At 37.3% G+C, this 243,793-nt stretch overlaps 1 protein-coding gene and 2 long non-coding RNA genes across 10 annotated transcripts; 1 reads left to right on the plus strand and 2 right to left on the minus strand.

The window, feature by feature from the left end:
• Window positions 1–76,842: 76,842 nt before the first annotated feature.
• On the minus strand, window positions 76,843–117,040 carry LOC129619926 (uncharacterized). Its single transcript, XR_008698291.1, has 5 exons — window positions 116,991–117,040; window positions 88,540–88,619; window positions 84,822–84,924; window positions 81,586–81,648; window positions 76,843–77,798 (listed from the first exon to the last, which is right to left on the minus strand). It is a non-coding gene; the product is annotated as an uncharacterized LOC129619926 (long non-coding RNA).
• Window positions 117,041–117,065: 25 nt separating this feature from the next.
• Window positions 117,066–243,141, plus strand: MMS22L (MMS22 like, DNA repair protein). 8 transcript variants are annotated; one of them, XM_055535425.1, is made up of 25 exons: window positions 117,068–117,213; window positions 117,840–118,016; window positions 119,059–119,184; window positions 122,664–122,713; window positions 128,292–128,379; window positions 128,475–128,652; window positions 131,053–131,143; window positions 132,731–132,861; window positions 134,323–134,436; window positions 136,986–137,159; window positions 147,738–147,800; window positions 155,186–155,305; window positions 157,808–158,034; window positions 159,914–160,417; window positions 204,655–204,848; window positions 210,073–210,223; window positions 211,911–212,062; window positions 213,019–213,158; window positions 218,555–218,714; window positions 223,318–223,487; window positions 226,238–226,449; window positions 229,734–229,897; window positions 240,246–240,342; window positions 241,798–241,965; window positions 242,478–243,141. In XM_055535425.1, exons 2-25 carry the CDS (start codon window positions 117,853–117,855, stop codon window positions 242,569–242,571), a joined length of 3,732 nt encoding a protein of 1,243 aa, XP_055391400.1. In that variant the 5' UTR covers window positions 117,068–117,213; window positions 117,840–117,852; the 3' UTR covers window positions 242,572–243,141. The 8 variants fall into 8 exon arrangements, with proteins under 8 accessions (XP_055391406.1, XP_055391408.1, XP_055391407.1 ...); XM_055535426.1 differs by having other exon boundaries at window positions 117,075–117,205; XM_055535430.1 differs by having other exon boundaries at window positions 117,077–117,213; window positions 117,894–118,016.
• Window positions 212,102–235,278, minus strand: LOC129619927 (uncharacterized). The gene is made up of 3 exons (XR_008698292.1): window positions 235,265–235,278; window positions 231,504–231,625; window positions 212,102–212,259 (listed from the first exon to the last, which is right to left on the minus strand). It is a non-coding gene; the product is annotated as an uncharacterized LOC129619927 (long non-coding RNA).
• Window positions 243,142–243,793: the final 652 nt, after the last annotated feature.

The raw sequence follows: 243,793 nt of genomic DNA on the forward strand, positions 1-243,793 counted from the left end.
TTGGAAAAGAAGATAAATTAATAGGAGTTAAATGATGACCATTCAAAAAATTATCACAAAAGCATGCATTACCCAGTTGCCAGTCAGAGGTCTGAAATAGCATTTTTAAGGGTGTTAATATCGAGTTCACAGATCATCACAGAATGATTATTTATCATTTTTCTATGGGAAGAAGGTAGTTGAAAAAATCAGATCAGATCAGTCGCTCAGTCGTGTCCGACTCTTTGCAACCCCATGAATCGCAGCATGCCAGGCCTCCCTGTCCACTGAGACTCACATCCATTGAGTCAGTGATGCTATCCAGCCATCTCATCCTCCGTCGTCCCCTTCTCCCCCTGCCCCCAATCCCTCCCAGCATCAGAGTCTTTTCCAATGAGTCAACTCTTCACATGAGGTGGCCAAAGTACTGGAGTTTCAGCTTTAGCATCATTCCTTCTAAAGAAATCCCAGGACTGATCTCCTTTAGAATGGACTGGTTGGATCTCCTTGCAGTCCAAGGGATTCTCAAGAGTCATCTCCAACACCACAGTTCAAAAGCATCAATTCTTTGGCGCTCAGCCTTCTTCACAGTCCAACTCTCACATCCATACATGACCACAGGAAAAACCATAGCCGTGACTAGACGAACCATTGTTGGCAAAGTAATGTCTCTGCTTTTCAATATGCTATCTAGGTTGGTCATAACTTTCCTTCCAAGGAGTAAGCATCTTTTAATTTCATGGCTGCAGTCACCATCTGTAGTGATTTTGGAGCCCAGAAAAATAAAAATACACCTCACTTAATTATACAAATATCATATTGCTTATTTCCTAGCTCACATTCTATACAAAACACAACACTTAAGAAAAGTTAGGTTTAATTGCCCTTAAACCAATGGCACCTACAACTCAAGTATTTCCTTCATCACACGTTGGAATTTAATGTCAATAACTACTAATTTAAATCAATAATTGAATGAAACTTTATAAGAAGTTTGAAATACAGTTTCACTGTTCCACAGAACATTTTAATATCTCAAACTGGGTCAACCATAGTTTATCCTTCAAGGGGGATTCAACAATTTCAAGCAATCATATAGGTCCAGAATATGAGGTTACTCATGATTTACAGAGGCAAGGGTCTGACCTCAGACAGGCAAGAGTGAGCTGTTTGAATGGCAAGTAAACCTAGATCTCAGTGTCCAATTTTTTTGCTCTTGACTTACTCATACAAGTAGAGTAATACTTAAGAGTGAGTGAGTGAGTGATTTTAACTTTGCTTCTTTGTGTATATTGGCCATCAGGAAATCTTTAACTGCTAGAAAATAGAATGAAAATACAAATTCTTAGAATATGACTGTTGTCTGAAAATAAAAGTTTAGAATAAATTAAAGGGTAGGGTGTAGAACGCAACAGGCCAACAGGGAGTCTGAACTTTGGCACTGGTAGATCCACCATAAGTAAGTGTTCCAGTAATGAAAAACTCATTCACCAAGTCATGGGTAGAACTTCAGTAAACAATGGAAATATAGTTAACCTGTTTGTGACTATTCATGGGAATCAAGACACTCATAAGAAAGCCTGAATGGCCCCTGGAGTAAAGAATAGTTGCTGAAGCTTCTTTCATCACAAGCAAAGTTTGGTCAAAGAATTTTAAGAAGTGTTTTTATTCTTTTTTCCAGATAGAAGGCGATGAGGGGAAACAGATTAGGTGCCATGCTGAGGCATTTTCTTCTGAGTTGAAGAAGATCCTAGAGGAAAAAGACGATAGGTACTCAGTGATATCCAACCCTATCTGAACTGTTTTACTGTTTTGCCTTTGAGAACATGCACATCTCAGAGGAAACTGTGAACAGTATAGCAGCTGAAAAATATCAGCTCTTCTGACTGGTGGCCCTGCTGCAGACCTGGTGATTAAGTCAGATTTTTTCTGTTCTTATTTAAACCCCAGGATATTAAAGGGCAAACATAAGGACCTCCTACACATGAACTGGCAGTTCAGTGAAAAGTCTTGGGTCATAGCCAATACTTTTGCAGACTGATTTCACGGGTGTGGTGAGTGACAAGTGGAACAGTATCTTGCTTTACTGCACATCAGTTAATGATTCTGCTCATCAAAGATACTGCAAAGGGCCATCCGCAGTGTATGACTTTGCATATTTAAGCTGAAATCATGCAGCTTATTTCGAAGGTAGGTGATATTTTTAAGACTCAATAAATCATTTAATTAATTTATTTGTAGAATTTTAAGTTTTTAAAAATTTTTTAGACTTCAATGTATTCCATGAGAAAAGATAAAGAATAGTAAATATACATATATGTTACATATATAATATGTGTATATATGCAAAATGTTTACCTTACTGTAGCATAGCTATTGGACTTCCTCGGCGGCTTAGATGGTAAAGAATTTGCCTGCAATGCAGGAGACCCAGGTTCAATCCCTGGGTCAGGAAGATCCCCTGGAAAGGGAATGGCTACCCACTGCAGTATTATTACCTGAAGAGTCCATGGATTCGCAAAGAGTCAGAGACAACTGAGCAACTAAGCCCATCCATCACTAAACATGGTTATAAAGATCTTTTTTTTCTCTTGTGGAAAACTTTACAATCTATTCTTTTAGTAACTTTCAAATACACAATTTGGTATTATTAACTATAGTCACCAATGACTCATTTTTTTTTATAACTGGAAGTTCATACGTTTGATCCTCTTCACCAACCCCAGCCACCTCCTACCCCTCACCTCTAGCAACCACCAGTCTGTTATCTATATTTACTAACTCAGTTTTTTCAGTTTTTTCTTTAGATTCAATATATAAGTGAGATCATATGATATTTGTCTTTCTCTGTCTGACTTATTTCACTTAGTACAATGCCCTCAAAGTTTTCTTTAGTAAACATTTCTTTTAAATGTACTATATTCCATCTAAAACTACATTTTTATTCACAATACTCTTTCCACATTTTTTTTCTCTCTTTCTGGCATCCTGGAAAAATAGACTCTATTTTGATGAATAGTACCCTCATATTTACCTGCAATCATTTGTTCTCAAACATCATTTCTACTCCCACACAACTGAGAGACATGACTCAGGCAGAAACAGCAGCTTGCTAGGCAGTGATTTTGAGATCACAGAGAAGAAAACACTTCTAAAGAATCAATCCCATGATTTTGAAAATTAATAAATAATCTCAATAATAGGAGAAGGTAACTCTTCAGAGTAGACTATAAAAGGTCATTTTAAAAATGTCTGGCCTGCTATTCTTTTTATTTTGAAAAGGAATTTGTCTGTGTGTGTGTGTGTGTGTGTAGCTACATGCATATTATATAAACATTTTTAAAACTTTTCTTATTTCTGTGTCTTTTTCACTTATGAATATGTAAATATTTCAGGATTAAACTGCCTGAAGGTGTAAATGCAAACATTAAAGATTTACCTAAAATATAAAAAGCACAACAGCAATAGCCATCATCATATATTACAACACCAAGCAGCACTTGTAAAGATGCTCCCAAACTCAATAGGCTGGATTTCCCTGCCAAGAATAATTAAGGCTTCCACCAAACTCCACAATTCTTCCTGTCACCAGGTAATGAACCTCAGAATTAATTTCCACAGTGCTGTCGCTACACTGAGTTGTCCATATAGAAAAAAGATCTAAACTGTTTAGGAATTTATAGATAATAACTGATGCCTTGAAACACACTTAGAAACAAACACTGAATGCACTAGCATTAGCAAATATCCACTAAATATTGTATTTATATTAAAAGTCCATGGTCTCACAGGTATTACACCAAAAGCAATGCAAGTCTTTTGTCTTCTCATTATAATGCATAGGGATGGTGCGGTGGGGGTAAGGAGTTGTTTTTATGTTTTTGGTGATGACGGTGACAGCCGATAAGATAGAGGAGCCAAGTACAGAAATCACTTTAAAAGTAAAAATATAGTTTAGATTATATGTGTTGATCAGGTATATTGAGTACCACCTGTCAGTGACAGGAGCATTTCTCTGGGAAACTGTGGGTTAGCCACACACTGATATGTAATTATACCAGTGCCACCACCCTGCAAGAGCACTGCACTTTACAGCCTCCATTGGGCTTTCAAACTCATGCATTCTCTGTATCCTTATGTTCATGACATCAGCTCTGTGAATTAGTATCACAATTGTCCTCATTATGCAGATGAAGAAACTGAGACTCAAAGACATCAGTTTATGCCAAGCAACCAACATACACAAGAAGATAATTTTGCCTAAGTTTCTGTTAGGTAGTTAGAATGGAAAAAGGAGCCCAAAATGGTGGCTAGACAAAGAAAGAAAAATGGCTAAAAGACAAAGAAGGGAAAAACCCGAGAACATAGAACAAAGGAAGGTCCGAGGACTGGAGTGAGGACTTCAGGTAAGACAAACAGCCCTCTTAGCTGGCCCAATTTACACAGTGCAAGCTCAGGGAGAGGAGAAAAACACATAAAAAGAAGAGCCATAATTCGGCCAGGGGCTTCTCTTCTCTTCACGTCTTTTGGGTCAGCCAGCCCTCACGCCTCGAGGACGTATTTTCCTTTGCTTTCTAAATAAAACTGATCTGTAACACGGAGCTATAACACTGGTCTGTCTGAGGAAATTACACGGGGCTGTAACACAGGTCCATCTGTCACTTCAAATTTTTGATGGGACAAGACAGAACCGAGGAAATGACACACTCCCCCAACATTTCCATCCCATATTCTGAAGTCCCATGGACCTGACCTGACCTGTTACACACACACTCAGTGGGACCCGGCTGCTCGGCAGCTTGAAACTATTTCACCTTCCAAGTCACACTGCTGCCTATACACAGAGAACTGTGGTAGGTAAAGCACTGGTTTCACTACTTTTTGGTTAGGTGAACCTTTGGCAGATACCTTAAATTCTAGTCCCCAGAGTTTGTAATAGATACCTTACAAATAACTTTGAAAATTAAACAAAATGCTCTTTTAAAATATTGCTTTACAAATCATGAAATGCTGCATAAAATTTCATCCATTCAGTCTACAAACATTAAATGTCTTCTGTGTGTCGGGCACTATAAATACAATGATTACCAAAACAAACAGGGTTATTTCCCCCCTGATGCTAGATGATGGTTACTAGACTGATGATGGTTTTTAGTAATTATAGCTTGATTAGCACACTTAAACAGAAATTGGTAATAAAGTAGCATTTTCATAAAACCAATCTCAGAAGCAAACTGAGGAACTGAAAGAACACAGACTATGTGAGAAGAAATTTTCCTTTTTTTTTTACCATACCAGCTTGATGTTTATTGTACAGTGTCCTGTTTTAAATGCATAGCAAAGGAATCATGTGAACAATTTGGTAATAATTCATAGGCAAGCTACAAATATGGTGAACTGATTGGAAAATAATAGCTATAGAAAATGGGTAATAATTCATAGGCAAGCTACAAATATGGTGAACTGATTGGAAAATAATAGCTATAGAAAACGTTTAAAGGGCCAGGCTTTTAAACCTAGAAAACAGAAAAATCAAAAGAAACTTAATGAGCATTATTAGGTAAATTCAGCAACATAAATTCTGCTTCTTTCTGTCTCCACTGAGAACAAAGGCTCAAGTTGAAGCATAAAGGATTGGTTTGACTGAGGGGTGAGAGGTGTCTTATTGCAAGAGTTTTCAAATTATTACCCTTAAAATTAAATCAAAGAATGTTTTTCCTTACTTTAGTAATAGATGACATTTTCTTGTATCAGAAATTGTGTGGATATGGGGGAATAAATTCAATGATTTCTTGAGGTCCTACAAGACCTTTAGTTGGTCCTTATTTCCCTACAGTTAAGCAAAAGGATCCATTATCTTCATTTAAATGTATTATGAAAAACAGTGGGACAGGAAAAGAGCAACTGGGTTTAACAATTGTGTTCATTTTCATGAAAGAACACATGGAAATCAGACAACTGTGCTACCTGCCCTCAGATGCCAACACCACAAAGAACTGGTTTAAATGAGAACACGGAAGATTAGATGACTCCTAAATACTAGGCAGAGAAAAGCAGAGCAGGTCAGTGAGCACATGTTTAACATTAGCAGAGTTGGACAACAGTACCAAAGAGAAGCAGATTATGTTTTGACAGAAGACACAGTTTCAAAGATATCACATAACTTTTTAAGGTAAATTTTTAATCTGCTTTTCCATTACATTTCCCATAGTACCAAATATAGAATGTCAACCCGACATCATGAAGTTTATGTTTACTTTCTCTCTCTCTTTCTCCCTCTCTCTTTGTCTGGAAAACAGACAGCAATCTGAGTAAATGCCTCCCCACCTCCACCAGATGCCCATCAGTTCTAGGATTTGATTGCTGTGGAATGCAATATTCTAACTAAATATTCTAAATAAATATCTAAATAAATATTCTAACTAAATCTCTAGTAGATCCATAATATCTATTTCAGAAGTTCTTAGACAATTATTGTGCAGGAATTTCATTATATTCTATTTAATTGTACTTCCACCTCTTTTTAAAAAAGGATTTGAGATAGTTTGCAGCAAGAGACATCATAATAGCATTAAGAAAACAATCATTATAAAATCAATAAAAGGGGAAAAAGAGAAATCAAGTTTTATAGGTTGTCATGAATAACCTTCAAACTGGGTTCCTGGCACCCCGAGCACAAAGAGAAATACAACATACAACATAATAAAGACTTATAATAAACCCAGTGAAGAAAAGTCCAATTCCATAAGGAAAAACGCTTCTTACAATACTAGATCACTGGTTACAATTTTTAGGAAACTAATAAGATTGTATGTTCACTGAATATAATTTGAAGAGTATCGATAATATAAAAAAACGAGGAAAAATTAAATATCTAAAACCTTACCCTCAGAAACAATTATTTTTTCATCATTTCAATATATTTCCTGCCAATCTCTTTTTGACACATTTTAAATGAATGAGATCAAAGTATATAATTTTGAGATCCATTTGTTTCAGTTAACCTGATAGTAAATTAAGGCATAGTGTTTTTTCATGAGTGCATAAAGCTTCATTACGTGGACATTAACTATTCCATTAATACAAGAGGTTCACATTATTTGTAAAGTTTTGCTATTATAAATAATGCTTTATTGAACATCTTTTGCATTAACCTTTAAATGCATATCTGAGAATTCCCTTTGGAGACCTTCCTGAATTTGAACTTACTTGGTCAATAAATATAAACACTTTTAAAATTCTTCATATGCTTTCTTGTTAGAGACAATTGTTCCAAACTGAGAGCTATGTGGCTATGCAAAAGAATGAGGAAGATCACTATGAACTGAACTGATATGGAATGATTTTCAGAAAATATTGCTACATTTTTTTAAAGTACAAAAGTTTGTATATATTTACAAATGCAATTTTCTTTTTTTCCTTTCTTTGTTATCCAGGGGGAAAAAAATCCATCTTGAAAGAGCTTTCACTGGTTAGATGTAGATAATATCAAAAATTGAAAATTAGCATTTTACAACCCTCATAACAGAGATTGAAACAGGCAGAAGTGAAGTGAAGTGAAGTCGCTGAGTCATGTCCAACTCTTTGCAACCCCGTGGACTGTAGCCCACCAGGCTCCTGCGTCCATGGTATTCTCTAGGCAAGAATACTGGAATGGGTTGCCATTTCCTTTTCCAAGCGATCTTCCCGACCCAGGGATCGAATCCAGGTCTCCTACATTTCAGGCAGACGCTTTAACCTCTGAGCCACCAGGGAAGCCCAAAACAGGCAGAACCAGGTGCTAAAATCTCAGGGGAATTTTTATGAGGAATAGAATATTTGTGTGATCTTAAAGTGTTTCTCCACAGAAAAAAATCGTAATATTTATGCAATGTAGAAATCAGACCATTCTTTTTTTTTTTAAAGCAACTTTTTCTAAATAACTTCTTCAATTTATTTATTTATTTACTTTTGGCTGTGTTGGCTTTTCATTGCTGCATGGGCTTTTCTCTAGTTGCTGAGAATGGGGGCTCCTCTCTAGTTGTGGTGCCTGGGGTTCTTCTCTTGTTGTGGAGCATGGGCTCTATGGTGAACAGCCTTCAGTAATTGAGGCAAGTGGGCTCAGCTGTTGCAGGTCCGGGGCTCTAGAGCACAGGCTTAATAGTTGTGGCACTCGCACTCTGGCCTAGTTGCTTTGCAGCATGTGGGATTTTCCCGGATCAGGGATTGAATTCATTTCCCCTGCATTGACAGGCAGATTTTTTACCACTGAGCCACCACGGAAGCCCAAAATCAGACCATTCTTCAAGTAAACAAAATTAACATTACCAATGAGGGTCAGGTGGGCATCATGTGCCTTCAGATGTAATCGTCTGAGAAGTATGCATCACATAAAAGACATTTAAACTGAGAATCAGAGAAGGCAATGGCACCCCACTCCAGTACTTTTGCCTGGAAAATCCCGTGGGCGGAGGAGCCTGGTAGGCTGCAGTCCATGGGGTCGCTAACAGTCGGTAACGACTGAGCGACTTCACTTTCACTTTTCACTTTCATGCATTGGAGAAGGAAACGGCAACCCACTCCAGTGTTCTTGCCTAGGCAATCCCAGGGACGGGGGAGCCTGGTGGGCTGCCGTCTATGGGGTCGCACAGAGTTGGACATGACTGAAGTGACTTAGCAGCAGCAGCAGCATTGACAGGCAGATTTTTTACCACTGAACCACCAGGGAAGCCCAAAATCAGACCATTCTTCACAGGTAAACAAAATTAACACTACCAGTGAGGGTCGGATGGACATCACGTGCCTTCAGATGTAATCGTCTGAGAAGTATGCATCACATAAAAGACATTTAAACTGAGAATACAGAATCTAATAATGAGGATCATTCGATAGGCACACAACATAAGAAATGTTCTTAAAAAAAAAAAGACAGCTTATATTCTTCAAAGATGTCAGGGTCATAAAAGACAAAGTAAGGGCTATGAAATATTCCAGATTAAAGAAGCTAATAGTGAAGGACAGGGAAGCCTGGCATGCTGCAGTCCACGGTGTCACAGAGTCAGACATGACTGAGCAACCGAACAACAAAAAAGAAGGCTAATGAGATATGAAAACTAAATGTAATACTTGGTCTTGACTGGAGGATCCCATACTGAAGGGGGCAGAAATCATTCTAAAAGACATGAATAGACATTTCTCCAAAGAAGAAATGCAGATGGTCAGGAGGCACATGAATAGATGCTCAACATGACTAATTATTAGAGAAATGCAAATCAAAACAGCAAGGTATCACCTCACACAGGTCAGAATGGCCATCATCAAAAAAATCTACAAAAAATAAATTCTGGAGAAGAGGTAGAGAAAAGGGAATTCTCTTGTACTGTTGGTGAAAGTCACTCAGTCATGTCCAACTCTTTGCAACCCCATGGACTATACAGTCCATGGAATTCTCCAAGCCAGAATACTGGAGTGGGTAGCCTTTCCCTTCTCCAAGGGATCTTCCCAACCCAGGTCTCCCGTATTGCAGGTGGATTCTTTACCAGCTGAGCTACAAGGGAAGCGCACTGTTAGTAGGAATGTAAACTAATATAGCCACTGTGGAGAACAGTATGCAGGTTCCTTATAAAACTAAAAATAGAACTACCATATGACCCAGCAATATGACTACTGGGCATACACCCAGTGAAGATCATAATTCAAAAAGATATAAGCACTCCAATGTTCACTGTAGCACTATTTACAATACCCAGGGCATGGAAGCAACCTAAATGTCCATCAACAGATGAATGGATAAAGATGTGGTATATATACAGTGGACTGTTAGTCATAAAATGGAGTGAATTTGGGTCATTTGTAGAGATATGGATGGAACTAGATCCTGTCATACAGAGTGAAGTCAGTCAGAAAGAGAAAAACAAATATCATATATTAATGTATATACGTGGAAACTAGAAAAATGGTACAGATGAATCTATTTGCAGGACAGGAATAGAGATGCAGATATAGAGAATGGACATATGGACACAGAGGGGAAGAGGACAGTGGGACAAATTGGGAGATTAGGATTAACATATATACACTACCGTGTGTAAAATAGTTGGTGGGAACCTGCTGTATAGCACAGGGAGCTCAGCAGGAGATTAGGATTAACATATACACACTACCGTGTGTAAAATAGTTGGTGGGAACCTGCTGTATAGCACAGGGAGCTCAGCTCGGTGTTCTGTTATGACCTAGATGGGTGGGATGAGGGGGGATGTGTGGGAAGGAGGTCCAAGAGGAAAGGGATACATGTATACATATAACTGATTCACTTTGATGTACAGTGGAAATGAACACAACATTGTAAAGCAATTATACTCCAATAAAAAAAACAATGCAGCCAATGGGGAAATTATAAAATGAATGCTAAGTTAGATAAAATAATAACATTAATATTAAATTTACTAAATTTTATAACTATATTGTAGATATGTAAGAGAACACTGCTATTCTTAGGAAATACACTCTGAAGTGTTCAGCTCAAATAGTTCCACAAAACAATTTTAAAGTGATTTGGGTAGAATATCAATAATAGATAAGCCCAGGAAAAAGTTATGCAACTGTTTTTTTTTTTTAACACAAATCACATTCTTGCAGCTTTTCTATAAGCTTAAAATTATTTGCTAATATAAAGTTTTAAAATGACAGTTTCAACTTATTCTGCCACTAACAATTGCTAAATATACCTTCATTTCTTCCTTCCCAGCAGAGTATTGTTTTTTATAATCTGCTATTTTGATAGGGATAAATAGTATTAATATGTATTTGTTACTAATGAGGCTGAAAATGTGTTCCTATTTATTGGCAATTTATATTTTAATATATAAATGATCTATTTCTTTTTTATTTCCAGGCACAATTTTCTTAAATAAAAGACTAGCTTCGGTGCTCTGGCACAACCCAGAGGGATGGGATGGGGAGGAAGGTGAGAGAGGGGTTCAGGAAGTGGGGGACACATGTACAACCCATGGATGATTCATGCTAATGTATGGCAAAAACCACCACAATATTGTAAGTAATTAGCCTCCAGTTAAAATAAATTAATTAATTTTTAAAAATAAGTAAAAATAAATTACAAAAAAAAAAAAAGACTATAGCTTCCATTAAACTACATTGACTGATGAATGTCAGGAACAAAATCTTCAACATTTCCAAAGAAAATTGAGAATTGGATTTTATAGGGCTGTTTCCCTCAGGAAGTTCAATAATGTTGAAAGAATAATTTAATGTAGGTAAGGGGTCACTCAGCAAAAAGTCAAAGCAGGTATAATTCCCGTCCAGAGGGGCCTTTGTAATTACCAATGCACTCCCGGTAGACTGCCACTAGGTGGGGGTAGTGCTCAGTGTTGTAGTCTCAGCAGCCGGAACTCCATTTCCTAGTATCTAAGCCGTCATTCATTTATTCAATGAATCTATGAATCTCTTTGCCAGGTTCTGTGCTGGACTGCTGGTTCTTTGAATCCACTGGCTCATGTATTTTAAAGTATAGATTGTTAGTATTATAATCAGAACTAATTTCCTTTTTGAAAATCATTTCAAATGGAATGTAATTATTATTTAAATAAATATTAAATATGCTTTAAATGTTTCCCATGATACTTAATTGATATTTTGCCTGACTAAATATTAGCTATACAATTAGCAGTTCAGTCTAACCCTACAGACTCCCAAACTGAACACACTGTATTTTACCCTGGACTCTTTAGCCTGAGGTTAATTTCCCCTTTGTTGGGTTAGTGATCTATCTTCTCCCAGTTTAAGAAACAGGCCTCAAAGGAAATGAGGTGGTACATCCCTGTCTAAGGGTTCCAGTAATGTCATTCACCTTACAGATCTCAAATCTACTCTCAGATACACATCAAAAACCTGATACACGTCAAAAACCTAAGAAAAGCATTTATGGCCAAGGAACAGTCCCTCTTTCTCCCTATCAAAAGGAGTTATTCATCAACTTGTTATATATAAAGAATTTACTTTTCTTTATGACATTGGCTCCTTCCATCAGAAAATGTTTCATTTAAATATTAATAAAATTATTAAACAGATTACAAACAAAAACAAAAACAGATTACAATTCATAGCATTTATCAACAGGACTCACATTTTTAACTGGACAAACAAATGTTAATACTTTTAAACAGTCTGAGTATCAGGAAAGTTAGAGGATGGCAAAAAATTATCATATTATACCTTCTATGACTTGAATTTTAGTATATTTGGTAGACCAAGAAAGTGTTGTGAGATATTAGGAAAATATAAATACTTCTTTTAATAAATACTTTAATTTTAAATAAGGCAAGCAGCAAGCAATCTGACTTTCTTTACTGAGAGGTTTTCTTTTATAAGTTACCCACTCATTCTTATGTCTTTTAATGCCCCACTTGTGTGATGTGTGCTCAAAATTTATCTATTAAAAAACCTATATACATAATGGCATTGAGTTAAATAATAAAATATCATTTGCATAAGCATCACTGACTCAATGGACATGAATTTGAGCAAACTCCAGGAGACAGTGGAGGACAGAAGAGCCCAGTGTGCTATATAGTCCATGGGCTCAGCAAAGAGTCAGACACGACTGAAAAACAACATACTCGCAAATGAGTTGATCATTTGTGTCATTCTCAGGAGATGTGTCTTCATTAACCCATTCCTGCTCCTCTGTATTTTCCCTCCCTATTTCTTGCTCCCACATCCATATCCCTCTTAGCCACCTATGTGTCTATCTTCAGTTTACCTCCTCTACCCTCTGGCCTGCCTCAACCTAAAACCTCATTATCTCTGTCTCAAACATTTAGTGGCCTCCTAACGTCTCTCCTGGAATCAGAAAAAATAAAGCATGCAGCCAGCTTACTAAGATCCCCGTAGTAGTCCTCCAAAGACAGGAAAAAAATTGTATTACTATTGCCACAAACCATTGGTCAATTAATCTATTGATAAATAGGCCTTTTTTATCACTTTTAGTTTTATAAGATTCTATTGTAGTGAATGAAGTAAAGTGCACAAGTTCCTGCCTTCATTTTCACCTTTATACCATCCCTTCTTCACACTTCAGAATTAGAGACTTCTTTATAAAATTTAAGAATGATCAGTCAGGTCTATCTCATGCTTCAAACCCTTCAACGGTTCCCTGTTAACCTTGAAATTAAGTTCAAATTCCATAACAGTTACAAACCCTTTAAAAAAATCTGGCCTGTTTAGTATTGCAGCTTCACTTCTCTTCACTCATCTCTGTCTCCTACCTACCACTGTAGACATACTAATTTCCCTTAAGTATCATGATTCTTCGGGACTCTAAGTTTTTTCACAGATATACTACCTATCATAAACATGCTACTTAATTTTACATCTTTCAAAAGTCCACCTTGGATGTTCTTCCATGAAGCCTTTCCTAATCTTGCTAATAGTTAATTATTTTGTCCTCTGCTATATCCCACATATTATATTATTTCGTTTTCTACACTGCAATATAATTAATTTACATTCCTACATCTGATACCCGATTATACTGCTGCTGCTGCTAAGTCACTTCAGTCGTGTCCGACTCTGTGTGACCCCAGAGACGGCAGCCCACCAGTCTCTGCCGTCCCTGGGATTCTCCAGGCAAGAACACTGGAGTGGGTTGCCATTTCCTTCTCCAATGCATGAAAGTGAAATGTGAAAGGGAATTTGCTCAGTCGTGTCCAACTCTTTGCGACCTCATGAACTGCAGCCCACCAGACTTCTCCATCCATGGGATTTTCCAGGCAAAAGTACTGGAGTGGGTTGCCATTGCCTTCTCCGATACCGGATTATAGTCCCTTAAAAAGACAGGAACTAAAAGTTACATATTGTACCTATATAGGATAGTGCCTGACCCCTAACAGGGGCTCAACATCAGTTTAATTTGAACTAACAGTGCTAATCCATAATAAGTTTAATGAAGAATCTCTCCCATGAATAATTATATTAACAGTTTAATCTATTTCTGGCCAGCCTGGTTCTCATTGCAAAAAGAAACATCCTATTTCTGGTTTGCATTTACATTACCTTTATTACACTCAATATTAACATGGTGAAACCAACAATGGAAAGTTATGCTTAATAGTGCCCTATCCATAGTCCCAATTATACTTTATAATTGTTCTTTAATATAATGGAAGTAATAACAATTAATAATGTTCATTATTATTAACATCAAGTATTTATTATGTGTCTGACATTGGACTTTGTGCTTTTATATGATTATCTAATTCAATCTTCAAAGCAACTCTTTCCCTTTCCCTATTTAAATAGACCTGTGTTGATGTGGCCTCCAGGTCACTTTGGAAATAAATACATTAATCAGTTATTTATTTTGCGGCAATACACATAAATTGTCTTCAGAGAGCATCTGTCTAGTATCCCCAAGGAGAATAAATCAGAACACAGACATGAAAATATATTTAAGACTTTTCCTGAAGTATTTGTTTCAGGGGAATTTAATGTCTTTGCGCAGTGAGTCTTTCAGGCTCTCTTTAATACATGAGTGAATCAAAAGCACGAACAAATGGCGACGCTGCAAGCATGGTGAGTTTATTGACTTTTGTCATGTAGGAATATCTACTGGATAGGACAGTTAGTGGCAGAAATGCCTGGTGTGGTAGTCTCTGCCTTGTTTGACATACTGATGTAAAAATGAGTATTATTGATTAATTTTTTTAAAAGACAATTTTCCAGAGACTAGATTAGAATCTGAAAATGCTATTAACCTCACAGCAATGGAAAAGACTAACTCCGTTTGATGAAAGCAGCTAAAGGGAAATTCAGGTTAGGGGCCAGTAACCTCAGAAAAATTAGTTCATTCTACCAGTTGCAGTGGCAAGCAAATACGGTTTTGAACATCCCAATTGGATTTAATGTTTCTGGAAGCTCTCACACACCACCGGGATAATATGTGCATGAGGGTCAAATTTTTAAAACATTCTCTTTTTTGTCTGCAGGGTTAAGAGAAGAAAAGAAGGAAAAGATAATGCCTCATGTTTATATACTCATTGTTTATCAAATAAGAATATTCTTCCTCAAATGAAGAAGAATCCTTTTGAACTTTACCAACTCAAGCATGTAGCTTAATGATTATTTGCATAGGAATATTTTTATTTTTTGCTTATTTTATTTAGATAAATTGTTGTTTGTTTGGGGGATATTCTTAGAATAAGGAATTTTCACTGATTCCAACAGAGAACTAGAATTATAAATGATAAAAGTATAAGATTAGAATTGTCAATGATGTGAACTGGTTTAAAAAGAGGAAATTTGCTAGTAAAAATAGAATAAAAGTAGCTGAAAATACATATGTATTATACGATGAGTTGTAGGGCAGAGTTTAAAACATTTGAGTTTTACAAATTTTATTGTTTACTCAAATTAACTAGTCAAAAATTAATGTTCTGTGCTTATTAGATATGCAGCTAATTCTTTTATTATAAGTATACTCTCATTTTCATCAAAGTAAGACAGTTTCTAGCAAGAGAAAAGAAACATTTTAATGCTAATTGTTAAAGTGAGTTAAAAGCAGCAACAGTAATGATAAATTGAGTTAACATGTAAGAATCACTGGTTAAAAACATTAAATGATGACTATGAACATATTTTTATCAAAAAGATTATATTTAAATATACAAATATTTACAATTCAAAAGAACCAAATTAAGAGAACCTCAAAATAAAAGAGGAAAGGATATAAACCAACTATCCACTCAACAGATGATAATTTGCACATAGGTATATTTTTAATTATAGTGATAATACAATAATTTCATCTTAGTGATTTTTATTTTATTATACTGATAATAAAAATAACAATCTTCACTAATAATCAAAACACAAAGCAAAACATCACAAAATTTCAAAATATTTGTAATTCCTATAGGTAGGAGACTATGGTGAATTGACAATTACACAATCCTTTCAGAAAGCAATGTAACAAAAATAAAAAAATGTTTATATGCTTTGATACTGTAAAACCACTCTTACAACTTATTTTTAAAAATAATCCAAAAGAAAGAAAAGGTACACAAATGCAACAAAATTGCAAGGAAATTGAAAATGTCCCCAGTGTCCAACAATATGGAAATGATTAAATAAAGTAAGCTATATCAACTCACAAGGACATTGTACAAGTAGAACTTATAAAGTCTATGGCAACATGAAAAAATACTTATCATAAAATAGGTTAAAAAATAAAAATATATATCTATAGTACAGTTATAATTATATAAAAACTACTTATATATGAGAGACCAGAAAAAAGGGTGAAAAATTAAATGCTAATTATTTTAGATCTTAGATAACAAGTTAAAGTCTAATTTACATAAAACATTTTATATCTGATATTAAAATGCTGGCATTCACTACAGCAATATCAGGACATTAATAGAACCAGCTTAAGCCTTCCCTTAACTCCAAGTTCTTCAGAGTAGGGCAGCCCAATAATTTGTCTTGGCTTCAGGCAACCATCTCATCTGTGAAACAACAGGAATTGTATTGGACCTGTGAGTCTCACACTTTTTTAATCCTGAAAATCTTTATTAAAACTAAATCTTCTACAAAATGGGTGAAAGTAAAGTGCCTGTGGCTAAAGCATAAGGAGAGCATAATGCTCTGCAGATGGCTCCGTCCTTCTCCCCTCCCTAAACTCCACCTCTGGAAGCGATCTGTAAGAAGGCTCTGAGAAACCCCAGTCAAAGCTAACTGATTAAGTATTTTAAGGGTCCTTTTTTAGCTAAAATATAGGTATTGAAATTGTACAGTTCTCTTCTGTTATATTTTTTGTGTGTGTCAGATCCTCAAATAGATTGTAAAGACTTTTATGTTAGAAACTGTCCCTTATAAACTAGCTTGAAAGGTGGAAGTGTTAGTCACTCAGTCCTGTCCAACTCTTAGCGACCCCATGGGCTGTAGTCCATCAGGCTCCTCTGTCTGTGGAATTCTCCAGGCAAGAATACTGGAGTAGGCTGCCATTCCCTTCTCCAGGGGATCTTCTCAATAAACTGACTTAGCCTCATCTAAATTTACTTTGCTATATCCATTCAGAGAAAGAATCATTGAATGACCAAAAAAATGGAATGAGAAAATTTTAATATCAGCATTTTTTATTTTGCAACAAAAAACAAAGTCCAGCAAAAGTTGTCCCGTCTTCTGGCTAATCAAAGTTACACAGAAACACATGGATAGGAAATTTTTAAAGACTTAAATACAATTAAATTAGAATAATAAAGGCACATGGAGAACTATTTTCTAAGATAATAGCATTAAAGAGAAAATCCATGTTTTGGATAGAGGTACTCTTGCTTCCTAAAATTCTCACGATAGTTTTAGTTCATGATTTTGATGGAAGCAAAGCAGGATTACTTCTAATATTGAAGTTTATTATTTAAAAATCCATAAGCAGAACTGCAATAACCCCTAAAATCTGATGTGGTTGGCCTGATGGTTTCAGCAAGTGAGACCCTGTGACATAAGATTGCTCTCTCCTAACACGTTTAAAATTCTTACCATTAGAATCATTTTCTTGGATAGATGATTAAGAAGACCACAGAGAATATACATGTTTTCTAGCAAGTAGAACTTCCATTAATCTTCCGTCATATGTTGGTTTCTTGGATTAGCTAGTTGTCCTCCAAGAATATATAAAGAACCCAAGGTTAAAGATTAGAAAAGACAGAGCTGGGTTAAGGAAAAAAACAAAAACATAGCAGGACCAAACTCTGGTAAAAAAAAAAAACCAGAGCAAAAACTGTCTAGAATTTTGGAGGGTCTAGAATAAATACTTGGAAAGGAACAGATGAAAGGGAAAATTCTGTTTATCAAAATGGGAAATGGGAGTCAATAACAGCCAGATCATTTAAGAAATATATTGATAACTACCTTTTTAGCTGTATGACTCTTTCTGAGATCATTTATTGGGAACTTTAGTTTACTGTAATTACAACCCTAACACTTTAACTTAAATACTCTCTTATTTAACTATCTAAATTTTACCAACAATAAAGATGAAAATAATCATAAGCTTGGCAGTCAGGCAAGTCAGAAATAGAAATTCCAGCTCTATCTCTTACTAGTTATGTAATCACTCAAAAGAGCAATTTAGGGACTTTGCTAGAGGTCCAGTGGCTAAGACTCTGCCATCCCAATGCAGGGGGCATGGGTTTGATCCCTGTTTGGAGAAACTAGATCCCACATGCTGTAACTAAAGATCCTGCATGCCACAATGCAGACCAAAGATCTTGCATGCTGGAACTAAGACCTGGCACAGCAAAATAATTTTTTTTTTTTAAAGAGCAGTTTAGTGTATAGGTTGAGCCCAATGATTCATGATTCAATTCTTTCGAAGTCCAGGGATGCTACTTATCATGTGTGTTAAGTAACTTAACCAGGATTAAGCCCCTAATTCTCCATTTCTTTATTTTTAAATAAGGTTTGATGATGATGATGACAATAAAGATACTACATAAATATAACTAATTAAAGCTCTTTTCACACTTTCTAACATATGGTGGTGGTGATGGTTTAGTAGCTCAGTTGTGTCCAACTCTTGCAACCCCATGGACTGTAGCCCTCCAGACTCCTCTGTCCATGGAATTCTCTAGGCAAGAATACTGGAGTGGGTTGCCATTTCCTTCTTCAAGGGACCTTCCTGACCCAGAGATCAAACCCAGTTCTCCTGCATTGCTGACAGATTCTTTACCGACAGAGCCACCACGGAAGCCCACATAAAAAGCACTAATAAATACCAACCACCACCATTATTAGGTTGCCTAACTTCTCTGGACTTTAGCTTGTCATGTATAAAAGGAAAGTAATATATCTACTGTACTACTTATTTTCAAGACTAGAATAAAAAATAATAATAAAAGCACTTAACACAATATCTTCACATTGTATCTACCTAGTATCATGCAGGGTCCTTTCCATTTAAAGCCTAAGTCTCTTCAGAAGTGTTTGCAATGAGTACTGCTTTCTCCTAAAGTGAATTCTCTATACACTCATTTAACATCAAATATGTGTGATGTTATGTACTATCTTTGTAACAATGATTATATCTTTGTAGAAGAAATTAATTGTATTTTCCACCCAATGTCTACTGCCTCTCTAGTCATCCCGGAAAATTCTACAATTCCATCTTTCTATGAGGGATCATTTATGCCCCAACTCTGAATTGTGTGCCTCTTTTATAAGTGAATCTACTATTATTCTAGGGATGAGTCATGTAACTCAGGTCTGGCTAGTCTAAGTAGCTCATTCCCTTGATTTTGAGTTTGATTCAGAAATAACACATGACCTTATCCAAGCCAATGAGTCCTAGTCTTTGGATTTTCCTGTGTATTCTGAAAAAGAGGCCTAAAGCTCCTTATTACTATGTGGAACCTAAGAATGAATTATCAAGAATAAATTCCAGATTCCACCATAATAATTTCATTTGAGTATTTTAAAAAATAAAAAAGAGAAAGATTTCCCAGAAAGAGGACTGATCTGAGATTATAAAATGATTCATCAATCAGTTCAATTCAGTGGCTCAGTCATGTCCACCTCTTTGCAACACCTGTCCATCACCAACTCCCAGAGCTTGCTCAAACTCATGACCATTGAGTCCATGATGCCATCCAACCATCTCATCCTCTGTTGTCCCCTTCTCTTCCTGCCTTCAGTCTTTTCCAGCATCAGGATCTTTTCCAATGAGTAAGTTCTTCTCATCAGGTGGCCAAAGTATTGGAGCTTCAGCTTTAGCATAAGGTCTTCCATTGAGTATTGAGGACGGATCTCCTTTAGGATAGACTGGTTGGATCTCCTTGCAGTCCAAGGGACTCTCAAGCATCTTCTCCAAAACCACAGTTCAAAAGCATCAATTCTTCGGCACTCAGCTTTCTTTATGGTCCAACACTCACATCCATACACGACTACTGGAAAAAACATAGTTTTGACTAGACGGAACTTTGTCAACAAAGTAATATCTCTGCTTTTTAATATGCTGTCTTGGTTGGTCATAGCTTTACTTCCAAGGAGAAATGTCTTTTAATTTTCATGGCTTCAGTCACCATCTGCTGCGATTTTGGAGCCCAAAAAAATAAAGTCTGTCATTGTTTGCATTGTTTCCCCATCTTTTTGCCATGAAGTGATGGGACTGGATGCCATGATCTTAGTTTTCTGAATGTTGAGTTTTAAGCCAGCTAAATTTTCACTTTCAGCTAAATTTTCATCTTTCACTTTCATCAAGAGGCTTTTTACTCTCTCTTCACTTTAGGCCATAAGGGTGGCATCATCTGTATATCTGAGGTTATTGATATTTCTCCCAGCAATCTTAATTTCAGCTTATGCTTCATCCAGCCTGGCATTTTGCGTGATGTACTCCGCATATAAGTTAAATAGGCAGGGTGACAATAAACAGCCTTGACATACTCCTTTCCCAATTTTGAACCAGTCTGTGTTCCATGTCTGGTTCTGTTTGTTGGTTCTTGACCTGCATACAGATTTCTCAGGAGGCAGGTCAGGTGGTGGTATTCCCATCTCTTTAAGAATTTTCCAGTTTGTTGTGATCCACCCAGTAGTAGGTCATTTTCATCTTTCTGTAATACAACCTAGACATCTTTTCTTTTTATTGAAATATAGTTGATCTAAAATATTATATTGTTTTCAGGCACATAGCACAGTGGTTCAGTTGTATATATTCTTCAAATTTTCTTCCCTATAGACCACTACAAAATATTGAGTGCATTTCCTTGTACTATAAAAGCAAGTCCCTGTTGGCTATCAGTTTTATATATAGTAGTGTGTATATGTTAATCCCAAATTCCTAGTTTTAACTTCCCATCTACTTTGGCAACCATAAGCTCGGTTTCTACATCTTATTTTTTTAATCTCTCCCTGAAAGCACTTTGAAGATCAAGACTTCTCCCTTTGTTGCTTATTCGTAGTCTTGCATATATTGGAGATGAGTTTGACTTAATTCTACAATCTCCATTCTAAATATATGATTTGGTTAACTATTATCTCAACAAAATGGAAAATAAAGGCATATGTTAAACAGATAATATCAGAAAAAAGGAAACATGAGCTCTTTTAGTAATATCTTTGCCTAAAGAAATACAAAGCTTTGGCCTATTTCATGACGACAACAGGTGATTAAGCCCCTACTATTTGGCAATTCTTTCATTAAACCACCTAGAAATCTGTCAAAGATCTTATACACAAGCAAATACCAGAGTAGGAGAAGAAAAAATACAGGCTATTACTTGCTTTCATTATTTTTGGCCTGGATTCTGAATAATTCCTTAAAATTATTTAAAGGAATTTATGACTTTAAATTTATGAATTTAAAGAAATTATTTAAATTATTTATGACAGCTTTTCAGGAAGAAGTCAATATAAAATTTAAAAAATGGATGTCTCAAAGTTCTTTCTTCAGTATCTCAAGGAAGTAATTTTTACCAAATTACGTAAAAGCAAAAGGTTAGTAATCAACTTTTAATATATTCAATATTAGAAAAACAATATGTCAAATCCCAAATTCCAAGCCCTATGCTCTGTCTTATTTAAGTAGAATGATGACAGTATATTACAGTATTAATTTATGTATCAGAGAATCATTCAAAGCACTAAATCTAATATAACTAGCAAAATAAGATATTATCAAAATGGCAGAATTTCAAAAGCATATCAGTATAAATATACTTTTAGGATCAAATATCTTCATTTGCATATAGATTTACATTAACCAAATAAGAGCTTTAATTTGCCACAAATATTGATACATCAATAGAGCAATAATCTTAGGAACTAACTAATAACTCTAAAGTTTTCTTGATACTTAAGTAACTAAAACCCTTTGATTAGGGTTTATTACAAATTATTTGTTCATCCTTTCTTCTATCTGTTCAACACTTATTTCTCTCTGGGTGCTTGACCCTGGGATACAAAGAATAATGAGATACTCCTAACTGTCCATTAGGAGTTCACAGTCTGAGACAACAACACACACAAACAAATAACTGTGGTATTTAAAGTGGCAAATATTATGACAGAAACAAGAACAAAGGATAGATCTGGAGCACAGTGGAGGGAAAGATTTTCTTTATCTGGAGAGTTTAAAGAAAGTTCAAAAAAGAAAATAAACATTTGATCTGGAACTAGAACCATGATAAGCCTTTCACACTGAATTTACTCTATCAAAAGGAGATTCCTGGGGTGCTTAGGAATTTTTATTTCAAAGGTAGATATTTGTAATAGAAAACCCTCTTTTTTTTTAAAGTTCCTAAAAGTAACTTTAGGAAGTTACATCTTAAACAAAGCAGAATTTTGAAATTTAACAACATGACTTCATATTAGCATAATTACAGGACAAAAAACATAATTACAACCTCAAGTCAACAAAGGCAAAAGTCATTTAGCCTGAGTTTGAAATGGGAAAAATAAGAATTAGGTTCTTCTTTCACCAAACAGTGAGAACTAGCTCTAAGATCCTGCATAAGAAGTCTCAAAAATAAATACCACTTGCCAATGAAGAGCAAAGACTTAGCACATTTTCAAAATGTAGGCTCTACCTCCTGCTGTGGTAGGAAGAATGAAGGAAGGACCTATCTTTTAGATGTAGGAACTCTACAAGATTCTGCACTGTGGTTGCTAAATGCCAGATGCCCTTTGGCAATTCCTTATGACTCCTGGCTCTGAGGTAAGAATCAGAATAAGGAATACATACACTGAAGGATAAACCCCAATGTTTTCAAGACACATAGCCTGGCAGACATCTGTGTACCCAATAACATTTGTTGTATGTGAACTGATTCTTGTATGATCTTAGGAGGCCAGGAAGTACATTCTCTCTTGACTTAAGATTTCTGAAATAGCTCTCTGCATTTCAATTAATCCATTGCTAAAGCTCTTTTTTATAGCATGTCAGCTGCTGAAACAGTGATAATGATAGCTTCTAATTAACCCAGAAAGTTCAGAGGAGAAAGGAAGAAAAATGTGCCTTGTTGGCTCCAGGGCATAAGTCAACTTTATAGACGAGTAATGTTAAAATTTCACACATGCCAGAAGCATCTCCTGGCTGCATTCAGAATCAGGACACCAACATCTATAAGACATCTGAAAAATCTTTTTTTGAAGTCTCCCCAGGGAATGAGGTTTCCCATTGTCCTGTGAGTAGCCATTTCCATGGAAAGAGTGTTGTATATTTCACATAATCGCCTGCTTCTAAATTCTTCTTGACATTCTCTTCCTTTAAATAATAAAGTTAAAATAAATCCATGCATCTAAATGTTAAGAAAAAAGATAACTCAATGTTCATAGTTAAAAATTCCTTCTTCTCATTGTTTCCACAAGCGGAAGAATACTCTTAGTCTGAGAGGCTAGGAAATGTTATCAAATACTGCCTACACTTAATGTTTTATGTTAGCCAGTTATTATTTTTAATTTTTCAAGAATGACAGATCATATGCTGCACAATTGGCCTTGCCTCAGGAAATATGCAGAGAAGGCAATGGCACCCCACTCCAGTACTCTTTCCTGGAAAATCCCATGGACGGAGAGGTCTGGTAGGCTGCAGTCCACGGGGTCGCTATGAGTCGGATACGACTGAGCGATTTCACTTTCACTTTTCACTTTCATGCATTGGAGAAGGAAATGGCAACCCACTCCAGTGTTCTTGCCTGGAGAATCCCAGGGACGGGGGAGCTGCCGTCTTTGGGGTCGCACAGAGTCGGACACGACTGAAGCAACTTAGCAGCAGCAGCAGCAGCAGGAAATATGGGAAGGAATTTCCAGAAAACTTGGTAATTGCCACTTGCTCAAATGCCACAGAAAGAGATGTTTTTGCTCAATTTGAGTCCTATTGGGAGGCTGAAAGTGATGGGCAAGGAGTATACTCAGGTCCAAGTACACTGTACACTGTACATTTAGCACTCTATGATTCTGAGATTAATGATGTGCCAAGCCCGGGTGTGAAAACACTGAGCACATATCCCAGCAAAGTTGTATTCTGAAATGTTTTAACCTCTCATAATTAAAGTTGGGCAGTAATGGGAACATTTAAGCTTCCAGAAGTTTTGATCTGATCATTATTAGCCCAGATCTAACATCTGCAATTGTGTGAAATAACTTGGGGAGACCTAGAAACACCTCAGTCTGTCACTGAAGATTGCTGCTGATATTCTTACTATACCACTATCCTCTGTAGGACTTGTATCAGTTTACCAAAGGGTGAATTGTAGTGCATTACCACACATCCAGTGGTTTAGAGGAATATGCGGAAATGCTGGTCCATTCAGACTTTTGACTTCAATAAGCATTTTCCGTGTCTTCCGTGTCTCAGACGGTGAAGTGTCTGTCTACGATGCGGGCGACCTGGGTTCGATCCCTGGGTTGGGAAGATCCCTTGGAGAAGGAAATGACAATCCACTCCAGTACTATTGCCTGGGAAATCCCATGGACAGAGGAGCCTGGTAGGCTACAGTCCATGGGGTCGCAAAGAGTCGGACATGACTGAGCAACTTCACGTTCACGTTCACGTTCAAGCATTTTCCAGGACTCCTCAGAGAAGGGTGAGAGATTAGGATCATGCTCACCTTGTGGTGCCCACAGATGGGGAGCAAAAGATGTGACAGCGTGCATTTACCACTCCTTTTGGCATCAAGAGCTTCCCCAGAGAGGTGGTCTATTACCTGGATATCTGCATTCACATGCTGGGGCAGACACTTTCACTCTTCATCTTGCTCAAGAGTCCTATGGAACTGATAGAAGAGTTCACACCCAAGAAGTAAAGGACCGCAGCCCAAATATGTGTTCAAATTACAGAGATTTGGGGGAACTCCAGTCTCTGTCTTCCCATATATTCAATACCTCTGTCTGCTTGTGCCCATGTAGGGGCATTCAAACTGACTAAAAGTGAAAAAAAAATGCATATACGTTCTGCAATTAGAACTTGATTGTTGTTTTGAAATCTTTGCTATAAAAATGTAAAATTGTAATTGAAATTCATTTGAGTTCATCACAGTAAATTTTACCATTATATTTGCCATTGAAAGAAAAATAATAGCTATGTGATTCTTTAAATATTCATTTTAGTTTTTGAAAAATTGGGGTTGCTGTAAAAATAAGAGTTTTAAAATGAAGTTCCTTATCTGCAATATATGACTACCAAATATGGAAGAGATTAGCATTAAAATGTCTTAATCAGAAATTATATGTTCACTAAAGCAAGTCAAGTTTATTTAAATGTTGATAAGATTTGAAAGTTTTACATATATTTAATTTTCATCTTTCAAAACACTTTACGTTTATCTCTTCTATCATAAATATATAACATAAAGGAAACAATTTTTCTTTACCAAACCTCATGTTAGATGCCTTTCCAAAAATCCTCCATTTTACCACTGAATACCAAATACATAATCTGTTAGATGCCTTTCCAATAATCCTCCATTTTACCCCTGAGTACCAAATACATCATCTTTTATGCATTCAATGAAGTAAAGATAATTGGAAAGCACTTCCTTAGATATGTAAACTTTATCTGATTTAACAAGTTTGGTTTATGTTTGGCTTAGCCATCAATCTGAAACTGCAATTGATATTTGTCAAGATAATGGTCAGTAGTACATAATTCAAATATTCTAAGGCCTCATCAGCATCATGTTATAAATTAGATAATATTAATATGCAACACCAGTTGTCACAGCTTTAATCTATCTATCAACTCAGTTCTCAATGATTTAAGAGTCCCTAGGAGAAGGCAATGGCACCCCACTCCAGTACTCCTGCCTGGAGACTCCCGTGGATGGAGGAGCCTGGTGGGCTGCAGTCCATGGGGTCACTGAGGGTCGGAGGCGACTGAGCAACTTCACTTTCACTTTTCACTTTCATGCATTGGAGAAGGAAATGGCAACCCACTCCAGGGTTCTTGCCTGGAGAATCCCAGGGACGGGGGAGCCTGGTTGGCTGCCGTCTATGGGACCGCACAGAGTTGGACACAACTGAAGTGACTTAGCAGCAGCAGCAGCAGCAGTAGTATCAGTCCCCAATATCTTATTCATAAATCAGGCAAATTCAGTTTGCAGCTTTATCACCATTGGGTATTGAAGATCACCATTCACAAACACCTGGGGCCCCACTTATGCCACTCCAGTAACTTCTCTTCAGGCCACACATTGGCATCCAAACTAGAGAAGAACAAATTAGAGAAGGTACTAAATGCTCTGATATGCCCAAATAATAACTTAAGAAGTTAGCTTAGGATGCTAACTAACTTCATGGTTGGCCACGTTTGCTTAGTAAACACTGGATTTCCCTGGTGGTACAGTGAATAAGAATTCACCCGCCAGTGCAAAGGACACCGGCTTGATCCCTGGTCTGGGAAGATTCCATGCCGTGGAGCAACTAAGCTCGTGTGCCACAGCTACTGAAGCCCACACACAATACAGCCAGCAAGCTGCAGCTACTGATCCCCATGTGCCTACAGCCTGTGCTCCACAACAAAAGCCACCACAAAGAGAAGCCCCACTCACCCGAACTAGAGAGTAGCCGCCACTCTCGACAACTAAAGAAAGCCCAGACATAGCAACAAAGACCCAGCGCATCAAAAATAAAATACATAAATTATAAAAAATAAAAATAAGTGCTAATGGTATCGAATACGTTTCTAAAAACTGTGAAAAAACAAAAAGGTATTGGCATAATTCATTATAATTTTTCTGTCTCAGAGCAAAGGTAATTCATAAGGCATAGTCCCACGTTCCAAGGCTATATCACTATTCCATGATTACACTACAAAAGTCTCTCAAAATATTTAAGGAAACTAAACAAACAAACAAACAAAAAATATTTAAGGAAACTGAACCATACCTAAATCAACAGGGACATTCAGGCAAACTTTCCAACCAACATGATCTGACCGTTACCAGAAATTAGATATTCAGTTGATTTGGTACCAATTTGTAGTACTGTGGACTGTTAATTATTCAGATATGAAACTGCATGAAAGAAACATTATACATGCTCTAAAAATTGTATCAGATATGTAAAAATGAAAAATTCTGAATGAACCATGCCACTTGCACACTTATATACACAGAAAGTGGGTAAGATCCCACTCCTTTGAAAGTTTCTCAGTCTTCTTGCTGCACCAAAGGAAATGAACATATAATCATTTGTTTGCATTTCCTTTTCCTATACTTTTTGGTGAATGTTTTGACACGAGTTAGATGTTGTCCTCTGAAACACTGACTGAATACATGTGCTGGTTGGCCGCAGGATGGGAGAAGGGTGAATTCAAAGAAATGTATTGAGCACCAGACAAAAGGTTGGCACAGTGCTTAGCTCTAGACATTGTATATAAATCCTTACATTTTAAAATTACTAAGGATGTATCATTAGCCAATTTGAAACATGTTCCAGATGACTGGAGGATTAAATGTAAAAAGTCACACTACCGAAAGTTTAGTAGAAAACATATGTGAATATTTATTTAAACTCTCTAAGGAAAATCACTTTCTATGTTTAAAGGAAAAAGAGAAACTCATAAAGAAAAAGATCAGCTTGGCTACATACAAATTTAAATCTGTGCACAAATAAAGGTGTTTAAAAAAACTGTTGAAGGAATAAATGTTCAACCTGGAAAATATTTTAGTCCTTTGTTCAGTTCAGTCAGTTCAGTTCAGTTGCTCAGTTGTGTCCAACTCTTTCCAACCCCATGGACTGCAGCACGCCAGGTTTCAGCATCCATCACCAACTTCCAGAGCTTACTCAAACTCATGTCAATTGAGTAGGTGATGCCATCCAACCATCTCATCCTCTGTCGTCCCTTTCTCCTCCTGCCTTCAATCTTTCCCAGCATCAGGGTTTTCTCCTATGAGTCAGTTTTTCCCATCAGGTGGCCAAAGTATTGGAGCTTCAGCTTCAACATCAGTCCTATCAATGAATATTCAGGACAGATTTCCTTTAGGATGGACTGGTTGGATCTCCTTGTTGTCCAAGGGACCCTCAAGAGTCTTCTCCAACATCACAGTTCAAAAGCATAAATTCTTTGGTGCTCAGCTTTTTTTATAGTCCAACTCTCACATCCATACATTACTACTGGAAACCTATAGCTTTGACTAGATGAACCTTTGTCAACAAAGTAATGTCTCTGCTTTTTAATTTGCTGTCTAGGTTGCTCATAGCTTTTCTTCCAAGGAGCAAGCAGCTTTTAATTTCATGGCTGCAGTCACCATCTGCAGTGATTTTTGAACCCAAGAAAATAAAGTCTGTCACTGTTTCCATTGTTTCCCCATCTGTTTGCCATGAAGTGATCGACTGGATGCCATGATCTTCGTTTTGTGAATGTTGAGTTTTAAGCCAAATTTTTCACTTTCCTCTTTCATTTTCATAAAGAGGCGATTCAGTTCCTCTTTGCTTTCTACCATAAGGGTGGTGCCATCTACAAATCTGAGGTTATTGATATATCTCCCAGCAATCTTGATTCCACCTTGTGCTTCATCCAGCTTGGAATTTTGCATGATGTACATTGCATATAAATTAAATAAGCAGGGTGACAATATACAGCCTTGACAAACTCCTTTCTCAATTTGGAACCAGTCCATTGTTGAAGGTCTGGTTCTAACTGTTGCTTCTTGACCTGGATACAGATTTCTCAGGAGGCAGGTCAGGTGGTCTGGTATTCCCATCTCTTTCAGAGTTTTCCACAGTTTGTTATGATCCACACAATAAAAGGCTTTGGCATAGTCAATAAAGCAGAAGTAGGTGTTTTTCTGGAACTCTCTTCCGTTTTTGATGATCCAACGGATGTTGGCAATTTGATCTCTGGCTCCTCTGCCTTTTCTAAATCCAGCTAGAACATCTGGAAGTTCTCCATTCACATACTGTTGAAGCCTGGCTTGGAGAATTTTGAGCATTACTTTACTAGCATGTGAGATGAGTGCAACTGTGCAGTAGTTTGAGCATTCTTTGGCATTGCCTTTCTTTGGGATTGGAATGAAAACTGACCTTTTCCAGTCCTGTGGCCTCTATTGACTTTTCCAAATTTGCTGGCATATTGAGTGCAGCACTTTCACAGCATTATCTTTCAGGATTTGAAATAGCTCAACTGGAATTCCATCACCTTCACTAGATTTGTTCGTAGTGATGCTTTCTAAGGCCCACTTGACTTCTCATTCCAGGATGTCTGGCTCTAGGTGAGTGATCACACCATCGTGATTATCTTGGTCATGAAGATCTTTTCTGTACAGTTCTTCTGTGTATTCTTGTCACCTTTTCTTAATATCTTCTGCTTCTGTTAGGTCCATACCATTTCTGTCCTGTATTGTGCCCATCTCTGCATGTTATGTTCCCTTGGTATTTCTAATTTTCTTTAAGAGATCTCTATTCTAGTCACTTGTTAGCTTTATAAATATAGATTTTTCAGTAACAAGCATGGTCAAAAGTTTGGAACAAAAATACATGTAGGTCAACTTTTTTCATTATAAATGTTCAAAGGCAGTACCTTTGGAAATCTGTTACTAAGGTACACAGAAATTAATTTTCCTGTAATAGTCATTCACTTATTTTCAACATGGTTTCAGGAAAATAGTGGATATTAATTTATTATTTACCAGGAGAGGGAATAAGTACGTGCCAATTCATTCCCATCCATGAATCTGGAACATGTATAGCTCATACCAAGAGCTAACTGATAACTTTTGATGTCTTAACAGAGAATTCTAAACAATCCACAAAACAGTCATAGCATCCTGGTAAACAAATGCATATACATGTATACTTGTATATACTTCACGAATAATTATAAGCATGTGATATCATCTGTAGAACTATTCTTGGAGTCTGTAATGTCATATTACCTTAAGTAAAGCCCTTTATAATGAAGTAATTCAGTATCTGACGCCTGTAATACAACATTCAGTTTAGACAAGTTTTATTTCATGGCAAATAGTAACAAAATGACATTGCTATATATTTTAGTAAGTGTTCCCAAAATCATTCCAAAGGATAAAATAAAAACTCATGTTTCTCTGTAATAGCATCTAACTTCTTGCACAGGAACTAAACCTCCAAGATCTCAATCTTGAATACAGTAATAACAATTTGAATTTTGGTTTTCTGAGGAGGCTTTACAAATAACTGTGAATAGAAGAGAAGTCAAAGGCAAAGGAGAAAAAGAAAGATATACCCAGTTGAATGCAGAGTTTCAAAGAATACCAAGGAGAGATAAGAAAGCCTTCCTCAGCTATCAATGCAAACAAATCAAGGAAAATAATACAATGGGAAAGTCTAGAGATCTCTTCAAGAAAATTAGAGATACCAAGGGAACATTTCATGCAAAGAAGGGCACAATAAAGGACAGAAATGGTATGGACCTAACAGAAGCAGAAGATATTAAGAAGAGGTGGCAAGAATACACAGAAGAACTGTACAAAAAAGATCTTCATGACCAAGATAATCACGATGGTGTGATCACTCACCTAGATCCAGACATCCTAGAACGAGAAGTCAAGTGGGCCTTAGAAAGCATCACTACGAACAAATCTAGTGGAGGTGATGGAATTCCAGTTGAGCTATTTCAAATCCTAAAAGTTGATGCTGTGAAAGTGCTGCATTCAATATGCCAGCAAATTTGGAAAAGTCAACAGAGGCCACAGGACTGGAAAAGGTCAGTTTTCATTCCAATCCCAAAGAAAGGCAATGCCAAAGAATGCTCAAACTATTGCACAAATGCACTCATCTCACATGCTAGTAAAGTAATGCTCAAAATTCTCCAAGCCAGGCTTCATAGTACGTGAACCGTGAACTTCCAGATGTTCTAGCTGGATTTAGAAAAGGCAGAGAAACAAGAGACAAATTGCCAACATCCATTGGATCATTGAAAAAGCAAGAGAGTTTCAGAAAAACATCTACTTCTGCTTTACTGACTAAAAAGCCTTTGACTATGTGGATCACAACAAACTGTGGAAAATTCTTCAAGAAATGGGAATACCAGACCACCTGACCTGCCTCTTGAGAAATCTGTATGCAGGTCAGGAAGAAACAGAACTGGTCATGGAACAACAGACTGGTTCCAACATCTACTTCTGCTTTACTGACTAAAAAGCCTTTGACTATGTGGATCACAACAAACTGTGGAAAATTCTTCAAGAAATGGGAATACCAGACCACCTGACCTGCCTCTTGAGAAATCTGTATGCAGGTCAGGAAGAAACAGAACTGGTCATGGAACAACAGACTGGTTCCAGATCGGGCAAGGAGTACGTCAAGGCTTGTGTGCTTATTTTGTCACTGTGCTTATTTAACTTATATGCAGAGTACATCATGCAAATGCTGGGCTGGATGAAGCACAAGCTGGAATCAAGATTGCCAGGAGAAATATTAATAACCTCAGATGTGCATATGACACCACCCTTATGATAGAAAGCTAAGAAGAACTGAAGAGCCTCTAGATGAAAGAGAAAGAGGAGAGTGAAAAAGTTGGCTTAAAGCTCAACATTCAGAAAACTAATATCATGGCATCTGGTCCCATCATTTCATGGCAAATAGATGGGGAAACAGTGGAAACAGTGATAGACTTTATTTTCTTAGGCTCCAAAATCACTGCAGATGGTGACTGCAGCCATGAAATTAAAAGATGCTTGCTCCTTGGAAGAAAAGTTATGACCAAACTAGACAGCATATTAAAAAGCAGAGACATACTTTGCCAACAAAGGCCCATCTAGTCAAATCTATGGTTTTTCCAGTAGTCATGTACGGATGTGAGAGTTGGACTATAGAGAAAGCTGAGCACGGAAGAATTGATTATTTTGAACTGTGGTGTTGGAAAAGACTCTTGAGAATCCCTTAGACTGCAAGGAGATCCAATCAGTCCATCCTAAAGGAAATCCGTCCTGAATATTCATTGGAAAGACTGAGGCTGAAGCTGAAACTCCAATGCTTTGGCCACCTGATACGAAGGAGTGACTCATTGGAAAAGACCCTGATGCTGGGATAGATTGAAGGCAGGAGGAGAAGGGGAAGACAGAGGATGAGATAGTTGGATGGTATCACCAACTCAGTGGACATGAGTTTGAGTAAACCCCTGGAGTTGGTGATGGACAGGGAGGCCTGGCATGCTGCAGTCTATGGGATCGCAAAGAGTCAGACAGAACTGAGCAACTGAACTGAACTGAACTGAAACATTGAATAGGGAATCTGAAGTGCTCAAGGTAGATGTCTTTTAAAAAGTGGAGCATAATCACCCTTAAAGTTCTATTTTCTTAATTTATATCTCCACTTTGAAATAAGTTAGGATGACCAATATATTTACGATTGGTACATTAAACACTCCGCTAATTAAATAGCTCTAATGTTCTATTTTAATGGTTGAACTTCTTTGCTAAGTCGCTTCAGTAGTGTCCAACTCTGTGTGACCCCACAGACGGCAGCCCACCAGGCTCCCCTGTGTCTGGGATTCTTCAAGCAAGAACACTGGAGTGGGTTGCCATTTCCTTCTCCAATACAGGAAAGTGAAAAGTGCAAGTGAAGTCGCTCAGTCGTGTCCGACTCTTAGCGACCCCATGGACTGCAGCCCACCAAGCTCCTCCATCCATGGGATTTTCCAGGCAAGAATACTGGAGTGGGGTGCCACTGAACTTCTTTACTCCTACAGAAAAATAATCTGTCGTACAGTTTGTCAAAGATATTCATGGAAGAGAATTGTAAGAAGAGTGATGAAAACATGACCATCAACCTTCCTGATATTAAAATATACATCTCATACTTTCAAATAAACAAGCATTCCTGTTGTAGTTTTTACAAAAAGCCATAAAACTGAAATGAAAGAGTTCTCCAAAACCACAGGGATATGTACACAGTATTTTTTAAAATAGCAGTGGTAAAACCTTTGTCATAGTTTCATATAATATGTTAAGCACTTCTTTCAGAAACAGAAAAGTGACATATCTGCAGATAAATAGAAAGGAGAAAGTCTGAGGCCACTGCTCCCTATCAGCAGCATTGCCAAAGAGAAGAAAATGAGTAACACCATTAATCTAGAGTTGAGTAAAGTTTTCCTCTTTATATAATCATTTAGTTGAGAAAAGCTCATATCTTTTTATTCTTTTTTGTTGGTCTTTTAAAAACAGAATCATAAGCCTCTTGGAGTCCCCTGCCTCTTACAGGCACCATTCCAAAGAGAATTCTAAGTGAATAAAATGTATATTATGTGTGATTTATCCTGTTCTTAGTAAAAATGGGAAGCAAATTAGTCAAGTTTTCTAACAACAAACAGCTTCTTACATACCAGAAAATAATCTAGTCAGCTTTAGCCACATTGTCTTTAAATTAAATAAAGGGGTGCCTCAGGGTTCAGGAGCTTCAATGTCATGCACACTATCTAAATGTCATTTCTAATGCTCCCTAAAGCTACTGTTTCTTTTGATTTATTTCATAATTATGTTCCTTAAACTAGGTAACAAAGAAAAATCAATACCAAATATTGGTTAGGAGATTGGGCTTTTAACTTATTTTTTATAATAATGTATCATTAGACATACTTTCTAACTTTTTTCAACTTTATATCCATGATCAGTGATTCTTATAAGCACTTTTCCTCATCTTTAAGTGCATTGCCCAGTCCACTAACTCGCTTTTAGACAAAGAAATATTTCAGTGCATACTAAACTCAAAAGAGAACTTTAAGTCCAATTTAACCCAGTAATTCTAGCCGTCTGGAGATATGTATACAGTCAGTTAGTTCAGTTGCTCAGTTGTGTCCAACTCTTTGTGACCCCATAGACTGCAGTACGCCAGGCCTCCCTGCTGCTGCTACTGCTGCTGCTAAGTCGCTTCAGTCTTGTCTGACTGTGCAATCCCAGAGACAGCAGCCCACCAGGCTCCCCCGTCTCTCGGATTTTCCAGGCAAGAACACTGGAGTGGGTTGCCATTTCCTTCTCCAATGCATGAAAGTGAAAAGGGAAAGTGAAGTCGCTATTCATCACCAATTCCTGGAGTTTAACCAAACTCATGTCCATCAAGTAGGTGATGCCATCCAACTATCTTATCCTCTGTCGTCCCCTTCTCCTCCTGCCCTCAATCTTTCCCAGCATCAGGGTCTTTTCCAATGAGTCACTCCTTTGCATCAGGTGGCCGAAGTATTGGAGTTTCAGCTTCAATATCAGTCCTTCCAATGAATATTCAGGATTTCCTTTAGGATGGACTGGTTGGATCTCCTTGCAGTCCAAGGGACTCTCAAGAGTCTCCTCCAACGCCACAGTTCAAAAGCATCAATTCTTCGGCGCTCAGCTTTCTTTATAGTACAACTCTCAAATATTCCTAAATATACATTATGCCTATTTCTGCTAAATTTTACAGAATTATTTTCTAATTAGTATGTTGCTAAAAATTCACTGAGGCCCCTGGAACATGCTCCAGTTTTTACCAAATGGAAAAATCAAAGCAGAATTGAAGAAAGTGGGTGAAGTAGGGTAAAATAAAACCTGGAGCTTATAAACTCAAAGAAACTCACAGGCAGAGCTCAGCTGTTGCTTGGAAGAGCACAGAAATCATGGAAATCTGCATACAGTTGATGCAATTTAAGGCAAAGTTACATCTTAATGTGACGACTATATGGGAGGAAGGTAGGACAGTTCTGTGCCTTTCCTAAAACTGACTTTGTCTGACATTTAGTTTTGGTTAAGAGGGACACTTGGAGCAAGAGGAATAGTTTAGCTATTCAAAATTTAGCCAGAGTCAGAAATTAGAAAAATATACTCCTGAACAGATCATTATATTAATAAAAACAAATATTTATAGAGGGAGATGTTTATTCTTCACTCAAAAAGATGTTGTCATGTCCTTTTTCAGCTCTCATCTACTTTTGCTTTTTATAATCTTAACAGGTATGGTTATTTATGCCAGATTAGCACCAGCAAAATAAAAAAAAGAGGAAGCAGTACACTGACAGAAAAATGTGACAAACAGCATGAGAAAACAGAAATAAAAAGCAGGCTCAAGAGTTGTCAGGAAAGTAATATGAGATCAGTTAGCATGAGCAACAAAAATTCATAAGGCCCTGAGGACAATAAAACAGGATAGTATATAACACTTATCTAAGGCTTGTTTAAAAAAGTCAAGAATGGGTAATACATAATTCTGAAATATCTTTTATTCTTAGGTGAAAATGTTGTATTATTCAGAAAATGGCTATTTAAAATGGTTCATTCACCAAGCACTCTTGACAGCTAAGCAATAGATGCATCATAACTATAAAGAATTGATTTATATATTAATATAGAACTTTGAATTACTATTAAATCTTGGGAAGTTAACATAGTTCTCTTTTCAACTTTGAATACTGAATAACAATAATAATGAAAGCACTCATAAACCTACAGGCTTTTTTTGGTTTTGTTTAGTTTGAAACACTCTAGTAATGAGTTGTACACTTTGAGAAGCTGTCTTAATTATTTTATATTACCAGGGGTTAACTTAGAACGCTGAAATAAGTAAGAGTTTACTCAAGCGAAAGATAAAGTTATCTGAGTTAGCAAAACATATTCTGTGAATTTCTTCGGGGACAAAGAACATTGGCGTTGAGTACAAAAATCTGAGGATGATCTTATTATTCAATAATGAAAAACATGAAAATGTGAAGCTTCTAAGTATTAAGACAACCCAATAATATATCTGACTTAAATAAATCTATTAATTCTTTAGAGAAAGTGTTACATAAATATATAAAATTATATTAAATTTATTTACACTCAATTCTGTCTTTTGCACTTTCATTTAATATTCTTGAGGGAATAAATTAGGAAGCACAGATCTATTGATCTCTTCTCAACTTATGTATAATTTAATAACGAGCCTAAGTATATTGGCACTAATGGTTTTATTCTAAGCAGAATAATGTTATCTTTACAAGAAAAGCAATTTAAGTCAGAATAAGATTTGGTTAGTTATACTCTCACACATTGCTTAGTGAAAACAGAAAAAAAATGACACAAACTTCCAGACCAATTGGACAGCATCTGAAATATGCATACATTTTAACCCGGTAATTTCTCCTAAAGAAATAAAGAAGTGAACAGAAATGACTTTGAAAGACCATTTATTATAGAATTATATTTAACAGGGAAAAAAAGGGAAAACGTTCTCAAATGTACTAGAAGAGATGAACCTATTTCTAAAAATGTGGCATATCCACATAATAGAATATTATGTTTATTTTAAATATTAATTTATATTTATTTTTAGAACATTTTCATGATATATTAGGTGAGAAGAAACAGGTAAAAAGTCATATGCACTCTCTAATTGCATTTTTTGAAGGATGGTTGTCTGTTTAGAATGATCTTTTAAATGTATACATCAAAATGTTAACAGTGATTACACCTGAATGTTTTTTATTTGCCTTTTTTTATATTTTCATAATTTTTCAATCAGCATATTTATATTTTACAGGCATAGAAAAATACAACTACTGCAAAAAATGATTTGTTTTGGTTTATTTTACTGTTAAACATGCAATTAGCTACTAAGCAAGCTTAACCCAAAAGTATCTTACATTGATCAAGCTTAATTTCATAAATCACTATGTCCAACTGGCCCATAGGCTTCTGTTGACTTCACCAAGGCTGATGACATATTCCAATCTGGTGTGCATCTTTGATATTTCCCTTTATCTCAAGACTATGGAAACAAGTATCCCCCAGTCTTCCATCCTCTCATATTAGCCCACTTCTACATCCCTAAGGAACCAGCCCAAGTGCCTCCCCTTATGCAAACTGTGCCCTGACCACCTCCCTTGCATAGCATCACTTCTTGCCTTCTGCTCCCCTAGACAACAAGCACATTTCACTTCTCCGTCTCCCACTCTGAACTATAATTATTCCTTGACCCCAAGTAGACTGTGAGGTCCTCAGGACAGAAATTATGTCTTATTCATCTCTGTACCACCAGCACTTAACTCCCATGTGGCAGAGGGGGTACAATATACATATACTATCCACTATGCTTTATAGACATTGTTTATGAGGCTCACAATAGATATTCTCTTGTAAGGCAGAAGAAACTCAAGATCCTAAAAAATTAAGTAACACTATAAAGTCATTTGTAAGGTGTGATGGTTAATTTTTTGTATCAATTTGACTGAGCTAAGGGATGCTCCGATATCTAGTTAAATATTATTTCTGCATGTGTCTGTGAGGTGTTTCTGGAAAAGATTAGCCTTTGAATTGGTAGACTGAGTAAAGCAGATGGCCCTCCCCAATGTGGATGGACCTCATCCAATCCATTGATGGTCTGAATATTAATAGAACAAAAGGTGGAGGAAGGTTGGATTTGTCCCCCTTCTAACCTGAATTATCAATCTCTTCCTACCCTCAACACTCCCGGTTCTCAGACTACCACAAACTTTCTTGAGTCTCCAGCTGCAGACAACAGATCATGAGAATTTTCAACCTCCATAATCCTATATGCCAATACTTGATTATAAATTATATATTTGTTCTACTTCTCTGGAGAATGTTCAGGTGTATCAGATAACCATTTATTCTGCAAATTGTAAAAAAAAAAAAAAAAAAACCTGAAACTATCATGAGAATTTATTGGCTCTCTTATCTACAAAGTCCAAAGAAGGGCTAGCCTCAGGTACTCCCTGAATGAGGTGTTAAGGGGCATATTCATTTTTTGTCTTTCCTACACCTAAGGGTTGACCTCATCTCAGGCTGCTCTTGTTATGGACAGCAAAGTAGTTGAAGTTTCCATCCAATCTAGAAGTGCTTGACACTTCTGGGGGCTAGTGCTCTTTAGCAGCCCACTTTCTTTTTATTCATAATTTTTATTTATTCATCTTTGGCTGTGCTGGATCTTTGTTGCTGGATGCAGGCTTTCTTTAGTTTCTGTGAGAGGGGGCTAAGCTAGATCTAAGATGGAGTAAATCTCACTCCACGCAAACCGCATGGCTGAGAATGGGGTTATTCCCCTCAACCTCAATTCAGTGTATCTTTTGTAAGAAGGAAGAAGAATGGATACAAATCAGCAAATAAACAAGTACTGAACTATTTGGCAGAGAACAAAGATCGTTCTGGAACAAATTGTTATTGTTCAGTCCCTAAGTCATGTTCGACTCTTTGTGACACCATGGACTGTAGCATGCCAGGCTTCCCTGTCCTTCACTATCTCCTGGAGTTTGCGCAGAATCATGTCCATTGTGTCAGTGATGCCATCCAATGATCTCATTCAGTCACCCCCTTCTCCTCCTGCCCTCAATCTTTCCCAGCATCAGAGTCTTTTCTAATGAGTCAGCTATTCGCATCATGTGGCCAAAATATTGGAACTTCAGCTTCAGCATCAGTCCTTTGAATGAATATTCAGGGTTGATTTCCTTTAGCATTGACTGGTTTGATCTTCTTGCTGTCCAAAAATGCTCAAGAGTCTTCTCCAATACCACAGTTCAAAAGCATCAATTATTCAGCACTCAGCCTTCTTTATGGTCCAACTCTCACCTCCATACATGACTACTGGAAAAGCCATAATTTTGACTGTATAGGTTTTGTCAGTAAAGTAATATCTATGCTTTTTAATACACTGTCTCGGTTTCTCATACATTTTCTTCCAAGGAGCAGGCATTTTTTAATTTCATGGCTGCAGTCACAATCTGCAGTGATTTTGGAACCCAATAAAATAAAATCTGTCACTGTTTCCAATTTTACCCCATTTTTTGCCATAAAGTGATGGGACTAGATGCCATGATCTTCATTTTCTGAATGCTGAATTTTAAGCCAGGTTTTCCACTCTCCTATTTCACCTTCATCACCTTGAGTTCCTCTTCATTTTCTGCCATTTAAGTGGTATCATCTGCATATCTGAGGTTGTTGATACTTCTGGCAATCTTGATTCCAGCTTTTGTTTTATTCAGCCTGGATTTTGCATGATATGCAGATATGCAGATGACACCACCCTTATGGCAGAAAGTGAAGAAGAACTAAAGAGTCTCTTGATGAAAGTGAAAGAGGAGAGTGAAAAAAGTTGGCTTAAAGCTCAACATTCAGAAAACTAAGACCTTGGCATCCAGTCCCATCACTTCATGGCAAATAGATGGGGAAACAGTGGCTGATTTTATTTTTGGGGGCTCCAAAATCACTGCAGATGGTGACTGTAGCCATGAAATTAAAAGATTCCTACTCCTTAGGAAGGAAAGTTATGATCAACCTGCTGCTGCTAAGTCGCTTCAGTTGTGTCCGACTTTGTGCGACCCCATAGACGGCAGCCAACCAGGCTCTGCCATGCCTGGGATTCTCCAGGCAAGGACACTGGAGTGGGTTGCCATTTCCTTCTCCAACCTAGACAGCATATTAAAAAGCAGAGACATTACTTTGCCAACAAAGGTCCATCTAGTAAAGGCTATGGTTTTTCCAGTAGTCATATATCGATATGAGAAGTGGACTACAAAAAAAGCTGAGCGCCAAAGAATTGATGATTTTGAACTGTGGTGTTGGAGAAGACTCTTGAGAGTCCCTTGGACTGCAAGGAGATCCAACCAGGCCATCCTAAAGGAGATCAGTCCTAGGTGTTCATTGGAAGGACTGATGTTGAAGTTGAAACTCCAATACTTTAGCCACCTGATGCGAAGAGCTGACTCATTTGAAAAGACCCTGATGCTGGGAAAGAATGAAGGCAGGAGGAGAAGGGGATGACAGAGGATGAGATGGTTAGATGGCATCACTGACTCAATGGACATGAATTTGGATAAGCTCCGGGAGTTGGTGATGGGCAATGAAGCCTGGTGTGCTGCAGTCCATGGGTCGCAAAGAGTCGGACATGACTGAGCTACTGAACTGAACTCTGCTTTTAAGTTAAATAAGCAGGGTGACAATATACATCCTTGACATACTCCTTTCCCAATTTGGAACCAGTCTGTTGTTCCATGTCCAGTTCTAACTGTTGCTTCTTGATCAGCATATAGGCTTCTCAGGAGGCAGGTAAGGCGGTCTGGTATTCTCATCTCTTTTGAATTTTCCACAGTTTGTTGTAATCTACACAGTCAAAGTCTTAAGCATAGTCAGTGAAGCAAAGTAGATTTTTTTTGGAATTCCCTTGATTTTTCTGTGATCCAATGGATGTTGGCAAGTTGATGTCTGGTTCCTCTGCCTTTTCTAAATCCAGCTGTACATTTGGAAGTTCTTGGTTCACATACTTGAAGGATTTTGAGCATTACCTTGCTAGTGTGTGAAATGAACGCAATTGTACAGTAGTTTGAGGTCGGGGCAGAAGCCAGGAGGAGCTACGCCACGCCCCCACGCTGGAGGCCAGGGGCGGCGGCCAGGAGGAACAACCCCACACAGTGGCTGTGCAGGCGCAGAAGGGCCTAGAGGAGCTACCCCACGTTGAAGGTCAGGAAGGGTGGCGGTGAGGAGATACCCCTAGTCCAAGGTAAGGAGCAGCGGCTGCACTTTGCTTGAGTAGCCGTGAAGAGATACCCCATGCCCAAGGTAAGAGAAACCCAAGTAAGACGGTAGGTGTTGCAAGAGGGCATCAGAGGGCAGACACACTGAAACCATACTCACAGAAAACTAGTCAATCTAATCACACTAGGACCATAGCCTTGTCTAACTCAATGAAACTAAGCCATGCCCCTGGGGCAACCCAAGACAGGTGGGTCATGGTGGAGAGATCTGACAGAATGTGGTCCACTGGAAAAGAGAATGGCAAACCACTTCAGTATTCTTGCCTTGAGAACCCCATGAACAGTATGAAAAGGAAAAATGGTAGGATACTGAAAGAGGAACTCCCCAGGTCAGTAGGTGCCCAATATGCTACTGGAGATCAGTGGAGAAATAACTCCAGAAAGAATGAAGGGATGGAGCCAAAGCAAAAACAATACCCAGTTGTGGAGGTGACTGGTGATAGAAGCAAGGTCCAATGCTGTAAAGAGCAATATTGCATAGGAACCTGGAATGTCAGGTCCATGAATGAAGGCAAATTGGAAGTGGTCAAACAAGAGATGGCAAGAGTGAACATCCACATTCTAGGAATCAGCGAACTCAAATGGACTGGAATGGATGAATTTAACTCAGATGACCATCATATCTACTACTGTGGGCAGGAATCCCTCAGAAGAAATGGAGTAGCCATCATGGTCAACAAAAGAGTTCGAAATGCAGTACTTGGATGCAATCTCAAAAACTACAGAATGATCTCTGTTCGTTTCTAAGGCAAACCATTCAATATCACAGTAATCCAAGGCTATGCCCCAACCAGTAATACTGAAGAAGCTGAAGTTGAACAGTTTTATGAACCTACAAGACCTTTCAGAACTAACACCCAAAAAAGATGTCCTTTTCATTGTAGGGGACTGGAATGCAAAAGTAGGAAGTCAAGAAACACCTGGAGTAACAGGCAAATTTGGCCTTGGAATACGGAATGAAGCAGGGCAAAGAATAATAGAGTTTTGCCAAGAAAATGCACTGGTCATAGCAAACACCCTCTTCCAACAACACAAGAGAAGACTCTACACATGGACATCACCAGATGGTCAACACCGAAATCAGACTGATTATATTCTTTGTAGTCAAAGATGGAGAAGCTCTATACAGTCAACAAAAACAAGACCAGGAGCTGACTGTGGCTCAGGTCATGAACTCCTTATTGCCAAATTCAGACTTAAATTGAAGAAAGTAGGGAAAACCACTAGACCATTCAGGTATGACCTAAATCAAATCCCTTATGATTATACAGTGGAAGTGAGAAATAGATTTAAGGGCCTAGATCTGATAGACAGAGTGCCTGATGAACTATGGAATGAGGTTTGTGACATTGTACAGGAGACAGGGATCAAGAACATCCCCATGGAAAAGAAATGCAAAAAAGCAAAATGGCTGTCTGGGGAGGCCTTACAAATAGCTGTGAAAAGAAGAGAAGCGAAAAGCAAAGGAGAAAAGGAAAGATATAAGCATCTGAATTCAGAGTTCCAAAGAATAGCAAGAAGAGATAAGAAAGCCTTCCTCAGCGGTCAAGGCAAAGAAATAGAGGAAAACAACAGAATGGGAAAGACTAGAGATCTCTTCAAGAAAATTAGAGATACCAAGGGAACATTTCATGCAAAGATGGGCTCGATAAAGGACAGGAATGGTATGGACCTAACAGAAGCAGAAGATATTAAGAAGAGGTGGCAAGAATACACAGAAGAACTGTACAAAAAAGATCTTCATGACCAAGATAATCACGATGGTGTGATCACTCACCTAGAGCCAGACATCCTGGAATGTGAAGTCAAGTGGGCCTTAGGAAGCATCACTATGAACAAAGCTAGTGGAGGTGATGGAACTCCAGTTGAGCTATTTCAAATCCTGAAAGATGATGCTGTGAAAGTGCTGCACTCAATATGCCAGCAAATTTGGAAAACTCAGCAGAGGCCACAGGACAAGAAAAGGTCAGTTTTCATTCCAATCCCAAAGAAAGGCAATGCCAAAGAATGCTCAAACTACTGCACAATTGCACTCATCTCACATGCTAGTAAAGTAATGCTCAAAATTCTCCAAGCCAGGCTTCAGCAATATGTGAACCGTGAACTTCCTGATGTTCAAGCTGCTTTTAGAAAAGGCAGAGGAACCAGAGATCAAATTGCCAACATCCGCTGGACCATGGAAAAAGCAAGAGAGTTCCAGAAAACCATCTATTTCTGCTATATTGACTATGCCAAAGCCTTTGACTGTGTGGATCACAAGAAACTGTGGAAAACTCTGAAAGAGATGGGAATACCAGACCACCTGACCTGATTCTTGAGAAATCTGTATGCAGGTCAGGAAGCAACAGTTAGAACTGGACATGGTACAACAGACTGGTTCCAAATAGGAAAAGGAGTACGTCAAGGCTGTATATTGTCACCCTGCTTATTTAACTTACATGCAGAGTACATCATGAGAAACGCTGGACTGGAAGAAACACAAGCTGGAATCAAGATTGCCGGGAGAAATGTCAATAACCTCAGATATGCAGATGACACCACCCTTATGGCAGAAAGTAAAGAGGAACTAAAAAGCCTCTTGATGAAAGTGAAAGTGGAGAGTGAAAAAGTTGGCTTAAAGCTCAACATTCAGAAAACAAAGATCTTGGCATCCAGTCTCATCACTTCGTGGGAAATAGATGGGGAAAGAGTGGAAACAATGTCAGACTTTACTTTTGGGGGCTCCAAAATCACTGCGGATGGTGATTGCAGCCATGAAATTAGAAGACGCTTACTCCTTGGAAGGAAAGTTATGACCAACCTAGATAGCATATTGAAAAGCAGAGACATTACTTTGCCAACAAAGGTCTGTCTAGTCAAGGCTATGGTTTTTCCAGTGGTCATGTATGGATGTGAGAGTTGGACTGTGAAGAAGACTGAGTGCCAAAGAATTGATGCTTTTGAACTGTGGTGTTGGAGAAGACTCTTGAGAGTCCCTTGGACTGCGAGGAGATCCAACCAGTCCATTCTGAAGGAGATCAGCCCTGGGATTTCTTTGGAAGGAATGATGCTAAAGCTGAAACTCCAGTACTTTGGCCACCTCATGCGAAGAGTTGACTCATTGGAAAAGACTCTGATTATGGGAGGGGTTGGGGGCAGGAGGAGAAGGGGACGACAGAGGATGAGATGGCTGGATGGCATCGCTGACTCGATGGACGTGAGTCTGAGTGAAGTGTGGGAGTTTGTGATGGACAGGGAGGCCTGGTGTGCTGTGATTCATGGGGTCACAAAGAGTCGGACATGACTGAGCGACTGAACTGAACTTGAACATTTTTGGCATAGCCTTTCTTTGGGATTGGAACAAAAATTGACCTTTTCCAGTCTTGTGGCTACAGCTGAGTTTTCCAAATTTGCTGGCATATTGAGCCCAGCACTTTAACTGCATCATCTTTTAGGATTTGAAATTAACTGGAATTCCATCACTTCCACTAGCTTTGTTGTAGTAATGCTTCCTAAAGGCTCACTTGACTTCATACTCCAGGATGTCTGGTTCTAGGTAATTGACCACATCATCATGGTTACCAAGTCATCAAGACCTTTTTTGTATAGTTCTTCTGTGTATTCTTGCCACCTCTTCTTAATCTCTTCTGCTTCTGTTAGGTCTTTGCTATCTGTCCTTTATTGTGTCCATCTTTACATGAAATGTTCCCTTGGTATCTCCAATTTCCTTAAAGAGATCTCTAGTCTTTCCCATTCTATTGTTTTCTTCTGCATCTCTATACTGTTCTCTCAGGATGGCTTTCTTGTCTCTCCTTGCTTTTCTTTAGAACTCTGCATTCAGTTGCATATATCTTTCTCGTTCTCTTTTGCCTTTCTCTACTCTTCTCAGTTACTTGTAAGTCCTCCTCAGACAACTACTTTATCTTCTGGCATTTCTTTTGCTTGGGGATGGTTTCAGTTACTGTCTCCTGTACAATGTTATAAACATCTATCCATAGTTCTTCAGGCACTCTGTCTACCAAATCTAATCGCTTGATTCTTTTTGTCACCTCCACTGTATAATCATAAGGTATTTGATTGAGTTCATACATGACTGGTCTAGTGATTTCCCCTACTTTCTTCAATTTGAGCCTGAATTTTGCGATAAGGAGCTTATGATCTGAGTTACAGGAAGTTCCAGGTCTTGTTTTTTGCTGACTGTATAGAGCTTCTCCATCTTTGGCTGCAAAGAATATAATTAATCCTATTTTGTTTGTTGACCATCTGGTGAGGTCCACTTCTAGAGTCAACAAATAGCCACTCCTTAAAATCCTATCTGATCCCATTCAGGTGTTCTGGTGAAGTGGTTCCTTTTTAACGGAGTTTCTTTTCGATAACCAAAAGATACATCTTAATGATGACGTTACTGTTTTTTCTTATACTTTATTCTGATCACTGCTGGTGATTACTGGACCTTGTGTGTGCTTGTGCTCAGTGTCTAAGTCATGTTTGACTCTTTGTAACCCCATGGACTTTAGCCTGCCAGGCTCCTCTGTCCACGGGATTTTCCAGGCAAGAATACTGGAGTGGGTTGCCATTTCCTTCTCGAGGGGATCGTCCTACTAGCTGAACCAAATAAACTAGGTTCTACCTGAGCTAAATCATGCCTATATTACTCACTATGAAACACACAGAACACCTTGGAATCATCTGAGATGCCCATTAAAGTTTAAACTGCTAAGCTACTAAATCAAAGTCTCTGGACAAGTCTCAGGAATCTACAGATTAGCAAACAGATTAGGCTATTCTTATGACCACTAAAGTTTGATATACTTATACCCAACAACCTGCTACTTATCCTAGAGAACAAAAATAAAAAGAAATATAAGATAATGCTAATTATAATCAGTTATAATTTTACAACTGTATAATCTTGTACAATATGGAGGAAAATTATTATTCCTAATGATTGGCAAAATTCTTTGAAGTAAGTAGTTTTTATTTAGTAAAATATTTTGTTTGGGTACTCTCTGCAAAAGAATATTACTCAGAGCAAAATTGAGTAATAAGAACTTAACCAAAGAGAGAACTAAAAATAAAGTAGGCATTTGTGGATCAGGAAAATAATCTAGAAAAGGGAAAATAGTCTAGAAAAAATGTGGACAGCATTTGAAGGAGAAACAAAAAGGGCATAGCAACCTGAAAGGAGGCCAGACCCCCAGTAGAAGAGACAACTAATAACAATTTTTAGAGCCAGAAAGTTGAGAGATTTTTAAGAAAAGGGTTAACTGAGATGAAATTTTAAATTGTCTGCTGAATAATAAACCTTTTGTAGACTACAGCTGACAATACTTTCTGTAGCAAAGGAATAGGGACCGTGTTCTATAGTTAACAGGGTAGAAATGGAGTCAGAGACCAAGAGCAAAATGTGAGGCAGAGAATAATTTTAAAAGCAGTATAAAACAACCAGAAATAATTACACACATTAACATCATCTCCAAAATGCTGAAAATTTTACTCCATAATAAATTGGAGGAGATAATGCTAATTTTACCTTAATATTATAACAGAAAGTGACCTTATACTTGGGGGTGATGAGAGACTCTATGAAATGCCTACGGATAGGAAGGAGCAAGTATATTTGAGCCTTGCTGAGGGTTTTATAAGTATTAAATATAATTCACCTAGAAATCTAGTGGATTTGTATTTTCCATATCATTGATGAGAAAGCATGCTTAGAGTAACCTGCACAGGGACACACAGTGGCAGAGCCTGGCAGAGCCAGGAGTTCAGTTGAGGGACAACCCTCCCCAAAGTCTTTGCTTTCTTTCAGGGTCGGTGGTACAAAAGAGTCCTTCTCAACCTTGTATTCATACTAGAATCCTCTGGAGAGTGTGAATCAATTACTTATTCTTGAGTCCCACCTCAGACAAACTAAGTCAGAATCTGTGGGGTTGCAGTTTAAGACATTGTGTTCCTAAACTTCTGGGGTAGAACAATAAATGTTTTAATTTTGTTAGTCTTAAGGTAGTTAATTGAATATAGATATATTCAGCTTTTATACTTTGATATACATGATATTTGCCATGTGGCCACTCATTCAAAATTACGTTTTTAGAAAGTGCTTCTGCGTGTGTGTGTTGGGGGAGGGGGGTGTGCGCGCAGGTGTGTTTGTCTTAATGTGACTCTCAAAAGATATCCCATACCACCAACATACCGGGTAGGATTTTAAAGCATTTCCTTCATTTCTCTTTGCTTTGGAAAACAACACAGAACAATTCTAAATCATAGCCATCAAAAACCAGATATCATCAGCACACCCTTCGGATATTTAAGATTTTCCTCAATATTTTTCCCTCTCACATTAACTTGCCTGTGAAACTACTATGTATTTGGCAGATTCCAGATGTTTAGAAATTAGTATCAACAAAAACAAGCCTTTACCAGCATTTTTGCAATTTTGCTTTTTATCCACACAACTTTGTGTTACTCCTAGTCATGGTTTTGATAATATTGCACATAATACACTGATGAATGAGAGGAAAGAGACGCTAATTTTCTTTCTCAACCCAAGTATATAAAACAAAATGTATGACTACCTTGCTTTCTTCTATAAAATAATAAACCTCATTCATAGTAGTACTGTACAAAAAATTTGAAGGACTATTAAAATATCTTATAAAAAGATACAAAATTATTCTATCAATTCATAAAGCTATTCCAATTAAAGGATCTTTTATTTGCATTTCAATGGCTTGTTCAGACTCCACAAACAATCCAATACACAATTTCTTCAAAATGAGCTGTGATCACGAAAATTACTTGTGATATTAGACCTTGTACCTTGTTCACCTGGATAAGGGAATGAAAGTAATGATACTTGAGAGCAGCCAGGTGAAAACAAATGAAAAAGCTCACTCTAATCACTCTGAGGCAAATAAGCCCTCATTTATTTTAACTATGGTTATCTGATTGTTATCTTAATATCATATTATCAATAGCACCTGAAGTGAAAGGCATACGCTACTAAAATAACTGAATAGATTGAGGCCCAAGGACCATTAACCTTAGTTACATATTAGCCCCTGAAATATAATTAATTGAAACTGAATTCCTGATATGCTTGGTACAGTGGACCACATTTATCTAATGTCAGACATGAGCTTATACCTGTGAATATGTTGTTTTGCTGACATTCAGTGCTCTTGTCCTCTTTCATACACTGTATCCCATGGGTGACAGCATTAATATCAATGATAATTTTCATAAAATAGTACATTTCATCTTATAACACTAGCCTTGTTTTTCCTTTTCTTGAACATCTTCTAAAAAGAAATTACTGTCTTAAAGGTTCCTCAGCATTTCCACAATATATTTTAATCAGACTCCATTATAAATGTGTAAACAAACATATATACACATATTACACATACATAGATGTTACCATATATATTACCATAAATGCTAAATAGTGCATGAAAATTTATGTTGTGATTACATCTAACGTATGGTCCATTTGATTTGTCTTAAGTGAAGATCATTTGATTACTTTTCACGGTACAGAATTACTGAGTCAATTATGCGCCACAGTGTTTCCTTGCAAGAATGTATCTTCAGTATTTATTGCATTGCATATATAATCCTCTCTCTTTCTCTGGCACTTCTAGCATTAGTTTGGGAAAAATTAGATTTCTTTTGTTTTATTTTTACATACAAATGTCTCCCAGAATGCTTTCCACATTTTACCCAGATATATACCAAATTATATCTACAATTTAAGTATACTTCATATTTTTCAAAGAATGTATGGTTTTAGATTTTTACATGCTAGTCACACACATTGTTGAAAATTTGATGATGATATGTCACAAGAAGATAAAAACGGTAAGATGAATTCACTTTTTAAAATTACAGAACATGACATAGTTAGCTAACAGGGACAATCTTAAAGCTTCCCATAATTGAAGAATATTAGAAAGAAAATATAATGCCATTATATAAATTATGGTGTTCTTTCACCTTTCAATTAGGGTCATTTTTCTTGGAGAGACAGGCATACAAATTTTTTAAGAGTATACCAAAAGAGACATTGAAAATGCTTTAAAGACATGGAACACTTACATGCATGAAAGGTTTAAGAAAAACTAGGACTTTTGTCTGGTGAAACTACTTTCATTACATGGATAAAACTCAGATCTATTCACCTCTAACTTCTGTTTCTCTGCTTGTGTCTAAGAAATTTCTCAGATGTCTTGCTGCTATCTCAATTGGATGAAAGTCTTGTCAGTCAAAAACATTCCTTAAGCATCACTGGGTGGCTAATAAATATTTCTGCGCATTATGACAGGTACCCTAGGGAGATGCAATGGAACAGAGGATACAGTCTCTGGCATCAAGGAACTTTCAATAGTACTAATTATTTACACTGTATAAACAGACTAAAATAGGGTTTCCAAGGAAATACATAATTTAATCATTGCAAATTAAAACAGTACAATTATTATATGTATGCTGAAGTGTTTCAGTGTGTGATCTGAGTGGGGGAAGCGAACAGAATATTTTATATCATGTATTATAAGGGTCAAAAAGATACAGATTAATGAGCTAAGGAAGGAGAGTATTTTGGAGGGTAGAAGGTTTGCCTAAAAGGAAAGAGAAATAAATCCTGAAGTAGTGTGAGTGGAACTAGAATCTGAAAGACTATGCAGCAGGCTATTGACTCAACTTTGTTCATGCCTCTTTCCTGCAATACTACTTAGCAATTTTTTATCTGGCTGGTATAGTATAGAGCAGAATCTCCCAAGCTTTTGCTTTTCATGGACCCTTTTTATGAGGAGAAATGTCCGTTAAATAAACAGTGCCTCTCCAACATAATTTCTGCTACCACTATCCATTAAAAACACAATCCACAATTCAGTTCAGTTCAGTCGCTCAGGTGTGTCCAACTCTTTGCAATCCCATGAACTGCAGCATGCCAGGCCTCCCTGTCCATCACCAACTGCCGGAGTTCACTCAGATTCATGTCCATCGAGTCGGTGATGCCATCCAGCCATCTCATCCTCTGTCATCCCCTTCTCCTCCTGCCCCCAATCCCTCCCGGCATCAGGGTCTTTTCCAATGAGTCAACTCTTTGCATGAGGTGGCCAAAGTATTGGAGTTTCAGCTTTAGCATCAGTCTTTCCAATGAACACCCAGGGCTGATCTCCTTTAGGATGGACTGGTTGGATCTCCTTGCAGTCCAAGGGACTCTCAAGAGTCTTCTCCAATACCACAGTTCAAAAGCATCAATTCTTCAGCACTCAGCTTTCTTCACAGTCTAACTCTCACATCCATACATGACCACTGGAAAAAACCATAGCCTTGTCTAGATGGACTTTTGTTGGCAAAGTAATGTCTCTGCTTTTGAATATGCTATCTAGGTTGCTCATAACTTTCCTTCCAAGGAGTGAGCATCTTTTAATTTCATGGCTGCAATCACCATCTGCAGTGATTTTGGAGCCCAAAGAAATAAAGTCTGACACTGTTTCCACTGTTTCCCCATCTATTTCTCATGAAGTGATGGGACCAAAGGCCATGATCTTAGTTTTCTGAATGTTGAGTTTTAGGCCAACTTTTTCACCCTCCTCTTTCACTTTCATCCACAATTAATGGGGTAAAATTATTAGTATTTGTTATTGCTTCCATCTCTCGTCAGTGAAATGTCAAATAAGTTTCCTTCGTACTTAAAAAAATGAAGGTGTTGTTGTATCATTACTATTAACATGCTAGAGACCACAGTGTGAACTGTGGGGGACTGTCGTAGTCCTCTGTTCTCTCCAGACCACACTTACAGAATGGAACCCAAAATAAGAATGAAGAAACATCAATTCCCTTCTACATATACACGCACTTCACACAAATAAACACCTGTATCATGCTCACTGTCATTATAGTAGCAGCTGGAGTTAAGATAATGGTGGTAGCGGTAATCTATATTGATTACATTTACTATGTGGCAGACACCATTAGAAGCACTTTACACAAATTATTTAATCCTAACAACCACACTAATAATAGTTATTAATCCCATTTCATAGAAGAAATATTGAACCCAAATAAGCAACTTGCCCAGTGACACACAGCAGAAGGGTGGTGCGGTAGGGCTGCAGTGGCAGCAGCATGCTTTTAGACATGACAACTTGACTGCCTCTGTCTATGCCATGTGCCTACCCCATTTACACTGGCCCTCAGTTTCTCGCTGAAAATAATGCCTATTCTCTTACCTGCCTCTAAAAGATATAAAAAGGATCAATTTTTATGTCTGCAAAATGTTCTGACCTCTCCATAAAGACACCCATATGATTAAAACTCCTTAATTTCCATTTCCTCATATGCTACATCTTCAAATACAGTATCTCATAGGTATGCAATCTGGGAACCAATTGACTTTGCTTTCTCTCATACTACATTCAGGCTGTAATCAGTTCCTATTTTATCATAGGAACATCATCCCTAAAATTCATTAGTTTTATTCTAATTTTGATACTTAAACCATCATTAGTCTCAGTTATTGGTAATCTGCTTTACAGTACTGCATTTTACTTTGCAAAGAGAAAATTTTAATGGAAATTGGGTCCTAACACCCATCAGGAGGGAAAGAAAAAAGTTCATGTGTTAATCAAGAAACAAATAATGTCATTCAAATATGCACATTCTTAAGTGCTCTCAGCTTTGAAATCTGCCTTAAGTCTCAATTCCACTGACTACTTACAGGCTCTCTGTATTTTTTTTCTGCACTTTCATGTTTAATAATTTCTTAAAATAGTAGAATTTTGGAGCTAAAACAGAACTTAGAGATAGCCTATGGCAAACTCCGTTTACGAAATAAGAAAACTAAGGATCACAGGTGTTAGATAACTTGCCAAAGTCCCTCTGCTAAAATGTGACAGATATAGAAATAAACCCAGGTATTCTGATTTCAGATATATACTATTTCTAATCCACATGTCCTTCCATCTACTCTTATGGCTTTAAATGCTTTATGCAGAAAACTTTCCAATCGTTTTCTAGTTGTACTTTTTCTCTCAGGTTCCAGGCCTGTATTTTAAACTACTTAGTGAAATTTTAAGCGTATGATAATGTTGAAAACTAATTTTATTATCTTCCCATGAAAACCTATTTATCTTTATCCACTTATTGCTCTTGTATTGTCACTAATGTTGAGAATCCAGAGTACAGATTTATCCAAAGTGAAATTCAACAAGGAATGAAAAAGTAAGAATGAGTTCTGGGGGCAGATAAAGGATGCCATCTTCTTGGACACTGTTTCCAGGGAAAAGAGATATTTGAGTCTTGTGCCTAGAAATCTTTTCTAAGATTCTGATTTGGTTGTAGTAGCACAGAAACTGAGCAAATTGATCTACAAAACACACACGTGCGTGCACACACAAAGAGAAACCAAATTCATAATTATGTAAATAGAAATAATTGCTAGGGCTTTTGAAGGTAATAGAAACTTCTGTACAAACACTTGAAAAAACAGGTTTAAAAATTTTTTTTCTTGGTATTAAGGTAAAAATTGTAACAAAGAGAAAGAAGCTCATATTAAGCAAAGTTCCAAATCTGACAGGATAGAAGAAAAATGGTTGTCCTTATAAAAACCTAGGTGAAAGGAGACAAGAAATGCCAAATGGAGGTAGAAACAGAAAGCGGTCTTGCTTCTGAAGGAAATGAGTTTGCAAGAAAAAAAAAGATGTTTGTGTTGCCTCAGAAGTAGTGGAGTACTACTAGTATATCCTAGTACTACTAGGACGAAGGAATTCAAAAGCAAGATTAAAACGAGGCTTTGGAAGAGCACATGGCAAAGACATTGTAGTGCTCACTGGGTCCTTGAGCGCACATGTGAGAAGCATCCACAGGGGCAGTTCCCACTCTGAAGTCTTCAGATGGAAATTTCAGCAACTGGATGATACCACTGTGTTTGGAGGTAAGGAGAAGGTCCTGAGGTGAGACTGAGGACCATCACAATATGAAAGGATTTCTGGGCAGTACACGTTAGCATCAAATACAGTTCAGAAATGGAAGGGTGGACTTAGATTATTGAAGATCTTGCTTGAATGGAAGAAAAAAACTGAGAGATAAACAGCATTAGGACTATGAGAAATACAAAATAAGGCAGAAAAAAATGAAAAGAATAAAATCTACAACACTTTCTGTTCACCACACATTTAAAAATTTTCTCTGCATTTTAGCATGAAAGCATGCTTAGGATTTGAAAATATTTAATAAAGGTTAAGTATAAATGACCTGGCAAGGTCATTTTCCAGGTAAGAATACTGGAGTGGGTTGCCATTTCCTTCTCCAGGGGATCTTCCTGACCCAGGGTCTCCTGTATTGTAGGCAGATGCTTTACCATCTGAGCTACCAGGGAAGCCAATTTCACATAAATGACCTGAAAATGAGTGAGTAACCATTCTAAATTCCTTATCAGACTGAGAAAAGCTGAAATGGCTTCCTAAAATAGATTTTCTGTTCTCTTCCACCCTGGCTCTTAACAAATATAACAAGTATTAGAAACATTATAACAGATAATGATGGCAATAAAACACCATAATACATTGGAAGGAAAGTTATGACCAACCTAGATAGCATATTAAAAAGCAGAGACATTACTTTGTCAACAAAGGTCCGTCTAGCCAAGGCTATGGTTTTTCCAGTAGTCATGTAGGAATGTGAGAGTTGAACTATAAAGAAAGCTAAGCGCCGAAGAATTGATGCCTTTGAACTGTGGTGTTGGAGAAGACTCTTGAGAGTCCCTTGGACTGCAAGGAGATCCAACCAGTCCATTCTGAAGCAGTGTGCTTTGGAAGGACTCATGTTGAAGCTGAAATTCCAGTACTTTGGCCACCTGATGCGAAGAGCTGACTCATTGGAAAAGACCCTGATGCCAGGAGGGATTGGGGGCAGGAGGAGAAGGGGACAAAGAGGATGAGATGGTTGGATGGCATCACTGACTCAATGGACATGGGTTTGGATGGACTCCGGGAGTTGGTGGTGATGGACAGGTAGGCCAGGCATGCTGCGGTTCATGGGGTCGCAAAGAGTCGGACACGACTGAGTGACTGAACTGAACTTAACTGAATACATTGTCAACAATTTACTGTTTATCTCCTGTACACTTAGGTGAATTCTAATTTTCTTGATTTTAAGAATAATGAGGTGAAAAACCGATGTCAGAGATAAACAACTAATGGACATAAAAGCTTAGCTGACAATAGAAAGTTTCCTAATAAAGCTCTAGTCATACCCTTGCATGCATGCTAAGTCGCTTCAGTCGTGTCCGACTCTGTGCAACCCCATAGGCAGCAGCCCACCAGGCTCCCCGGCCCCTGGGATTCTCCAGGCAAGAGTACTGGAGTGGGTTGCCATTTCCTTCTCCAATGCCCTTAAAAGCAAGCAAAGGAGGATAAAACTGATTTCAGGAAAGAAAAAAATGGTAAATAAAAAACATGATGTTCTTTATATGCTCTTGCCTATTTTCTGCCCCAGAAGTTACTTCACATAAAATAAAATCAATATATTAGCATCTTCCTCTGTGGCTGCATCCTTTATCCTTCAGAACTGGCAAAATTTAATGTGGGTAAGTCACTGCTACATTCTTCCAATTCAACAAACCCCAAACATGTAGTAACGTTTTCTTTTAATTTGAGGTATAATTTACATATTATAAAAATACACAAATCGTAACTGTAGAGTTCCATAAATTCTGACAATAAATACCATCTATGTATAACTATGAGGCCAATCAAGACAGAATATTTCCATCACCCCATAAAATTCCCTCCTAATTTCCAGTCAGTTTCCACTACTCAGAAACAACCACTGTTCTGATTTCTATCATCATATGTTAGCTTTGTCTGCTCTTTCTTCTCTCTTTGAAATAGCTTTATTAAAATAAATAAAGTTCACCCATTACAAGTATACAATTCATTGTTTTTAGTACATTTACAGACTTGCACAACCATCACCATGAACCAGTTATGCATTTCCACCAACTCAAAAATTTCCCTCATGCCTGTTTGTGTTCCCCCACTTTCCAGTCCATGCAGTCATTGATCTGCATCCCACGAGCACAGATTTGACTTTTCTGGAAATTTAATACATATGGAATCATACAATATGTAGTCTTTCTGTGTCTGGCTTCTTTCACTTAGCTTTCTCTGTTGTAGCGTTTATCAGATGTTCATCTTTTTTATGGATAATATTTCATATTCCATTGTACAGATATGCCACATTTTATCTATTCACCAGTTGATGGATGTTTAGATTGCTTCCTGTTTTGTTTTGCCTGTTATAACTTCATATAAATTTAAATATAGTTCTTTGTGTCTGCTTTCCTTCATTCAATATAAAAGTTTGAGATTATCCATATTTTTGTTTTAGTTATTTGCTTCTTTATATTCCTGAGTAGTATATATTGTATTGCTGAGTAGTATGTATGAATATTCCATGATTTATTTATTCATTGTTCCATTAATGAACAGTTGAGTTGCTTTGACTTTTGCCCATTATGAATAAAGCAACTATAAACTATGTTGCATTTGTACTTCTCTTGGGTAAATACCTAGGAAAAAAATTTGGGGATCCCAAGTTAGGTCTGTATATAATTTTTATATGAAATTGCCAAACTATTTCCAAATAATTATACTATTTTAAACACTCACCCACAATATGAGAGTTCCAGTTTTTCATATTCCCACCAATCTTTGATACTGTCATTTTTAATTTTAGAAATTTATCTGACTATGGAAGGTGCCATTTTAATTTGCATTTCCACAATTATGCTGAGGACCCTTTCCTATGCTTATTGGCCCTTCGTTTCTCTTCTTTTTGAAGTATTTTTCTCATCTCTTCATTTTTTATTGAATTGATAGTTATTATTGACTTGTAGGACTCTGGAACAATTATCTTGACAGATATAAATGTTGCAAATATTGTCTCCAAGTTTATAGTTTGAATTTTATTTCCTTAACAATTTTATTTTATTTGTTTTTGATGAGAGAAAAATTGTATTATTGTACAATCCAATACATCTATATTTTGTCTTTTATGGTTAGGGTGCATGTGTGTGGGTGTAGGTTGTTAAGAAATCTTCAAATATCAAACACACAATGAGATTCTCCTTTGTTATTTTTCTAGAAGCTTTATGTTTTGGCTCTTAAATTTGGCACATGTTGAATTCACTCTTTTTATATTGTGAAGAAGGGGTAGAGGTGCATTTTCTAGTTGTAGAACTATTTGTTGAACATTTTCTTTTCTGTTATTGAGCTGCTTTGGTGGCTTTGTTCAAAATCAACTTACTATCAGTTCAGTTCAGTAGCTCAGTTGTGTCTGACTCTTTGCAACCCCATAGACTGAGTACACCAGGCTTTCCTGGCCATCACCAACTCCTGGAACTTGTTCAAACTCATGTCCATCGAGTCAGTGATGCCATCCAACCATTTCATCCTCTGTCATCCCCTTCTCCTCCCACCTTCAATCTTTCTCAGCATTAGGGTCTTTTCCAATGAGTCCATTCTTCATATCAGGTGGCAGAAGTATAGGAGTTTTAGTCCTTCAGAATCAGTATTTCCAATGAATATTCAGGATGGATTTCCTTTAGGATAAACTGGTTGGATCTCCTTGCTGTCCAAGGGACTCTCAAGAGTCTTCAACACCACAGTTCAAAACCATCAATTCTTTTTTTATGGTCCAATTCTCACATCTGTACATGACTACTGGAAAAACCATAGATTTGACTAGACAAACCTTTGTTGACAAAGTAATGTCTCTGCTTTTTAATACGCTGTCTAGGTTGGTCATAACTTTTCTTCCAAGGAGCAAGCATCTTAATTTCATGGCTGCAGTCACCCTCTGCAGTGATTTTGGAGCCTAAGAAAATAAAGTCTGTCACTGTTTCACCAACTATTTACCATGAAGTGATGGGACCAGATGCCATGATCTTAGCTTTCTGAATGTTGAGCTTTAAGACAACTTTTTCATTCTCCTCTTTCAATTTCATCAAGAGGCTCTTTAGTTCTTCTTCGCTTTCTGCCAGAAGGGTGGTGTCATCTGCATATCTGAGGTTATTGATATTTCTCCCAGCAATCTTGATTCCAGCTTGTGTTTCATCCAGCCCAGCATTTGCATGATGTACTCTGCATATAAGTTAAATAAGCAGGGTAACAATATACAGCTTTGACATGCACAATTTGCTATATTTGTGTTCAGTTTTGTTCAGTTGATCTAACTACCTACTCCTATGCTAATAGACACCTATCTTCATTACTTTAGCTTTAATGTAACTCTTAAAATCAAGGGTTTTATATAAGTACTTCAACATTGTTCTTTCAAGATTTTTTTTAACTATTCTAAATCCTTTCCATTTCCATATGAATTTTTTGAAAAACTGAAGTACAGTTGACTTATAATGTTGTTCAGTTCAGTTCTGTCGCTCAGTCGTGTCTGACTCTTTGTGACCCCATGAATCGCAGCACGCCAGGCCTCCCTGTCCATCACCAACTCCTGGAGTTCACTCAGACTCACATCCATCGAGTCAGTGATGCCATCCAGCCATCTCATCCTCTGTCGTCCCCTTCTCCTCTTGCCCCCAATTCCTCCCAGCATCAGAGTCTTTTCCAATGAGTCAACTCTGCACATGAGGTGGCTAAAGTACTGGAGTTTCAGCTTTAGCATCATTCCTTCCAAAGAAATCCCAGGGCTGATCTCCTTCAGAATGGACTGGTTGGATCTCCTTGCAGTCCAAGGGACTCTCAAGAGTCTTCTCCAACACCACAGTTCAAAAGCATCAATTCTTCGGCGCTCAGCCTTCTTCACAGTCCAACTCTCACATCCATACATGACCACAGGAAAAACCATAGCCTTGACTAGATGGACCTTTGTTGGCAAAGTAATGTCTCTGCTTTTGAATATGCTATCTAGGTTGGTCATAACTTTCCTTCCAAGGAGTAAGCGTCTTTTAATTTCATGTTGTTAGTTTCCAGTATACATCAAAGTGATTCAGTCATACATATTTTTTCAGATTACTTTCTCTTATGTGCTGTGCTGTGCCTAGTTGCTCAGTCATGTCCGACTCTTTGCAACCCCATGGAGCCTGCCAGGCTTCTCTGTCCTTGGGGTTCTCCAGGCAAGAATACTAGAGTGGGTTGCCATGCCCTCTTCCAGGGGATCTTCCCAATCCAGGGATCGAACCCAGGTCTCCCATATTGCAGGTGGATTGTTCACCATCTGAGCCACCAGGAAAGCCCATTTTCCCTTATAAGTTATTACAAAATGTTGAGTATAGTTTTCTACGCTATACAGGTCTTTCTTGTATATATGTTAACCCCAAACTCCTAATTTAACCACCCCTCTTCCCCTTTGGTATCCATAAATTTGTTTTCTATATCTGTGGATCTATTTCTGTTTTGTATAAAAGTTCACTTCTATTATTCATTAGATTCCACATATAAGGAATACCATATGATGTTTATCTTTCTCTGTCCACATATAAATTTTAGAATCAATTTGCCAACTTCTACAAAAAAAATTGGGGAGGATTTTACTGAATCTATAGTATTTGTAAAGAAATGACATCTTAATATTGAGCTCCAATCTATGAACATGGTATATCGCTCAACTCATTTAGCTCTTCTTTTGCAATTCCTTTCTTATGATTTATAACTACAGAGAATGAGCTTGTGAAAAAGAGCTATTTTAATTACTAATGATGAAGTAAATTGACTCTTTAAGAGAATGCATTTATTTTTCTTTGATAAATGCTTATACTAGCTTTTTAATTTAAATGAAAAAAATTAAAAAAATCATAAAATTTTAAAATTATAAAGAAACCCTGGAAGTTATTTGAGCCAATATTTTATTTTTATTGAAATTAGAAACCTTAAAATCAAGATATAAAATATATTAACTGGGATTTGTTTTCCTCATTTGTCTTTGGTAGATAAGTGAGGAGGGCTTCCCAGGTGGCATAGTGGTAAAGAACCTACTGCCAAAACAGGAGTTGCAAGAAACACAGGTTCAGTCCCTAGGTCGGGAAGGTCCCCTAGAGGAGGGCACAGCAATCCATTCCAGTATTCATGCCTGGAGAATCCCATGAACAGAGAAGCCTGGCAGGCTACAGTCCAGGATCGCACAGAGTCTGAAGCGACTTAACACTCGCACGCAGATAAGTGAGGAAGGAGAATATTGGAAACTACTCTTCTTGCAGTGGAAGGAGTAGCTTTGAAGTATCACAGTACACATAACCAAGAGTTTGCTAACTTTTATTCCCAATTCCCAAGATACTAATTAAGTAAGCCCTGGATATTCAAAAAGCACTGGTAGAATTTAGATCACTTTATGACAAAATCTCGGGCTTTTGTATTAATGTGTTTTATATATTTCCACTTTTAATGCTTATGATTATAAACATAGGTAGACAATAAGGATCAAAAAGATTCCTTGGATCTTGTTTAAGCCAATAACTCAAAACTCTCTTTAGTAGTCACATTATGTTAGGAAGAAAAGAATATAGAGAAAAATTCTTTAAAATGCAGCAACATAGGGACCCTGGAGTATGAGGGTCAGCTGCATCTATGTGATAATATCTAGATCAGGGGGCATGAGTTTTTCTCTAAAGGGCATAGCTTCTCAGGCCATGCTCAAATCTGCTGTAATAGCATGAAAGTTACCACAGATAATATACAAATGAATTAGCATTATGTTCCAATAAAACCTTACTTACAAAAATAGGCAGTGGGTCAGATTCAACTGACCCACTGAGTAAATTTGCCAACATTAATCTAGATTAATTCTCATTACTTACATTATGATGTCCAATACATATTCCTGTTACATATATGTCATCATACATAAATACATATGCTCAGACATAAACTATTACACAAAATATTTCAGGGACTGTGTCCTGAAAGTACAAGTGTAAGCTAAATAATGTAAAATTTCCCATTACTCTCTTTCTTTTTTCTATTATATGATTAGTGATAAAGTCATTTGAACCATATCAAAGATATTACATTTATTCTCTGTGGACATTTTATTATCCTTCAGACAACCAGATAACAATACCTTATACTCATTGTCTCTGTGCTTATAAATCAGATACTTTATAAATATTCATAGAAGCAGACTATTCCCTACAGAATTATCTCTAAAACAATAATTATGCAAATTGCTGATTGTCCAAAGCACTTAATTTCTTAGCACTATGCAATCTTAGCTAGCCTAAAGACAAGTTAATAAACAGTGTTTAAAATAAATGATAGAAGTACCTTGTATCTATAATCAGTGATAAAGTTTAGAAAACAGAATGAACAATCTGAGGCAGTTTTTAATTTGATAAACACATACTAAAACTCTTCTATAAAATATATGAGAGCTATTATAAACACTGCAAATAAATTCAGCATATCACAAATGCTGTAATGTAATGACATTTCTTGCAGTTGTAGCAAAAGAGTAATTTTCTATCAGATTTTCCTGAAAGAGTATTGCTTACCTATTTATACATTTAACTCCAATTAGATAACTCAACTAGGATATTGAAACATTTACTAAGTGTGCTTTTCTTTGCTAAAAAAAAAAAAAAAAAGTTAAAGATTTACTAATAGAAGTGTAATTCTAGTGTCTTTCTATACCAAGTTACTTTTCTTTCATAGGTATTCTGGAAGGCTTTGAGTAATATAGGTCAACCACCTACAGAGACCATGCCTTTATAACCATGAAAACAGGGAATTAACTTTCAATTAATGAAGACAGCTTATTTAGGAAGTTTTGCAATAAAACACATAAACAGTATTTTAGAAAATGGCATCAAATCCTTCTTCCAAAAAGTTTGTTACAAAGATATTATGATCATTATTAACAATGTTTTGTTGATTTGACTTTCTTCTCTTCATTTCTTAAGTTGCAATAAAACAACTAAGCAGAGTTTATTGAGTAGCTCAACCCTGTGCTCAGTCCCTCAACATTACAGGTGGCCAGTGGGCTGTCCCAGGTGGCTTATGACCTATTTAGCAACGCAAAAGACACAGGAAAAACAAAATTAAGAATAAAAGTTTGAAACAAAAGTTCAACAATAGAAACTAGCACAAGGAGTCCATCGTTTATTTTAAAATGAAGAGAAACAGTTTACATAGCTTAGAAAAAAAATCTCAAATTATTCAGAGCTTATTTACGTGATTAAACACCCGCGTTTCTTAGCCATGGAGAAACAAAATAAATTTCTTTAAAAACTAAGTTTATAAATAAGAGGGAAAAGTAATCACATGCCAAAATTATTCCAAAATAAATGAAAGTAAAATGGAAAACAAATTGGGGCATATGTTGAGAAAAGTTTATAATTAATCACAATTAGTCAAAAAATATTTGAAAAATTTCTATGAAACAAGACTATGCACTTTGGTAAAAACAAAAACAAAAAAGTCTGTCTCCAAAGAGCCTATATTCTGGTTTGAGGAAAAGGATAATAAATGTAGAAGTGAACAAAATTATTTCAGTTACTTGTAAGGATGACTATGAAGATAATAATATAATCTAACATGGGAAAGAAAATAACTATGGCAATGTGGAATGGAATGTGGAATGACTACCTAGATGTAGTCAGAGGGGGCCTCTTTGAGGAGACACTCGGACCAAGATTTCAAAGATGAAAAATGTGCCAGCCATGCAAATGTCTGGAGAAAACCTTCCAAGAAGAGGGGAATTAAAACAGCAAGTACAAAGCCTTCTGGGTAAGGATGAACTTGGTATATTAATGTAGGATATAGAGAAAAGAGTCATTATGGCTGGAATATCTTGAAAAGGGAAGGCATATTGATTATGTTAAAAATGTCTTCCTACTAGATAATTTTATTCTCATCATTCATACCTAATTATAGGAAGCCAAAATCTAGTGTACACTAGTCTGAAGTTTTTTAAATATGATGCTCATAGGTAAAGAGGACACAGAAAAATGGGGGAAGAGGAGTGTTCAAATCTCAGTTTTGCATTTATCAGCTTTCTGAGACCTGGAGAAAGTCACTTACCTTCCTAGGTCTCAGATTCTTTATCAAATCACACTCAGTCTCAGTATTCTCACCTATAAATTTGTGATGCTTCTATCTCCCTCCCAAGTAATGACCAAGGATTAAATATGATGTGCAAGGAACCTGGTACATAACTGGCACTCGGGAAGTACAGGTTGTCATCCTTACCATCATGGTCATTTTTACATGTACCAGCTCCATTACCATAACCATCGTCATCAGTATTCGGTAAGTTCAAGTCTGACAGAATGCTATTCCTGAAAAGCAGCAAAAATAAGCATGTGGTAACAGTAGCCACTGGAAAAGACCACTGAATTCATATCATATTTTTAAATAATTAAAAAATTAACTTAAAAATTTAGGTGAAATGTTAGAAAAAATATAGAGCTGTAAGAATATTTACATATTTAAAAATAGTAAAAATCAACTTATTTGCAAACTTGTAATCCCCAAATTGATGTATAGATTTCAGTGCAACTCATGTCAAAATTACAACTTTCGTTTTTGCAGAAATGGACAAGCTAATCCTAAAATTTATATAGAAAAAAAGTATAAAATAAAAAGTAAAACAAAATTTATATATAAGTGCAAGTCACCTACTATAGCCAAACAATCTTGAAAAAAAAAGTACAACATTGAAAGACTCATACTTTGCCTCATTTCAAAATCTACCACAAAACTTCAGTAATCAGGAATGTGTAATACTAGAAAGGGCTTCCCAGGTGACTTGGGTTTGATCCCAGGATCGGGAAGATCCCCTAGAGAAGGAAACAGTAACCTACTTCAGTATTCTTGCCTAGGAAATCCCACGGTCAGAGGAGCCTGATGGGCTACAGTTCAGGGGGTCACAATGAGTTGGACACGTCTGAGTGACTAAACAACAACAAGTACCTCAATGGAATGGAATTGAGAATCGAGAAATATACCTTACATTTACACAGTCAATTAATTTTCAGTAAGGATGTCAGGATCACTCAATGAGGAAAGTATAGTCTCTTCAACAACAACAACAAAATATGTGTCAAAAGATACTACCAAGAAAATGAAAAAAAAAGAAAACAAAAAACCACTAAGCAATGGGAAGAAACATTTGCAAATCATATACCTGATAAGGTTTTAATTTCTAGAATGTGCAAAGAACACCTACAAATAAATAATGAAGAGACAGTCCAATTCAAAAATAGCCAGAGAATTTAAACAGGTATTTCTACAGAGAAGATATGGAAATGGAAAACAAGTACAAGAAAAGATATTCAACTCATCAGGAATGTTGCAAATCAAAACTACAACAATACACCACTCACACACTAGGATGGCTATAATTTTTAAAAGGGGGAAATAAATAGTACTGGCAAATATTTGAATAAATTTTAACCTTCATACATTGCTGGTGGAAATGTAAAATGATGCAGTCAATGTGGAAAACAGTTTGACTGTTTCTCAAATTTTTAAATATAGAGTTACCATGGGAGCTACCAATTCCACTTCTAGGTATATATCCAAGAGAAATGAAAACATATGTCCACACAAAAATTTGTATACAAATGTTCCTGCATGCATGTGTGCTCAGTCACTTCAGTTGCATCTGACTCTTTGTGACTCTATAGACTGTAGCCCACCAGGCTCCTCTATCCATGGGATTCTAGAGGCAAGAACAGTGGAGGGGGTTGTGATGCCTTCCTTGAGGGAATCTTCCCTACACAGGGTTCTAACCTGCATTGTAGGCAGATTCTTTACCACTGAGCCACCAGGGAAGCCCTACAAATGTTCACAGCTGCTTTATTCATATTAGCAAAAAGCAGAAATAATTCAAATGTCCATCAGCTGATGAATAAACAAAACGTGGTATATTCACACAATGGAATACTATTCAGCCATTAAAGAGACTGAATCACCAACACATGCTACCACATGGATGCCTTATATGAAGAAGGCAAATACAGAAAGCCACATATTATATGATTCCATTTATATGAGATTTCCAAAACAGGCAAATCTACACAAACAGAAAATAGATTAGCAGTTGCCAGGGGCTGGAGAGCCAGGATAATGTGGAATGACTATTAACTCATACAAAGTTTCTCTATGAAGTAATGGAAATATTCTGGAGTTAAATAGAAGTGATAGCTGCTATAATCTCATGAATTTACACGAAACCATCTAATTGTACACTTTATAATGTGAATTTTATGACATATAAGTTATATCTTGGGAAATCTCCAACAGTCCAAAGATAAGACTTCATGCTTTCAATCCTGAGGGTCTGGGTTTGATCCCTGGTCTGGGAACAAAGATCCCACAAGTCATGCAGCACAGTCAAAAAAATTTTATCGCAAATTTTAAGATTAAAATTTAAAACTATGAACAAAAGAGAATACATATATTTGTATTATGTACCATAGATATTTCTAAATCTTCCATTATGAAAGTATTTAAAGTGACAGAGTCCAGTATGGTTAATTTCATACAAAGAGATTCAATATTAAGCAAGCAAGAAAATACAATAGGAACCAATTCAGATATAACCAAATAATTCCAAATTAACTAACAAGATGCTTGCTGTGATAGTGGCTATTGAAGTTGAAGCCATTTTCTACAGATACTTCCACATTTAAATTAAAAATGAAGAATTTAAGAAATCACAGCATCTTATAATGGTAATTTTCAACTTACATATGATAGATGTATTTCTACAAAATAAAAGTATTTGCCATACAGAAATACATCCATAATGAATATTTGCTAATAAACCTTTAGCCTGCCTCTTGTCTAGACCTATCAGTTTTGGTTAATGAGTATGAGCAAGTATCCTCCTTTTCTTCTGTTCCCCTATTTCTCTTTTGTGTGTTTTTATTCTCTAATCCCACTTTACAACCATCAGGGAAGAACTGATGCCCATCCCTCCATCAAACCATCTCTGATATAATACACCATTTTATTTTTCCCATGAGTGTTAGTTTTGTGGCTCTAACTAGACAGTAATTTCTGCTACAAGAACTGTATTACACTTTTAAAATTTACCATAGTACCTAACACAACACTTGATTCATAGTGTGCATTCCATAATTATTAATATAACAAAAGGTAGCAAGACAGCATCTCAGCTTACTGAAGAAAAGATGGATTATTCAATAAATGCCATTGGGTAGTCATCTAGGAAAAAAATAACATTAGAGCTATTCTTCACATTCTACATCAGGATAAATTACAAATGAATCAAAGATTTAATTGTAAAAGTGAAAGCATAAAAGTATTAGAAGAAACCTAGGAGAAATGTTTTATAATCTTGATGTAGAAGAAGCCTATTTAAATATGACATAGAAGCCATAAATCAAAAGATTGATAAATTTTACAGCATAAAATATAACAATCTTTATAACAAAAACTATAATAAACAATGGTGAAAGAAAAATGGCAAGCTGGGATAAATATTTGCAACTCATATCACAAACCAATAAACACCTACTATTTGATAATAAATGGCCCAATAGAAAAATAAGTAAACAATATGCACAGACAGTTTGTAGAAAATGAAACACAAATAACTTTTAAACACATGAATAAGAGAATAAGAAAAATTAAAATTAAAACTATACTAATATACCATTATTTATCTATCAGATGGACAAAAATACAAAAGATTAATAATACTGTTTGGCCAGACAGGTGGGAAACAGACATTTTTGTATGCTGTTAGTCAAACTGCAAACTGATGCAACCTCTACAGGAGGTAATTTGACAATATTTATCAAAATTATAGAAGTATATACCCTTTAACCCAACTCTACTTAAAGGAGTTTTTCTTAAAGCCACACTTACTTATGGGTGAAAACACCTATGTATAAGGTTATTCACTGCAATGTGGTTTGTAATATCAAGATTGGAAACTACCTAAGTGACCATAACAGATGACTGTTCCAATAGATTATGGAGCATTCAAAAAAGGAAATAGTTTGCAATCATTAAAACACAGATAATCTGTTACTTGGGCTATGGAATAATCTCCAAGATATGTGTGTGAAAAGCAAGATCTGTAGCTATGTGTAGGATATGTTACTATATGTGTAAAGCAGACTGTACAACCAAGATATTGGAGAGAATAACCCCCACTTGGCTTGTACCTGCTTATCTGCATAAGGATACACAAGAAACTGGTAATATTTGTTGCCTCTGGGGATGGTAACAGATGAAAAGCAATAATTTTCATGGTGTTTTTATTATATACCTATATATATTTTTAAAATTATGAACCAACTGAACATTTAAAATAAATATTCAAAAATACATAGACTTATAAATCTTTCACAGAACCTGACAATACTTGATTTATAGAATGAAAGTGAAAGTGAAGTCACTCAGTTGAGTCCGACTCTTTGCGACCCCGTGGACTGTAGACCACCAGGCTCCTCCGCCCATGGGATTCTCCAGGCAAGAATAATGGAGTGGGTTGCCATTTCCTTCTCCAGGGAATCTTCCCAACCCAGGGATCGAACCCAAGTCTCCTGCATTGCAGGTAGATGCTTTAACCTCTGAGCCACCAGGGAAGCCCGATTTACAGAATAAACTCAGAAAATGCCCAAATAATAATACTGCGTTATGCTTGCTTATTGTTTTTAAACTTACAAATTTATTTATATTAATTATCATTTTAAGAAGTATATATAAACTATTCTTATTAATGATCTAAACATTTTAGACTACATGTGTCGATATAAAGTAATTTGTACTTAATTTCTGAGAAAACTGTCCCATAAAAGAAACACTTAAATCCAAGTATTAGAAAGAATCTTCCTACTTCCATTCAATTTGAGATACTTTTTTTGACTGCCTACAAATGAATAAAATTCCCTGTAAGATTTTATTTAAAACTTTGATATGCTTAAGAAACACAATTCTTTTTTTTAATATTGGCAAACTTGATATTTTTAATTGCTATATTTTCCTCAAATTTTTCTTAATCCTAGAATAATTTTTTGTTTCATTTTTAAATTAAAAACCCAAACAAAGCACTACCTATGAAGACTTTTTTCTTTGGGAGATGAACTAAATAATCATCTAGCCATAAAAATATATGCTTATTCCATCTGAGTAATGACCTAAAGGCCTATTTTAAGGATTACATGATATATACTATGATTTACCGGCTCAGACGGTAAAGAATCCTCCTGCAATGTGGAAGACCTGAGTTTGACCCCTGAGTTGGGAAGATCCCCTGGAGAAGGGAATGGCTGTCCACTGCAGTATTCTGGCCTGGAGAATTCCATGGACTATACAGTCCATGGAGTTGCAAAGAGTCAGACACAACTGAGTGATTTTCACTCACTCACATACAAAAAGAGGTTAGTGTTCCCATTCTAACCCACCCTTGCCTTTAGAAAGTTTGTTTCCAAACAAAATGTAGGATTTTATCATTTTCAAGCCCCCAATGCAAGCATAATTCTTTATTTATCACCTTTAATTAGTCTTTAAGTCACTGTTGCCAGGTATAGAAACACACGCATTGTCTTGAGAATCACTGTCCTCTTTGTAAATAGGTACTGAATTCTCCAGTCTCGCTATGTTTAATGTTTAACAATTAGAGGTACCAACAGGGAGGAGAAATAGGAAGCCCACTCTGATGGATCACCCTTCCTATCTCCAGACTCCAGATAAAATCTTTCCATGATAACCATTTGGTTTTAGTATAGCAAGTATTTGTTAAATTATAATAATTAGGAGGCTAACGATACTCTAAGCTTCTGTTAAAGCAATTAGTTTAAAAACTATGATTAAACCAAACCAGACAAATATTTTAATTTCATAAAATAATTTTACAACTCACATAGGGAATTAAATTAATATGAACTGCTTTGCCTTTAGAAAACCCAGTGAGAGGCCATTTACTTTAGTTGCTATAGGACAAGGTGTTCAAATTTGTAATTATACAGTCAAAATTGGTAATTTGTTAATTTTAATAATATTATTTTAAATAAAAAGGTTAATAGATATACCTTTAAAATATTTGCCAAAAAAATCTGATAAATGGATTTTGATTTATTATTAAATAAAAACCAAAAATAGATTCCTTACCTTAGTGAAAGGTTATACTGGGTTTTTGGCCCAGGCCAGCAATGTGCTCCTCTGGCAGGGGGAGCAAGTGGGGATACGAATCTCTGATTTTAGCATTTGCCAACTTCCATAGAATAAACTGTCTCACTAGAGTTGATTTCAAGCTACTCAAATGAAGTCATGCAAGGCAGAGTTAGAGAGGTGCCCAATAGGCCCTCACAAGCTAGACAGACCAGCTCCAGCCTACCACTGCCCAACCCCAGAACTAATTCAAATCTCCAGAACTTAGAACACGTATTTTAGAAAAGCTTCCTTAGTGATTATGCTATAGTCAATCAATAGGCCAGTGTTTAAGAACTACAGATCACCTTGTCATACAACCACAGGAATTTCTGAGACAGAATGGAAAAACATTTGTACGGCTTCTCCTGTGTAGCACAAACCCAGGTGGAAGTGACATCGGCATCACTATCACCTAGGAAAATTCTGAATTGTGGTAAGAATATATTACTTTTAAATTAAAGCAAACTGTATGGCATCTCTTTGGTATATGGCTACTTGTGAGCCCAGTTAAGTGACATGACTTTTTGATACCTTCCTGTGTCAAAAATGCCTGCATCTGATAAAAGTCACTGAAGTCCTCAGTGTTCCTCAAAGAAGTTATCTAGTTCAGTCCTCTGCTTCTTAGGGAGGATGGCAGTTTCATGGTATTTCAGCTCCTATTGCCCACATTCATGAACTACTTATGAGCAATTTCAATGCTTGGTGTCAAATTATTCAATTGAAGCCAACAGAATTACAGGCACTCCTCTTTTACAGACAGGCCAATTTCATATGAATTTATAATTTTGAACATCTGGGTTTGCACCAATCGTCAAGAGACAGAAAATGAGAAGGATTAGTATTGGTAATTAGTCTTTGCCTGGGTCACCCTGAAAGCCTTAGAAAAAGGCTTGCAGGCAGGTATTTTATTTAGGAATTGCCCTCAGGGAAAAATAGCAAGAGATGGGGGAATCTGTGGGGATGAAGGCAAAGTCATTACAAAGTTGTGTTACCTGGTTGAAAACCCCCATGGTTAATAATTACTCAAATCAATAACAGATTATAAGAAGCTTTATGAACATGCATTTGAGTTGCCAAGCTGGCATTGAAAGGAAAAAAACATTTATCTATCTGGAATATTCTCTATTAGCCAAGAATGGCCCTACGGGCATTAACTCCTTTGCCTCCATTCTTTTGGTTGATCATGCATGAGAGCCAACTATTCTAAGGTAGTCAGAGAAACACAAGATAGGAAAAAAGAAGCAACTGGCTGAGGCTGAGGCAGTGTCAGTCTATGCTTATCTAAATCTGGTCAAAGTGTGTGTGGACCTGGCTACTACAGCAGTGACTGGATGACGAAATGGAGCTAAGATGATATAAAGTGGTATTTAAGAGGGGTTCAGTTCACTAGTAATAATCAAGCAGTTCTACCCATTTTGTAACTGTTGCTCGGTTCCATGATCTTATTCTTTGGATTTAGATATCAAAAAATACTAACAAGCTCCAAATCAATCCCCAGACTTCTCGACACTGGCAAGAGATCGGGGGGGAACAGATAATCTTCCTCATAAAGGAACAGATTCATCTATAAATTGTTAAATATTGTAAATATGTAAATGACCCTACTATCTAAGGCAATCTACAGATTCAATACAATTCCTATCAAAATACCAATGGCAATTTTCATAGAACTAGAACAAATAATTTTAAAGTTTGTATGGAAACACAAAAGATCACGCATAGCCAAAGCAATCTTGAGAAGGAAGAACAGAGTTGGAAGAGAAAGAATTATGCTCCCATAGTATAGTATACAGCTATACTATACTATAAAGCTCTAGCAATCAAAACAGTATGGTACCAGGACAAAAACAGACAGATAGATCAATGGAACAGGATAGAGAACCTAGAAATAAACCCATACACTTATGGTCAAAGGAGGCAAGATATACAATGGAGAAAGGATAGTCTCTTCAGTAAGTAGTCCTGGAAAAATTGGACAGCTACATGTAAAAGAATGAAGTTAGAACATTCTCTGATATCATATGAAAAATAGACTCAAAATTGATTAAAGGTCTAAATGTAAGATCCCAATACTATAAAACACCTAGAGGCAAACATAGGCAGAACACTCTTTGACATGAATCTCAGCAATATTTTCTTGGATCTGTCTCCTAAAGAAAATAAAAGCAAAAATTAACAAATGGGTGCTAATTAAACCTAAAAGCAATTGCACAGCAAAGGAAATTGTCAACAAAATGAAAAGACAACTTATTGAATGGGAGAAAATAATTGAAAATGATATAACTGATAAGGAATTAACACACAACATATACAAACAACTCATACAATTCAACATCAAAAAAACAAAGTGTTTAAAAATGGGCAGAAAAACTGAATAGACATTTTTCCAAAGAGGAAATGCAGATGGACAACAGGTATATGAAAAGATGCTCAACACTGCTAATTATGAGGGAAAAAACAAACCTGTTAGAATGGCTATCATCAAAAAGAACACAAATAACAAATATTGGAGACAATGTGGAGAAAAGCAAACATTTGTACACTGTTGGTAGAAATGCAAATTGGTGCAGCCACTGTGGAAAACAGTGTGGAAATTTCTCAAACTCCACAATGTAGCATCCTGAGAGAAAGAACAGAAAAGCCATAGAAATGATCACATTTCTATCTTGCAGTAGACAAGCTAATGCCACTGGAGAAATTTAAAGGGGCAGATAGACAAAAGTAAAGACATTTTTGGATTATGTCCTATGATTGTATAAATTATAAAGATAAGGCACCACACAGTTTCCTTAAAGCTACTGACATCATAAAAATCTGTTTCTATATAAAAAATTAAGTCAAGAGATGATTGTTTACTTAGATATTTGTTGACAATATTAAATTTGGGGGTTTTACCCACCATGCAACTCTAGTTCACATTTAAATTTTGTAACAATAAGGTCAGTATGAAATTTCAGGAATGTCTAGTACCATCTGCCTTAGGAAACGACTCGGATAATGACTATGGACATTAAATCTTGAGGACACTGGTCAGTAGCAGTAGTTCTTAATACTACATAAAGGCAATGTAACCCCACTCCAGTACTCTTGCCTGGAAAATCCCATGGATGGAGGAGCCTGGTGGGCTACAGTCCATGGGGTCGCTAAGAGTCGGACACGACTGAGCGACTTCACTTTCATTTTTCACTCTCATGCATTGGAGAAGGAAATGGCAACCCACTCCAGTGTTCTTGCCTGGAGAATCCCAGGGACGGGGGAGCCTGGTGGGCTGCTGTCTATGGGGTTGCACAGAGTCAGACACGACTGAAGCAACTTAGCAGCAGCAGCAGCAGTGCAGAAGTCATTTCTCTGCAACCCCTTCATAAAAAAGAAGAAACATTAAGTAGATAAAAAGAAGAGCCTTAGGTACACTGCAAGCAGCAGAGCAGTTAGGGGATTGGAATCTGCAGCTAGATTGCTTGGTTTAAGCAGCAGTAACCTTGGGCAAGCTATTTAATCTCTCTAAGCCTCATTTTCTCATCTTAAAAATGAGCATAATAATTTGTACTTCATAGGGCTGCTGTGAGGATGAGATGAGATAATGTATATGAAGCACTTAGCACAGTGCCTTCCATATAGTAGGTTTTTAACAAATATTACTATTATCATTACCACATTAGTTCTCTAGAAAACACTGTAATACATATATAACACACAATGGGCTAGAGAAATTTCTAAAGTGCTATATGAATGTCAAGTGCCATTGTTGATCTCACTTTTATTGTCTTTCTCTCTCTCTCAAAAGGAAATATAATAAAATAAGAAGTTTGCTGTGGTACAAAGAATAACTTGAACTGGTTTTGCATTCAACCTCTCAGAAATTCAGTTTCCCCATTTATAGAATAGCATGGGCTTCTCAGGTGTCACAGTGGTAAAGAATCTTCCTGCCAGTACAGGAGATGCAAGAGACGTGGGTTCAATCCCTGAGTTGGGAAGATCCCCTGGAGTAGAAAATGGCAACCCACTCCAGTATTTCTTGCCAGAAAAATTTCAAAGACAAAGGAACCTGGCAGGCTACAGTCCATGGGGTCACAAAGAGTCAGACACAACTGAGCACAACAAGAACAACAACAACCATATTGCAATGCTTAGGTCTCAGGGATGTTGTAGCATTAGAAGAGATAGCATGTTGTGATGAGCCCAGCAGTGAGCACAGACATAATCATGGATATCAAGGGAAAGTGGCTTTGAAGCATCTTCCCTATTCTAAGAAGCACTCTTGCATTGCAACAGATATACTGCAGGATCTTCACATTTGGGCTTCAACAAAAGTAAAAGAAATGCTCTTTCTTTGGAAAAGTGACTTCTTAGGGCACAAGATATAAGAACACTGCAGTCAAAAATCCTGCCTACCACTAGCTTTAGGCAGATAGTTAAGAATATTTTTAAAGATAAAGATATCAAAAGAAATAAACATAATTATTTACAATGTACTACATTATGAAATTTAAATTTCAAGAAAACTTGTGCCTGGCATCATTACCCAGTTTACATTCATGAATTTTTATTATACATATATCAATGTTCATCAAAAACAATGATTGCAAGGCAATAAATGAAATAAAAAGCAATCTTCTAAAAAAAAACCCATGTATTCTGAAACCTGTAAATATCAAGATAATATATGTAATTGGTATCTAATATTATTTATGAGATATAGACTGCAAATTATAAGTTTACTAAATTCCTTAGGAAAAAGCTGTATTCAGCACTTCCAAATCTTACACTATTTTGCAATGAACAGGGTATATTGTAACTTTTTGAACCTACCCTCAGATTAATAAGGTTTGATTTAGCCACCTTATAGTCACCAGAGAATTAACGATGAAAAAAAGTATTGTGCAGGGCTACATTCCAGCATCACAAGTGGAGGAAGAAGGACTAGTATCCACTGCCTCTGTGTCTGGCCCAATTTAATCAGTCTCTCCTCTTCTTTAAGAGTAATAACTGAATGAGCTGCCAGGGTAAACTGAATGTAAAGGAGCTGGGAGAACTGCTAAGTGCAATATATGAATAGATAAGCCACTCAACCTCACCGTAACTGTTTTCTCATCTGTAAAATGAGGTATAAGAGTTATCACTAAAGACTTCTGAAGCATGTAAATTCTGTGATTCTAGGCTTAAACTTAAGGTACCAAAAGTTGAGAAAGTCCTTCTCCCACTGTATCCCATTCCTAGACATAGATCTCAACCCCCAAATCACACCCCATTTTTATGGACTTCTTTCTTCATAGACGGCCTGCCAGACACAGCAGAAATTGTTTGGGTGACAACACTACCTAAGGCAACACACATCTTAAATACAGATAGAGCCTTCTTCCAAAAGCACTTTGAAAACTGTGAGCTTAATTGCAATGAAGACACCCATTGAAATTCAGTGCAACTAGCAGACAGACTTTGAGTTTATTCCAGCATTAAACAAGTTTGTAATAAAATATGCCATTATAAATTTTATGTTTTTAAAAAAATGGACCCTCAATGGATATGGCTATATGTAACATTTAAATATTCATGCATAAATTTGTACTTTACTGCCAATCATAGAAGATTATTGGTTTATCTAATAAGTAATCAGTATATTAAAGGGATTTTAAATTGAAAAAAGTAATTTAAAATGGCCAAGCATGCTTAATGAAAATTATCCCTTTTAATATGTCCTTTCTATTTGTTTTTCTAAAAGTTAAAAGAAGCCAGGTGTTCAATAAATAAACTGTGAAGTCTAGACATTTTACATTATCCTGAATTAGATAGGATTTTAGGATTAGAAGGGACTTTAAAATATCACCTGTTTAATGCTTTAACATAACATCTGCCAAGTGGTCATCTAATGAATGTTTTAATTCCTCAAGTTTCAGGGAACTGACTCCCTCTCACTTTAACTTCAGAGACCATAGATTACTAGGATTTCACCTATTCAACCCAAACTTATCAAAATTTCAACTTAGAAAATTAGCAAAATAACCAAAAAATTTAATGACCAGAGTCCGGATTTGGAATAACACTATAGTCAAAGCAAATAACTTGTTTAATTAATTGTGCCTGAAGTCATCTGGCATTAGACAAACTCCACAACACAGGTGGAACAAATATCCATGGAAGTTTTCCACAGAAACCAACTGTGCACATCCAATTCCCCACAGTCTGACAATCGGGCCTGAATGCCGATGGCCAGGTACAGGCCCCAGGGAACAAAAATCAGTGAGCCCTGCTCTGCCTGAACCAATGAGAATGAGGCCTGGCTGGATAGTTATGGTCCCCAAAGTCTGGAATTTGTCTATCAGCAGAAGCTCATGTCTTCCCTGACCACAGTGATTGCAAGTCCCATGCTGGAACCTTTGTCCCACCATTCATACCAAGTCTACTTCTAGCTTCAGTCATGCCTTCCACTTTATATTCAAGCTCCCTATCCTGAATTCTGGCCCATTTGCCTGGGATCCAAATATTTGCCTACCTCTTGTCTCTTTAATGGGCCTGGACCCTAAATTTCTGTATCCTCAGTAACAAACTGAGGTTCAGGTTCTATCTGGATCTATTTTCCCAGATACAAGCTACCTCTACCTGACTATAATTTTCTACACTTTCCAGATAATTCTATGGCTTGATCACTGCTTATCATTTTAAGAGCTTCTGTGATATTCTGTGATACTTCCCCTTGAACAATGGAATATGGGCTTCTGGCCACACTCCATGGAAGTCAACACTGCTGCCATGTTAATCTCCCTTAGGGGTATCATGAGAGAATAACAGGAGTCCGGGCTCCGTTTTCCAAGCCTTGTCCCATATGGTTCTGATTTATTCCATGTATATGCTACTAAAGTACAAAAATGCCTGGTGCTAAAAAACTTCTCAGATACTAGGACAACAAATTTAAAGGTCTATAGAAGTTGCTTCAGACTAAAGTACAAGGATGGATAAGCAGTATTCAATTAAGAACAATTAAGACTACATTCTTTGCAGCCAGAGATGGAGAAGCTCTATACAGTCAACAAAAACAAGACCAGGAGCTGACTGTGGCTCAGATCATGAGCTCCTTATTACCAAATTCAGACTTAAACAGAAGAAAGGAGGCAAAACCACTAGACCATTCAGGTATGATCTAAATCAAATCCCTTATGATTATACAGTGGAAGTGAGAAATAGATTTAAGGGCCTAGATCTGATAGATAGAGTGCCTGATGAATTATGGACGGAGGTTCCTGACATTGTATAGGAGACAGGGATCAAGACCATCCCCATGGAAAAGAAATGCAAAAAAGCAAAATGGCTGTCTGGAGAGGCCTTACAAATAGCTGTGAAAAGAAGAGAAGCGAAAAGCAAAGGAGAAAAGGAAAAATATAAGCATCTGAATGCAGAGTTCCAAAGAATAGCAAGAAGAGATAAGAAAGCCTTGCTCAGCGAGCAAGGCAAAGAAATAGAGGAAAACAACAGAATGGGAAAGACTAGAGATCTCTTCAAGAAAATTAGAGATACCAAGGGGATATTTCATGGAAAGATGGGCTCGATAAAGGACAGGAATGGTATGGACCTAACAGAAGCAGAAGATATTAAGAAGAGGTGGCAAGAATACACAGAAGAACTGTACAAAAAAGATCTTCACGACCAAGATAATCACAATGATATGATCATTCACCTACAGCCAGACATCCTGGAATGTGAAATCAAGTGGGCCTTAAGCATCACTACAAACAGAGCTAGTGGAGGTGATGGAATTCCAGTTGAGCTATTTCAAATCCTGAAAGATGATGCTGTGAAAGTGCTGCACTCAATATGCCAGCAAACTTGGAAAACTCAGCAGTGGCCACAGGACTGGAAAAGGTCCGTTTTCATTCCAATCCCAAAGAAAGGCAATGCCAAAGAATGCTCAAACTATCGCACAATTGCACTCATCTCACATGTTAGTAAAGTAATGCTCAAAATTCTCCAAGCCAGGCTTCAGCAGTACGTGAAGCGTGAACTTCCAAATGTTCAAGCTGGTTTTAGAAAAGGCAGAGGAACCAGAGATCAAATTGCCAACATCCTCTGGATCATCGAAAAAGCAAGAGAGTTCCAGAAAAACATCTGTTTCTGCTTTATTGACTATGCCAAAGCTTTTGACTGTGTGGATCACAATAAACTGTGGAAAATTCTGAAAGAGATGGGAATACCAGACCACCTGACCTGCCTCTTGAGAAACCTATATGCAGGTCAGGAAGCAACACTTAGAACTGGACATGGAACAACAGACTGGTTTCAAATAGGAAAAGAAGTACATCAAGGCTGTATACTGTCAGCCTGCTTATTTAACTTATACGCAGAGTACATCATGAGAAACGCTGGGCTGGAAGAAGCACAAGCTGGAATCAGGATTGCCGGGAGAAATATCAGTAACCTCAGATATGCAGATGACACCACCCTTACGGCAGAAAGGGAAGAGAAACTAAAAAGCCTTTTGATGAAAGTGAAAGAGAAGAGTGAAAAAGTTGGCTTAAAGCTCAACATTCAGAAAATGAAGATCATGGCATCTGGTCCCATTACTTCATGGCAAATAGATGGGGAAACAGTGGAAACAATGTCAGACTTTATTTTTTGGGGCTCCAAAATCACTGCAGATGGTGACTGCAGCCATGAAATTAAAAGACGCTTACTCCTTGGAAGGAAAGTTATGACCAACCTAGATAGCATATTCAAAAGCAGAGACATTACTTTGCCAACAAAGGTCTGTCTAGTCAAGGCTATGGTTTTTCCAGTGGTCATGTATGGATGTGAGAGTTGGACTGTGAAGAAAGCTGAGCACCAAATAATTGATGCTTTTGAACTGTGCTGTTGGAGAAGACTCCTGAGAGTCCCTTGGACTGCAAGGAGATCCAACCAGTCCATTCTGAAGGAGATCAGCCCTGGGTGTTCTTTGGAGGGAATGATGCTAAAGGTGAAGCTCCAGTACTTGGCCACCTCATGCGAAGAGTTGACTCATTGGAAAAGACTCTGATGCTGGGAGGGATCGGGGTCAGGAGGAGAAGGGGACGACAGAGGATGAGATGGCTGGATGGCATCACCGACTCGATGGATGTGAGTCTGAGTGAACTTCGGGAGTTGGTGATGGACAGGGAGGCCTGGCGTGTTGTGATTCATGGGGTCGCAAAGAGTCGGACACGACTGAGCGACTGAACTGAACTGAACTGATATATGTGTATACACACACACACACACACACACACATACACACATATATATATTCTGAGTAGGAGTTCTACAGGATGGCTTGGTAAAAGAGATTGATTTTAATGCTAAATGTATATAACAGTGACAAAATGAAGCAAATATTTCAAGCTATAAAGGGAGGTATTTTGAAACAGAAATATCTGACCATTGTTCCTGAAATCACATCACTTAAGTTACTTTAGCCAGGCAAAATCACAATTTTGCTTTCCTAATCCCACCAATGCATACTAATCTCCTTTTAGCACCTTTGTCTGTCATCCACTCACGGTGATTATATTCTCTCTTGCATTTTTCTCTATCTCAGATGAATACATCTGATTTCTAAAACAGATTTCAAACTCCATAGCTTACCTTATCATACTAGAAATGTTTTCAGTAGACAATAAATTCTTACTGAATTGAACTGAATCTAACCGAATTGAAACATATTGGGAGAAAAATGACTACAATACAGAAGAGCTAAATTGACAAAATATTTGAATCAAACATCTAATAACGTTCTGAGACGACATAACTGAGACTTAGAGAGAGACTAAAACTAATATTGCACAAATTAGAAAACAAAATGCAGAACAACTATAATACAAAAGCTGTCAGTTATGGACTGTGATAGGCAGAATAATGGGTTAAATACATTTAGGCACTACTGCTTGGCAGTTGACAGGCTCTGGAAACTCTTGGCGGAGGAGGCAATGGCACCCCACTCCAGTACTCTTGCCTGGAAAATCCCATGGACGGAGGAGCCTGGTAGGCTGCAGTCTATGAGGTCGCTAAGAGTTGGACACGACTGAGCGACTTCACTTTCACCTTTCACTTTCATGCATTGGAGAAGGAAATGGCAACCCACTTCAGTGTTCTTGCTTGGAGAATCCCAGAGACGGGGGAGCCTGTTGGGCTGCCATCTATGGGGTGGCACAGAGTCGGACACAACTGAAGCGACTTAGCAGCAGCAGTAGCAGCAGCAAAGACATTTACCTCTTAATCTCTGGAATCTGTGAATACGTTATCATAAAAGCAAATGAAACTTTTCAGCTGTGATTAAGTTATGGCTTTTTAGATGCAGAGATTATCCTGGACTATCCAGGTGGGCACACCATAGTAATATGAGTCCTTGAAATTGGAAGAGAAAGGGAGAAGAGTGGGTCAGAGAGATGATATGAAAAATAAGGAGAGATTTGAAGCATGAGAAGGATTCAACTTGCCATTGCAAGCTTTGAAGACTAGGAAGGGGACCAAAGCCAAGGAATGCAAGTGGTCTCTAGAGGATGATGATGGCCTTCAGCTGACAGTAATGCCCTCAGGGCTGTTATGCTAAATGAAATAAGTCAGCCAGAGAAAGACAAATACCACATAATCTCTATTATATGTGGAATGCTAAAAAAAAAAAAAAAATTGGTTCACAGGTACAGAGACCAGATTGGTGATTACCAGAAGTTAGAGGCAGGGGGATGAGAAAATAGATAAAGGGAGTCTAAAGGTAAAAAAAAAAAAAAACCAATGCCATTCACTTCGATGCAATATTTGGGACACACTTACATCGGAAACTGGGGGATGCAAAGATATAATATACATCTTTTCCCCAGTAGCTTAAAACCTTGTCAGTACAACAGATGTACCAACAATTTGTATTGTATTCCTAAAGATTCAGCCATTTACTTTCACCTGCATTCTCATTTAACCCTCACAGCATCTTTATACATAGGACATAAGGTGTGCTGCAGATTTGACGTAGACACTGTGTGTTTGTGTGGGGGTGTGTGTAGAAAAACACTTAAAATGAGGCAGGAGGGGGAAAATTCTGAAAAAGAAAGAATGCCCTGTTAAGCTTTAGCTAGTTTACTTTGCAGAGTGTAGAAATGGCCATGAATAATATTTTACCCTGAAAAATTTCAAAATCAAAATATCTTTTAAATTAAATTAAAAATGGATCAAAAATAATTGTTATTAGTACTAAGCAGCAACTAATCTAAATCCTAAATAAACCTGTGAGCCATTAATATGCAAAATAGCTACTGAATTTCCCCCAAAGTATAAGAAAAAACCTAATGATTAGTTTGCCAGAATCCCATGAAGAGATAGGAACTGCATTCATTTCATACCTATCCTATGTCAAACACTGTGTAAAGTATTTTACTGACTTTATCTCATTTATCTCAATACAACCCCACCAGTCACAATCTCCTAGGCAATTCCTTTGTCACTGAGGAATTTGAAGCTCAGAAGAAATATGTGGGCTGGCCTACTAACAAAGACGTATTCAAGAAAAAACAAGAACAAAGCAATAAAATTGCTATCCATGGGACAAACTGGGCAGCAAAACAAATGTCAGACAAAGGTATGTAATAAACTAGTAGTTTCCTATTGCTGCTATAACAAATTACCAGAAACATAGTGGCTTAAAGCAATATAAATGTATTGTCATATAGTTCTAGAGGTAAAGAGTCCAAAATCTGTCTCACTGGGCTAGAGTCAAAGAGTTGGCAGGGCTGATTCCCTCTGGAGTCTCTAAAGGAAATTTTGTTTCCCTAGCTTTTCTAGGCTCTTGAGAATGTCTGCATTCCTTGACTCATGGTCCCTCCCTCCATCTTCAAGGCCAGCAGGATAGCCTCTCCCAATCTCTTTCTCTGATTTCCTACCTCTCTCTGAAAAGGATTACCCTGGCCCACTGTGACTGGCTCTCTGTGATTACATTGGCCCACTCAGATAATCCAAGATGATCTTCCCCTCTCAAGGTTCTTAGTCACATCTGCTTAGTCCCTTTTGCCATGTATGGTAACATATTCACAGGTTCTGGTAATTATGTAGGGGAGCCACTATGCAGCCTACCACATAAGCATGTATAAGTTGAAGTCAAGGAAGAGAATTTAGCTATGAACAAGGAAGTACTGAAGTGGGTCAAAAACTGGGTGAAATAACTTAGCATATCTGAGATATGCTGGGTGATACAACTTAGCATATACTCCAAGAAGGACAAATTCAGATGCAGGACATAAAAAATTAAGCTGGGTCAAGGCTAATGGACTATGCAAATCTCCCTTCAGAGCTTGGAAAATAGCAATACATTCAAGAGACCAAGACATAATTCTCCCAACCATTGGGATTCCTACTGCTACTCATTAACTGGTTTCAAGTTTCTCTTAGACCAATGTAGAAGACTTTCTAACAAATAATTACCTGAAATTTCTAAGCAGCTCCTGAGGGAAAAACTCTAGAACTAGATGTCCTGGTAAAATAATCAAGGGAAGAAGAACCAGTGATGGCTCATAAAAGCATTGAGTTTCCTGAATTTTCAAGGCCATGCCATTTGAAGGTCTAACATGTAGGTTATTATTATAAAATATAAGTATGATAAAGAAGCATCATCAGTGTCTGAAACAGAGGAGGTTCAGTTCAGGGCTCAAGCTTGTGGCCTGAGAAAAACATCTCTCCCCATCACTTACACTCTATTACCACAAGTACATAACCTGTCTCTTTGCCTTCTGTTTTGCCCCATTAAATTCATATGCCTTGGGATTTCCCTGGAGGCACAGTAGTTAAGACTCTGCACTTTCACTGCAGGGGGCATGGATTTGATCCCCAGTATGGGAAATAAGATCCCACATGCCCCACAGTGCAGCCAAAAAGATTCATATGCCTCAATGCCAAGATTATCTTTACAAAACACACATCTGATCACCTTGCTTTCCATCTTAACCTCTGGTAATTCTGTCTGTAGAATTAAGTGTAAACTCTTGGATATAACACATAAAGTCCTAAAACTAAGACTACCTACGTTTATAATTTTATCTTCTACTCCTCCCTTGTGGGTGTTGAACAAGCACTTTTGTCAAAAAGGATGTCTCAGTATTGAAGCCACCTTTCTCATTTTAATCTGTCTTTGTGTAAACTATTATTCCTTTGACTTGAAAAAAAGACACATTTATTCACTGACTTGCCAATTCAAAGGTCAATCATTCAGCAAAGCCTCCCTGAAACTAGCTCTGCAAAGTTTTAAATACTTTCTATGTTGTGCTCCCATTGCTAACATAGAGGCATAGAGAAAATGTTCCTAGTACACGGCAAACTTGAACTCAAGCTACGCCAATATCACTTTCCAAATAATTCTCATCTGGTCATGGCACAGCAAGGGAACCCAAGGATAATGTTTTCAGCATTTGCTGCCCATCAGATTAACTATGAAGCTTTTGTAAAAGATCTTTTTAAAAAGGGTCCTTAAGACCTACTCCAGGTATATTGAGTCAGAATCTATGCCAGTGGTGATGAAGGGCTTGGAGGCATTTAATAACCTTCACAGGTGATTCTGCTGCAAAAAAGAGAATGAATGTCCTCAACTAGGCCAAGGCCACGACAGATAGAGGCCAAATGATGAAAGTATCTGGGAGTGTGAGATCAGACCCGCAAGAGACAGTCTAAGCATAAGCTAAGCAGGTAGCCAGGGCCATGGGTATTCGACTGAGACTCAGGGCAGCAGAAGGCTGAAGTCAGAAAACCAAGATGGAAGCTCTTCTATGTTGGCCAAAGAAACATCAGAACTGGAGGAAGAGCCGGACTCAGTAAGTAATCCAGTACACCTAGCCTGCCTTAAACACACCAGGTACCAAACTTTGGGAAATGAGAGTAATTCTAGAAGTCACCAAATGGAGGCTGCAACACTGCATCATCTGGAAACATTAAAAACTATTTGGGGCCCTATCCCAGACCAACTGAATGAGAATCTGCATTTTCACCAGATCCCCAGGTGATTTAAAAGCCACATCAAAATCTGCAAAGCACCCAAACCTGGTTCCAGATGATGATAATGCTGCTAGTCTGTAGACCACACTATGAGAAGCAAGTCTTGACCTAAAATTGAACATACAGAAGAAATTCAAGTGTTACCACTGTGAGAAGTTTGAGGGCGGGAATTGTGATTACCGTATCTCAGAAACGAGCACAGGGTCTTAGTAATTGATAACACAGTCTATCGGTTGACACCTCAGGACTTAGAGTTGGTTCACTTCCAACTCTACCACTCACATCCCATGTGATATCGTGCTTCAGTCTCTCACCTGAAATACAGACATAACTACCTCATAAGAAATAGGAAGAGATAGCATGTTATTTTTGATAGCACTGTAAGTGCTCAATAGACAATGAAAGAAAAAATAAGATAATCAATTACTGATTGATTGGTTGACATATTAATTTTTGTTGTAAAATAGTTCCAAAATTCTGGTGGTGTAAATGATTTCAGTCTGATTCATATAATCTAATGAGAAGACTGAAATCTTAGTGACTGCCAGGAAGGCATTCCAGGTATAAGATTTCTAAGAGTATTAATATGCAAGTTCTCTTAAAGTGATGGGTGAAAGAACCTGCTAAAGCAAGAGAATTGTTAACCTTTTTGGAGAAGTGACATCAAAATGATGTTTATGATATCTCAAAGCTCTCTTAATTCTACCCCAAACATTATACCTAAGATGACAATTTTTTCATGGCTTATTTTCATTAAATGAAATTTAAATGTATTTACTTGACAACATTTAGACTTTTTTGCATTATAGAGTATGGAAAATCTGGATGAGAATCTCTGCCATAATAAACAATACACATTCAAAAAAGCACATTTAGTTTTAGGCAAGTCCTTAAAATAATTTCCTTATTTTTGTCTACTGCTTTTAAATTTTCACAAAACGCTCACTCCTTCTACCTCATTTATCCCCATAACAACTCTATAGTTGTTATTTTTCCTAAAGCCTAGAAAACTTTGTTATTCCTATCTGATGTTTGAGGAAATGGAAAGTGATTTTAAGTGCTCAAAGTCACATACCTGGTTTGTGGCAGAAAGATAGCTTTTATAATTTCCAACCATTTCTTTGAACTACCATAGGTACCACTACCACCATCTGGTTGCCACATATTACTCTGTAACCAAACCCAAGGCAAAGCCAGGTCACCTACTCAACTGCCCAATATCCTAATTCCTCCCCCAACCAAATGTCCTTTCCCAAAAAAGTATCAGAAAAGCAACAGCTTCATAAACATAGAGGAAAACCTTATTTATTTTGTTAAAGTAACTTTGTGATACAAGGTTCTAAGTATCAGAAAGCAATAGTTTCCTAAACACAGAGGAAAACCTTTTGTTAAAGTAGCTTTTCAGTTCTAGAAGACAGAAGTTAAGTTTGGAGGTATGGCTTTATTTAATTTAAAAATTTTCAAATTATGGTAGAATGCAATTTTTAAAAAGTTGACTACTTTATTCATTCACGAAATGCTACATTTGCCTATAGATTTCTCAACTTTCTTTAAAAAAATATTCTAATGATTAAGTGAAATTTTTTTAAAGTGTTATTATGCATTCCCATTTTAGATATCAATATTTATTAAGGATCCTAATACTTGGGTTTTGGAAATGAGCACAAATCTTAAACTGACAAATAATAAAGCAATAAGATCTTATTAATAAAGGTTAATATTAGTCTTCAAACGTATCACAAGCAGCATCAGCATGTTCTTTAAAAAGAAACAAAATCACTGTAAAGATCTCAACTTAGTCATTAAACTTTAGAACTAATACTGCAAAATGATTTCCCAAAGTTAGCATACATTTTCAAAGTATTGTTAAGAGTTCTGGATAGTCTATTATAAGATTTTATCATTTATGACAGAACACTTATGGCAGGATCACTAAAGAAAACCTGACAACTCTAAACTGACAAGTGTAAGAAATTCCAAAGTTGCACCGACAATTCAGATCTACTTCCTTTCATGCCCAGATTCACTTAATATCTCATTTGGTTTTCAAACCTCCCCTCAGAAGCAATTGGAACAAAACCATGAGCAAGCTCAATCTCCATTTGGGCATGTAACCCTTTTACAAACACAATTACAGCCAAACACTATTGTAACCTGATTTGCATTTGCACTAAGTTACAAAGCACATTGAAAATGCCTGCTATGCATACTACAGACTTATTAGGAGGATATATTGCAGGGCTTCTGTGAACACTAATTAAAAAGGTTTTATCTTTCCCCTCTGGTCCACTGAAATTGTTCAAATGCCTTGTCTGCTACAACTTTGTTCAAAAACAGTTTTCAAACATGTGATCAGAGCTAGGCAACTATTTCAGGTGGCTTGATTCTGTTTCCAGGGTGTACAAGGCCGGAGAGACAAAGTTTCAGTCTAAACTTTGAGCTTCCTTTCCTTTGTTATTTTGTATTGCAACCTTAGCATTATCCAACTGTGGACTTTTATCTGTGAATATCTAAATCCTGTCTTGTGGAAAACTAATTACTGAACCACTGAGAGCTTCATAATGTCCTGCATTTAAGTCCTGAGCATCATACATAATGCATAGGCAGCAGTCTCTGCACTCTGATTACAGAACACTGTCATTAAGTGAGCAAATTAAAGATGTGAATAATTCACTGGCTGAGCTTATTGTCAGTGCTGCATTGTGAAATTAGAATTTCTAATAAGTACTGCAATTTTTTTAACCCAATTAACACAGAGAACATCTTGAGACTGATTAGTACAATAAAAATTATTACCTTATTCTTTTGCTTCACAACAGCCAAATTAAATACTGTACTTAATTATGCAGCATTCATTCCTTCTCTGCTAAAGAAAAGCCTATCATTTTAATAAGAGTTCTAATATTTGTATGTGAGCTAAAAATACAGCACATGCATCTGTAGCTCACTGTCTTTTTGCAAAGTTTTTTTTTAAGAGTCTGAACATCAGTATTATCACCAGTGGAAAATTATGATGACACTAAGTCTATTCTTAAAGCAAATATATTTTCTAAAACAACAACAACAACAACAACAAAAAATAAGCACACACAAAATTGACAAAGTAACTAACCTCCCCAAATTGAGTTGAATATATTATACCTCTGCTTTTTCCTGGATCTTTAGATGCAGATTAACACAGATTTGCCCCCACTATACTGTTTATGATTGAGGCTGAAACATATATTAAACAAAATTAATTGATTAGGAAAAAATCAAGTATCTGTAACAGTGGGTCTTACCTCAAATGCTCATTTTGCACACAGTGATCTGTGTCACTCCTGCCAGGCAAGTGGGAAAGTCCAGTTTATGCTCGGCATGATGATCCTACGCAGAGAGTGTCTGCTGCCATGTTAAATAAAGAAAATGATCATTTAAACCGGGGCTTTTGTCTCCCAATATTTCCTCCTGCTGCCCCTTTCGCATCAAAGCCCAGAGAGGCAGGCACATCTGGCGGCAGTCCCTGCCCCTGACCGCAGCTGCCTCTGGAGAGCTCCCTCCTTCCTTTCAGCTCCTCTGCATCCCCTTCCTGGGCAACTTCAGCCCCCTAAAATGGGGGAAAGAAACGATGACATTGCAGGCAGAATATCAGATTGTTTGTTCAGCTTCTGCAGCCACCTCCTTCCTGTCTACATATTTTACAGAAAGGGAATGAGAAGAGGGAAACAGCGAAGGTGCTCTGAAAATCAGTCAGACACAATGCAATAGGGAGATGGAGAGCAGGGAAAGGAGAATGAGAGAGCGAGAGTGTGTGTGTAAGGGGGGGGTGGCTGTCAGTGCAGATAAATCTGCATATGGAAATTAGGGTTATCCTGGGTACAGTTTTATTTAACTATGATCTACTGTTTTTTTAATTAGACCAGAATTTTAGCAAAGGAAAGGAAGAAGGAAAGTGAGTCTTGAAACCAGAGACAGAAACTTCTAATTCAACAGACTTAAAATTTCATAGCAACTGCAAATAGCAGATCTAGAAGTTGTAGGAAAAAGAAAAGGAACAATAACAACAACCACAAAAAAAAGGGACATTTTTTCCTATTTGGTTTAATAAACAAGAAAACCTCCCCAGCTCCAAAAATAAATAAATCAACAAAGAAATTGGGTTAAGACTGTAAAGCATTCGAAAAGAAGGGGGGAAAAAAACACCTCTCATGGTCTGTGTAAAATTTTTCCTTAAATGATAGAAGAATCATATGGGACAAAGGAATTGTCAAAAGTAGATAATTGGCATTACATGCGAAAACCACAAGTGACATATTCTGCATTTTAATATCAGAAGTATAGTATTGTGGCTTAGATGATAAAGAGTCCATCTGCAATGCAGGGTTCAATCCCTGGGTTGGAAAGATAAATCCACTCCAGTATTCTTGCCTGGAGAATCCCATGGACAGAGAAGCCTGGTGGGCTATAGTCCATGGGGTCACATAGAGTCAGACACGACTGAGTGACTAACAACTATAGTATGGTTTTTACCTTCCGGAGACACCTTTTGCAGCTCTAACCTATGGCAAAGTGCTACTGGCTATAATCAGTTTAAGGTTGTCATTCACATAGCCAACTACTCCTTTTGAAGTTCTAGGAGTAAAACAATGAGGAGGCAGAGTGACCAAGACTACAGGAAGTTGGCTGGTATTCTGGGCAATGAGCCTTCCACCAGAGGTGCTGGTTGGATAGCAGTTTGACCAGAAGGAAGCAAAAGTTAATTCTATAATCTATAAGTGGGGAATTTCAAGGAATGGACTAATGTTTATAGTCCCCCTACAACATGGCAAGCATTGTAGATGAACATTGCATGGTCTCTGCCTTCAGGAAGCCAGAATTCAATGGGAAAAATAAACTAAAAATGAGGTGAAATTATACTTTTATAAACAAAAGAACAGTTCAGATAGTCTAGATTTGAGCAGTGAGATGTCAGTGACCTCAAACCTCTCCATCCTCATGGCTGACAGGATCCTTCAAGATCAGCTTAAAGTTACTTTGTCTCTTTGAACTGTAGTTTCTTCACCTCTAGAATACCTGCTTTTGAAGTTTAGGATATGAAATAACAAAAATAAAATATCACCTTTTGTCTGGCTCATGATAACAGTTCAAAAAATATAAAATCAATTATCATTTCAGATGGCACCTCCTCTGTGAATCCTTCCCCAATATCTACAAATAGGCTCAGCTGCTTCTTCTGCAAGTCTCCCACTGTTCTCCATTATATTATATCCTTGTCATTTTCAGCATGTCTGTCTCTTTACCAGTGGTTCTCAACCAGGAACAATTTTGTGCCCTTAGGAGATATTTGACAGTATCTGGAGACATTATTGATCTTCATAACTGGAGAAGGAGGATTGCTGTTGGCATCTAATAGGCACAGGAAAGGGATGGTGTTAAACAATCTATGATACAAAGAACAGATCCCCAAAGGCCCAAAATGTTAACAGTGTAACAATGAGTCCAACTATCACCCAGATATTGGTTTCTAATAAAAGGAACCAAGGGTCCTTGGAAAAAAAGATGATTTCAGATCTTGGGCAAGAAATATAATTTTAACAAACATGCCATCTTAACGCAAAGTGTTAATAATACGGGAAACTGGGTACAAGTGTACAGGAACTCTCTACTATCTTTACAATGTTTCTGTAAATCTGAAACTGTCCTTTAAAAAATGTATTCAATTTTTAAAAAGTCAGTAGTGTCAAAGTGAAAATACTCTGCCCTGTACTATACTATAAGCTTTCGAAAGAAAGGGATTTTGTGGTTTTATTAAGTATATTTATAGGCTCGGGGTGATAGCTCATCCTCAAATATGACCCCCATAAACCATGATTCTCAGAATTCATATTCTTGTGTGCTCCCCTCCACCTGAATCGGGGCTGGTGTAACCTCTGAAGCAAGATTCTCAGAAGCCTTGTGGTTTCCACCTGAGTCTCTTGCAATGCTTGTTTTGGGAAAGGCATCCACTGGGTAAAAAGTCTGAATACACTGAGATCTCCATACTATTATAAAGCCTAAGCTACCAAATGGGGAAGCCTAAGGAGAGAGACAGAAAGAATTAGTAATTATGTGTGTGACAGACAGAAATAGAGAGAAATGGAGATGTACAGCTAGTCCAAGGCTGTTCCATTCACTCTAGTAGAGATACCAACACATGTGAGTGAAGAAATCACATCTGACCACCTCTACATTCAAGCCTACAGATTCAAGACCAGCCTCTATTTGTCTGAAATAGTATGAGATAATGGAGGAGGACATGGCAACCCACTCCAGTATTCTTGCCTGGAGAATCCCCATGGACGGAGAAGCCTGGCGGGCTACAGTCCACGGGGTTGCAGGGTCAGTTACGACTGAGTGATTAAGCACAGCACAGTATGAGATTTAAAAACAAAAACAAACAAACAAAAAAACTATTGAGATAACTCAGTTTACCCACAGAGCTACAGTAAATCATAATAAATCATTGGTTTAAGACACTAGATTTAGGAGTAGTTTGTTGTGGAGCAGTAGATGAGTGACTGACTTTTACTTAGTAGATATTACAGAAAAATGAGAAAGAAGCTTCAATATTGTGGAAAGAAAACAATGGTGGGATTTTTTTTTTTAACATTTTAAACCATTATTACTGTTAAAAAAAAAAAATACCAGCTGGAAAATTCAATAAGATAATGGGTTTTGCAATCAGGTATAAAAGGGTTTTTTAAAAATGTGGCTAATATATAACACATTCAGGCAAAACTGGAATATAGAGAGAGAAGAGTAAATAGAGAAAGACAGAGATTATGGGAGGTGGGGTGGCGTGGATATATTTTAACACTTGTATTTTCTATTTTAATATGTTAACAATGATTTTTAAATTCATTGAATGCCAGGTATCTTTACATATAATATTAGCTTCACAAAATTGTATGAGATGAATGCTACTTTAACCTTAATTTTACAGATGAGGAAATAGTGTCTCAGAGTAGCTAAGTTACTAACCTAAGGTCTCCCAGCTCGCATATATGACCAGGATTTCTACCTTGCAAGTCTGACTCCAGAGTTCATTCTCTCAGCACAGTCTAAGAGAGAAAGAAGACAAGCATAAATGAAATAATCATATAAACAAATATGTGCAAATACAAACTCTTGTAAATTTTATAAAGCTGAGTGCAAGATACTATGATCATAGAACAGATACCCAACCCAGTCTGAGAGTTTGGGCACACTCTAAAGTGTTGAGGTTGAAGTTGAGGGTGTCATCTGGGTTAGTAATGTCAGGTGCTGGAGAGATAACCAGCCCATGAACCAGAAAAAGGCAGAGATGAAAATAGTCATATGATTGTCTGTTGGTGAACTGTCTTTCTGAGAACCCTGATTTGTAAGGCACCCAGAGATGATTTCTCTGGCAATTATCATTTTGGTAATGATGGACAGTCACAGTGTGGAGACATTGGAAGAGAAGAAAAAGAGGACAAACTTAGTTTTGCTTTCCTTTATTATAACAACAACAACAACAACAACAAAATCTCTAAAAGTTGTCCAAGCCATTTCCCCTCCTTTTATCCTCTCTTAACCAACTCCCTAGAGCAGTATTTGACAGAGCTGATCACCCTCCTTAAATGTTTTCTACATTTGGTTTTCAAAACATCACACTTTCTTGGTTCTCCTCCTGGCTATTCTAATCCTCTGTGTTCTTTTATGGAGCCTCCTGAGTTCTAACTAAGGAAATGCCCAAGGGCTTAGCCCTTGAACTTACTCTCTTCTCTATCTATACTCTTTCTCTAAATTATTTCAACTAAGATCATGGCTCCAAATACCATCAATATGCCAACTCTTAACATGTTACGTATAATTCTGCCTAGACCTTACACTTCCTGAATTGAAGACCTTGTATACAACTGCCTGCCAAAGCATCCAATTAGATAGATACTTGGGCAGATTCTGGAGCAAGGCTCTCTAGATTCAAATACCAACTTGCCTTTGTCCTAGTTAGCCAAGGGATAATAACGTCCTTGTGCCTCAGTTTCTTCGATTGTAAAATGGGTAAATATTATTAATCTATTTCCCAGAGTCTCTTAAAAGAGCTAGAGCATTTAAAGCATGTCTTATAAAGTGTCAAGTGTCTTCCAAGTGGTGTATTGCTACAGATAGGCATCTTCTTCTTTGTGACTCCTTATGTCTCCAGTCATCCAGTTGTTTAAGTCAAAAATTTAATCAAGCAAAAGTGAAACTCTTCTTTCATACAATTCACAACTGTCACAACAGTCCATCCTGTCAGCACCACCTTCAAATGTATCTCAACTATATCTCACCACTTTAACACTGGAGTTATTAAATTCCCTCATCTGGAGTATTCCAAGAGCCTTCTATTGGTCTCCCCACTGATCAACTTGCTCCCTATAGTTTATTCTCCCCATTGTAGTTGGAGTGATTTGGTAGGACTTGAGTTGTGTTACTCCTCTGCTCAAAACACTCCAATGGTTTCCCATAGTCCTCAAAGTAAAAGTCGAGTCTTGTGGTCAACAGAATCTGACCCTCCCCATTACACACACACTCCAAAACTCAGTCATTTACTACTTTCTCTCTTTCTTACTTTTCATAAGAAACTTGCTCTTGCTCAAATATGTGAACACACTCCCCAGAAATCAACTTGGCCTGTTCATCACTTCAGTCAAGATCTTGGTTTATATGCCACTTTAAAAAGTGAGTCTTCTCTGGGTCTCCCTATATAAAATACCATACTTGCCAAGGAATTTTCTAACCCCTGCCCCTGCTTTATTTTTTTTTTAATAGCTCTCATCTGTATTTTTGTTATTGCTGGTCCTGCACCCACTACAACTTGAGCTCCATGTGAGTAGCCCTCATGCTTTTGTTCTAGCACTTATAACAACACTTGGTTTTTAATAGATTCTCAGAAAAAAAACCTGTTGAACAAATGAATGTATGTAATTTTTTTCTGGATAGATTGTTAATTAAAGAACTCTTCGAAAGTTGTTTTTTATTAATCAGTTCACATGTCTCCACCCTCTTCCTAGTCTTACTATAGTATATATTTGTTCCATTCTGCCCATTAAAGATAAGATCTGGCCATGGTGTTAGCATCCTGGATTATACCTTCATACCTTCTTAGAGCTGTTGCATATATGTATAGTCTCAACATACAGTCTTTATTTTTAAAATTAAAAGCAAATCTTTTCAAAATGACTAAGTCATGGTTTCCTGGGATGCTGCTTTTCTATTCAGGGAGAGAAATCTAATGTCTTAGTAACACAGTTTAAGGAAAATGGGATAATTATTATGATACATAATTGGATCCTTGAATAAAAGGGTAAAGTGTTGACAGGTCACAAAAGGTATCAGAACTAGGAAATTTAAAAGCCTTTAAGAACAACTCAGCTTTTATTTTTTTGCTTATTTTCAGCCTCATTCTTATTATGTTTAATTCTCTCCCCTTTCTTTGGACACATAGTCTATTATTTGTACTTTTTTATACTTTTTTCTCTTCTCTCAGGTATCTGGCCTTCTCTGTTTCTATATGTGGTAAAAGGTGATTGTCCCACAGTTCCTGAATCAGAATCACCTCAGATCAAGTGCACAGGCCAGAGTAAGCTAGACCTTTTCAGTTCTCATTACAAATCCTCCAGAGAGAGAATTCTTTAGATGGTCAGGGAGGAAGTGCCTTTTACCGTACATATAGCTTCCAAATGGTGTCTAGAAGGTATAGGGGGAGGGACATGGGGCACAAACATTCTTTTAAAAAGAAGGTTGTGAGGAACTGAGCAGATCACCACTAAAGGTACCTACTATAGCTAGAAATCAGATGTCATAATCATGAGGATTCTTCTTTTCTTCTTAGGTTGATTTTGTCATTTCTAATATTCAACAATACAAACTTGTTATGTTTGCCTTCATTTCCAATTCCAAACTTTAGTAATTTTGGGGGGTATAATCTCTGTGTAACCACACAGATATAACATTGGTGTGATATGTAAATGAGCTCACACTACACATGCAAAGCTGCAACTTAAAACATATATTAAACAAAAAGTAACAGCAAGTAGGCATATTCAGTTTAATAAATGAGGAGACTGAAGTTAATAATAGTTTTTTTTCCAATGACAACCTATTTGATTGGTCTCTGCATCCTCTAACCTAATATGAAAATTATATTTAATAAGTTCACCTATGATCTAGTGCTGACTAAAATAGAATAAGTATACACTAGAGCCCATATTTCCCTCCAAATACAACCAAAAACTCTGGAAAAACACAAAAATCAAATACCTAAGGATTTCCGCTTTATTGACTATGTCAAAGCTTCTGACTGTGTGGATCACAATAAACTGTGGAAAATTCTTCAAGAGATGGGAATACCAGACCACCTGACCTGCCTCTTGAGAAACCTATATGCAGGTCAGAAAGCAACAGTTAGAACTAGACATGGAACATCAGACTGGTTCCAAACAGGAAAAGGAATACATCAAGCCTGTATATTGTCACCCTGTTTATTTAATTTATATGCAGAGTACATCATGAGAAACGCTGGGCTGGAAGAAGCACAAGCTGGAATCAAGATTGCTGGGAGAAATATCAATAACCTCAGATATGCAGATGACACCACCCTTATGGCAGAAAGGGAAGAGGAACTAAAAAGCCTCTTGATGAAAGTGAAAGAGGAGAGTGAAAAAGTTGGCTTAAAGCTCAACATTCAGAAAATGAAGATCATGGCATCTGGTCCCATTACTTCATGGGAAATAGATGGGGAAACAGTGGAAACAGTGGTAGACTTTATTTGGGGGGGGGGGCTCCAAAATAACCGCAGATGGTGATTGCAGCCATGAAATTAAAAGACACTAATTCCTTGGAAGGAAAGTTATGACCAACCTAGATAGCATATTCAAAAGCAGAGACATTACTTTGCCAACAAAGATCTGTCTAGTCAAGGCTATGGTTTTTCCTGTGGTCATGTATGGATGTGAAAGTTGGACTGTGAAGAAAGCTGAGCGCTGAAGAATTGATGCTTTTGAACTGTGGTGTTGGATAAGACCCTTGAGAGTCCCTTGGACTGCAAGGAGATCCAACCAGTCCATTCTAAAGGAGATCAGTCCTGGGTGTTCTTTGGAAGGACTGATGCTAAAGCTGAAACTCCAATACTTTGGCCACCTCATGTGAAGAGTTGACTCATTGGAAAAGACTCTGATGCTGGGGGAGATTGAGGGCAGGAGGAGAAGGGGACGACGGAGATGATGACGACAGGTGGCTGGATGGCATCACCGACTCGATGGACATGAGTTTGGGTAAACTCTGGGAGTTGGTGATGGACAGGGAGGCCTGGCGTGCTGCAATTCATGGGGTCGCAAAGAATCGGACATGACTGAGCGACTGAACTGAACTGAACTGAACTGAAGGATTCTGAAACTCAAAGAATACCAGGGAGATTGGAGTTGAAAGTCAAAATTTAAAGAAGAGTATGGCGATAACTTCCAGATGTTCAAGCTGGTTTTAGAAAAGGCAGAGGAACCAGAGATCAAATTGCCAACATCTGCTGGATCATCGAAAAAGCAAGAGAGTTCCAGAAAAACATCTATTTCTGCTTTATTGACTATGCCAAAGCCTTTGACTGTATGGATCAAAATAAACTGTGGAAAATTCTTCAAGAGATAGGAATACCAGACCACCTGAATTGCCTCTAGAGAAACCTGTATGCAGGTCAGGAAGCAACAGTTAGTACTGGACATGGAACAACAGACTGTTTCCAAAAAGGAAAAGGAGTACTTCATGGGAAATATATGGGAAAACAGTGGAAACAGTGGCTGACTTTTTTTTCTGGGCTCTGAAAACACTGCAGATGGTGATTGCAGCCACGAAATTAAAAGACACTTACTCCTTGGCAGGAGTAAATTATGACCAACCTAGATAGCATATTAAAAAGCAGAGACATTACTCTGTCAACAAAGGTCCATCTAGTCAAGGCTATAATTTTTCCAGTAGTCATGTATGGATGTGAGAGTTGGACTATAAAGAAAGCTGAGCACTGAAGAATTGATGCTTTTGAACTGTGGTATTGGATAAGACTCTTGAGAGTCCCTTGGACTGCAAGGAGATCCAACCAGTCCATCCTAAAGGAGATCAGTCCTGGGTGTTCATTGGAAGGACTGATGTTGAAGCTGAAACTCCAATCCTTTGGCCACCTTTGGCCAACCTGATGCGAAGAGCTGACTCATTTGAAAGGACCCTGATGCTGGGGAAGATTGAGGCCAGAAGGAGAAGGGGACAACAGAGGATTAGATGGTTGGATAGCATCACCGAATCAATGAACATGCTTTGGGTGGACTCTGGGAGTTGGTGAAGGACATGGAGGCCTGGCATACTGCGGTTCATGGGGTCTCAAAGAGTCAGACACGACTGAGCTACTGAAGTGAACTGAACGGTGATAATGAGAGATTCCTAGTGTCTTTCCTGTATCTAGAGCTTTGATCCAAGGCTGGATTGAATTGGGGAACTCCACTGTGAAGAGCTGCAGTGAAAATCCAGGAGAAGCCCATCTTTCTTACTAGAAAATCAGGAAAGGGGACCTTCTCAGCCCTTCCCCAATCATAGCTGTATTGTCATAGTTGAGGCAGGGTGGGCACCCATAATTTGGAGCTAAAACCCAAATCTTGGAATCGAAAACAAGGAAAAGTTGCCTCTGTTGTGCAAAGAGTGTATGGAGGAGTGTTGAACCTCTGGTTTAATGTTGTTTCTCTTCCCTTCCATTGCCTTTTCTGGAGAGGGGCCTTAGCATATGGAACTATGTGACAATTCAAGAAGTCCCTACCTGAGAGGACTCCATATTTCTAGCATAAAGAACCAGGAAAAAGAGTCCCTAGAAGCCAGAGAATGTGGGGAAGTACCGTTAAAGAGAGAGCTGGAAGAGATCGTCTACTTCTGTGTGTGAATCAACAGAAGTCTTAGGCTCACCCCTAAGTTATGCATATATGGAGCATAACCAGAGGCACAAAGCAAAGATTTTGAGAACTGAACATATATATAAACTACCACCCAAGCCTCAAACTGATCCCCGAGGGGCATAAGGAAAGGGCAGATCCAGCAGCATAGCAAATCCTTTAAAAACTGAAAATACATTCATCCACAGAAAGTGAAAAACAACTGACAGCTTGAACCTAATTGGACTATTGCTTGGGAAAACAAACAAATTGAAAAAAACCTCAAAAAAAAAAAAATAGGCAAACAAATTATTTGGAGGATTTTAATAGGTTCCCAAAGTCTCAGAAAGACAAAACTTTAGGAGATGTAATTCAAAATTATTGGACATGTAAAGAACTTGGCAAAAATCTGCTCAAATTTCAGGAAAAACACAGTCAAGAGATGCCAATCCTGGAATGACAGATATTTAAACTATCAGACAAGACATTAAAGCAGCTATTATAATCATCCTACAAGAGGTAAAAGTGAACACTTTTGAAATGAATAGAAAGATAGTTTTCTATAGAAAAGTAGAAAATGAAAAAAGCCCATAAGCAGCTTGAAATTATAAATTATAAATTGTACATAAGTTCATAAGATGAGTAAAATAGCTGAATAGAGATGATAGAGGGGAAAAAATCCATAAACCTCATTCTTAATCAGTAGAAACTGTACATTATGAAGAACAGAGAAAAAGGATTGAGGAAAATGAGAAAAATATTGAAAGACCTAATATTCATGTAATTTAGTTCCTGAAGGAGAAGGGAAAGAGGTTAATGCAGAATATATATATATTTAAAGAAATAATGGCTGAAATTCTCCCAAGTTTTATGAAAGACATAAATTTACAAAATTCAGAAAGTCATTGGACTTCAAATAGGATAAATTCAAAAGAAACTATGTTGGGGCATCCCTGGTGGTCTAGTGGTTAAGAATTCACCTGCCAATGCAGAAGACACAGCTTAGATCGGCGGTCTGGGAAGATCCCAGAGGCCAGAGAGCCACAAGTATTGAGCCCATGCAGCCACAACTATTGAAGCCTGCACACCCTGGGGCCTGTGCTCTGCAGCAAGAGAAGCTGCCACAATGAGAAGCCCATGCACCATAATCAAGAGTAGGCCCTCTCACTGCAACTAGAGAAAGCCTGCATGCAGCAAGGCAGATCCAGTGTAGCCAAAAGTAAATAAATAAATCTTAAAAACAAAACAAAGGAAACTATGTCACATATGACATGATAAAACTGGGGGAAGCGAAAGTTAGGGGGGAACCTAAAAGTCACTGGAGAAAACTGACATGATATATATAAGGAAAGGGGGCTTCCCAGGTGGTGTTAGTGGTAAAGAACCCACCTGAAAATGCAGGAGACATAAGAGATGCAGGTTCGATCCCTGGGTCGGGAAGATCCCCTGGAGAAGGGCATGGCAACCCACTTAAGTATTCTTGCCTGAAGAATCCCCCATGGACAGAGCAGCCTGGTGAGCTACAGTCCATAGGGTCTCAAAGAGTCGGACACAACTGAAGTGACTGAAGCATGCACACACACATGCATATGAGAAAACAATTATTCAAACAACTGTAGATTTCTTATCAGAAAACACTAGGACCAAAAGGCAGTAGAATACCACCCTTAAAATGCTGAAAGGAAAGAATTGTCAAACCAAGACAATATTTCTTCTGAAAATATCCTTCAGGAATGAAGATAAATAAAGACATATAAGATGAAGGTAAACTAAGTATTTATCACCAGCAGACTTACTCTAAAAGAAATGCTGCTGCTGCTGCTGCTGCTAAGTCGAGTCAGTCGTGTCCGACTCTGTGCAACCCAATAGACGGCAGCCCACCAGGCTCCTCCATCCCTGGGATTCTCCAGGCAAGAATACTGGAGTGGGTTGCCATTTCCTTCTCCAATGCATGAAAGTGAAAAGTGAAACTGAACTTGCTCAGTCGTGTCCAACTCTTTGCGACCCCATGGACTGTAGCCTACCAGGCTCCTCCATCCATGGATTTTCCAGGCAAGAGTACTGGAGTGGGTCCCCATTGCCTTCTCTGAAAAGAAATGCTAAAGAAAGTTAATTCTTCAGGCTGTAGGTAAATGATACCAGAGGGAAATCTGGAATTTTAGAAATGAAAGAAGAACAACATAAATTACAAATATCTGGGTAAGAATAATAAACAATTTATTATATCTTAAGTTTAGAAAAGTACTTCTGACTCTTGAAATAAAATATCATAACACTGGGTAATTTTTCAATATATGTATGAAAACTACAACATAAAAGGTAGAGGGTAAAGGAATCTGTATGGTGGTAATTAAGACCTACCAGGTGGGTGACCCAAACTGGAGAATAATAAACTAAGGAAGTTCTCATGCTGTTGTGAGGATTCTAGGCCCCCCATCAGACTTCCCAACCTGGGGATCTCACAGGGGGACTGGGAATCCCCAGGGAATCTGACTTTGAAAGACAGGGGCATCTGATTACAGAACTTCCAAAGGACTGGGGGAAACAGAGACTCTTGAAGGGCACAAACAAAACCTTGTGCACACCAGACCCAGGGGAAAGGAGCAGTGGTCCCAGAAGAGACTGAGTCAGACCTGTCTGTGAGTGTTTGAGGACCTTCTGCAGAGGCGTGTGTTGGCAGTGGCCTGCCACAGGGTCAGGGGCACTGGCAGCAGCAGTACTGGGAGGCATGTGTTGGCATAAGTCCTTTTGAAGTTCACTTTTAGCCCTACCATAGAGCCTGTAGACTCCAGCACTGGGTCACCTCAGGCCAAACAACTAACAGGGAGGGAGCACAGGCCCCCCATCAGCAGAAAATTGCATTAAAGATTTATTAAGCATGGCCCTGCCCACCAGAGCAAGACCCAGTTTTCCCCATAACCAGTCACTCACATCAAGAAACTTGCAGAAGTCTCTTATTCTCACCCATCAGATGACAGACAGAAGAAGCAAGAACTACAATCCCATAGCCTTCAGAACGAAAACATAATCACAGAAAGCTAACCAAAATGATCACATGCATCATAGACTTGTGTAAGGCAAAACGTGGTCCACTGGAGAAGGGAAAGGCAAACCACTTCAGTATTTTTGCCTCGAGAACCCCATGAACAGCATGAAAAGGAAAATAGATATCACACCAGAAGATGAGCCTCCAGGTCAGTAGGTGTCCAATATGCTACTGGGGAAGATAACATAACTCCAGAAAGAATAATGAGGCTGGGCCAAAGCAGAAACAATGCTAAGTTGTGGATGTGTCTGATGGTGAAAGTAAAGTCTGATGTTGTAAAGAACAATACTGCATAGGAACCTGGAATGTTAGGTCCATGAATCAAGGTAAATTGGACGTGGTCAAACAGGAGATGGCAAGTATGAACATCGACATTAGGAATCAGTGAACTAAAATGGACAAGAATGGGCAAATTTAATTCAGATGACCATTATAGCTACGCACGTGGCCCAGAATCCCTTACAAGAAATGGAGTAGCCCTCAGAGTCAACAAAAGAGTCCAAAATGCAGTACTTGGGTGCAATCTCAAAAATGACAGAATGATCTTAGTTCGTTTCCAAGACAAACCATTCAACATCATAGTAATCCAAGTCTATGCCCCAAACACAAAAGCCAGAGAAGTTGAACAATTCTATGAAGACCTCCAAGACCATCTAGAACTAACATCACACCAAAAAAGATGTCCTTTTCATCATAGTGGATTGGAAGGCAAAAGTAGGAAGTCAAGAGATACCTGGAGTAACAGGCAAGTTTGGCCTTGGAGTATAACATGAAGCAGGGGAAAGGCAAACAGAATTTTTTCAAGAGAACACACTGGTCATAGCACACACCCTCTTCCAACACCACAAGAGACAACTCTACACATGGACATGACCAGATGGTCAATGCCAAAATCAGACTGATTAATTATTTGCAGCCGAAGATAGAGAAGCTCTATATAGTGAGCAAAAATAAGACCTGGAGCTTACTGTGGCTCAAATCATGAGCTCCTTATTGCAAAATTCAGGCTTAAATCAGGCCATTCAGGTTTGACCTAAATCAAATCCATTAATGATTATACAGTGGAAGTAACAAATAGATTCAGGGTATTAAGATCTGGTAGACAGAGCCCCTGAAGAACTATGGATGGAGATTTGTAACATTGTACAGGAGGTGGTGATCCAAACTATCCCAAATAAAAAGAGATGCAAGAAGGAAAAACGGTTATCTGAGGAGACCTTACAAATAGCTGAGAAAAGAAGAGAAGTGGAAGGCAAAGGCGAAAAGGAAAGATATATCCAGCTAAATGCAGAGTTCCAGAGAATAGCAAGGAAAGATAAGAAAGCTTTAAATGAACAATGCAAAGAAATAGAGGAAAACAATAGAATGGAAATGACTGGACATCTCTTCAAGAAAATTGGAGAAACCATGGGAATACTTCATGTAAAAATGGGCACAATAAAGGACAGAAATAGCAAGGACCTAACAGATGCAGAAGAGATTAAGAAGAGGTGCAAGAATATAAAGAAGAACTATACAAAAAAAAAATCTTAATGACCCAGATAACCACAATGATGTAGTCACTTTACTTAGAGCAAAACATCCTGGAGTGTGAAGTCAAGTGGGCCTTATGAAGCATTACTATGAGCAAAGTTAGTGGAAATGATGGAATTCTAGCTGAGCTATTTAAAATCCTAAAAGATAATACTGTGAAAGTGCTGCACTTAATATGCCAGCAAATTTGGAACACTCAGCAGTGGTCACAGGACTGGAAATGGTCTGTTTCCATTTAAATCCCAAAGCAAAGCAATGCCAAAGAATGTTAAAACTACTGTATAATTGTGCTTATTTCACATGCTAGTAAGGTAATGCTCAAAATCCTTCAATCTAAGCTTCAACAGTACATGAACCAAGAACTTCCAAATGTATAAGCTAGATTTAGAAAAGGCAGAGGAACCAGATATTAAATTACCAACATTAGCTGGATCATAGACAAAGCAAGGGGATTCCATAATAAGATCTACTTTTGCTTCACTGACTACACTAAAGCCTTTGACTGTGTGGATCACAAGAAACTGTGGAAAATTCTTAAAGAGATGGGAATACCAGACCACCTTACCTGCCTCCTGAGAAATCTGTATGCAGGTCAAAAAGCAGCTGTTAGAACTGGACATGGAAGAATGTACTGGTTCACAATTGGAAAAAGAGTATGCCAAGAGAGTATCTATCCAGAGTACATCATGGGAAACAATGGGCTGGATGACTCACAAGCTGGAAACAAGATGGCTGGGAGAAATATCAACAACCTCAGATATGTAGCTGATACCATTTCAGTGGTAGAAAGTGAAGTGGAACTAAAGACCTCTTGTTGGTGATGAAAGAGGAGAGTGAAAAAGCTGGCTTAAAACTCAACATTCAAAAAACTAACATCATGGCATCTGGTCCCATCACTTCACGGCAAATAGATGAGGAAAAAGTGGAAACAATGGCAGATTTTATTTCCTTGGGTTCCAAAATCACTGTGGACAGTCACTGAAGCCACAAAATTAAAAGATGTTTGTGCTTTGGAAAATTCGATGACAAACATAGATAGCATATTAAAAAGCAGAGACATCACTTTGTCAACAATGATCCATGTAGTCAAAGCAATTGCTTTTCCAGTAGTCATGTAGAGATGTGGGAGCTAGACCACAGAAGGCTGAGTGCCAAAGAATTGATGCTTTCAAACTTTGGTGCTGGAGAAGACTCTTGAGAGTCCCTTGGACAGCAAGGAGATCAAGCTAGACAATACTAAAGGAAATTAACCCCGAATGTTTATTGGAAGGACTGATGCTGAAGCTGAAGCTCCAATACACTGGCCACCTGATTCGAACAGCCAACTCACTGGAAAAGACCCTGATACTGGGAAAAATTGAGAGCAGGAGGAGAAGGGGCAACAGAGGATGAGATGTTTGGATAGCATCACCGACTCAATGGACATGACTTTGAGCAAACTCCAGGAGATAGTGAAGGACATGGAAGCCTGGTGTGCTGCAATCCATGGGGTTGCAAAGAGTCAGACATGACTGAGCCACTGAGCAACAACACAGGTAAGACACATTAGAGAAGGATATTTAGTGTGGCAATCAGTAAACATAAACAAATTTTATATTATTTTAGGTTCACATCTTTTTATCTTAGTACTCACAGTTGCTAATTGGAAAACTGAAACCTGGGTAACCAATAATGATATTTAGTAATGGATTGTTGCTGTTGTTCAGTTGCCCAGTCATGTCCAACTCTGATACTGAAGGACAGGGAAGATATTGAAGGACAGGGAAGCCTAGTGTGCTGCAGTCATGGGCTCACAAAGAGTCGGACATGACTTGGTGACTGAACAGCAATGACATGGTGGTAAGATTTTTACATTTTATGTAAAGTGATAAATATTAACTCTAATGATATTTTTCCTGGAGAAGGAAATGGCAACCCACCCCAGTATCCTTGCCTGGAAAATCTCGTGCACAGAAGAACCTGGTGGGCTGCAGTACCTGGAGTCGCAAAGAGTCGGGCACAACTGGGTGACTAACACTTACTTACTTACTAATGATATTCTTAGATTAAGTATGTACAGTGTGATTCCATAGAGAAATTACTTTAAGTATGCTACAAAGAGGTATAGTAAAAGAGCTAGTAGATAAATTATAATATTAAAATATAGCCAAATATATTTAAAATAATATTCAAAATATAATCCAAAAGACTATAAGAAAAAATAAACATGGGAACAATAACAAAAAAACCCAGAAGGGACAAACAGAAAAGTAACTAAAAAATATGACTGTATCACATTAAATGAAAATCATCTAAACACACCAAGTAAGACATAGACTGTCAGGTTGAATGGAAAACAAAATCCAACTATATGCTTTTTGTAAACTGACCCACTTTTTCTAAGAGATCCACTAATAATATGACACATATTAAAAGAAAAATCATTGTATTTGTGACAGGAAAGCTGGAGTGGCCATATTAATATCAGAAAAAATAGACTTTGTTGCATGTGCTGTGCTGTGCCAAGTCAAGTCCAGCTCTTTGCAACCCCCATGGACTATAGCCCACAGGGCTCCTCTGTCCATGGGGATTTCCCAGGTAAGAATACTGGAATGGTTGCCATGTCCCCCTCCAAGGGATCTTCCCAACCCAGGGATGGAACCCAGGTCTCCCAAATTGCAGGCGGATTCTTTACCACCTGAACCACAAAGGAAGCCCAAGAATACTGGAATGGGTAGCCTATCACTTCTTCAGGGGATCTTCCTGATCCAGGAATGAAACTGAGGTCTCCTGCATTGCAGGCAGATTTTTTACCAGCTGAGCTACCAGGAAAGTCCTTTGTTGCATATGTGTCCTAAGTCACTTCAGTCGTGTCCAACTCTTTGTGATCCCATTTCTTCTCTAGTCTTTCCCATTCTGTTGTTTTCCTCTATTTCTTTGCATTGATCGCTGAGGAAGACTTTCTTATCTCTTCTGGCTATTCTTTGGAACTCTGCATTCAGATGCTTATGTCCTTCCTTTTCTCCTTTGCTTTTCGCTTCTCTTCTTTTCACAGCTATTTGTAAGGCCTCCCCAGACAGCCATTTTGCTTTTTTGCATTTCTTTTCCATGCGGATGGTCTTGATTCCTGTCTCCTGTACAATGCCACGAACCTCATTCCATAGTTCACCAGGCACTCTATCTATCAGATCTAGGCCCTTAAATCTATTTCTCACTTCCACTGTATAATCATAAGGGATTTGATTTAGGTCATACCTGAATGGTCTAGTGGTTTTCCCTACTTTCTTCAATTTAAGTCTGAATTTGGCAATAAGGAGTTCATGATCTGAGCCACAGTCAGCTCCTGGTCTTGTTTTTGTTGACTGTATAGAGCTTCTCCATCTTTGGCTGCAAGAACATAATCAATCTGATTTCAGTGTTGACCATCTGGTGATGTCATGTGTATATCGTGAGAAACGCTGGACTGGAAGAAGCACAAGCTGGAATCAAGATTGCCGGGAGAAATATCAATAACCTCAGATATGCAGATGACACCACCCTTATGGCAGAAAGGGAAGAGGAACTAAAAAGCCTCTTGATGAAAGTGAAAGTGGAGAGTGAAAAAGCTGGCTTAAAGCTCAACATTCAGAAAACGAAGATCATGGCATCCGGTCCCATCACTTCATGGGAAATAGATGGGGAAACAGTGTCAGACTTTGTTTTTTGGGGCTCCAAAATCACTACAGATGGTGACTGCAGCCATGAAATTAAAAGACGCTTACTCCTTGGAAGGAAAATTATGACCAACATAGATAGCATATTCAAAAGCAGAGACATTACTTTGCCAACAAAGGTCTGTCTAGTCAAGGCTATGGTTTTTCCAGTGGTCATGTATGGATGTGAGAGTTAGACTGTGAAGAAGGCTGAGCACCGAAGAATTGATGCTTTTTTTTTTTTTTAATTTTATTTTATTTTTAAACTTTACATAACTGTATTAGTTTTGCCAAATATCAAAATGAATCCGCCACAGGTATACATGTGTTCCCCATCCTGAACCCTCCTCCCTCCTCCCTCCCCATTCCATCCCTCTGGGTCGTCCCAGTGCACCAGCCCCTAGCATCCAGTATCGTGCATCGAACCTGGACTGGCAACTCATTTCATACATGATATTTTACATGTTTCAATGCCATTCTCCCAAATCTTCCCGCCCTCTCCCTCTCCCACAGAGTCCATAAGACTGTTCTATACATCAGTGTCTCTTTTGCTGTCTCGTACACAGGGATACAGAGTGAAGTAAGCCAGAAAGAAAAACACCAATACAGTATACTAACGCATATATATGGAATTTAGAAAGATGGAATTGATGCTTTTGAACTGTGGTGTTGGAGAAGACTCTTGAGAGTCCCTTGGACTGCAAGGAGATGCAACCAGTCCATTCTGAAGGAGATCAGCCCTGGGATTTCTTTGGAAGGACTGATGCTAAAGCTGAAACTCCAGTACTTTGGCCACCTCATGCGCAGAGTTGACTCATTGGAAAAGACTCTGATGCTGGGAGGGATTGGGGGAAGAAGAAGGGGACGTCAGAGGATGAGATGGCTGGATGGCATCACTGACTCAATGGACGTGAGTCTGAGTGAACTCCGGGAGTTGGTGATGGACAGGGAGGCCTGGTGTGCTGTGATTCATGGGGTCGCAAAGAGTCGGACACATCTGAGCGACTGAACTGAACTGACTGATCAGGTTTCTCTGTCCATGGGATTCTCCAGGCAAGAATACTGGAATGGCTTACCATTTCCTACCCCAGGGTATCTTCCCAACCCAAGGACTGAACCCACATTTCTTAAGTTTCCTGCATTGGCAGGCAGGTTCTTTACCACTAGCGGCACCTGTAGTGTTTTGATATTATGCAACACAGTACTAAATAACCAATAGGTCAGAAAGAAAGTCTCAAGAGAAACTGGAAAACATTTTTAACTAAGTGAAAATGAAAATACCACATATCATAATATATGGAATGCAATTGCTTAGAGGGAAATTAATAGCACTAAGTGCTTTTATTAGAAAAGAACAAAGTCTGAAATCAATAATTAAGCTTCCATCTTGAGAAACTAGAAATAAACAGCAAATCACAACCAGAACAAAGAGAAGTAAATAAACACTCAAGGTAAAAGCAGAAAGTAATAAAATTTTAAAAAGAAAAACAATAGAGTTAAGCCACACATTGGGAAAACAAAATTACAAATTATGTACATGGTAAAACTTTTCACCAAAGAACATATATGAATCACCAATAGTATCATGAAAAATTACCCCAAGTCATACAGATGACAATAACAGGTATTGACTAGGATACTGAGAAAGGGGAACGTTTATATACTGATGATGAAAATATAAAACACTGCAGCCATTTTGGAAAACTGTTTTTCAATTTCTTAAAATGTTATACATAAATTTACCTTATGACCAGAAATTCTATTTTTACTCCATATTTACTCAGGAGAAATTAAAGCATACATCTACGTAAAAAAACTTGTATACAAATGTTCATAGCAGTTATATTGATAATATTCAGCAAGTGGCATGCATGCCAAGTCTCTTCAGTTATGTCTGACTCTTTGTGACCCTATGGACTATAGCCTGCTAGGCTCCACTGTCCAAGGGATTCTCCAGGCAAGAATATTGGAGTGGGTTGCCAAGAAACAAATTATTGATACATACAACATGGATGAGCCCAAATTACATTTGCCAAGTAAAAGAAGCCATATTAAAAGGCTGGATACTAAAGAACATTTATATAATATTCTGGATCAGCAAAAACACAGGGACAGAGAATCGATTAGTGGTTGTTAAGAGTTGAGGAAGGAGGAGAGAAGGTCTGACTGCAGTGTTTGCATGAGAAAATTTCAGGGGGAGTAATAAAGTTTTCATGGGAAATAGATCGGGAAACAGTGGAAACAGTGTCAGACATTATTTTTTGGGCTCCAAAATCACTGCAGATGGTGATTGAAGCCATGAAATTAAAAGACGCTTACTCCTTGGAAGGAAAGTTATGACCAACCTAGATAGCATATTCAAAAGCAGAGACATTACTCTGCCAACAAAGGTCCGTCTAGCCAAGGCTATGGTTTTTCCAGTGGTCATGTATGGACGTGAGAGTTGGACTGTGAAGAAAGCTGAGTGCTGAAGAATTTATGCTTTTGAACTATGGTGTTGGAGAAGACTCTTGAGAGTCCCTTGGACTGCAAGGAGATCCAACCGGTCCATCCTAAAGATCAGTCCTGGGTGTTCATTGGAAGGACTGAGGCTGAAACTGAAACTCCAATACTTTGGCCACTTCATGCGAAGAGTTGACTCATTGGAAAAGACTCTGATGCTGGGGGGGATTGGGGGCAGGAGGAGAAGGGGACAATGGAGGATGAGATGGCTGGATGGCATCACTAACTCGATGCACATGAGTTTGAGTGAACTCCGGGGGTTGGTGATGGACAGGGAGGCCTGGTGTGCTGCTATTCATGGGGTCGCAAAGAGTCGGACATGATTGAGCGACTGAACTGAATAAAGTTTTGATGGTGATTACACAACACTATGAATTTTTCAAAAGTCATAGAATTGGACAACAAAGAGTTAATTTTACTATATGAAAGTTTAAGTTGAAATTGTTTACTGCTTCACTTATGACTTTTTTTACATTAATACTTTCAACTGGAGAGAATGGAAAGGAAAAGTTCCTTCCATTCTTTCAATTTGAAAAACAATAATTCAACTTTCTTTAACCTATAGATACTTTGGAGAACAATTATAAACTGATATCATGAAAATTGTGCATATGTTAAATCTATATTTAACTATATCTATCAGGGTTTCCCTGAGAGCTCAGTTGGTGAGGAATCTGTCTGCAATGCAGGAGACCCCGGTCTGATTCCTGGGTCGGGAAGATCCCCTGGAGAAGGAAAAGGCTACCCATTCCAGTATTCTGGCCTGCAACATTCCATGGATTGTATAGTCCATGGGGTCACAAAGAGTCAGACACAACTGAGTGACTTTCACTAAATCTATCTTGGCCTTCATTTTCCTAACATATTGCCCATTCTATACCATTTGAACTTGGTTTCTAACTTATATATTTCTCTAATCATTTTATATTTTAAATTTTGTCTGTGTAATAAAATTAGAGGATTCCTCAGGGCAGGAACCATGACTTCTCATGATTTTTTAACTACCGTAGTGATAGAAATGTCTTAGAATGTTTGTAATTCCTTTTGGAATAGAATGAAATGAAATAGGGTGGGTGTTACATGTTGGATAAACTAAAGTAATAAAATAGAAGAGGGTCCCCCCTGCCTCTAATAGGTATTATCCTCCAATTCTTAGGTAATAAATCTGACACTTAGAGTTTAAGAAATTTGCCTAAAATCATACAAGTAGAAAATACAGACTGTGGGATTCAGACCTTAGGTATGCTGATCTATGAAGTGTCCTTCAAACAATGATCTCCACTTCAGCTTATCCTATAACATGGTGAACAAATTCCAGTGAAGCTGAATTGATAAAGACTCTTGACATTAGAATTTCAAAATATCAAGAGGAGGCTACAGTACTTCAGTCTTTGCTTCTTACAGAAGCCCAAGATATTAGATAGCAATGAGAGCTCCCTTAAAATTAACTTATCATATTATTGTTGAAAGGGAACTGACCTTTGGAGCCCAAAAGTTCTGACTTTTCCCCTTCCCAAAACTGTGCCTTGTGAAATCTATAAGATTCAGCTTCCTAGAATCAGGAAATTAGGTTAGGTGCTTTTTTTTTGGTGGGAAGACTCTGAGGCAGAGCTCAAGAGGAAAGAAGTTTATTAAGGAATACTCTTGGAAACAACCATCTCCACAAGAAAAGGGAAGGAAAGTAGGAATGGACAGAGGGAGATAATGACTGCAAAGTAATCTGAATGAGGCCTCAGCTAACTGATGGGATCTCTGAAGTTGAGCTCACCCTTCAGAGTTATCCCAACTTAGGGTAGGGAGAAGAAGGGCTAAGCACTTATACCTTCATGCCATTGTTATCAGATTCCAGATGCCACAATTTGGGCAAGCAAGCTATCTTTACTGAAAGCAATTCTGAAAACGGCTGACAAGCAAGGGCTAACAAGAACATTTCAGCAGCTGGAAGGGAAATCTTGGTGGTACACCAAGGCCCATAAAGTGACTTCTCAGATTGCTCCAACTCTGATGGCATCACAAGGATTAACCAAAAAATAATTCCAAGCGAAAAATTAAAAAGGTCTTCAACTTACACACCTCCCATAGAAAAATGAAAATTAAAGAAGATACTAAGCAGAGGGAAAGTGTGTTGTAGGAACATAATTACTTATCTGCTGGGTTTCAGAGCGATAATCTTAAAGCTCCAAGGCGATTTATGACTCTTCAGTTCAGTTCAGTCCAGTAGCTCAGTCGGGTCTGACTCTTTGCAACCCCATGAACCGCAGCACACCAGGCCTCCCTGTCCATCACCAACTCCCGGAGTCCACACAAACCGATGTCCATTGAGTCGGTGATGCCATCCAACAATCTTATCCTCTGTTGTCCCCTTCTCCTCCTGCCCTCAATCTTCCCCAGCATCAGGGTCCTTTCAAATGAGACAGCTCTTCACATCAGGTGGCAAAGTATTGGAGTTTCAGCTTCAACATCAGTCCTTCCAATGAACACCCAGGACTGATCTCCTTTACGATGGATCGGTTGGATCTCCTTGCAGTCCAAGGGACTCTCAAGAGTCTTCACCAACACCACAGTTCAAAAGCATCAATTCTTCGGTGCTCAGCTTTCTTCACAGTCCAACTCTCACATCCATACATGACCACTGGAAAAACCATAGCCTTGACTAAACAGACCTTTGTTGACAAAGTAATGTCTCTGCTAGTTAATATGCTATCTAGGTTCGTCATAACTTTCCTTCAAAGGAGTCAGCGTCTTTTAATTTCATGGCTGCAATCACCATCTGTAGTAATTTTGGAGCCCAGAAAAATAACGTCTGACACTGTTTTCACTGTTTCCCCATCTATTTCCCATGAAGTGATGGGACCGGATGCCATGATCTTCGTTTTCTGAATGTTGAGCTTTAAGCCAACTTTTTCACTCTTCTCTTTCACTTTCATCAAGAGGCTCTTTAGTTCTTCTTCCCTTTCTGCCATAAGGGTGGAGTCATCTGCATATCTGAGGTTATTGATATTTTCCCGGCAATCTCGATTCTAGCTTGTGCTTCTTCCAGCCCAGAGTTTCTCATGATGTACTCTGCATATAAGTTAAATAAACAGGGTGATAATATACAGCCTTGATGTACTCCTTTTCCTGTTTGGAACCAGTCTGTTGTTCCATGTCCAGTTCTAACTGTTGCTTCCTGACCTGCATATAGGTTTCTCAAGAGGCAGGTCAGGTGGTCTGGTATTCCCATCTCTTTCAGAATTTCCCACAGTTTATTGTGATCCACACAGTCAAAGGCTTTGGCATAGTCAATAAAGCAGAAATAGATGTTTTTCTGGAACTCTCTTGTTTTTTCCATGATCCAGAGGATGTTGGCAATTTGATCTCTGGTTCCTCTGCCTTTTCTAAATCCAGGTTGAACATCTCAAAGTTCATGCTTCAAGTATTGGTGAAGCCTGGCTTGGAGAATTTTAAGCATCACTTTACTAACGTGTGAGATGAGTTCAATTGTGTGGTAGTTTGAGCATTCTTTGGCATTGCCTTTCTTTGTGATTGGAATGAAAACTGACCTTTTCCAGTCCTGTGGCCACTGCGACTCTACATAGATGTTATTCAACAAATTTATTAATGTAATTCAGGTGGTGGCAATTCTGTTGTATAAAAAGCCAGACAGTAAACAGTTTAGCCTTTGTGGACTGTATACTCTTATTTGCAACCCTTAACTTCACAGCTGTAGTGAGAAAGTAACCACAAATTAATATATCAATTAATGTGTGAGTCTGAGTTCCAATAACATTTTTCTTCCAAACAGGTGGCAAGCCAAATTTGACCCATGGGTTATAGTTTGCTGACTAATATAATGGAATTACATGAATTTTAACTCATTCCCTTTCTGAATACCACAGAGCACCATGCCAACCCTAGAACGACTGTATGACTTTAATGTGAAAGATAATAAATCCTTTTTCCTGGGAGATCATTTTCAAGATGAATTTTCTATTACCCAAAATATAAAAATTTACTTTAGATTGAGTGATCAAAAAAAGTTTCTATGAAGGAGAAGAGTTTTAGCCTCTGTAACTTAGTGTTGTAAGATAATAAAACTGATGGGTGTTTGTGAGGGCAACTTCTAGTTGTTCATCATATTTAATCTGTTCCCTAATTTTAGCTTGACAGGATAAAGATTGTTATTTCCCAGTTTGCCTAACTTTCAGCTCGACTTGACAGAGCTAAATGAAGCATATGGAAGTACTGAATTGGGTCAGAAACTGGATGAAATGCCTACGTACATCTGGGGGTGCGTATTATTGTTTCGAAAATAAGCTCTATGATGTAGTATATGTAAGTGAATTTAGTATGAGCAACTTTTAGAACTGAGCTTAAAAGGATACATGCCCTTCCCCCCTTTTCTCCTTTTTGCCAGATGGAAAGTACATGTGCTGGCTACAACAGGAGGAGCCCTTATGGACCATGAAATGAACTTAAAATTGAACCCCACACATTGTGTAGACACAAGATATAAGAATCCTGGAATCCTGAAACCATACAAAAGCACCAGGTCTAGACTGATTTCATGACATTCATGGGAAAATAAGATGCTTTTGTTTATTGTGCCGTGCTTAGTTGCTCAGTTGTATCTGAGTCTTTGTGACCCTGTAGACTGTAGCCTGCCGGCTCCTCTGTCCATGGGGATTCTCCAGGTAAGAATATTGGAGTGCCTTGCCATGCCCTCCTCCAGGGGATCTTCCCAACCCAGGGATTGAACCTAGGTCTCCCACATACCACGTAGATTCTTTACTGTCTGAGCCATTAGAGAAGCCCGTGAATACTGAAGTGGGTAGCCTATCCCTTTTCCAGGGGATCTTCCTGATCCTGAATCGACCTGGGGTCTCCTGCATTACAGGCACATTCTTTACCAGCTGAGCTACCAGGAAGATACAGTTAATTTGAGTTTTACGCCATTTGCAGCTTTGCCCAACTCAAAGTATTACAGAAATTTATGTTAAATTGAGAGTTCAACAGAAACCTCTATAAGAGAGAGAGATTTTAGCTAAGATCTCAAGGGCAAACAGGAACGAAGCCTAGAAAAAGCAAGAGGAAAAAAAAATCAATTCTGGCATAAGGCACAACATTTTGAGAAAGAATATAGTGTGTAAGAGGAACTGGGAGAAGGCCAGCATGGCTGATGATTTGTGAAAGAGGTGGAGGGTAGACATAGGAAGGGGTCAGATCACAAATGTTAGGAGTTAGGTTTCACTCTAAGAACAACAGGAGGCCACTGACAGATTTTAAATAACCAAGAGATTTGCACCTCCCCTTGACAAGTGTGAATGGCTGTCCCCCAGAGCCTGACTGCCCATGCCCCTCCAGCCTCTTTTTAATTTTTTTTTTTTAATTTTATATTGGAGTATAGTTGATTTATAGTGTTGTGTTCATTTCAGGTGTATAGCAAAGTGATTCAATTATACATATACATATATCCATATACACACTACTATATGTAACAGATAATCAACAAAGACCTACTGTATAGCACAGGGAACTCTATTCAATATTCTGTAACAACCTATATGGGTAAAGAATCTTGCCTCTTTCTGTTGGTGTCACCCGAGCCCTCCAGGCAGTCTTCTTCACAAACTTCCTCCCGAGATGCCTCAGGTCTTGCTCCTGCAGGAGCCACATACCATGTATTTACCCCAGAGGCATTACAGCTCATTCCCTCCACAGCACTGTCTCCTGACTCTGCCACCATGAGTCACACCAATCTTCTGCTTTGTCAGCACTGAGACATGGACCTGTGTGCCCCCAAACACCAGGGAATACACTTCAGCCCATTTAAGTGGTTCCTGAAGTTCTCCTCCCTTGACCTGAAGAAAGAGAGGGGAAACACGTCTATGCTTAGTCTCTAAAGAAATCCTCAGTCTTAAAAGTCTAGCCCCTAGTGAATTGTTTTATATATATATAAAGGTGGATGATCAGTTAATGATGATAAAACCAAATTTTGGCTACCTACTTTGCAATAATGATCTATTACTTCAGATAGAATATTGGGTTATAGTTAATTTTCTCAGGGTGATGTCTCAGCTGAAACTGCAAAACTAAGAAAGTATAACAACTTTCAAAAAGACCCTGCCCCCAAATACAAATATTGATAGTTAAAGACAAGAGGCAATATTTCATTCATTTATTCAAAAGTCTTTTAAAGGGCCTACTAAGGTACTATCCCAGGTGCTGAGGACATAATAATGGACAAATCTCAAGCTTATTGCCTAGTGAGGAGACAGATATGGCACAATTACTCTGTGTATATGAAGTATATTATCCTGCATATTATATATGCTATGTATAAAGGTTATGTATTCTACTTGTATGACCTGAAAATCTAACTCAGGGATGTTTAGCAAAGAATAGAACCTTCGATGTAGTCTTTGAACAGAGAAGCAGAGTACCAGAAGGCCAGAGTTGAGGACTCTGTAAGGCAGACCATAAGACGATATCCTGAGCCAGGCAAAAAAATTACCCAAGTCTTAGCTAGAAACAGGACTAAGGATATGTAACTTGGGTAGGCATCAGGAAAAGAGTAACTGGGTAACTAAGGAAAAGAGGCAGAGCAGGAAGCAGTACAGTGTCTGTGGGGTGGAAATTTTTCTCTCTGGAGGAAGCTGTCTCTCAGAGACAGGCAGATACATCACAGCTCCTTTGCTGTAGCACAGTAAAGGTAATAATATAGTACATATTACTTACACAAATGTAAAAAGAATAATTTACTTTTCCTGGACAGGAAGATGTTATGGTAGGATGTGACAGCACAAAAGTGATATATAAGAAGTGTCATATAAGAAGACAATCCCACCAGGTAGAGAAGAGGAAAGGAGTGTTGGGCATTGGTTGCTTTGCCTGTACAGTATTTCATCTTCCTTCTTTTGGTAACAATATTCTGCTTTTGCTTTGGAGAATCACTCCTCTTTCATTTCCTGTTCTCTTAGAGTGATTATAAATTAAGTCAAGTGAAGAGGAACTAAAAAGCCTCTTGATGAAAGTGAAAGTGGAGAGTGAAAAAGTTGGCTTAAAGCTCAACATTCAGAAAACGAAAATCATGGCATCCGGTCCCATCACTTCATGGGAAATAGATGGGGAAACAGTGGAAACAGTGTCAGACTTTATTTTTCTGGGCTCCAAAAATCACTGCAGATGGTGACTGCAGCCATGAAATTAAAAGACGCTTACTCCTTGGAAGGAAAGTTATGACCAATCTAGATAGCATATTCAAAAGCAGAGACATTACTTTGCCAACAAAGGTTCGTCTAGTCAAGGCTATGGTTTTTCCTGTGGCCATGTATGGATGTGAGAGTTGGACTGTGAAGAAGGCTGAGCGCCGAAGAATTGATGCTTTTGAACTGTGGTGTTGGAGAAGACTCTTGAGAGTCCCTTACACTGTAAGGAAATCCAACCAGTCCATTCTGAAGGAGATCAGCCCTGGGATTTCTTTGGAAGGAATGATGCTAAAGCTGAAACTCCAGTACTTTGGCCACCTCATGCAAAGAGTTGACTCATTGGAAAAGACTCTGATGCTTCGAGGGATTGGAGGCAAGAGGAGAAGGGGACGACAGAGGATGAGATGGCTGGATGGCATCACTGACTCGATGGACGTGAGTCTCAGTGAACTCCGGGAGTTGGTGATGGACAGGGAGGCCTGGCGTGCTGTGATTCATGGGGTCGCAAAGAGTCGGACATGACTGAGCGACTGATCTGACCTGATTTGATCTGATTCCCTATCCACTTTCTAACTCTAAATAGAACCATATATTAATACATATGTTAAGAAGCAGGAAGTAAAGGGCATGTGTGCGTGCATGCATAGTCGTGTCCAACTGTTTGTGACCCCATGGACCCCATGGCCTGCCAGGTTTCTCTCTCCATGGGGTTATTCTAGCAAGAATACCAGAGTGGGTTGCCTTTTCCACCTTCAGGGGATTTTCCTGACCTAGGGATTGAACCCACATCTCCTGCGGCTCCTGTATTGGCAGGCAGATTACCACTGAGCCACCTGAGAAGCCCCAAGTAAAGGGCACAAAACAGTTTAAGTGTTTTCCAATCCATCTTCATTCTCATAATGATACTCTGATATAGACTAGAATTCAGGGATTGCAAACTGGCAGCCAGAACGCCAACTTGGCCTAGAAATGTGTTTTTCTTGACTCGTGTAATGTTTTCCTAGTGCGTTTATATGTCTTTACACAGGGTTTACAATCTTCTGATTACCACATACTTCAATACTAGTAATCTAGTGTTAGTCGCTCAGTCATGTCTGACTTTTTAAAACCCACGGACCGCAAGTCCATGGAATTCTCCAGGCAAGAATACTAGAGTGGGAAGCCATTCCCTTCTCTAAGGGATCGGCAGATTCTTAATCTTCTGAGCCACCACGGACCTTCTGCCTTATACCAGCCCTAAGGTCGCAGGTGGACATGAAAGGAGGCCAGACTGCTTATATTGTACTATGTCGGAAGCTTTACTTACATTTTTAATGTAATTGCCACAACAAGCTTATGAGGTACAAATGGAAAATGAGACAGGCTTTGAAATCAGACCTACCTATAGAATCATCTTGAGTCTTTCTACCATACCTAAAACTCAATTCAACAATACCGTCACTAACTTAATATCCATTCAGTCCTTTAATATCCATTCACTCTTTAAAATTGACTTATTGAACATCCTCAAGATGCATTTTTGAAGGTATAATGTTATGTAAAAGCAGACATGGTTCCTCTTCTCTCGAAGCTTACATTGTAGTATGTGTTTTAGTCACTCGGTTGTGTCCAAGTCTTTGTGACCCCACGGTCTGTAGCCTACCAGGCTCCTCTGTCCATAGGATTTTCCAGGCAAGAATACTGGAGTGGGCTGCCATTTTCTTCTACACAGGATCTTCCTGACCCAGGGATCGAACCTGGGTCTCCCACAATGCAGGCAGATTCTTTACCATCTGAGCCATCAGGTAAGTAGTGTAGGATATAAATATTACCAATTACATATGTTACTATAAAGTTGCACCTGTGGTGAGTCCTTCCAAAGTGAGCTCCATGGACACCTATAATAGAGGGAGTTGGTATAATTTACAGAGATCATGGAAGACTTCTCTGAGGGTTAGATATATGAGAAGAGATCTGAAGCATGTGCAATAGTACTATGAAGGGGAAGGAAGCACATTGGAGGCAGAGAGAACAACATGTACACAGACCTTGTGGAAAAGTACGTGCATGCCACATTGCTTCAGTCACGTCCAACTTTTTGGGACCCTGTGGACTATAGCCTGCCAGGCGCCTCTGTTCACGGGATTCTCCAGGCATGAATACTGGAGTGGGTTGCCATGCCCTCCTCCAGCTTTTCCCGACCAGGGATTGGACCTGTGTTGCCTGCATTCGCAGTAGGATTCTTTACCCAGTGAACCACTAGGGAAGCCTTTGGTGTCTTATGTTATTGTTGGTCAGTCGCCCAGTCATGTCCAACTCTTTACAACTTCATGGACTTAGCTCACCAGACTCCTCTGTCTATGGAATTCTCCAGGCAAGAATCCTGGAGTGGGTTGCCATTCCCTTCTCCAAGGGATCTTCCCGACCCAAGGATTAAAGTTAGGTCTCCTGTACAGCACACAGATTCTTTACAGGCTGAGCCACCAGGGAATCCTATTTCCTCTATAAATGATATTATTTTTCTTTTTATATATATTGAAGCTCTATTATTTGATATATATACACTGAATATTTTATCATCTTGATGAAATTAACTCCATTTCTGTCAGCTTCACTCTATTTTTCTTCAGCCTGGACTCTACTCCATGAGCCTGAACTTTATAAGTTACATCCTTGCCCTCTGCTTTTAAGTTGGGTTTGGCCACCAATGATGAGGGACACTTCTTGGCTATTACATTGGGGAGGGAAAGAGATTTCAGTGTAGGTGTACCATGGCAATATTGTGGGTTTGGTTCTAGACCACCACAATAAAATGAGTCACACAAACTGGTTTCCCAGTGCATATAAAATTTGTGTTTACACTATACTGTAGTCTATCAAATGTGTGATAGCATAATGTCTTTAAACAATAAGGTCTATAATTTAATTAAAAGATACTTTATTACTAAAAAAGTGCTAACCATCATTTGGGCCTTCAGCAAGTCATAATCTTTTTGTTGATGGAGAGTCTTGCCTCAGTATTGATGGCTGCTGACTGATCAGGGCAGTGGTTTCTGAAGGTTGGGGTAGCTGTGCAATTTCTTAAAATAAGACAAAAATGAAGTTTGGCATGCTGATGACTCATGAATGATTTCTCTGTAGCACAGAATGATGTTTGATAGCATTTTACCCACAGTAGAATGCCTTTCAAAACTGAAGTCGATCCTCTCAAACCCTGTCGATGCTTTTTCAGCTAGGTTTATGTACTAGTCTAAATCCTATGTTGTCACTGCAACAATTGATTAAATTTGCTGTCTTACATGGGGCTGGTTTGTGGCACCCCAAAGGAATCATAATAGTATCATCAACGCTCACAGATCACCATAATAAATCTACTAATTAAAAAGTTTTAAATATTGTGACAGTTACCAAAATGTGACACAAGACATGAAGTGAGCAAATGCTATTGGAAAAATGGTACTAATGGACTTGTTAAATGTAGGGTTTCCACAAACCTTCACTTTGTAAAAACACAGTTATCTAGGAGGCACAAAAAAACAAACCACAACAAAAATGAGGTCTGCCTGTACCTAATCCTTTAGCTCCTTCCTGTTGGGTTCAGGTTGACATTGGCTATACTCCTTCATTAAGGTAGCAAAAGTGCCTATCATGTGGGTGGCATCTCCAACAGCAGTTAAGTCTCCCTGGGACCTGGCAATCTCTTTTCCCTTACCTCTTAAGTCTAAAAGTAATCATGTCTCTGATCAGTTCTGGGAGCTTCACCATCACTTTTTGTTTCCTGGTAATACCACCCACCTCTTTGTAAAGTGCCCCTTCATTAAGCACCTTATGTCTCTTGAGCATGCCATCAGTTATTTGCTGGGGGTTCATACTGATACACCACCTATGAAAGTAGTAGCTTAAATTATTTCAGAAAATTTATTAATTCTTTACACTCCACTCGTTTAACCAAATTGACTACTCAACAACAGACACTTGAAAAAGGAAAAAGGGGTCTATTTCGCTATTACACCCAGGACAAACTATATTTGGATGAAAGAGCAGTGGAGAATACTCAAATTACAGCAGGACATTTAAATGAGAAATTCCCATGTTTTGTTGACACTGAAGACGGCTGAACGGTGTTATCTCTGATTTAGACTGAAAAGTCTTTACAAAAGTGTCCAAGGTTAAGTGTCTTAAACCTGTCCAGATAATGTTGTTAAGGGGGGGGGGGGGGGGAGGCGCACAACAGTTTTTATACCGAAATCAAGTTCCATGTGACCTACTCAGTGTTTCCACCCACTGGAGTAACCTCATTTTTGCACTGCCTTGTCCACATCCATGAACAAAGGCATCTACGACCTCGACAAAACAGCTGCTGGGACTAGCCCAGCAACTAGAGGCTCAGGCACGGCCCTCAGACACCCGCTTGCGATTGGCTCCAGTGGAGCTCTTTTCTTAAGTTCGGCCAGACTACAAAGCCCGCGGTCCCTAAATCTCGTTCACCTCAGCCCGTTTCCTTCTTAAGTGAGATTCCGCCTTCCGGCCCAAAGTACCAATTAAAACTACCAAAGGGAGGGAAAAAAAAAAAATAAGAAGAAAGTAAAAATGCAAATAGCCTTACGGAGTCCTGGACTGGAAGATTATCGCGAGAACTTGAGGAGTGCCGACGGGTCCCTCAGAGATCTCGCGAGCGCACCTCCGGGGGCGGGCTTCTCCGTGGCCCCGCCCTCATTGAACGCAGGCGTCTTGGCGGGAATTTCGTCGGTTTGTGATCTAGGCCCCCACGGACTCGCTGGCTCTGGCCGGGACCGCCGGGGCGGATCTCGGGGATTCAGAGTGAGTAGGTACGACGTGCACCAAACCAAGGGCGCCGGGGTGTGCAGGACACCGGATCCCCTCGCCCTGTAGTCGGCCCACACAGATCGCTGCCTTGTGCGGACCTGGCGGGACTTGCCCAGGCCGGGAGAGCGGCGATTTGCTCTGGGCCCTCTGGATCCACGCCTGGAGTCGGCCGGGGAGCTTGCAGTTCCGACACTGCGGGGAGACTGGCTCAGTGCGGTGTAGTAACTTAGCGGAGGTCGCAGGTCTAGTCGAGCTCTGGGCTTGAGGCTGAATCTGTCCTGCCAACATTTTTTTTTTGTTCTCCCCCACTTCACCCTGTACTGGGCTGCAGGGTCTGACGTAGAGGGGATTTTTAAGTTCCTGCCACAGCCAGTCCGGGGCACAGTCTAAATTCTGACAGCCTTGATCTAGGGGAGTCGGTGGGCAGTGGCGGGTTGGGGTGGGGGGTATATATTTATTGAGGATTTATTTCGCTTCTCGTTTTTTTCCTGTGTGCTGGGGTGGGGGGCGTTTGGGGAACTTTTTTGAGGTCACCCCAAATTTCTCGGCCCTCCCCACCTCCAGGAATCACATCATAACTTCTTTGGAGCCCTTACTGATAGTCATTAATGAACTCCAAAAATTTCAGGAAATGGTAAACAATGGATAACTGTCCCCCTGCGTCCACGTTTCTGACCGACAGCTTGGAACTGGAACTGGAGACAGAATGGTGCAATCCCCCTTGCTTTTCTTGTGATTTTGACAACAGAGGAGGAGGAAAACATTTTTCTGGAGAGTCCTACCTTTCCAGTGGAGCTCTTAAGCGGTAGGTTAAAAAAAATCGGAAACTGTTTTTCCCTATTTAGAGTTCAGGAGTCTGTTTAGGTATGTTATTTAATTAAGACTTCAGTCAATTAAACTTTAATGTTCATCCGGCACTGTTTTTGTAAATCGGCTCGAATTACCATACGGATGCAAGCTAATAGTTCTGTTGGTTTCTTGTTAGAGCATGCACACACCTGAAAGATTTTTGGAAGGATAATTTCCTTGCTACCTGCTGTTCTCTCACCTCACCGCTGCCTCAGCTTTGGAGTAGGGAGCCGGACACTAGTTTTACCTTTTACTTAAAGTGAATTATAAACTATCTGGGCTTTTTGAAGTGGCACATTTTTTTTGTTGCTCCAGAGTCTTCTAATTCTGTATATTTACACGTACAGAAGTCTTATAGGGCTTTGTTTTAAGCTTTTTTTTTTTTTTTAACTTTCGAGTAAGTGCTCTAGATTGTGTAAATTCACAGAAATATTATCCTTCCAGTCTCTTGTCTTGAACAGTTGTATATTCATATTTAAGTAAAACTCCTGTTATTGAAATATTTTGGAAATACCTGCTGAGGCAGTTTTATTCAGAACAGAAACCATTTTTGTTGATTTTTACAATTGTACCTTCTTTCAGACCTTAAAAGATGTTATTCGACTTGATTATGCCCTTCTTTAGACATGGCTCAGAGTAACTTTAACTGTTTTAAAAATTAAATGTCCCCTCAAAGGGTGAAACTCTACAACTGAAGACCACTGTTGAATGCAGGTGAAAGTATGTTCCCTATGCAAAGTATGTTCCACCTTTTTCCCTCAAGTTATAGTGCTCTTTAGTTACACTTTTCTTTTTAAAAAATCATAATATAGGGTTGAATTCTTAATATAGTTCATTTATAGTATTAGTGAGATACAAGGTACCAAGGCATTACCTGACGTTTAACATTATTGTTGACATGTCATGGGTAATACGGATTCATACAATGCCAGAAACTCCTGCTATAGTATGAGATATAGCATACATTTTGTGAAATTGAATCAGAATTTTTATTTCAGAGTAATTTTGAATCTTGATCCTTTACCAACGAATTTTGAAGAGGATACAGTGGAAATATTTGGCATTGAGTGGGTTACTGAAACAGCGTTAGTGAATTCATCTAGAGTTCTCTTTCATCTATTCAGGTATGTTTTGTATTTTTTAAAAAACTGCCATTGAGTGAATATGCTGTTCAGTTTTTTGGTTTTTTTTGCTATTCAGTTTTAAGTTACATTTCTGGGTGGTTTCTAATACTAACATTACAAAAACACCTATAGGATTTTGATTGCTGCTCACCTGGTTATCTTATCAGTAACAGTGCTTAAGCAGTAATGCTTGATGGAGTAATGGTTTTAATGAGTTTATTCTTTTAGTGGTTTTGCAGAATTTTTATTCTGTTGTATTTGACATTGGGCTTCTGCAGTGGCTCAGTAGTAAAGAATCTGCCTGCAATGTAGGAGACGCAGGAGACATGGGTTCAATCCTTGGGTCTGGAAGATCCCCTGGAGGAGGAAATGGCAACCCACTCCAGTATCCTTGCCTGGGAAATCTCACGGACAGAGGAGCCTGGTGGGCCACAGTACATAGGGTCACAAAGAGTTGGACATGACTGAACACACACACACATATTTGACATCATTTATTGAAAACAAATATTTAAGGCTTTGAAGTATACCATAACTTTGGACGAAAAATAAAATACTTTTGTTGCTTTTTGTTGTTTAGTCGCTCAGTCCTGTCTGACTGTTTGTAACCCTGTGGACTGCAGCACACCAGGCCTCCCTGTCCTTCTCTATGTCCTGTAGTTTGCTCAAACTCGTGTCTATTGAGTCGATGATCCTATTCAACCACTTCATCCTTTGTCACCCCCCTTCTCCTGTCCTCAGTCTTTCCTAGCATTAGGGCTGCTTAATAGACATGATTTTTCAGTAATCTTTAGAGAATGAACTCAGACTTTTCAGACTGTGTAACAGAAATATGATTAATTAATCTGGACAACATTAAAAAATGTTAATGAAAATTTTAAACATACTCAAATATAGAGAGAATAGTATAGAGAACCCTCACATACCTTCCCTCAGTTATGATAAACATCATGATTTATCACATTTCCTTCTGTCCCTTTCCCTCTACCTTTGGCTTAAATACTTTTAAAGCAGATTCCAGGTATCATGCCATTTCACCGTTAAATACTTTGGTATATATCTCTTAAAAATATGAACTTAAAAAAAAAATAAACATTACTCATTATCACAATTAATTAAATTGAAATGATTCATTATTACTTAAAACCCAGTCCATAATTCAGATTTGAGATTTGGAGTTACTTATCAAAGGCAAATATTGTCTCAAAATACATTAAGAATGTATACATGGTAATTCTAAAGTTTACCTGAAAGCACAAAAGATCCCAAATAGCCAAAACAATCCTGAGAAAGAAGAACAAAGCTGGAGTCATCACATGTTCTGATTTCAAACTATATTACCAAGGTATAGTAAACAAATATCATGTTATTGGCATAAAAACAGACATATAGATGAATGGAACAGAATTGAGATAACAGAAATAAATCTACACCTAAATAGAGACAGTTAATTACTGGCAAAGGAGCAAAGAACATACATTAAAGAAAGGGCAGTCTCTTCAATAAATGCTGTTGGGAAAATTAGACAATCACAGGTAAAAGACTGAAACCAGGCCACCATCTTATACACAAAAATTAACTCAAACTGGATTAAAAGCTTGAATATAAGACCTGAAAGAATAAAATATCTAGAAGAAAATAAAGGCAGTGATCTCACTGACATCAGTCTTAGCAATGTTTTTCTGGCTTTGACTCCAAAGGCAAGGGAAACAAGCAAAAAATAAATAAATGTGACTACATCAAGCTAAAAAACTACGCACAGCAAACAATCATCAAAGTGAAAAGGCAACCTACTGGAGGGGAGAAGGCATTTGCAAGTCATCAGTCAGACAGTTCAGTTGCTCAGTCATGTCCGACTCTTTGCGAGTCATATATTTGGTTAATATAAGGGGTTAGTATTCATTTAGCTCAACAACAACAAAAAAATCTGAAAAAAATGAGCAGAGAATCTGAATAGATATTTTTCTAAAGAATAGTTAGAGACAGCCAACAGGCACATGAAAGGATGTTCAACATGACTTAAGGAAATGATGTCACGTCACATCTGACTGTTATCAAAAAGAAAAGAAAGAACAAAATGAAGAAGATATGGAGAAAAGGGAACCCTTGTGCCCTGTTGGTGAGAATGTAAATCGCTGCAGCCACTATGGAAAACTGTATGGAGGTTTTAAAAAATTAAGATAGAACTACCCTATGACCTAGCTATTCCACTTCTGGCTATTTATCCAAAGGACATAGAAACACTAATTTGAAAAGATAGATTCATCTCCTGTGTTCATTATAGCATTATTTTTAGTAGTCAGGATATGAAGATATAGAAACAACCTATGCGTTGTTCGATGGATGAATGGATGAAGAAATTTTAACTGTATTTATGTATACACATATATATATACATTTTAAAAATTATATATACATACATGTATATACACAATGGAATATCATTCAGACTTAATAACGAATGGAATCCTGCCATTTGCAGCAACATGGATGGACCTCAAGGGTATTATACATAGTGAAATAAGTCAGAGAGTGACAAATACTGTATGACTTCACATGGAATCTAAATAAAGCAAATGAACAAACAATAAAACAAACTCAGATACAGAAAACCAGTTAGTGGTTACCAGAAGGGAAGGAGTTGAGGATGTCGGTGAAAAAGGTGAATCGAGTCAACTGTATGGTGATGGAGAGTGATTAGACTTGTGATGGTGATCATGTGGTAGTGTACATAGACGTGGAATTACAGTGCTGTATACTTGAAACTTACATAATTAAAAAAGAATGTATACCTGATACATTTAAATGAAAATAGAAAGGTTGAGTGATTTCTCCTCTCACCCTGATCCCATGGAACCTGTGCCATGTTACATGTTTTGTTGGGAAAACAGTCTGAGTGATTCTGTATTATCTTAAACATTAAAGAATGAGTTTAGTCTTATCCAGGTCATAGGTTATAAATATGGCTCTGTCTTTAGGGAGTTAAAAAACGCAACTAGGAAGAGAATGGCAAGAGAAGATTATTGTGAGAAATTAAGGTGGAACATCATAAATTAAAATTTTCCCTGATTAGTCTACGTTACATATTCTATTCCTTTTCAGAACTCCTATTGTGTAATTATATGACACAGTTTAACATTTCCTTATGTTACTGTTAACCTAGGATGTTTAATGTAACTATCTTAAACTTCTTAGAGATATAAACAGTATCTTCTTGATGTTGAAATCTATATTTAATTTTTGAGATAAATGTATCTCTTAGTTGTTTATGGGAGGACAGACATAGGCATGTTTTATCTTCTCTCAAAGTGTTTACTACCTGAAGGTGATGCTAATAAACATTCATGAAACATCAAACATTATTCAGGAATGAGAGGCATTGAAGCTGTGTAAAAGATTTGGAAACACTATCTATAACTAATTGTTACATACTTTAAACTGTTCAAAAACTAATTCTTACCCTACGTTTTTTAAATTAGGCAACAGCTATACAACTTGGAAACCTTATTACAGGCCAGCTGTGATTTTGGTAAGTTTTAAGTGTTTTTAAAGACAAAAAGAAATGGCTCTCTTTCCGTGACTTGTACATGGGTCTATCATGTGTCATTGGATATCATCATAACTTGAAGGAAGTGTTAGTTCAGAAGTTCAGGAGACAGTTATATTTAGTGTTCAGAAAAAGTATGACACTTAAATTTTGCTCCTGTATGAAATTTATGGTATTTTTCCAAATCTGCAAGTAAAATTGATTTAAGGCCAAACATCTCTGAAGTGAGTTAGTAACTTGCTTTGGGGGTGGGGAGTGTGGTGGAAATGTAAAGTGCCAGACCTCATGCCAGCTTCTTGTTTTCCTTTGGTGCTTCCCGTTTTTGTTTTTATTGTGGGGTAATTGGTATAGTTAAGGTAGTGAAGGGAGTTGAAGGGCAGTGTGTTTCAGTACAGGCTAGCTACCTCTCCTTTGAACAGTTTCAGTTCAGTATAGTCTTCAGAATCATGACTGTGTGGTCAGCCTGGGTTCCAGCCCTAGCAAATTGCAGGCCTCACAAAAGGTTCCCACCTCACTGAGTGTTCGTGAGGACTAAATGGCATAATGCATGTTAGGTGCTTAGCTTAGGATCTTTTGTTATGCCCAGCAACCACAGATCACGCAAAATACACCTTTGGTCAAAAAAGTTTTATTAGCTTAGGAGGCAAGGGAGAGAAACGCATCATGAGGAACAGTTGGGGCCTCTCAGCAAGTGGAATTAGGGAGGGGTTTGTGTAGGGTATGCGCTTGCGCAGACTAATTTTGGGTCGAGTTTAAGAGGCTTTATTCTGGATTTGATGCTGCTCAGAAGCTGGAGCAACTTGGTGACAGCGTATGGTAATTTTAAATTTTTTTTAGAAGGTGGAACAAAAAGGAGGAGGCAAGGGTAGGTTCTAGTTAGTGATGAAGCGATAGTCATCTTAGTTGGAAGAGGGGGATATTCTGTTCTTGGACCTTGTTTCCGTGTAGTTGTGTAGTGCCCTGTTTCTGTGTCAAACATAATTACTGAGGCAGTTTGTTGTTTTTTCTTGTTTCACCAAAATCATGGAGTGACTTTGTGTGATTATTTTTGATAATGTATGACTGTTTAATTTCATTAGGAAACTTCATGGCCTTAACTGTTGTCTGCTGCCAGGGCTGTTCTGTTTTCTCAGTTGGTCCTCAGTAAATACTGACTATTCTTGTTCTGTTGCTACCCAAGTCCCTCCTTCATGTGCAAGGTGCTGATGAATCAAAGAGGAAAATTATGCTACTGAAGAGTTTGCAGTTGAGTAAAACAGATAAACAAGCATAATTGGCATGGCAAATGGAAAAGTGTAATGATAAAGACATGTGCAAGTTGCTACAGGAACCGAGGGGTTTATCTGTTTATATGCTCATCACTGGATGATACCAGATCTGGGGCTTCAAGGATGAGGAGGACTTAGCCAGGCAAAAGCTTGTGGACAAGTGTTGGGGATAGGCTTAGTTCAGGTATGAGACAACTTTGTGACAAAGACATTTGACGTGTGTAAAAACATAAAAGCTGGGAGAAAAGGGAGTAAGTGGTGATTATGTCGTTGGACTATGTTAGGAATTAATTTTTGGAAGGGAGGCAATTATAGGTGTCTTTGTAAGCAGTGCCAAAAAGTGACAATTTTACTTTTAAACCCCTGGAGAGCCTCTACAAGACTGTAGGGGAAACAGCGAAAATACCTTTACTATATAGAATGACTTAATTAAATTGGGTTTGTGGAAGGCATTTATTATGCAGGATTATTCCTTGAAAAGCTGTTCTGGACCTAAAATCACTACAGTGGGCCATTTGTTGAAATGGTTACTTGTTACACTGACATTTTGGCTCCTTTAGTTGCTTAAAAAAAAAAAAAAAAAACAATGACAGATTTATTGGGCTGCTGCTGCTGCTGCTAAGTCGCTTCAGTCGTGTCTGACTCTGTGTGACCCCATAGACGGCAGCCCACCAGGCTCCCCCGTCCCTGGGATTCTCCAGGCAAGAACACTGGAGTGGGTTGCCATTTCCTTCTCCAATGCATGAAAGTGAAAAGTGAAAGTGAAGTCGCTCAGTCGTGTCCGATCCTCAGTGAACCCATGGACTGCAGCCTACCAGGCTCCTCCGTCCATGGGATTTTCCAGGCAGGAGTACTGGAGTGGGGTGCCATTGCCTTGTCCGGATTTATTGGGCAGGTTAGCAGTATTGAAGACTATCCCTACGTCAGCTTGGGCTTCCCAGGTGGTGCAGTGGTAAGGAATCCGCCAATTCAAGAGACACAGGTTCGATCCTTGGCTTGGGAAGATCCTTTGAAGTAGGAAATGGCAACCCGCTCCACTGTTCTTGCCTGGAAAATTCCATGGACAGATGAACCTGGTGGGCTACAGTCCATGAGATTGCAAAGAGTTGGACACGACTGAGCACACAGCACACACACATCGGCTTACCCCTCCCATGCAAGCTGTACCTGGGGTTTGTTAGTAAACTCCTGGAAACCCTTGCCCCTCAACCCTCTCCAGAAAGCCCTTAGGGTCAGTTACTGATGTGCACATGGTTCTTGTTCTCCCGTTGATTATACTCCAAGGATTGCTTTCCTGTTGAGGCAGAATAGTATACATAATATAATGTTATTTTTTATTTTATTTTATTTTTTTACTGCTGCTGCTGCTAAGTCACTGCAGTCGTGTCCGACTCTGCGACCCCATAGACTACCTGGTATTAAATATAGCTGTTAATGTTACTCCTTTTTTGGTACTGTATTTTTTTGTCTCTAGACATTTCATCTGGATTTTATATTTTCCATTTCTGTTCTCATATTTTTTTAATCTGTCTTTAACATATGGAATATATCTACAGCTGCTGTTTTTAACTTTAACTACAGATTCTTTCATCATTGTCATTTCCGGGTTTGTTTGTATTGACTTTTTCCTCATAGTTTTAGGATATATTCTTCTGCTTTTTTGAACATTTAGTAATTTTTTCTTGTGTGATGGACTTTGTAGCTTTTACATTGCTGCTTTCTGAATTTTCTTGTATTCCTAAAACTACTGTTGAATTTTGTTCTGGCTCATTGTTGAGTACTTGTAATCCATTGGATCTTTTTGAAGCTTGTAAATTTTGTTAGGACTTTTAAAAAGTAGCCTTTAGTCTAATGTTAATTCAGCTCTAGTAAGACTTCTGAGGCTTTTTTCTGATTTATTACTTTTTTTAAATTCTTGCTGGTGGGAACTTAAACTGTTCCTTGATCTTCATAAGCTTTGTAGGGAGTTGTTTTCTGGTATTTTTCTCTGGCCTGCAGATCAGTACTTAGTCAAAGACTCAAAAGGGACCCTCTGCACATCTCCAGGTTCTTTTTTGTGTAGCCATTTTTTTCTTCTTTGGTACTTTTGCCCTGCAAATTTAGATCCTTAAACTCAGATCTCGTGTTTTCTCAAATCAGTGATCTGGGCTCTGAATTCTTTGCCCCTGTGCTGCAGTCTGGAAACTGTCTCTAGTGGGAAGCTGGTATAGTCTTGGAACTCATCTCCTCTCTGGATTAGGAGTCTTGTGTTGCCTTTGTCCAATGCCTGAAAACTCTTGTTTTATGGATTTTTTTTTTTTTTTTAAGTTGAAGATGAGAGATGAGTAAGTATGATTTCCTTTACTCCATTTTGGCTAGATGCAGCAGTTCATAGCAGTTGTTTTTTTAATAAGAGTACCGCCTTTTTGGGCTGAGAATTGTGACACTGGGGAATTATTATGACTTTTGTAAGCAAAGTAAAATTAAGCTGTAGACGTGCATTGCACTTGTTGATAGGTAGATACGTGCACAGTATGTTTACACTTATATTCGTATTGGTTTTGCCAAAATGGTATCCATGTTTGCTCATTTGAATACAAATTTTAAATTAAGTTTTTCTTTATGTTTAATATGAATAATAATCCGTTACCTATAGTAAGGGGCTTTGTTTGTTTTTCCTCCTTTTCCTGCCTCTTTTATTTCAGCTCCTTGAAAGTGAAAGTCGCTTAGTCGTGTCCGACTCTTTGCGACCCCATGGACTGTAAAGTCAGAGAGGGCATTGACAACCCACTCCATAACTCTTGTCTGGAAAATCCCATAGACTGAGGAGCCTGGTGGGCTGCAGTCCATGGGGTCGCTAAGAGTTGGACATGACTGAGTGACTTAACTTTGACTTTTCGCTTTCATACATTAAAGAAGGAAATGGCAACCCACTCCAGTATTCTTGCCTGGAGAATCCCAGGGATGGGGGATCTCACAGAGATCGCACAGAGTTGGACATGACTAAAGCAACTTAGCAGCAGCAGCAGCCTTGGAATTCTCCAGGCCAGAATACTGGAGTGAGTAGCCTTTCCTTTCTCCAGGGGATCTTCCCAACCCAGAGATCAAACCCAGGTCTCCAGCATTGCAGGAGGATTCTTTACCAGCTGAGCCACAAGGAAAGCCCAGGAATACTGGAGTGGGTAGCCTGTCCCTTCTCCAGTGGATCTTCCTGACGCAGGAATTGAACCACAGTCTCCTGCATTGCAGGCGGGTTCTTTAGCAACTGAACTATCAGGGAAGCCCCTTCCTCCTCAGATCTATTGCTAATAATCAGGCTCCTGGAGTCTTCTCTCTGTACATCTTTTCCTACATGTACCATCTCATCAGTTACTTTATTTCTAAATAGTAACAACACCAAAAGTTGAAACATTCCAGTCTCCTTCGCATTCCAGGCTTTGCATGTCAAACTGCCTGACATCTGTCCTTGGATTGCTCAATCCAAGTACGTCCATGATGTCCTCCAAAACCAGCTCATGCTGCCCATGTTTTCTCCACTTATTACCTGGTGCTGTTGCCTATAAGTCATTTTTGATTCTTTCATTTCCTTTAAACTCATATCTAATCCATCAAACCCCCAGTAGATTTATGATCAAAATATACTTTAAACCTATCCACTTTCCTGTGATCTCTTTAATTACGGCCACAGGGTTCTTAACACATCCTCCTTAGCCCTTCTATAATCTTGAGTACAAAATCTGCTTTAAATGTATATCAATTCCTGTTCCTCCTAAATCAGAACCCAGTGAAAGGTCATCTACTGTATTAGAATGAAATCAAAACTCATAATGACTTGTAAGGCTGCCTATCACTTATTCCTGTTTTTCATTAAGCCTGAACCCATGCCATCTTTCCCTTACTTCAGTATTTACATCAGCAAAAATTATCTGGGTGGTTACTATGTGCAAAACACTCATAACCACTCTAGGGAAAAATGAGTCAGCCAGAAAACAAAAGCGGAGAAAACATGAGAATTATAGGAAAGTGAGGAGGAAGGAAGACTGGCAGCATATGGTATCAATGAACCAGGTGTAGGGAATACTTCTGTAAGGGCAAGTTAACTGAAGACAGGTGTGTCCATTAGATTGGACAACATTGGTTTCACTGGTGACCTTAAGAGCAGTTTTTTTGTGGGGGGAGGGCAGGGGGATAGTGAGAATCAGTTGAAACAAATGAAAAGATAGAGAATTTCTGCTTATACAGCTTATAGAATTTTTTTGTCACTGATCACTGATTCTTTAAACCATGATTAACGTTACCTATTTTGGTTTTAGGGAAGATATCAACGCTGCATTGCAAAGCACACAATATTAGGCAGCTCTGCGTAACATTTCTTCATTATGTTAAAGTTTTCATCTTCAGGTAGGCTGTCAGATGAGTAATACGAATAATACATGAATTTCTGAATGCACATTTATCCAGACTCTAATTACCTTTTGGATCTCATCATGTTTTAGGTCCCTGCAAGTACGCAATGCTGAAAGTCATGTTCCTGTCCATCCCTACGAGACTTTGGAGGCACAGCTTCCCTCAGTGTTGGTTGATGAGCTCCATGGGTTACTCTTGTATATAGGACACCTATCAGAACTTCCCACTACGAATACAGGAGCATTTGTAAATCAAAACCAGACTAAGGTTTGATTTGTTACATTTAATTTTTGAAGTATCAGTTTTTGTTTTCTTCTCACAGGTAATATTCATTCAAGAATGAGGGAAATTAGTCAAGGGTGTAGTTCTTGGACCAGACTGCATGAGTTGAAATACTGGCTCCTCCTTCTATTAATTATGTGCCATTGGGCAAATAGCACCTCTTGCTTCAGTCTTCTCATCTGTGTAATTGGTTTAGCTTCCTGGAGTTATTGGGAGAATTGAATAAAGTAAAGTGCATTAAGTGCTTAGAAATCATTTATGTTGAATCACTGATAGCTATTGTAATTTGTAACAGTGCAAATGCTTGAAAGTTTCAAAGCAAATAAAATAACCTTTTATGTTCTAAAATTCATATACTCTTTCCCATTGATCAAGGTATGGGCAAACCCTATTTTATTTTATCGGAAGATTTAAGATCATCACCTTTAAAAAGTTAGGCTTTCAAAACACATTGTTATGTTTTCTGGCTTTTGAGATATTTTCAGAATATGAATGTTTTGACCATGCCTGCCATTTTTTTTCTGTCTGTGATAATTATTCTCTCTGAATTTTGGCTTTTTAAAAAATTGTATTGTTAGCATGACCCATCCTGTGGATGTATTGAACAAATTCTCCATAGGAAAATGTGAGCCTCTGTGAGTGACAGATTATAATTCCCCATGGGATTTCCTGAGTTCTGTCTATTCTCTTTGACTTCACCAATTCCTTCAGCTTTTAGGAATGAGTCTTTGCCAAAATACATAACGTACAATAAAGTGTTTATATTTCTATGAAATTTAACAATTAAAAATCCAACTTTTCAGGGATCAATATATGTGATAATACAAGTAAATAGAGTTCCAGCTGTTTTCACAGGTGAATATATCTAATCCATAGAAACCAATTAGGTAATTGTTTTTAATCATGTCAATTAATAAAGATTCATGGATGGATTTTAAGAAGGGTGATTTTCCTTTTTAGTCTCTGTAAATTGGACTGGCTTTTATTTTCTGAATATCCATTGAATGCTTAAGAAAAATAAAAATAATTTATCTAGAAGCAGAAATTAAAAGATCCATGCAAGGGTCCTCAAATAAGTTTTACCTTTCATAGGCTTTTAATTAGACAGACTTGTTGAAAATATAGGTTACTTTGAATGGAATCACCAGCACATAAACAAAAAACTCATACACTGAAATACCATTCTGAAACATCAGCAAAACCAAAAAATCATGAAATAGCATCTTTCAAGACTTTACGTATTTCTTATGTTTTGCCTTTCTCATATGCAAGAAAATGCTTTAATTGGTATTCTTAGTTTAACATCTGTCTTTTATGCTTTTTAAGGGACTTTTTAAAATTAGTAATATTATTTCTTGGTATTAGGTAGTACAAATATTTTCATTTATCTTTTTCAACAGTTAAGCTGACTTGCTAGATACATCATTTTTTTCTGTAAAATTATATTTATCAATTTTTTTCTTTAATACAGTTCCTATGCTCTTGAAAATACATACTTTTTAACATTTATCTCTAATTCATCTTTTAAAAAATATACCTTGAAGTAGGAAATCTAGTATCTTGCAAATGAATAAGTTAATCATCCTGACTCTTACTGAATGACCTACACTTTGCCCGCTGATTTGAATGTGTCCACTCTTCTCTTTCTATGTTTGCAGTTTATTATCTATTCCTGAGCCAATGTTGTTTTACTAGTGTTTTGTTTTGTTTGTATGTTTGATAAGGCAAGATCCCTCTCCATCATTCTTAGATGTCTTAATAAAAAAGCACGAATCATTGTATTTTAGTGAATCAAAATGTTGATTGGAGAAAATTTATTGATAACCTGCACAGCACAGTAAAGAGCACTGACTTTTGAATGGAATAGAATTAGGTTTGAATCCTAAGGAATGAATTGGGTAAATTTCTTCACCACTTTTAACTTTAGTTTCTTTATGGACATGACAGTAGTGTCTTAAATGATTTAAAAGTTCTCCTTAAAATATTTTATGGACGTTCCTAGGTATTCATTACATTTAAAACCATATTTCCTGGCTAAAGTCTAAAATAAAATCATGAAAATGATGTTTTAAAAAAATTCATTTACTGGTTTGCAGCTGTAGTAGAATATCTCTTGGTTGGTAGCTACCTTTACTATGCAAGTCTGTTCTATTAAGCAGCCCCGAGGTGGGTCTGTCTTCAACATCAGTTAAGAGTATATCCTATATCCTACTCTTAAATATCTCTAGTGAAAAAAAGCCTCTTAACAAACAAGACAGAAGTTTCCCTTGCACTTTTGAATAGTGGTAGTTTAACTTGTGCTTAGGGAAGATTATTGTGACATGCTATAAAATACCTAATAAAGTATTATGAATTTTCAGTCACAGTTGATAATATCATTCACAGCTTTACCCACCATCATGGCATTTACTACATCTCCACCTAGATATCCATTGGCTGGTGCTGGAAATTCTTCACATGCTTGGTGAAAAATTGAGTAAGTTTATAGATTTCTGATTTATGTCCTTTTTTTGAATCTAAACATGTTTAAATTGTTTTTTAAGATTATACAAGTAAGTGCTTTCTAGTTATTATTATTTTCAGTCAAACAGTAATGAAACTAGAAAGTGAAGGTCTTAACTTCTTTTTTCTAGAGATAACTACTGGAAAGAATGGTCCATTTATCCATCCATCCGTACTTATTGTTAGTATACATATATAGAAACATATATAGGTAGAATTTTTGTTTTTGTTTCTAACCACAAGTGGTGTCATATTGTTCTGTGGAGGGTATTATTTAATAGTGCTTTTAGAGACCTGTTCATGTTAGTACATACAGTTTTACTTGATTCATTTGTTATAGATCTTATGGACCTATCATAATTTTAGCCAACTCTTTTTTAATATTTGTTATTTCTGTTTAATATTACAAATTACATTTCACTGAGCATCCTTGTGTGTATATACATCTTTGAATACTTGTACAAGCTATTTTGTACAATAGATTTTTGGAATTGAAGTAGCATATTGCACTTCTAATATTGTATATGCTGCTCTGGTGTTGTATAGTAAGTTTCCCCAATTTTATACACTTAACCATGAGCATATCTTTGCCTCATACTCTTGCCAGTAGTAGCTATTATTATTTCTATTTTTTGCCAACTTATATGTGAAAAATGATATTGAATCTGTTTTGCAATTTCCTGATTATCAGTGAAGTTGAGCATCTTTAATTTTATTGTCTTTATATTTGCTTTATTAATTTGTTCATTATATTTTGCAAGGCATATATTGCTTTATTTTTTGTTTCACTCTTTCCTGTTCTTCTTTAATTTAAAGTAGTTTGTATATATTATGGATGGTAAAATTTTATTTCACATGTTGCCTATTTATTCTTGGTCTTGTTCTTTATAAATATTATCTAGTTGTAAATTATTAATTATTTGGGTTATAAAGACATTCTGTACCTCAGTACCCATTTTTCAAATGAATTAATGCAAAAATACATATACATATACGTATATGTGTGTATATGTGAGCACTTAACATGGATACATATGAACATAGAATCATATACACAAATGTCATTTCCTCTCTCATGTCGACTCTACTTCAAATAATATTTTTTTAAAGCATAGTTAGGTGAACTTACTCTGACACAGGTACAAATTTTGCTATCTGTTACCTTGGTTGGTCCTATTTCATGCCAAAAAACAATCACACATGGTTAGTTTATCAGTATTTGTTAAAAGAAGAATGTTTTAAAGGCATTATTGGTTAGAAATATAGGTAAAGATTTTCTAGTATTTACCTTCTTATATATTTTTTTCTTTTGTTGCATTGTTGCTCTTTAGATGGCCATATTAAGGAAAGAAAATCTATTAAACAGTACTTGGGAGGATTGAAACATCACTGCTCATATAAGAAAGCAATTGTTTTCACATTTAACTTTTATTTGCAGAAAAAAATTTCTTTTAACTGTTTCTGTTGTAGTTGTGTTATGTTAATTTAAAGGTGTACAGTCGCTTTCTTCCTTCTGAATTAGTACTGCTGTAGTTTTAAACAGAATTTATTTCATTTTTAGAACAAGTTGTATATAGTCATCAGTTTATGAATCTGGCAGGTGACAATTTAACCAATGTCAGCTTATTTGAAGAACATTGTGAAAATCTTCTTTGTGATTTAATAAACCTGTCCCTCAACAGGTATGACAAGGTAATGCCTTAAGAGTTTATTTGCATTTTTGGTATTTAATGACAATAGTCAGGACTTAATGAGTATGGTTTGTTCTATAAGAATTTAACCTAAAATGATTTATTTGTTAATTCTTCTAATTTTATATTTACTTTTATTTAGGAGTTGGTTGGGAAAAGAATTTGAGTTAAACATTTAAAACAGGCTAGAATTAGTGTCTTAGAGCTTTTTTTTTTAAACACTTTTCTATTGGTCAAGTAAATAAAACAATGTTTATGATTGGAAATTTCTCTTCAAGTAGAGACCAGCCCTTTAATAATCTATTGTTATATAACAAAATAAATGAGTACTTAGCTAAAGTTAGTTGACACATTTAAAGAGTGGTTTTGTTTGCTTGTTTTCATAAAAGGTCTAGAATTGGGGGACATTATGTGTTTTTACTAAATTACTTATCGTAGTGCTTAAAGCAGTGCTTTAAAAGTGCTATGGTGTACATGTATTTTCAGTCAGTGGAAGTCTGTTGACTGTCAGAACTTCAGGTTACAAGCATAACTGTTACCTATGGGAAATTGGGATTTTTAATTTTTAAAAATTTAGATCATATTTTATGTATTGTCTAAATCTAGTCTGTATTTATAATGTAATTAGTAGGTTAACTAGATATGATAAGGTAATATCTTGATGGTTATTTTACTATGTTATGTTAGAAAATTGTATAATTTTCTACATATGTTTTCTACATAATTTTCTACAATATGTTAGAAAATATGTGAAATAATGAACACATGAATTTCAGAAGTCTGGCTGTCCTTGAAAATATAGTGCATATTCTCTGTATGCCACTTGAGGGTATGTATATTTAGGAGCATTGAGAGTATGTTTGTTACAAAAATGGTAAAATTGTCTAATCTTTATGAATTCCTAATAAGTTTGCTTAATTATAAAAAATTTAGTCTCAATTACAGTGAATTTAAACTTATTTTCTAATCATTTTCTTAGAAATCTTTTTATTTGGCTGATGGATTAGATCAAGGTTTGGAAACCATGACCCTGTAGCCAAATCTAGCACATCAACTTTTTGTAAATAAAGTTTTACTGGAACACATTCCCATCCTTCTCATCCACTGTCTATGACTAAAGTTGCAGAACAATGGCAGAGTTGAGTAGTAGTAACAAAGGCTATTTCACTATTAAAGACTCAAATATTTACTGTCTAGCCCTTTACAGAACAACTTTGTTCTCCGTTGGACTAGATGATTAAAGCAGTTTTAAGTTGGGAATAAATTCATTGTGTACTTTTGTTTTTACATGGGAATTTATTTTAAAGGTTAATGAAATGGTATGTTTTTTATAAGCAATTTTATATAATTGAGAATAAATTTTAAGTCATCAAAATCAATCTTTTAAAACATTTGAGGGGAGATACGTGGCATGTAAAATTCTGCTATCTTGTAATTTACTCTTTGTGGTTCTTTTCTGAAGGTTAGGCCTTCTGAGGCATTAATGAGTCACCATTGCCCATGTCCATGCATTAAAGAATTATGGGTTCTACTCATTCACCTCCTTAATCACAGAAGTAAATGGTCTCTCTCAGAAGTAAGTTGTAAAACTGTTAGTTATTGTTACTAACCCTTATATTGAATTTATGCAGTTGGTTTGGCAAAAAAAAATCTTACAAAGTTTTCTTTATAAACAGCACTGAATACTAAATACTTACTGTATTTTTAACCCTAAATTGGCAATATGAAAATTCTAGGACAGGTATGAGATTTGACTCATAATTTTATCTTGTCAAGTTCTTTTTTCTTCTATTAAGAATCCATTAGGCTAAAATACTTTAAAAATGCTCTTGTAATTCAGGAAACATTTAGTCAGGAAATGAGGCAGATTTAGATTTATTAATCAGTTTTACAGTATCTTATTTCAAGGAAGGAGAAAGAAAAACACAAAGGGGAAGGTGGCAAATTTTATTTTACCTCACTTTGAATCAGTCTTCAGAATGGGACTTTATTTTATTTCAAGTGTTCTGGATTAGGGGAAAAGAGAAATAGCCATATGCAGAAGTATACAATTAATTGTGAAATGATACTTAAAGAAAGTGGTTTATATGTTCTTATTCAGTTAGTTTAGAATGATTTCTTCCTTATTTTCAAGACTTTATGCATAAATTAAAAAAAACTCTCCTCTGTAGCTCTCTGAGTCAGAAGCTCAATTGAGCTTTAAATTTCTTTAAAGACACTACAAATTCAGGGAAAAGTAAACTGAAAGAACAAGAGATACCATTCCTATTAGAATGACCAAAATTGGGAACACCGACAACTCTAAATGCTGTTGAGAATGTGAAACAATAGAAACTCATTCATTGTGGTAGAGATATAGAATGGTACAGCCCCTTTGGAAGACATTTTGCCCTTTTCTTACAAACCTTAGTGTGGTCTTAACACATTGATCCAACAGTTGTGCTCCTTAGTATTTACCCAGTGAAAACTCATGTCAGCATAGAAACCTGCACATAAATGTTTATAGCAGCTTCATTTATCAATTATTTTGTAATTGCCAAAACTTGGAAGCATCCAAGTTATCCTTCAGTAGGTAAATGGATGAAGTGTGGTATATTCAGACAATGGAATATTATTTAGCACTAAAAAGAAATTAGCTATCAAGCCATGAAAAGACATGATGGTGGAGATGGTATTGGTTTAGTCACTCAGTGGTGACTGACTCTTGCAATCCCATGGACTGTAGCCCACCAGGTTCCTCTGTCCATGGGATTTCCCAGGCACGAATATTGGAGTGGGTTGCCATAGGAACCTTAAATGCATATTACTAAGTGAAAGAAGCTAGTCTGAAAGGTTACACAATGTATGATTCCAACTACATGACATTCTTTAAAAGCCAAAACTGAAAACAGTAGAAAGATCATTGGCTTCTAGAGGTGGGCAGAACATAGAAGACTTTTAAGACAGTGAAAATCTTCTATATAATTTTAATAATAAATTTTAATAACATTGGAGACAGAAGAGATTAAAAGCATTCTGACAGAAAAATGCTGCTTTGAAAAGAGTGGCAATTAGACTGGCAGCTGATTTCTCAACAGCCATAGAGGCCAGTGGGAATGGTATCATCATTTTACTAAAACAAACTAATTTTCAACATACAATTCTTCATCCAGCACAATCTTTCAAGACTTGGATGAAACAGTTTTCAATGAAGCAAAATTAAAGGGAATCCTGAAAGATAAGTTTAGTAGAATAATAATAATGCCAAAGTGAAAAGGAAGGTTATTTGAGCTAAAGGAAGGGAGTAATGAAAGTGGTAAATGTTCTGTATAAATTATAATCGAATGGGGTTAAGAAATAAAGTACACAGTAATACTAGCTTATAAATTGGGGCATAAATGAGAGTATTTTAAAGTCTTTGTTTAGTCCAAGAGAAAAGCAAGATATATGTGAACTTACCGAGATATTTGAATGTATGCTGTTGTTTCTAGGGTATCACTAAAAGAAAAAGTTGATTATTTAACTTTCAGCCTGATAAAGGGGAAAATAGTGAAATTGTCAGCCCAAAAGAAGGCAGGAAGGAGGTGTAGATGGGAAAAGTAGGTGTATGAATAGAAATACAGAATAAGGTGGTAGATTTAAAACTAAATTTGAGTCATTACAGTAACTGCAAATGGACTACTAATTGCTCATTTAAAACATATACTGTCAAAGACTGTAAGCTGTTTATAAGAGAATCTAAAACAGTTTAGAAGAATTTGGAACTGATAGTAAAATATAAGACAAGATATATAGCAAGTTATTAAAGAATGGAAACAAGCTATATGAGAATACAAACACACAAAAAAAGATGAATCCAGACAATGTGTAATTAAGGCTTGTATATTTAAGTGGCAAAATTTACAAAACTAGGGAATGATAAAGAAGTCAGAATAATGGTTACCCCTGGATGGAAGAAGATGTGGGAGTTGGGAGAGCTAGTCATTTTCTAGTTTTTAACCTGGGTATTTTTATTATTCTCTAAGTTTTACATATGTGTTTTGTATTCTTTTGTATTTCCTTATAAATATGAAGGAAAAAACCCAAATCAAGATTTCTGGATCAGTGTCTGAATTTAACTGAATCATAATACCTCTGTTTCCATAGTCATTTTGGAACTGGTTGAATAAACTACTCAAAACACTTCTTGAAAAATCAAATGACCAGAGAAGATCTGTGCTTATAGTCCAGCCCAGGGACCCATTGGGTTTTAGTTGGTGGATTATTACTCATGTAGCATCATTTTATCGGTTCGATCGCCATGGAACACCAGATGAAACGGTAAGATTTTATGTTTTTAAACTTTCTTAAATTATTGTTAATATATTTTTTTGGTAAACAAAGTAGAAAGTGAGCAGAAACAATAATTTAACAAGCTTTTGAAATTAGACATGCTGGATCTTTCCAGCATGTCTTTAAATCTTTAAAAAGTGATAACTAAAATCTCTTAAGATTGCCAAAAGGAAAGCCTACATCTCCAGAAATGAGTTAGAGAAGTTTTGGGGGAAGATACTTGAATCTGTTAAACAACCATGAAGTTTACTTCAAATAAAAAAACAGATTTTAACTAGTATGTTAGTTTCTAGTTAGAAACATTTTTTTCATTTAAAAAGTGCTATGAAATAAAACCAGCTGGTTGATGTATTCATTTGAAACCTTATTTGTATATAACTTCTTCCATCTTCAGAAGTAGTATAGTATTGTATAAACCCATTAGTTCCATAAAGTAAGCATCTAGAATCTTGAAACCAATGTGTCTATATTTTCAAAATTGGTCTTTTTTTCTGGGGATGATTACAAAGCTGTCTAATCAACAGGCCTACTCTGTGAGCTTGTAAAAATTCAGATTTTTTAAAATCTGGAGATCCTGTTTTAGTACTATAATTTGGTCTGGAGTTTGGGAGTTCTTATTTTTAAAAAGCTCCATGAATCTCCATCAGGTATGGAAACCACTGCTTTATGAAACATGTTCCTTGATGGACTTCACATATTTTTCTCTTTTTGGAATACTGGACAGAGCCCAGAAATTATCCATGGAATCCGAGGGTCAGTTAGTATTGACATAGTGTTGTAGAAATGGAAAAGGCCTTAAGAGGGCCTCCAAGTGATCCCTTAGTAATAAAAGATCCTTTAGGAGAGCCCAAGATAAAGTAAGTTAAGTCAGAAAGTGTTCTGACAAGTCCATATACTGCTCAGTTTCAGTGTATTTAAGCATTTTACTGACTCTTTGAGAGAGAATAATAGAATGAGCTTCTCAGAGAAAGATCATATGTCCTTTGTTTATGCTTGTGAGTCCTTCTCATACTGGTGTATGGAAAATGATAAATGCTATTATTACTGTAGAAGTGCTCTTATTGAGTATCTTAATGGAGTTAATATGGTTATGTTTCACTTCTTTTAGTTCTTCAAATACTAGAACAACAAAGAACTCAAAAAATTTACCTATAATTCAAAGGTCTTTGCATAAGCATTTTTATTTCTCTTACCTTAATTCTTCCAAATACATATTTCTGATTTTAAATCACTGTAAATGAATATGGCAATTAGTTAAGCACTTCATGAGTTCCTGTTGAGTGGCTATCATAATAATAGGTGCCCATGATAGGATACTCATGAAATAAATTGTGCTGCCTCTTCAAGTAATATGCTTTCAAGTTATTAATGCTTGCTGAAACTGCCATTAACACTTACTTCAATAAGCAGTACATTGTAGTAGTGGTTGATATTGACCCCCACATTCTCTCAGTATGGTAGGTAATCTAGCCACATTAATATATATCATTACTATTACTATTGTAGTGTTAAATTGTACTGGTACAACCCTCAGTTGCCATTGCTGAAATCACTCTTCTATTTCATACAGAGAACTCCATAGGACATTATTGCTTTTATTAGCTCTGGATCAAGATAGTGAAAGAATTGTCTGTATTTAGAATAGATTAACCTATGTCTATTTGTAAGGCCTCCCCAGACAGCCATTTTGCTTTTTTGCATTTCTTTTCCATGGGGATGGTCTTGATCCCTGTCTCCTGTACAGTGTCACAAACCTCAGTCCATAGTTCATCAGGCACTCTATCAGATCTAGTCCCTTAAATCTATTTCTCACTTCCACTGTATAACCATAAGGGATTTGATTTAGGTCATACCTGAATGGTCTAGTGGTTTTCCCTACTTTCTTCAATTTAAGTCTGAATTTGGCAATAAGGAGCTCATGATCTAAGCCACAGTCAGCTCCCGGTCTTGTTTTTGCTGACTGTATAGAGCTTCTCCATCTTTGCCTGCAAAGAATATAATCAATCTGATTTTGGTGTTGACCATCTGGTGATATCCATGTGTAGAGTCTTCTCTTGTGTTGTTGGAAGAGGGTGTTTGTTATGATCAGTGCATTTTCTTGGCAAAACTCTATTAGTCTTTGCCCTGCTTCATTCCGTATTCCAAGGCCAAATTTGCCTGTTACTCCAGGTGTTTCTTGACTTCCTACTTTTGCATTCCAGTCCCCTATAATGAAAAGGACATCTTTTTTGGGTGTTAGTTCTAAAAGGTCTTGTAGGTCTTCATAGAACCGTTCATCTTCAGCTTCTTCAGCGTTACTGGTTGGGACACAGACTTGGATTACTGTGATATTGAATGGTTTGCCTTGGAAACGAACAGAGATCATTCTGTCATTTTTGAGATTGCATCCAAGTCCTGCATTTCAGACTCTTGTTGACCACGATGGCTACTCCATTTCTTCTAAGGGATTCCTGCCCACAGTAGTAGATATAATGGTCATCTGAGTTAAATTCACCCATTCTAGTCCATTTCAGTTCGCTGATTCCTAGAATGTCAACATTCACTCTTGCCATCTCGTGTTTGACCACTTCCAGTTTACCTTGATTCATGGACCTGACATTCCAGGTTCCTATGCAATATTGCTCTTTACAGCATCAGACCTTGCTTCTATCACCAGTCACCTCCACAACTGGGTATTGTTTTTGCTTTGGCTCCATCCCTTCATTCTTTCTGGAGTTATTTCTCCACTGATCTCCAGTAGCATATTGGGCACCTACTGACCTGGGGAGTTCCTCTTTCAGTATCCTACCATTTTTCCTTTTCATACTGTTCATGGGGTTCTCAAGGCAAGAATACTGAAGTGGTTTGCCATTCCCTTCTCCAGTGGACCACATTCTGTCAGACCTCTCCACCATGACCCGCCTGTCTTGGGTGGCCCTACATGGCATGGCTTAGTTTCTTTGAGTTAGACGAGGCTGTGGTCCTAGTGTGATTAGATTGACTAGTTTTCTGTGATTATGGTTTCAATGTGTCTGCCCTCTGATGCCCTCTTGGCAACACCTACTGTTTGACTTGGGTTTCTTACTTTGCCAACAAAGGTCCGTCTAGTCAAGGCTATGGTTTTTCCAGTGGTCATGTATGGATGCGAGAGTTGGACTGTGAAGAAGGCTGAGCGCCGAAGAATTGATGCTTTTGAACTGTGGTGTTGGAGAAGCTTCTTGAGAGTCCCTTGGACTGCAAGGAGATCCAAACAGTCCATTCTAAAGGAGTTCAGCCCTGGGTGTTCTTTGGAAGGAATGATGCTAAAGCTGAAACTCCAGTACTTGGGCTACCTCATGCGAAGAGTTGACTCATTGGAAAAGACTCTGATGCTGGGAGGGATTGTGGGCAGGAGGAGAAGGGGACGACAGAGGATGAGATGGCTGGATGGCATCACCGACTCGATGGACGTGAGTCTGAGTGAACTCCGGGAGATGGTGATGGACAGGGAGGCCTGGCGTGCTGCGATTCATGGGGTCACAAAGAGTCGGACATGACTGAGTGACTGAACTGAACTGAACCTATGTCTTTTAATATTGCCAGTAGTTCTTTTATGATTTGCTTTTGTCAAGATACATACTTTTTTAATCTTAATCTTTAAAATTATGTAGAAGTTCTAGAGAGATTTAGAGGAAAGAGAACCATGTGTTAGTTGCTCAGCCGTGTTCGGCTCTTTGCAACTCCATGGAGTGTAGCCTGCCAGGCTCCTCTGTCCATGGAATTCTCCAGGCAGGAATACTGGAATAGGTTGTCATTTCCTGCTCCAAAAGAGAGCCAGAGTATTTGGGGAAAAAACTACTTTTATGTAATAAAAATAATAAAGATGTGTCGTACATGTGTGTATATGTCAAATAGATTCTGCCTTTATTCATGAGTCCTCAAAGAGTTTCAAACATTTCTTGATTTCTTAATGGCTTTAAAAGAAAACCTCGAACTCTCCAGTTAATGATAGTGTTCTTTAGGGTTGATACCTTCAGCATTTTGCATTTGCAAAGTGTTTAATATCTCAGTGACTATTTGGTTTTTATCTTGATGAAGTGTTGTGAAGTAGGTGAGAGCTTAGTATTATATCCATTTTACAGGTAAAGAGACTGAGGTACATAGTAGTTGTACTGTGTACAACTAAAAAACAGTAGCTACTAAAATAGTTGCTACTAATAAAAAATAACCTATTTTTTTATTACTTAGATAAATTCAGTATTAGGGACTTTCTGAGGACTTTATCTTATGGATAGGTCTCTGGGAAGGTTACCATGTATATCAATTTGCCAGGGACAATCCCAGTTTGTGTCCATTTCTCCCTCATTCCCCATCTGGTTAGTTTTTCCCCTTTTATTCTCAAAAGTTTCTCAGTTTGGTTTATAAATCATATAATTATTTTAACCTTTGATCATAAGGGTATATTAACTCATTCTTTCAGAGATTATATAGGATGTTAATTTGTGGCTGCTGCTGCTGCTGCTAAGTCGCTTCAGTCGTGTCCGACTCTGTGCAACCCCATAGACGGCAGCCCACCAGGCTTCCCCGTCCCTGGGATTCTCCAGGCAAGAATACTGGAGTGGGTTGCCATTTCCTTCTCCAATGCATGAAAGTGAAAAGTGAAAGGGAAGTCGCCCAGTCGTGTCCGACTCTTGGCGACCCCATGGACTGTAGCCCACCAGGCTCCTCTGTCCACGGATTTTCCAGGCAAGAGTACTGAAGTGGGGTGCCATTGCCTTCTCTAAATTTGTGTCTGAGAGCTACTTAAAGAGTTTTGAAAATTATCTGAATTTCTTTTCTCCTTATGGTGTATTAGCATAGCCAGCTACTGTATGGAGAATGGTTATGCATTGATCATGCTTTATTTCACTAAAGAATTACCTGGTGTGAGAGGATGATAGAAAGCAACAATGATTAGTCATATATTCTGCATCGGAGAACTACCTCCAGTCTTGTGATAATCATAAAGATGTTTCAGTTTTTAAATGTAAACTGCTTTGCCCTGAAGGTTACCGTGAAATCTTTCTTTTTTAGGTTGATTTCAGATATGGTTAATTTTTTTTTTAAGTTTTTGTAAACTAGACATTAGCTGTATGTGTATTTAAATAAAAACTTGCCAATTGCTTAATACTGGCTTATAAGAAAAATTTGGTATCTCACTTTTCATTGTAGAGGCTTTATATATTCTTATATTTCTGTTTAATGCTTGTCTCCCAACATAGATGTGTTATCTTCTTACAACCCCAGCCATGTGTTTTACTTTTATTCTTTAGAAATACAGTTGATTTCTAGTGTTTGAGGTATACAGAAAAGTGATTCAGTTATATATATTCTTTTTCATATTCCATTCCATTATACATTATTATAAGATACCGAATATAGAGTGCCCTGTGCTATATAGTAGATCCTTGTTATCTATTTTATATGTAGTAGTGTATATCTGTTAATCCTGTATTCCAAATTTATATCTTCCCCCTTTCTCCTTTGGTAACCATAAGCTTGTATTCTATGCCTGTGAGTCTATTTCTGTTTTGTCCGTAAGTTCATTTGTATCATTTTTTTAAGATTCCACATGTAAGTGATATATAATATTTGTCTTTCTCTGACTTATTTAACTTAGTGTGATCTCTAGGTCCATCTGTGTTGCTGGAAATGGCATTATTTCATTCTTTTTTATGGCTGAGTAATATTCCTCTGTGTGTATGTAGACACACACAACATCTTTATCCATTCATCTGTAGATGGACGTTTGGGTTGCTTCCATGTCTTGGCTATTGTAAATAGTGCTACTGTGAACATTGGGGTATATGTATTTTTTTGAATTAGTTTTTGTCTTTTCTGGTATATGCTCAGGAGTGGGATTGCTGGATCATATGGTAACTGTTATTTTTAGTTTTATAAAGACTGAAGACTCCTTACTGTTCTCCATAGTAACCATACCAATTTACATTCCCACCAACAGTATAGGAGGATTCTCTCTTCTTGACACCCTCTCCACCATTTATTATTTGTAGACTTTTTGATAAAGGCTGTTCTGACTCATGTGAGGTGATACCTGATTATAGTTTTGATTTGTATTTCTCTGATAATTCGCAATATTGAGCATCTTTTCGTGTGACGGTTGGCCATCTGTTTGTCTTCTCTAGAGAAATGTCTGTATAGGTCATCTGCCCAGTTTTTGATTGAGTGTTTGGTTTTTTGATATTGAGCTATGTGAGTTGTTTGTATATTTTGGAAATGAATCTCTTGTTAGTCACATCATTTGCAAATATTTTCTCCCATTCTATTACTTTGCTGTACAATAGCTTTTAAGTTTAGCTCTCATTTGTGTATTTTTGTTTTTGTTTCCATTACTATAGGAGATGGATCCAAAAAAACATTGCTGTGATTTATGTCAGAGTGTTCCTGTATTTTATGGTATCTGGTCTTCCATGTAGGTCTTTATTCCGTTTTGAATTTATGTTAGTATATGGTGTTAAGAGAATGTTCTCAGTTCATTCTTTTACATGCAGCTGCCCAGTTTCCCCAGCACTGGTTGTTGAACAGGCTGTTTTCTCCATTGTATATTCTTTTGTCATAGATTAGGTGACCAGAAGTATGGGGGTTTATTTCTGGACTTTATCCTATTCCATTGATGTATATTTCTGTTTTTGTGCCAGTACCACATTTTTTTTAAAAATTATTTATATAGGTCTCTAATATAATCTGAAGTCAGGGCACATGATTTCTCTAATTCCACTTTTTTTTCTCAAGATTGTTTTGGCTGTTTGGGGTCTTTTGTGTTTCCATACAAATAAAATTTTTTTGGTTCTTGTTCTGTAAACAGTGACATGAGTAATTTGATAGGGATTGCATAAGTAATTTGATAGGTAATCTGTAGATTGCCATGGGTAGTATAGTCATTTTGACAATGTTGATTTCTTCCAGTTAAAAGTGATGAGAGTAGGCATCCTTGCCTTGCTCCTAATGAGTGTTACCTCTTAAAATTTTAATCACCTATTTTAAAAGCAAATATAGTTTAAAGAGAATAATTACTTTGGGACATTGCAGGGATCATCAGTACAATCAGTCTGGCCAGCTGGTTCTTGTCTTTGAAACTTTTGGAATAGTGATTAGATAAAGGTGTGAAATACATCCTTAAAATGAGCATTGCTTCAGGTTACCTAGTTGGCTGGACGTGGAGACTCAGTTCAGTTCAGTCGCTCTTGTTTGTGTCCGACTCTTTGTGACCCCATGGACTGCAGCAGACCAGGCTTCCCTGTCCATTACCAACTCCCGGAACTTGCTTAAACTCATGGCCATTGAGTCATTTATGCCATCAAGCCATCTCATCCTCTGTTGCCCCCTTTTTCTCCTGTCCTCAATCTTTCCTAGCATCCTGGGTCTTTTCCAGTGAGTCAGCTCTTTGCATCAGGTGGCCAAAGTATTGGAGCTTCAACTTCAGCATCAGTCCTTCCAATGAATATTCAGGGTTGATTTCCTTTAGGATTGACTGGTTTGAGCTCCTTGTTGTCCAAGGGACTCCCCATTATTCTTCTCCAGCACCATAATTTGAAAGTATCAATTCTTGGGCGCTCAGCCTTCTTTATGATCCAACTCTCACATCCGTATATGACTACTGGGAAAAACATAGCATTGACTGTACAGACCTTTGTTTGCAAAGTGATGTCTCTGCTTTTTAATATACTGGCTAGGTTTGTCATAGCTTTTCTTCCAAGGAGCAAACGTCTTTTAATTTTGTGACTGCAGTTACCATCCACAGTGATATTGGAGCCTAAGAAAATCAAGTCTGTCACTGTTTCCATTGTTTCCCCATCTATTTGCCATGAAGTGATGGGACTGGGTGCCATGATTTTAATTTTTTGAAATGAAACTACACTGTTAGCATCAATGTGTGATGGTGTGCAGGGAAATTTTGAGCGTTAACTTGCTAGTATGTGAAATGAGCACAACCGTACAGTAGTTTGAATATTTGGCACTGCTTTCTGTGGGTTTGGAATGAAAACTGACCTTTTCCAGTCCTGTGGCCATTGCTGAGTTTTCCAAATTTGCTGGCATGTTGCTTGTAGTACTTTAACAGCATCATCTTTTAGGATTTGAAATAGCTCAGCTGGAATTCAGTCACCCTCACTAGCTTTGTAGTAATGCTTCCTAAGGCACACTTGACTGCATACTCCAGGATGTCTGGCTCTAGGTGAGTGACTACACCATCGTGGTTATCTTGGTCGTTAATACCTTTTTTGTACAGTTCTTTTATGTATTCTTGCCACCTCTTCTTAATCTCTTCTGTTAGGTCCTCGCTGTTTCTGTCCTTTGTTGTACCCATCTTTGCATGAAATGTTCTTTTGGTATCCAATTTTCTTGATGAGATCTCCTGACTTTGCCATTCTGTTGTTTTCCTCTATTTCTTTGCATTGTTCCCTTAGAGCTCTTTTCTTGCTGTTCTTTGGAACTCTGTATCTTTCCTTTTCTCCTTTGCCTTTCACTTCTCTTCTCTTCTCAGCTATTTGTGAAACGTCTTCCGAAAACCAGTTTGCCTCCTTGCATTTCTTTTTGTTTGGGATGGTTTTGGTCACCCCCTCCTGTACAGTGTTACAAACCTCCATCCATAGTTCTTGAGGCACTCTATCGGCAATGCCTTGAATCTATATGTCACTTCCACTCTGTAATCGTAAGGGATTTGATTTAGGTCATACCTGAATGGTCTGGTGGTTTTCCCTACTTTTTTCAATTTAAGTCTTGATTTTGCAATAAGGAGCTCATGATCTAAACCACAGTTAGCTCCAGGTCTTGTTTTTGCTGACTGTATAGAGCTTCTCTGTTTTCACCTGCAAAGAATATATAATCAATCTGATTTCAGTATTGATCATCTGATGATGTCCATGTAGTTCTCTTTGGTCCAGGGCAAATTCTGTACTACATGTTTTTTCCTGATAAATATTTTGCATGTACTTTATTTTCATAAATATATTTGAGAAAACCAGTAATTTCTTTCTAAAAACTACATCATTGTACAATACTAGTTATCAACTGATGTGTAACAAAATTTTGCTCCTTAAAAGAATGAACATCTCACACAGTTCTTGAGGGTCTGACATCCAGTAGAAGCCTAGGTGGGTTGTTCTGGCTCAGATTCTCATGAGTTTGTAATCAAGCTGTCCCCTGGGACCTCAATCTCTAGGGCTGGAGGGTTTACTTCTCTTCTCGCTAACCTTGACAGAAGGCCTTAATTACCCATCATGTAAGCCTCTTTGGTACTGTTCTTAGCATAACTTTTCCCAGTAGTCAGTGAGAGAGATTGTCATTAAGACAGAATCTTCAGTGTCCTTTAATCTTGGGAGTGACATACTTTCAGTACTATTAGTGCTGGTATTCTTCTATTAACAGACCAACTCTGGGACAGTGTGGGAGGGGATTGAATAAGGGCATGAATTCCCAGAAGCAGAGATCACTAGGGGCTGTCTTAGAGCTGGCTACCATACTCACTAAGCACCTTTATTAAGGAAATACTTGTTCAGTAACTTCTTGTAGTTAGCATTCATCTTATATGAGCATTATCCAGCCACTTAAAATCTGAATGTGCTTTAACTTTTTATTGGTCACTGGAGTTCATCTTTATGAACAGCATGGGTGCTATAATAGGGATAGGAGGGTGTGAGAAAACTCTTTGCCTTTATTCTTAAAGGCCTCTGGCTTAGTTTTCTAAGGTCTCAGGCTTGCTTTTGTACCTTTTGTTCTTCCCTTGTTTGAAACTAGCTGTGATTTGCATCTTTGTGAATGTACTTTTTTTGCTTCTGGTTTTGACCAGTATCCACATATCCAAATCTTTAGGAACTGAATATCAAGTGAACTAGCATGCGTGCTCAGTCGTGTCCAGCTCTTTGCGACCCCGTGGGCTATAGCCTACTGGGCTCCTCTGTCCATGAGATTCTTCAGGCAAGAATACTGGTGTGGGTTGCCATTTCATCCTTCAGGGGATCTTCCTGACCCGGAGATCAAATCTGGTTTTTCTGCACTGCAGGCAGATTCTTTACCACTGATCCACCTGGGAATCAAGTGAACCAGGCATCCTGTGAAAAGTTCCTCTAGGTTTTCCCTTGGGAAAAGTAGAGTTGTTCTTATTGCTTAGCCTTTGTGAAATATGTTGGCTTTTTGAGTCGTTTTTATATTTCTTCTTTATTGTAGAGGCTTCTGGATAGTTCAGGTTGCCTGGTAAGTGACCACTGGCTAAATGAGGTACCAAGTGTGTAAAAGTTGTTTTACAATAATTTTTTTAGTTACTTGTTTACTAGAGTAGACCATATTGAGGCCGTTAGCATAAAACAAAGGTAAAAATCTCTACTGAGTAAAGTACAGAATAAGGAAGATACTTGGTGGTGTAAAAGACTCTAAAATATACTTAGAGGTTTTTTTTTTTTTTTTTTCCTATTAGATAATAATTGACAGCAAAAGTTTACTATTTGTTAAAACGTTTATAATTTTATACAAGTACCACTTTAATAAAACAACTCCTGATAATTGGAGTATTTAAGAGCAATAATTTTAATGCAGTATTTTCTCCCTTTCTAGAGACAAATGGAATCAAATTGGAATTTTGTAGAAGAACTGCTGAAAAAGTCCATCAGTGTTCAGGTACACATTTAAAGTGAGATGGTTTGTGGGCCTTGCTAAATTTTTATGTTACAGATTTTATTTTTAAGAACCAAGCAAACCATTAAAATGATTTAAATAACAAACTTGGTTTACTTATTAGAAACCTGAGATAAGAATCATCATTCTTTGTTAATGCAGGGTCTTTGTACCATAGTTTTTATTTTGAAGATTTTTATTTTAACACTGAGTTGCCAGTTAAAGGGCAAAGATAATTATCATAGTTGGTGACTTTGACAAAATGTATTCAAAATAAGGGGCAGAAGCTTTAGAATCAGCCATTCCTTGACTGTATGATATCAAGTCTAGGAGACATGATGAGGGAGATAGTCAGTGGCATTGGAAATTCAGCTGTATCCTCGTCACAGCAGGAAGGTGACTTGCCTTGCTAAGTAATTTGTCTTACAGGCTTGAATCATACTCTGACTGATAAGGTCCTAGTTTCTGAGCCCTCATTTCATAGCTTATCATTTTTCTTTCTGCCGAACTGTTAATGCAGTGCTTCATGGCCCAGAGGTCAGATTTGACCTCCTTTTAAAATAGTTTTAAGTGTGCTCTTCATCACATCTTTAAACATATTGTATTATAGTTTTGTAAAGTTTTGTGGCATAAGTTGTTTATGTAAGATTTTAAAGGGAATTTTAGTATTTTTTTTAGTTTGGGTAATAGACTCATTTTCTTTTAAGAAATGAGGATTGTTAAAAACCTGAAGAGGAATAAAAAATATAGTAATATAAGACTGCTACACATATACACATACATTTATTTTTTACCCATATATTTGAAAATCGTTTTAATGGCTTAAAATTTTGTTTTCCCTATTATCATTATTTTTTTTTTTTTAGGTAAAAATATAAGTACATTTAGTTATAAGATAAAACTTCTAGTTATGAACTAAGAATTCTAGATTAGAATGCCAAAGAACTCTGAATACAGCAGTTGCATCAGAAGCAAAAGAGCTGTAATCTCAACCATTGTAAAAATTGTTTCTTTTTTTGTATCATTTTAATTGGCTTTCTCCTCTGTTCTTTTTGAGAACATACTGATTTTAGTAGCTCAAAGTTTCCGACATGTATTTTTTTTACTTCAAGAATGTGTGGAATCCATAAAATTGGCCATTATTTACATCATCAGTCTTTTAATGATATCTGCTAAAGCTGTTGTGAGGATACATCCCTAATTCTTGTAAGGAGGTAGACTGACATGTAGATTTACCTGGCTTGGGATTTCCCAAGATGTGGGACTTTTTGGTGATAAAACCAGGGAAGACCTTAGAAAACTGGGCCAAGTCAATCATCCTAGAAGCAAGGATAGTACAGCTAATCTAAGAAACTTTCTCTCTGATTTTAGGTCTAGCATAAAGTCAAAGAAATGTCTTTCCTGTGAGAGAAGAGGTCATTGTAATATTTAGAAAAAAGCGGTCCATTCTCTCTAGTAATCTCAATTTTGTCTTGTCTTGATTGTATCAAATTAGATTTTATAAGTAGTATAGGACTACTTGCTAGAGTTTTTGAAACCAATTTTGTGGGTTCAGTAGGTGGTCATAAAGAATAAATAATATGTTTGGATAGAGCTATCAGTTTGATTATCTGTTTTTTCCCCATTGAGGTAAATTAAAATCTGAACATGCTCGTGTGCTTTGACTTCATCTCCAACTGTGAAAGAAAGAGTCTGTTTGCAATATTTTTTTTTTAAAAAATGTTTTACATATACAGCAGTCTTCAAATAAAATTGGTGGGCATTCCGCTGTAGTTTTGATTAAGCAAATAACGTTCCAAGTCTTTTTGTAACCATAGAGAATCTTCCAGAAACAGACACTGAGCTTTGTTAGTAAAGAGAACATATATTGTTAAATTTTGCTTAAACTGAATAGTTAAGTATTTGCTCTAAAAACGTTCTTATGAGGTAATCCTGTGTAATATTTGTGAATGCTAACAGTAAACATTTGTTCTACCTTTACAGCATCATTATTTTCATATGAAAAGGGACATTTTTAGTTTTATGCCACTTTTTAAATAAAGCCTCATTATTTTCTGAGTTCACAGCAATTTTCTTTCAAAGGGTATGAAGGGGTGCAAGAAGAAATCCTAAGCAAGCCTAATATTTAAAAAATATTTTTATTTGTCAAATAATCCTGAGAGTCTTAAGGCTAAAAACAACTCAGAATATGACTAGTTCTGAATAATGTGGGTCAATCTTCTAATTACTAATCCAGAATTACTGTGTTTTTGGACAGAGGGATTTTGACTGGGATATTGAAGTCTCTTTGTTTAGTCACTGAGTCATGTCAGCCTCTTTGTGACCCCATGGACTGTAGCCCGTCAGGCATCTCTGTCCATGGGATTTCCCAGGCAAGAATACTGGAGTGGGTTGCCTCTTCCTCTTCCAGGGGATCTTCCTGACCCAGGGATCAAACCCATGTCTCCTGCATTGGCAGGCAGATTCTTTACCACTGAGTCACCAGGGAAGCTGCTAATTCTCTTTATCCAATCCTGATAAAATCCCATCAGACTGACAGTTACTATTTAGCTTGAACATAAGTTTTATTCTCCAGATGGTTTCTGATAGGCAAGTTAGTTGTGCATAAAGAATGAACCCCCAGTTGTTATACTGCCATTTCTATAAAATAAGCTAAAAAATGTTTTCATTTTTAGTTCAGTAAAACAATTTGGTGCATGGAATATACCCAAATTTAATATACCCTGCATTTGATCTTTCAAAATAAAAGTTCTAGGAAGATACCCTTTTTGAAAGGACTGAGAGATCAGCAGCAGACACTGGAGTATTCTAGGATTGCTTTTTTTTTTTTTTCCCTAGGATTGCTTTTTATATGAAATAGTTAATATGTACTCATTCAGCTGAGATGAGATACCCAGATAGCCCACAGGATCTTGTGATAAATGTAGAAATTGAGTAGCGTGGGCTCTGGATTTGAGATAGGTAGGTTTGAATCTACATGGAAAAGAGCCCCACGTGCCTTCTGGTTTATTAAAAATCAGCGTGGATTTAGATAATGTTAATCAAAATTCTTGGTTTAGGTAGAGTTTGGCTTCAACACTCACAAAATTAAAATATATCCATTTAAGGTACAATAGTGTGAATGTGTTGCATTTATTATATGATTGTCAAGACTCAATGTTTCAGCTAAAAAAAATTCAAAGCGACAGCTGTCACTGTGCAAGCACTGTCCATAGCACTAAATGTACATTTTCCACTCATGACAGTCTTGTGAAGTCCCATTTTAGACATTAGGAAAACTGGGACACAGAGTAAGCCTTGTCCAGGTTCGCTCAGCTAGCTAGGAAGTGGCGGAGCTGGAATTTGAATCTTCATGTGTGTTTTTAGTCATTCCAGAGTGAAGTGTCTCAGTCGTATCCAACTCTTTGCGACCCCATGGACTATAGTCTACCAGGCTCCTTTGCCCATGGGATTTTCCAGGCAAGAATACTGGAGTGGGTTGCCATTTCCTTCTCCAGGGGATCTTCCCAACCCAGGGATCGAACCCAGGTCTCCCACATTGTGGGCAGATGCTTTACCATCTGAGCCACAAGGGAAGTCCTATGAGGGAAGTCATTCCAAACTCCCTCAAAACACTTGACCTTGTAAGATTCTTAATAAAACTCTGCTTTTTGTTGTTGTTGTTGTTGTTATTTTAAAACTTTCTTTTTTGAAACTTCTTTGCTGTTATGTCTTTCATTAGTAATGTACTTTGATTTGTAAGATCTGTTTTGGTAATACTTGTGGAAAGCAACTATCTCAATTTTCTACTTTTTTAAATTTGTTTTTGTGATCTTCTCTCTCTCTGATAAGTCTATGATGAGAAAAATGTAAGGTAGGAAGAAATTAATATACTTAGGTGTTCTCAAACATTCTTCCTCACCATATTTCAGCTGTTTTTCCATTATGAATTTGAACTAAGATGTCTGTTGGCTCCTTTACTTCTAACTATTGTAAATTCTTATCTCTTTGGCTTTCTGAATTTGAAGATGGGCAAATCATTTAATTCAGCTGATGTGCACCCACCCACACAATTTTTAATGGAAATGTTTAAGAAGCACTAAGGGAACATGGTTCTAAACAAAATAATGGATGAATATACAAAACATGAGAATGTGCTTTACAACAAATACAGTGATTAATTAAAAAAAGAAACTTGCATTTCAAGTCACACTCAACTGACTTACCCTGCCAGAACTGTGGAGAAAATGGTATTTTATAAGACAGTTCTTTTCATTTTAATCTGTAGTCACTAGCAAGAAAAGGATGGGAAATTTACCTTCTTTCCTTAACCAAAAAAAAAAAAAGGAAAAATCCCCCAGGATACTGTATTTAATTTCTTCTTGATTGGTTGCAGTGGAAAGAGCATGGGCTTTGGTCTCACAAACTTTGATTCAAGTCTTGTTCTGGTCACTAAGAGCAATCTTGATCAAATCTGGTGTCAATTAGATGTTTATTTTTTTCCCTCATGTTTTTGGAAGGTGGTGTAGTATAGTATGTCTAACAAGTTTTGGAGTCATGAGTCCTAACTCCTTCCCATATGCACTTGGGTAAGCCATTTATAATTTCTGAACCTCAACCCAGTTTTTTTTGGTAAAATGAGTGTAGTAAAACAGATGGTATGAGACATACATGAATAACATACGTAAAACATCATATAATATCAGACACATAGTTGGTATTTAACCTTTTGTTTTTCCCAAACTTTGTATATTTTTATGGTTTAAATACCTTTTTGTGAATTTTACATGTAAAATCATTTTCAGATACCAAAGCAATACAAAACTCTTCAAAACGAACCCACTTTTTTCATGTAATTCACTTTTTAATCTTGCAACGTAACTAGTATGTTTTAATTCACATCAGTAGTGTGCCATGAGAATAAACCTACATCTAGTTTAATATTTTCATAATAAAATCAAAGAACGTTAGTGACCAACGAGGGTTCAATGAGTTTAATTATCAGAGGAACTAAATATCTTTCCCTAAACCATAGAGCCACTTGATGAAAAGAAACACTGGAACTCAGATCTGTTTTGTTGATAAAACATTTACGGGGTCTCTTTGGTGAAGCAGGCACTGTGCTAGGCCTAGGGAGCGTTACCGCAGCCCTTAGAGAACTCATAGGCTTGAAGGCAGATAGGAAGGTAAGAACTGTGTGTGAAGTGTCCATGAAGCTGTGTAACTTTGCACAGAAAGTGGTGATCCCCTTATCTTTCTGAAATACTTCTCTCAGAGTCCATGATGCTTGGTTTCCTGCCTACTTCATTGGGTTTTGCTTATAGGCCTCCTTTTTCTTGATACCTAAATTTTGGAAAAGCAATAGGCTGTCAGTTCTGGCTTCTTTTCTGTTTTCTGTCCACAGTCTTTCCTAGATTGATCTTATCTAGGCTTTTAGCTCTAAAAACCATCAATATGAAGGTAATATCCAAATCTGTATCAGTAGCTCTGACTTTTTCCTTGAGCTGTAGACCCATAAGTTGTCTGTATGATATTTCCACTTGGTTGCCCTGTGCACTCTCATCTGTTCCTTCCCTGCTCTTTGGCGCCTTAAGAAGTGGTTCCATCAATCCATTTTCTTAAGCCAAAACTTAAGAATTCCCCGTAATTGCTATCTTTCCTTCATACCTTAATAAAAGTCATCAACAAATTCCATCAACATAACTCTAAAATTGTCTGCCTGTCTTAATCTTACAGTTTCACAGTTATCTCCTAGAATTTTAAGTTGGTGGGAGGAGAAGGAAGTAGAAAAAAGGAGACATTTTAATCTCTGTGATGAAATAACCACACACCTTTGTTGAAAAGAGACAATACTGAATCCATTCAACAGTTATTTACTTAAAGCATACTGTTTCCCAGGCACCTTCATGTCTGCTTTGTACTTAACCTTTGTCTGCTTTTCTGTTACACTGGAAGTTCTCTTTCAGCTCTTCTAACTGATTTTATACCTCTGTTCTTATCTGCTATTGTCATCTTGCTAAACCAGTGTAGCATTTTTGAAACATTCATTTCATGTCATCCCTGTGTTTACAGTCCTGTAAAGGCTTCCCAACATAATTAAAATACAGTCCATACTTCTGATTGTGACCTGTAAAGCCTTAAATGAGATCTGGTTCCTGACTATCCCTGACTTAATCCTATAATACCAAGCTTACTGCTAATTCAGGAAGTTTCCATGTATTTTCTCTGCCATTAGTGCTTTACTTTCATTTCTGTATGTGGTTGGCTTTTTTCCATCCAATCATTTAACCCAAATTCCTGCCCTCAAAAGCTCAGATGGTAAAGAATCTGCCTGCAATGCAAGAGATCAGAGTTCGATCACTGGGTGGGGAGGATCCCCTGGAAGAGTAAGATGGCAACCCACTTCAGTATTCTTGGCTGGAGAATCCCATGGACAGAAGAGCCTGGCAGGCTACAAGCCATGGGGTCGCAGAGAATCAGACACGACAGAGCAACTAACACTAGTACTGCTAGCCCTCAAAAAGGCCTTTCAGTTCTTAAAAAAAAGACCCACATCCTCTGTCAGTTACTCTACCACATTACTCTGCTTTTGTTTTGCTTTTTGCAGTGGTTGTAACTGTTTACATTTATCAGTGTAAACAGTTTGTATCCTTGTTTGTATCCTCTTTTTCCATTCTCCCCAAAGTGTAACTTCATTATGCCTGCTCTTGCTAAGTCCCTTCAGTCATGTCTGACTCTGTGTGTGACCCCATAGACAGCAGCCCACCAGGCTCCCCTGTCCCTGGGATTCTCCAGGCAAGAACACTGGAGTGGGGTGCCATCGTCTTCTCCCTAGTACCTTAGAATAGTGTCTGATATATAGTAAACTTTGAATAACTGACTGGAATTCAGTGTTATGTCAGTTTTTAACAAACATGTATGTTATTTGATATATAAGTTTAAAGTGTCACTTTTTTACTCTTACCTATTAAAACATTCTAAAAGGTTAAAACATATGTACTCTTCCAACGCTCTGGTTTTTAGAATAACTCCTATATTTCTATAAAGAATTACTTAAGTATGATTGAGTCTTCTGTATTTTTAGATAACTTATGCTACTTTCTGGTTAGGGTTCCTTTTCAGTCTCTGGGTTCGACACTATTCAGATATTAAATACCTATTGCAGTTGTTAAATAATTGAGTTAAAAGTCAAACTGAGTTATGTAATTTCAATTATCATATTAACCTTCTCTAAAGCAAAGTTACATACCTTATGCTGATTCAGACCTTCTGGTCTGAAGATGAAAATGGGTATGACTTGGTAATATGTATTTATATTCTTTTCAGGAGCAGGTTATTCAGCAGTGTCAAGTTACAATAATGTGTGTTGGTCATTATTTAGTTCCTCACATTTTCAGTTTATTTTTTAGGATGGTATACTAGAAGAGCAGTTACGAATGTATCTTCACTGCTGCTTGACCCTTTGTGATTTCTGGGAACCAAACATTGCAATCGTCACCATTCTGTGGGAATATTACAGTAAGAACCTGGTGAGTAAATAGAGGATGAATTTGTTCCAGGAATTTGAAGAATTAGAACATGGTATTTGAGGAATGTTTTTAGGGTTTAATTATATATAATTACAAAGATTTCTTAAAAAATTAATTTTTCAAAGTAGATTAGAGTAGCTAAAAAATATCTTTATGTTTCACATTGTCTAAAGAGCATTGACATAGGGGAACGGAGCATCTGACGTCCCTTTTCTCTTAAGGATGAGATTAAGCAAAGAAACCAGAATGTGCCATAAAGATATTTTTTAAAATCCTCATTTATAAATGTTTTCTAACAACTACTGATTGCTTGCAACACATTGAACAGCTAATGCTATCTTACAGAACTAGTCTTGGCATTTGAGTAGCTTCTAGGCTACTAGGCAGAAGCATACATATTGTAGGAAAAAAGAAAAGAGTTACAATACTCTGGAATGCTAGAGGAAGGAGTATCTGTCCCAGTCGATGGACTTGTAGAAGACTTGATGAACTCAATTATTTAAATTGGCCTGGGCAATAAGTAGAATTTTCCAAGTATAGAAGAAAATGAGCATCCAAGCAAAAGGAATAGTGTTTTGGACAAGTGTATAGAGACATGAAAAAAACATGATTTATGCCTACTATGTTAAATAGTTCTAAACGATGGGTCTGAGGTGACTGTGGAGAAATACGGGAGATGAAGAAAGTAGAAAAGTTTAGTCCAGGGCTGGATTTTGAAGGGTTAAAGATAACATGCAGTTGAGTTATGATTTATCCAGGAGACATTGGAAAGCAAAGAAGTGACACATTATGTATGTGTTTGAGAAAGTTTTTTTCTGAAAGTAGTATAAAGGAAGTGGGTACAGATGAGATAGTAGTCCAGTATGGTGGCATAAGTAAATAATGCAGCAAATGAGAACTAAAATAGGGACAGTGAATTTAAAAAGAGAGGGTAAATTTGGAAGAGAAAATTTTAAAAGTACATTTAAAGGATTGTTACTTGTTGTGTATGGAGAGAAGAGAAGATTTGGAATGTTTGGTTTTCTGAGTAAGTATATAGTGAAACCTTCAGTCAAGACAGAAAAAGATATGGAGGACTTACAAGTAAATTACAAGTTTAGGTCTATATATAATTGAACTTATTAAAAATGAGAAAAATACCTTTCTCTGAAACATATGGTCAGTCTGGCTAGAGAAATGACCAATTCTAATTCTCAGGCAGAATGTATACAGGATGGGTCTGTAATGTCTTGTTATACCTGAAAACAGAGAAGGTATCCAAGTAAGTTGGAGTTGTGCCAAAAGAACACAGGAGCCTACTGTAAGGAGCTCCCATTCCCCAGTGCTGGGTAAATTTGGGCATGATAAAGAATAAAGACAGCTGTGGATTATGTATTTAAATCCTCGAGTTTGTGGTATTTTTAGAAAAGCTGTTATTCTGGAAACTAAAGGAAAATATAAATTATATTTCTGGAGAAGGCAATGACACCCCACTCCAGTACTCGTGCCTGGAAAATCCCATGGACAGAGGAGCCTGGTAGGCTGCAGTCCATGGGGTCGCTAAGAGTCGGACACAACTGAGCGACTTCACTTTCACTTTTCACTTTCATGCATTGGAGAAGGAAATGGCAACCCACTCCGGTGTTCTTGCCTGGAGACTCCCAGGGATAGGGGAGCCTGGTGGGCTGCCGTCTATGGGGTCTCAAGAGTCGGACACGACTGAAGCGACTTAGCAGCAACAGCAGCAAACTATATTTCAGAATACCAAATTTCAAGCTAGTTTAGAAAGAATGATAGAATTAGAAAATCACTATCTTGCACATCTGTTGAAATAAGCCATCTGGATGATGATCATCCCTGGCTGTTCAAATGGTGGGGATCACTCAAATGGATCGATCAGCATGATCAGTCTTAAAAATCACAAAAAGAATGAAAGTCAGAAGTTAACGTGCCTCTTTGCTAACTGAAATAGGAAGTACTTGATACTGCCATTGGAAGATTCTCACCAAAAAACTTGACCTGAATCTGATCAGTCCACTAGGTAGAACTACCAATTTACAGAAAAGATAGCAGATAAAAGAATACATTAAGTGACTCCAGGAAGATGTAAGAAAGATCTTGAGATGTAGGAAGATATAAGCCGAAGATATAAGCCCCTAAAATCAGAATTTAGGAAATTGCACAATAAATTACCTATTAAATGGTATGATGAAACCATTGAAAATTTTTATAGGATAAAAGATGTAAGAGGCGTGTCAACCAAATGCAATGTATGAATCTTGACACTATCCTAATTTGAACAGACTAACTGTTAAAAAGACATTTTGGGGATAATCCAGGAATTTGAAACACCCCTTTGTATTCTGTGCTTGAGTGGAATTTTTATTTTAGGGGGAGTATGTGGTAATGGCTGTGTACTTTTTATGATTAAGAGTCAGAATTTTAATAAGTTGGTTGGGATTTACAGCTTTCTGTTATTTATTCAGAGATTTAATACTTGTTTTCTGTTTTTTTTCCTTTTAGAATAGTTCTTTCAGTATTTCTTGGCTTCCTTTAAAAGGCCTTACATATATCATTAAGTCACCCTTGTCTATGCTAGAAATGGTGAAGACCTGCTGCTGTGATAAACAAGATCATGACCTGTATAAATCCAGCAGTAGTTACACTATTTTCCTTTGCATTTTGGCAAAAGTTGTCAAGAAAGCAATGAAGAACAATGGTCCTCATCCTTGGAAACAAGTCAAGGGAAGGTGTGTGCTGTATCTTTCTTTGTCATGAATGTTCACTTACATCTTTGGAGAATTTTTTTTAGTGTGGTTTTTAAGTTAATTTGTGCTTGGATGTCTTTATGGTTTATATCTTAAATATATTTGTTAAAGGACAGCAAAATATGGAGCATTTTGATCTTGCCAATTTGTTACAGTATGAAACCAACCTAATATCCCTAACTTAGGGAAGATTTTAGTTTCTTATTTATCTCATCAGTCCTGAAGAGTGAGATCCCATGTATTAAGTGCAGGTATAAAAGAGAACTGTTGTTTTTCTTGCCAAAGTTAATTGTAATGTTTCATGTAACTCCTTGTATATATTTTATTAAAACTTACAGAAATAAAAATCATGTCCAGATTATGTATTGGCAGATGATAGATTGAGTCTATAAAATTTTGTGTTCTTTGAGTCCACCAGTCTCACAAGCCCAGGTTTCTTGAATGAAAACTAACCAGAATATAAAAGAACCAAAACCTCTGATGTTCTTATTTGAAGAGTATGCCATTTTCATTTCTGGTGTGGTAGAATAAACGTTTGGTCACATTTGTCTAGTGTTGTCCTTTTTTGAGAGTTTTGCTTGTTAAATGGGTGTGATTCTTACTGTCTTCCCTTGTTCTACTTTTGCCTATGAGCCCCTTTTCTAGCCCTTTGCAGTTGACTGTTCTCCACCGCTTGCTTAGCTTAAGCAATGGAAGCTCTTGCAACAGAATACTTACTATTTCTGGTAGATGCTTCTCAATAATCTCTAAATGAAATTCATGTTTGATTCACACAATGAATAATTCTTGAAACATTATGGTGATACAGTTTGGATTTTTTATTTAGAATATACTTTATTTTTTAATGGTATCTTTGTTAAGCCTCCAGTAATTAGGTAGCTCAAACAGTAGTTACTTTTCTTTTGTTCTGTTTGCCAATTTGGTTTGGAATCTTAAATATTTTTATGGAAAGCATAATACTCTGAACTTTATTGCTTAAAGAAATTGGAATTCATAACAAGACTGTATACCAAGCCTATCATGGGTATGATGGGGAGGATATGAAGATAATTAGATCTTTATCTTCAGGAGCTTATCAGCTTCATTATTTATAAATAAACATTTAACCTCTCATAAGCATTAATCATTTCTGTTTTGAATAAACCAATTATAAAAATTGCAGAGAAACTTAACAATCCCTAAGTAAGATTAAAAATGAATGGTGTTCAGTTCTGATCCCTTAATTAATTAAAATATATCAGCTCTTAAATTATATTAAGTAGTATTGACAACAGATTTTTAAATGGCTAGTCTTGGATATTTGAGCACTAATAATTTTTCTTTGTGAGTGGGTAAAAATAATTTTTCCAGTACTTTGCATTGTCTTAACGTATAAGTATAGTAAGAGCCAGGTCTTTGTGAAGGGTAGAGGGAGAAAGAATTTAAGGAACATTGTTATATAAAATTGCCCTGTTGAGAGTTCTATAAAGTACATCAAGTTGTACTTAAAAGAATTACATATTCTTTCTTATTTGTCAGTAAACATTGAAAAAGAAAGGTAATGGGGGGATTAAAATAAAAGGAAAAGCCAAGTACTATATAGAAAATAATATTTCTACTGTCCTTTCGGGAAAGCCACTGAATCCTTTGATTCACTTATAGATGCTTGCTGCATCCTTGAGAAATTTGAAGGTTGAGAGGTGAGGCATATTTTATGAGTTTTGTTTTCTAAGCAACAAAAGTGATACAATAGCCCCATTATGTAGAAATAGCTAAAAATTTAAAGTGATGAGACTGTCATGAGTATTGAGTTAAATGTTAGTTTAAAAGATGGATTTTTGTGAATGAAACTGTTCATAATTCATTTGTTTTAATTTTACAGGATATATTCTAAATTCCATCAAAAAAGAATGGAAGAACTAACTGAAGTTGGTCTGCAGAACTTTTTCAGCCTTTTTCTACTGTTAGCAGCTGTGGCAGAGGTGGAAGATGTAGCAGGTCATGTTTTAGGCCTCCTAGATTTCCTCAAGCCTACTTTTAAAACATCTCCTCTCATTTGGAAGGGTCAGATGGCCTTCCTCTTGATGTATACCCAGAAAAATCTGGACATTGGTGTTTTGGCTGAGAAATTTTCAAATGCTTTCCGGGAGAAAGCAAAGGAGTTCTTGGTATCTAAGAATGATGAAATGAGACAAAGACAGACTCTTTGGACCCTTCTTTCCATATATATGGACAGTGTTCAGGAGGTGTTTGAGACAAGCCGTTGCTTGCATCCTTCTCATGAAAAACTGCTTAATGATGGCTTTAGTATGCTTCTACGAGCTTGTCAAGAATCTGAACTTAGGACAGTATTGAACTTTCTACAAGCTGTTCTGGCCAGAATCAGGTATGTTTTCCAGTAATGTGCCAATGTATTAATTTGTTTTATATCATTACCTGTGTTGATTCTGTGTTAAAGTTTTTCATTTGACATACTCATGAAATTCAATTGTAAAGAGAGCAGTTAAAGGAAGTTTTACTGCAATGTAGTGTAAATCAGTCGTTTTCAAACTGTCCTTTCAAACAGCGCTTCTTTGAAAGAAGGCTTACATGCAAGCTTATAAAACTCAAGTCTGGTGCAATCCAGGAGCCATGCCTCTTGGCCCCGTCTTGCCTCTCTGCCTCTCCTAAAAACATTATTATCCAGAGGGATATTTCAGACATTCTAAGCAAGACCATGAACTCAAATCTGAGGTGACTTTCATTGAAACATATGCAGTTTTGTGTACTTAAGGAGATTTTGGCCACATTGTACCATTAAAAAAAAAAGTTATTTTCTTTAGTTTGCTGCAGAGTTGTAGCCTCAAACACATAAAATGAGCTATGCCTTAACGGCTCAGTCATATCCTACTGTTTGTGACCCTGTGGACTATATAGCCCACCAGTCTCCTCTGTCCATGGGGACTGTCCAGGGAAGAATGCAGGAGTGGGTTGCCATGCCCTCCTCTGAGGGATCTTCCCAACCCAGGGATCGAACCAAGGTCTCCTGCATTGCAGGTGGATTCTTTACCGACTGAGCCACCAAGGAAGCCCCAAACACATGAAATACTCCCAGCTAAAGCAGTATATTCTAAGAGTGAGATAGGATTGTTCTATAGCAAGTTTTGTGTAGATGATGTTCACCAGTTATCTATACAAAACTTGGCTGTTCCCAGATCTACGTGAATTATACAAATATGCAGATGCACTCAGACCCAAACAGTAATGGGTGAGAACAGTGGTCATGCTGTTTATTTAAGGCTCTTTTCACATAGCAGTTTCACCTTTGAAGTTCATGTTCTTAAGAAGTTAGATACTACACTCAGTGCAGTTAGGTATAGAAATACAATTTTATTTAAAATCATGTCTGAAGTTAATGAAGAGACTACTTCCCTTTTCTTAGTTGCACATTACAAAAGTAGCATCTTTTTCAAAGATACTAAACTTTATGAAATTTCTGAATTTTGGATATTTCATTACCAATTTCATTTATTAGTGATCTTAATTTACATTGGGCTGTGTGTTCATGGAGATCAGTCCACAGGTTTTCACTCATTAGGTTTTATGTAGTTTTTATATTCATGTACTCTAGATCTTAAGCAGATAATCATCCCTATATCCCTAAATGTAAGCTAAATCAAATATTTAGATGGACGGATAGATAAATAGATAAGTAAATGAAGAGCCAACTTCATTAGAGGAAGCTTCTACTGATTCTGGATCTTCTCCATGAAATAATTTGTTTGTTCCTAGTCTAGTAGAGATTATTAACAGATGCTGTACTTTTCCAAGTGCCAAATTCATTTTGTTTGTTCAGATTTTAAATAAGTGGTAAGCAGTATTTTCCTGTGCTTCTTGGGCACAGTTAGAGATTTCCACATTTCTGGTACCATTTTTGGTTTGTTTATTTATATTCGTCTGAATATACAAAGCAAGAAGGAAAAAGGGTCTAAAAACTGGTCTAAACCAGCCTGGCGATGTTGCTACAGCCTGGGCAAAGGAATAGGAGTTTTTAGCATTAAAACCAAAGCAGTTTCAGGAGTGTTGGGAAAATATTGCTTGCAAGTACCTTGTAAGCTGTTCACTATAATGCATTTTTGTTGAATCCATGAGGGTCACTATTCAGAAGTACAGACGTAGGAATCAAGAGGGCATAATGAAGACTGTCAATTATATAAAGTGAGAGTAACTTTACATTTATAATAGGAATTTCTTTAAAACTGGATCTGGTTTGAGTGTGTTAATTTGGTGTCATCTTGAACAGGGGGCAAGGAGTGTGTGGTCTACAGGACTAACCAGTAAAAAAAAGGACACAAATGTTTATGCTGATAATATTTAATTCTTTGTAGAAATGTTTATTTTTGGTTTTGCTTTATACTATTCAACTATGATCAAAAGCAATTGCTATAAGAGAATGTGAAATCATGTGTAACTTTCTGTCACCAAAATTATCAAGCAGTTTTAACAGAAGTATGAGGTCATTGTGTGAATGAGAATGGTGTAGTAATGTGCAGGTCATTATTAATGCTGTCATGGTAGAGGCACTGCCATCTTTTAAGTTTCTGAAGCTTGCATAGAAATGTGCAACAGTCCTTCAGTGAGACTGATTGCAGTACATAATAAGAGGGACTGTGACTTGCATGGTTTTATTTTATTCCATCAATCTTCAATACTTCCAAGCAAATATTGTCAAGACAGACTTGCTTTAGTTTGGGATATTTGCAGGGAAAGGGCCCCAGAGATCATTCAGGATTGTTTACCTTAAAAAGAAAAAACAAAGGGAGGGAGGGGAAACACAAGAAAAGTCCTCTAGGTATTTGATCATATGGAGATGTGTTCCTGATCTCTTAACTCCAAATTTGGATTCATTGAAGTTCTTTCCAGAGGACTCGTTTAGGTATGCTACAATATTTTTACTATTAATATTATTAGGACGTTCAAAAATAATTTGAATTGTTGTTAAAAATTAAAGCACAAGCTTTTCTTTTTCTTTTAAGTTAAGAACAAAGCTAAATTCTTTGAATTTTGATTTTGATGGAGAAGGTGGGTTACATAGATTGATGATATTTATTCCTGACTGCATCCCTGACAAAGGAAAGAATGAAATACTTTACCTTAGCAATCTCTTCTGTTTTGTAATTCAGGTGGGAGTAAGGTACCAGTTCTTGCATAAATGTGTGTGCAGGATATGTGCGTGTGTGTGTGTGTGTGTGTGTGTGTTGAACTGGGTAATAGTTTTATAACTGTATGACAGTGAAATTATAGGTAGGAAGGAACTAAGATCACTGATTATAGAGAGAAGCGGCTCCCTCTAGGCTGTTAAGAAATAATAACTTCATATGCCACTTTCAGCTAACTGGAGCTGATGGCTCACCAGAGCATTCTTTATTGCTGATTAAGTAGCATTATGAAAATACTGACTTGGTTATGTTAACTAAATGCCTCCATGTTTAAACCTCCGAATGTCAAATAGTTTTAGCAGTCATCTTTAACATTTCACATTAGCTTTCTGGAATCACATTTCTGATTCTCACTTGGCTGTTATTTGAGGTTAATATAAAAATGGCAGTCTTTCATTTGTGGAGTTAGGTGTAGCCAAAAGCTTTTCTTTAATTATATCCATTCATGCTGCTATAGTTAAGGGTCTGTCAGCATTTCCATTATAAACCTCCATTTTCAGGGTTTTATAACACAGCTCTGAAAATTAGCTCTGGGCAAAAACTTGACATGCAAGGCCTCATGAGATTCTCCCTCCTCCCCATCCCCCTGTTTCATTTTTACTGAAGTAGAGGTGAGTGATTTCAAAATGCCTTTTGGCATCTGCAAATATCATTCGGAGTTTAAAAAGAAACAATAAATTTTCAGGCTTTGTACCTGTTTGTTCTACCACTTAAGGGAGGTTGTGGACTTATGAATTTAAGTCAAATGGATATTGATCAACTGACATCCTATCTTGTATTAAATAAGAACCTAGTTTCAAAGAAGTCTAAAGGCAGCTGAAAACTTGTCTAAGATGTCAAATGTGCAGACTAAGAAATAGTTCAAAAGGGAAGATGACCTGTTTTTGATATTCCATGTGCTCAAGTGCAACTCCTTAAAAGGTTTAAGATTCTTTTTCCTGGCTTCAAAATACATTTGAAAATACATACATTTTTTCATTCTTTTCTTCTTTTTCCACGAACTTGCAAGTTCATCTGTTAGATATCTTTTTTTGACATTTGGGATGGTGTGTGTGTGTGTGTGTGTGTGTTTGTATGCATTATACAAGAACTATGTGAAGCATTCTCCTCAAATATTTTCCATGCTCAATAGTTCTAGTTATTTTAATCTTTATTGGTATGACAACATTTATTCTAAAAAAATTTTTAATCTTTCCTTTGGAAGAGAACTGGAGATTTTCTATGGAGGGAAGGAGGCAGTTCAAAAGGAAATCTTATGAGACTGTGCTGATCACCAAATAATTTACATGATCTTTCAGAAAAAAAGAACTGTTGACAGTATGCAAGCCTTTTCCTCCTTTTGTTATTGGGTGTTCTAGTAGTATAATGGGTTACAGCTTTTAATTATTGAATTGTTTACTACAAAACAAGTTAAAACCAATATGATTTTTTTTAATCAAATTATTTTGAGTTATTTATTTGCAAAGTTTCATTAATATATCCCAGATTGCCCAAAACATCTGGGGTTCTGCTGTTTCATCATGTATATATATGAACATCTGTCTATATGTACATATATGTGAATGTGTGTCATTTATACACATAGGTGCATCATTTATACTGTGTATATGAAATGTATACTTTATGCAGATTTTGATTTGATGCCGATTTTTAGGACAGTGTTCTAATAATTTGAGAGAGGGAGCACATGAGTATGCCCCATGGAAAAATACATTTACAGTTTTTATTTGAAAAATCAGACGGTTGTGTTGCTCACTAAGAGTGATCCATCTACCAGTTTTGGTTGCTTCAGAGAAAGCATCAGCATCTCTAAGGGAATATACTAGTATTGATATTGTGGAAATATATAAAATGTATAGATTTCTTTTCATTAAATAGTTCATAATGAGATTTTTACAAGTATACTGTGAGTTAACTTTTTTATTTGCTTATGTACTCTTTGCCAAGCTTGAATTGTACAAAGCATAGCCCTTTTATATTACATATTTTATAAATTCATGCAGTAATATAAACCTCTTACCCTAAGAACTTGGAAATTTTTTTTATTATTTTGCTGAAACATATGCTATTTACTTAATTTTTCATGTATAAGAGTTAATATTTGGGTCATTTATTTAGTCTCCTACTAGATCTATTAATAGATATGCATTCTCTTTGTATAAGTACAAAGTGATTCTTTGAAAGTATTATAAGGGAAAAGTTATGTGTCCAAACTTTAGCCTTATTGGTAAAATGGGGATAATAGCACAAACCTCACCAGGTTATTTTAAGGGTTAATTATAATACAACCCTAGTAATGTGAAGTACTGACACAGTGCCTGGCATATTAGTAAGTGTTCAATAAATGGATGTTGCTTTTATTATCATTATTACTGTTTTCAAAAGAGGCCATAATGTATTCATTTCTTTGTACTACACTTTATGCCTGGCAACCTCAGTGTGCTCACCTGTGTGTGTGTGTTTGGACTTGGATGGTTCTTAACCCTTCCTAATATAATACCTTTTACGAAGTGGATAGCTCAGTTGGTAAAGAATCTACCTGCAGTGCAGCAGACCCCGGTTCAATTCTTGGGTCGGGAAGATCCGCTGGCGAAGGGAATGGCTACCCACTCCAGTATTCTTGGGCTTCCCTTGTGGCTCAGCTGGTAAAGAATCCACCTGCAATGTGGGAGACTTGGGTTTGATCCCTGGACTGGGAAGATCCCCTGGAGAAGGGAAAGACTACCCACTCCAGTATTCTGGCCTGGAGAATTCCATGGACTGGATAGTCCATGGAGTCACAAAGAGAGTTGGATACAACTGAGCAACTTTCACTTTCGCTTTTGATGTATAAATGAGTTCGTGTCTATGTTGTAAAAACACAGATTGCAGAGAACATGAACATTGCCTCACAATTATAGAACTGTTGGAAATTGTGATTCTGTGTTACTAAGATGATAAGGAGCTGCTGTAGAGAAAGAAGAGTAACTTTTTAAGGTAGAAATGTGATATGTATGAATGTCCTTTATATCTAGTTAAGTGAGAGAATTTAAGTCTTCTTTGGAGGAGCTTGTTTATGATCCCAACTTTATTCTCACTGCCATTTCCTCCATGTTATTAATGTTATTAATAACACTCTTCCATTATTAATGTTTGCCTGATCTTCTGGCCTTCTGTGCCTCGCCTCCTCACACTACCTACCTCTTGTTTTTTTAATTGGCTTTTCTGAGATATGTCACTTTTACAATTCACTTATTGACCAGCTTTGTTGAGATAAAATTCACATACCATATAATTAATGGTCTTAGTATATGCACAGAGTTGTGTAACCTCTACCACGATTTTAGAACAGTTTATCACCCCAAAAAGAAACCTTGTTAACCATTAGCAGTCACTCCCCATTTCCCCAGCCCCCTTTCCCTTGCAGTCACTAATTACTATCTGCCTCTATAGATTTACCTGTTTTGGACCTTTCATACAAATGGACTCATACAACACATCATCTTTTGTGACTCGTTTCTTTAATTTAGTATAATGATTTGAAGGTTTATCCACATTAAAGCGTGTACAGTACTTCATTTCTTTTTATTACCAAATAATCCACTGTATAAATTGTGTGTTAGTTGCTCAGTTGTGTCTCTTTGCAACCCCACAAATTGTAGCCCACCAGGCCGCTCTGTCTTTGGAATTCTCCAGGCAAGTGTACCAGAGTGGGTTGCCATTCCCTTCTCCAGGGGATCTTCCCAACCCAGGGATTGAACCCAGGTCTCCTGCATTGCAGGGAGATTCTTTACTGTCTGAGCCAACAGGGAAGCCCCCTCTATGAATATGCCAGATTTTATTTATCCATGTAGCAGTTGATGAACACTGAGTTGTTTGCACTTTTTCGCTATTATGAATAACATTGCTGCGGACCTTCACGTGCAAGTTTTTGTGTGGACATGTTTTTATTTCTCTTGGGTATATATACTTAGGGGTAGAATTGCTGGGTCATGTGATAACTCTAACCTTTTAAGGAAATGCCGAACTGTTTCCATTGCACCATTTTACAGTCCAATCTATACAATCCGACCTTATCTGACCTGCAATAAGAATTGTGGTTTCTCCGCATCCTCACCAATGTTTGTTGCTACTTGTGTTTCTGAATGCAGTGATTTTAGTGGATGTGATGTGATAGATTAGTATCTGATTATGGTTTTGATTTGCATTTCCTTGGTGGCTAGTGGTGTTGATCACATGCTTTTCATGTGCTTGTTGATCATCATGTCTTACTTGGAGAAATATCTATTTGGACCCTGTGTCCATTTTTAAATTATTTGTCTTTTTGTTACTGAATTATAAGAATTCTTAATGTATTTAGATACAAATCCCTCATCAGATATGATACACAAATATTTTCTCCCATGTTATGAGTTGTCTTCTCATTTTCTTTCTTTCTTTCTTTCTTAAACTTTTTGGCCACACCGTGTGGCGTGTGGAATCTTAGTTCCCCAGCGCAGATTCAAACCTGAGCCTCCTGCATTGAAAAGTGGAGTTTTAACCACTGGACTTCTGGGGAAGTCCCTTTTCACTTTAACATCTTTTGTAGCATAAATTTTAAAAATTTTATTGAAGTCCTATATATCTAGTTTTTCATTTGTTGCTTCTGCTCATCTATATTCTCTTACCATATTTATCTTGTTGGAGAACAATTCTGCTTATGTCATTCTCTACTTTAACACCTTTAATGACATCCTGATAAGACACAAGAAAATGTAATGTCTAATTCCTTATCACAGTTTTCGAAGTTATCCACCGTCTGGCTTTACTTTATTTCTGTACCCTTTTCTTGTGGTTCTCCTTTAATCAAATGAAACTATTAATTACCAAGATATCTCCCAAATCTTTTTTACTGTTACATTCTCCTGTCAAAACCAGTTGAGGGTTCAGATCAGAGAATGTCCAGGACAGTAGAGCTAGATCTGAGGACTGAATAAGCTGCAGATGTGTGACAGTCAATAATTAGAAAAGGGTTAAATTCAAGGAGTGAAAGCAGTTGTTAAGATCACAAGTCAGAAATGGTCAGTGTTGGTTACAGTAGGCAAAGAGATGGGGTGGCAGAATACAGGAAAAGAAAGGGGAAAAACCTCAAAAGGCTTATTTAGAGGGATTTGGGAAAAGGAAAAGATGATTTGAGAAGTTAGTAGTACCTAGATCAGGGCTAGAGATGGAATCAATCAGCTTCAGATAGGAGCACTGTACATGGGAGAAGTCAGGATTTCAGGCGGTAGTGGACAAATACCCACCAGTAAGTTGTGCTTTTTTCCTTCTACGTATAAAGGAAGTGTTTGTGTGTTCTTCCTGTTGCTGCTGCTAAGTCGCATCAGTTGTGTTCGACTCTCTGCGACCCCATAGACGGCAGCCTACCAGGCTCCCCCGTCCCTGGGATTCTCCAGGCAAGAACACTGGAGTGGGTTGCCATTTCCTTCTCTAATGCATGAAAGTGAAAAGTGAAAGTGAAGTTGCTCAGTCGTATCCTACTCTTAGCGACCCCATGGACTGCAGCCTACCAGGCTCCTCCACCCATGGGATTCTCCAGGCAAGAGTACTGGAGTGGGGTTGCAGCATAGTATAAAAAGCAGGAGTTTTAGGGTCAGTAAACCTGAAATCACATTGTCCCTCCTCTGCTTACCAACAGTGCAGTCTTGAGAAGTTACTTAACCTTTTCTAAGCTTCAGTTGCAAATTTGTAAAATAGTCCTTACTTGATAGGATCTGTATGAATATCTGCTTAGGTCTCTGCTGTCCATACACACTACCTGTGTGTGACAATTTAAGTTAATGAATATAATGTGACATACAATGCCTCCGTTGCACTAGTTCCATACCAGATGCCCAGGGGCTATTCGCAGTTGGTGGCTGTGTAGTGGGCAGCAGCAGAGCTCTCGGGCAGCACTGACTTAGATCCTGTGCCTCCCCAGACCACTGATCATCATAATCTCTCGATATGTTTATTGTATTCATTTACATTTTCTTCATTTTTATGTGAACAGTGTTATCCTTTATGCCAAGCTTCTCTTGAAATGTATGCTTGTCCATATGTCCATAGTCTTAAATAATCTCACTTTCCTTGGAATTTCTTTAACACTTTCTCTCAAATGCTCTTTATTGCTTTCTACTTTGTATTTTTTTTTTTCCCTTACAGAGGATACATCAAACAAATTATTCAGCAAATCCAGCTAATATTTATGAGTGCCTGTAGTGATAACAGGCATTTTTGTAGGCAGGCACTTGGCATACATCTGTAAACCAGCTAAGTACAGTGTATATGATATGCACTCATGTATTTCTTACATGAAAGACAGACTGAGAAAATCTAAAGGTACTCTAAGTGTTTATTGAAGCCATCACCTTTTCATCATTTTATATTATATTATTTCAACCATTCAGTATTATTTGATAATGATTTATACTTGTACCCAGATTTTACCTGCTTATCCAACAATTCTTACCAGTATCCACATGAAAGTAGAGAACAGTATCTGTGTAGCCAGGCTATGGGTTTAATGGATTTAATACATAATCTGAATTTCAACTCTGTGCTTTTTGTCTTCTAAGCACCATTGGGCAGGAGAGACTTCCAAAAAAATGACAGGAGTCCATTCTTCTCAATTGGAAGGTTTTTGATGTTATAGAAAAATGAAACTCATGTCTACTCTAGCTGAAAATTTGGGACCATTTTTTAATAACCAAAACTATTCTCCCACTAAAATATGGAAACAGGTGGAGTAAGTGGGCCGTTGAGCTTTTCCCTTGCTTGTGAGAGTCTCCAAAACCTCTCCATCAAGGCTGGGTCCACAGGAACGCTTTGAATGTAAGAGTAGAGATCATCTGTATTTGGATTGGGTTGGAAACAAGGTATTAAATATTTGGAAGAGGGAACTGAAATAATGGAATGGAGGAAATACTTGACAAAATAATTTAAAGCAGTTCCCTGGAGTGGAAGCTTCCTTATTGAAAGGGCCTTTTGAATGACTGTAGCACAATGTAAGAAAATAAGACTAACAGTAAAGCACAGCTGTGTGAATTTCAGAAGGCTTGGTACAAGAAAAAGGTATCAAAGTGTTGATGGACTTCTCAGTCTTAGCCACTTTTCTTAATCTTCTATTTTTTTCTGTTTGCTGTGCCCCTGATGTAATCTCCAGTTAAAACCTAGGTCAGATCTAATATTTAGCCTCATCTCCAAAATTATAAAAGTAGAGAGGTGAATAGAACTTTATAGATTTTTTTCAAGATTACTTTCAAGAAGTAGATGACATAGTTGTTTGCAAAGTTTGAGTGAAAGCAGTAAATTTCACCTCTCATAATTAGGAAAAGGAAGGTAAGAGTGGCGTAAGAACACTGAAAAAAATTGTGATAAACATTAGGATAAAAAAGGACAAGGGCAAAAGAAATACACTCTGGAAAGGAAACATTTCATTCTTTTGAAAGTGGATGAGCTCAGGGAATAGAAGTGCCATGATTATTTTCTATACCAAGCAGTGGAATATTTCTCTTTAGCAAAATGGCAATAAATCAAAAGTTGCTGGGATGACGTGAAAGCTACTTTCCCCAGTCTTACTTATATGCCTGTGATTCCTTTTCTGAACTCCATGGTTCATTACAGGTATTTGGACCACCCAGATCTTTGAAGCTTTGGATGAAATTCAGTAGGCTTAAAGGAAGGCAATGGCTACTGTGCTCTTTCATCGCACCACACAGGGCTATGTTTCTTAAACCAAAGAAAAGTTGTTATAATAAATATATTGAAGACCGGTAAATCCCATTTGTGATGGGTTTGCTGAAGTTAACTTGTTTCCAACTGTGGAATGGATAAAAAGACCTGAAATTATGATTTCAGTAGGTGGACCCAGACTTAAGAAACTCAGGAGATAAACTACTGTTGTGGGTTTTGGCTTTAAAAGGGAAGTGCTCAGAGGAAACAAGTGAGGAAGCAAGAAATAATTTAAGCATTTGCATTCAATAAGTGTAGTACAATAAACCACTCACTGTTTTTTAATGATGTGATGTGTCAGAGAAGGAAACTGATCTCTTAATTATCCCATTCTTTTTAGATTAATAAGACCTCAGAAGGCACTATAAATTGTGGAAAAGTAGATTTATTATATAGTTTAAAAATGTTCCTAGGTATCCTTACCATCTTCTGATAATTCCCCTAAAGTTATTTTAAGATGTGTTTCTTAGAAAACATCAGAATACATTTTTGTTTTATGATATGGATTTACTTTTGCCATCATATGGCCTGTAAGATACATTTCCTTACCTTTCACCATCTACCTTGTGGAGAAGGGTAAGTAATTGCTCTGTTTCAAATTTTATTTATATTTTAACAAAATTGAGAACAACTATAAGAGTGAAACTAGCCTTTGGAACTCTTAATTTCAATTGTTTCTTCTTTACCTTACAAGATATATATTTTTCTCTCTTTAGGATATCTCTTGTCAGATTTAAGGCTTATTTAAAATGAAAAGAAAGCTAGAGCAATTTTCTTTATTCCATTTCAGTCTCCTAAGGCCTATTTCCCCCTGGTGAGCTCATAGCAACAGGGGGGTTTAAGGGAATTCAGCTTTCTGCAAATTAATGTCTCACATCATGAAAATTCAGGACTTTTTTTTTTTTTTTTATCTTGAAAAGTAATACAGTGAGTGCGAGTATTATTTCTTGCCAGCGGGTGGAAGATGAATGATTTTGTCACAGTTTTACTGCTTGATGAGCAGTATCCTGAGGGTCAGGCTTAAGTCTGTGTCACTATGCTGCTCATTACTCTTGAGCTAAATAAGGGCTGATTGGATCTAAATTGCCTAGCACATGGGCCACAGATGAGCTCAGTGAGCAGGGGATGACCTGCTATTCAGTCTGGGAGTAACCCCGGTGTGCAAATGCAGCATTAGAACACCGTGGGAGAATGAGAGGCTACCGGCTGCTGCCAGCAAAAGAAATCGAAATGTAAAAACTCTTTGATGCTGTGATGTTAGAATTTGAAATGTAGGAAGTGACAGGTTGATGGTACTTATCAGCTTTGGCTGGATTAGAGAACAGTGTCATCTTGCTTCTATAATGACAGAAGAATGAAGCCAGCAGCTAACTACTGTGCAGAGTGCAGCCGCCGCCGTTGCCACCAGTCGTTGCTGCCTCCTACCGGCAGTTTTCCTGGAAACCAGTAAAAGATAACGAAGAAAAGAGCATCCTCTGTAGATTTCCAGGAATTTGGAACTCTTTGGTGATGAAAAGCTGCCCGTGATAGGGGGCAAGGGAAAAGGGTATTTTAGAGCATACTTAATAGTAAATTGCTTTAAAAAACATTATTATTGAGAAATCGGGTGTTCAAAGATTTTCTAGTTAACCAAGAGTTAATGCATTTATGAAATGAATCTACCCAGAGCAAAAAGCCCAGTATACTCTTCCTGTAGTAGTTTTCATTCAGGGGCCTCAGTTGGGTTTGTCTCTCTCTCAATTATGTATTTTTATAAGTAACAACACTTTACTAACAATCTTCAAAATCTAATTCAGACTACCAACCAGTGTTAGCACAGTTTCCAAGGTACCTGATAAAAATACCAATACAAAGTGAATAATGCTCTTGATTATGTAGCTTATGTTGCATAAATCTCCTTCCTAAGGAGGGGATGGGATGGAAGGAAAAGTTTTTTTTCTGTAAGTCAAATGATTTAAAAAAAAAAAAAAAGCAAACCCAGCATAACCCTATGATGTAGGAATACTTTTGTTTCATTTTATTTCTGCAGTTGTGATTTAAAAAAAAAAAAATCAGTATTAGGCTATTATGTTTATGATATAAAACTTAGAATGGAAAAATGGGGTTATGTACTGTTTAGTGGCCTGCTTTTTTTCACTTAATGTATCATCAATCACTTTCCATATCAGTGACATCTACACTATTTTTAGTGATTTCACAATATTCTCATAGTTTACTTGACCAGTTCTTACTGGTAAAAACTTACAGTTTTGAAATTTTCTCCAGTAGGTACCAAGTTGTGATGAATGTCTCTCTGAGTTTCTTGGTAGGGTTCTTGAGAACTGTTGTGCACGTTGGGCACTGCACAACTCTAAAGGTACCATTCTCAACATTGTAAATGAGACTTTGATCTTCATGGATTTGTTTGATTATATGTGGGAGATACTGTTTAAATGATTAGGTTTAAAATATAGAGCCTTATACATAGTTTTGTTTTTTAATTGGGAGATGGGAAAAGGGGACAACAGAGGATGAGATGGTTGGGTGGCATCACCAACTCAATGGACATGAGTTTGTGCAAACTCCAGGAGTTGGTGATGGACTGGGAAGCCTGGCACGCTGCAGTCCATGGGGTCACAGAGAGTCAGACATGACTGAGTGACTGAACTGGGAGCCGTGATTTAATTATATTCAAGGTTTATATTTACACAGATTGAAGGCAAAAGGAAAAGGGGATGGCAGAGGATGAGATGGTTAGGTGGCACCACCGACCAAACAACAAAAAATACATAATTCAATACCTTCTATAGAAGCAAATTTTCAATTAGTAGTAGAAAATCTTAGACTAGAAAAATAAAGATTTTTGCCCTCTTTGGAACCAAACTATAGTTCTATGGAAAACTTCAGAGATAGAAAACTTGTAGAGTTTGTAAGTTTTCAATATAAGTTAAGTACTCAAAGCCTCTAGAGAGGGTTTTTAGTGCTTCTCTGTATTATTTTTATATTATCAAAATTCACATATCCTTTAAAGAATATAAATAATGTACAATTGTATGCTATAGAAAATAAAAGTCATTCCCTTCCTACAACTACCTCCCATAAAGGGAAGTACTATTAACACTTTGTGAAATGTTCTTCTAAACTGCTGTTGCTTCTCCTTGTATCCATACTGCCTCTTTTACCACCTATTATTTTAAGTGGGATTAGATTATACCTTGGAAATTTCTACAACTTGTTTTTGTTTTTTTTTTAATGAAAAGGACATCAAAGGCATCTCTCTAGATACACATATTGTATAAGACTACATAGTTTCTTTTTGTATAATAAACTTTATTTGGCCCCTGTGAACATTTAGGAGTTATAGGTGATTTTAAGGTTGCCTGGCTCTTGATTTTTCAAGATCCTGGTTGAAAATTTTGGTTGCTCAGTTTATTCAGGATATTAGTTGTAGTTCTGTGAGTTAATATATCAAGCATCAAAACCAGCAGAGCACATTTCCACTTGACTCATTTTAATTTCTATGAATCACATGTGGAATTACACTTACGTCTTTTGCTTATAGTAAAAAATATTGCTGTATTTTTTTCAAAAGGTTGTAGATGTGAATTTTAATTCTGACTCTGCCACTTTTCTTTCACTTTAATCTTCAGCAAGTTGTATAATCTCTTTGAACCTCAGTTTTTCAAATCTGTAAAATGTGTGCGATAATATTAAAGAACTGGTTTGAAGCCCAAAAGAGATAACATAAGTCAAATGTATAACAGAGTACCTAAGCGATGATTGCTTTTATTACCATTACTCCTTATCCACTGGTTTCAGAGAACTGAAGTGAAAGAATATATTACACTACAAGTAAATTTAAGACAGAGTTTCCCACTCCAAGATTTTTACAATCAGTTCAGTTTTATTCCCTGAAAAAAATGCTATTTATGTTTAAAGTGAAAGTAGAAATTATTCTTTCTTTGTAGTGTCTCCCTTCCCCTCTTTTTTTCTTACAACTTAGAGAATTTTGACTGTATTAGTTTTGTGCCTTTGCATGAAACAGAAATAACTGTATTTTTCAGTCAATCCTCCTTTACTGAATGCCCAGAAAGTACTTGCTATGGCAGACTTTGTGCTGGTGTTGGAGGAAGCAGAGATGCTGAAAACAGATCGCTGCTCTCAAGTGCCCCACAGTGTAGTGAAGCCGACATATAAACAAAGAAATAACACAGTGATCGATACACAATTGTTGAAGAGACTCTTCTTAAAACTCTTCTACATCGCTTACAGAATTTTCTCTGAGATTGCCCTGTACGAAATACTGTATGTGATTATTTGGCAGTGAGTCATTCACACTGTCTCATAGCTGATTGGTGGCAGAAAAATTAGAGGAGAGACATTATAAGTGTTTAGCAGCTTGTGCTTAGGTAGATATTCCTTCAAAAGTTTTTCATATGGTTTTTGACATCTTTAACATAGTTCCTCTATTAATAAAACTAACTTAGCCACTTGTAAACATATGGAATGGTCGGTCTTTGGTGAATTTTTAATAACAGTACTATGTCATTGATACATTTTTCTGCGTTTCTTTTTTCTGACATCTATTTTTTTCCTGTTCCCATTCTCTGAAACCTTAATGTATCTTTTCTTCCCACCTCTTTAAACGTTCTATAAACTTTTGCTCTTTTCAGGACAGCACACTTTAATTTAATGTGACAAAATAGAATCCAAAACCAATGTGTAGTATTGCATTGTACATTTTCAAAAGTTTTCGTAAGTGCTGTCATACCGGAGATGCTGTGTACAGCTGTGCCACTGTCTATTTTCTTTTGGTTTTATACTTTTGAGATATACTGCCAGAGAAAACGTCCTGCAGGAAAACAAGGATTTAGCCAAGAACAAGGAACATCTTGGGTTCAAGAAATGAAGAATCCAGGATAGAATAGTGAAGGGATGGAAAGCAGTTTTATGTCTGGCCCAGGCCACCACCATTCCAGGTTTAAGTAGAATGATGGCAAGCTTTGAGAGGAAGGCCCTCAGGAAAAAGCGGGGAAAGAAAAATTATTTTTCTTATTCTGGGGGAGAGTAAAGCAATTTTATTATAAAATGAACTTTTCTTTGGGTCTGTAACACTGAATGAGAGATTGTTCTAATGACCTATCAATAAGGAACCTTGTTTTATTTTTAATATTAATTTACCATAGCAAATTACATATAGTGGCTTAAATACATCAACTTTAGGAACATCCTGTATGTTTCAAATGCATTGAAATGTGCATTTTACATTTCCTTTTGGATATATAGAAGTTTTAAGGCTTTTATGTACATAAGTGTCATAATCTTTAAAAAATATTTATATACATACACATATTTAACAGTTGACAGTTTTTTTCTATTGGTTTTCTGGGAGGAATTCCAGTGCAGTTCAGCATACATTTCTTGGATACTTTCTGTGTCAGGACTGAACTAACAAGTGTTCTGTGTACATGAAGCTGTATCCTATACTTGTAGAGCTACAGTGTAGTGGAAACAGCTATTTAATGGTTCCACATTTTTATATCTCCACAGTTGCTCTTTTCCAAATTCTAAAATGTCTGAACCATTAGTTTGATCCAATATATGAATGGTGTTTTCTTATATTTTGAAGATTACACATGTAAAATGGTAGGTTTGGTAGTTTGGTAGGGCCAAACTAATGGTCCAGGCTTTTCAGAATTAACATTACAGTGTGAGTTTTGTGACGAGATGTAATTATATATGCCGGTTTCCCAGAAGACAAGTCCATCTTGCCTGCTTTGGAGATCGTAAACATGGTTCTGTTTTCCCATTTTCATATGGACTGATACAGTCATATCTCATATCATGATACAGTCATAGTCGTATGTCTTATCTTTTTGGATGCTCTTCCACATTTTTCATTTAGGTTACGACTAGTTGGCACTGGAAGCTTTTATCATTTAAATACATAACCTTTTAAAAACTTTGGGCAGATGATGTCTTAATCTGTTCAAGTTGCCATAACAAAATACTGCAGACTGACTAGCTCACTTAAATAAGAGATTAATTTATTTGCTATCATTCTGAGGGTTGAAAGTCTGAGATCAAGGTACTAGCATTGCTCATTTATAATGAGAGTTCTTTTTACTAGTGAGAAGGGCTTCTCCCTGTGTGCTCACATGACCTTTACCTGCGGGTACATTATTGGAGGGTAAGGGAGAGACTCTGCTGGTCTCTTCCCACATGGATGCTAATCCTATTGGGTCAGGGCCCCAACCTTATAACTGCATTTAACTTTAACTACTTCCTAGTATATGAATCTGGGAAGATACATTTCAGTCCATAGCAGATGGATATATTTATTCCCATTGGAATAATGATGCTGACAACAGAGAGCACAAAAGGTTAAATTTTCATATACATTACTTCTCTTGTCTTTTACACCTTTTATTTTGGAATCAGAGAAGTTAGAGAATCCTTTACTACTCTTGTTTCACTTCTTTTCATGTTTAATACACAGTTTCAAAGTTAGTGAAAAAAGTTAAAATCGCTCCCTGTTCATGTTCACCTGTAGTCTTGCATATTAAATACATTGTATATGTCCTCAAATATTCATCGATACAATATTTACATTTTAGAAGAGACTGCTGGTTTCAGAATACATTAAATTTCTGTGGAGAAGCAAATTGAGATTGGATGTGAAATGATAGTAAGATCTTTTAGTACTCTAGCTTCGGTGGGACCTCAGGCTGACACCCATATTTCAGTTCTTTCACCTGAAGGGTAAAGGCTTGGATTAGCTTACTTCAGTGTTTCAGATTCTATCAATTATGTGTTGAATGCCTTAACATTTTGGGGTAAATTTGCTTTTCTTTTTAAAATTGATATCTGGAAACATGATTTAACAGTGGAAACAGTGACAGAGTTTATTTGGGGGCTCCAAAATCACTGCAGATGGTGACTGCAGCCATGAAATTAAAAGACGCTTAGTCCTTGGAAGAAAAGTTATGACCAACCTAGATAGCATATTGAAAAGCAGAGACATTACTTTGCCAACAAATGTCCGTCTAATCAAGGCTATGGTTTTTCCTGTGGTCATGTATGGATGTGAGAGTTGGACTGTGAAGAAAGCTGAGTGCCGAAGAATTGATGCTTTTGAACTGTGGTGTTGGAGAAGACTCTTGCGAGTCCCTTGGACTGCAAGGAGATCCAACCAGTCCATCCTAAAGGAAATCAGTCCTTGAATATTCGTTGGAAGGACTGATGCTGAAGTTGAAACTCCAATACTTTGGCCACCTGATGTGAAGAACTGACTCATATGAAAAGACCCTGATGCTGGAAAAGATTGAAGGCAGGAGGAGAAGGGGATGACAGAGGATGAAATGGTTGGATGGCATCACCACCTCAATGGATATGAGTTTGAGTTAACTCCGGGAGTTGGTGATGGACAGGGAGGCCTGGCGTTGTAAGAGTTGGACACGACTGAGCGACTAAACTGAACTGAATCAACATGATTAAACTAAAACTTAATTGGCTTTATTTTTTTTTATTTTACTTATGTAGAGCTGTTTTTATCCCCCTGTTTCATGTAGCATGCATAAAATAAAAATACAAAAAAGAATGACATAAGGAAACACTTGTCTTTAGCACCAATTTATAGCACTACAAATATTATCGAATATTTTTACTTTGGCCAGTAGTTGGTGGGTTTTAGTTAACTTAAAGGGAGAAGGCAATGGCACCCCACTCCAGTACTCTTGCCTGGAAAATCCCATGGACGGAGGAGCCTGGTAGGCTGCAGTCCATGGGGTCGTGAAGAGTCGGACACGACTGAGCGACTTCACTTTCACTTTTCACTTGAATGCATTGGAGGAGGAAATGGCAACCCACTCCGGTGTTCTTGCCTAGAGAATCCCAGGGATGGCGGGGCCTGGTGGGCTGCTGTCTATGGGGTCGCACAGAGTCGGACATGACTGAAGAGACTCAGCAGCAGTAGCAGCAGTTAACTTAAAATTAAGTTAATAAATACTTAGGTTGGTACTTTGTGTAGGTTTGTTTTTGTTTTTGTTTTTTTTTTAGGTAGAGGCATAATAACCAAGTCAGAGTTCATTACTAAACAGCATATATGATGAAAGCTTCTAGTATATAAGGAGCTTCAGTTTGAGTTCTCATTTTCCTATGCAGGGAAGAAAACTTTGAAGAATTAACAAATTTTAACTAAGTAGGCTGAGTGGGTGAAAGGTAGGTGGATACCCAGCCAGGGAGTGACTTCCTTCCTTGTGCCTTTTTGTTACATATTTGTATCACCCTGAGTGGTTATCACTTGAAACACCATTATCTGTCTTTGTCCATCCTCTTCACTGGAGGGATACTTTTTGAGGCTGGGGGATTTGTCTTATTTGTATTTTAATTTTCAGCACTAGGTATCCAGTTTAAGTGCCTAATATGCGATGTTGCTCAGTAAGTCTTTGATGGTTCTGTCATGATGGATTAAAAAGTTAAGGAAACTAAATAGAAAGCTATTGTGGGTGTTTTTTGTTTTTATTTTTTAAACTAGTAATATAAAAATATATTTTAAAAAAGTGATTTAAAAATGCAGTATGGTAGCAAAGAGCATGAGTTTTGAGGTCAGGACTAAATGATAGAGGGAATAATGGAAAGGAATGATCTGATGACCCAGGCTGGGGCTGTGTAATCAGGCAATAATATAAAAGCAACGTTTTGAGCTATTATGGACATTTTAGGTTTAGCGACTTCTTCCAGACTGCTGAAATTTTTCATTTGTTCTGTGGTCTGTGATTTCCTTCATTGGTAGTATTGATCTCATTACCCTAAGGATGTAAGAACTTTAATATGATGTTATTTCATCTGGTATTTCAGCCATGTAAATGCGGAGGTTGTAATTTTCAATGACTTCTACACAGTACCTGCACAGTTTTCTTCCTTGTGTGATGTTCTTGTGCAGTTTTGAAGGGGATTGTCCAAATATGAGACCTACCTCTTAATTTTGATACTTTTTCAGCAGACTGGCTATGTATCTGTTGTCTCTGCAATCAGAAAAGGTCCTGTTTATCTCTGGGCAGGGTTAATTAAGCCTTAGGGCAGTGCTGGGTACACAGAGATCTGACAGAAAATCTGCCTGTGACTGGAAGATTGGCATGAACACTGTATTATCCCTATCCAAAAAGGATAGAAATAGTGGGGGCCGCGGGGGTATCCAAGAGAGTCCTTACGGTACAGCTTCTGAGAGTTCCCTTTTGAAGTAAGGTGATGACTTTTAACAGATGGTCACGTTTGTATGAGAATTTTATCTTTTGTAGTTAATATTTTTCTTCCTAAAAGCAGACAGTTGTAATGAAATTATGTTTTCAGGCTATAAATGCATCTTAATTTCTATGACTCATGCATATTATGCATTTAAGTGTAACACATGGCGTTAGGCTGGAGACTTCTGTTCTTTGTTTCATATGCAAACATAATTGTCCAGTGGAGCACTTGATAGCTTTGATGATCGCTCTCCGAATCCAGTTTTCAAAGCATACTCATCAGAAGCAAACTTGATATAATCATCTGCTCTGCTATAATTTACTTACAACCCTGGAAAATTCAATTATGAAAAGATGAGTGGAGCATTTTTTCTTATATCTTGAAAGAAGTTTACCACAAACTTTTATTAGTTGTATGTTTAAAATAGAGAGTTCCCACAAGTATTGTATTTTTTTGCCTCTAGCTTAAATTGCTGAGGTTTTACCTTTGCTATAAAATACTGTAATTTTAAAGATATTATGTCTTACCTTGGTTTCTCCGTCTTTTACTTAGCATTAGGTTGTATTTTATTTGTCAGTTAATGATGGAAGAGAGTGCTAGCACAAATTGAAATTTTAAAATTTCCGCTATTAATAGACTAATTTAGATAACAGTTATTCCACACAAAATATAGAAGTTAGTAGCTAACTTATGCTCCCTCTGTATTTGAGTAAGTTTGGCACGGTCCTGATAATGGATATTCAGTGGTTTCTTTTAACTGTATTTATGTCACACTGAGAAATTTTATTCTGCCTTTCCCCCACCCAAATACTTCACTTTCTTTTGAGACAGTAAAGGATTGTTTTAAAGAAACAGAAATAAGCTAATGTCCCACCCCTTAGATAAGTATACTTTGAAGGTATATCATTTGACTGTTGTGAAAAAAATTATGGTATATGCAAACTGTATTGAATTTCTTTATCCTCTGTAAGATAAAAATATAAGGATATAGAACAGAATTTATTTTAATTCATTGTAAGATGTGTTCGCCTAGTGTTGTATTGAAACTTGTGGTGTTTTGAGAGTGTAAATTTCTTTTGGAAGATGTGTGAAACGTTTTAATTTCACTGAAGGCATAGTGTACATGCACATGTAGATGACAGGAGAGACCAGTTTTGAAAACTCTGTGGCCACCTCTTTTTTCTTCTTACTAAAAATGTGTTCTGTAAATTGTGCTTCTAGAAAGAGGGGGGGGGATGTGGGAAGAGGAAAGTCGAGGAATTAAAAATCATTCCAATAAAATGGTTTAATTTATGCCTCGGCAGTTAAACAGTGCTCCTGGTTAACAGAAATACCCTTCAGCTACACAGGATTTTGGAGGGTTGGAGGGCACTCATTTGCACATAAATAGCCATTAACTGATAAATTCCCAGAGGTCTCCTGTTGCATGTTAGTGGTTCTGACCTACTTAGCTAGCTTAAATTTGTTTTACAGAATTATTATAATTCTATCCTTGGTACTTAAACTTTGTGATTAATGCATGCCTCACAATACAATTAAAGTATAATTATACAGTTTTGCGGTTTCCTATCGTGGTGTTATTATTACCAAGAACTGGATTTTGCAAATATTAGAAGAGTTAAGGTTTTGATATTTATTACTTTTGCTGTTATTATGTGATTATGTTAAATGAGACCTTTTTATGTCTGAAGAATGGATTTGAGAGAGGCAGACCATTCGATGCAGAATTTGTTAGCTTGGAAATGATTGAATCAGTCACTGTGATCACTGGGTCCACTGCATGGATTGACAAGTCCCGGTTTTTTCTTGCTTAACCTTTTTCAAATGTTTCTGAAGTATAGTAGGTTCTTCACACCATTTTTTTTCTCCCCCTGGAAGCAATGTTGGAAAAATGTCGGGAAGCAATAGAAAAACCCCAGAGTGGGGTTCAGTAGATCTGAACTGCGATGCTGACAGTTCCAAAAAGAACTCATGTTCTTGAGGCTCTGTGTTCTCACCTGTAAAGTGAGTAATTTGGACCAGAAGGGGTTGGTGAACCAAGGTGTTGCCGACCAAGTCTGGCCCACAGACTGTTTTTGTACAGCCGTTGAGCTGATAATGGTTTTTACATTGCTTACAGGTGAATCTGTATGTGGTATGCAAGGCGGAAATAGTTACCAAAAAAATTGTGCAAACTCTGACTAGATGTTTCATAGGGTTTCCCTCAACTCTTGGCTTTCAGCATTAAATTATTAGTTGATTTTTTTTTTTTATGCCATGCCCACCTGTTTGGGGTTTCACTTCTTCCATGTTTACTATTTAGAGTCATCTGTGACCCACAGCCTTCTTTTCCCAACCCATTATGAATCCAGTTAGTATCCTTTTAAATTTGGGGATGATGACTACTTTTTAAAGAACCGTTACTTGAAATTTAAATTTCTATTAAAGGAAATGAGATAGTATGGTGTGGTGTCCTTCTGTCGAAAGGGAAGAAGAAACACTTATTTGAAATACTTCACACTTGGGAATGCTTTAAAAGTTGTGTTGTTTTATAGAAAAGTTACTTAAGTGTTAAGTAATATTTTCTAACAAACTTCAGAAACCTTTTCTATAAATTCTTTCTGAATATTACTTTTGGCTGACGTATGGTATTGTATGACAGTAAGGGTTGGCATTCCCTGCCCCCATGTCACTGAATGTGGATTTACGAACCACTGTTAAAGCTTGGATGCATTTGAATGATGGTCAGCTATGACAGCTGGAGGAATTTGGCATCATCTATTGTTTGCTTGTTAATATGCATTAAAGATAATGAGCTAAGTAAATTTTAAACCATTTTTATTTACTGCTGTGGGAGGCATTTTGGGCCCCCTCAAGAAAAAAGCAAGGTCAGAAACGGGAGCTGCTTTGTATAGTTGGCAGGCAGTCATCACATTTCTCCAAAGAGAAACTGGTTTACCCTGTAATAATCAGTCTAATGAATTCAGAAATTCATTGATTGTCCTAGCTCTGGGTAGATTAGGTAGAGACTTGCTTCAAGGAGTGGAATTTATGAAATGTTTGCTGCATCCAGCTAGCAGAGCCGCTATAATACAGCTGCCTCCTCAGTGCTTTGCTTTGATCCTGTGGAATGAAAGGACAGGAGGATCAGCTCAGGTCTAAATGAGATTACAGCTGGTTCTGCAGCTTATCTGGTCTATTGCCAACTAGTGTGGCTTTGCACGTCCTAAGGGGTTTACAACAGAAACTGTTTATTGAGTATCATCGGTTTACTCAACACAAGCAGGCTAATCCTTCCCAGCTTCAGCGTGTTGTAGAACTGTGCAAGAGCCAAACCCAAAGCTGGTGTAGCCAGACCCTCTAGAGCCCTTTGTCTCGCTGTATATTGATTTTTACCTGAGTTAAAGACACTAAAAAGAAAAATAAAACCAATAACCAGTCCTATTGTGAGCAAAAGGTTAATCTTACCTAAAATCTTACAAAAAGCATCTGTTAACCCTAGAAGAGACAACCTTTTTTTTTTCTTTCTAGACAGGTGGGATTTTCTAGTTTCTAATTGTGAAGAACAAGATAAGAAAAACAGTTTAAAAGATCTTGCTAGACAGTCCAGGTTAAATGCTTAAGTCTCCAGTTGTACCGTAACAAATGGCTTTGTGTATGGAATATAGGATGATCTGTTTCTAAATAGTAAGTTTTTGTTTTATATCCATTTTGCACACTGCAATTATTATTTTTAGCATGGCAAACAAAATGCATGAAAGCAAGGCTGGAAACCTTAATTAAAGAGTTCAACTACCAGAGTTAATAACCAGTAGTCATTTTGCCTGGTGATCCCTTGATTAGTAGTATATTTCTTCAGTAAATGAAGATTGATAATTAGGAGTATAATAAAGATGTACCAATTATAAACAATCTTGTGTGTGTTCAAGTTTTGTTTTACAGTTAGGCACCTATTGAAAACTTCAGGTGTAAGATTTTAACTACTGCAGTCTCATCTTGACTAGGGATCTTCAGTATGCTTATAGAGGAAAATAATTTGGAATCAGACACACCTGGATTACAATTCCACTTCTGTTATTTATTGATCAAGTCATTTAACCTAAGTCCATTTTTTTCACCACCAAATGGAGATACTATTTACCGTGCAGTATCTAGCAAACCAAATTAGAACATAATAGCAAGTAACACTGAGTTAATCACACTAGTCAAGGCTACTGTAGTTGCTCAAGAACCCAGAGACATTGAAGATTATGTGTGTGGGATCCCTCCCATGCTGCTAGGAAGGATATTTAAAAGATGTGGTGTAGTAATCATGACAGCTGTGCTCTGCACCTGTAGATCAGAAACACCCTTTGCCATTTTAAAGGTGTCTAAATCTTGGGCAGGTGGATAGAGGTTGCCAGGTAAATACCTTTCCCTTCATGCACAGAAGTAGCTACTGGAAAAGCCTTGTGGAGTATGAAATCTAGGCTAGTTTAAAATTTCTAAGAAGGCCTGAATCGTAAACTTGTGTTTAGGATAGGTAAGTAAGCCATGTATTTATTTATGTTCATTCCTACTTGAGTGATTATTTGGTTGATACATGTATAGCAATAGATGTGTAAATACTGTCAGCTGTATTAAGTGCTAAGTAAAAGACAAAGGTATACTGTTTAAGAAGAGTTCAGTGGTCTCTCCATTTACTTTCTCCTAATTGGCAGTGAACATGTATCCTCAGCTATGTGTAAGCACAAAAATGTTACTATGGAAACATTTGGAGGCTTTCTAAATGTACTGTGTGATGGAATCAGCTAAGACTGATGTTTATCTTAAACACATAGCTTGTCCAATATTTAAACCTAATGGACAAGATGTGTACCAGTTGAAAATGTAATATTTATCCAATCATTTCTATTCTATCCAGCCTAGCTCTAAAGCAATAGGTTGTACTCATAGAGTAATAAATTTTTAGTGCATTTGGAGATAAAGGCTATTGGTGGTGATTGCTTAAACTCTTTTTGCTCAATCATCTGAATGGTGCAAATCAAAGCATTTTGTCAGACTGTGAGAAGTTTCACCTAGATATTGCTTCCCACACACGCGGGTCACCATATAAATTACGTTCACGGTTTTACAGCGTAGCTGGTGCTAGAAGTTAAATTGATGCCCAGTGGTGGAACTCGTAAAACATTTTCCTGTTAACACGACCAGGCAGAGCTGACATTGTTGATGGTGGGTTCGACCTAATAAACCATTGGTTCTAACAGTGATTTTTACTGTGTTTCAGAGGTGATGATGATACAAGTTTAGTGATCCAACAGTTCTTCCTGAATGACAGAAAATTAGCTCTACTATCTATATTACCAAATGCTGAAAACAGTAGGATAGGGGGTGATTGAAGCCTAATGTAACCTCAGGTTCTGAAAGATGATGAATTACAGGAGCAAACTCTTAACTCGATGTGTACCTTCTTCACAAAGAAAAATACTGATTTTTCTCAAAAGAATTGTGTTATATATCATGTGTTGGAAATTTGGAAATAACCTTGTTATTAGAATATGTAGGATGTGCTTTCCTTTCAGAATCTTTTACACAGATGCTTTTAGGCTGATTATCATTTCTGAAAGGAAAGCGGTTTTACATTTGGTTACCTTTTCATTTCTATGTTCTCTAAAGTTACTTTTCTTTGAAGACATTAAGCTTTATCAAAGGCTTTTCAATTAAGAACCACAGCAACAAAAATCGAAACATTTTTTTCCCCCATGAAAGTAAATTTCAGGGGTTAATTTTCTTCTGCTGGTTATAAAGAATGGAAACTATGTTAAAGTTTATTTTGAAATATTTCTTTAGCCATAAAGCTTCATCTTTTCTTGTTTAAAGTAAGTTAGTTTTTTCTCATTTCACTGAATGGTAACAAAGCCCTTCTATTTTATCACTGTAAGCAAGGGTCTTTCCAGTCCTTCTTTTTCCGTGCCGTATTTGCTCTTTTCACCCTGGTGCGCATTCATACACAATTGGTGATTTTCCTGTAGTTTAGTTCCATTTTATGAGAGATCATAAGTCTTTATTCACCTCTTTACCATTGCTTACCACAGTTTATGCACAGATTTTTTTGTCATTCTTTTGCGTCAGGAGAGGAGCTATTTTGTTGTGCAGATAAATATTATCAATTATGCTACACAGATGAAACCTGCCATGTACAAATAGCATGTATCAGGCCTCAAGCATGCAGAACCAGATAAATCAGCTCATATGCTGAAGCCTTGCAAAAAAAAATTAGTGATGTAACAAAAGCCTTTGAGGCTCTCAACCCTAGTAATGGAGCTTCATAGTAACCCTCACAGATGGTTGACAAAAGGAGTAATCTTTTAGCAAAACTTTTTCCCCTTCTATCTTTTCCTCCCTTTTAAATAACTGTCCTAAAATTGGCAAATGGCCTCTCCAGAAAGAAACGCATGTGTAACTAAGTATCTGAAATAGCTACAAAATTAAAACTAAGAAATGAATCGGTTGTTAACATGCAGGTTTGTTCCAAAGAAGCTTATACATTTATTTATTTTGATAATTGATCTTACTTATTGACTAGTAACTGCTTTTTCTGTATAGAATTCAGATGAAACTTTAAAAGTTAGAGATTTGATACACAGGTTACAGCTGGGTTGTTGAGGACAGGAGAGGCACAGAGGGTAAAAATGAAAAGGAGGGCAAAGAGGAGTCAGGGTTGGAAATGCAGGAAACATTTAGTGGGATCAGATCAGCTCAGTCGCTCAGTAGTGTCCGACTCTTTGCGACCCCATGAATCGCAGCACGCCAGGCCTCCCTGTCCATCACCAACTCCCGGAGTTCACTCAGACTCACGTCCATCGAGTCAGCGATGCCATCCAGCCATCTCATCCTCTGGCGTCCCCTTCTCCTCCTGCCCCCAATCCCTCCCAGCATCAGAGTCTTTTCCAATGAGTCAACTCTTCGCATGAGGTGGCCAAAATACTGGAGTTCAGCTTTAGCATCAGTCCTTCCAAAGAAATCCCAGGGCTGATCTCCTTCAGAATGGACTGGTTGGATCTCCTTGCAGTCCAAGGGACTCTCAAGAGCCTTCTCCCACACTTCAAAAGCATCACTTCTTCGGTGCTCAGCCTTCTTCACAGTCCAACTCTCACGTCCATACATGACCACAGGAAAAACCATAGCCTTGACTAGATGAACCTTTGTTGGCAAAGTAATGTCTCTGCTTTTGAATATGCTATCTAGGTTAGTCATAACTTTCCTTCCAAGGAGTAAGCGTCTTTTAATTGCAGTCACCATCTGCAGTGATTTTGGAGCCCAGAAAAATAAAGTCTGACACCGTTTCCACTGTTTCCACATCTATTTCCCATGAAGTGGTGGGACTGGATGCCATGATCTTCGTTTTCTGAATGTTGAGCTTTAAGCCAACTTTTTCACTCTCCACTTTCACTTACATCAAGAGGCTTTTGAGTTCCTCTTCACTTTCTGCCGTAAGGGTGATGTCATCTGCATATCTGAGGTTATTGATATTTCTCCCGGCTATCTTGATTCCAGTTTGTGTTTCTTCCAGTCCAGCATTTCTCATGATGTACTCTGCATATAAGTTAAATAAACAGGGTGACAATATACAGCCTTGACGAACTCCTTTTCCTATTTGGAACCAGTCCGTTGTTCCATGTCCAGTTCTAACTGTTGCTTCCTGACCTGCATACAGATTTCTCAAGAAGCAGATCGGGTGGTCTGGTATTCCCATCTCTTTCAGAATTTTCCACAGTTTATTGTGATCCACACAGTCAAAGGCTTTGGCATAGTCAATAAAGCAGAAATAGATGTTTTTCTGGAACTCTCTTGCTTTTTCTATGATCCAGCGGATGTTGGCAATTTGATCTCTTGTTCCTCTGCCTTTTCTAAAACCAGCTTGAACATCAGGAAGTTCACGGTTCACATATTGCTGAAGCCTGGCTTGGAGAATTTTGAGCATTACTTTACTAGCGTGTGAGATGAGTGCAATTGTGCGGTAGTTTGAGCATTCTTTGGCATTGCCTTTCTTTGGGATTGGAATGAAAACTGACCTTTTCCAGTCCTGTGGCCACTGCTGAGTTTTCCAAGTTTCCTGGCATATTGAGTGCAGCACTTTCACAGCATCATCTTTCAGGATTTGGAATAGTTCAACTGGAATTCCATCACCTCCACTAGCTTTGTTCGTAGTGATGCTTTCTAAGGCCCACTTGACTTCACATTCCAGGATATCTGGCTCTAGGTGAGTGATCACACCATTGTGATTATCTGGGTCGTGAAGATCTTTTTTGTACAGTTCTTCTGTGTATTCTTGCCATCTCTTCTTAATATCTTCTGTTAGTTCCATACCATTTCTGTCCTTTATCGAGCTCATCTTTGCATGAAATGTTCCTTTGGTATCTCTGATTTTCTTGAAGAGATCCCTAGTCTTTCCCATTCTGGTGTTTTCCTCTATTTCTTTGCCTTGATTGCTGAAGAAGGCTTTCTTATCTCTTCTTGCTATTCTTTGGAACTCTGCATTCAGATGTTTATCTTTCCTTTTCTCCTTTGCTTTTCACTTCTCTTCTTTTCACAGCTATTTGTAAGGCCTCCCCAGCCAGCCATTTTGCTTTTTTGCATTTCTTTTCTATGGAAATGGTCTTGATCCCTGTCTCCTGTACAATGTCAGGAACCTCTGTCCATAGTTCATCAGGCACTCTATCTATCAGATCTAGTCCCTTAAATCTATTTCTCACTTCCACTGTATAATCATAAGGGATTTGATTTAGGTCATACCTGAATGGTCTAGTGGTTTTCCCTACTTTCTTCAATTTAAGTCTGAATTGGGCAATAAGGAGTTCATGGTCTGAGCCACAGTCAGCTCCTGGTCTTGTTTTTGCTGACTGTATAGAGCTTCTCCATCTTTGGCTGCAAAGAATATAATCAGTCTGATTTCGGTGTTGACCATCTGTTGATGTCCATGTGTAGAAACAGGAGCTAATTAGTGGGTGTCATTCATTTGAAGCGAACCCTTTTTAAAAGTCTCATGAAACCTATAGTCTTTCTCATCACAAAAATATATCTACACAAAACTTTACACATAATTTCAAGGGGTTTATAGACTTCTAAAGCATATCTACCCCAGGTTTTGCATTATATTAGTGATTAAGCTGTTATTCCTGTTAGAGTTTGGTTATATTTTTGGTAAAGAATATTTTTTCTTATTGGCCCCAAGTGGCTCAGTGGTAAAGAATCTGCCTGCAAATGCAGGAGACCTGGGAGACGCGGGTTTGATCCCTGGGTCGGGAAAATCCCCTGGAGAAGGGAATGGCAACCCACTCCAGTATTCTTGCCTGGAGAATCCCATGGACAGAGGAACCTGGTGGGCTACAGTCCATGGGGGTCACAAAGAGTTGGACACGACTGAGCATCTGAGCATACATTCTTTCTTCCACATCCCTAGGTATTTTTTAACTCTTTTGCTTGACTGAGTTTTGAAACCTGAAAACTTGGTCAGTAAGTAGGGCTGATGATGAGGTTTATTAGATCCATTATCACAATTGGCAGTGGTCAGTGGTGTCTTGTTTTGTAATTTACTACATTTCTTGAATGTAAGAGAAATATTGAAGATGTAGAATGCCTAAGAGGTTTTAGAAATAATATTTATCAAGGAACACTGCTTTTCCCATTGCATTAGCTATTGTAATTATACATTGGTACAATCTGTTGACATAGAATTGGATTTGATTTAAATGGAAAGGAAAAAAAAGACTGGACATTTTCAATATTTATTGATACACCTAGTCCATTAAGGTAAATTATAGAGCAGATTTCACTGTGACAGGAACATTTGGGTTAATGTAGTTAAGAATCAGTCAACATTGCCATTAGACCCTTTCTTTTTAGGAATTTATTACCATCAATTAGGAAAAAGTGCTCACAAATGGAATTTAGCCCTAGCTTACTTGTTGTGGAATATTTGATCTCCCAAATGTTTGCGTCTTTAATGAAACGATCCTGAATTCTTTTGAATCAAACTACTTTCTCCAACATTGCAACTAAACACATCTAATAAAATGTGTAATCCTTGCAGCTGTGAGTAGAGGGTACAGCTGACTATATATACTGTTTTCAGAAGCGGCTACTGGGATGGTGAAAATTAAGCTAGCTTTTGAAGGATGGTTTTATTAATTAGCTTTAAGAGATGAACTTCATAAGTTTGCAAACATGTTACTCTATATCTAGGGATTATTAAAATGAAACTCGCTTTTAAAAGCTCAATTAATGAAATGGTAAAGCAACGGAACTGAGTAAAATGTATTGAGAGTAAATGTGATACTGTCTCTAGAATGTCTCAGTAGTTGCTTGTTAATAGGTATACTGTGGTGGATAGTTAGGAAACTAAAGTTGTCTTTCTTCAGATAATCTTGTCGTTGCAATTCATTTGTCCTAAAACAAGTCTAGAATTTCTGAGACTGTTGCAGATGGTCCCTCAGAGTCTTGAAACATAGCTGTTTCATCTTAAATTTTCCTTTGCACCATTGCAGATACCACTTATTATTTGTACTTTTAATGAAGAAAAGTCTTTGGTCTTCCTCATGTATGAAATCCTTGAATCAGGTCTGTATCTTTCTCATCTTTAAATTCCTGATTTCTACCATAGTACTTAGTATATAGTGGGAGCCTATTGTTTAAAGCATAGTAAACTATGCCAAAATTTAGTGGCATAAAACACACCCAAAACAACTTTTTCATAATACAATGCTTACAGATCATGTAGGTCAAGAATATGGAAGCCAAGGACAGCTCTTCACTGCTGTCCTGTGTCTGGGGCCTCAGCTAAAATGTTTCAGTTTGGGATAACTAAAAAAGCTGGAGACTTTTTGGTCTCAGTGCAAACAAAAGTCAGTTTATACTATACTGTAATCTGTAAAGTATACAATAGATTATGTCTTAGAAAACAACATATATACCTTTATTAAAAAAATACTTTATTGCTCAAAAATGCTAACCATCATCTGACTACACAGTTGTCACAAGCTTTCAATTTGGAAAAAACGCAGTATCTGAGAAGTGCAATAAATGAGGTATACCATTATTGCAAAAAAAAAAAAATTTTTTTTTGATTTCCTCTTTCAACCAATTCATAAGGTCCCCCTCCTTTTTGCTTGTATGGGAATTCTATAGATAACTATTTTGGTAAAATCTAATGCATGTATGGTTTCTCAATTATACATATCCACTTACAGTTAAAGAGGAAGAGAACCTTGTTTGAAATCCTAAAAGACTGGTATGACAACTATAGATATTTTATCAAAGATGTGTACATTTTTTTGTGAGACTTATTACAAGGAGGGTCTTAACTCTGAGTGCTTCTGAAAAAAGGACAAAAATGCTGGATCATTCATATTCTTCGCAAACAGTATTCTGGTAGCAGGCAAACTTGGAAACTAGTTTTATATTGAGCCCCAATCCCTCTTACTTTGTTCATTATCTTGTACCCATATACTTGCTATGAAATTTGGAGGCTAAATTCCTGGAAAGAAGGGGTCTAACTGAATATAAGCAATACAGTGCTACTGTAGCATTACTCCTTTGAAAATGAGTTGTCACGGGCAGGTGATGATTACTCTCTTGTACTTTTAGAAATCCCTTTAAGTCATGACATCCATCTGCCTATGGTTTCTTTCAGTTTTAATGTCAAAGAACTTTAGCCAAGCCTTAATGTGGTCTTTACCCTCAGCCATTTATTTCCTTGAAGGCATCTTAAGGTGCTGTAAAACTTCAGTCTTAATATCCAGCATGACACTGTTTCTTTGAGTCATTGTGTTGGGTTCAGGATTATTACTTCTTGATCACAGGCAAATTCTGTTCCTCCAAACAGAATAAATGGCAGGAATAGACCACAAAAAGATAAGCATTCAACTTAATATAGTGCAGTAGAGACCCCATTTACTAAGAACATTTGCACTACATTGTGCTAATAATATGAATGGCTATAGATTAGGCTCAGTTTTATTAGCACATAAGGTAGCATTCAAGCATTGGCAAAAAATATAAAAAGGGTATTGTGATGAGTGGTCACTTGTACAGTTGACCCTTGAACAACATGGGTTTGAACTGCCCAGGTCCACTTATGTGAAGATATTTTTCAGTAATACTACAGTACTACACAGTTCATGGTTAGTTGAATCTATGGATGCAGAGGAACTGCAGATTTGGAGGACATATATGCAGATAAACCTCTCCGTTGTTCAAGGGTTAGCTGTATGTGTGCATGCTCAGTCGGGTGAGCACCAGGCTCCTCTGTCCGTGAGATTTACCAGGCAAGAATAGTGGAGTGGGTTGTCATTTGCTTCTCCAGGGAATCTTCCTGACCCAGGGATCAAACTCATGTCTCCTGCATCTTCTGCATTTGCAGACAGATTCTTTACTATTGAGCCAAGTGAGAAGCCCCTAAGTCATATATACACATACTTAAGAGGTTGAATTTTTTAATGAAGATATTTCAAAGACAAATAACATTGTAACATTGTTCTGTGCAGTTACACGGGGTATTTAAATGTGTATTTGTCCAAGATAGGGCTTATAAGCACTAGGTTATATTGAGAACATATGTGGGTATGTTGGGTGTATATGTTGGTTTTGTTTCTGTTAATTCTCCCCACCTTAAAGAATTGTTTACTTGTATCTAACATTTTAGATGGCATGGCCCTCCGTGACCTGGTCTCCATCAATAATAGTTTCATTTTCCATCATTCTGCCCGTTGACTTTTCATCTTCTGAAAATACTAACCTGTTCATGAGTTTCCTCATATACCATGCAGTGTCATGTCACTTTGCTTTACTTTGGTTATTACAACTTCCTGAAGCTTTTTGTGTTTTTTTTTTTTTTTTTTTTTTTTTCAGTTAACAGCTTCCTTAATCTGATAATAGTGTATTTACCCCTTGAGGCCTTCATCAAACCCCCAGGTGGACTAAATGTTTCCTTTGTGTGTATCGTAATATTCTGTAGATACCTCTGTCTTCTCACTTAATTGTAAGTTCTTTGAGAGTACTGACCATATTTGATTGCCTCTAATACACTACCTCTTGATGAAAGTGAAAGAGGAGAGTGAAAAAGTTGGCTTAAAACTCAACATTCAGAAAATGAAGACCATGGTATCTGGTCCCATCACTTCATGGGAAATAGATGGGGAAACAGTGTCAGACTTTATTTTGGGGGGCTCCAAAATCACTGCAGATGGTGACTGCAGCCAGGAAATTAAAAGACGCTTACTCCTTGGAAGGAAAGTTATGACCAACCTAGATAACATATTCAAAAGCAGAGACATTACTTTGCCAACAAAGGTCCATCTAGTCAAGACTATGGTTTTTCCAGTGGTCATGTATGGATGTGAGAGTTGAACTGTGAAGAAAGCTGAGCGCCAAAGAATTGATGCTTTTGAACTGTGGTGTTGGAGAAGACTCTTGAGAGTCCCTTGGACTACAAGGAAATCCAACCAGTCCATTCTAAAGGAGATCAGCCCTGGGTGTTCATTGGAAGGACTGATGCTAAAGCTGAAACTCCAGTACTTTGGCCACCTCATGCGAAGAGTTGACTCATTGGAAAGGACTCTGATGCTGGGAGGGATTGGGGGCAGGAAGAGAAGGGGACAACAGAGGATGAGATGGCTGAATGGCATCACTGATTCGATGGACGTGAGTCTGTGTGAACTCCGGGAGTTGGTAATAGACAGGGAGGCCTGGCGTGCTGCGATTCATGGGGTTGCAAAGAGTCCGATGCGACTGAACTGAACTGAATACACTACCTCAAGTAACTAATAGACATTAAAATGTTCATTAAAATCAGCTGAACTACTGGGCACAAGTGACTTCTGAATCTGAATGTACTCTTGGATTCTAGGTCCAGATTTCCAAAAACTTTGGGGATTTTGTTACTTAAATTTTCTGTTTGCAAATCAAATTATACTCTTCTTGTGTAGAGATTAACTGTCCCTCCTACCTTTGTTTCCCTCTCCCAAAAGTTAGCAATAACGTAGATTGCTCCTTTCTCTCCTTCACAAAATGCCAAATAATTACTGTTAGCTTTCTTGTTTCTTCATAAAGTAGCTTAAATTGCACATTAACTCATACCTGCATGTTTATAGAAGCTTCGTAATTGGTCTCTCCTGTCTCTTCGTCAGTTTTTATTCTAATCCATTCTGTTGCCATTACCAGATTAATCTTTCCCAAAGCACTGTTCTCATTATATCACTCCTCAGTTAAAAGTCTTTCAGTGGTTCCTTACTATTGGGTTGGTGCAAACATAATTGCGGTTTCAGACCATGAATTTTAAATCATTATAACTAGGCTCAAACACATCTTTATTAATCAAAATAGGAACCATTACAATCAACATGTTTTGCCAATGAGAAATAGGTTTGTTTATTACTATAGTGTAAAAATCCTTGCTGCAGGATTCAGTGAACTCTTAGAAAGCATTTCCTGTATTGTGCTGGTTGTGGAAGCATTTTACCTGCCAGAAGTTGTTGAGATGCTTAAAGAAGTAGTAGTTGGTTGGCAAGAGGTCAAGTGAACATGAGGATGAGGCAAAACTTCATAGCCCAATTCATTATTCAACTTTTGAAGTGTGTGACTTGCAGTCAGGTGGAGTCATGCAGAAGAATTGGGCCCTTTCTGTTGACCAGTGCTGGCTGAAGATGTTGCAGTTTTCAGGGTATCGCACTGATTTGCTGAGCATACTTCTCAAATGGAATGGTTTCACGGGGATTCAGAAAGCTGTAGTGATCCGTCAGGCAGCAGATCACCAAACAGCGACCATGACCTTTTTTTGGTGCAAGCTTGACTTTAGAAAGTGCTTTGGAGCATCTCGGTCTGACCACTGAGCTGATCTTTGCCAATTGTATAAAATCCACTTTCTGTCACATGTCACAAACCAGTCAAGAAATGATTCGTTGTTGTTGCATAAAATAAGAAAAGACGACACTTCAGAACGACAGTTTTTTTGATTTGTGGTCAGCTCATGAGGCATTCACTAATCAAGCTTTTACACCTTTCCAGTTTGCTTCAAATGCTGAATGACAGTAGAATGGTCGATGTTGATTTCTTCAGCAGCTTCTCGCGCAGTTGTGAGAGGATCAGCTTCAGTGATTGCTCTCAATTGGTTGTTGTCAACTTCTGATGTCAGTCTCACTATCAGCTCCTCATCCTCAAGGCTCTTGTCTCCTCTGCAAAAGTTTTGGAACGATCACTGCACTGTACACTTTTAGCAGTTCCTAGGCCAAATGTGTTGTTGCTGTTGCAAGTTATCTCTGCTGCTTTACGACCAATTTTGAACTTGAATGAGAAAACCACTCAAATTAGCTTTTTGTCTAACATTTCCATAGTCTAAAATAAATATAAGCTGCAAGTAATAAGTCATTAGCAAAAAACTATAAAATGAGAAATGCACATTAAAATGATGTATAACATAACTGCATTTATTTAAGAATGTATTCCAATATCAAAGGCAAATTTCCGCAATGCAAAAACCATGCTTTTGCACCAATCTACTACCTACGGAATGAAGTCTAGATTTTCTTTTTTTAAGAGCACGATGTGCCTTAATCGTTTCTATACCTCTGGCTTCGCATACAGTGACTGGCATTATAACTTCTGCAAAGTGAATGAGGAGAACATGTGACTGAACCAGTATTCAATATTGTCTTTATTTTCTACTCTTAAATTTATTGCCTTCTAATTCTGCTATAAAAATTATCCATTATAGTCAGAGTGGTTACTATTTTTTTTCCCCTTCCCCAAATACCTTGCTTTTTCATATGTTTCTTTTAAAAGAAATTATATAACACTTCTGCTTTGTGGCTTGTTATCCACTTTGGTTTTATCTAAAGTTCTTTGACGAATCTGCTTGACCTGGAACTCAGTTTTCTCTTTGACTCATCTGCTTTTCCTTCTGTCTTCCTTTGTGCTTCAGCCAAGTGGCCTCCTAATTGTTGATCTTGAGCCCATAAAACCCCTAGCCTCGGCACCTATGCACTTTTGTTTCTTGTGCCTGAAATTCTCTCTCCACGTGTACCCGTGTGGTTCTCCGCCTTACTCATTTAATTCTTTGCTCATGTGTCACATCTTCAGAAGGTATTTCCTGGTATTCCTAGTTGAAATATCATCATCACTCATCATCCCTGTATCTTGATTTCTATTTATCCATAAAGCTCACCACAACCTCAGGTGATCCACATCTGTGTTTAATTATCTGTCTCTCTTTAAAATACAAGCTCCAGGGCAGAGACTTTGTTTTGATGACTTTGTATCCCTACTGCCTAGAACTTGTGTAATATGCACTGAATTAGAGTAAATGTGTAGAATTTATATGCCTTTGTGTTTTTAGTTCCCTCATTTTCACTTTTCTCATCCTTAACCTGTCCTCTCAGAATCATTTCCATGCCTGTTTTATTCTGCTGCCATCAATGATCTTTAGTTTCTGAATTACTGTAAAACCTCTATTTTTTTAATTAATTTATTTAATTGGAGACTAATTACTTTACAGTATTATAGTGGTTTTTGCCATACATTGACATGAATCAGCCATGGGTGTACATGTGTTCCCTATCCTGAACCCACCTCCCTCCCCATCCCATCCCTCAGGGTCATCCCAGCGCTCCGGCCCTGAGCACCCTGTCTCATGCATCGACCCTGGACTGGCGATCTATTTCGCATATGATAATATACATGTTTCAATGCTATTCTCTCAAATCATCCCACCATTGCCTTCTCACGCAGAGTCCAAAAGTCTGTTCTTTACATCTGTGTCTTTTTTGCTGTCTTGCATATAGGGTCATCATTACCATCTTTCTAAATTCCATATATATGCGTCAATATAGTGTACTAGTGTTTTTCTTTCTGACTTGCTTCACTCTGTGTAATCGGCTCCAGTTTCATCCACCTCATTAGGACTGATTCAACTGCATTCTTTTTAATAGCTGAGTAATACTCCATTGTGTATATGTACCACAGCTTTCTTATCCATTCATCTGCTGATGGACATCTAGGTTGCTTCATGTCCTGGCTATTATAAACAGTGCTGCGATGAACATTGGGATACATGTGTCTCTTTCAATTCTAGTTTCCTCGGTGTGTATGCCCAGCAGTGGGATTGCTGGGTCATATGGCAATTCTATTTCCAGTTTTTTAAGGAATCTCCACACTGTTCTCCATAGTGGCTATACTAGTTTACATTCACACCAACATTGTAAGAGGGTTCCCTTTTCTCCGCACCCTCTCCAGCATTTATTGTTTGTAGACTTTTGGATAGCAGCCATCCTGACCGGCATAAGATGGTACCTCATTGTGTAAAACCTAAATTTTGTTTACCCTTATGCCTGCAGAGTACAGGAATGATTATCAACCTTCTCTCGTACAGAATTACAATTGAATACTCAGAGTGATTCATGGACTACTTGTTGTGTGATCATTTCTTCATCTTTTGCAGGAATCAAGTAAGACATATTCAGTAAATGGAATATCTGTTATTGTTAGCCAGAAAATCAGAATGTTAAATGAGAATGTGTGTGGCAACTCTATTCTAAGTGTTTGACTTTAATGAACTAATGTAATCCTGTAGATACTATTATTGTCACCATTTTATAGACAAGAAGAGCCAGGAAGGTAACTGCTTAAAGTGTGGCCATGGGCATGCAAAATCTGCCTGCTAGACAGGTAGACTCTCAGGCCCCTCCCCAGACCCAATGAGTGAGAATTATTTTTAAAATAATACGCTTTGACCCTAGACTTGTAGATGCAGTAGGATCTTCAGTGAAGTCAGAACTTCCGTATTTCTAGAAAGCTCTACAGATGATTTTAATGGTAGTGAAGATTGAGAACTACCAAAGTAGATCCCTGTTTTAGTGTACCATAAAATGCAATGAAGTAAAAAAAAAAAAAAAATGCAATGAAGTATCACCAAAACTTTTAAGTCACTTGAGACCCATAGTCATCTACATATATAAGACTAATAAAATAATAAGGATAACATAAAAATAATCACTTTTTATTGATGTATTTTCATGCTATACCTATTTTGGGGATAGGGACAAGGAAATTTTTTCCACAGGAAAATTTTAAGTGGTCACATGGCATTGAAATTTGGAATCCCTATAGAATTCTCTACTTCCCAGAACTATTAAACTTTGAATATGTGTGCATCTTTTGTGCCATCAGGATTGGATGTTATACTGCTTTGAAACTACCCCTTTTAGGAACTTAGCATATGAATGAATACAGAAATAATGGCATTTAAGACATGTATGCATAGTTGCATGATAGCTTGACTGCCTGGATTCAAATTCTGTCTCTGCTGCTTAACAACAGTATAGCCCAATCAAATTATTTATTCTTTCTGTTCTTAGATTCCTTGTCTACAAAAGGGGAAAAATAATGCCTACAGAATTAAACTAGTTAATAAAGGTCAAAAGCAGAATAGGGTAACACATATATTCTCACTAAACAGTCTGATTCTCTGGCCAATAATATTCCATTATTCCATTTGTTGAATATGTTTTATTGGGAGTTCTTGTAACAGTTGAGGAAATGGCCATCCACTAGTAGTTGAGAGAGTAGAATTTGTTCTCTGGTGTGTCTGTCTCTAAAGCCCATATCTTTCTAGATAATGCTCTACTGAATGTGTGGACATGATTGTTAGAAATTGGAATGAATAACAATAAAGCTAAAGTAAATATTACCTTGCCTTATAGCCTATAAATTGTTTTTACCTAAGTTGTGTAATTTGACACTTTTAGCAGCTCTGTAGAGGATATAGTAGGGCAGTATTCCCATTTAACAGATGAAAAACTAAGTTTTAGTTTTCTGGGGTCACCTAGTCTTCTCTCTCCTACACAAGTGTTCATTTGGATAATTTTTCTTTACACCTTGAGGAGACTTTTTATTCCTATGTTGTTATTCAGTCTCTTGCTCGTGTCCAACTCTCTGCAACCGTATGAACCACAGTACGCCAGGCTTCCCTGTCCTTCACTATTTCCTGGCGTTTGCTCAAACTCATGTCCATTGAGTCAGTGATGCATCCAGCCATCTCATCCTCAGTCACCTCCTTCTCCTCCTGTCCTCAATCTTTCCCAGCATCAGGGTCTTTTCCAGTGAGTCAGCTGTTTGCATCAGGTGGCGGAGGTATTGGAGTTTCAGCCTCAGTCCTTCCAGTGAATATTCAGGGTTGATTTCCTTTAGGATTGACTGGTTTGATCTCCTCGCAGTCCAAGGGACTCTCAAGAGTCTTCATCACATCAGTTCAAAGGCATCAGTTCTTCAGCCTTCTTTATGGTCCAACTCTCACATCTGTACGTGGCATTGGAAAAACCATAGCCTTGACTCTACAGACCTTTGTCAGCAAAGTGATTATCTCTGCTTTTTAATACATGGTCTAGATTTGTCATAGCTTTCTTCCAGGTCACCAGTATCTTTTAATTTCATGGGTGCAGTCACCATCCACAGTGATTTTGGAGCCCAAGGAAAGAAAATCTGTAATTGTTTCCACTTTTTCCCTATCTACTTGCCAAAAAGTGATGGGACCAGTTGCCATGGTCTTCATTTTTTCAGCGTTGAATTTTAAGCCGGCTTTTCACTCTCCTTTTTCGCTTTCATCTAGAGGCTGTTTAGTTCCTCTTTGCTTTTTGCTATTAACAGTGGTATCATTTACATATCTGAGGTTGTTGTTATTTCTCCCGACAATCTTGATTCTGGCTTGTGAGTTATCTAGCCTGGCATTTCTCATGATGTAGTCTGCATAAAAGTTAAATAAGCAAGGTAACAATATACAGCCTTAATGTAGTTCTTTCCCTATTTGGAACCAGTCCTTTGTTCCATGTCCGGTTCTAACCGTTGCTTCTTGTCCTGCATACAATGGTGCATTATAGATGACCAGAAGTATCATTGCCAGTACTGGGCTGCCTTTTTTTTTTTCCACTCATCGCTTAATAGTCCAAACATCGAGTAAACTCCTTGCCTTGACCTCACGTATTCACTCAGTCATTACCACCCACTCACCTCCTTGTCCATGTACACACAAATACATGGAGGCCCCATTCCAGGGAGCCCCTATAGGATATGCCTGGGCTACTACTCACCAGCCTCGTTTCTGACCTGTTGCGTCTCCCTGGTAACTGGATATGCACAGAATTGTGGGGCAGGACTTAAGTTCCCATTATCTTCTAGTGAGACCTTGCAGTATTCTCTTTATACCTAGAATCTGTTTTTGTTTTATTTTTGTTTTTATTTTTTGAAGACAGGATTGGATTAAATGATTTTTAAGATACCTTCCAGCTTTAAAACCTTGTTTTGGGGGGGGTGGTTGTTTGCTTTCTGGTAATTTCACTAGTTTGGTTATCTTATATTCTTTCTGGGTGGTAAAGCAGATTATAGCCCTGTTTTATAGATGTGAATAAGAATAACAAGAATATCCAAAGTACCTAAGGTTTTTGGGGGTTTTTTTAGTAAATTTAATTGAAACTAAAAATGGTAGAGTATCCTGATTCCCATCCAGTTTTCCATTAGTTACATTCATCAGACACTTGGAATCATCACTCATAGTGGTTTAGAACAACTTTTTTTTTAACTTAGAGCTTCCCATTATATTTTTCACTGATGTAGATTGAAGTTGGCAGGCTTTGAAGTAGAACTTAAAAAAGGAATTCAGTTATTAATTTTTTTTAACCCCCTTGCTTTCTGTTAGCTCTTACCAGTCATATTAATAGATGCCTCAGTATATTTGTATGTCTTTGTGAGGATGGGGAGGTGGGAGGGTGAGATATATAAAATCACTATAAAAAGTAACATGGAAATAAAAATAGGAAAACAAATCTTGGAAAGTAGAGCACAAGAACAGCTTTGTACAGGATCAGGAAAGTGCTTGAACTAAAAAAGGTAAGCCTAAAGAAGCAGGATACCAGAGCTATTAATAAAACAGAAGCATACGAAGACCTGGATAACTAGGTGTGTACAAGTTTGGGCATTTCCGTAGTGTAGCGATGGGCTTCTCAGGTGGATCAGTGGTAAAGAATCTACCTGTCAACCCTGGAGATGAATGTTCCATCGCTAGGTCAGGAAGATACTCCGGAGAAATGAATGGCAATCCACTCCAGTGTTCTTGCCTTCGAGATCCCGTGGACAGAGGGGCCTGGTGGGCCACAGCCCATGGAGTTGCAGAGAGTCTGGCACAACTTAGCGGCTAAACAACAACATAGTGTAGTGAAAGGTTCCTGAACACTGTTGAGGATGTTATTCTTCACATGTAATCTTTACAATAACCCTGGTAGGTGGATAATAAATGATTTTTCCTAATTTTAACTCTTTGGAAAATGAAATTTGGGTGGTAACTCATTTTTTTTAAGGTCAAACAGCTCTGAGTGGCTTTGCTAATAACCAGCAGTTTTACCCAACACAAGCTACGTCTGTTGCCTCAATTTTCTCATTTTATAAGATTTGAATCATAATTATACCTACCTCATAGGGTGAGAAACACTGCTTACAAACTTCCTAGTGTGGTTCTTGGCACATGGTAAGTACTAGTAAATGCTAGATGTTGCTATTGTTTCTGTGAAAGCTGCAATTTAAATAACTTGACATTCAGCAGATTTTTTTTCTGCTATATTGGATCTTTTAGAACATAAGTGGGTTGGTTATGCATGTATATTTCCAAAATGATTTTAAAGTCAGTCTTCTACTTAAAACCTACGTCCCTACCACTTTACAAAGCAAAGCTACATGTGGCTTCTCCAGCTTCTTTTCTTAAGCTTAGTAAAATTTCTTCAATCCAAGTAGGGAGAGAAGAAAATTGATCGATGTTTTAATTGTGTGTGTGTGTGTGTGTGTGTGCGCGCACACATGCACGTCTTAGTGTTAAAGGACGTGTGTCTTAGTGTATAAGGGAAAGTATGGGCTTCAGAGTCAGATTTTGATTCAGATTATGGGGCCAGCTCTTCTTAGCCATGTGACCTTTGGGGATATCATTATCATCTTTATCCTCTATAAAGAGGATTAGTGACACCCATCTCATAGAATTGTTCTGATTTTTAGTTAAAGAATTTCCAGCTTCATAAAGGATGATCAGAAATGATACCAACTTCCTGGAGAATCGATTTTAAAGAGTGAAGAAAATGGCTTATTTTATTTAGAAATAGTAAAATCCATCCTACCCAAGTATAGTAAATTATTTATTATCCTTTGAGACCAATATACTTGAAAAAGCTTTAGATGGGTTTTGCAAATGGTGGTATTATTTCACTTGGACTCCAGTGTCTTGAAATGTACCCATGAATTTTGCTTTGTTGATATAGGCAATTGAGTTAGTTGCCAAATGGATTTTAGTGGTTTGATATTCATCTTACTCAAAGCTAAAGGACCTGAAATAATCTTTAGCCACTAGTTCAAGTTGAAAGCATCTCAGGCAAGTTTTACAGGAAGAGGACATAGCAGATATTTGGTTAGTTTTTATGAAACTTGATTACTATGATATTCTTTCTCCAGGTATTTTGAACTGCCCCCAGTACTGCAAGTAGCATTAAGTGATGTCTCATAGTTATCCAAGAATTCCAGTGTAGAGAGACATAGAGTCCTAATGTTATATAACTTATATTTAAAATCTTTACTTTTGTGTTCAGTTCAGTCACTCAGTCGTGTCCAACTCTTTGCGACCCCATGAATCACAGCACGCCAGGCCTCCCTGTCCATCACCAACTCCTGGAGTTCACTCAAACTCATGTCCATCGAGTCGGTGATGGCATCCAGCCATCTCATCCTCTGTCGTCCCCTTCTCCTCCTGCCCCCAATCCCTCCCAGCATCAGAGTCTTTTCCAATGAGTCAACTCTTCGCATGAGGTGGCCAAAGAACACCCAAGGCTGATCTCCTTTAGAATGGACTGGTTGGATCTCCTTGCAGTCCAAGGGACTCTCAAGAGTCTTCTCCAACACCACAGTTCAAAACCATCAATTCTTCCGCACTCAGCTTTCTTCACAGTCCAACTCTCACATCCATACATGACCACTGGAAAAACCATAGCCTTGACTAGACGGACCTTTGTTGGCAAAGTAATGTCTCTGCTTTTGAATGTGTTATCTAGGTTGGTCATAACTTTCCTTCCAAGGAGTAAGCGTCTTTTAATTTCCTGGCTGCAGTCACCATCTGCAGTGATTTTGGAGCCCCCAAAAAATAAAGTCTGACACTGTTTCCCCATCTATTTCCCATGAAGTGATGGGACCAGATTCCATGATCTTCATTTTCTAAATATTGAGCTTTAAGCCAACTTTTTCACTCTTGTATAGTTATGTGAAAAATATGATGATGTGGTCTTGCCACCAGTTTTGATCTTTTTGTGGAATTGCTTTAAATCTGTGCATTAGTTAGTTCTGTATTTTATATAGTTATTTTGAGTTTCCACTTCTTGATGAACTGATTTAAAGCATCAGGAATGTTGGACTTAATGTAATTTTCCTTCTTTTTTTAAAGTACTAGTCATTTTTCTTAATGGAATACTGCTACTGTCAAAGGAAGTATTCTGGTTTAGCTCCACTGGTTTATTTTCACTGTTTGCTCTTTAATTGAAGAAAACAAATATAAGGGTGCTGTTTATGCATTTGTGTCTACTCAATTGAGATGGCAGTTATATGTACAGAAATAGAAATAACATTACAGTTATATATACAGAAACAGGAATAACATCATAGTTGCATGTTTAGTTTTAAATAATATTATTAATTGTTGGCCATATTGCATTGTCTTCTATTCCAGATCACTAGAAAAATCTTTTGGTATTCACCCCTGTTATGTTTCTGTTAAGGTCTTAGAGATGTCTCAGTTTTCCATAGGAAAAGTGAGTAAATGACAAATCAAAACTTGAGGCAGTATTGAATTCATGTTTTACTGATTTATGGAGAAGAATGATTTTATTATTTTTTACCATGTGAAAATGATTATGGGTCTTTTTGGACCAAAAGACTAATAATGTTGTATCTAGCACAGTTTTATATTCTAGCGTAATGTCTATGTCTACTCTAAACAAGGAAAGTATTTTAATTTAAAATATCACATACAAGCCATAAATACTTTCCTCTTGGTACATCATAACCTAAAGCTCGCAGGAGAAGTGGCTTAAAATTTTGTTTTTATGTCTAGATTGTAAGTAAAATCACTTGTCATAGCGAGTTGCAAAATGCAAACCTTCATTTTGAAGCTGCCTGTTTCTCATTTAGATCTGACATATTAAAAAGCATATAATTAATGCTTGACATTAGTAATTAACATTAACATTATGGTACTTAATATGCCATCGTTCATCCATCAAATAACCAGAAATGCATAATGTCTTGGCATAAAGGTTTTAATTAGGTAGAACTGTCCTTCAGTTTTCACATGGTGTAAATGTTAAAACCCCAAAATGTATTTAAAGAAAAATTTTGTATTTGTTTGTTGGGTGTTAGCTGTATTTTTATTTATTTATTTTTTTAGGAGTCTGCATCAACAATTGTGTCAGGAACTTCAAAGGGAGAATGGGGACCTCAGTGTGCAGTCTTCATTATCGACTAAAGAGCGCCACCTTGCTGCAGTTGCCAGTGCGCTATGGAGGCATTTCTTTTCATTTCTGAAGAGTCAGAGAATGTCGCAGATAGTGCCTCTCTCACAACTCGCAGATGCAGCCGCAGGTCAGCGTTCTTCACTTGCCAATTAGTTTCTCATTTTGCATCCTCTGTCAGTTTTTTCTTCTGTTTGCTTAGTAGCAAACTCTTATTTTATTACAGTGCAATAAATATTTTGACAACCAGGAAGAAAAGAATTATGTATTTTAAAATTAGGATTCTTTGGCTTGTTTATTATTTTCCTGTTAGTAAAAGTAAAAACTGAGTGAAGATTTGCTAAAAAGATCATTTTTAACCTTAAAAATACTGTATATACATGAGTTTTTCTTACTCATGCGTTGTTGGGAAAGTCAAGCAGCATTTGACTTCTAGTTCAGGTCGTTTATTTTCAGATTGTATGTGCAGATACGTAGTAAAATATGAAGTTGAATAAAGAGCAAAAAGAGATGGAATGAATTCCACTTCAACATAAAGCCGATGAGATCAGAATGACATGGAGTACATAGAATGTTACTGTTCAGACTTCTGTTAGATTCTATTTTAGGTTGTAATTTTTACTTAATTTGATTATTAGCCTATAGACATGTCCTTAGACTTTAATGGACTCTGAATCAGATGAAATTATAGGCAAGAATTTGAATATATATATTCACATATGCACTTTCCCACAAGAAGTCTTTGTCTTTTTCAAAGGGATATTTTATCCAACATATGTTAAGAAATACTAGAATAGAGATCAATATGGTGACTACATGTATTTAAATGCGGTTTTTAAGAAGATGTTTAATGTATTTAAATGTAAATGCTTTTAAAAACCTAAGCTGTAAACCAAGGTTTATTTTACCCTAGTGTGAATAAGGAAAACTGAGCTAAAAGCATTACATAAAAGACTTCATGATATACATTTGAAAAGATTTTGAATTCTGGTAGTGCTTCCATAATTAAGACTTTACAATGATATGTAGATTGGAGAACTGACCGGCAGTGCTTTTGCAAACCACTGGAATGTCTGTGAAAATAAATACTGACTTTCAGTTTAACCAAAGCAGTCATTACTAGTCAATATGACTTATCTTTCTACCATTCATCATCCCAACTCTCACTTAGTGACCAAAATGATACACGTTAGTCAGTACTGTCTTAGGTCCTGAAAATAAATAGTAATATAGATATAAAGCAAATATATATGGGTTTGGGGTTTGTTTTGAAGTAAAAACAGGAGGCAAAAATTTCCTGCGTTAAAAAATAGTTAATGAATACTTTGCCATTGTGGATTTATCAATGGGAAAAAAAGAACTACAATTCCTTTTTTCATGCATAAGCTCCACGTTCTTATGGAAGGAAGAGAACATAGGTAAGTAAAATGTGTAATACATCAGATGATGATAAATGGAGAAAAAGAAAAATATAGAAAAGGATAGGGATAGGGAACCTGGGTTCAATCCTTGGGTTGAGAAGATCTCCTGGAGGAGGGCATGGGCAACCCACTCCAGTATCCTTCCCTGGAGAATCCCCATGAACAGAGGAGCCTGGCGGGCTACAGTCCATGGGTTCACAAAGAGTAGGACACAACTGAGCTATTAAGCACAAGGAAAGATCACAGGCAAGTTATAATTTTAAATAAGCATTGCCCGGAAAACATGTATAGGTATCATTTGAGCAAAGACCCGAAGAAGGTGAGATATGCGGCTATGCAGTTATGAGCTATGCAAAAATCCAGAGGCAAGAGCATGTCTGGTGTGTTTGAGAAACTACACAGAAGCCATCAAAGCTCTTGTGGCATAAGAAATGGAGAAAGAGTAGTCAGAGACGCAATCCACAGTCTATGTAGAACTGTTTTCTCTTCTGCCTTATACATAGTTATAAAAATGTTCACTTTTACCCTGAGACTAGAAAGTCTTGAGCAGAGAGATGATATGATTGCTCTGGCTGCTGGACGGAGATTAGACTGTCGAGAGGTGGGGAGGTCACATACAGAACTCTTGTAACAGCTTAGAGATGGACAGCTGGGGCCACAGTGGAAGTGGTGAGAAGTGATCAGATTTCCAGTTTGAAAGTAGAGCTGACAGAATTTTCTAAGTGGGTTTGATATGGTAAGCAAAATAAACAAAGGGAGAAACCCTTGTTTGAGATGAGAAAGATTGTGGCAGGAAGAAATTTTTATGAGTGAAGACCTGGATTTTGACATGGGAGATACAGATATATATATCCCTTAAAATCGGAGTAGGGATGTTGAGTAGACCCCTGGATAATAAACCTGAGTTTCAGGGAAGAGGTCTAAGCTGGAGATTTAAATATGGAAGCTATTTATATACAAATTGTCTTATAAAGCTATGACCTGGGTAAGACTACTAACAGAGTAAGTAGTAAAAAAAAGAAGTTTGAAGACAGGTCCCAGGATATTCCCATGTTCAGATTTATAGAATTAGAAGGAACCAAGAAAGGAGACTGCAAAGGAATACCAGTGAGGTGATGTGAAAACCCATTAAGTGTAGTGCCATGGAAACCAAATTACAGAGCATTTTAAGGAAAGAACAGTGATCAACATTTCAAATGTGTTTAATGGGTCAATTAGGATGAGGCCTGAGAATTGGTCACTGGATGTAGTAGGACAAAGGTCACTAGGTTTTTGCTGTAGTGGGTAGAGGCCAAGGCCCATTAAAGATATCCAAGAGAAAATGCGAGAAGAGGAATCGCTGGCTGCAAACATAAGTAAATCTTTTTGAGTATCACCACTAAAAGAGGCTTCCCTGGTGGCTCAGATGGTAAAGACTCTGCCTCCGATGCAGGAGACCCAGGTTGGATCTCTGGGTCAGAAGATGCCCTGGAGGAGGAAGTGGCAACCCTCTCCAGTATTGTTACCTGGAGAATTCCATGGACAGGCTACAGTTCATGGGGTCACAAAGAGTCAGACTTGACTGAGTGACTAACACACACACACCTATGAGAAGTAGAAAAAAATGGGGATGTTAGCTGGAGAGGGAGGTGGGGTCAAGGAGGGCTTTTATTTTTTTATTTTTTTTTAATAACATGGGAGAAACTCCAGCATATTTATAATGCTGACAGGAATGTATAGGAGTGAGAGAACACTTGATGCTGCAAGAGAGTCATTTGTGTTTTAATGCCCAGGAGAAATGGGATCTCATTGAGGACTCGGCCTCAGATCTCCTGTGGTAGCAGAAGAGAAGGCAGAGTAAATGGGTCCGCTTGGAGGTGGCAGGGTAGATGTGGTGGTTCTCTTCTGATGCTTCTCAGTTCTCCGTGAAGTAGTAAAAGTCATTAACTGAAAATGAAGATGGGGAGGAGATGCCGACTGATGGTGGAGAGAGGAGAGAAGGTCTGCAGTAATGCTCTAGGAGAATGAAAGACCAAATGGACTAGTGAAGTATGGTAGGAATGATGGCCAGCTCTAAGGACCCGCTTACCATCTGCAGTCATAAATTTAAAGTGCAATCAGGCCACACAGTTGTTCACCGGCCCCTTAATAGTCATAGGTGCCTATGGGGAGAAGACGAAGAATTGTAATTAAACAGATGGTGTTTTTTTCTTTTTTTTTTTTTCCAGGCAAGTTCAGTGAATCAAGTAAGAGGCAAGGGAATTGATGGTATATGAAAATGAGTATAATGATGGAGCGTTCAGTCAAGTTGCCTGAAAGGGGAAAGGAAGGCACAAAGTCAGTGAGGAACATAGGGAAGTTTGTAGGACCAATGAATCATAGGTCCTGATGGAATCAAAGGATTGCTGGAGGGGTTGGGAACCTAGAGGAGGAGAGTTGGAAAGCTGATTTGGTGTCAGAAAGAGGGGTTTTCAAAGTAGGGATTTCAGTGATATTGTACTTATGGGCAGTGTCAGGTTCTCTGTATCACCATGGGAGTGAGTGGCTAAAGTAGTGGAAGGTAGTCTCACTGAAGGAGAGAAGTTCAAGGCCAAGAGACTGGGAGAAAAAAAAAATCATCAAGAACTATGAAAGGACTGCAGTTAGAAAGGATGATCGTGAGCTACAATCTTTAAGGAATGAGAGGTGGCAAAGGAGGGAACAGGTAGACAGGTGCAACGAAGAGAGCGTTGGTGTGATTTGATGACCTGAGACTCAGAGCCAAAGGTTTTCAAGAAGAGGAAGGGACAATGGTCTAGAAGCAGCAGCATGGACCAGAAGTTGCTCACCCTCTGTGGGTCCAGTGTATGAGAGTGTGGGAAGATATAAACAGCCACCATTTGAGAGAGCATTACAGGAGGCAGTGCTTAATAAATAATTTATTGACAAACGTAAATTGATGTTGGACAAGGAAATGGCAACCCACTCCAGTATTCTTGCCTGGAGAATCCCACGGACAGAGGAGCATGGTGGACTACAATCCATGGGGTTGCAAAGAGTTGGACACAACTGAGTGCACATGCACATAAATTGATGTACTACAAATTAGGTTGGGGAATCCCAGGAAATCACAAAATAAAGTCTGTTTGTTTACCATGGTGATCTAAGACATTCTGGTTCCTAGGCTTTTTGAGTTCTGAGGGAAGTGGAGTATCATTGATTGTAGGAAATCACTGTTTACTAGAAGAAAATGTCCAGTGTCCATGGTGAGTTAGAGCTCTTCATCTGTGGTCAGTGAAAGTGGAAATCGCTCAGTTGTGTCTGTGGTAGGTGATGAGTAAATTAACTTGATTGGAAAAGAGTGGATGCTAGAAATATTTTTAGTAATGGATCATTTGGGTGAGAGAGGCTCTTTAGCAGAGCCATCAGGTTTAGAATTTGCCATTTGAGGGCTTTCCTGGTGGTTCAGTGATAAAGAATCCTTTGCCAAGGCAGGAAACATGGGTTTGGTCCCTGATCTGTAAAGATCCTACATACCTTGAAGCAACTAAGCCCGTGCATTACCACTATTGAGCGTGCACTCCAGATCCAAGGAGCTGTAACTACTGAAGCTCGTGCTCCTAGAGCCTGTGCTCCACAACAAGAGAAGTGACTGCAGTGAATCAATCAATCATTTTTTTTTTTCTAATTTACCATTTGAAGGGCCTTTCTGTAATAGATGCATTGTGATGATGCTGAGACAGATTTTTCCAGACCCTTTCTTGGAGATGCAGATAATCAGTACAGAAATTTCTTTGATGATATGAATTTAGTTCAGTTTTAGCTTTCTGTTCTACATTTCTAAAATGTGACATTTACTGTTCAGTGCTGATTTTTAAAAAAATCACTATTAACATAATTTAAGGGAGATAGTGGTGTGTTTTTTTTGTTTTTTTTTTACATTCTCACTGTAAGTTTCTCTCATTCTAAATCTAGATTTTACTTTGCTGGCGATGGATTTGCCCAGCACAGCCCCATCAGATCTTCAGCCTCAGCCAGTTACATCAACGATACAACTCTTTGGTTGGGATGATATCATCTGGCCCCAAGTTGTAGCCAGATATTTAAGTCATTTCCTACAAAATAGGTAAGTGTTTTTATTTCAGGTATACACATTAATATAAACCCACAATAGACTAGTTCACAAGGAAGGTGAGCATTTCCAAAATAAAAACTGACCTTTGCTATGTATACTTTCACTGGGACAATTTGTTGCTTTTCTGTGTATCCACATTTTGACTGTATTAATAGTAGGAAACTTTTATTAAAACAATGTTGCTGCTGCTTTGTCAAAATGGTTTTTATAGGACTGCCTTAACTTATCCTGAAATGATTTTTCTACACTCACCATTGTGAAAGAAATTACAATTAATATTGCTAAATCTGTAAGACACTATTTTATTATTACAGTTTTAGTTTAATGGTAGCTTTCCTCTTCACACTAGGTTTTTAAAGATCTGACTTTTGTGCAGTGACGAACAAGAGACTTCATCACCTTGAACTTTGATTTCCATGTCTTTAAGTGTCTGCATTACATAAGAGAGCTGAGGAACCCCAACAGAAAAAATATACAGTCAGTAATAGAAATGGTATAGAACAATCAGGGTGATTCAAATAAGAATATTAAGATAAGGGAAAATAAAATAAATACGCAAGCCTAAGAGACCAATGTAGATCTGGTCACAGCTGCCAGTCAGTGAAAATGAAGAGAGGTATTCTTCTTAAAAGGAAGTTCATTAAGCATAGTCATTAATCATTTTCTCACTAGCTTTCAGTTACACAGTAAGGGAGTTCAACTTCAATTGGATTACTTTTAGGATCCCTTCCAGCTTAAGAATTCTTTGATGACAACAAACATTTGTTTATATTATTTGTTAAATACTTGTGCTGAAATTATCTTGAAGGATTTGTTTTTAAAATAATATTGGTATGTTAGCAGCAAGGAAGGACTAACTGAAATGAAGCAACTGAAGTGAAATGCAAAGATGTTAAGTAGTGTTGGGAGGTTGTATAGGTGATCAACAACCCATCTGAGTTCTGTTTTGTGTTCTCTTTTTTTATGAAAATGTGTATTCAGAGTATTTCAAAACAGTACTTTCAGAGTGATGATTTATGTATTTTTCAAGTGTTTAACTTTATACAACATTTATAATTAGGTTAAGACTATCCCCATCCTCTCTTATAAAATGATTAGAAATAAGATTAAGCCAGACCTTTGACTTTGTAAAATAATTTTTAAAAAACTCTTATTCAGATGTTATTTTGGAGTTCCTGTGGGTGGGGGAGCAGGAAAGGAAGGGATGGGGATTGGATTGGTTGGGAGACCCTCATAGAAATGTATTTTGTCTTTTTTCTTCTGTATATGGTCATGACCGCTTCTCTGTTTTACTCTTAAGGGCCACTGTTTTTTATTGTGCTTGCCACTTCCTTCAGTATTATCACACAAAGCTACTTAAACCCCTTCCTTGTTTTTCTAATTTTAACCATGTCTCTCCCTTGGCATAAGTCATATGTATGCCACCAGTGGAAAAAGGAAATTTTAAAAATTAGGGCATTATAAATGAAAACAAGAACATTTGTCTAAAATATTTTGTGGTGTCTGTAGTGTTAATCTTCAGCACAGCATGTCTGCATTCGTGTGTTTGTAAAATAAGTGAGACCAAAAACTGGGGAGTATTAGAATGTTTTATTTCGGAATCTCTGTACTCAGGGAACACATTGTCAGGGTTTTGTTTTGGTTTCTGTTTTTAATATTCATCAACTTATTTTTACAGCATGTTATGTGAAGCACTTTCTCATTCAGGCTGTGTATCTTTTCAAGCCCTAACTGTAAGATCGTGGATCCGTTGCATTTTGCAGATGTATGTAAAAAACCTTCATGTGCCAGATGACTCATTCATTGATATAAATCCTGAACAGGCAGTTGGTAAGTACTGCAAGTGTTTTGCTTTCTGGATTGCTAAGTATGTTTAGGATTTCCTGTTTTGTTACATAAATTAATAGAAAAGATTTTAAAAATATATTTGTAAGTAGGTATTAATATGAACAGAAGTTTATTTCCATTTGCAGTCTGTTTCTTTTTTCTTGATATTTTCCCATTATTGTATATGACGAATTTCTCTCCTGTAAAGATAAAAGAACTTATTTCCTTGGAAGCTCGGAACAAAAATTTGCTCTCAGGTGACAAGCTATTTTTTTTACCTTGAAGAAACTGATCAGAAAAAAAAAGTGGAGATAGGAAATAAATAACCAGATATCATACTGTGAACACCCTATAAAGAAAAATATCCAATTATGAATAATTTACTCCTTTTCCTTGTAACCTTTTTCTTTTTTTTAATATTCCATACTGTTCTGGTTGTCTGGAGCATATGCATTTTCCTTTTCCTAAAGCTATTGTTCATGGCCACTTGTAAATCTTGGAAAGGCTGGACTGAAAACATGCTCCACATTTACTTTTATATTTATTGTATCAGTTGGCTTTACATTAACAACTTTTGGGACTAGGATGTTCACAAGTAAATGTTTGTTTTTAAATAAAGCCTTCCTGTAGTGAGAGAAACTTAGTTTTTAATAATATAGAAATTTTAATTTTAAAACAAATGATTGTCACAAATGAAGAATGCTACATTCTCTGCGCTCCCGTGTGTGTGTGTGTGTGCGCGCGCGCACATGTGCTCAGTTGTGTCTGATGCTTTGTGACCCTGTAGACTATATAGCCCGCCTGGCTCCTCTGTCCATGGAATTCCCCAGGCAAGAATACTGGAGTGGGTTGCTGTTTCCTACTCCAGTAATGTATATGTGTGTGTGTGTGTGTGTGTGTGTGTGTGTGTATAACATAAATTTATATCATAAGTATATAAATATAATTTATTTTGACAGAAAAGGACTACATGGAACAGTTGACTGAACTGACAAGGTTGCTATTTAAGCTATCAGAAGTAAAGAATATTTTCTCAAAGTCTCAAGTTGAATTACCCATCCCAGACGATCCTAAAAAAGCACTTGTTCGGTTCTTTGAGGTATTTTTTTTATTCATTAATATAATTGTCCAAATCAGTTAAAATTTTTTTTCCAAAAATCCTGAAGTGTTCATTATGTTTTTTTATAAAATGAGTTATTTTAAACTGAATCATATTATTGGTTGCTGCTATTATAAAATTCTGGAGGAATAGAAATGTGAATCTAAGATATAGCATATAATTCATTCTTGAGGACAGCAGAGGAATTACATTTAATGAAAAATAGTAAGAGTAAAGAATGCCACATAAAAACCTTACTCCAAATCTGATCAAAATCGTAGGAGTATCTTATTGCTAAAATTGCTGGATAACCATATTCTTCAGGTACTTAAATCTCCTTATATATGGTGCATAATAGTTCCAACTTAATGTTTACCACCCTGTAACAAACTGTAAATTTTACAGTAAAATTTTAGTGTGTATTCAGCATAAGCACCAGCTACTTCATATCCATAACATGGTTGGGGCTTTAAAATCTAATCCATTTGTTTTGTCTCTGTAATAAATAGTCCATTCAACATTTTACTTTTAATTATTAATTTTGTAGGGATCTATCTTACGTGATAGTTTTTGTTTTATAGCCTAATTGAGGTTGTTAATGTGCTTGAATTAGTGTTTTTGTAAGCTATTCACAGTAAAACTTGGTTTATTTTCCCACAGTGGTTGATATTAACTGCAATGAAAATCATTACAACCCATAAGCTCTTTCCATAAATGTGAATTCTTCCATTGGTTTTCATTAAGTTAAAATATAATTGTAAAACAGAGACGTCGTATTAATCTTAAAAATATTTCATAATGGTATAGTGAAAGTGAATATGAAAGTCGCTCAGTTGTGTCCGATTCTTTGCAACCCCATGGACTATACAGTCCATGGAATTCTCCAGGCCAGAATGCTGGAGTGGGTAGCCTTTCCCTTCTCCAGGGAATCATCCCAACCCAGGGACCGAACCCAGGTCTCCCACATTGCAGGCATATTCTTTACAGGGAAGCCCAGGAATAATGGAGTAGGTAGTCTGTCCCTTCTCCAGGGGATCTTCAGTATATGCAAATGTAAAATACACATGTCTCTGGAGCCTTTTCTTTCGTTCTTGATTGGATCTCCATCTGTAATTAAACACCTTTGGCAGGGACCATCCTGGGCCAGAAAAGAATGTAAAAGTCAAGCACCCCACTGATCATATTCTAAGGCTCTCCTAATTTAATCCTATCCAAATTAATTGCTCTTTCACCACTCACTAAATTATAGTTACTCGCTAAATGCTAGATAGTATTCAGCGAAGATTTCTTAGGGACTTGAAGAACCAAAAGAACTAGTCCTTGATTTTAGTGAACTTTTACTTGTCTGAGAATACAAGACATGCCCAGAGATTAAAATAATAAGATAGTATATGATAAGTGCCAATTAGTTGATAGGTCAATCAGCAGGTTAAGAATTCAGAGCATCTTGATATAAGAAGTTTAGATTTTATTGTGAACAGGTTTTATAAATTTTTAAGTAGGTATGATTTGATCATATGACTTTAAGAAAATTGGTAACAACAGAGAACAGAGTACATTAAAGGCTCAGGAGCACTAATGGCCAGAAACTAGTGGGATTTAGGAGGAATTGAAGATTGAACTAGGGGATCTTTGAATGATTAAGAAATACTGTGTTTAACTAGAAGAATGATGACCTTAAGCAGAGATCATGATTTAGGATAGGGCCATAGTAGGTGAGAAGCCCAATTTTAAACCTGTTGAGTTTGAAATTGTGTCAGGGAGTGCTCAGGAACCTCTCTCCCCCACCACGTGCTATGACTCAGAACTCAGCATATAGTTGTACTTAGGTCTATGATTTATCACAGTGAAAGTTTTCAACGTACAGTCAGCAAAGAGAAAAGGTACATGGGTAACATCTGGAGTAACCAAGCACAGCTTCCAAGAGTCCTCTTCTAGTGATATTACCCTGGACGTGCTTAATTCTTCCAGCAAGGAATTGTGAGAGCACCTGGGAAATTCTTTACTGGGGGAACTCTTAAATGACTGAGTGCCCAGGAGTTTTTTGGGTTTTTTTAATGGGGGCTGGCCACCTAGGCCCTGTTTGTTCAGCACTTTTAAAAATCCAGATTCTCAGAAGGGAAGCAGATATCCAGCATAACTGTACTGGTTGCACAAACTGTTGACACACAGTGAACCATTTTTATCTGAAATGATAGGGGAAAAAATCTAAGGTTCCAAAAACCAACGCAGGGCCAACCTTGCATGTAAGCCTTTTAAAGATAGTGACATTGGGACCTGCTTTGTTAATTCTTCTTAGCAGAAAAATGATAGCATGGCATGAAAGTAGGGATAGTCAAGTCACTGAGAAATACACATCTCATAATTAGGTTAAGGCTAAACTTAGAGAAATACTGAAATCTAGGGCACTGGTTTTCTCAAAAGTCCTTTCATAGACTTCTAGGAGCCAGTAATTTTCAGGGGTTCTGTGAGCTCAAAAGTATATTGGCGTTTATACAAAGAACATAAAAGCTCTAGTAGAAATCAACACCAGGCCCAAAATGATACTAGTAATCATTATAATTTTCAAGGCCATGCAATCAAACAGGGAGAAAAGCCAGTTCACTTAAGAATATCACTAATGAAGCCATAAAGTTATTGATTTTAATAAATGTTGACGCTTGAGTACATGCCGTTTTTGTATTCTGTGAATGACGATAGGAAGTGTATTTAAAGTACATTTGCTGCACACCAAAGAAAGACTGTTTAAATAAGAAACACTTAAGTAATTGAGTTGATGCTGAACGGACACTTTTATCATGAAAGAACAACTGACAAAATATGGTTATTCAGACCTGAGTATTTGGCAAATATTTTCTTAAAAATGAGCCTATCACTTCAAAGAAAGCAACTTTGAAATCACTTCAAAGACAGCATTTTTGCTGCTGCTGCTAAGTTGCTTTAGTCGTGTCCGATTCCGTGCGACCCCATAGACGGCAGCCCACCAGGCTCCGCCGTCCCTGGAATTCTCCAGGCAAGAACACTGGAGTGGGTTGCAATTTCCTTCTCCAATGCATGAAAGTGAAAAGTCAAAGTGAAGTCGCTCAGTCGTGTCCAACAATTCGCGACCCTATGGACTGCAGCCTACCAGGCTCCTCCGTCCTTGAGATTTTCTAGGCAAGAGTACTGGAGTGGCTTGCCATTGCTTTCTCGAAAGCTTTCAAGAAAATTAGAATTTTGGAACACTTATTTTTGCCACCAGGACTTGATAGTTTAAGACTTTTGAATAGCATTGGTGTTAACAAATAACGATTATTTGTTATATTAACAAATATGATTTTTAAAAAATACAGACAGTGAAATGTGTTGTCCAAATTGGGAACCAAAATTTTTCAGATAACAAGTACAGACTTTTTAGAAAGCATGCATGGGTGGAAAACATGCATTCAAAGCACTGGATAGACCAATGGCTTTTAATGTAGCAGAGTAAGAATATGCATTAAAGTGACTTTGGATGCCATATTACAACTCACATTTAAGAAATACCACCTGTCAAGTTTCAGTATCAAAAAGGAATCCCACAATTATCTGAAAAATTTTATTAAAATATTTTTTCTTCTTCCAGCTACATATATTTATGAGACTTATTTGTTTTTATCTACAACATATTGCAACATATTGTATGCAAAAGCAGATATGAGAATAATTGTCTTTTATTAAGCCAGACGTTAAAGAGATATGGAAAAATGTAAAAAAAAAAAAAAAGCCACTTTTCAGTACTTTTTTTGTTTGTTTTGGAAAAGGAAGTTATTTTCACTAAAAATATATTCTAGTAACATGTTTATAATTTTAAAAAAAATTTGAAATTTTCTGTTGTAATTCCTAATATCATAAATTTCAATGGATACAGTTCAAATAATGTAATAATAAGCCCTTTAAGATCCTCAATTTTAAAGTGTATAACAGGAAACTGAGACAAAAAGTTTGAGAATTTCTGGTCCAGGAAAAGAAGTATAGAAAACCAAGGGCAGAGACCTAAATGGAAAAGGGGATTCGTTGAGTATATATCTTTTGTTCTCACCTGTTCACTTCCTAATCACTCAAGTTCACTAGGCTTCTTATCTTTTCCTTTATTCTACGTTTTATCATCAACATGGCTAACTTTAATATCACCTTGGATAACTTATCTTGAGTCCCCATTTCAAATCTTCTCCAATAGTCTCTCAGTGATCTTCACTTCTTCTGTCATCCATCCACTCCCATGACTAATCACTGAACCATGGCGTCACTTGGTGCATCTGAAAGTTCACTGACTGTCACCACTTTCCTTCCAACTCTTTGAGTGACTTCATCAGGACCTTCCTTTCCCTTTTTCCGAAGTCCAGCATCCTCTGATGGTCTCACTTTCTTCTCTGTCTACCTTAACTAAACTTCTTGGAGGCCTCATTTCAACTACTCTTAACCAACACACTCAGTCTCCCATCCCTGTCTTTTGGTTACAGCTCTAAACCTTCAACTTTGGATCAGTACAACCACCTGGTTTCTTTTCTTTGTCTTGTCTTCTAAGAGCTTCAGGAGAAAAACCACATAACCATGTATACTGGTGCTATTGATGGACCAATTTGGGTGATTGAAATTCATTGTAAGTTCTCAGTAGTGGCTTAGAAACATCACTGCTGTCCTCAGACCTCACCCATCCCTAGCCAGTTTTCTATTGATTCTTTTTGTGACTTCTCAGCTCTTGCTTATTCTCACCTTGTCACAACTAGCCTCTCACGTATTTACCTCCTTCTTCTGACTTCATCATTATTATTTTACTACCTCATCTCACACTTCTCTGCCTCCCCATTTTGCCATTTCTACCCTTTGTACCTTTTTTTTCCTCTGAGAAAGTTAAGCTGGCAACTATTGGCTTATAAACAAAATTCTGAGGAAAAAATCAACTCATATCATAAAGCTGAACTTTATTTATGGAGGTCTGACTTGTAAGAGTTTATTAACTCACCAGTAGGTCTTTTTTGTAGAGATTTGTGAATTTAGAATTCCCAGTTATGTGCTAGAAATATGGTGAGCTGTCCTGTTTGGCTCACCTAATGCCTAATAGGAAATTTGTTTATAAGCTTCTTGTATATTATTTCCATGTGTCTTCTAACTAATACTTTGCTGACTCATAATTATTGGTGAACTGATTTTTTTTATTCTTCCTTTAGCCTTTATTTTAATCATAAAAGGCAAGGTAATTCTTTTTTCTGGATTTTAATTGCTGTGAACACTTATTGGAAAGTTAAGGTTGAAGGCTTAAATGTAAGGAATATGTATGTGCATGTGTGTGTGTAGAAAGAGAAATTATCTGTATTTTTCAAAGTCTGTATTGTAGAAAACTTGGAAAGCTAAATCATGTTTTTTCTTATTTATAGGCTGTTGGTATAACTTACGGGAATCTGCAGACAGTTTCTGATAAATCTGCCATGGTCACAAAGTCCTTAGAATACCTTGGTGAAATATTAAAATATATAAAACCTTATTTGGGAAAAAAAGTTTCCAGTGCAGGGCTGCAGCTGACTTATACGATGATGGGTATGTATTCCTGACTTTATTAAAACTTCCCTAGACTTAACCTATGGTATCATGATGGATAGGAATATACTGATACACTGGCTAAGTCACTACTCTCCACACAATCTTAAGAATAATCTGAAAGACAGTGATTTAGTTTAAAGTAATTCATGTTGACTTTCAAGTGTATCTGTGTCTTGCCCTACCTCCTTTCAGAACTTTTCTTCTTATGCTTGGTTAATACTAAAATTAATTATGATCAATACAAAAAACACACCAACTCCAGCTTGCTACAGATATAGTCTGTTGTAAATCATTCACATTGTGAATGCCTGCATAATTAAAATGAACCTTTTCCAACACTTATCTATGCTTTGCTAGAATTTAAAACTTCAGAAAACCATCACTTCTTTCTATTTTTTATGGTCTGCTCTGTATGAAGGAGGTCAGGAAAGGATTTATTATGGTGCTAAAAGATATTTATGCTTCAAATCTTGTTTCTCACAATATGTTTTCTCCTCTCAAAAAGAAAAGAAATCTTCTTCTCTGTCTGCGCTATAACAACAGAGGTCATCCTTCTTTAGGAAGTCAGTAATTTGAATATCTTTGTTCACTAAAACCTTGTTGCTAACCAAAAATAGGAACTGGATAAAGGGAAATGAGAAGGATTTCCTTAGAAGTTTTTATACAGAATTTAAGTTTACTTTTTTTCTCTGTGGCCAAAACCTTCTATCTGTTCCCTTTGATCTTGTGAACATATGAATAAACCTGATTTGGGCTGTCTGAAACCTTTTATCTTTGTTGTGAAAGATAAAGGAGAGTGTGAAAATGTGAAAATATGGATGATGTAGGATGTAGTGAAAGCAATAGTAGCAATTTGGTTATTTTAATTTTAGAGAAAAATATAAGTGAGCATTTATTATAAATTTAACAGTAAAATTTAGATTAACATGTATTTCAGCATTTAGGCTTATAATTTATTAGTTGCTATTGGATTTTTACCAAGCTAAATGTATGATTTTAGAAAGATGTCTTTATTTTACAAAATACATGATTGTCTTATCAAGAACTGCAAAATCATTTGGATTGGTGATATGTAGACCTGGGACATTCTCCTTATGAAGAATTGGGGGGGCCTTTGTTTTGTTACAGGCTTGATTTTTTATTTAATGGCCAGTGGATATGGTATTCTTCCCCTTTGTCTAGCCCTCAGAGTCTGGGAATAGAGTACACTGCTATAGTGTTGCCCATTTAGTCGCAGAAATTAGGAACAGATGTCTTTTACGGGTACACAGGTTTAGAAGAAAACACAGAAAGAGCAAATACAAATTGTTGAGAGCTGGAACCTGTTCTGGGTGTGTGGGGCTGTCACATCATCTAGAGTGGAAGAAAAGGAACCACCTGAAGATCGTAGTTTGTTTACCTGGCTGGTTCCTCCCTGGGGATGAATGCCTCTCTCTTCAGTTGCACTGCTGCTAGTGGAGGCACTAACTCGGGACAGCATCACTCCAGACTAAGGCATCTGGGGTCTTAATCGTCTCCAGGTAATTTCTGAGAAGGCAGGATTGATCTCTCAGTAGTATCTTCAACTTTCCTTCCCTTTATGTCCTTTTTTTTTTCCGTTCTTTATATCTCTGGCTTTTCTGTTTCCATGACTTTCCTTTTGATCATGTTTCTCTCTTGGGATCCTTCTTCCCCTTTGATCTTTCAAATTGAAATTCTACACATGACCCTTCACTGTCCAGCCCAGGAAGACCTGCTCTCCCTGACTCTGCTTCACTTGTCCTTCTCTTCTGACTTTTTTTTTTTTTTTTTTTTTTTGGTAGCTTTCCATTTATTACAATTTGTGTACTTGATATGCCTCCAGTAAAATTTAAACCTGCTTATGGTTAGTGGCCATATCTTATTATTCCCATCATCGTGTTGTATTCTGAACAAATAAGAACATTTACTGAGTGTATATCAGGCACTGATTTCGGAACTGATGATATAGTGGTTAAAGAGATTCTCCAATGTAGAGGATGGCATATATTATTAACTAAATATTTCTGAAACTTAATAACCTTAAATATAAATCTAGCTATTTATTTATACACTATGTAGTGTATTTTGTAGTGTTACTAAATGAGCAAAGTTGCTTTCTTTTAACCACATCTAAAAATATATAATGATCTCAATTGTCTTTTTTTTTTAAGTCTTAATATATACATAGAATAGAAAATAAATAAATACATAAGAACACTTATATACATAGAGTAGAAAATAAGTTGGAGAAGGCAATGGCACCCCACTGCAGTGCTCTTGCCTGGAACATCCCATGGACGGAAGAGCCTGGTGGGCTGCAGTCCATGGGGTCGTCAGACACGACTGAGCGACTTCACTTTGACTTTTCACTTTCATGCATTGGAGAAGGAAATGGCAACCCACTCCAGTATTCTTGCCTGGAGAATCCCAGGGACGGGGGAGCCTGGTGGGCTGCCGTCTATGGAGTCATACAGAGTCAGACACGACTGAAGTGACTTAGCAGCAGCAACAGAAAATAAGTAAATACATAAGAATTCTTGTGTGGCTTTCAATTGTCGGAATATATTCCCCACAGTTTTCCTATATTTTCAGCTTTATCAGTAAGTAAGTAATAGTTCTTGGTGGTGGTTTAGTCACTAAGTTGTGTCCAACACTTGCGACACCGTGGACTGTAGCCTGCCAGGCTCCGCTATCCGTGGGATTCTCTAGGCAAGAGTACTGGAGTGGGTTGCCATTTCCTTCTCCAGGGGGTCTTCCAGATCCAGGAATTGAACTCAGATCTCCTTCATTGCAGGCAAATTCTTTATTGACTGAGCTACAAAGGAAACCAAAAGGAAAGTGAAAGTCGCTCAAACCTCTTCGACTCTTTGCAACCCCCTTGCAGTTCTCCAGGCCAGAATACTGGAGTGGGAATAGTTCTTAGCCAGGAAAAGTACTTGGTTTCTTACCAAGCTACTCTGTGTATTTAAACCTTTTCCAGAGTTTTTTACTTAAAAAATTTTTCCTTTGCATTTTTAGTTCCACACACCCTTGAATGTTCTTTCCTGAAACTTTCAATTAGGGGCTTGATAGCAGTAAAACAAATGTATCATCTCTACCTTCTATGAACTCATGAAATTTTAAGTCTTCGTCAGTGTTATAACCATTGCAGAAGATAAAATACAAGGGTAGATGAGGCGTTTTCAGTTGGAAGGTCCTTGCTCTTTATAAGTTAATACCTGTGTGACACTTAAGCGTGATATGAATCATTTCAAATGTTGGTGATGACGACCGTTCCTCTTACCAGTGTATTAATGTGTTTAGAATGTGAGCTCTTCTTACATTGCTGTCATCCTCAAGATTTTCACCTACTGGAAAAATGAGCAGCAGGCCAGCGTTATTTAAAATATTGCTAAGTGAGCATTGTGTTTCTTATGATTGATTATTGTATTTCCTTTTACAAAAGATTAATGTTGCTGTTTGTTCTTAAAAGTGATTATTGGTTGTTGTTTTTTAAAAACTGTATATTCATCTCTAAGCATATTTTTGTTTTCCTTCAGAGCTCGAATTTTAAACTTTCTGCTTTATGGAAATGACTTTGAATTTTATCTTCTTTTTTGCTTTTCTAAGACGAAATAAAAGAGTTTATGCAGCAACTGCTGTTTGGACAAGTGCTTAATGATCTCCTTTTAAATTAATATTTTTCAGTAAAAGAGGCCTCAGTAGCGGTAATATACTCTAAAGGGAAGTATATATCTGCCCTTAATTACTTTATTAAGCAAAAAGTGCTCATTTGTTGTTTTACCATCATTCAGTGTAGCAGTTTTTTGATAGACTCCTACCATTAGGAAACCATAATACAGTTCATGTAGTAAAGAAGTCCATTTCTCTTCTTTTAGAATCAAAATTTAAATTCAGTGTTTGTGTTAAATAGCTAGAAGTTATAAAAACTGAAGTTCCAAGAGGTTAAGTGATTGCTTCAAGATGTTACAGCTAATCTTTTTTCCTACTGCAACAATTAAATTTAGTGATCCTTCTTGTGGCAAACTGGGTTCAGACAGCCTGTAAATGTAATTTAAAATATAAAGAAGTTAGATTATCAGTAAAATTTACAGTAGTATGAAGAAGCCCAGGGAAAAGTGAATATATACATAAAAGCATAATATATGGTGTTGCTGCTGCTGCTGCTACTGCTAAGTCGCTTCAGTCGTGTCCGACTCTGTGCAACCCCATGGACAGCAGCCTACCAGTGTTCTTAAAGTTGGACTACAGATTAGCCTCTGAGTTTCCTAGCAGCCTGAACAAAAAGAGAGAGAGATCTGGCTAATGGCAACATTCAGTCTATAACTTCACATAATGTATAACTACACGTTGTGTGTATGTATTAAATGCCAGTTGCTCAGGAAATGTATGTTTTTCTTGGCCCAGAATTCTGAGACAGTTGCCTCTTCAGTGAGATACTTGGCATATGTCTTTTGACTGTTAATATATGTTTCTTCCTATTGCCAACTTTAACTTGGTCCTCTATGTTTTAAATATACTTTTCTTTTTTTTAACTGGAATGGCAAAATTTTCTGGTTAGAAGATAACCGTAATTTCTCTTACCACTCCTCTTTGTTAGGAACTCTGGTTAAATCATGGGCACTGATCTTTGCCACCTCTAAAGCCCAAAAATTACTATTCCGGATCATAGACTGTTTACTGCTGCCACATACAGTATTACAGCAGGAGAAGGAGCTGCCTGCACCTATGTTGACTGCAATTCAGAAGAGTCTTCCTTTGTATCTCCAGGTATAGTAAGTGTGACTGCTTAAAAGGAAAAGGAAAAAAAAAAATTGACACTTGCCTTAAAGCAGTTTACTAATTGCAGATTTCAAAACTATACGTTATATTCCTAATGTACATGTATGATGATGTATTTCCACTGAACAGGTTTAAAATTCTTTAGTGTTGAGCTCTGAAAACAAAGTTGAAAGAGGCAAAACCTCCACTCTCAAGAAGCTTAAAGTTGAGCGAAGAGACTGACTAGCGTAGACAATCCAGCATTTGCTCAGCATTTTCCTCAGAGGCCTCTGCTCTCTGTCAGCCAGACTGGGCTGAAGGGATGCAAGAGAAGATAACTGTAGTAAAGAATATTAGGTGTTAAAGAGCAGAGTGGGTAGGACTTGAAGGACTGTTCCTGTAAGAGGGAACAGCGTGTGGAGAGCATAAGCTATAAGAAAACATGACTCATGGGGAAAGGCAAATAATTCTTCTGTGGCTGGAGGCTCATATAGGAGGAGCCGCATAGTGAAGAGTTTTGTGTACTTCAGAAGTTTGGACTTGCTCTTGTACAAGGGGGATGTTGTTGGATTGTGAGCAGAAAAGTGGGAGAGACATACCATATTTACGTTTTAGAAAGGTGATTCTGGTGGCCACATTTAAGCTGGTGAGGAGGTTAGATTGGAGGTTTGGAAGGCAGGGGGTAGTTCATTATCTGAAGGTATGGAACTAAGGCAGTGGGTACGGAGCACGCAGCAGATTTTAAAAACGTTTAGTATCACCAGTCACAGAGTTGCTGAGCATGAGTGTTGTAGAGCAGCAGAAAGAAGTAGAATACTTCTTAGCTTTCATGGTGGCTGCTTATGTCAATAGTTGTGTGGAGTGCTTGCCCCACCGTGGCCCTCTGATACCAAAACAGTTCACGTAATAAAAATTCTTAAAAACTTCCTAAGTTAAAAAAATTTGTTGAATTATCCATTTGGCAGAACTCACTTGGAGCTATATCTTTAACTTCTTGAAGGTATGAGCTCTTCTCATCAGAATTTTTCTTAAAGTATTCATTTAGTATTTTATCTTATGATATAATATGCTTTTCCTCAAACAGAGCATGAAAGAAATAGGTGGGGGAGTCCACTGTTTTGTTTTTTTTAATTGTTGTTTAAGCACTTATGTTTTAACAGCTTTGTACTCTTTTTCATTAGAAATAAACTTTCAAAATTTCTTACTGGACAAATACCATTTATAGTTAAGATAGAGACATGACAGTCATTTCTGATTATTTCTCTGGAAAAAACACATTGTAAAATTACCAAGGTACCAAATTGTAAGTGAACTTTCAGAGCATAATTTGTTGCTCTGTTGGTGATTATTTAGTAAAATGCAATATTTAGTAATATTAGCAGAAAAGTTTTTTTTCCTTAGGGTGTTGATTTGTTTCTAAGTATCAAACACTGCAATCCATGTGAAAGTATCTCATTAACTCTATACAAATACAATGGTTTAAATCAACAGACATATAATAAGACATTGTGAGTTCTGTTTGACCATGAATTTATCAAACTCTTCTCTAAACCTCAATTTCTCCAGCAGATATAGCACTAAGTCAGTGAGGATGTTTTTTGAGAAATTTAAATGAAATAATGAATACAAAACATGTGGCACAGTGCTGACATATTAAAAAAACCTCAAAATCAATTGTCATTATTCCGAGTCTTAATCTTCTGCATTTCTCTCCTTTTGTTATTTTTATTTTAAAAATGTATTATGTTTCTTAACATTGAAAATTTTTAGCATAAATTTTATAGTCTTGTTCAGATAGAATGACCAGTACCATAAGTTTTAAAATAGACCTAACGTGGGTGGGATGCTTTGGGAGAATGGCATTGAAACATGTATAATATCATATGTGAAGCAGATCGCCAGTCCAGGTTCGATGCATGAGACAGGGTGCTCGGGGCTGGTGCACTGGGATGACCCAGAGGGATGGGATGGGGAAGGAGGTGGGAGGGGAGTTCAGGATGGGGAACACATGTACACCCATGGCAGATTCATGTCAATGTATGGCAGAACCACTACAATATTGTAGAGTAATTAGCCTCCAATTAAAATAAATTTATATTAATAAAATAAAATAGACCTAATGTGTATTTTATAACATTGTAATTACATATATATTTCATTGATGATGGAGAAGGCAATGGCACCCCACTCCAGTACTCTTGCCTGGAAAATCCCATGGGCGGAAGAGCCTGGTAGGCTGCAGTCCATGGGGTTGCTAAGAGTCAGACACGACTGAGCGACTTCACTTTCACTTTTCACTTTCATGCATTGGAGAAGGAAATGGCAACCCACTCCAGTGTTCTTGCCTGGAGAAGCCCAGGGATGGGGGAGCCTGGTGGGCTGCTGTCTATGGGGTCGCACAGAGTCGGACACGACTGAAGTGACTTAGCCGTTCATTGATGAGTGTGGTGGTGAAGTTTTCTGAAGATGAGACCCAGAAGAGAGCTTCATCTGTCTTCTTACTTTTCTCCCCTGCTTCCTCTGGGTATGCCCCAAACACATGTGTCCAGTTAGGTACCATTACATAAGTTAACCAAACTCAGCTGTTCCCTGAGCTTCATACAAACATTACCTGTTGATTATGGAAGGTGTTCTTGTTGACTGTGTTAAGTTACGCATTCTGATATATAAATATCAATGCTGGGGGCAAAATTAGTAACTTCCTAATTTTTTTTTAAACTTTATCTTTTAGTATTTCTTTTTTTTTTTTTCTCCTGTAGGGCATGTGTATTGTGTGTTGTCAGTCTCAAAATCCAAATGCCTATCTGAATCAATTGCTGGGGAATGTTATTGAGCAGTATATCGGGCGATTTCTTCCAGCCTCAGCTCATGTCTTAGGTCTTGGACAACATCCTGTTTTGTTGGCATTGAAAAACTCAGCCAGTGTTCCACCGATGTCATTGCTAAAGAAATGCATTGTCCATGTCATAAGGTACATCTAAATATTAAGAATAAGTGGTATTTACAATGTATTATTCTCTATTAAAAACAGAATGGTTTTTTATTTTCTCTATTAAATAATAAATTTCTCTAATAATTTTCTGTATTAAAAAATAACAGAAGTATTGGCAACCTGTAGGATTCTGAGTTTAGAAACTTTTTTCCTGAGAAGTATCTCAGAATTTATCAGAATGACTTGGCAGCCTAATACAGAGCTCTTTAAATTGTTTTCTCTGAATTGCTTGTTTTCTCTGTATTGCTATTATTTTTCTTATATATGTCCTGCTGTTGCTGTTTAGTCACTAAGTTGTGTCCAAATCTTTTGTGACCCTGTGGCCCACCAGGCTCTTCTGTCCATCTGGGAAGTCCATATATATATATGTCATATATAAATATATATATATGAGAAGGAAATGGCAACCCATTCCAGTATTCTTGTCTGGGAAGTCCCATGGACAGAAATGCCTGGTGGGCTACAATCCATGGGGTTGCAAAGGAGTCAGACATGACTTAGCAACTAAATAACAACATGTATATGTATTATTTTTTATCAGTTAAACACTGATTGTATTTTGTACTGTATAAAATGAAGTAATTATAAGAGATAGTTAAGTGAAAAGAAGAATGCTAATATGAAAAAGAAGCAATATGAAGTCCTTTTTCTTTTAGTCTTCTTTGTCTTAATAACTTTTATTATTGGGCAAATGAATCAATGAAACTTCTTAGGTTTTCTACTAAACTCCGTATCTTCTAACTGCAACATTAGAAACCACCTTTTTTTTTTTTTGGTGTTCACTGAAGTATTTAGCTTCATATGAAATTAGTTTTTAAACTTTTAAGATGCTATGGTGATATATATTATTCTTAGTGGTTTTTTTTCTGTGTTTTTAATGATCTGATAACTTTAATATCCTAATATTATCGGTCACCTCACATTACAGAATGCCATGTCTGAGATCTATTCTCCCTCTGACTTTTCTCTGTGTGTTCGTAGTGTTCTGTTACTCAGGTTTGAAAGCTTCATATTCTTTTGTTTCCCCTCCCTTTTCAACCTTTGGCAAATGATCGTCTCCTTCCCTTTTCACATCCCTTTTTTTATCACATTATACCTACATTATAACCAGAGTCTCATAACTACTTTCACTATCTCTAGTCTTAATGGCACCCCATTCCAGTACTCTTGCCTGGAAAATCACATGGACGGAGGATCCTGGTAGGCTGCAGTCCATAGGGTCGCAAAGAGTCAGACACGACTGAGCGACTTCACTTTCACTTTTCACTTTCATGCATCGGAGAAGGAAATGGCAACCCACTCCAGTGTTCTTGCCTGGAGAATCCCAGGGACGGGGGAGCCTGGTGGGCTGCCGTCTATGGGGTTGCAGAGTCGGACACGACTGAAGCGACTTAGCAGCAGCAGTCTTTTCTTCCAGTCTCACCTAAACAATTCTTCAGATTACTTTTCCTAAAATGTTTTTCCAGTATGACACTTCCTTACTCTCAGACTTTCTTTGTTTGCTGTCCATGATCTGTCACTTAACTTTCCCATATATATGTCATCATATACAAACCCTGATGATATTGGTTTAATTATCACCGTTCCAAAATACTTCTCCATTCCCTATATCACAGCTTTGTTCAGACCATTTTCTCCATTAAAATGCTATCTACTGGGCTACATACTCCTAGGCTTTATGAGACCTAATATCTCAGTGTACCATGACGCTTCTTTCCTTCTTCTGGAGCCTTGTGCTCTGTATAATTCAGTTCTCAGAATCTTGATAGTTTTGCCTAACTTGTATATGAATTTTGCAGCAAGATTATAGTACTCTACCACTGTGTTTGAGACATTGCACAGGTAATTTTAGTAAACCAAATGGCAAGTGCTGAAATGAAATCAAATCTTTAAGACCTTAAAGCTGTTAAAGCCCAATGTTTAAGACCCTGGCTACTTTCCTTGACTTTCCTCTTTACTTTGTATATAGTAAAAATGTTTTTCTTACTGTTTCTAGTTGAAGACCTAAACAAGTAGCAATTCCTTTTTCTTTTTTTCTTTGAACACTCAGGAAAGACATAGAGACTGTCTCCTATGATTTTCTCTATTCCAAGCTTCTCTACTCCTATAATTCCCTAGCTTAGGACTCCTCCTACTGAATTCTCAAGAATTCTGGGATTAACTTCCAAAGCACCTATCACACTATAATTGTTCTTTTCTTCCTTATCTAACTTTTCCAATGGACAGTGAGCCATTGCTTTCAGAGACCATATTTTACTTTCTTGTTCTTAGACTTGTACCAAGCACACCACATACTCAATGAATGTTTGTTCTAAGCATTAGAAATTCAGCATTAAACAAAACAAAAAATTGACCTCAAAGAATGAATGAATTTTCTAATATGTAATATTTATTGTAAGTCATTGTATGGAGTAGAAATGATGAAGGCATAGTTCCACCCTTAAGGAATTTATAATATTTAGTGATTTCTATGCCTCATTTTGGCAAATTATATCTCTTCGCAAAGTATATGTAGATGTCTGGTTTAGATTTAGCTATATTTGACACTTTTTCATATTGTCTAGACTTTTTAGAAACTGTGCAATTTCCACTTTGCATTTATTCACGTAAAAAACTACACTGAACACCTGCTATGAGTTGAGACCTGTTCTAAGAGGTAGAGATACAAAGATGAGGCAGGTGAGTTATCTTTATGACTCTGAGTTCAAATTTATAGAAGTTGTCCTTTAAAAGAAGATATTAAATCCTAAATTACCTCTCTAATTCTTTTATTTCATAAGGGAAGGAAGGATACAGGTTGGAATGGAAAGATGATTTCTAGTATAGTTCTCTTATTTGGAAAAATAAGACTCCCTTTCAAATCCATAGATAAATAAATATGAGGAGAGAATCTTTATGCAAAGTCAAATTAAGAAAATGTACCATTGAGGAGCTCATAGGGGAGATCAAGCTTACATTAGAAAGGAAAAAAATTAACAGATTTTTATTAAATTTTGATTGTTTATTTTAAGACCAGGTTGCTTCATATGTGGTTTGTATCTGTATTCTGCTTTGGTCTTTATAGCATGCCAGTAGTATGTGCAGTCATTGCTTCAAAAATCTTAGATTTGAAGAAAATATGGTAAAATATACATAGTTTTTCAAAATTGTGCTTTATGGATTTCAGAGATAAAATAGGCCATCATCTTTCAAGTGTATGACATTTGATTTTGCTCTATTGAAACTTTAAAGAGAAGGAAGAACAAAATTGTGCTTCTTTTCAGGAAGTCCTACTTTGAGTTTAAAGGATCCTTGCTCCCTCCTCGCTTGGCATCCATTCTGGCCTTCATCCTCCAACTTGTTAAGGAAACTAACACTGATGTTTCTGAGATTGAACTACTTCTCCCTGGAGTATTAAAATGCTTGCTGCTGGTCAGTGAACCTCAAGGTTAGTTCATTTAAGAGTTTGTATTTGTTATACTTTTATGTTCACAAATTAAGGAAGTATTCAGTTCTATCAGTTAAGTTGACAGTTATGAAAATATATGGTTATTTCATATCAACTTAATTTTTATCATAGCTAAAGAATGAACCAGAGAAGGCAATGACACCCCACTCCAGTACTCTTGCTTGGAAAATCCCATGGACGGAGGAGACTGTTAGGCTGCAATCCATGGGGTCGCTAAGAGTCAGACACTACTGAGCGACTTCACTTTGACTTTTCACTTTCATGCATTGGAGAAGGAAATGGCAGCCCACTCCAGTGTTCTTGCCTGGAGAATCCCAGGGACGGGGCAGCCTGGTGGGCTGCCATCTATGGGGTCACACAGTCGGACACGACTGAAGTGACTTAGCATAGCATAGCACAAAGAATGAACTCCAGCCAATAGCTGAGGTTGGGTGTGATAAAATGGTTAAAAACTGACATGATTCAGTCGTCTTTTTTTTTTTTTTTCCCCTCCCAAATAGTTGATTTATGTTTATTTTTGTTCAATTTGTCTCTGATACTGAATGCAACTTGCTAGATATCAAGTGGTAAGGGGGCAGCCTACTCCTATTCTGGATTCTGCTATAATATGTAAGCTGATATCTGGGCAAACCTGTAAGTACATGTTGATCCTTTTGTTTTCAGTCTCATCAGCCTTGCTGCCTGTGATCACTTAAAAATATTATTTATTTAGTCCCTGCTGTGAGTAGCAGGCCTTAACAAGCTTATTGGGAATATGCAGAATAGTGGCTGTAGTTCTATCCTGAAGGGATTTTTAGTGTAAATAGATGTGTTGTGTGTGTATTTATCATTATAATGTGATCGTTTGGGGCAGGCTTCTCAAATGCTTCTACTTAAGTACTGCTAACTACTGTGATAAGTGAGTACGGTATACATCCTAAAGAATACGAGGGCAGCATGCAGAGTGGCAGCTAAAAGCTCAGACGGCTCTTTGAAATGTTCTGTTTTATCTGAAAAATTTATGCATGTTTTGTTTTAATCCATGTTATTTTGATATTTAAAAACGGTCCTCTCTGCTTCCAAGCTTGGTTTTGTGAAAAATATTGTATTATGTTAATGTAAAATACCCTTACTTGATAGTAACACCTCTTCAGTAAAGAATATCCAGAGATAGATCCCAGACTGTTCTTTAGAAATTTTACCTTCTTTGAAAACGTTTGCATGCTTTTAATTTCAGTGAAAGTCTGTTGTACTATATAGTACAAAATTTGAGACAGAGCAGATAGTATAACATTTTAGCTAGCCTGTTGTTTCAGTGAGTGTAATATTTGTCAGGAAGGAGGTCAGGTTTGGGGAGGGGAATATGCTGCTCATCTGTAGCTAGTGGTGCGTTGCATGTTCCAAATAGCAGGTATATAAAATGAATATTCTATCTCCACATTGTCCTACAAGCTGAAGGAGCAATGTTTAAACACAGATGTGTGTAATTGGCTCAGAGAAGATGCTCTGACTCTCCTTGTAGTCTCAGTGTTTTAGAAGGACAGTTTGTAAAACTGTAGAAAGTTAGTGTTATGCCCAAGAATATTTCAGTGTTTACCCAAAATACCTGTACACAAGAGCTTGAGTTCACTTCCAGCATGGTGACATGAGAAGCTCTGCAGCCTTGATCCCCAGAAAAACTGGTGAAAATTGTTTAAAAGAAAGCATTTAAATTCTCTGGAAATGGTCCTAAAAGGGTACACAACAAATGGAGAAATTGTCTACTGAAGCTTGGTAGGAACAGCAAATCTTTGAAATTTGAACCAAGACTACTACCTTCTCTCTTACTATCTCAGAGGCATGGGAACTCTGGTAAATTAAAGAATGAGGGTTCCCTCTCCCTGCAGCTTCCAGGAGGAGGGCTGTCTTCCTAAGAGAGGCAGAGTATCAGTGTTTCTCATCCTGCCTCCTAGTCACCTAATGCTAAGGTTATATTCCAGGGGAGTGTGGGTGAGAAGTGAGGCCTTCATTCTTCCACTCAGCTCCCAGTTGTGAGATGGGAGCACTATAATGGTGTCAATGAGAATACTGGAGTGTTGATTGTCCTTGCTGCAGCTTAGAGGTAGAGAATTCATACCAAGAGGATCTGTAGCTGATATCCCTCCTTCCACAAGCACGCAGCACCTAATGTGGGTATGTCAGTCAGAAAATAGTGGGCACCATGATCTGTGTCCCCAGCAACAGAATTTCACCTCTCAGCTTTGCCTGAGAGGGGGACGGGGTAGGAGAAAGCCACAGGACAGATAACTCTGAATTTCTCCCAAAGGAACAGACTTCATTTACAATGAAATGTGAAAAAGTTCAAGCCTGAGGGTGCTGTCAAAAGCAGTGGAGTTTGTGGTTAAAAGGCAATAGGTAGGATAATGATAGATTTATTAGAGGTGTAAGCTAATCTGTAGGTCAACTAGTTTAGTGAGAGAATTGACTGCAAAAAGCCCTGGGGTGAGAACAAATATCACTAATCTCAGAAATCCCCCCTTTAAAAAAGCCTGGATTTGATAAGATCATACACTTAAGCTTTTACTGAGAGAAAATCAGTCAACAGATCCTGCCAGTATGAGGAATCAGATATAGGATTTAATAAACAAAAACTTCAAAGTAGCCATTATAAAAATGTTCAGAAAGCTCAAGGAAATCATAGTTAATAAAGTAGAGGAAGATGTGATGACAGTGTCACATCAGAGAACATCAGTAGAGAAACAGAAATTATTAAAACAGAAAATAACCAAATGGGAATTCTGAAGTTTAAAAGCTAAACTGAAAATCTTAAGTTTAATTTGAACTGATAGACGAAAGAATTAGCAAACTTGAAGATAGATTGTTAGGTGTTATGCATTTGAAAAAACAAAAAAAACATGAAAGAAATGAATAGAGCTTTAGAGAACTGTAGGACATCATCAAGCACACCATCCTACATAGAATATCAGGAGAGGACAGAAAGGAGCAGAAAAAATATTGAAGAAATAATGGCTGAAAATTTTCAAAATTTATCGACGAATACCAATCTATACATTCAGGAAGCTCACCTAATTCTAAATGGAATAAACTTAGATCTACAGACATGCAACTTAGTGGGGGGTAAAAAAGGTTGAAAGTCAAAGGCAAGGAGATTTTCAAAGCAGCAAGAGGAGAAACAACTCTTCTTTCTAAGGAACCCTGGGAAGATTAACAGCTGATTTCTCAGCAAAATCAATGGAAACTAGAAGGCAGTGGGATAACACTGAGTGATCAAAGAAAGCGCTGTCAACCAAGAATCCTATAGTGAGCAAAGCTGCCCTTTCAAAAATGAAAGTCAACTCAAGATATTTGCAGATAAAAAATGAGAGAATTTGTTGTTAGCACACCTGCCTTATAAAAATTACTAAAGGAAGTTCTTCAGAATGAAAGTTAAAGTGAGCTCAGATAATAACTTGAATCCTTAAGAGTAAACAAAGAACAGCAAAGGTAATTATGTACAGTTGACCCTTGAACAGCATGGATTTCAACTACACAGGTCCACTTATTTGCAGCGTTTCTTTTCAGTGAATTAATACTATTCAGTTCAGTTCAGTCGCTCAGTTGTGTCCGACTCTTTGTGACCCCATGAATCACAGCACACCAGGCCTCCCTGTCCATCACCAGCTTCTGGAGTTCACCCAGACTCACGTCCATCGAGTCAGTGATGCCATCCAGCCATCTCATCCTCTGTCGTCCCCTTCTCCTCCTGCCCCCAATCCCTCCCAGCATCAGAGTCTTTTCCAATGAGTCAACTCTTCGCATGAGGTGGCCAAAGTACTGGAGTTTCAGCTTTAGCATCATTCCTTCCAAAGAAATCCCAGGGCTGATCTCCTTCAGAATGGACTGGTTGGATCTCCTTGCAGTCCAAGGAACTCTCTTACTACATAAACCATGGTTAGTTGAATTTGTAGATGCGGAACCCTGACTGAACCCTTTCTGACTTTACATTCAGAAAGCTGACTGTAAAGTTAAACATGGATTTTCAACTGCATGGGGATCAGCACTCTAAACCTTTATGTTGTTCAAGTGTTAGTTGCTCAGTCGTGTCCAGCTTTTGCAACCCCATGGACTGTAGCCCACCAGGCTCCTCTGTCCATGGAATTCTCCAGACAAGAATACTGGAATGGGTTGTCATTTCCTTTTCCAGGGGATCTTCCTGACCCAGGGATCGAATACAGGTCTCCTACATTGCAGGCAGATTCTTTACCATCTGAGCTACCAGGGAAGCCCCATGTTGTTCAAGGGTCAGTTGTAGTTGAAAGGCAGCATAAATGCATATTTTCACCTTTTTTCTTTCAACTGCTTTTAAAAGTAAATGTATGAAATAATATGTATATAATTGTCCTATAATATATAGAAATTTAATATATTTACCAATAACAGTATAAAGGAGATGGTGGGAACAAAGCAGTATTAGACTAAGGAAGTGACTTCAGATGATAACTTAAATAGGAACAAATGATGAGAACAATAAATGATAGGTAAATTTAACAAAACCCAAAATATATATGTGTTCTCCTTTCTTAGCTACTTTGAAAACATAGGAATTTTATAAGGTAGAAATTATAATAATGTATCACTGAGTTTTAAAATTTGTAGATGTAACATGTATAACAGTAATTCCACAAAAGACGGGAAAGTGACTAGAGCTGTATAGGAATGATGTTTCTATATTTTGCTGGAATTAAGTTCATGTAAATCTGAAGCTCTGAAGAGTTAAGATGTACATGATAAACCTAGAGCAACCACTAAGAAAATAATTCAAAACTAATGGACAATCATTAAAGTAACTAATATGCTACATTTGAAAATATTCACTTAATGCAAAAGAAGAGAGATAAGATGGACAAAAACATAAGACATTTAGAAAGCAAAAGGTAAAATAGCTGATGTAAATCCAGCTGTATCTATAGTAATGTTAATTGTGAAACAGTTGAACAATCCAATCAAAAGACAGAGATTATCAGAATTTTTTTTTAAAGCTCTATCTTTATCTGCAGGAAACACTTTTGATTCAAAGATTGGAAGTTAAAGAATGGGAAAGGATACATCATGCAAATTGTAACCACAGAAAGCTGGAGTAGCTAGACTAACCTCAGACAGAAAAGACATTAGGCAAAAAAAAAATATTACTAGAAATAAAGAGGGAATATTTAATAATGATAAAAGGGTGAATCTGGAAGATGTAACCATTATAAATATATGTGTACCTAATAATAGCAGAATACAAGAAAAAACTAAAAGAAATGAAGGGGAAAATAATTCACAGTAATAGTTGGAGGAACTTTGGTTTCTGCTATAATAATAAAAAACTTGAAAGTCATCACTCACCTTCACAACAAGAAAAACTCTGGGCAGCCTGAAAAATAATTCTTCTTAGGTGCATCAGAGAATTGAGGTCATAGGGCAAATCACTGCCCTCAAAACTGAGCATACAACAATTTGTCAAATTCAGCTTAAATATTCCTACCAATACCAGCTACATCAGAAGGCTTCTGCTCCTGGCTAGCTGTGATTCTCTGTATCCACCTTTCTGTTTAGTTTTAACTTATCTAATAGGTAATTTTTTTAAAGAGGTAAAGGATGTACTAAGAGAGGAGAGAAAATGTAATCATACAAAGTGCTCAATTAAAACCTTCAGAGAAGGCAGGAAAAAAGGGAAAGATTTAAAAAAAAAAAAAAGGTCCAGAGCAAAGACTAGAAAAACTATGTATAAAGTAGATACTAATTCAACTATTTCAATAATCAATGATTAAACCAATTTAGATTTAGTAATCTAAATAAACCAATTAAGAGACTGACAGTGGATAAAAAACAAGGCTTAACTATATGTCAGCTACAAGAAATCCACTTTAAACATAAAGACACAATTAGATTAAAAGTAAAGGGATGGAGAAATACATTCAGTGCTAACAATTCAAAACACAGGTGTAGCTATATTTCACACAAAACAGACTTCAGGACAAGAAGAACCATCAGACATAAAGATGGATATTACATAAAATGAACTGGGAATAGAGGAGAGAACTGCTTCAATCAGATAAAGGACAATTTTGAAAAGCCTACAGCTGATATCACAATTAAGATGCTTTTTCCCTAAGATTAGGAACAAAAGCAAAGTGTCCACTCTTGCCACTTCCTTTCAACATTGTACTAGAAGTTCTAGTCAGTGGAAGAAATGGAAATAAAAGGCATCTAGGTTGAAAAGGAAGAAGTAAAATTATCCATGTCTGCACATGATATCATTTTGTTGTTGTTGAGTCGCTCAGTAGTGTTTGACTCTTTTGTGACTCCATGCACTGCAGCGTGCCAGACTTCCCTGTCCTTCACCATCTCCCGGAGCTGGCTCAAACTCATATCTGTTGAGTCATTGATGCCATCCAGTCATCTTATCCTCTGTCATCCCCTTCTCCTCCTGACTTCAATCTTCTCCAGCATCAGGGTCTTTTCCAGTGAGTCGGCTGTTCTCATCAGGTGGCGAAAGTATTGGAGCTTCAGCATCAGTCCTTCCGGTGAAAATTCAGGACTGATTTCCTTTAGGATTGACTGTTTTGATTGACTGTCCCTTGCTGTCCACGGGACTCTCAAGAGTCTTCTCCAGCAGCACAGTTCAAAAAAATCAATTCTTTGGCTCTTAGCCTTCTTTATGGTCCAACTCTGACATCCATACATGACTACTGGAAAAACTATAGCTTTGACTATACTATATGGGTATATATGATATCATCATACACACACACACACAATCCTAAGGACCCATTGAAAACTATTTGAACTAATAAATAAGTTCAGCAAGGTTCCCTACCAGAATTCAGCAAGCTTCTTTGTAGCAAAATTGACAGACTGATTCTACAGTTTGTGTAATCCTACAAGGGACCTAGAATAGCCAAAAAAATCTTAAAGAAGAACAAAGTTGGAAGATAACACTTTTCAATTTGAAAACTTAGTACAAAGCAACAGTAATCAAAACAGTGTGGTGCTGGCATGAAGACAGACATATAGATCAGTGAGATAGAACTGAAAGTCCAGAAATAACCTATGTATCTATGGTCAACTGACTTTTTCTTTTCTTTAAACAAGGGTGCCAGGATGATTCAATAGAGGGAAAATAGTCTTTTCAACAAATTGTGCTAGACCAAATGGATAGCCAAATTCAAAAGATTGAACTTGCACCTTTATTTCACACTATATGCAAAAATTAATTCAAACAGGATTATAGACCTAAATGTCAGAGTTAAAACTGTAAACCTCTTAAAGCAAGAATAAATCTTCATGATCTTGGATTTGGCAATGAATTCTTAAACAGGACATCAAAAGCACAAGCCACAGAACAAGACACATAAATTAGACTTAATCAAAATAAAGAACTTTTGTGTTTCAAAGAGCACTGTCAAAAAAGTATTAATAAAAAGACAACTCAGAGAATGGGAAAAAGCATTTGCATATTACTGATGTGATAAGGAAGTTGTATCAAGAGTATATGAAGAATAAAACTCAGTAGTTTTAAAAAAAAGAAACAACAGGCAAAGGATTTGAATACAGTTTCCTCCAAAGAATATAAACAAGTAGCTAAAAAGCACCTGAAAAAGTGCTTGCCATCATTAGTCATGAGGGGAATGCAAATCAGAACTACAGTGAGATACTGCTTCACGCTCATTAGGTTGGCTCTAATGAATAAGATAATAACAAGAATTGGCAAGAACATGGAGAAATCTGTGTCCTCATTTACTGCTTTTGGGAATGTAAAATGGTGTTGCCACGTGGGAAGTGAAGTCGCTCAGTCGTGTCCGACTCTTTGTGACCCCATGGATGGTAGCTTACCAGGCTCCTCAGTCCATGGGATTTTCCAGGCAAGAATACTGGAGTGGGCTGCCATTTTCTTCTCCAGAGGATCTTCCCAACCCAGGGATTGAACCCCGGTCTCCCGCGTTGCAGGCAGACGCTTCACTGTCCGAGCCACCAGGGAAGTCTAATTCCTCAAATAGTTGAACATAGAGTTACCTTGTGATCTAGCAGTGCACTCCTAAGTTTTAATACATTCCCAAGAGTAATGAAAACATATGTCCACATGGAAACTTGTACTTTCATATTTGTAGCAGTATTATAATAGCCAGAGGTAGACTACCATCATCTGATGGATGGATTTTTTTAATGTGATCTATCCATACAAGAGAATATTATTTGGATATAATATTAAATATATATTCGATATAAGGAGTGAAGTACTAATTCATGCTGCAGGAAGTATTGCTACAGCGTGTATTGCTATAGAATGTATTGTAAACATTATTATAAGTGAAAGAAGCCAGTTAACACAAGACCACATATTATATGATTCTATTTATATGAAATATCCAGAGTAGTTAAATCTACAGAGATGGAAAGTAGATTAGCAGTTGCTGAGGGGGTATCGGAGGACAGGAGGTAATAGCTTTAAAGGGAGCAGTGTTTCTTTTCAGGATAAAGAAAACGTTCTAAAATTGCAGTGACAGGTGCACAGTTCTGTAATTATACTAAAAACCACTGAATTGTACGTGTTAAATGGGTGAATTATATTGTATATAAATTATATGATAATAAAGCTGTTGTTTTAAAAAAACTGAAAGATAACCCAGTGTTTAAAAACAATGCCTAGTTCAGTTAAAGAAAGAAACAAAGAGGATAGATTTTTTTAGAAACCGTGTACACTAATGCTCACTACAGTGTTACCTGTAATAGCCAAAATGGAGGCAACCCAGATGTCCATCAACTAATCATCTACTGAACTGATAAACAGATGAAGTAAGTCCATACAATGGAATGGTATTTGACCATGAGAAGGAATGAAGTACTAACATGTTCCATAACATGAGGGAACCTTAAAACATTTTGCTAAGGAAAGGAAGGCAGTTACATAAAACCAAATCTGTATAAGTCCATCTATATGAAATTCCTAGAATAGACAATCCATAGAGACAAAAAGTACATCAGTGGTTCCAGGGACTGAGGGAGGAAGAACGTGGGGAATGACTGCTAATAGGTGTAAAGTTTTGGAGGAAGGTGATAAAAATGTTCTGAAATTAGATAGTGGTGATAGCTTCACAATTCTTATGAATATACTAAAAGCCAATGAATTGTACACTTTAAAAGGTTAGTTTTTATATGTGAATTATACCTAAATCAAATTTTTAAGAAACAGTGCTTAATTTTAATACTTTATGAGGGGTATTTCTTCATGTTCTGATACTTTTTCCACAAAAGAACTTGTGGATTTTGGGTTTTTTTTTCAAGGAAGCATCTTTAAGCAGAATCATTTATACTGGCTCTAGAATTGCATCTGCTATGAGAACTTACTTGTTCAGTAAAAACAAGTATGCTATATCTTCCTTATCCACTATCCTTATGCTATGGAAAACATTATCTGCTGCTTAATTAATTTAGGTTCTTGTGCATTGCCATAGTGGATTACAGTTTCTGAAGATTTTCTTATTCTTTAGAGAAAGTAATTTTTCTCCCCAGCTACTTATATTTAATATGCCAAAAACATTATTAAAAATGTATTAACACTTGGAACATGGTGAATTTTCGGTTCTTTCTTGATTTTTTTTTTTTACCATTTTATGTACAAATGCACAGCTGTAAAGGATTTGGTTAAATACTGAAAGAATGTAAATGATCTCTTTGTAACTTTGCTATCTTTAAAAAGGAAATTAGCATCAACAATAGTTGATTTTATATATATATGTAGACCGTCAACTGATGGATTTGTGTATATATGCAGTCCATGGTGTCGCAGTCAGACACAACTTAGCAACTGAACAACAAATATATAAATCTAATTTTAAGAACAAATGAACTGTTGGTAGTTTCTAATTTACTACATATGTATTTGTGAATGGAAGGAATATTTTCTAATTTACTGCATATGTATTTGTGAATGGAAGGAATATGAATTTAAAAAATCAATCTGTAAGCGGAATTATTAAAGGTTATCTGTTGTCAGTGTGTGACAGTTTGCAGTGTTAGGATGGTAGAATGTTTTGAATACAAACTCTTTTCTGATAGAAAGGCATATCTCCACATGTATTTTTTCAGTTACAGTATTTTTTCGGTCACATGTGAAAAATAGACTCAAGTGTTTTGTATTTTCTTAAAATGGAAGATAGGGAGACTTTAGAACAAAAGCTCATAACTATTTCACTTTGAAAAATAAAAAAGCATGTACATACTTTAAGAAAACAACATGTTTTTCTAAATCTAGAGTGCTCATGAAAATGAGGATCCAGATGGTGAATTCAGGCACAATGTGTAATGCTGTGATTTTCCCTCCTAGTTAAAAGGCTGGCCACCGAGAACCTGCAATGCATGGTCAGAGCCTGCCAAGTGGGGTCAGGAGGAGAACCTGCCGCCCAGCTGACTTCTGTGTTTAGGTAACTGGAAAATATGCCAACTGGCAAGGAGACTATTGCCAGCCATTTGACAGTCAACATGTTTTCTAAATAACTAATTATCCAAAACATAATGTGTTACTACTTGTTTGTAGTTTCAATTATTATACTTTTGGCAGTAGTTCTGCTATGTTGTTGTTTTATTAAAAAATAAAATTACTAGGGAGAAAGATGACTTTAAATTACCTGAGAATTTAGTAAGGAAGATGCTTGCATGTGTTTCAGAGGAAAAAGTGGAAAACGTGAATCATAGTGACAGGTGTACAGGCTTTGGAGCTGGTAAACGTGCTACTCAGCAGCCAGTGTGGAAGTGCCTGTCACTGGTCTTCCTGTTCACTTTAGATGCTGTGAACCCACAGAGCTCCACTGGATGTAAATTGTGAAGCACAGACTTTATATACAGATTCGTTGTTCCTTCTTAAGAATAACTGCAACTTGTAGAACGTTTTCTGGTTTGTTTCTGTTTTCCTGCCTTGCACGGTATAGAATCTTAGGCTTTCTGTTAAAGCAGTACTTTTAAAGTGTATCTTTCTCATAGTTTCTACCCGTTGACCTTCATTTCATGTATCTCTACCATAGCACCACTATGTTAAATAGTTTGGGTCCATTTCCTTCATTCTGTGTGGGATTTTTGATTCCTCAGCTTTCTTTCTTATCATGTAGTTGGGACTTGTCAGTTGTTTACAATTTATTTACAGAATATAAAAATTGTGATCATTTGAAATAAATACTGGGTTTAAGAAAACTGTAAAACCCTAAGAGACGAGGAAGGATTTTATATGAACAAAAATTACATGTTTGTTAAGTACAGTTTACTAAGCTAGGTGACTTTTGGCGAAGATGGGGAGAGTGGAAATTTTATGATTAAAATATATAATTCTTCTTTATATATAATGTATAATTATATAAATATAATTCTTTATATATTCTTCATATTTTATTCTTCTGTGGGTCTAAAGTCTCTTGTTCAATTAAGGAATATAAAAATTATTTAGAAGTAACTTGCTTTCATCATAGAAATGCTGTTTGATTTATCTAGAGATAGGAATAATTAACTAAAAGTTATACAAAATAACCAGAAAGCTGGACTCCTTTTCTGTTTTAGTCTCTTTTACACCCTTACCACCCAAATTGACCACATGCAAAGTGTAGCAGGAAAGTCTCTGGCGTTAGATTTTTCCCTGTTTTTCCTCTTGGGATTCCAACTCTTCCCTCTCCCTCTTAATGCCATCACTCTGGTCATGGCTCACGCTGAAGCCATTTCTTTTCTTTATTTTCAAGTTTCAGTCTGTATGGCGTCTATCATAGATCCTTATGATAATCTTACATAAAGTGATTATTCTTGCATTCAGTTTACAGCTTATTGCTGTAATTGGCTAGATACTAGCCCAAGTAATTGCCCCAAGAGTAATTCTAAGTAACCTGTTTTACTTTCAGGCAGTTTATTGAAGATTATGGTATGAGATATGACTATCAGATTTACAGCATTTTAGAAGCAGTAGCAGCATTGGACCAGCAGGTTGTTATCCACTTGGTTCCTACCCTTACTCAGTCTCTGAAGAATTCAGAACGGAAGTGGGGCCTTGGCAGAAATAGTGCACAGAGGTATGTTTGATTATTTGATTATATCCTTTTGGACAATGATTATGAAATCTTGATTCATTTTCCTAGTAATGGCCTATTTTCCCATTTGTAAAGATTTGTAGTCTGTTCCAATGAATAGGGTTAGTGACTCAAGTAGATAATATGCTTTTGGTCAAAAATAGATACAAGCTCTTTTTTTTTCCTATAGGCTTATGACTGAACATAGTGCTGGACTATTTAGAGTAATGAAACATGGTGGGATAAGTCTGTATATCCCAGAGAGGTTGTTTTAAAAGAGAAAAGACCCTGATGCTGGAAAGACTGAGGGCAGGAGAAGGGGGTGACAGAGGATGAGATGGTTGGATGGCATCACCGACTTTAATAGACATGAGTTTGAGCTAACTCTGGGAGATAGTGAAGGACAGGAAGCCTGGAGGGCTGCAGTCCATGAGTTCGCAGAGTCTGACACGATTTAGCAACTGCACAGCAGCAATAAACATGTATCTCTCTCTTCTTTTCTTTTGTCTTTACAGGGAAGCCTATAGCAAACTTTTATCTCAGCTAGGACAAGTGGGACAAGATGAGATACAGAGACTGGAAAATGATCATGTTGAATCTATTTTATGATTTCATCCTCAACATTAATTATAACTACCTAAAGCCACTTTGTACCACTTGACTCCTACTTTTATTAATTGTATAATAATCTGTTAAAAATACTTTATAGGATCTTTTCCGTACATACCTGTTTAAGTATAAAGTATATAAATAAGAAAATAAAAGTTAATTAAATATGTTACAGAATCTTTGGAACTTGGTAAAACTGCATTCTGTTTTAAAGCAGTTTTAGTTAAACTAAAGAAACTTAAAGTTTTCCTATCTGGGAGTGCTGTCTGTGTATGTCTGTGCAGGTTTGTACTGATTGATCCATGGGCATTTTATTGTAGTGTGACTTTCTGCCTTGCAAGTAATTTATTTCTCTTTTCTGTTTCTTTACAAGTTATGTTTAATCATGACACTATTTCACATTACCTGGCTGCCCTATGCTGGCTTTGTTACTTGGTTGCTTTCTTGTTTGCTTGTTTTTATTGTTTGGTTTCTTTTGAGGAATGGTCAGGAGATAGGACTGTGTCTTTGTTATCCTTTTTTATACTATGTTTGAGGCAAGTTAATAAAATTCTTTCAGAGCACACTGAACTCTGAGCAGTGAAACTGAATCTGGCTAAGGGATTATACAGATACATATATAAATTTTTTTTGACTTGGGCTAAGGCAATGGCACCCCACTCCAGTACTCTTGCCTGGAAAATCTCGTGGACGGAGGAGCCTGGTAGGCTGCAGTCCATGGGGTCGTGAAGAGTCGGACACGACTGAGCAACTTCACTTTCACGCATTGGAGAAGGCAATGGCAACCCACTCCAGTGTTCTTGCCTGGAGAATCCCAGGGATGGGGGAACCTGGTGGGCTGCCGTCTATGGGGTCGCACAGAGTCAGACACGACTGAAGTGACTTAGCAGCAGCAACAGTGTTTATACTTGGGGTTCAACAGTTGCCAGATGTTTTTCTATTTATCCTTTCTTTTGGAGTTGTCATATCAAGAGGAGGATAAATAAGAGCCTTTAAAAAGAGAATAAATAATATTCTGGAACTTTTTTAAGGTTACAAATTAACAGGAGAGTTCTGAAAAGTCAGCTGAATTATCCACTTGCTCTTCAACTACAGCCTCTTATAAACTAGCATCTTACATATTTGCAGGGAATCAGCTTAGTTTCCTGTAGCAGTTCATTTCTCAACTCTTTAATTATCTGAAATTTCAGATTTATTTTACTGGGTTGGGCGTTGTCCTTGA

Source organism: Bubalus kerabau, chromosome 9, assembly GCF_029407905.1.
Source record: "Bubalus kerabau isolate K-KA32 ecotype Philippines breed swamp buffalo chromosome 9, PCC_UOA_SB_1v2, whole genome shotgun sequence".
Classification (NCBI taxonomy): domain Eukaryota; kingdom Metazoa; phylum Chordata; class Mammalia; order Artiodactyla; family Bovidae; genus Bubalus; species Bubalus kerabau.

What these genes read in the sequence shown, in the direction of transcription:
- MMS22L (XM_055535425.1), top strand. Translation starts at nt 117,853, where the DNA reads ATGGATAACTGTCCCCCTGCGTCCACGTTTCTGACCGACAGCTTGGAA. An exon ending in GTAAATGGTCTCTCTCAGAA is followed by an intron (nt 134,437 to 136,985) that starts GTAAGTTGTAAA and finishes CTGTTTCCATAG; the next exon opens with TCATTTTGGAACTGGTTGAA. An exon ending in GTCTTCCTTTGTATCTCCAG is followed by an intron (nt 223,488 to 226,237) that starts GTATAGTAAGTG and finishes TTTCTCCTGTAG; the next exon opens with GGCATGTGTATTGTGTGTTG.